Below are 280,860 nucleotides of genomic sequence, written 5' to 3'. Positions count from 1 at the left end.
GGTCCTGTCACCTCTGCTGAAGGGCTGCGGTTGTCTGCTGCTTGAGTCATTGTGCACAGCCTTGCACTAGGGTGGCACTCTCATGCCTGGCATGTCACAAAGCACACTTTCCTGGGCAGTGCTTCCGGTTCTGCAATAGCTCCTGGTTTCCCTGGAACAGGGCGAGATCTCTGGCCAGTGTTACGGTGCCTCACCAAGCCCTGCTGTCGGGCACATGGCTTAGCATGGCAGGTGTCGGACATAGACGGGTGCAGGACTAGAGGTCTTTGGAGCAAGCCAGAGACCGGCTCGGGCAACATGTGGCTGTGTTGTTTAGATGGGCCTGACACTTTTGGATGTAAGTGTGAATGCAGGCAGGCAGGAGCCACACATCTGAATTGCAGGGAATCCAGCAAGGACTTAGGATTTCAGATGTCCTAGGGCATTTCAGAACGTAGCTGACTACAGCATTCTGTTTTGTGAAATGAGTTTGAGGAGTCTCAGTCCAGCTCCTTCGAGACAGGTGCTCATGTCACAAAAACCACCATGCAGGTGACCTTCGCTGTCTGCCCCTTCCATGGGTCTTGGCAATCTCTGCACAGCACCCACAGCCATGGAGAATGAATTCCCATTTCACTTCTATACACGTCCCTCAAGTTTGGGCCTCTGCCAGAGAAGGTTTTGCAGTCACAACCCATCCTCTGCCGGAATTCTTTAGTCTACCAGTCTGCCAAGCCCCAGACATCTCCCTACCTCCTATAAGTTTTTTCCACCAAGTTTACCATGACAGTCTCTGAACCCCCAGGGTTCTTTATCTGGAAACTTATCTGCTCTGAATGAGCACGGAAAAACCAAGCCAAGCACTGTATTTTCTTAGATCAACTGAGAAATGACACAAGATAATAGAGAGATCAAGCATCCTTTGGAGGCGCTGGGTTGGCTCCCGGCTCCCAACAGGCCAAACAATAAACCCATGGAAAGTATCTGGTTAGGGAAATTATGAGGAATGGACTATGGGGCGTTTCAACCTCTAGGTCATTGATTCAAATCCAGCCCAGGGCCACAATAGTTGGAAGGGGTCACGCATTTGTCTCTTTCTGGATAACTAGCAACCCAATGTCAGTTCAGGGATGGAAACAGTAGGGGGTGCTGTAGGACAGGATTGAAGTTTACTGGCAGAATTGTGGGGGGCAGGGGGACTCAGATCTGGAATAGCAGGGGGCTGTCGGTCAGGATTGAGGAGTGTCAGCAGAGCTGTGCAAGGAAAGCTAGTGCAGCATCTGCCCCTGCTGATCCCAAAGCAGAAAGGGGAGGGGAAAAGGACAGTTCTGTTTAGAAATTGCAGATGATGCTGACTTGTTCCGTGTATTAAGATAATGCTTGGAGCCCCACACCAAGATCTAGGACCCACTATGCCAGGTGCTCTACGAAGATCTAATAAAAATGAGGAGTCTGGTGGCAACTTAAAGACTAACAGATTTATTTGGGCATAAGGTTTTGTGGGTAAAAAACCCCACTTCTTACCCAAGCTTATGCCCAAACAAATCTGTTAGTCTTCAAGGAGCCAGCAGTCTCCTCGTTGTTTTTTGTGGTTACAGACTAACACAGCTACCCCCTGATACTTGAAGATCTAGTAAGACTGTCACTGCCTCAAAGAGCTTAATGGTGTCCCTATCACAGGCTCGGGCAATCTCCTTTAAATGCGGCACTCTTGGCTGTTTCACCTTTACTGGCTCTCTCAGGATGAGCAGCCTGCCCCACATGGTTATTGCAGCATCCTGGCTGACGAAGTCCCGAATGAAGGTTTAAGAATCTGGCCTAGCAAACACACAGGCAACCCCAGAGTTTGGTTTTAGTATTGAGCGTGCTGATGGTGGGTGCGTCAAACAGTGAATCCCCCAGTCAATGCCTTTCTCCAAACACCTGCCATCCCAGAGATGACCCCATCCTCCCAGGAATGCTGATGTGCATCTGCCTCCTGCTCAGACCTGGAGAACCTCTGAGGATACCGCTAGCATCCTGATCACCATGGGCCGGATTTGTTCCAGTTATGTCAGTGCAACTCCAGAGCAACCCCAGTGAGAACAGTGCAACTAGGTGTAGGGCATGGCCCACAGTTAGCAGAGAAACAAACAGTTAGAATAGCGAACTCTGCAAGCTTGGTCCAAGAGAGGAAGGGTAGTCTTGCGGTTAAGGTGTTAGCCTCGCACCCAGGAGATTGACGTTCAACTACTGGCAGTGCCAAGAATTCACTGGGGTCCTTAGACAAGGGATAAAGGGCTGAAAGGTATTTAGCGGCCTCATTTCAATGGGATTTAGGCATCTCAAAATCTGCCCATACTCATTTTCTTCCTCGTTTCACTGCCCGAAAAGGCAAACGTGATAACGTTTCCTTTCTTTGTCCAGCCCATGTAAACTGCAAGCTCGATGGGGCAAGGCCCCTCTGTTGCTACGTGTATGTACAGCAGCCACCAGAGCCAGGCTCTGAACTCAGTTGGGGGCTCTGGAATAAATACTTGGGGGTATGCACATGGAGCCATATGGGCAGACATGTAGGTGGGCTTGTGCATGGAAGGAAGGTTGCAAATTTCCATTGTGCAGAATCTGAGCTGAAGCAGCCAAGGGACAATGTTCCTGCTTGGGAAAAGAACAAAAGAGCAACACCCCATTCCCACGCGCCAGCATCCGGTGAGCAGCACAGAAACCGAGCTGGGCGACAGGAGCTTGTGTGTTCAGAGTTTGCGACTCTCCTCCCGGCCTCAGGAGCCCCAGGAACAAGAACGTAGCCGCCTTTCCCCTCACACATTGCGGCTGGGGAGGAAATCAAAGAGGAAGATTAATGTGTGGGTTCAGCAAGAGCCCTGATGGGAGCACTTAACAGGGGAAGTGGGATTAGTGGGGTTTAGGAGATCAGCCGCAACATGCGCTGAGACCTTCCCCTCCTCTTGCCAACAGGCAGCCAAAGCGGATCCAGCAGCACCAACTTGGGGCTAGCCGAGAAACGGAACGAGGGATTCCACTCGAGGCTGGGGAGCCGCTCTGCCTGCCATCCCTCAGACAGGGACCGTGTCCTCCAACAAAACGGACCTGCCAGCTGCCTGAAGCAACAGCAGCTCTGCCAGCCCCATCTCGGCATTGCAGCATTTCCCGGCATTGGGACTTTGGGGCCTCGATTCCCAATCATGTGCTGCCCTGGCTGTGCAAAGGGGGCAGAAACAGCCCCCAGGGACTTTCCTGTGCTGGAAGCCCCCCGATCAGCGCAGGGCCAGGGGGAGGACTTGGCCGCCAGGCTTGTTTCCTAACACAGGGACAGATCAGGGGCATGGCCAGTCTCCGTTTTCCTGGGGTGCTCCTGCAGCAAGCAGCGACTCTCACCAAGGAGAAGTCTCCCCGATGACTGTGCCCTGTGCAGTTCCATCCGCCTGCCAATCCTGTCCACAAGTCAGATCCATCAAAGGGCTTCAGAGAATCCGGTTGCTCCTTCTGAAGCGGATCAGCCCTTATTTAAACTAAGCTTTCACTGGCAAGGCATTTCCTCTCTAAACAGAGCTATCAATGAGCACAGACATTCCTCAGGCCACAGATTTTACCATCGGCTGCAGCCTGGTGGTGGCGGCTTCCTTTGGCTCCTGGTCTGCTCTCCTGTGAAGGAAGCCAAAGGAAGCCACCACCAGGTGAGGCCTGTCATCCCCTGTCTCACTCCAGTGCAGGGGGCTGGGGGGCAGCAGCACCCCCTGGCGTGAAGTAGTACCACCACCCAAATCCATGGCTCCTGCTTTCAGCAGCCCCACTATCAAAATGGCTCCAGCACCCCTGCTCCAGTGTCTCCCTCTTTCACCCCATGGCCTGGGCTGGAGCCTTTGGCAAATCCCTGAGACCTTTCCCATCATCCCCCTCCCTCATTAGCATCCCAGCTGTGACCTGCTTCTGGGTCTTTTCCATCCCATGTGGCTGTCTCCTTCCATTTGCTTTCAGCTCATGCCCCGGCTCCGAGTGCCCCTTAGGCTGAGGCCAGCTCCCAGGTTGGAAGAAGTGGCTAGTGATTGTTGGCGCCAGTCTCCAGCCATCTGAACAGAGCCAGATTTCCAGAGGGCGGGTGGTCAGCACTTGCTGCAAACCAGTGTGGATGTTTATTTTAATCTCCAGCTTGGGCCCAGACAGCTCAGTGTCTAAAACACATGCCCCAGGCTGGGACCTCGGGCAAACGCTTTGCTTGGAAGCTCTTTGAGCAGGGACTGTTTGCTGTTCTGAGTTTGTACTGTGCCTGGGACCTGGGGGTCCTGACCCATGGCTGGGCTCCTAAGCGCTAGCACAATGCACATAAGCAGTAGTAAGAATGTTGCAGCTGTGTGATGGGGGTTAGATTGGCATTTGGGGGTGGTAGCAGGGCAGTGGGATGGGGGTTCAGTTCTGCTGGATGTCAGTTGGGGCATCTTGCATCCCTTTTTGTTACAACAATCCAAAGAGATACTTTCCATTCACTCAGCAACACAATTTTCCACTTTGCACAAGCGTAGCTGATTAAATGGAGCCTTTGATTAAACGGAGCCTTCCGCCCCCTGCCGAACAAAGGTGCCTTCAGCTGTGCTTCCTCCACAGGCTCAGGAGCTGGTTTGTGGAAAGCCGGCTTGGCATGCAGCGGAGCGAGGCCAGCAAACAGCTGCTCGGAGCAGCACAATTCTCCAAACACTTCTCCTGAAGGCCTGGCAGCTTGTGAGACTGATTTTCCTTTAAATTAAAAAGGTCCGAAACAACAAACAAATCCCTTCCCCTTCCTGGTGCACAGAGCTGGTTCGCACTGCCATTGGCTCTTCGGCACCCGGAGACAAGCACGCACGTCGGAGCTGCATGCAACGAGTTGCCTGTGGCGTATGGAGTTCTGGCCCCATCTCTCTTCTGTTGCACCATCACTGGAGAGAAGGGCGATTTCTCCCTTATTCCCCTGGCTGGTGAATGGAGGTGTCCGTACACATGCGCAGAGTGAGTGAATAGATAAGCCACTAGTTGGTGGCACTCAAGAATCTGCAACACTAATCCTGGGTTTTCTAGGAGCAGTAGAAACTCTTGCTGTGCACTACAAATGGTATCTGCAGCGTGGCTCCTTACGCCTGCCACGTAGCAGCTGCCTGCGCCATTCTCCACTGTGGCCGAGCATCGTGATATTTGTTGTGTTTCTTAGCAGCCAGTTCCTGGAGGCAGGAGGCCCTGGAAGAATCTGAGCTTGCATTTGCAGTAAGTGGTACACCTTGTGCTTATGGAGAATAGCTGGTAAAGGTGATGCCCAACGGCTCAGAAAGCAAGAGGCAAACAAAAGGAACCAGGCTGGCTGCAAAGCCATGAGATTTCCTTAACATGAGGCAGTTCCGTGACTGGGGGGTGAGTGATAATTTCGCACACTTGGGGTCAGCAATGCAGATTGCCTCTTTCAGGAAATGTCATGCAAGTGAAGAGCATCGGGGTGCGTGATGCTAGGCCAGCTAGCGCCGGGTGTGCTCTACCCTGGGCCTTGTGGGTTTTAAAAGCAGCGGCACTCCAGGCCTCAGGCTACCCATGGACGGCGCAGCTTAGCCCAGTGGGATTCGTGCTCGCAGGCGCTGCGCTTTCCAAAGTCCCTCACATTAACTGCACAAACAGCTGCCTGCCAGGAAAGGCAAACGACTGCTCCAGCCCCGTCCGTGGCACCTTGTCAAGCTCTCCTGGAGAGAACTCTCTCCAGGCACCTTTTGGGCAGGTGAGGGATTGGCCCGTGCAGCCAGGGGGATACATGGCCTGACTCCATTGCTCAGCACCTGGTGCAGCCATTGACACCGGGGTGAAGTGGCCGTGAACCACTGCCAGAGCAGGATGATGGCACTTTACCCTCAGGGTCGTATCTTTGTTCCAAGACCTGAGCCCCCAAGATGCAGGGGGAGCCAACATCAAAATACCCTGAAGCAAACTCTTCCGAAGGGGAACAGAGAGAGCTCCCTGTGCTGTCTGCACGCTCCAGCATTGCCATCAACCCCGGGAGGGGGGATCTCAAACTGCCCCACTGCAAACCGTGCCCTGCTGGGCCCAGCAGCACTGTTTGCTCCCTTTGTTTCTCAGGTAAACAAGGGCCATGCAGCCACGGCCTGCTGCCAGTAACATTTGTGTGACTGTCTCTGAAAGCTGGAGCTTGGCGCAGGGTGCAGAGCAGCAGGAAATCCACTGCACAGCCGCAGCGAGCCCCCTCGGTACACAGACGTGTGTGCACACACTCATGGTGAGAGTGCATGAGAACCAGTAGTGCGAGTGTGGTTGTGCAATGCGAGCCTGTGGGGATGAGTGTGCTAGATGTTTGTGAGCACTTGTGGCGTGCACAAAGGTGTGCAGCATAGATGTGTTGTGTGTGCACAGCTACAGAAGCATAGGTGGTAGGGGGTGAAACAGCAGAGTTCAATGTGCACCTAGCAATTTGATTGTATGGGGAGTGGTGCAAGTCTGCACGAGTGCACAGTGGCCCCTTGTGTAATGGCACACTCATCTGTACCTCCCACAACAGTTTCCACACAGGCCCTAGCCTTCAGCATCCAGCTCTCCCTAGACACACAGAGCATCTCAGCTCTGACCTGCTCTGAAGAGCAGGATCTGCCTGTCAGGGCTGCACATTTCTCCCAGGGTGGCCGAGCTTGGGACATGCCAGCAGCCTGGTGGGTGGCAGAAGAGTGTGAGAAATGCTCCCGTTCCCTACTGGAAAATGGAAACCAAGCTTAACCCAGGATTTACTGGCCCCTTGCCTCTCACCTTTAGCAGTTTACACATCGCGTGGTGCTGAGGCTGTGCCAGACAGAGGCACTGGGCTCCCCACAGCTGACAGTCCATCCTTGGGAAGAAGATAAATGGCCAGAATCCAATATCGCTTGTAACAGACCAGACACTACATATCCTGCTCGCTGCCCTGGGTTACCTAGTGCCAAAGGGCTTGTCCAGGCTTATGAGGATAAGGAGCCATCTGCATCACAGACCCTGTGAGATGCTGGAGAACCCCAGACCACTGCCCAGCTGGCAGGCCAGGGATGTCTGGCAGCAATGGGGGACACGGCCCAGCACACACTGCTAAGGATAGCCCACTCCACACACACCCCCCGCTCCCTCCAGGGATTTGCTGTGAACAGCCCCTTTGGGTCCCTGTGTCTCCCAGCCGGTTGCACAGAGAAGCAGAGAACCTTGTCCTGGACCAGGCTGCTGTGATGGTGCAGTTCCTGGGGCTGGTCTGAGCTTTCCACCTGCTGCTCAGCATGGATGGGCTGGGGTTAGTTTAACAAACCTAGTGAATTTGTTGAGAGACAGAGTGTGGGCTGGACCCATAAACACGGCAGCACAGCACGCTCTCCCCACAAACAGCTCTGCCAGTGCCCCTCAGTCCCGACGCGCAGCCCCTGGATATTCCAGGGTGCTGTTCCCCAAATCAGCCAGACTTCATTGTTCCCGAGATGCTCCCCACACCCCTAACTACCAAGCTCGATTGTGCTTAGCTCAGAGATCAGATTTTGCTCTAGTTTTTCTAGGATCTTCTATGCCAGCTATCATCTTCTCTGTAAAGCTGCCCCCATTCCCCATCCCCAGGTTCTGCCCCTGCATCGTCCTGCTTCCTTTCGCCTTCTCCCCGGCAGCTGAGCTCCGCCGTCAGACCCGAGACCCCACTGTACTCCTGATGCCTCCCAGGCCTTTACTGCGGTGGTACATCCCGCCATGCAGCGCTTGCCGTGGACAGGGAAGCAATGAACAGCAACCCTCAGACCTCACCATGTGCAAGGCTTAAGCCAGTCTCCAGTTATTAGAGACCAGGAGGAGACGAAATTTGCAGGGCAGATTATCCCACATCTTCTACGGCAGGGTTCTGGTGTCTCCCTCAAGCATTCGGGGGCTGACCACTGTCAATACTGGGCTAGATGGACCCAGGTCTGAACTAGGCTGGCAGCTCCTATGTGCCTATGCCTCACTCAACAATATGGGACAACCATAGAGAGCAGAGCTGGCCCAGCAAAGATTGCGTTGAAGTTTCCAGGGGACCTGTCCTGGACTGATGTGCCGCCCCGCAGACCCATGTTCCAGCCATTCCTGCCACTCACAAAAGAAATTGAATAATAAATCTAGCGGTGAAAAAACATTCACTTAATTTCCGTGGGTCACAGACGTAATCAAACTTATGCACTTGGAACATCGTCTCCATGTTTCTATAAGGGGGATAATTGGGCTCTGAAAACAAGCCCATTAGTGCTCAGCAGGAAAAACTTAAGGCCGTGTAGGAGGGGACTGTGAGTTTTGGCCAGGCGGCCAAGAGCTGAAAATGTTTCTGCTCATTCTGAATTCTTGGCCTTGTCAGCAAGCACAAAGTGCTCGATTCAGCATCCCCCCTTGCCCTCCTGCCCATACCCACCTGGGGTGGGGCGCCCCTCCAGAGCAGCAGGTGAGCAGGCTGGGTCCCTCCCCAGGAATGCAGGAGAGATCTGGCCTGACCAGATGCGTCCGGAGCAGAGCACTGGCATTTTCCCTCAGTTAATACAAGAGATCCTGCGGTTTGAAAAAGCAGCTCTGGAATAAAATCAGACTCTGCAGCCAGAGCTGGGCCTGCCACCAGGGCAGGGACCTTTGATGGCTGGTACGGACACCCATAACACACTACTGCATCTTGTTTTGCACCCTTGATACCTCCCGCCCTCCCCCAACAACCCACACCCATTCCTTTTGGGAGACCTCCCCAGGAGCCCTGCAAGAATAAAGTGCAAGCTCCTGGGAGCAGAGTCAGGAGGGAGAATGGAGCCAGAGGACCACCCACAACTTAAGGCCAGCTGGGTCTGCAGCCCTGGCAGAGGTGTGGGGTTACCTGCTGCACCCCTTGCAGGGTAGGAGCCTAGTGCCGTCCCCTGTGCAGTGGGAGCTCCGGAAGGCACACGGCATCTCAGGTGAAACCCCAGCACAGGGCTGAGCCCACCTAGCCTGCAGCATCCAGTTATAATAAGACTTAAATGTTTTCATCTTCAAAGCACATTACAGACACTAACGCAATTAGCCCCCAGCCTCGCTGGCGGGCAGGTAGGCAAGCATCACTGCAACCATGTTCCCAGTGGGGAAACTCAGGCATGGAACTCTTCTCCCATGACCTGCCCAAGGCCACACCACAAAGCAACATTAGGATGAAAACACAGGAGTTCCTGGCTCCCAGCTCAGTGCTCAGACCACTCACTGGCTGCCACTTTCTTCCTTTTTCTATGGCTCTGACCAGCTCCTTCCAATGCTGAAGATTATTCCCACTTCACAGACAAGGAACTGAGGCAGGGGCTGGTCACAAGGCAGGTCAGTGGCCAAACCAGGGCTTAAGCCCAGGCCATCCCCTTCCCAGGCCAGCCCAATGCTTAACCCATGAGACTGGCCTTCCTTCACATGCTGCCTTTTTTGGTTGCTTTCCATAGCCCTGCCTTGCTGACTCCACCCAGCACAGCATGTGGGCACAGGTGCAGCCCCACTCCCCACCCAGAGGAGAATGCTGCTCTACATCCCAGCCCAGCCCAGAGTAAGGCACTACCCAGTGTGAACAATCCACTTCAGGGTATCTTTCCATGGCTGACTAAACAGAATCAAGCAACCACTTTGTCCAAGGGTCATGGAGCTGAAGGCCAGAAGGGACCAGACCATCTAGGCTGACCGCTGGATAGCGCAGGCCAGCACCCATCCTCTGAATCCAACAACCGAAATGAGACCACAGGATCCCAGCCCAAGGAAGCCCAGACCATCGCCCGCCACAGGTAGAGAACTGGTGGGGATAGAGGGGCAGCAGCTGGGCATGTGTGGAGAGAATCACTTCACATCACATGCACCTCAGAAAGTTCTGAGGGAGAAACATTTTTAAAAGCCTCTCAATGATTTAGTATCAGAGGGGTAGCCGTGTTAGTCTGGATCTGTAAAAGCAGCAAAGAATCCTGTGGCACCTTATAGACTAACAGAAGTTTTGGAGCATGAGCTTTCGTGGGTGAATACCCACTTCGTCGGATGCATGTTCGTCATGCATCTGACGAAGTGGGTATTCACCCACGAAAGCTCATGCTCCAAAACTTCTGTTAGTCTATAAGGTGCCACAGGATTCTTTGCTGCTTTCAATGATTTAGGAGCCAAAGTCCCATTGCTCAGCTAGCGAACAACTTAATACTTCATGACTGGAAATGGCTCCCTGGTGCAAATGGTGACTGCAAGTCACTTACATTGTCACCAAACAAGAGGGAACTTTTGGAGCCGCAAGGGGCTGGGACAGCTTACCGGGGCTGTGGCGGATTCTCCTTTGCTTGGAGCTGTTGACTTGAGCCCAGAGAACCATCTTAGAAGATTCACTCTGGTTCAGCTGCAAGTTAACTGGCTTATTCATGTCCCTCACACAGGAGGGAAGAGTAATTCCCTCCCTGGCAGGAATTGTGTGGAGTTCCCTGGCTCGGGCTAGGCAGGAGGTTAGACTAGCTGGGTGTTATGGTTCCTTCTGGCTTTAAAAGCTCTGTCCTGGCTCCACAGCTGTTGGGAATTGGTGGGGTTCTCTCCGTTGATTGCAGTGGAGCTGTGCCAATTTACACCAGCTGAGCATCTGGACCAAGGCCTGAAATTCTTCTCTGGCTGCAGTACGAAGTGGCTAGCAGGAAGCTGTAGCAATGGTGGGGATAGGGGGTGTATTTACACCAGAGCGCCTTGAACTCTGGCATTCCTGAGAGCAAGAGTGTTATTTTTCTCTGCATTTATTACAGGAAATAAATCAAGAGTGTCACATCACGACAGGGAGAAGGTGAAATAGCACGTGCTAGGGAAGGTGTGAGATCCAGAGGGGATTCTGCCTGTCGACCAGAGAACTTGGCCTGTCCATACAGGGGACACTTGGAGAGCTGCCAGACTAGTGGAGCTCCTCTCTCTGTAAGCACTCACCTGCCCTTCATCACTGCAGCATCCGAGTGTCTCACCATCATTAGTGGGTTTTATCCTGCCAACCCCACTGCTGCTGGGAAGGATCACCCCCATTTTCCAGAGGGGAACTGAGGCACAGAATAAACAACTTGCTTAAGGACAGGCAGCAAGTCTCCTGCATCCCAGTTCAGTGCTTTAGCCACTAGACCATGTCGGAGCTGGGAACAGAACCCAGAAGTCCTGCCTCCCAGCTGCCCCACCCCCTGCTGCCCTACCCAACCCAACCCAACCCAACCCAACCCAACCCACTAGACCGCACTCCCTCCTGGAGCTGTGAATACAACGCAGGAGTCCAGACTCCCAGCCCTTCTGCTGTAGTCACTAGACTATACATCCTCTTACTAAGGAGATGAAAGGCCCACTTCTGTCCAGCTCTGGAGAGCCATGTGTCTGTCACAGACCTCAGGACTGCAGCCTGGGCCCTCTTGTGCCCCTCAGACTCTGCAGCCCTCCTGAAAGGAGCTTGATTTCCCAGTCTCCCATCCTAACACACCACTAGGGCAGCAGAGCCTCTAACCACAGTGACTTGCACCCGGCAAAGAGTGAATCCCAGCAGGGCAGAGCAGCTGTAGGTCTCCCGGGGGGACAGTTCACATTACTCAGTGGCTAGAAAGCACTTTGCTGTGGTTGTTTTTCTGTGGCGGGTCTGCACAAAGAGAGCTCAGGCTCCCAGCTCCTTCGGCACTCGTCAGAAAATCACGTTCAGAAGGCGTGCTTCACTCAACCGGGGGGGTGGGATTGTATGCATCTCCCCCACCACCTCCCAAAGAAAGTGTACGGGATCCTGGCTGGAGTTCTTTCCCCAGCATCCTTTACAATTCCTGGAGGACATTTTGGGAAAGGGAAGGGTCGTGTTTATTTTGGCAGCTGTCTCGCCTTCTATAGACATACGAGTGGAAAATCTGCAATCACCTAAAGTTTCCAAGGCCTCCTTTCCAGCATGGAGCCAGGTGGGAGCTGCCTACACAGAGGCAGCTGTTCGTAAATATCTTAATTCATAATGACAAATGAACCCAGCCTGAATCTCTCCCCATCGCTCTCTTTGGAGCGGGACGTGTGATAGAACAATGGGGACGAAGGATGGGCCTGTTGCAGCTCACACTACCTGCTACGTAGCACACCCCAAACTGTGCAAACACTGCGAACGGTTAAACAGACAGATCACCTCCTTGCACCAACATGCTATTCCGCCACTGGCCTGTCTCCTTCTGCGCTGACTGATCCCAACAAGCGTTGCTGCTTTCGGAGGCCTGGGTTGATGGGGTGCACACAAACAGTCTCGTTCAGGGCCCAGTCTTCAGTCACCAGGGGCTCAACTGGACATTCGCATTTGGAAGCTCAGATTACGATGTAGGCAGGGACATGCCCAAATGCAGCCGGCGTGGGAAATTCTGTTAAGGTCCCACTGGGGACAGTTGGTGCCTGGAGTCTGTTATCGCCTCGGATGTATTTCTATGTCATTTCAGATTGCTGGACCTGGTGAGTTTATTATTTCAGCAGGTTTGTTGCATCTTTCTCAGCTCCTCCTTTGATGGATCATCATTTTTGCCTAGTGTTGCTGATAAACAGCTTCCTAGTCTCACCCAAGAGGTGGCTGCATAATCATTGATGGGTAAAGTGATCTCAACGTGCGAGCAATTTCACATCTACACAGGGTGGGCTGGCAAAGCAATGGTCTGCTCAGCCCGTGCTCCTCAGTCTCGGATTCCCCCGGGGCTCTCCCATTTGCTTAGGCCACCTGTGCAGCACCAGGGCTCCCTCAGCTGGGGAATAGCAGGGCACCCGGCTGTCAGCTGTGCCCCTTGCTACTCAAATGGCCCCTCTGTGCATCACGCAGTCTTGGTCGTGTTTACCCTTGCAGCCCCCTGTGAGGAAGGACAGGGCTCTTTTAGCCCCGTTCTGTGGGCAGGGAACTGAGGCCCAGGGACCCCAAGGTCCCAGGGGAAGTCTTTGGCAGAGCTAGGAACTGAACTCACGTCTAAGCACTGCTCCATCTTGCCTCTCTCAGCGTCACTCCAGGGACCCCTTGAGGGAAGCAGAGGCTTCACAGTCTTCCAGGAGGCCCGGGGGTGGGGAGGGCTGCCCTGCTTCTCCAAGGCCAGTGCAGTGACAGCACCTATCCTGCCCCTGAGGGGTCCCTGTGAAGTCCTGCCCATTGAGGGCACCCGGCCCCTTGGCATGAGCATCAGGTGGGGAGGAGACACCTGCTTGTTCTCCTTGTCAGCGGTGGACACTGGGTAACCTGGGACGGGCCAAGCTCATCCAAGGTGACTTTCCCATTCAGAGATGCAGCGTGGGCATTTACCTGTCTTTGATCCCCAGCTCCACGCTGCAGTGGAATTTCGCAATGGCTAATAATCCCTAATCCTCTTTTTCCAGGACAGGATATTAATTTTCAGCTTCTTCCTGGAGGGAGATGTATTGGAGAGATCCCACTGCAGAGCCGAGCGGTGCTTCTTGCATGCAGGCCGGGCAGTCAGAGCAGGCTGGTGTCTCAGCAGCTGGGCTCCAGCACACCAACCAGCCCGAGAGGAGACCGATGCAAAAGGAGAAGCACTGAAACTGGAAAGGGAAGAAGGTGAGCGAGACAAAGGAGGTGCAGAGAGAGAGAGAGAGAGAAACATAATGGTAAGTACAACAAGAAAATGAAGGAAAGAGAAAATGAAGGCGTGAAAGCCCAGAGGGAAATAAATGACCCACTGCAGCACTAGGCGGCACTGCCCTGCAGGGAGCAGGGTGGGCTCGGGGTGGGGAGGGAACTGTCCCTTCAGTCCATAGTATCATCAATGCCGCAGTGCGGGGCTAAGGGGTGCTGTGCTGCAGGGAGTGGGATGGGAGTGCTGACCCCATGCCACAGCGCAATGCTAGGGAGTGCTCTGCTCCGGAGAAAGGGGCGGCGGAGCTCCCTGGGGGACACTCTCCTCTTGGATGGAGTCCTGACCTCCATGCCCCAGCGCAGTCCTGGGGGGCGATGCGCTGCTGGAGGAAGTGCCATTCAGCTGTGACATAAAGCCATGGTCCTGCCCATTCGGCGATGCCCTGGTCAGAGCAGAGACCCATCTCTGGGGCCAGGGATGCCAGGAAGAGAGGGAGATGTGCTGGAGAGACCCGTACCCCTGGTGGAGAACCACGGGTTTAGGCTGAGACCAGCAGAGAGGAGTCTTGAGAAGCTCATATTTGCCTCAGCATCAGGAAGCCAGCTGCACATTCACTCTGGCCTGGCTGTGCTGTTCATGCTCCATACACGGCATGTGATCTCTGCCCAGCTTGGAAGAGCAGTGAGAGTGGCTGCCTGCCTCCCGTTCCCCGCATCCTATTCCCAGGGACACTTGGGGCAGGGTCCATTCCATGGAGCCTCAGAGCAGAGGTGCTGGGCTCCACTGCACGAGGGTGTTGTCTGGAGGGAGCGCAAATCCAACCTTGCCAGCCGCATTAAAGAGATAATCGCAGGAGCCGCCGTCTCCAGAGTGCCAGTGTTACAGAGCAAACATTATCCCCTGTATTCCTACACAGGCCTGAGGCAGCTTACCCAGCCCCTCCACAAGGCGTATCACAGCACAGAGCCATCAGTTCTCACTGTTGCTCTGGCTTATGCCTCAGTTTCACCTGGTGACAGTCCCTCCTTTAAGGACCTGATTCGGGTCTTTCCTTTGACTTCAATGAGCTATGGATCAGGCCTTACATACAGATTTATAGTTGCATTTTCTTTGCTTGACTTATGTTATGGCCCATAGGCAGATGGATTTTCTAGGTAAAGGATCAGTTCTGTTTTGAGTGGTGCCCATTCTCCTCTCCACAAGCAAGCAGGCCTCTGCAGTGAGGAATTCACCCAAAAAAAGCAAAAACAAAAACATGATTTGTGTGATTTCTAATTTGGCCAAAGGTCTCCCTCTGGGTGGGGAGGGTTTTCAGGGGGAGGGGGAAATCCCAGGTTCTTGTAAAAGGGAACGTTAGTGAATATGGAGTAAGCTGGAAAAACATGTTCTTTGCCCTGCTTCGCTAATTTCATCTAATTCAAACCAGCTCCCAGAAATGCCAGCTCCAAAAGCCCATTCGAGGGGAAAGGGCTGGACTGAAATCCTTGCTTTACTTAAAACCGCACTGCTTGGGCCCTCCTTGGAACGGCAGAGACGGCAGTTAAGCAGGATTTTTGCAATGTCCTTTTCACGCTAACATGCCTCCAGCTGGCTCTGACAACCCCCTACCCACCCACACATGCGCCTCAAAAACCCACTTCCAAGGGCTGCAGACGTCTCTTTGCATGTCTTGACGAATTCATTGACAGAGGGGCTGGAAATAAAGCCACTTGCTGGCACGCTGTAAATTCATCACATGCTTGGAGCGCACATTCCTCCCAACCATAAACACCCCTGGCTAGTAGCTAGTAAATCTGACTCCCGTCAGTGGCCTGTGAAGGAGGTACTGTGTCCACACAAGCCTGCTCCTGCTCCTGCTCCGTGGGCTATAAATGAATCCACAGCACTGTAAACACTTCTTCAGGGGTACAAGCAGGCAGTTGGTGACAGATAGGTGCTGGGAGCCTGATTCACTGTGGCAAGGGCTCTGTGGAGCTGATAGAAGCATGAACTACCCATGGGTCTTGGCTGTACCTTTATTTCTTTCTCCATTTGTTTCATTTTTACAGGTGCCAGCCAGGGCTCCAGGTGAATGTCCCATCCGTCAAACATAACACACTGCCCATACATATATTTATCCCAGCCCGCAGCGTCCTCAGGGGCCACGTCTGCATGAGGCGGAGAGGGATATTCTGAACACGTTTGCTGGGGGAGATAATCCGTAAACGCTCCCAACCTGCTAACCCCTGGACAAGTTCCCCTGTCCACACAAGGGTTCGCATATGTTAAATGCACCCTCCTTTCTTCCTCATGAGGACCAGGCCAAAGAGGGAAGGAAGATTGGGTCTGCAGCAGGGCCCCCCAGAGAATTCCCAGAGCGGAAAGACCCCCCGCTGCCGAATTGCCACCAAAGATGCTCTGGGAGCAGGGCCCCGCAAGAGTTTTCCAGGACCCCCAGAGAGAGCAAAGGACCTGCTTCAGGGGCCCGAAAAACTCTAGTGGGGGCCCCTGCAGGGCCCGGGGCAAATTGCCCCACTTGTCCCCCCCTCTGGGCGGCCCTGGTCTGCAGCATGCCTGTTGGGCTAAGAGCTCCGGGCTCTGGCAGACCCAGAGGCAAGTGAGCTCCAGAATTGAGGAGCCCACCTGGAGAATGCCCTGCCAGCAGGTCCCTTGTGTTCCTTGAGTGCCTCTGCTGACCCCAGTGTATCATGGGGCGATAGGCAATCTATGGAGAACATACAGTGTGTAACACAGCCATCCTTTCTGCGCAGCCATCAATGAGAAGCAAAGTTCAGAGATCCTCTCCTCTTGTGGACCCTGTAGCACTTGTCAAAAGCATCATCCGGCTCCTTGTACCGCTGTCCTGGCCCATTTCCAGCTTCGGTTGGACACAGCGTTCTTTATCACTGGTTGTCTTCATGCAGTCACTGCCTGCTGCTAAATGGCTGCCACACTGAACCCCAGAAGTGGCTGCATTTCAGTGATTACTGAAATTATTATCGCTCAGAGAGGAGGGCACTGGAGGAATATAAGATGCTATTGCTTTTTGAGGTTCAAACTCAATACAGATGTTAATTAATACTCACAGCACCCTGGAAGCAGGAGGCTAAGTATTAATGTCCCCATTTTAAATATAGGGAAAGTGACCATGCCGTGCATCTCTGGTAGATCCCAGGCCCTCCTGACCCCGGCGCTGTGCTCAGCCCTCCTGACCACACTGCCTTATTAGGCCAGTGACTGCCATGGAAGGGGCAGTGGCTCAGGAACTGCCCCTTTCTCTGCTGCAATGCCGGGATCACAAACACATGCCCTTTTATGGCTGTATCCCAGCCAGGCCCCGTCAATTTGGGTTCTGTCCGTTATCAGCAGCTGTCTCCTGCAGCCTGAATAATGCTCTGATTATCGCCTGGGCCACTGATGACATTTGGAAAGTCAACTTTTCTCCACCCTCTCACCCAAAGCTGGCCATGGCCCAGCTTCCTGTGACGATGAGGGATTTTCTTGTGTTTTCTTGGTTTTTTCAAGGGTTGCATGCCGAGGGGGTGGGACTCAGTTTCCCTGGGTGTTACTGGTTTAATGGTGTGATGGGAGAGGGAGTTTGTTTTTACAGAGGACCAGCGACGGAACTTGGGACCACAGCCAATGGCCCGGATAATGGATACCACAGCAACTGGTGACCTAGCTCGGGAGTCACAGACGGTTCTGGCCAGTGAGAGGACAATGGGCTGAGGAGAGAGGACCCCGGTGACCTGACCAGCCAGTTCCAGCCAGAGAGGAACAAAGCATAGAAGAGGAGAGGCTGAGCGGAGAGGAGGCCCAGGTGACTCTGTTTGCCTGGAGAGAAGACAATGGACAGAGGCGCGGCATGGGGTCGGTGATATCAGATGCCCAGCTGGGAAGCAGGGGGGTTCTGGGCTGGAGATGGGGAGCAGGCAGGGCCCACCTGGATGCAAGGGAGACTTGGATGTGCTGTGCTGAGGGAGGCCAGGCATGAGGGCCCTGAGAGTTTTCTATGCTGTGTTCAGATGCTCAATAAACCCTCCTGTTTCACGCTGACAGAGTCGCTCTGGTCTAGAGAACAGGGTTACATTATTCCTTCTGGGAGTGGAGGCCCCAGGAGTCCAGAGCAAGTGGATTCCCTGAGGGGGCCCACGGCAGAGACAGACGTGCTAAGGCTCAGAGAGGTGCAGCTCCAGGAGGCGGAGGGGCTTAACCCCCAGGAGAGAGTGGACCCCGAGAAGGGCTATCACACTGAAGGAGGTTCCCCCCAGGGATCGTACAGGGCCAAGAGTGGGCACAACCTGTGAGCCCATGACACTTCCCAGCACAGTGTCTGCTCCACCGATGACAGATAGAACCAGCCTGGCCAGCGTGGAGCCCCTTCTCTCTACTGGGCTGGCAGCTGGAAGCAGAAATCTGTCTTGGAAGGGATATTCTGGCTGTGGCCACGGTGCCAGAGGGACTCCAAAACCTTTTTCCCTTTGATGCCAGCTGATTTTCCCTTTTCCCCTTTGATGCCAGGTATTTCCTGTTGGGTTAGTATTGAGTGGGATCATTCTGGCCTTGTCTGCAGGAGGGGCAGGTGAATGCGAAATACTGATAACAAAACCGTAAACTCCTTGGAAGTGGTGTTTGGGGGGAGACCTCCAGAATGGGCCAAAAATGTCACAAAAGCAAGCACATTTGGGGAGCTGGAACAGGTCTGTTTTCTGACTAATTCTGACGGGTAATTGTTGTTCTTTAATATTATGACTGCAGTATTGCCCAGTCAGAAGTGAGACACCGCTAGGTGTTATACAAAACCTGTGTCTCGCCGATCCTCGCCGTTGAGGGTAAGGGTCCAGGCAAGGGCATGCGTGGTGGTGCAGACGGTGGCAACAGGAGAGTTTTTGGCTTTCTTGCCCATGGGAGATGCTGTTCTGGGGAGGAGGACTGCCAGGAAGGGATGGGGTCCTCCTGAACATGAAGGGGGAAAGAGAGCATCTTCACACACCGACTTGGGGAGGGGGCTTTAAACTAGGTTCAAAGGGGGCAAGTTTCACAAGAAATCAAGAAAAGGCTTCTCCCGACAGAGGAGTAGATGTTGGTGGGGACATGGACGATTACAACAGGGTCATAGGAGCACCAAGAGGGAAATCAGGGACTCCACTCTTTACACAAATACAAGGAGTATGGTGAATAACCAGGAGGAACTGGGAGTATTAGTACTTAAAGTAAATTATGACTAAACTTGCAACAGAGAAGACCTTGGATGGGAATATTGGTACAGCTTGTTCAGGAAGGAGAGGCAGGAAAAAAAGGGAGGAAGTGTTGTACTCTAGAGTAGAATCTCAGAGTTACGAACACCAGAGTTACGAGCTGACCAGTCTGCCACACACCTCAGTTGGAATTGTAAATTTGCAATCAGGCAGCAGCAGAGACCAAAAAAATAAAAGCAAATCCAGTACGGTGCTGGGTAAACGTAACCCACTAACAAAATAAAGGGAAAGCCGCGTTTTAATTCTGCATAGTAAAGTTTCAAAGCTGTGCTAAGTCCCTGCTCAGTTGACTTAACACCCATAATGTTTAGTTCAGAGTTGCGAACATTTCAGAGCTACGAACAATCTCCATTCCTACTCTGAGGTTCTACGGTACATCAGAAATAGAGACTCTTGATCCAAGGGCCAGAAGGAGGCGGAAGGCAGGCCAGTTGAAGGTCTCTGGGTAAATAAGAAAGGGGAAAAAATAGGAGTGATGTCATGGTCGGGGGTCTGCTATAGGCCACAAACCAGGAGGAGGAAGTGGATGAGGCATTTGTAGAACAAATAACAGAAATATCCGAAACACAAGACCTGGCAGTAAGGGAGGAGTTTAACTCCCCAGACAGCTGTGGGAGATGTCACACGGCAAAACACAAAATTGCCATTAAATTCTCGGAGTGTATTGGGACAATTTTTTGCCTCAGAAAGTGGACAAAATCAGCAGATTTGGGGCCGAACCTAGCTGCTATGTGCCCTTTCAGATGCTGGGCTGGTTCTTACAGCTCGTGGCCTCTAGCCTGGGGCTGAGCACCGCTCTCCAATGCACAGCCAGACTCCGGGGCAGTTCCACTGAAGTGATTCTGGTTCACACCGGCTGAGTTCTGGCCTGTGGTTGGCTGGTCCTGTTGCAAAGAGGCCAGGGACCTGTGAAGATTGAATCGCCCTGCCCAGAAGCCCCTCTGGGTGCTGCCCCATGCTGCACTCCCAGATGGCGACTGATGCTTCCTGGGGAGCAAAGGAAACCAGCCCCATCTTTGGTTGCAGCGGGACATCAGGAGCCAGAGTGTAAAAGACTGTTCATAAGAGAGGCCCTTATATGGGGCACAACCGTCACCCTCACACACGGAGCCTGTCAGTGCCTGAATGCAGGGGAGTGAACGTCAGCGGAAAATGCAAGGCCTCATTTCCTGAACAAAGAAGTTCCTAACCCACCCTCATACCAAGAGCTCCTTATTGTCCATCACTAACCACGGCCGTGTTTCCGCTCGGCTAGCCGAGGGAAGGCAGCAGAAAGGCAGATGTGGGGACGGTCTGCCCCCGGCTGCTGGAGGGATGGCTGGCGAGAACCATGCATGCCATCCATGGGAAATGCGCCTCTTTTGGAGTGTGGGGGGGAGACGCTATAGCTGGGAATGGACTGAGATGGGCTATGGGACCCTGTTGGGAAAAGACTGTTGCCTTGGGGCTGGCTGTGGTGCTTGGTGGTTTCAGCGAGATGGGCACTGTGGTTGGGGGGGGCGCTGATTGCATGTGAAACTACAACAAAATTCCCCACGAGCCCCTGTGGGGTGAGTCTGAGGTGCTTCTGCTGGCAGCCTAGGCCACTCCACAGCCTGTGTTCTCTCCTGACAGGGTCACCTGTCAAGTAGCATCACCGCCTGTCCTTGGAAAGGGGCAGCGTCCCCAGGGTTTTCTCCTAGCTCTTGTAAACCCCTCAGCTAGACACCTAGAGGACCACTGCCAAGCCAGGCTGGCTGAAAGCACGTGGGGCCAAACAGGCCTGTTGCCTCTCGCTGCCTTGCCCTTCCTCACCTTTTCCTCAAAAAAGCCTCCCCCAGCTGCTTCTTGGGCGCCCCTCCCTGCACCTATACCCAGGAAGGTTCCTCTGCAACCCTCTTCCCCCAATAGCGCTCGCCCAGGTGTGCCGTTCACCCAGGAAACATTTGACATCAAACATGCCCAGCCCCAAGGAAAGGGCTTTCAAAATACACCCACCCCACTGCCCCCTGGCCCCTGAGCCAGCCACACTGCCTGAGCCAGGCACCGAGATTCCCACATGAAACGGGCGCTGAGCGTCTCAGCCAGGAGAGCTGTTCCCGCAGCTGGGAGAGGAGAGCAGGACACCGTCCATTTCTCTGCCAGGCTGCCTTGCTCTACTATACGGAATTCGCTGCAGCACATAGCAACTCTGTCTGGGACAGGGCGAAAAAAGAACCACCAAACAGCTCAGTCAAAGCCACACTCCTTGCTCAGACTTCAGCGCTCTGCTGCAGCCAGAAAAGTGCTCTCAGCAGCTTCCCTTCGCTATGAAATAATTTGTTATTTTAGTTGTAAAACAGTAAGTGGCCCCTTTCCAGACAGGCCCTCCGTTCAAGGGGAAAGCACAAGGAGCCCCATTCCTTTTAATGACTGAACCATTCAGTCAGTGTTGGCAAGGCCTGGCAAAGGAAAGTATCCCTCCCTTCCTCTCCAACTCCTGCTTCCCGGCATCCACTGAGGGAAGGGGGGTATCAAAGCTCACCTTTTAATAAGGAACACAGTAATTATTAATTACTAGGACTGTCAGAATGCTTTGCTTTCTGAACAGCTCAAGTGCAGAGAGTCAATAGAAACCTGAAAAATCTTGCAGGGGTGGGTGAGGTATTGCGTGCCTGTGGGTGCGCGCAGGTCTCTGTGTGCACAGCTGAGAGTGCACCTATGGGTGTATCTCTGGGCGTGTGTGTGTCTCTGTGCATGTGTGTGCATAGTCTGTGTCTCTCTGTGTCTGTGTATGCATAGCTGAGGGTAGTATTTTTATTTGCCTCTTCAAAGTAAATATAAAAGTACATTGGGAGACAGTAGGGATTAAATATTCATAGCCAGTTGTGTACACACACACACAAACACTTACACTTCCTGACCTGTGTTACTAGTTCCACAGCTAGTAAACATTGGTGATGCTCCATAGACTCAAGAGGCAGTATGCTGATTTACACCACCTGAGGATCTGGCCCTACCTTTTTTCGAAAGGGAAGGATTTTTCAAATCTAGCCTGCGGCCAGCTTGTGAGGTGTGTTGGCTCCTGCTGTGCTCGTTGGAGACAAGGAGAATTGCAGCACATAAGCACCATTCAGGATTTTAAGCCCCCGCTTTTCATGGTTTCATTTCACTCTGGGTCTGGGTGAATGGAGAAAAGAGAGTTTCACCGCTGGTTCTAGTCATTTGCTCTCTCTGGCTCCCGCAAGCTAGTACCAGAAGCAAAGTTGGTGCTGCAAATGGTGAGGGGAGAGGGCATTTTAACCCAACTGAACAAGCAAAAAAACCTTGTTTCCATTAAAGTTAGAATAAAAATCATGAAAATTCCAATATTGGCTTTTGTGAGATGTTTTTATTTGGCCACAAAACTTAAAGATTGACCCTAAACTAGCTGGCAGTATAATTAAATATCTGCACTAAAGGTTGACGTTCACCCGGACAGAAGGGCCAGTACAAGACCTATGCAGTGGACGAGTCCAACTCCAGCCCCACAAGCTGAAGCAGGACTTATTTGGTGTATAGTCCTTGTAGGGCTGCAAAGGGGTTTAAGTTTTGCCCGGAGATGAGTTTCTCGTGGAGTTCTAATTACAGTGCTACTTGGTACAGGAAATGCATGATGAGCATCAGAGACACATATAGTGGACTCAGGACTGTAATGCCCCCCCACAAACATGTGGGGAGTCGTGCTGATTGGTAGAAGCTGCCACCTCTTTGCAAATCGTCCAGCAAGAGAGGAAATTGCTAAGGTGATTGAAAAAAAAGATTCACAATGAATTGTCCACCCAGCTGTAGCTTACTGTGATTTTAGCAGCCTGGCGCCTGTGCTGTGCATGTTGGTTAACAGTCCTCTAAATCAGCTGCTAACCCACTGCAAACACCCTGTCCCAAGTCACTCCCAGCCCATGCATCATGCACATGCACTGGCTGCCAGAAGGCGTCTGAAGCCAAAATAAGGCAATTTATCTTCCGAACTCTCTGAGCCAGGCCCCCAGGCAAAGTGCGGACCATGTCCAAGCGCTCTCTCATCATAGGCCTAGGCGTGAGCCCTTCCATCAGTGTGCTTGTCAAGGCAACACGCCTGCTCTCCCAGAGAACACATAGCTGTGCCAGTAAATCAGGTGAGCTGCTGGGATGTTTGAAAAGAAAAGATGTTAACATCAACACTTATAAAGTTACATGTGTCTCAGCATGTTCCTCCCCTGCTCTCCGGTCAGAAGCCAGTTGTGTAACCGAAGTGGGAATGCTAACAAGGACTTCCTCCATGCACACACCTAGTTCTATTGACCCCTGTCCCCAGTTGCACTGATGCTTATTGGCACAAGGCCTTCCCAGCCTCATCCATGTAAACTCTTCTAGTGGGCCAAATACGTAGGGTGTATTTGCTCAGTCTAGGGGGTTGAAGTGCAGAAGCTGGTTTAGGGCACAATGGAGAACGTCTTGTAGGTGCTTCCATCCTATTTCACGTTTGTGCACAGTCCAAGCCCTATCACGCATTGGTTCACTCTAAGCAGCAGTTTCTGCACAAGAGAAGGTAAGGGCTCTAGCTATCTCTGAATGTAGGTATAAAGCCCCCACTTCAATATGTGTCTGAGCACCTCCCAGTCCCATATGCTGCCACACACCTGGGAGGCAGAGCAGTGCTATCAACCCCATTGTACAGAGTGGGAATTGAGAGACTGTGTGACTTGCCCAAGGTCCCACAGGTAGTTTGTGGCAGAGCAGGGACTTGAACTCAGGTCTCCACTAGGTTAGTTCTCCAACTACAATCCTTCCTTTCTGGCTGGGATACGGATGCTTTATGAAGTGGGGCTTAGCAAGGTTCTCCACAAAGACGTTGGACCCTCCAGAAAAGCTCAGATTGCTGCAGAACTGTAACCCTGCCCTGGTTACAGCAATGCTCTCGCAGGTTTTTACAGGCTTGCTTAGCCCCGACTAACCCTTAGCCTGAGAGGAAAATTGGTTTTGTAGTTAAGGCGCTAGGTTGGGACGCACGAGATCGAGGTTTAATTCACCGCTCTGCCACAGATCCCCTGCAGGAATGTGGGCAAGTCACTTCATCATGCGGTTCCTCCACTCACCATCTGTAAAATGGGGGATACTAATAATCCTTCCTTTGTCTGTTGAGACTGCAACCTCTCCAGGGCTCCCACACTGTGCATGCGTAGCAAACTGGGGCCCGATTTCAGTGGGCACCTTTAGGCACTACCACAATACTCAGTGACATCTGCTGGAAAGGTGAGTGAACAACAGGCCTCGGAAAGCAGCCCCCAGGCGTGAAGCCTTGGGAGGGGGCAGACCCAGTCAGTTCCCAGGCACACATGCCAAGAGAGATAAGGCTTGCTGTTGCTCTGACTGCTACAGATAAGGATGGATCACACCATCTAGTGGAGGTGAGAAATTCAGCCAAGATTTACTTGTCTAGAATTAAATCTCTCCAAGTAATCGGGGAAAGAGACTCTCTGCGTTCCTCCAGCAAGCCAGGCCTGAGGACCTGTGTTAAAGCACCCAAAGTGGATCATCATTCATGCCCTAGAGACATACCCTCTCCGCTGAGTCTTCAAAGGGATAGCTCGCTCCCAGGCAGAGGAGGGCACATACTGGGGTCTTGTGCATCTCAACCAGGATGTCTGGATCCTATTGCCAAAATTCGGCTTTGAAGCCTTAACTTCCATGGGTGATAAAAATATCATTTACTGGCCCCAGCCAAAACCATTTACATCCTAATTCACCCATTTCTTTAAGCCAGTACGGGTCTGCAGCAAACCGGCTAGTGTGCATGTGGCTGGGATTAAACTCCTCAACTGAGTGTCATAGCCTCTATACTGCTAACAGAGATTCCTCATTAGCCCAAGTGCCAGCACTGTGTGCTTTTGCAGCAGATAGCTCTAAGCTCTATCCCCACTGCGGTTGTGACGTCCAGGTGGACATGGCTCTCAGCCGAGGGGAAATCACTTCACTGGGATGTTAGACACAGCAGGAACTCAGAGGCAGAAAACCCCAGACTGAGTCACCCACCCTGCACCCTGCTGCGCAGTGCCCCCTTGCACTGGGGTATCAGTGACAGCTCTGTCTCAGAGAGGAGAACCCCTGTGACTGAGATACTTACACTGCTCCCTGCAGCATAGCACCTGCGGGAGGTGAGTCCAGGCACTGGGGTCAGAGCTAACACGGAGAGCAGAGCGCCTCCTACTGAATCACTAGCCATTCTGGAAGCACACTGAGTGTCCTGGGGGGTCCCAGGTTCCAAGGGACCTTTTTATTTCCACAGTACAGTGCCCAAGAGCTAGGACCAGTTAAGCTCCTGATCCATATCAAATTCTGCGTCTCAGACATGGGGCTGCTTTAGCCTGAGCCCCCGGACCAGGAGTGACTCCTGGGTGGGCCTCTGAATGTGGAGCCTCTTGGGCCACAAATTGCGGCGCTCCCCCAGGTCTCAGTGAGCCCAGACTAGGGCAGCATCGGACTTAATCTCCCACTCCGCCATCCCTCCCTCCGCCTGCCTGAAGCCACCAAGCTTTGGAAAAGGGAGACAAGCACAGCAAGCAGGTGACCCTTGGGCACAAGGTCAGGAGTAGAGGAGGCAGTGGGAGCTAGGAAACCTGCATTCTAGTCCCAGCTCGGCCACTAGCCTGCAGCATGATGTTTGGCAAGTCACATCATCGCTCTGTGCCTCAGTTTCCCCTCCCACCGCTTGTTTGCCATGACTAGTTAGATTCTGAGCACTTTGGAACAAGGACTGTCTGTTACCATGCGTTTGCACGATGCCCACTGATCTCGGATAAAGTTTCTCGATGCTCCTGGCATAGAGATCGTGTGATAAGAACACGGAATCTCCGCCTACGGCTCTGCATTGGGATCCCAATGGGATTTCCCCAGGCGAATGAGCAATGGGATTTTCAGGAAGTAGGGTGAGGTGTCACTGAGACCATTCCACTCCCCCTCCACCTCTCTCCTCCGCTCTATACAGTAAGGCACAAAAGCCCCATCCAAATCCATCCCCACCCTTGCACTGTGGAGAACGCCAGTTGCTAGGAGGCCTGGCACTAGGAATGTGCCGAGAAGGGAAACCCCATGCAGGACTGAGCCATTTTGTCAGGTCAACCAGGTCCCTAACAAAGGTTCTATTGATTCTCCCACATTCCAGGCCCCTATAGATTTCACCTTCCCCATATTACTGTACTGGGAGGCACTGGGGTTCAGTCGTAGATTATTAACCATGTCTGTGCTGGGAGACAAAAGGCCCCATTTTCCACCCCGGCTCGTGAAGAGGCAACAGTTTGTATGGAGGGGTTAAGCCGGGTTGCTTCTCAGAGGAGAAGGTCATTTGTGCAGCAACAGTTGCTAGGCAACACTCTCCAAATTTCTCCCTGTGGGGGCTTGAAACTTACCTCTGGGCAGAGGGGCTAGCATGAGGTCTGATCACCGCAAAAACCACACAAGGCCTGGGAACCCAGATGGCTGAAGCAGGACTTCACTGGTGCCCAGGCCATGTGCTGGCCCCTCTGCACAGGGCGAGAATTTCACCTTCTTAGCTTAACTTAACGCGGAAGGGGATGGCGGGCTGAGACGTTTGTTAGGGCTGGAGATTTAATCGAGAGGGAGAGGCAGTCTTTGGAAGTGCTTCCCCCATTCATGGAGAGCTAGACTTAAATTTGAGGAGGGAGATTAGGGAAGAATCGCCCCTTAAAGGCCCGGGATGCAGAAGAAGCCAACTGGACTTTATTTTTGTTACATGGGCGTACAGCACCTAGCGTAATGGGGACCTGATCCTTGGTTGGGACTTCTGGGTCCCACTGCAATACAAATCAGAACAACAGCCGGCGGCCCCCTAGTGACATCAGAGCAGGAGATAAGGCTACTGGGAGTGTCATCAAAAGAAGGTTCCAGATAAGATGGGGGTCCTGCAGTGCGAGGGGAAGGTACCCATCTGTTTGACTGTCACTTATCTTGGATCACAACTCTTGCTGGATGAGGGATGCAGAGCAAAGAGGAGCAACCTCATGTGGCCATTAACTAAACCAGTGGTTTTCAACCTTTTCATCATTCATGGACCCCTAAAAAATTTCAAATGGCGCTGCAGACCCCTTTGGAAATCGTAGTCTGTGGATCCCCAGGGGTCCATGTGCCATAGGTTGAACACCACTGAAGAGACAGTTTACCCAGCCTGTTACAGAACAAGCCACCTGTTTTGGAAGGTCAGGTACAGAAAAGAGAAGCTAGAGAGAGCAGAGGGGAATGCACAAGGCCTCCTTTCCCACAGCCTGTGCAGCCATTCACCTGGGGCAAAGTGGGTGTACAAGGCTAACAAACCCAAAGAGCCACATTTCACACACACACCCCCATTGCACCAGGGTAAATGACTGCACAAGGCAGTGAAGAGCCAAGCCCGGAGCAAGCACATACTTCACCTCCCAGCCCCAGCACAGAGTGACTTTGGGAAGGAAGCACATGTCCCATCCTGGTATTGTCCCAGCCACACCCTCCTTTCAATCCCAGCTGGGATGGGGAACTGGGATCCCCTACCTAATCCCCATTTCTACAGCTAAGCTGATTGTTGCCCTGGCAGCTATCACAGACCTTTCCTACTCCAACCCCCAGATCTCATTCCTGGAGCTCACATTTTATACCCTCTCCCGCTGTGGGTGGGCTCGAATGTGATGTGGGTGGAGTCCAGCCTCTAACTCTGTCTCAGGCACCTCCCTATATAAACAGTGCTCCGAGAGCTCCTCCCATCTCAAGGGCAAGGTTGGTAACACTTGCTAAGAACATCTTGTCCCAGGCATAGGCCTAGATTTTTCCATATCTCTTCATATCTACAGCACCCAACTGGTAGAAATCCATTAAGGTTCTATTTCTCTCTGTGTGTTTCCCCAGGTGCCCTCAGGCCACTCTCCACACAGCAGTTAGCACACGGGCAAAGTGCTTTCATAGAATCACAAAATATCAGGGTTGGAAGGGACCTCAGGAGGTCTCTAGTCCAACCTGCTGCTCAGAGCAGGACCAACACCAACTAAATCATCCCAGCCAGGGCTTTGTCAAGCCTGACCTTAAAAACCTCTAAGGAAGGAGATTCCACCACCTCCCTAGGGAACCCATTCCAGTGCTTCAGCACCCTTCGAGTGAAAAAGTTTTTCCTAATATCCAACCTAAACCTCCCCCACTGCAACTTGAGACCATTACTCTTTGTTCTGTCATCTGGTACCCCTGAGAACAGTCTAGATTCATCCTCTTTGGAACCCCCTTTCAGGTAGTTGAAAGCAGCTATCAAATCCCCCCTCATTCTTCTCTTCTGCAGACTAAACAATCCCAGTTCCCTCAGCCTCTCCTCATAAGTCATGTGCTCCAGCCCCCTAATCATTTTTGTTGCCCTTCACTTAAACATCAGGCTTCTAAATGGGCTTGGCTTTGAAAGCATAGGGGTATTTGTGACAATGCCAGGCAGTGGAGTTTCATGGCTGGATATGGGATCATGAGCTTTGATCCTTCAAACACAGATGCACATTTGCCCTTGAGGGAACTCCATTTGGACTTGTAACACTACCTCATTTTCCTAATGAAACATTCCTTTCTCCAAAAGTCACACAGCTGTACTGAAAAGCACAGAGGGTAACATTCGTCGTGCATTTTCTTTTCTTCTTTAAAAACCTCCCTCTTGGTTTCCTCTTTGCCAGCGCCTGAAGTCAGATATGATCTGGTTGAAAAAGTTTGCAGAGAAATACAAGGGATAACGTTTCACTCACAATGCATAATTAATATCTTGTTTATGCATTGGAGAAAGACCCATCATTCACCACTGCCGGCCAAAGTAGTAGTGGGATCCTAGGCCTTTCCCAGTGAGGGAAGCGGGGTTCAAAATGTTTCTGTTCCTGTAAAACTGGGAAATAGTCTCTCTTTGGTGAGACCATTCATTTTAACATCAAAAGAGGGATCTTTTGGCAGCAGCCCCGTTCAGCTGTTAGCCAAGGGTCCAAATTATTTGCTTCGGTCTATAGAAAGCCATTATAAGCCAGATTCCCAGCTGGTGTAGGCAAGCTCTCCATAGCTCCATTGACTCCAGGAGACGTTCTGCCAATTCGTGCTAGCTGAGGCTCTGGCCCTGGGTCTAGTTAGCTTATTTAATAAGGTGCCTTGAGCAGAGCCTGTAAATACCTTCCCGGGGAGGAACTCTTCAGCAGCCACAGGGGGGTCAAGGGCCAGTGGCTGGAGGCTGAGGTTAGATAAGATGCCAGGAACACAAACCAGGTGAACAGCTCATCATCATGTGAAGCACTTACAGGCAGATTAGGCTCAATAGTGTCACTCACACAGTAGAGAAGACGAGTTCCCACCACAGCAGGAATAAATCCCTTGTGGGATTCTCTGGCCTGTTATACAGGGGGTCGGACTAGTCACTAGGGGAATCATCAAAATGGTTCTTTCTGGCCTTAAAATCTTGGAATTGAGGGATCAATACCAGCTGAGTGCCACTCTGAAAAACAGTGCACCAGCCTTTTGCACGACCACATCTGGTTAAGTGCAGAGGGTGGAGGCCAAGAGTTTGATCTGCTGCTTGGATTCTGCTGGCAAAGCTTGCAAGTGACACACTGATGGTTAGGTACTTTCCCCACTTACTATTTTGGCACCAGAACTAGCCATTTTTCTGATATCTTATGCTTTCTTGATAAAAACATTCCTTTAGCCTCCAAAATCTCTCACTCCTGGTGGAAACTCAGGTTCTAAACTGCACCAGCAAAGAGGGATTTTTTGGGAACATGTCACTAAATCACTGGCAGAAAGAGAAAATGGTCTGGGATGGGCTTGGGGGGTCTTTGCTTCACGTGTGAAGCTTTTCAGAAAGCAGAGGAGCCCCCTGCATGTATCTCCAGCCCCTCCCATGTGCTCGGACACCACTGCTTACTGAAAAGGAGATTACTGGCACCCAGAGGGTCACTGACAGCACTAGCCCCTGCAGTGGCTGCATAGAGAATAATCTGCATTTTAATAGACCCTTCTTTCTGTACAATTGCAAAGCCCTTTGCACACACCAGTGGGTCAGACCTCCCCAGCTTTGGGTATTGTCAGAGGGCTGAAGTTGGGAATCATTAGGAAAGGGATAGATAATAAGACAGAAAATATCATGTTGCCTCTGTATAAATCCGTGGTACGCCGACATCTGGAATACTGCAGGCAGATCTGGTCACCCCATTTCATAAAAGAACTATTGGAATTGGAAAACATATAGAAAAGGGCAACGAAAATGATTATGGGTCTTGAACAACTTCCATATGAGATGAGATTAATAAGACTGGGACTTTTCCACTTGGAAAAAAGGGGGGATATGCTAGAGGTCTATAAAATCATGACTGGTGTAGAGAAAGTAAACAGGGAACTGTTATTTACTCATTCTCATAACACAAGAACTAGGGATCACCAAATGAAATTAATAGGCAGCAGGTTTAAAACAAACGCAAGTAACTATTTCTTCATACAATGCACAGTCAGTCTGTAGAACTCTTTGCCAGAGGATGTTGTGAAGGCCAAGATTATAACAAGGTTCAATAAAGAACTAGATAAAATCATGGAGGATAGGTCCATCAGTGGCTATTAGCCAGGATGGGGAGGGATGGTGTCCCTAGCCTCTGTTTGCCAGAAGCTGGGAATGGGCGGCAGGGGATGGATCACTTGATGATTACCTGTTCAATTCATTCCCTCTGGGGAACCTGGCATTGGCCACTGTCGGAAGACAGGATACTGGGCTAGATGGACCTTCGGTCTGACCCAGTATGGCCGTTCTTATGTTACTATATCCCCATGTCAGAGATGAGGACACTAATGTTCAGCAGTGCAGTGACTTGCCCCAAATCACAGAGGAAATCTGGCAGACTCAGAGCTCTTGACTTCTGGCCTCATGTGTTAACCTGGGAGCTTTGACAGCCTTGAGAACACACATGCCAGGTGGGGCTTGTGGAGTCAGGCCTGAGCTTTCCTGCAAGGGGACTTGTCAACACTTTGCTCTGTTGGGACTGAAAAACATTTGACAAATGGGTGGAGGTTAGAGCCTCCACGGAGTGTGAATTCTTCCTTGAGTGGGTGAGGGCTTCAGTAATTCCTGGACCTCTTAGGGTTGCAACGCTTAGGTGGTTCCTAGGCCTGGGACTGGCTCCCTGCACAGGGATGAATCTATTTCCTGCATCATGTACCCGAAAGATTTCACAGTTATTAGTGGTTTGCAAAGCTTCCTGCCCATGTCTGAATGCTGTACAGTTACGAAGGTCTTGACTCAGGCAAGCCTTAACTTTAAACATGTGCTTGTGTCCAACTCTATTCAGCAAAGCGCTCGAGACACGCTTGAGTCCCATTGAATCTTGGCCTAAAAAAATAACACCTGACTAGATCCCCCAGACCGCTCAGACACTGAAACAAACTGCTGCCCTTGTCCTCCCTCCAGAACCCTAATAAACCCCAGCCACAAACAGGAAAAACCTGCAAATCTTCTTGAATTATCAGAGGTGAGTGGAATAGCTACACCATCAGAATAGCTCGACTTTTATCCCATCCCAAAATCAACACGGCGACTTTTCTGCAGACACTTTGGGCCAGGAGAGGGAACTCTGTTGAAAGGTCCTTCCCTTGATCTGCTGTTACAATAATAAAGTTTAGATCCTGCTGGCTTGTTTGGATTTGAACTCTAAAGAGCAGCACACACATGTGAACCAGGGTTTGATTGATGGGCCTGCCCTGGTTGCCGTCGCCTGGTGCTACAACATTAGGATGCATGTTGCCATTCAGCTGAGTCCGAGTTAAACGCTAAACATGTGGCTTCGGCAATTAATGGGGCTTTCGTAACAAGCTTGTGTTTATACAGATGTAGGCGGCCTTTTGAAATGGGCAAACTAAACCCAGTGCCATTTCCTCCTCTCTGCGCAAACACCGGCAGGAGCCAAGCAGAAACAACGGCTTCCCAGCTCTCAGCATCAGGGCCATGCATTGTATCAACATGCCATTATAAACAGAGAGAGGGAACATGGGCGTTAAGGGGCAGAGTCCCTGTGAGTATTGCTTTGTCTTCGTTCTCCTTTGCCAAGACCCCTGCGTTAGAGCCACTTGCAGTGTGTGATGGTCTGAGTAAACGCTAAAACTTAGAAACACAGATGGGCCGTGTGATGCAGTAGGGACTGTCTGTGTGGGGAGTGGGAGAGCAGGGGAGGACTTTAGGGGATAGACGATGCCAGGGCCTGTAACCTGAGCTAGGTAAGGGAGGGGAAAGGTCAACACCTTTGCCCGGGAAGGGGACAAAGGAAGGGAGTGGCAGGAGGGAAGCAGTTTGAGTTTGGGCTTGGGGCTGTGTGGGTGGAATTCAGGGTATCCTAGCTAGGATCCAAGCACCCTGAAAGCCCAGAAGGACTCGGTGGAGGGGTCCTGACTGTGCCTGCAAGCTCTGCTGTAACCTGTGTTCCTGTTGTCCAATAAACCTTCTGTTTTACTGGCTGGCTAAGAGTTACTGTGGGTCCCAGGAAGAGGGGTGCAGGGCCGGACTCCCCCACACTCCGTGACAGGCCGAAGCCAAGAGCCTGGGTCTGAATGCCCTCAATCCACTGGGGTGATTGCGTCTGAACTCGGGTCTGCAGCCAAATGTCCCAAATAGCCATCAGTTGTTAGTCACATAGGAGCTGCTGCATCAGAAACAGCCTGAGCCCATCTACTCCACTATCCTGTTTCCAAAAGTGGCCAGTGCCAGCTGCCGCAAAGGAAGCTGGAGAAAAGCTCCCATTGTAGACAATTCTGCACAGGCACAGCCCTAGGGAAGTGGGTTCCTAGCCCCAGGTAGCTGATACAATTTTTATAATGATCTGATCCAAATGGACCTCAGGCTTTGAGTGTTTGAAATCCAAATGCACAAGTTTGGACTTAGGCCATCTTTAGTCACAAGTTAAAAAAAAAAAAACTAATAGAAATCAGCGCAGAAGTGGGCTCTGTTTCAAAGTGCTGAGAACCTAGTTCCAGCCCGCTCCAGCCATGGAGATGCACTAGTCTTTCTGACATATTTCATATCACTTTGCTTCAAAGGGAATTGAAAAGAAAAACCTTACAGGTGTGGCTGGCATAAAACACATCTGCCATCTGTAATCCAGACCATCCACCGTAGGCTAGCGCAGCCAAGAAGTGATATGGATTGATGGGGGGTGGGGGGTGAGACATGTGCTGTTGATTAGAAGGGGGCTATCCTAGATCCCACAGCATATTCAAACAGATGCTTTCTCTGGTTTGCAAAAATCTGCATCAGAGAGCTATTTGTTATGGCAGCAGGCTGGACCTGGCACGAAGAATGGAACAGCTATTAAGTGCTTGTCTGTATGAAGGTAGCTAATAAAGACCCAGAGATGTTGCCAGGTGAGGCCGGACAAGGTGGAGTTTCTCCCATCCAGGCAATAAGAAACCCAGGACAGTGTTCAAAATGGGAAAGCAGCACAAGGAGAACTAAAAATACACAGCAGCTTTCAGAAAAGTTCAACGGCCTCAAGCAGGAAGCAGGTGGGACTTTAGAGGGCAGTAAAGACAATAGGGTGTCCCCCCACCCTGAAATCAGCTGGGGTTGGAATGGGGGGATTTTACCCCTTTTCCTCTTGAATGCCTTTCCCAGACGGGGAAAGTTAAGATTAGGCCGGTGTTCTCCTGAAAGGGGGCAAAGGGGCAGCTTCTGCAACTCACCAAGGCCCTAGGGAAGGGGCAGCCTCAGAGAGAAGGAAGGAGCCCAGGACAGGCTCCAGTGAGAAATAGCGAAGCCAGCGGGTGCAGTATAGACAAGACCCCTCCCGTCTCTGATGTGGTTTCCTTCGCTCTGGGGCATGTCCATGGAAGACGTTGTTCTGACAGCAGGCATGTAACTACAGCCAGGGGTGGGGGAAGAGCCCAGACATCAGGCATACATCCTGTTCTCATTTCACGCCGCTGTGTGCACCGCAGGAATGTGTTTTGCAGGGTGCTGCGCTCAGAGGCTCTGGCTTGCCTGCATAGCTCCATTAGCACAGGTTCCCAGAATGCATATGCATGGTAATGGACATGGCAGGATCCTTTCACAGCCCGTGAACAGTGCTGAATGCAAGAACTCAGTGTTGAGAGACAGGCTGGGCCAGTTGGTCCCACCCTGAGGACACCAGCCTGCCCTTCGGGAGAGCTGAGTTCTATCTGCTGCTCTGACACAGACTCCCTATGCAGCCTTCAGCAACTGCCTGAATCACTGTGTGTTGCACTTCAGCTCCCCTCTGAAAATGGGGGTAACAGCTCAGCCCACCGTGCAGGCAGGGCTGAGCGAGGGGACAGACAGTGGCAGATTGTGAGGGTCTAAGGCAATGGGGAGCTGATAAGTGTTAAGACAGAGCGTAGCAGGTATCAGGAGAGGGTTAGACGTTTCTATAATAACAAGACTCTCCAGAGCAAAATGACAAAGAACAAAACAATGAGAAATTTGGCAGGGATCTCAGCCCTCCTGCATCAAGGCACAACCAACCTTGAACTGATGGGGACAGGGGAAACTTCCACAAGGGGCAGGTTACCCCAATAATACAGAGGTTCAGTTTCTTGCACCTGCCACTGAAGCAGCTGGCGCTGGCCACTATCAGAGACAGGATCAAATGGCCTGGTCTGATCCAGTCTGGTAACACCTAAGTTCCCATCTATCTATGTAAGTACTTGTTTGGTCACTGACATGGTAGCCTCTGAGTGCTCAAACGTGGGGTGACTGGTAATGACTGTCAGCAATATTATTCTATCCAGCGTTAAACAGAGTGATTTAGAACCTAGAATGCAAGTCTTATAAATATCCCATTGCAAACACAGACCCCCCCAGGTCAGGTCCATCCACATCCAGTCACAAGTCACTGGAGCCAACAACTAGTGCCAACTCTCGATTCATCAAGAACACACAGAGAACTCAAACCTGCACTCCATGCTGAAGACCGTTCCATACTCAGCGCCTATTGTTTGACCTCTGCCCACCTTCAGAACGAGCCCATGCTGCTGACAGCAATATTCAAAAACCAGCCTTGTGATTAAGGCGCTGGCTATGGCCTTGGGCTAGTTGGGTTCAGTTCCTAGCTGTGCTACGAGCTCTGGGGTGAGTCCGTTTATCCCTCTGCACCTCGGCTCGGCTTCCCGTCTGTACAATGGACATAATGCTAGCATGCCTAGTAAGACTGTCAGCTTATTGGGGTGGAGACTGACGCCCTCTCTGGGTCCATCCAACGCCTGGTGCAGTCTCAGTCCAGGCCTTTCAGGGCTATGGTAACACAGGCAATAAACAACAGTTGTGTGGATGGTGATTTGTTTTAAGCAATCGTGCCCCGGGTTCGCTGCCCAGCATGGTTCCTAACGCCCATCCACAGCACAGGCCACAGTCCCGCTGAGGCTGTCCTCCAACGAGGCTGAAGCTGGTTTCCAACACGGATGCTTGGCCAGGTACAGACATGAGTGTAGTGCCCGTTCCTCCAGGAATAAACTTGTTCCATAAGCCCATACTCACTGCCCAGGCCCTAGGAAGCTTTGACTTTAAAGCCTAGCATACCACATCGAAAATGCAAAAGCACCCGGTGTGCCACCTGCTTCCTATTAAGCAGTGTCCTTAGAAAGGGTTTCTATTCCGACATCGGACTTTAAACCTCACCACGCACCACTTGATTGCAGCCCCCATCCCACAGCTGGAGAACCGCTGCCCTCAGCTGAACTGTTTGCTTTTCGTGGGGAGACAAGCAGCTACTGAGTGTGAGGTGGCTGTTGTCCCCCACAGTTAGTGGGACCGTGGCATTGGCTCCCTTCCCGCCTATAGACTAAGCAGTGACCCAAATAGGGAGGCACTGAATTGCATTTACACACATATCCCTTTGGAGTGTTTTTATTTTGGTTTGGGATTGATGCAGTTTTCCTCTCTGGGTTTCAAAGGATTGCACTAGGCTCGGCTGCCATTTCAGGCAGAAGGGGATTTCTTTGTTTTCTTGCTACATGCTTCCCCCAGGAAAATTTTCAGCATGAAGTTTCTGCATTTTGCCCAATTTTACAGCTGGATTGATGGAGGAGCAGAGAGCGGGTGGCGTGACAGAAGTCACACCGTGAGTCAGCGCCTCAGCTCCCCTTCAGAGACCCCTAGCTCTCCCGCCTCCTCACCCACTGGCAGAACGTCTCACCTCATGTACATTTCACTGGGGGTGTCAAGTATAGACTGAAGGTGGCTGCAGCATTTTCCTGCCAGTTGCAGTTCTTGCAGCTCTGTGCCCATTGCAATGAAAATCTCCGGGCCAGGAGCCTGGCACAATTCTGATGACTGTGCACAAGATACTAACAAACGATAGAGCAGAACATTTCCTCGAGCTGTTCTCCAGGTGGCTCACTGCGGTTTTGCAATGCTGCCAGCGTACCAATGTCAGAATAGTCCATGCAGAGCTCCCCTGCCCTAGTTTGCCAAAGGCCCTCAGAGCTTCTGCAAGGCCGTGCCAAACCCTCCCTCACTGTCAGATTGCAGACTGAAGTCCTCAAAAATGCAAAAAAGGCAAGAAGAATCCAGGTCGCCCTAACAATTAACAATTGCTGTAACCAGGCTCTCAACATGGCCACATGTCTGCAGACCACCCAGAGACAGTCACACACACATGGATTGATACTCTGCTGGCAGCCAGGCCAGCATTTGCGGTGATCCCATTAAATCGTGCCAGCTCAAAGGTAGCCTTCAGGGCGGGGAGGGGCCCTTTGAGGAACACACTGGTATCTCACAGTGAGAAGCATTGTTGATTCAGGTAGGGATGCTCGCCCCTCTGAGGCAGGACTGACCCACCACCCCAGACTGGTGTTAGGCTCCCTGCTGCTGCAAGCGGTCCCAGGGGTCAGGTTTTAATCGCTTGGAACTTATCACAGGAGTGGGAGTGTTAACCCTCATGAGCAGTTATAAATAAACTTCCCAACGTGTAAGTTCCTTCCGAACCCCCATTGCTTGGTGGTTGGCTTCTGACCTGAAACTCCAGGGATCAATCAGCCTTTGCACAGTGAGCTAGATGGATCAGATAGCCAGGCCATCAGACTTAGCAGAGCAGCCAAAAGCTGAAAGGCAGAGGTGGTTCTCGCCATAGAGGTGGTCATTCCAGAAGGATGTTGGCAGGGCAGGGCAGGGCAGGGCAGGAGTCTGCGCTGCTCTCTCTGGCTGGTGGATAGAAACCCCAGTTTTATTCAGCACTATCAGTCCCTTCTTCACATGACTACATCTGCATACAGGTAAATAGATCCCACTGGAACAAGGAGCCTGCTAGAGGCTTTACCAGCCACTAGGAAACCTCATTGAGTCTTCTGGAATAAACTATCACTCAGCTGCTCAAAACTGATGCTAAATGCTGCATCCAAATGACTCTCTTCTTGTCTGGCCCCTTCCCTCAAGTGTGACTGTGTCAGACTAGAATCCTGCCGCCCTTTGCGAGGTGGTTTTGTGTATGACAGGTTGATGCATTATTATTTTTTAATATTATTATTATTTTTACAAGGGGTTGGGGAAAGCAGCAACATCAGACAGGAGGGAAAACAGTCATTTTAAATTTATTATAGGTTAGTGGCCGCAACTGCAGAAAGCCAAGTAGGAATACGGTGGGACTCATTTTGTTTTATGTAATGCAAAGGCAGAGCCAAGAAAGAAAGAAAGGAAGAAAAGAGAGAGAGAGAGAGAGATTGAGAAAGAGACTGTGAGACTGGTCAATAACATCGTAACAGTCTAGTGGCACAAAGTGACTTTCCAGAGCTGCAGGGTAGGGGACTCTAGCTGAAGGAAGGGCTACATGTCTCAAATGGGAAAAAATGGGAAAGGACATAAATAAAGAGCTTGACTGCAAATAAATACGCCTGTGACGATCTGCAGCGCAGCCAAAGGAATCTGCAAGGAGTTACAGGGGGACAGGAGTACAGAGTCCTGCAGAATGAATGAACAAATGAAACAAGCTAAGGCAGATCAGGCAAAACGGTTAGTGGCACAGAGCAGGAGGGGCCAGAGCAGGGGAGGAAGGAGCTTAGAAAGAGTGGCGAGGAATGGCTGGAGGAGGCAGAGATGAAGGATATGACGCGGCGAAGGCCAATGTGCAGCAGGCCAGCATGGGGCCTAGGGGCTCCGGGGTGAATCGGGCCCATTTAGGGACATTTCTCCCCAGCGCAGCTCTAGTGGGGACAGAGCTCTGGCATTTTCACCCCCTCACCTGGCCTGGGCCAGGACAGCTCTAACTGGCAATGGCAGCCAGTTGCCCCACCCGCACCAGGGCTCCAGGGGAGCTGAGCCAGCATTAGCAACAGGGGGATATTTTGGCATGGATTTGGCCCTAGAGTTCCTCTTCCCCTGCCCAGATTCCAGCCAAGTCAGCACAAGGTTGACAGCAATAATAATTGCTCCCACTTGCAGCATCACCTGCAGTTCTCCAGGCACGTCACGCACATTAGTCAGGGGTCTCATGATGCCCATGTGGGACACATCGGCGTTATGGTCCCCACGTCTCAGAAGGGAAACTGCAGCACAGAAAGGCCTGGCTTTCAATCCTGTGTTAAACCCTAGACCACGCTGCCTGCCCTTCGTACCCGCTTCCAATCTGCTCCTCGCCTTGGATACGATTCTCTGCATCAGTCACATCCCAGGAAGGCAGTTCCAGGATACTCCAGTGCCACAGCAGCTTCTCAGGGCAGCTCGGCTCAGCTTGCACTCGGCAGCCCTGGGAGGCAGTGCCACACTACAACCATCTCTCTTCTTGCTCATGCCATTTCCTGGCTGGCTGTAAAGCCCTGAGCCTCGCAGCTGAAGTTTGGGCCATTGTGTGGGGAGAGAGCGGAGGCATGAGTGAGGCATGAGGAAGAGGGGTTTGAAAGGTTAGTGGGGCCAGGGGGTTAAATAGTTTCCTTTAATTTTCTCCTTTTGGGGGGTGAATTTTTAATACGTGAGAGAGTCAGGGACTGACATCAGTGGCTAGTGTCAGACCTCAGTGGGCACATACTGTCCATGCTCAGACACCCAGCATTGCCAGTGCTCTCCATGCCAGCCTGCAGTCCCTGCTACTCCAGCCCTGGATAGGATTCCAAAAACACAGCTCTGCAAACGCCCCTCAGTCCCGCCTTGCAGCCCCTGCTGCTATTCCATCCTTGGGCCCCAAACACACACTGCCAATACACCTCAGTCCTGCTCCCTGGTAGTCCACTCCCGGGCCCCTCCTGGCCACAGAGCCTAGTTTGAAACCATCGACTCATTGTACTTGTGCTCTGCGCCAGCCGGCAGCCCAGGGCTCCAGAAACAAAAGACCCATGGAGCCATCACCAGAACTGCGCAGTACTTTCCCATTAGGGACTGGGGCTCAGTAGCTGAACCAAGCCTGAAGGATTTAAGGTGCCTTCACAAAGTTGCTGCAGAAAACGGTACGGGCTGCATTGGGACATAGATTCCAAAAGTTAGAGGGAAGGGAAGAGATTTTGCTTTCATTTAAGTGCCAAGTGAAGACATTTGGGCTCAGGCTGGAGTCTGAGCTCTGAGACCCCATGAGATGGGAGGGTCCCAGAGGCCTGGGTCCAATCTGAGCCTAAATATCTACACTGCAATTTTATAGCCCTGCATCCTGAGCCTGATGAGCCTGAATCAGCTGTCCTGGGCCAGTCATGGATGTTCTATTGCAGTGTAGACATACCCAAAGTGATATCTGTAACAGTGTCCTTGGGGTCATCAGCGGGGATTGAACCTGGGGATCTAAAAGCACAAGCATCTGCTGCTTGAGCCAAAAGGACTGGGTTTATTAGGGCAAATGCAGCAGTGGACTCCAAAACCTCTATATTGAAAAATGTCCACTTGGGAGGGGGGTGGGTAGATGAAAAACTGAATTTTTGGTTAAAAAAAATCATGTTGTTTTGTTTTATTTCTACAGAAATGGACATTTTTATTTCAGTTGAAAAGCCCAAAAAATGTTTCGACCAAGAAGTTCCACCCAGCTCTGTTCTCTGTCTGTCAGAGGGAGCCACTAGAGGACGACAACCCGCCAATGGTGGTCACGCGGGTGATGTAGTCTTTGCCATCAAAGAGCCATTGCTCTTGCAAACGTCTCCCCAGTGCCATGCTCTCCTGGACAGTGAGCTCCCATCACAATCACCACGCCTTGCATGTAGCTAGGCGCTTGTGGCTTGCTGAGCCCTTTGCAAGCACCAGTTAATCCTGGCAGCAGGCCTGTGAGACAGGGGTTATTAGTCCTGCTTTGCACATGGATGAGCTGAGACACAGAGATGATCAGCAGCTTGCAGACATCACCCAGCAAGTTGGCAAACAGAACCCAGAAGTCTCAGGCCTCTTCTATCACTACTAGGCATCATGGCTTCTGGTACAACAAGAATCACCCATCGACGGCCTAACCAAGGCTGTGATACAACATCTCGTTACCACATTCGGTATGGATCCAGCAGCTCCTGGACCAGCTTTCAAACACATCTTCTTCCTAATTCTTCTTTCCTTCCATCTGAAAGAAGATTCCTCCTCCTCCTAGCCCTTTTTTTTAAAAAAGACCTTCCCAAATAGGTGAATGGCTTTTTTTCTTCCCCTCCTTTTACTGCCCACCAAATTGAGGAAGCCGCAACCGCAGAGCTCTTGAAAGTATTTTTGTTGGTGGAGACCACCGGTACTGAGAGATTAAAACTGTTGTTGTTTCTTCCATTACTCAGCTTCCCTGAATTATGGGGTGTAAGACTCAGGGAGTGGGAATAATTAGGGGAGAACAATGGCAGGCTTGATGGTTTAAATACACTTGTGTGGTTCTCCGAACAAGCTGAGCCCGCTGTGACATTTCTCTAGGCCTCCATTTTCCATAGCGCTTGCCAAGAGGTTCACAAACTACGAGGTACCCAGCCCTTAACTTCCTCATTCCATAGGCTCCCATTATTATTATTATTATTATTTCTAGCTTCCTGACTTAACTCTGCGCTGTCTGGTTTCCTCAGCACTGGGGAGGCCTCTTAGTTCTCTCCCCCAATCCAGTCCCTCATTCTTGCAGCTTAGGGGGAGGATGGCCCTTAATGTGAAATGAGGGGGGCAGAAAAGGGATGGGGGGTGAGGAAAGATTTGCGCTCTCAGGGTGCAGAGGATCATTGCAGTGGCCCCTCGAGAACCAGTTCATACCTACAAGGCCTAGACCCCACGTCAGTCCCTTCTTAGTCACTGGCTTGAAATCAGTTATTTAGTTACAGGGGTGAGGGTGGGTTGTGGGGGGCCTTGGAAACCGCAGCAGGCCCCAACCAGGCCCACCTGCTGCAGCTCCTGCCGCTGCACAACTCCCTCGGCTCTCTTGACCCGCAGCACAGGCCGCTCCACTATGTGCTCCCCAAACTGCCTGAGAGGTTCAGGGGTGAAGCATTTCTGGGCCTCCTTCCAAGTCCCGTGGCCTCTTCAGGCAGTTTCCAGGTGGGTGGCTAAGTGTGTGTCTAGGGGCTGCTGCAGAGGATTTGCAGTCAGGACTCCTAGAGTCTAATCCCAACTTTCTCTCTTTGAGTCATTGTGTGATCTGAGGGAGTCACTTCAGTTCCCCACCTGTAAACAGAGGATGCTGAGCCTACCCCTCTGGGAGTCCATCTATTCCATTCAGGTTCTTGGCCCACCCTCATCACTGCAGCGTCCGAGCACCTTCCAGTCACGCACTGAGTAGTGGGCCAGCATCTCTCAACCCCTCTTCCCAGAAGTGCACATTTGTTCTGGCAGCGTTTTGTTTTCCAAGGTGCACACTGCTCTGGAAGGCCAGCCAGAGAAGTGCACCTGCCATTTGAAGAGGAAGGTGGGGAGGGTTGGGAGGGTCCTTTGTTGATGGTGGAGCTGGTTCCATGTTCTATCACCTACATACACAAGCTTCATCCTGATGGTAGAAAGATCCACAGAATCCGAGGAGCAGAGCTGCCAACCACAGTCCTCAACCTGGAGCTCAGGGGACCTGTAGAAATACAGGGCCCAGGCCTTGAAGATAAGGACGAAGACCTTGAACTGGGCTCGCTCATCTATGAGAGAAGCAGATGCAGAGCAGAGGGCAGTTCTGATGTGCTGGCGGTAGCCAGTGCTGCTGAGAACACACTACTGACATACAAACAGCACCTGGTGGTTTGAACTGTGGCTGTGATCCATCAGCTGCTGAAGGTCCCTGCAGTTTCAGGGGATATCTTTCCCTCCCAGAACACCGTGTGGGTTGAGTGACACTGTGCAGCACGGTCTCTCCCAGTGGCTGCGCTCGAGCTTGTCTGTGATTTCTCTCCCCCAACAGCTTTCCCAGCAATGGCTTTCAACCGCTCTGCTAAGAGCAAAGTGGGTCGGAGAAATAAAGGCACAACCTCAGCTTAAAACCCAAAGCCTGAGTGAGAAGATGCTTAAAATATGAAACTGACATTAAAAATACCAGGGCTCAGGGGACCTGTAGCTCAAACCAGCTCTAACCATTTATTACCAAATGAGAACAGCCCAGACTGCTATCTCGGGCCCTGATTCAGGGCAGCACTTAAACATATGCCAAACTTTATTCGTGTGCTTAAGTGGCACTGATTGCCTGTGCTCCCCTGGACAGAGACGTCTTCCTGTATCGGGACCTGAGGCAGAACTCAACACTAGAGCTAGTCAAAGAGTTTTCAAATGTCAACATTTGCCATTAGAAAGAGACTTTTTTGTGAACAGTTTCCCTAAAAACGTAAATGTTCCCATATTTTGACCACCTTGACGCACCCCCCGCGCACGCACTCACACACACAAATGCTGTGTTAGGGAGGCAGATTTTAGATAAAAGGTCTTTTTTAAATAATCATTTTCCTCTCTCCAATACTAGAAACAGAACCACTTGGAAACATAAGCTGGGATCCTTACAGAGATTAATTTTCCTTCATAGGTTTCACATGTGCACCCCCTGTTGCTGTCGGGCAGCTGCTGACCACTGAGCTGCAGACGTAGATTTATTATTGTTACCGGGTTGTGCACCGAGGTGTGTTACTGTGGGCTGGACGGCGGTGTGCGGCTTGGCTGGTTAGAGTTAGGTTGCTGTGAAGCTCTGAGGTGTGAGCATCAGCTTGTTACTGCTAGGGGCTCTTGAACGCTGAGCTTTGCAGGGTCGCTCCCTGACCCTAGGTGGCACAGACTAGATTGTTATTGCAGAGCTGCAAGTGAGTGCTGGGGTAGTGACCTTTTTATTCAAAATAATCATAAAATAATACTAATAAAAGGACAAAGCTTGAAAACCTCCATAAATTGTCCCCCCTCCCACACACAAGACAGGCACCCATCTCCTGCTGCTCATCTTTCTCGTGCCTCTTTCTCTGTTTCATGTCTCCCTCTCCCTTTCTATTTCCTAACTCTTTTGTTTTCTCTGCCTTCGTTTTTCCCCTGCATCCACCCTGAGGAGCTACACTTGCATGACAGCCCCCGGCTGTTGGAAGTAAGTTCTGTCCCAGCAGACGGTAGGGAGGGGATGCCAAGACCTTTAATGTCCTTCCCAATATCCAATGCACACTGCACACCGCAGACTCGAACTATTTCTGACTCCTTGGCCTGGCCCTCGGACTCCCACTGCGTTAAATCTGCAGCAGACTAGATGCAGAGATAGAGAATATGAATGGAGATCCAGGGAGTGAAGTCAAGGGAGTTAGGCTCATTTATACCAGCTGAGGATCTTGACCACCATACCTAACCCCTGGAGTCTGGAATCCCTCTTCTCATCGCACGATGGGGCGATTGCTTCAGAAGTGACAGCCACTAAAATCTAGAAGCCTGGTGTCCCTGCAACCAAACAAGTTGACAACTTCCTTCAGCGCAAGCTCTCCACATGCATGCTCTTATTACTTTAAAAGACTTTAGTACCTGTGGGATCCAGCCTCGTATCAAACCTGGATAGAAAGTAAATTACAGAACATATATCCCTAATCACGGCCCAGAGAAAGTGGTTTCTGCAATAGTCATTTGTACAACAGCTCCTTGGTTCTCACCAAGACTGCGATGCTGGAGCTGCAGGCATGAAACACATCTACTTGCCAACAGTCACTGCAAATCAAGACATGAGTGTCTGACTAGCGTGCGTGCACAAGCACACACATACACACACACACACACACTCTCTCTCTCTCTCACATGGACCATTAAGGCACTCTGCGGCCCCATAGCCCTGCTTCTCTTTGGGATGGCAGCACATTTCAGAGTTAAGATGAACAGGGTGGTTCACACTTTTCAGAACTATTGTTTCAGGCTCTCTGCAGATTCAGACAGAGCTTGGGTTGTGCTTTCAAACTTTTCTTTGCATCCCTGAGGGCTCAAAACACTTTTTTCCCCAATGAGAGCAAAGATTCAGAGGTGATCATGTGACTTCTGGAGCTGAAGCCTATTGTGTGTAATGCCTTAATTGGTACCTGTATGTTCAGGGATTTTCATTTAATGATAACATTGTCCCTGTGTGGAGTGGTAGTGGCTGTTGGAACCCTGCAGGTCAGAGGTGAAATCTGTGGGTATTTCCTTAGAGTAACTAGTTTATTCACACTATATACACCACTTCCCACTGCGGGAGGAGTCCTCATCCAGGGAAAAACGTTAGTAGTCTTTGTAGAGTTCTACTCCCTGGGGGCTAGGTAAATGCTCTAATGGTCTTTTGTGGAAGGACAGAGAAGGAGAGAAGGAAAAGATGGGGAGAGGGAAAGCAGAGAGAGAGAGAGAGACAATTAAGTGAATGAAAGGAGCAATGTAAAATAGCGTCCTTTACAGGAAAATGTCATGTGACTCATAATTTGGTTGTTAAATACTATGTGGATAGATGGATGGATGGATGGAAGGATCTATATCAGAGTCACGTTGCTTGCCAAGGTCACTCAGTGAGTCAGTGCCAGAGCTGAGAGCTTAGCCTGGGATTTTCAGAAGCCCCTAAAGCTATGTCTCCACTGTGATAACAGACCTGCGACACAGCCAGATGGCCCGGATCAGCTGACTCAGGTGCAGGGGCTTGGGCTGTGGGACAGTAAAACTGCAGTGGAGACACAAGGGCTTGGGCTGGAGCCTGAGCTGTGGGACCCTGTTCCCTTGCTCCAGCCTAAGCCCGAACGTCTAGAGCCCGGCAGCTCGAGCCCCATGAACCTGAGCCAGCTGACCCAGGCCAGCCACGGGTCTTTAACTGCGATGGTGACACACCTTACATGACTGGGTCACACAAGGCCCCAGGAAAGTCCCTGGAACTCATGTTCTTTGTCACATGGGCCCGTTTGAAAACCCAGCCTTGATGCTCAGCAATTCCTGACTCTCAGCCCTGTGTACCACCACTGTGCCATACTGACACTTTTAAAGCCAAACATGGCATCTCATCTTCACTGAACTATCACCCACCACATTCAAAGATCGAGTCAGGCTCCCAAGACCCAAGAGCTGGATTTTAAAATCAAGAGATGTAAAATTAGAAGTCTGGGAGTTGTTTATAGGCCTTCTGGGTGCTGAGCCTTTCAGGGTCGCATTCCCAAGCTTTTCTCTGCAACCAAAAGAGCTAGACACGGACTTGTTTAGAAAAAAATGCAAGCTGAGATTCTCCCATAATCATCTGACTCCAGGAGCTGGGGCTTTAAGAAAATCTGAGACTTGCAACAAAATCATGGGAGTTAGCAGCCCTGCCCACATCCCTTACTCCCATTGAGCCCCCGTCCTGGATGTGCACGCCCCACTGACTGCTTCCCAGGGACTGCTGTGAGGGGCGTACATGCAACCTCTGTGCAATGTGCTGCTCCTCCCCGTGTGGCCTCTCGGCCCTCAGGACGGCGCTCAGCCTAAGTTACCGTGCAAGCCCAGGCTGCCAGCTTGTGTGCTAAACAGTACAACATGTTCCCAGAGCCGAGAACGAGATTCATCCTGACGCAAAGTTAAAGCTCCTGACAGCCCCGCGCCGCCCGGCTGCCTGTTCTGTCTAAGCACCGGACCGTGGCAAGCACATTGGAGCCATTAAATAACTAGGAAGAGCTGGTTTGTTTTTTGTAAGCAGGCAGGAAGTTCTTGCCAAACCCAGCCACACAGAGGCCACGGGGGAGCACTTCCAAGCCTGGGTTCTGCAGCAAGAGCAGGTAAGTGACAGCATCCGCCCCGCTCGCCTTCCTGTCCTTTACTGTGACCAAGGGCTGCACTGGGAACCCTGCTAGTTGCAATGGGACGTAGCATGGGGACTGGGAAGGAAGGAGAGGGGACATTTAAAGGGGGACACCAAGGGTTCAAGCCAGGCTGCTAGTGACAAGTATTGGCCTCTGCTCATGCTCTGCTCTGCTCCTTGCTAATGAAATGGGGGAGATACAGGAACACTCCCTGCTTCTGTGCAGTGGGACATTCCAGGTGTTTCCAGAGAGCACAGCAGTGTGACAACAGCTAACTTGGCTGATACACCAGGGGATTGAAGCAGGGACGTCCAGGGATCAGAGCATAAGCTGCTCCAGATTGAGCTGAAGAGCCACCTTGCCTTGGCTGAGGCTGTAACAAACCCATATTCTCTTTGGACTGGTCACAGAGGGGGACACCAGTAGGCGACAGCGGCCCCTCAGGACCAGATGCACTGGTACTGCACAGCATTCCCCTGTTCCATGGCCCAGGCTGGGAACAAACATGGTAGGCTGGGTTTTTCCTCACTCTTTTTTCCCCAAAAATTTTTGGGAAAATTTTGAACAAAACTATTTGTTGTTGGGGTGTTTTTGCAGAAAAAAGAATTCCCACTTTTCCAACAGCCCCACTCATACCAGCTCACCCCGGTCCAGTTCTCAACATGCTTTACAAACATTAATGAAACCCCACGACCACCCCTTAGGTGGGGGCGAGGTGATCGTGGCATTATCCTCTGTTTAACAAATGGAAAAGTTGAGACAACTCAGCCAACATCACACTGTAGGGCACTGACACAGCTGGAGAAAGAACCCAGGAGTCCTGGCTACCGCTTCCCTGCCCTGACCACAGATGCTGCTATATAGAGCAGTGAATAAACCTGAGTCCAAACTCAGAGTCCTCTGTTCTGACCACTAGCGAGCACAGCTTCCCAATCCGGGAGTGCTTCATTTGCTGGTTTCCATCGGAGAGCGCTGCAGTTGAGATGTATGATGGCACAACGTGCCTGAGCCAGCTTTAATCTAGCTGGCTGTGATCGCAGCGAAGTCATGGCAGCATGGGCTTCACAAACCTGCTTGGGACCCTGGGTGATTCCTTGCAAGGCTAGCCTGCACTGACGTCCATCCTGCTGCAGCTTCACTGCTATCGGTAGACAGATTAACGTTATCTTGGGTGTGTCCACAAGTGCTGCAGTCACCCCTCCAACTGCGGTACAAACAGATCCTAGGCAAATGTATCAGGTTGCTCCCCAGTGGAGCACTGGATTTGCCAGCCGACCTGGGAAAATTAGCTGGAAGCTCTGAGCCCTGCAAGGCATCGCTGGAGGATGAGCGTTCAGGTGGGTGGTGCTCCATCTTCCTTTGTTGTCTGGGGCCCAGTGAGCTGAATGCCCTCCCTGCTTTCCTACATGGACATGGGCAAGTGCTGGAAGAGCCTGTGCACTTCAGATGGGGGCATTGCTGCTTCTCTGGCTTCCTCCTCTACAAACTACTACTCAAGAGGCACTGTCTGTCATGCGAGACCTGTGCCATCCAACCCCCTGGGCACTTTCAATAGCCCCCCACACACACACCTGTTCCTGGCTCAGGGTCCAACAGATGCAAAGATCCAACCGTACTCACTCTTTGTGCCCCAGCCAGGGGAAGGACCAAGTGGCCAAATCCGAGCTCCTTTCACAGAGCCAAGCAATGGCCTCACTCGGTCTCTCCCCGCCGCCCCCCATGCCCGCAGACTATTTCAGCTGTTGTCCAGATGTAAAGAGCAAACAGTGAGAAATACTTTTGAGGCTGGCCAATGTTCAGGCTCCATGCCGGCAGGGGCCTGGGCTCGGCTCTTGTTTGCCAGGGACAGATGGTGGTTGGATTAACAGACAGACTAATGATAACAGGAAAAGAAGAAATCAACAAAAGAAGCCGAGAAGGTCACATGACTTGGATTTGGAGAAATTACCATGGAAACAAATGGAATGGCTTGGGGAGCAGAGGGGACAGCCACGGAGCCAGGGTATCAGATTGTTTCTCAGGCCTCAGACCTCTTCCCAAGGTTTAATTAAGCCTGGATCAAAGAGTAAAGGCAGGCTGCAGTGCTGGTACTCAGGAGCTTCTCCCATGAGGTTGATAATCAGGGCAGGGTTTCTGGAAGAGCCCTGCTATTTTTAGCCACTTGTGTTCCTCTTCCAGACATGCTGGTGGTTATAGTCACAGGAGAAGAAACAGCAAAGAGTCCTGTGGCACCTTATAGACTAACAGATGTTTTGGAGCATGAACTTTCGTGGGTGAATACCCACTTCATCGGATGCATGTGAAGAAACGTTTCTTAAGCCAAGAGGAAGAAGGTAGCCCACCAACATGAGAGAGGATGGCAGAGAGACATGCAGGAGCCTGATGAATGCATAGATTAAATCCAGACACTGGGTTTTGAGCGTAGTACAGTCAATGCCAACTCCTGCCCACTCCCACCCCGGTGGGTGACAGGTGGATTTGCTGGTCCAACCATACCAGCAAGAAATAGACTTTAGACAGTATTAATATGCCACTACTGCCTACCGTTGTGCCAGGCACTGTACATACACATAGCAAGGGACAGTCCTTGCCCTAAAGTGCTTGCCATCTAAATAGGTAAGAGAGGCAAAGGAAGTGCCATTATCTCCATTTCACGAGTGGGGAACTGAAGCACAGAGAGGTCACGGGACTCACCCAAAATCACACTGTGACTTTGTGGCAGAGCCAGGAGTTGAGCTCAAACTCCTTGAATTCTAGCGCATTGACCGCAAGACCATCCTCCCTCCTGCAGTTAAAACTGATGTTCATTGTCAAACCCAGACGGTTCCAGAATTTCCCTCCAGCTAAAAAATAAACAAACCAAATCAGAGTTTTAATGGAAATGTCTCTTTTCTGCCTCATCAGCAGGAAGCCATTGGCTAATGGCCTTATCACATGCTCATCCCAAAATTGCTGTTTTCTAAACTCTTCCCAAATTGCTCCTCATCCACCAGAATTTTTCCCCAAAGCCCAGCTCCCTCGCTTTTTGGCTCTGCAGGGCCTTATTGCATTTGCAAAGATGGCCTTTGAAGTTGCACCCCCTCTGCATCAGACTATGCAGGAAATAATGGATTGTAATGACTGCCTTTATCGTTCCAGGATCTTCCAGTTCTTCTGACTAATGAGTAACATCTGACATTTGTATCATTCCTTTCATCCAGAAGGTCTTTACAAGCTATGGCTTTGATCTTGCGAACACTTCTACACGTACTCAACTTCCCCACCAGGATTAATCCTGTCACCCGGCTGGGCTATCCCTGGCAGTACCGACAAACGTATGTATAGCGTTCAGGAGTCACTTCACCCTCCACTGAAGGCAATCACGTCAGAGCCAAAGTAATGCTACCCAACGGTTTTTGGACAGGAAGGGGAAAAGAATATTGTATCCAGCTGAAACAGCAGGAGGGATTTAATTTCAGCAGAATGCAATCCCTAAAGCAGACTTGAGTCACACCACCACGGCTAGTGCTGTATCCTCCATCCATCAGCCAGGTTTGACCCTGGGTCCTTCAGCACCCAAACACATCCCTCTACCACGCAAGCCAAAGGAGTAACCCTGCCAAATAGCAGTGGTAGCTGGCTGTCACAGCAACCAGCACAGAGCCTCAGCTCGTCAACAAACAAGTGCACAGGATCTTGCTTTTGTGTCGCATCCAAATGTAGAGCCTCCAGCAGCACATCATGCTGTTATTAGCTTGGAGCCGATGCAGTACCATCAGCAGACATCACTATTTCCTCTAGCACCATTTCCCTACGTTCCCTCATCCCCAGCTGGAGACAGGATGCAGGACAGGTGAGGACCAGTGCTCTGAAGTGGTACAGAGAATCCCCTTTCTGTTCCTGGCTGGAGGGTCTTGCTCACATGTTCAGGGTCTTACTGATCTGCAGTTTTGGGTTTGGGAAGGAATCTTCCCCCAGGTCAGCTCGGCAGGAATGTTGGGTTTTTCACCTTCCTCCATAGCGTGGAGCCTGGGTCTCCCGCTTGGATTATCTGGGCATGTCTCACCTAATGACTTCCCTGCCAGTGCAGGGGCCTTGGGCACTGGTAGCACTTCAGTCCCTCCTGTTCTGTGCCTCTGGCACACACCAGTGCTGTCTTTGGAGGGCTGAAATGCTTTGATCTAATTAGCCACTGGGTTCAGTACAGGGCTATCTGGGTGGGGTTTACAGGAGGTCAGACTAGTTGATCTAACGTCCATTCTGGCTGGAACTCTAGGAATGCTAACTCGTGTTGCCAGGTTGTGTTTTTAATAATCAGCGTTTAGTTGTGTCTAGTATAATTAGAAACTGCAAGCAACGAAACCATAAGGATGATGACAAAACAACTTTGCCCACTTGGAGTCTTCTCACGCTCAGGGAAGAGGCAGGGCCAGTCCTCATTTAATGGGAACACGCTAACATCCTTTCTGCAACGTGTAGTAAAACAGACCTTTAGAAGAAACTGACTGTAAAGCCAAACTGATATCAATGTTTCTCCCCACTGTCACTGCATTGCCTGTAGCTATTTTTTCCTGACAAGACCCAGCCTCAGCTACTGTCACCTACATGGCAAACTAGAGATCTGCTGGCTAGATCAACAGAAAGGGATTCCCACCAGGATGCAGAGCAATGGGGTGCAGGTGAACTCCAAGGCAGACATAGATTTTTCTTGAGCAAATATCCTTTGAGGCTTTACCACATATGCTTTCTGTAGCAATTCACTGCACGTACTTCTTCGCCTATGCCAGAAGCTCAGATGCCAGGCTTTACTGCATGCTCCTGCTTTCTAAACAGGTGAAGAGAATTGGTTGAGTATCAGAAACATTTTTCATAACAAGTGTTGTGAAAAATTCATCTCTGTTTTTGTAATGAAAAATTTTCATTGAAACTTTAAATTTCAAAATCCTCTGAGTTGCCCACAGCTGGTCAAGAAATGAGATGAATTTTCATCTTCCCTTCCGTTCCCTGCCTCCCCCAAAAAAACTTGTGAAAAATTTATCTTATTTTATTTTCTATCAAAGTTCCATCAAAATTTGGAAAGTTCTGACCCATTGAAACATCTCTTGAGTTTCCAGTGGCTGATCTGAAGAAGCCTCTGGCTATTAATGCTAATGTTCTTTTCCCTTCAGCAGGTGATAAAACATGTGTGTAATGTTCCAAGTCCTTCTTTAAGATTCTCACAAAGTGAGGAAAGCATGTTATTCAGTTCTGACTCTGCAAAACTTGCACTGGAGTTTCTAACCAAGATCCTGCTATCCTTATTCATGTGGAGTAGAACCTTACTCCAGTAGCATCCCCCTTGCATACTTTTGGGTGTGTACTCAAAAGATCTCACTTATGGCTGTTGAGTCCAGAAGGGATCGTTATGACTATTTAGTCTGATCTACATAAGAGTGGCCATAGGATTTCACCCAGCAATTCTGCCAACAACTTGTGATTGAACTAGATGTATTTTTGAAAAGAATCATAGAATTGTAAGACTGGAAGGGAGCTCGAGAGGTCACCTAGTCCCCCCCTATGCTGTTCATCCTGAGTCACCGGTCTGGGCTGCCCGGCGCCCATGCTGGTGTCGAGTGAAGTTCAGCAACGAGATCTTGGAGTGCTGCAGCCGGGCATTTGCATCCCACAGCACCCAAGCATGCCAGCTCCTCCCCAGAGGTGCCTCGGAACTAACACAGATACTTGGCTTTGCAGCCTGCAGTCTGAGTAAAACCACAAAGGACACAGGGGAGCAGTGTGACTCGAGGACGGCGCTTTGTCCAGACGTTAACGTAGCTGGTTTGGCTTTGTCTCTGGGGGTTAGATTGACTATTTTTAATTCTGGCTGGAATTTCCAAAGGGGTCTCATGGAACTAGGTGCTGAAGATCCCAGCCCATGTTACGATGGCACCTAGAGGATTCATCCAAGACCACAGTCCCATCACACCAAGCACCATGCAGAGATACAGCAACAGACAATCTCTGCCTGGGGGTGCTTAAGGTCTAAATAAAGGAGACAGACAAAAGGTGGGAGGCAGGAAGTAGAACAATTCTTATTTTACAGACATGGAGCTGGGGCCCAAAAGAGATTCAGTGACTCACCAAAGGTCAAGCAGCTGAGCTAGGAATGGAATCCAAATCTGCTAAGTCCCAATCCAGTGCCTTAACCACAACTCCATCCTTCCCCTCTGATGAACCCGCCAGGCTGATGTAGTCTGAATGGCACTTTCTCACCCTGCCCCTTCACAGCTGTGCCTTGCTTCAGGCCAGTGATGCAGGAAGATCAGGTTTATATCAAGTTTTCTGGTACTGTTTTCTCTTAGCGCTGGCTTGCCTTGGAAGGGAGGTTGTGCTCTTGCTACTCTGTACTGTGCAAACATCTGCCCGTCAGTCACTGCACCTTCTCCTCTTACTGCTGTGAATTTCCACAAGCCTCATATTCTTCCAGCGGGAAGCTTGGAGGTAGAGCTGAGCAAAATTCATAACTTCTGCCCTGGAAATTCAGTTTAAATAAGGCTTCTTTTGGTTCAGCTTTTTGAGGCCCAGTCTATCATCATAAGGGACAGGTTGAAGCTAAAGCAAAACAGACCCAAACAAGAGTATCTACATGGGGTTTATGCTGGCTTAGCTAAACCAGAGCAAGTCTGTGTGTAGACAAGGTCTAAGACTCACACTGAGGCACTAAAGCCCTGAGTCTCTCTAACCCACTGGAGGGACTCGTAACATCCAATGGTCAGTAGGTTACACCTCCACTACAGAGACAGCCCACAGCCTTGTTAACTGCTTTACAGACTGACTTCAAACCATGGCCATAGGAGAGCACAATAGACACTTCACCCTCCCAGGTATCTAACACCCTTTGCATGAGGATGTGGGAGTGCAGCGAGGACCCGGTGGGAAGATCGCCCGTTGCATTACAGAGCGGAGCAGTATCTTTCTGTCTGAAGCTGCTGGTCTGACCTCTGTTTTCCTGTGGGTTTCACGTCTGCCCAGAAATGATTCAACAAGAAAACCCTCCTCCCAAAGGGAATCTGCATTCCAAGTGCTGTCTGGTACTTTGTATCTGCGCTATTAATAGTAACCTCAACCTGAAGAAGAAGAAAAGGCTCAATTTAGTGACAAACCTGGGAAGTGTCCTTGGTTTGCACCTAAGAACAATCCTGATTTTGAGCATGAGCCTCATGCCTGGAGCAAAACTATTAATATTTTCAATTAAACTTTGCAATTCCTTTGTCACCTTCACCCAACCCTGATGAGTCCAGCTGCCCAAGACACCTGCCAGTGGCTTCCCCCACCGGCAAGCTGGAGTGTTGTGATGGCATAAACTATACTCATAGGCCAAGATTCTTTAAGTGACCAGAGATTTTGAAATTTCATAAGCAGGCCTGGGTTTTCAGAAAGTGCTGGGCACTCATCTGCTGAAAATCAGCCCCCTTTGCGGAGTCTCAAATTGAGTGCCAAAAATCACTATTCCCTTCTGACAGCCCTGGCCATAGGATGCCATTCACTCCTGTGCAGATCAGCACAAGGCCTCAACACCACAATGAAGGTTTAAGTGGGACCTGGGCTGGGATTCAACCAGATAACTGCAAAACCTTAACGCCAAAGTTTCAAGCCTGGCTGCCTCGATAAACGTGGCTTGATTTTCCGCAGGGTTCATTGATGCTTGGCACTTCCCCAGACCAGGCCACTTTCACATAAGGGGCCGAAATACAGATTTAAGAGACTCAGTCGGGCAGCCAGAGTTGGAATTTTTGCTCACAGTCTCCATGGCCATAACAGACAGTCCAACCCGTGCCGAAAGCTATGCAGCATCCCGGTGGCACGGTAAGCTCACTGCCAACAGGGTGATGTGTGTTGCTAGTGCAGCATTATTGAGCAAGCGCTACTGCATGTTAGCACAGCCTCCAGAGTGCAGCAGAAACAAAGCCAGTGAGTAACCGTTACATATTCCAATGACATTAACTAAACTGGCTGACTTCTACATTCTTCTCTAGTGCAGCAGGGAGGTCTCCCTTTGAGTGGAATTTATTTTTCCATCTCCCTTTCATGATGCTCCTTACTACGTTCCTCTGAAATAACCGTGCAGTTTGAGGGAAGGGGTAGGGCTAGTTTTGTGTTCTTGGAAAGTTCCCCATCGACTTTGTCCTCTGCAGGCATTGTCGGCCAAACGATTGTTCCATAACAGTGGGATCGTATCTTGCAATAGTAATAATAACATTAATTAGAACAATAGGCTGCCATTGCAACTCTTTTGGCACCGAGCACAGCCTGTGGAAGGATACCTAGTTTTCTGAAAGTAAAGCAATATAACCTGGTGTAAATATCCCGTTTTGGTTTTGATCCTTTTGTGCTGGGAGTTTCCTTTTCCCCCTGCACAATGTCGAGGGCAGCAGGCAAAGGATGCACCATTCCTATCAGTGCCAATAAGTGAAGTCCCAAACCCTCCTGCCCCTCTGCTTTTTCAAGACTCCAAGCGCTCTCTGAGTTTGCAAGCAGGAGCCTTGGTCGATGGTAACTGGCATTTACCCCCTTGACCCTTGCTCCCAGCCACATGCACTGGCAAGGTTATGTTTTGTTGTCTCAGACACACACTGGATTCATGGAGGGAGAGATTTACCCTCATGCCCATTGCTTGCGCTAGGCCTGTGCACTATTTAAAAGCTATCTTGAGGATTCTCATGGCACATAGGCCCTCCACATGGGGGTGAATTCCACCCAGGCTCATCAACGGGAGCCAAAAAAACTGTTCCTCTAATCTCCTAGCTTCCACCGTAGGATTGCACCCTCCATGTGCTTTGTTCAGCCTCATTTCACATTTTCCAAGCCATGGTGCTCCCACTGTCTCCCTCCAGAGATGCTTCTACAGGCTGACATCTCACTAGCAGGACATTTCTTCTGATAGGCAACCTAAATGTTCATTCGTTCGGTTTCATCCCTGTGCATTACAGCTGCTAGCAATTCCTCTCCCTCCACAGTGTTCGCACCCTTCAGATATTTGTGGACAGTTATCATTTAGCTAAACTATCCATGCTTTAGTTTATTTTTTTGGAGTTCTTCCTATACCAATGGAATCCTTGGGATACCTGCCATGGGAGCGGGATCTAGCCTCTAATCTTTCTTGACAAGCTTCCAGCCAGTCACTGTTTATCTGAGTGTATCAAAGCACTTCCAGCCATTCTTTCCCAGTTTCAATGATACTTTCTAGCTCCAAAGCACTTTCTGTGCACAGAGCAATACACAGCCCTGCCAGATTGTCCCTGCTTTAGTCTGCTTTATAGCTGGAATATTGCAAACAGTGTAGCTGTTGACTTATATGGTAACCAATAGACTTAGCCAGGCACTCTACATTCAAGATCCAGGGGCTCACAAAGGGTTTTTTTTAAATTTATTTATGCCAAGTTGCCACATTCTTTTTTAGCAAGGATGTTTGATAACCACATTGATCAAAGTATTACAAAAAGGCTTGATTTGGTCCCCAGGACTAAGGAGCCATGTACCCCTTAGTTCAAATCCCAGGTCTCGCACTATCTCCTTTGGTGGCGTTGGGTGCTAGCATGATATACAGATTCAGTCCTTCTAAACTAGGAGACAGTTATTAAAGTAAACAGCTATGGTCACAGACAGAGAAACAGGCCTCCACACAGCTTGAGTTCCAGATTAGTCTCTCTTGTTTACCTGCCTCCACACTTGCCTGGAAATATACACAGCACACAGAGACACCTCATGACTGCAGGCACATATCATTACACCTACAAAGAGGTCAATCCCGGCCTTCATTTCCAATTACCTTTCATGGCACTGGTGTAGACAAGGGAAATTTCCCGAAACCTTCCAAGCTGTTTTAAAACTGGCTCAGCTAATTTGATTTCAAAGCTGGTTGGAGCCTGGTGGCCTGAAATCCCCCAAGAGTAAAACAAGCCAATGGCTCACAGATTCTGATCTCCCACTCGTGCAATTCCATTCAATGGGTTGTTCCAATATAACCTGCAGTACATGAGATCAGAACCTGGTCCAGGGAAGGTAGAAGTAGGAAAAGCCTATTGTGCCATCTACTCTATTCCCCTGGGCTAACGGAGACTCAACCTCTACCATATAGTCACTAGTGCCCTGCCTGCTCCACCTTTAAGAGACCCAAGCCTTAGACATCCACCACTGTAGGGAAGAACATTAATTGGTTTAATAGATCCCAACCTCAGGACATAATAATCAGCCTAAACTTCCCTTTTCTTCATAGAATGTCCCATTTAACCAACTAATCCCCCAGCCTGTGTATTTAAGATGCAGTAGGCCTTGATTCGAGGGAATGCCCTATCACAGCTGGACCGAACCAGGAAGAACTCATTGCCCGAGATCCTGGGGTGAAGAACATCGACACTCCGAATTTGGCTTCTCTCCCATATTTAAGCACAATTCCCTCTGCATTGGGCATCACACTGATGCAACCAATGAACAAAGCAAACTGCGGTCTAGCCATGCCACCCGAACAGGGCCTCCTCACAGACCCTGGTCCTATCCATTCTCCCTCCCTGTAACCCTGCCGCTGCGCCTTCTATTGACATAGCACACTCAGTGTGGGAATGGTCAGGGCAGCCCACCCGCCTATGGACGGCCCGGCTTGGTTCCCATGGAGAAGAATGTGCGTATTTATTTATACTGTGATTCTATCAGATCCTGTTCCGTGCCTCTGTTTTTATATTTATTTCATCTTGGGAAGGAATGATGACACAGTCCCCGGTGCTGGCTGTAAGACGTGTCATGCCCGCTGATGGGGCCACTCCTTTAACCCTGTGCTGGGGATTGGTATGGCCAAGGGCTACGCTGGAAGGATAGCGATGATTCACGCCATTCCCATTTCAGCCTGTTTAAGGTCAGATCCTGGAGATGGAATTCCAGCAGTATTATTAAAACCAGAACTCATGACTTTATCACAAAAGGGAGTTTGAAAGTATTTGGCTGGGAGCTTTTGGGGCGGGGTGGGGCCTGATTCAGTATTGAGTGTGGAATGCGCTTGGGGAAGCACCGTTCCACTCAATAACATTGTTCACTGTGGATCTTGGGGATGTGGGAGGTTCTTGGGTGACCCAAATGCAAGAAGAGGAGAGAAAACATAAGGGCTGCCCTACTGAGTCAGACCATGGTCCATCTTGCCCAGTATCTTGTCTCCAACGGCGGCCACATTATTAAAGGCTACGTTAATTAATGCCAGTAAAGTGCTCTGATCTGCTCTGATGGGAAATGCTAGTGAAGGTTACAGTATAGTTATAACATAAAGCAAGGCTGGTCAGTCCAGGTAACCCTCACTAATGTAAATGTCACAATTATTCTTTCACATTGATACAGAAAAGTCAGATAACTATTTCTGGCTGAAGTATACTAGCTGCGGATCTGGTCAGAATAATAGTAGTTCTATCCAGTCTAATCTATCTAATTTAACACCACACTCAGCACTTTAGTTTCTGAGCACATGTTACGCAATGCAACAAGATAACATAATACCAAGGGAATAATTTGCATTGAATTTATTTGACAAATGTAGCTTATGGAAGGTTCTCAGATACAGTGGGCTTGAGTATTGAGATATGGGGCCAAATAAATAATTGGGTAGAGATAGATTTTCTGCTTGTGGAATATTTAAGAACCATTTCCTCAAACTTCTTCACTGTTTGATTTTAGCTGGCTACTATGCTTCCCCCAAAATGTTTTATTCAATGGGCTGATCGGGACTACCTGAAATGTGAACTGATTTGCTTCATTGTGATTGGTTAGATAAGTCACATGGTATTGTTTCACTTTCCCCTGACTGGCTGACAATATTTGTCATGAATTTACATGCAGATTCCCACAAAAACTTGTGCATCTAACTTTGAAATTCCCCCCAGTGAATCATTTTTGGCATCAAAAGTTGATCACTTGAACATTTGCAAAAAGCAAAACATGGCATGACCAAAGCAAGATTGTTTTTAAAATGTGACGGGATATCAGCATGACATCTTGTGTTGCCTTATTCACCCAGTTCTAACAAACCCTACTTTGGTTCTTAAACCCTGATGCTTCAGAAACATCAGCCCAAACACTGGAGAAAATGCTTCTCAGATTAAGCAGATATTAAAGATTTTTACGAGGATAAAAATAACAGAAAAATATTCCAGCAAAAATAACGAAAAAATCCCCTGTGGGAGAACATGGGCTGATATCTAATTAATGTTTGTAATTTGTCCAGTGGCGACTCCAGAGCCAAAAGGGAAGGGTAATGCAAAGGGTGGACTGGAAGTTTATTGTTCTTGGATTAGTCATTAGAGATTGTGACAAAGTTCCTCTTCTACTTTGGTGGGTCTTGCACTTATTGGTGGATTTGCTTGCCTCACAGATTCACCCTGTGGGTCAGGAAACAGCCCAGAGACCTTCCCCTCTGGTAGAAGCCACAGTCCAGGTCAGTTCCTCCTGTGTCTGATCAGGAGTTGGGAGGTTTAGGGAGAACCCAGGCCCGCCCTCTACTCTGGGTTCCAGCCCAGGGCCTTGTGGACTGCAGCTGTCTAAAGTTCCTCCTGATACAGCTGCGCGACAGCTACAACTCCCTAGGCTACTTCCCCATGGCCTCCTCCCAACACCTTCTTTGTCCTCACTGCCAGACCTTCCTCCTGATGTCTGATAATGCTTGTACTTTGCAATCCTCCAGCAGTGTGCCTGCTCATTCTCAGCTTCTTGCACACCTCCTGCTCCCAGTTCCACACATGCACTTCCTCTCCTCTGGCTCCCTCTGGCCTGACTGGAGTGAGCCCTTTTATAGCATCAGAGGGGCCTTAATTAGAGTTAGGTGCTTACAAGCCTCACCTGACTCTTAGCACGTTAATTGGAGTCAGCTGTTCTCATTAGCCTGGAGCAGCCCCAGCTCTGCCCCCTCAGGGAACAGACAACTGCTTATCCAGTGACCAGTATATCGCTCTTCTGCTACTCTGCTGTTCCCAACTGGCCTGGGTCTATCACAGGATGTGTAAATTAATCCTGCTGCTCCCAGAGGATACATAGACAGGGTAGGGCCCTTTCTCAAAACATTCCTTGCCAACTCCAAAGAGAGCCTGAAACGCACACCCAGGGGTCGCTCTAGCCATTTCGCCTCCCCAAGCACGGCCATGCTGCGGGGGGCGCTCTGCCGGTCGCCGGTCCCGTGGCTCTGGTGGACCTTCCGCAGGTGTGCCTGCGGATGCTCCACCGAACCCGCGGGACCAGCGGACTCTCCGCAGGGACGCCTGTGGGAGGTCCGCCGGAGCTGCCTGCTGCCCTCCTGGCGACCGGCAGAGCGCTCCCCTGTGGCATGCCACCCCAAGCACGTGCTTGGCGTGCTGGGGCCTGGAGCCGCCCCTGCGCACACCCTGCAAGTGTGAAAAAAATGGCTGTCAAATTTCATGTTTGTGTAAACAAGAGGAGAGACTACAGGAGCTAGGGGCTCTCCCAGCTCCCATCCAGCCCTGGGCCAGCCACAGCAAGGAAGGGCAGCACTCTGGACTTTCACACGCAGGAATTTTAATCATTTTTGGTCCATATTTAAGCAACAAGCTGTTACTCTTTGTTGCATGCTCAACTTTCCCTAAGCCTGAGAGAGGGTGGGCAGCATCCGGCTCCTACCTTTGGACACTTGGGCCTCAGACAGGGACCTTAAAACATCTTAGCACTAAATCCTTCCTTCTTCCCCCTGGCCTGTTACTGTCACCAGGGTCGGGTTTCCCATTAGCTCACCTTGCTCCTGTGCTACTCAGGCTTCTCAATCCACATCTGCTTCAGATCCCTTTCTACACTTGCCCTGGGCAGGATTAGACAATGTGGTACTTCAAAAGGCAGCAGCTCCCTGCTGCCCCAGCCCCGCATTAGTGCTCCTACTGCTCTACCAATCCAAGGCCTGCACCAGTGGGATATTTCTGGGGAAGACCCTAGTGTCCTTTTCAGTTGCTCTCTTGGTAATCTTCCAGGGCCCCCAATGGATTTTCCATCTTCTTGTAAGGCGAAAGTCTCCATATCCTGTTGCTAACGTCCCTCTCCAGTCCAGTCCCACCCATCCTGCACTTGAATCATTTCAGCATTGCTCCTCCAGGCCTTGGCTGTGACTAGTCTCCATCGTCTACATGTAACCGAGAGCAGGCTGAGCTTGGTGTCTTCCCCTTCTCTTGAATTTTCCTCCTCTACTTCAGGCCGTTCAAGTCCTAACCCAGTCACTGTTCCCAGGGCTGCACTTCTGCAGCACTATCAGTACCACTCAGCATCGCTGCCCTCTCTGTAGTCCATGTTCTTGAAGTTATTAATCCCTTTTCCGGTAGGATTACCCTGACGTTATCCCTGCCCATTCGGCCTGTGGTCTCCCCTCCGCAGCCCGCAACTCTTCCATCATGGCCCATCCCAAGAGCCATCCTGTCCAGCTTGTAGATACTATATCTTCTCATGATGGACCCATCACCTCCCTGGGCCTTTCCAAGGCTGCACAGCCTCCATTATGCCCAGATAGTACAGCAATAGGTACGGTAGGAAAGCTCACCCAGCAGTGCCCCTGGTTGAGTCATCTGTGGGGACTGAGTCCAGGAGTTCTGGAGCTAAGACCATGATCCTTAACTGCCCAATCTAAAAGACTGGATCTGTTATCTTGGAGGAAGTAGCAAAGCCACTTACCACCGGTCTAGCCAATGGAGAGGTGTCATAACCTAGTCCCAGATTTGGACCTTAGCGTCCAAAATATGGGGGTTAGCATGAAAACCTCCAAGCTTAGTTACCAGCTTGGACCTGGTAAAGCTGCCACCACCCAAAAAATTAGAGTGTTTTGGGGCACTCTGGTCCCCCCCAAACCTTCCCTGGGGACCCCAAGACCCAAATCCCTTGAGTCTCACAACAAAGGGAAATAAACCTTTTCCCTTCCCCCCTCCAGGTGTTCCTGGAGAGATGCACAGAAGCAAACTCCGTGAATCTAAACAGAGGGATTCCACCCTCCCCGTTTCCAGCCTTGGAAAACAGAAGTACCGAGAGCTAATCTCTCTTCCCCCCTCACCCAGAGGGAATGCAAAGTCAGGCTAGTAAATCTAACACACACAGATTTCCCCCTGACTTCTTCCTCCCACCAATTCCCTGGTGAGCACAGACTCAATTCCCTGGAGTTCCCCACTAAAGAAAATCTCCAACAGGTCTTAAAAAGAAAGCTTTATGTAAAAAGAAAGAAAAATACATAAAAAATGGTCTCTCTGTATTAAGGTGACAAATACAGGGTCAATTGCTTAAAAGAAATATGAATAAACAGCCTTATTTAAAAAGAATACAATTCAAAACACTCCAGCAACTACACCATGTAAATACAAAAGAAAAAAACAATAACCCCTATTGTTTTTATGATCTTTGTACTCACAACTTGGAAACAGAAGATTAGAAAAGCAGGAAATAGAGAAATCCTTCCCATAGCCGAGAGGGAGTAGGTGTTCGGGCCAGGAGTCTGAAAAAATGGCCACATCATCGAGGTAGGCAACCGCATTTTCTCCCAGTCCTGCTAGTAGACCATCTACCAGCCTTTGGAAGGTGGCGGGTGCATTTCGCAGCCCGAAAGGAAGGACATTAAATTCATACACCCCCGCGTGGGTGACGAATGCTGACCTCTCCTTGGCAGGTTCATCTAGCGGTACTTGCCAGTATCCCTTGGTTAAGTTTATTGCAGAGATGAATTGAGCACGTCCCAACTTCTCCAATAGCTCATCGGTGCGTGGCATTGGATAGTTGTTCAGATGAGTTACCGCATTTAGCTTACGGTAGTCCACACAAAAGCATATTTTCCCATCTGGTTTGGGTACCAGAACCACTGGAGATGCCCATGCACTGGTAGATGAGCGGATTATACCCATCTGTAGCATGTTTTGGATCTCCCGTTCTATAGCAGCTTGGGTATGAGGAGACACCCGGTAGGGTGGGGTTCTAATTGGGTGAGCATTACCTCTGTCAATGGAGTGGTATGCCTGTTCCATCCGTCCTGGGGTGGCTGAGAACAATGGGGCGAAGCTAGTGCACAGCTCCTTGATTTGTCGCTGCTGCAGACGTTCCAGGGTGGTTGAGAGGTTCACCTCTTCCACGCCACCGTCTTTTTTCCCGTCGTAGTACACATCATCAGGCCACTCAGCATTATCTCCCTGGACTGTAAACTGACAAACCTGTAAGTCTTTGGAATAGAAAGGCTTGAGAGAATTAACATGGTACACTCTGGGCTTTAGTGAGGAATTGGGAAATGCTATGAGGTAGTTCACAGTTCCCAGGCGCTCTTGGACCGTGAATGGCCCTTCCCATGATGCTTCCATCTTATGGGCCTGTTGCGCCTTCAAGACCATAACCTGGTCTCCTACTTTGAAGGAACGTTCTCTGGCATGTCTGTCATACCAGGCCTTTTGCTCTTCTTGAGCATCCTTTAGGTTCTCTTTATCAAGGGCTAAAGAGTGTCGGAGGGTGCTATGTAGGTTGCTTACAAAGTCCAGAATGTTAGTTTCTGGAGAAGGCGTAAACCCCTCCCATTGCTGCTTTACCAACTGTAATGGCCCCTTAACCTCGTGACCATACACAAGTTCAAATGGTGAAAACCCTAAACTGGGATGTGGTACAGCCCTGTAGGCAAACAGCAACTGCTGCAACACTAGGTCCCAATTATTGGAGTTTTTGTTGATAAATTTACGTATCATGGCCCCCAAAGTTTTATTAAACCTTTTTACCAGACCATTGGTTTGATGGTGGTACGGGGTGGCAACCAAGTGGTTCACCCCATGAGTTTCCCACAGTTTTTGCATGGTCTCTGCCAGGAAATTAGATCCTGAATTTGTAAGGATGTCGGAGGGCCAACCTACCCTGGCAAAAATGTCTGTTAGGGCCAGGCACACAGTGTTAGCCTTGGTGTTGCCTAGAGCTACTGCTTCCGGCCATCGGGTAGCAAAGTCCACGAAAGTCAGTACGTACTGCTTTCCTCTGGGCGTCTTTTTTGGGAAAGGACCCAGAATATTTACAGCTACTCGCTGAAATGGGACCTCAGTTACGGGGAGTGGCTGGAGAGGGGCCTTGACCTGGTCTTGAGGCTTTCCCACTCTTTGGCATACCTCACAAGACCGGACATACTTGGCAACGTCCTTGCCCATCCCCTCCCAGTGGAAGGACTTCCCTAACCGGTCCTTGGTTCTGTTCACCCCAGCATGGCCACTGGGATGATCATGGGCTAAGCTTAAGAGCTTCCCCCAGTACTTAGTTGGAACCACCAACTGTTTTTGCAGCTGTCATTCTTCCCAATGTCCACCAGAAAGAATCTCCTTGTATAAAAGTCCTTGGTCTATAACAAACCGGGATCGATTAGAAGAGCTGAGAGGCGGTGGGGTGCTCCGTGCCGCCGCCCACACTTTCTGAAGGCTGTCATCTGCTTCCTGCTCAGTCTGGAACTGTTCCCTTGAGGCTGGGGTCACCAGTTCTTCCTCAGACTGGGGACTTGGGCTTGGTCCCTCTGGAAGCGCTGTAGCTGATGGGGTTGTTTCCGTTGCTGGTGAACTGCTCTCCGCTGGTGCACCTGAGGGTATTTCAGGCTCTGGCTGAGACTTTTGGGTATGGCTGTCTGTTGCTTCTGCCAGTTCTGGCTCGCTGGTGCCCACTGGCGTTGAGTTTGAAGATGGGGTTGCAATCGCTGGTGCTGGTTGCTGTTCCAGTTCCGGGCCTGGGACTGGAGGCGCTGTGGCTGTTTCAGTGGTTGTCATGGAATCCGGGTCCACTACCTCTGTCTGGGTCTCTGGTAACACAGACGGGGCGTCTGTGGACGGTTCAGGAACAGGAATGGGTCTGGAAGCTTGCCTGGTTTGGCTACGGGTAACCATTCCCACTCTCTTGGCCCGCCTCACCTGGTTGGCCAAGTCTTCCCCCAGTAGCATGGGGATAGGATAATTGTCATAGACTGCAAAAGTCCACATTCCTGACCAGCCTTTGTACTGGACAGGCAGTTGAGCTGTAGGCAAGTCTACAGCTTGTGACATGAAGGGGTAAATTGTCACTTGGGCCTTTGGGTTGATGAATTTGGGGTCTACAAAGGATTGGTGGATAGCTGACACTTGTACCCCCGTGTCTCTCCACGCAGTAACCTTCTTTCCACCCACTCTCAAATTTTCCCTCCGCTCCAAGGGTATTTGAGAGGCATCCGGGCCTGGGGATCTTTGGTGTGATGGTGGTGTAATGAATTGCACTCGCATGGTGTTCTTTGGACAGTTGGCCTTGATATGTCCCAGTTCATTACACTTAAAGCATCTTCCATCTGATGGGTCAGTGGGCCGAGGTGAGTTACTGGAGACTGGTGAGGTGGAAGAATAGGGCGTCTGGGGCTTTACTTGGGTTGTATGTGGGGTCTTTGGCTGTCCTCGGTTGTAGGGTTTATGGTCGGTGTGCCCCCTGGGGTATTCGTTCCCCTTGACAGTAGCTTTCTTGCTTTCTGCCACTTACATCCATCTGGCTCAAATCTCCCCCGCCTGGGTGAGATTTTTGGGTTTTCCATCTTGTATGTACCGTGTTATGTCCTCAGGAACACCATCCAAGAACTGCTCCATTTGTATGAGGAGGTGCAGTTCTTCCAGGGATTTAACATTGTGTCCTGATATCCAGGCCTCATAATTTTTCCCAACGTAGTAGGCGTGTTTGGGAAATGACACATCTGGTTTCCACTTTTGGGTTCTGAAACGCCGACTGGCATGATCTGGGGTTATCCCCATTCTGTATCTGGCCTTGGTTTGAAAAAGTTTATAGTCGTTCATGTTCCCCTTAGGCATTTCAGCTGCCACCTCTGCTAAAGGTCCACTGAGCTGTGGCCTCAATTCTACCATGTACTGGTCTTCAGAGATGCAGTACCCAAGGCAGGCTCTTTCAAAATTTTCCAAGAAGGCCTCGGTGTCATCACCTGCCTTGTAGGTGGGAAATTTCCTGTGATGTGGAACCATAATTGGCGAAGGGTTGTTAGGATTGGCTGGCGCATGCAGCCCAGCTTGCGCTAAGTCGAGTTCATGTTTTCTCTGTTTTTCCTTCTCTTCACTTTTTTTTTGTTGTTTTTCCATTTCTCGGCGGTGGGCCATGTCTTCTTCTTCTTGTTTCCTTCTGTGGGCCACCTCTTCTTCTTCTTGTTTACGTCGGTGGGCCACCTCTTCTTCTTCTAGTTTTCTTTTGTGGGCTGCCTCTTTGGCTGCTTGTTCTCTTTTGTAGGCTGCCAGTTTGATGCTTTCTTCCTTTTCTTTCAGCTCCACCTCTTTTTGTCTTTTTTCCAGTTGTCGCCTGTGTTCAGCTTCTTTGATTTGTTCTTCTGCCTCCCTTTTTTCCTTGGAAGTCATGGTTCGTTTTCTTGTGTTGGGGTGCCCTCCGGTGTTTATCTTCTGAACTGCAGGTTCTCTGTTGCCTCCTGGGGTCTGCCTAGCAACAGTGCCCTTTTCCCTTTCTTCCTCTAGCTAATCTTTTAAATGTATGGGAAACCAGAAAAACCACTTTATTTGCATGTGTATAGTACTGGTATTTGTCTCCTAATGGGAGTGCTATTGTGTCACAAAAGACCCTTTTGTCACAGCTTAATGGTTCCTTGCTTAATATGCAAGCCAGAAACTGCCAGAGAGAGCAGAGAAAAAAAAATTCTCTCTGGTTCCCTTTAAAACCAAATCCTCTCTGCTAAAAAGCCCCTAGCAGAGAAAAGAAAAATATAATATTCCTACTGGCTTCTGGATTCTATCTATCTCACCACTGCACACCATGTCATAACCTAGTCCCAGATTTGGACCTTAGCGTCCAAAATATGGGGGTTAGCATGAAAACCTCCAAGCTTATTTACCAGCTTGGACCTGGTAAAGCTGCCACCACCCAAAAAATTAGAGTGTTTTGGGGCACTCTGGTCCCCCCCAAACCTTCCCTGGGGACCCCAAGACCCAAATCCCTTGAGTCTCACAACAAAGGGAAATAAACCTTTTCCTTTCCCCCCTCCAGGTGTTCCTGGAGAGATGCACAGAAGCAAACTCCGTGAATCTAAACAGAGGGATTCCACCCTCCCCGTTTCCAGCCTTGGAAAACAGAAGTACCGAGAGCTAATCTCTCTTCTTCCCTCACCCAAAGGGAATGCAAAGTCAGGCTAGTAAATCTAACACACACAGATTTCCCCCTGACTTCTTCCTCCCACCAATTCCCTGGTGAGCACAGACTCAATTCCCTGGAGTTCCCCACTAAAGAAAAACTCCAACAGGTCTTAAAAAGAAAGCTTTATGTAAAAAGAAAGAAAAATACATAAAAAATGGTCTCTCTGTATTAAGGTGACAAATACAGGGTCAATTGCTTAAAAGAAATATGAATAAACAGCCTTATTTAAAAAGAATACAATTCAAAACACTCCAGCAACTACACCATGTAAATACAAAAGAAAAAAACAATAACTCCTATTGTTTTTATGATCTTTGTACTCACAACTTGGAAACAGAAGATTAGAAAAGCAGGAAATAGAGAAATCCTTCCCATAGCCGAGAGGGAGATAGGCACAAAACCAAGAACAAAGGACTCACACACAAAGTTCCCTCCACCCAGATTTGAAAAAGTCTTGTTTCCTGATTGGTCCTCTGGTCAGGTGTTTCAGATTACTTCTTTCCAGGTGACAGAGACATTAACCCTTAGCTATCTATTTATGACAAGAGGGACAAAGGCACACTTGGGCAGTCTGTTACTGGATGGATGGATGGATGGATGGATAAACAGACAAATAAGCATAGGGTGGGCAGGCTGGCTAGACGGACAGAGTCATGTGACTCCTTCATGAAAGTAGGTGAATAACTAACTGGCCTCCTGCCCCTTTGCGGCAAGAAGCTGATGATTTCCTTCTTTGCATCCATGATAGGAAAATATTTGCAGAATAAAAGACCTAAATTCTGCAACTAAATTGTTTCCTACAAATTGTTTGCCCTGCTCTGTATGTAACAAAAGCAAATAGAAGCACTTGCACTAACTCCCCCAGGGCTAATTTGCCTGAGCAGATAGGATCAAAGCCTCTAAGTGACACTCCAATAACCGAGTACCTTGAAGTCTTTCCACAGCCCCATGTTTGGTCTATCTCTGTACATCCATGTACACTCAAAACAGGATATTTTCCCAAGATTAACATAGGATATTTTGGCAGCAGCTTGGTCCACCTCCTACCACATCTAGCAATAAGCAGCGTAAATCATGGATCTCCCCACCAGTCCCTTGACTCCATCCATGCCCAGGGCTATGCCTCTGAGTGAAATAGCTGCTGGAGTTTTGCAGGGATTCCCTTTGCAGGATGGGAGTGTCTGTGCCCAGTGTGAGCTCTTTGTTGTCTAATACCCTGAAAGGTGCTGATTCAAGGCCCTGCTGAATGTTTTGTCTAGAGCTCCCTCTCCTCCCCCATGCAGGGCACTGGCAGGAGCACACTTGTAGTTTTACTGTCTAGCTGGTGCCAGAAAGCTCAGGGGAACAAACTAAAAAACCACACATACGTTTCCTGTTAAAGCAGCCTGCAGCATTGACCACACAGCCGTGCCCACAAGGGATTCTTTCTCAACCATTTTCAAATCCACCGACGTTAAAGACTCAGCAAAGTCTTTGGTTTTCCCTGGTGGATGAACAGGAGCTGAGTCACCAAATGCAGGAACTGCAGTTCAGTGCGGGGCACCCCTAGAATCCAGAGCTGATGAGCAATTAAATGACAGTCACTAGAGCCCATTGGGATACAGGGAAGCTTACTTTCTCACGCTTTCTCCAGTTGGAAAAAACAGTTTAAAAAAAGAAAAAACAAGTGTGAGAGATGGGCTCTCCCCTCCAACACACAAGCACTTTCTTGTACCTTAATCTTTTTCCATTGGGGGGAAAATGGTGACTTTTTAAAAAAACAAGTCCAAACCTGAAACTGGCAAACCAAAATATTTCAAGTTCACAAAACCTGAAACACACAAATATTTTCATTGTGATTAACTATGAAATTTCTTGCAGACAACCAACATTCTGCAGCTGAAAAAACTTCAGACAGGCAAAACGTTGTTTGCATGGTGTCAAGTATCAGAGGGGTAGCTGTGTTAGTCTGGATCTGTAAAAGCAGCAAAGAATCCTGTGGCACCTTATAGACTAACAGACGTTTTGGAGCATGAGCTTTCGTGGGTGAATACCCACTTCTTCAGATGCAGATATTCACCCACGAAAGCTCATGCTCCAAAACGTCTGTTAGTCTATAAGGTGCCACAGGATTCTTTGCTGCGTTGTTTGCATGGAAGGTGTTGGGTTTCCAACCTGTCCTGCTAGATAGATAGCTTCAGAAAGCAGGACTGATATGTGAACAGAGAAAGGGACTATTTTTCTCAATGAATATTATTCACAGCAATTAATTCAGCTAGTTCGTATTATTCATGGGAAAGCCAGGAATGATCACACTAAGGCTTTGTCTATGCTAGTACTTCTGTCAGCAAAACTTTTGTCAGTCGGGACCACATAAGTATCACTGACAAAAGTGCTAGTGTGGACAGTTAACACCAGTCATTGGAGGTGGTTTAATTAGGGCAGAGTGACTACACGGGAGAACCTTACAGCGGCACACAGAAGGTAGAGTTTTTCAGGGTGTTGCAGGCTCTTTCTAGTTCTTTTGTTTCTTGAAATAACATCGTCCCAGGAGGCCAGAATAGTGCTTTCAAAGTGTGATAAATGAAAATAAATAAATCTAAGAAGTAATAAGAATCGAGACGAGACCAAAATATAAATACTCACTAGCCCCACCAAGTGGTTAAAGCACTGGACTGGGACTCAGGATGATCTGGGTTCAATTTCTGCCTGTCATCGACACGCTGTGTGTCCTTGGACAAGTCACTTGATCTCTCTGTGCCTTGGTTCCCCAGCTCTACAGTGGGGAGAATAGTACCCACTGTGTCCATCTTCTTGCCTATTTAAATTAATGCTGGGAAGGGGACTCTCTCACTATGTATCTGTGCAGTGCCTAGCGCAGAGGGACCCTACCTCAGTCAGCACAACTGGTATACAAAAAACATTAAAACTCTGTGGAGAAAATGAGGTGAGTATTGAAAAATGGAGGGAGATGGGGCGGGTGTGAGAGTGAGCGAGTGAGCAGCAAGCTGGGTAGGGCCCAGCAGAGGTCCAATCATGGCGTTATCCATGGGGTAGGCAGGTGGAGTGGGTGCTTGGCAACCTCCCAGCATCCTGCAGCCTGCAGGAGCCGGGGAACACGCAGCCAATCGCGGTTTTCCGCTTGTCCAAATGTGGTTTGTCTGTTGTGTTTGAGGAAGGAGCAGAAACCTGATTACAGCACAAACATCCCACTGGGTCGAGAGCCCGGGTCGCTCCGCTACTGCGGGAGAGGCATCCAGCGTCGCCATAGCGATGCGTGTGTGCCTTGGCCTGAGCCGAATGTGGGTGTTCTGACATGCGGGGCCCAGAAGCACTGGAAAGAAATAAATGTGGGTTGTTGTCATTCCACATTTGTGTTGTTTGGCAGCGAGCTTGTGGGACAGGAACGCACTGTTTATCAAGTTGCCTGGTTCATCATTGGTGTCAACTTCAGCAGCCTCAATGGGTTTACACCTACTGAGGGCTTGGCCCCAAACCAGCCAGCTTAGCCAAGGTCAGCTGAGAAACAGCCGACTCCTTCTTACACATCCCAGCCCAGGCAGACATTTACACAGCTCCTGCTAGCACACAGGGACCCGACCCACCGCACATCTGGCCAAGAGTTGGGGAGCTACACCTGGAGCAAGGACAGTCGTTGAGATTGAGAGGTTCCATACCCCCAGCTCCCCTGGCCTGGCCCTCAACACCTCAGCACTTCCCGACCAGTAATGGATTTAGCCTCAACACCCCAGAAGGGAGGAAGGGCTATCCCCATTGTACAGACAAGGAGACTGACGAATTAGCACCAAGTAGGAAGCCTGTATGGAGCCAGGAATGGAGTCCAGGTCCCCAGAAGACCCAGTCCTACCCAGTAGAACCAGTGTTTCTCAACCTTTTTGATTCCAAGGACTGGCTTGCTACCTTTCTAAACTGTGTCAGGGAGATCTCAGGAACCGGCGCCGGTCCACGGACCAGTCATTTAGAAATACCGCACTACATCATGCTTCCCCCCCACACACAAATCATCTGCCATTCATTGTGCCAGTTGGCCCTCTATATAGGAGTGGCACTCACCTCATAAGCACAAAGCACCACTGGCTTGCTCCCTAGACACTGCTGGTGACACAAGAGTAGCGAGCGGCCGTCTCCATGCTCACTGCAGTCCAGCAGTCCTGGGCTTTGCACTCCACCAGCTCTGTTCACACCAGCATCAGCTTCAGCACGTTAGCTTTAGGCATCGGCTTTAGCGAACAAGGTGAGCTCAGGGGAAGGGGAGGTGAGGAACAATTTACCCAGGGTTGTGGTGGATTCTCCATCACTGGCTGTTTTTCTAAGAGCTCTGCTCTAGGAGTAACCCTGTGGCAGTTCTGTTGTGTTGGAAGTCAGACTAGACAATCAGAGAGTTCCCTTCTGGCCTTGGAATATCCAGGGAAGCCTATTGAAGTCAATGGAAAGACTCCTGCTGATGCCAGTGAGCTTTGGATCAGGCCCTAAAAGGACAAGAAAATAAGACCCCAACAGCAGCTCGTTCTTCCTCTCCGAGAGGCCCAGGCAGAAATCAGGAGGAGCGGGTGCCCCGGCCTCAAACAAACATGGCTCCCCCTACCTCACCCCCTGTGATGAACTGGGAATGTTCTTAATGTTGCTCTGAATACTGTGTTGGTGCCTCAGTGTCCCCTATGCTGTTCTTAATATCTAGGTGGTGGAATAAGGGTGTGTGATTGCTGCAGAGGAAGGGGCCAGTGTGCTCCTGTGCTCCCGCCGCATGGTGCTGTTTGGAAAAGGAGCGGTTTTACATAAGCATTTCCACACAAAGAGGAGTGAATCTGAATTTGCCCCGAAGTGCAGCAGGGCTGAGATTGGGAGCCTTTGACCTTTTGCTGGGAATCGCCTAATCTCCTCTTTTCACTTCTGTCGACTTAGCTACCGCCGCTCGGAGAGGGGGACTAACTACATGGATGGAAAAAACTCTTCCGTTGATGTAGGAAGCGTCTACACTACAGCAGTGTAGTTGTGCCTCTGGAGCAACTGGATTGAGCTGCTGGATCGGCACATGAGCTCCCTGCTGAATGGCAACTCTGCTGCCTGTTAGCTCGTGCAGGGAAAGAAGTGGCAGCTGCCCACACACTGTACCTGGAGGATTGGCGCTTTTTTACTCCAAGAGAGCCAATCTAGTCTGATTCTCAGAACCTTGCTTACACTGACACAGCCCCCACCCCCAACACCCTTTTAAATGAATACTTGCTAAAGGGATAAAACAGGTGATTGGAGTTCCAGGACAGCAAAAGGCAAGTTAAACCCGAAATGGGCCTGCTACAGGAGTGGCTCTTTCGCATGGATCTCTGTGCATGACACCCACCGGAGACAATTCCTGAAAGAGCGCAGAGCTCTGCACCCCACATACAGCAGCGCCTGGGATTGAAATAACCCTGCAGAGCAGAGCTGAGAACAACACGTCCGGGCCCGTGCTACCCACACTCCTCACAGCCTTTTCCTTCTCTAATTCCCAGGGGGCTGATTTAACGCCACGCTCTGTGCCCCAGCCGTGCCACAGCATTCAGCCTCCTCTCTCAAACAACAGGATAGATGTTACAGGCTTCTCCAGAGTGCCCAGAGAGGGACTCCTAATCCCTCTGCATTGGAGGAAACCTGTGCAGGCTGAGAGCCATGTTCTGCTCCCCGTTTGCCCCCTGAATGTCACAGGGGTGGCCTGGCTGAAAGAGAGGGGAGACGAGACTTTGGCTCTGAAAGGTTGAAGCATCCAAGTTGCGTGCTGAGGAAGCAATTGCCATGTCACAGCGCGCTCCTTCCCTGGGCGTGGGACCCCGGGGGAGGAGGAGGCGGCAGCCAAGCAGCGAAGAGTGCAGGAGAAGCACATTTCCCAGCAGGTCAGGACCCACTGGGCTCTGCCAAATGCACGTATGCTTTGGGGTGTGGGGGGGAAGTGATTCCACACCTGCCGCCCTTACCAGGTCAGTGCAGGTGACGTGGACGCTTCCTGCCACTGTCAGGCTTTGAGGGATTGCATCAGCCCTGTTTATTATTGCAAAGCCCCTGCCAAAGCATTCCCAGCTCATCGGAACGACTCTCCTGGTGCATGGGCGAAGAGCAGCCCCAGGCTCCCCGCCTCCCCAGCAGAGTCGGCCAGGAATGAGCTGCTCTGAGCCATAAGGAGCTGCAGGGGCACAGAATATCCAAACCCAGGTTCGAGACAGCTGTTCTCCAGGCCTCTCCCAGGTCCTGGTCCAAAGCCCAGCGAAGTCAATGGAAGGCCTCCCAAGGGCTTTGGCTCACGGCTTAAGGGGCTGATTGGTCAGGATACCAGGGAGGGGGATGAGGCCCTGCAGCCAGGCAGCTCCCGAGCTTGGAGTAGGTCAGCACTGGGCTGGGAGACCTTGAAAGGAGGCTCAGTGCTGGCAGCTCAACAGTGCTGAGCCCGTCTCTGGGGGTGATACTAGGAAGATGCTGAGGGGCTGCTGACCGGATGAACAAATTACAAAATCAAGGTTTGGCAGCATACAGCAGGGACATCAAACATGCAGCCCCCAGAGTAGCTCCAAGTTGTGTAGTATATTCATATGGCCTACACGACACATCCCACCAGTGCACCCATCTCAGCTGCCACTCAGAAAGGAAGCATCTAGCCCTTATGGTTGCAAAGAAAAGCTTCCAAATGTGAAGAAAAGGGACCGCTGCAGCATTGCCTTCCGGAGTCTGCAGACAGCCTGAAACCATTGCTTGAAGAGGCATGAACTCCCAGCCCCTATTAAAAATGGAGCAGCAGCTGAAATGACGACACTGACATTAATATTAACGACTGAATTGCTGAATGCTTTAGCAGATGGATCAGGCAGGGAGTGGGAGAGAACGCCAGGGGATGGGAATTGCTGCATGGAAGGAAATGCAGAGGGAAGAAAGGAGAGATTGGGAAGAAGGAGAGAGACCGAGAAAGGGGGATAGGAAAGGAAGAAAAACAAAGGGTTCTAAATTACTCTGGATTGACACAGGTGTAATTGAGAGCAGGATCTGGCCCCCAGCACAGTTCCTGTACAAACCTCGGCTTGTGCCTTGCTGCTACGGGGCATCCTGAGCTGTGCCAGCGACAGGCCCAAGAGTCAGCACTGCCATACGTATTCCAGCATTACAGGCCTGGCAGCCCACCACTGCAGGGTGGGAATGGCATTGGATTCGGTTCACACCGCCTTCAGCTTCCAGTCTAACAGCAGACCGGACTGGCACAGCGCGACACAATTCACGCCCTGTGGTGCCTTATTGCTTAATTCCAATCTCAGATTTATGATGTGGCAAGGTGTTAGCACAGGTGTCGTCCTGTGGCAGGGTGTTAGCACGAGTGTCGTCCCCCTGGAGGAAGAACAGGTGCAGAGGTGTGTGAACCCAGAGGGTCTGAACCCACTCACTCAGGAGCAGCAGCGGCTCGTTAACCCTGCGCAGTGCAGTGTGCGTGGTCCAGATGGCAGCCTGGTGCTTCCAGGGGACCCTGAGTCCTGTGTTTAGTGAATTCTTGGGCCCACCTATGGCCACATAAATCCAGGTACAACTCAGCAGCTCCCACCGAGTTCCCACGGAGTTTGAGATGTAGCCTGAAGCCAAAGCAACCCCCACTGCAGGGTGCACGTGTAATACCCGCTGAGCCTTGTCCCCGTTTAGTGCCTAGCCCAGTGTCAAGGTTTATGAGTCTGCTCCTGCCTGTGAACTACTCGAGCTGATCCTTTTGCTCAGCTGGCAGGGGTTTCTGCTTTGACGTCCTGGGTTCAGGCCCCACAGACATCCCACCCAAGGGCATCGGACCTATAAGGATCGAAAGGCTCCCGTTATTTGCACAGCTTGAAAGCAGGGAGATGTGATGATATTGCAACAGCAGACAGGGGAAGGAATGAGCTGCGTCCCGCCTTGTTGGCTTGCAGCCGGTGCTAGGGCAGGACTCAGAGCTGCAGTGGAACTGCCCTTAGCAGTATGGGGCCTGTGACACACAGCTGAGCCATTTGGATTCTCCCACACACACAGGGCAGCCAGGATGAGTATTTCCCAGCAGCAACAGCAGCTGGGCCACAAGAGCCAGCTGTTCCCTGCCGGGGGGGAGGTTGAGGAGCAGGAGATGGTTTGGCAGGAACGGGTGCTGGACTTGCACCACAGGAGCCATTCTGCTGCTGCTGCTCTGAACGTTGGCGCGACTCCCTACGCACTGGCAGTGGGGCAGCACGGCGCACAAGGGCCCGAAGGCAGGGACTGTAACAACCGGGGGTGCTGGAGGGGAGAAAGCCACAGAAATCTTCGTGGCTGGCTACAAGGAAGATGGCATCTAGTCTCTCCTCTCCAAGCAGAGCTCCTTGGAGCTGCGGCACCAGCTCCGCACTAAGAACAGCCCATGGTTGCCCTCAGCAAGGTGAGGAGAACAGGGGGTGTGGGCGGTTTTTAAACACACGTAAATGCGCACACAGCCCCCAAACCACCCTGAGCCCTGCACACAAAGCCCCGTGTGTCCCACACACCTGCTCTGCGCAAGCCACAGATCACACTGCCCTGCGTTTCCAGGCTGGCAGTACCCAGGGTGTGGAACCCATCTGTGGTGGCACGCACCAAGTCCCGCTTTAGCATGGCAAGGGAAGAAACCCCAGCATGCAGCCAACTGGCACAGAATGCACTCACCTCCCAGCCCAGCCAGCAGGAGACAGGGGTGGGAACATGACTGGGGTTGGCACGGAAATGCAAGGGAGCACCCGGCTCCTCCACAGTCAATGCTACTGCAGGCCCAGGAATGCCAGGCTGGGTTGTGCCATTCAGGGAGTCGCACAGTCATGGCGTTTAAGGCCAGAGAATTTCCACATCAAACCCAGTAACTGGTGGCTGAATTACAGGAGAGAGAGAGCTGATCTTGGTGTGAAGAGACGCTGTCTTCTTCGGTACTGAGCTGATCGCCTGAGTGGCTGGATCAGGGAGGGGCACAGGAGTAACCCTGGGTGATGGGAATTGCTACAGGGAATGAAGGAGAGAGACAGAGAAAGGAGGATAGGAAAGGAAGAGAAGCCAACAGCAGACATATTAGTGGCCCATTTTTGCCTTCGGATAGGAATAGAGCCCAGTGTTTATGACTCCCACTCTAGCCACTAGACCCCACTCCTTTCCTGGAGCTGGGAACAGAACCTAGGATGTGCCCAGCTCCAAGTGCCTCCTGCTCTAACCGCTAAGCAACAGGCCCAATAACAGTCTGGGGTTCTTATAATAATCAAGGGGGGATCACAATGGGACACATCCCACATATGCACAAAATAACCCCTAGCCCACACCCTGTGCAGAGGAAGCCTTCCAACTGCCAAAATAGGCAGAAGTGAGGCCTAGTGAGCTGAGCACAGGACTGGGAGCCAGGAATTCCTGCGCTCTAACAGTGATCACCTTTACCTCTCAAATTGCACCCATCATCCACTGATCTCAAAGTTCTTTAAAGAGGAGAATAAGTATTGTCAGCCTCATTTTAAGGTGGAGAAACCGAGGCACAGAGAAGTGAAGGGACTCAGGATCACACAGCAAGTTAGGGACAGAGCCAGGAAAAGAACCCAGGAGTCCTACTCTTATTTGTGTTCCCTATTCATTAAGCAACATCCTAGTCCCAGCTCTGACCGTGAGTTTCTCTGTGGTCATGGGAATGTCCCTGACTCACTTTCCTCACCTGTAAAATGGGGACAGCATTACTAACCCACCTTCATCAAATACTTTGAGAACAAGGGTAGAAAAAAACTAAGTGTCCTCATTATTATGGTGTCTGGGAGACAGTCTGTTATACCAGACCATATCACCCTGTATAGACCAGTCCCATATGAGCTGAAAATATGTTGCACTTTCACCAACTTCAGTCATTCAGAAATCATGAATAAAGCCCCTCAAAATCATGCGACTGGCTTAAAAATCCTGAGATGGTGAACAATAATAAAGGGGGGACCCTGTATTTGCCTGCTGGCCAGAAAGCCTTTCGGAATCACATTCTCCACAACCACCGGGTCTAGAAACTCACTACGTGTTTGTAAATGAAAGCGGAGATTCTCCTGACTCCATGAGCTGGTGCTTTAAAGAAAACCCCAAAGAGCACACGAGCTGGTGACACTATCTGGTGATTTTAAACATTTGAAATGAAGCATCAACAAACTCCAACGAGAGGGTGAGACGGAAACCGGCCCTGCCCCAGACAGACACCGGCTGGCTCTGAATAAGGAGCACATGTTGCATGCAGCCAGGCAGACATGCCACTGCCATTCACCCACAAATCCTCCATGGTGACAGCAGGGAAGAGGTTAAACCACCCTAGACACAGCCCCAGCTAGCCCACCATGGTCCCAGCGTGGAGCTGAGCCACCCCAAGGAGCTGATCCCAGGACAGCTCTCCTCAGCCAAGCCAGCCTTGTGCCGCAGCCAGATTGTTGATCACCCAGGACGGGAGGATGGAGTGAAGGGAGGAGGCCCTGGGCTATTGGCAGAAGCAGGTCCAGGGCAGCGCTCCAATTTGGGGGTGAATGATGCGATGCCAGGGTGACTCTGCATGATTTACTGCTGGCTGGAGCCTTCTTGTGTGAGCAGGGACCACAGGGGAAGAGGCCAGGGAGCTGTGGCCAGCCTGGAACGGGGCTTCCTGGGCTCCCAGAGCCAGCGCTGCCCCACCTCAGTTCTCAATCTCTCTCTGCGTTTGGCTCTGTTGTTCCCTGGGGCCTGGAACCAGTGAGATGAGTCCAGCAGAAGCAAGTTTCACCCCACCACAGCGCTGTGCAGAATACCCCTGCCCTGGGCTCCCCCCACCACGGCTCTACCAGTGCCCCTCAGTCCTGACCCACAGCCCCCTGTTCTCCAGCCCTGGGCTTCCCCCCCCACGGCTCTACCAGTGCCCCTCAGTCCCGACCCACAGCCCCCTGCTATCCCAGCCCTGGGTTCCCTCCACCACATGGTCAGTATGGTGGGTATGTTATGACCATGTGTGTGTGTGTAGGTGGGGGGTGTTAGTTGTGCTACATGGCTGTGTGCGTGGTGCCCATGTGGACATATGAGATGTGTGCTGGGTGCATTAGGGGCATGTTTATACATAGCACCACATGTGTGTCTGGGGAAGTGGGGTGGCTGTATGCAGGGAGAGGGGTGTTTATAGGTCAATGTATGCGGAGTTCCATTTCTGTGTGTGTTATGGTGCATGTGTGTGCTATGGTGTGTGCATGCTTGGCTCAGTGCGTGCATATGGGTTGTGTTGGGAGTTACAGGTGTATGCGTACATAGTGCCATGTGTGTTATGGTGGGTGTATGTCCCGTGGCTGTGTATATGGGATATGTTATTGGAGAGTGGGGGTTGTTATGAGGGTGTGCATGCATGGCACTGTGTGTGTGTGTGTGTTATGGTGTGTACCTTCCATGGCTGTGTATATGGGATATGTTATGGGGGGGAGGGGTTATGGGGTGTGCATGCATTGTTCTGTGTGTGTGTGTGTGTACAGGGCACGTGTTGGGTTGGGGGAGAGGTAAGGAGTGTAGGAGAGAGGCCAAACATCACAGTCAGACCCCTCTGCCATACAAACCCTGAGGGCAGGAGCCAGGCTGGCCGGTTGAGCTGCTCAATGAAGAGCCAGCAAATCAGGAGGAGCGGAGACAATTTATAAAAGTAACTCAAACAAGCAGCAGGTTTTACCCAGATGTAGGCCTGGCCCTGGCCCAGGGAACCTCTGGATTAAAGTGATAGGTTCACAACTATTTCAATCTTGTTTTAATCCAAATTTGGCTTCTCTTGCAAGTTGAGTGTGTGAGGGGTTTTGTGGGCTTGTGTTTTTCCTGTCTGCATGTCCTTGTGTGCACCTATCTGCCTGTCTATGGAACTTTGTGTGTTTGTGAATCTCTGGATTCTGGTTGTTCCCATGTGTGTGCACCCCTGTCTGCACGGTTGTGCTTCTCTGTGCTTTTGTATATCTGGAGGATAGTGTGTGGCTGTGTGTGAGCCAGGCATGTCTCTGTGGGGTGGGCTGTGTGTGTGCACACTCGGTGTTGCAGTCCGGAGGCAGATTTTCATGCAAGACACGACTTTACATTACACCCAGCCTCAGTCATCCCTCCCACCTCTCTCCCTCTCTCCATTCCTTGTCTACACATTGCTATTGTCATCTTTAATATCAGGCCGAGATATGAAAAGCTGCAAGTTGCCTCTTTTCCTGCCAGGTTAAATTGTTCACCAGGAATGTTTATTATTCCCACAAGTCAACTTTCCCCTCCATGGTATGTGTGCAGGGGTCAGGCCTGGCACGACATCAAAGTGAAGGGTATTCAATAATCTAAAGCCTTGGAAAAGCTTTCGTCCAAACTCCAGCCATGGCTGGGTTTTATTGATGCCGCGTGCCATTCCCATTTGTTTCCTATAAACAGCACATGGTAATATTCAGTAGGTTTCAGACAGAGCTTTTTGCATATTCTCCCTTGTCCACAATGAGCTACTTGTTAGTTAATTCACTTACTGCAATTTCTGCTTTTTGTTCTCACTGCAGGGCTGGGCTGCTTTTGACCCAGTCACCCCAGAACATTACTCCACAGCTTTATAATTCCTGTGGGGGCTGAGAGGGAGATTTCAGAACCTGCTTTTCCACAGTCTTCCTCCCTCCCCGGAGGATCTGGAGGAAGCTTATGCAGTTTCTCTCTCTGATGAAGAAGGGAAAATTAATTGGAGCAAATTGCCCATTGCAACATAACCCCCTTTTGGATGCAGCTTAGGCCAAGGAGGGGATGCTTCATCAGTGGGACCAGGAATCTCGGCTCTCCAGCCAGACCTGCAGTTAGAGGGAAGTTTAGTACAGTCCTGCTTCCTCCAAGCCCCCAGCAGCGCCCAGGGTGGTCGAATTCCTTGACGATACAAAAGGTTATCTTAGGAAAAGCTGGGAGCGTTTCAAGGCGGTCGATGTTGAAGGAGGTTCTGGTTGGCAGGCCTTGGTTCTATTGCTACAGGCTGGGTAGGAAGTCATGTGACTCCCAGCTGCTCCAGTAAAAAAAGCCACTGTATTGCAAAAGCCTGTTCTTGCTCCCTCTCTCCGGGGCTGGAGGGACAGGAACTGTACTGTGACAATCTGTACTGTACTGGCTGTAGGGAAAATGTGACAGTCCTGCCAGAAGAGGGTAGGAACAACCGCAGCTGTTTGGCAGCATCTCTTCCCAGACCATAAATTGATGCTAATCGATCATTAGTACTCTGCAGCTCTCATTGGAGTTCTCCAAGTGCTTTGCAAATGCTAATTAATTATCATGGCCATACCAGCAAGGATCACTACCCCTGTTCCCAAGTGGGGAAACTGAGGCACTGACTGGGGCTGTGACTAGTTCACTATCACACAGTGAAGTGTGTAGCAGGTCTGGAAATAAAACCCAAGACTCCTGACTCTTAGTTCCTTGCTTTAGCCACTACAGCCCATTCTTCTCCCGGGGCCAGGAACAGAGCCCAGAAATCCTGACTCCTCACTCCAATGACTCAGTCACACCTTCTCCTACCCTGCTCAGCAGCTCCGGCATAGACTGCAAAGTTAATAAAAGTCGCTGAGATCAGGCTTTTAGGATTCATTAGTAGCAAGGTAGGATTAGGAGCAGCCATTTCTCAAACGTGTAGAAGATTGGACACTGTGGCTCTAAATCCTAACCTGCTCTAGGGCTGTTGTTGGGTTTAGATGCCCAGGGCTCACTGAGCAAGGAAGGGACGTACAGGTGACCGGATGGATTTTTGTCATCTGCTCTTCCCACGATAAAACCTGCCCTGGCTCAGTAAGACCAGAAGCCATCCCACCACCAGCTGAAATCATGTTAGATCTGATAAGCAAAGTGAAACTGGATGGAAGACTTCCACTGCAAACCCAGGAAGTGACGTTCGTGATTTAGGAGGTGATGCTTTTCCCTGGGAGCCAGAGCAGAGCCAAGCATTCAATACAGTTTACCACTCTATCACACAGCCGTGAACTCTGCCATGGAGATTTCCAGGGGGGGCTGGGTTGGCTCCCACCACCAGGCGTGGTGCCCTGGGAATTCGCATTCTGGTCTAGCAGAGCCTTGAGTATCGCTGCCTGTGAAAGGTCAGAGGAACAGGGTGATGCAGGGCCCCCAGGGACATGGCACCATTGGACTGATTCTCAGCTCACCCCTGTGAAAGCAGCAGGAGCTGAAGGTGCCAAGCCATGTAGCTGGAAATCAAGCCACATATCTGCACGGCAAGGATGAGCAGGCAGCAGAGTTCCCAAGCTCAATACTCAGCATTCAAAGCTCGCCGCCAACTGGGCTGTGCCCTGACTCTGACCTCACTGGTACTGGTGTAAACCAAGAGTGATTCTGCTGAAGCCAGCGGAATTAGAGCAGTGTAAATGAGATCAGAATCAGATCCCCTGTGTGCTATGAGGCTCTTTTCCGCTCCTTTCATTCTCACTCAGGTAACAGCACTAGCAGCGTGGTAGCTAACTGGCTGCAGCTCTGAAGTCCCCCCTTCCACAGCCTTGGGGATGCAGGAGAGGATACACTGCTTTGTGCTTTTCTCTTGCTCACCTGTCTCGGCCAGGCAGCCCTAAACAATGAGCAGCCAGGCCTGACTGCCACACCTCGGACAACTGCAGAACCCCAGGGATGTGCACAGCCATGAATGAACTGGGCATGCAGCCTATCTCCTGCTAATGCACCAAAGAGCCACAGCTGCTGCTACTCCGTGTTCAGAGAAAGCTGCGAACAGGCAGCTGTAGGCCCAAAGTGCCGAGTTGCGGGTATGTGAATGGGATGCTCGTTCATCCTAAACAGGGGAAACAAGTCCCTCTTCCCCCTCCTGTAGTTGGTGTGTCCTTCTCTCTCACCAGACAAGGGGTGCTGTCACTGCCTGGAAAAGGCCAAGAATTCCTCGGGGAACAGAAATAAGGAATGGGTGGCTCCCCTGCTCCCGCGATTGGCACAGCACCTGCCCCCTACCTGCACGTGTCCAGAATTCCCTTGGCAATGGCACCACCCGCACTATTACCACAGCCCAGAACACCAGCACTTTTCACCCTAACACGCAGGCTTCCACTGTTTTGCAGTTTAGAGCTCTCCGGGGCACATCCTCAGCATCGCATCCAGCCACCTCAGCAGACAAATTAAATATCAGACGTTTGGGCTTGTTTTTAATAAGAGACTCCAAGTGGGCCGCGTGTTTGCATGCAGCAGTGGGATTCCGCTCAGTGCCCTGCAGCTTTCAGGTAACAAGCCAATTGCCATTATACCAAGTACCGACAAGCTGCTGGCACAGTGGACAGGGCCCTGGGCTAGGCGATGTTAGTGCCAGTCCCAGCTCTGTGGTGTGATCGTCAGCCAGTCTCTGGGATTGTTGCTCCGCACTCTGTCTTGTCTAATTAGACTAAGCTCCTCAGGGCAGAGACTGCCTCTTGCTAGGTCTGTACCTGGACACCGCTATACGCGGCCCTAACAGCATTTACCCGGCCAGGTTTGACTGCTGGCCTTTATGGCTTAGCCCTAACTTTGGTACGGGGGTGGGGGGTCTGGTCTCCATTTCTTGCACTGGGCTTTGACTATTCGTTAGCACTCTTGAACCTCTTCTCTGACCGCAGGCTCCCTAGAAAGCCACTGGCGCTCCAGTTCCTATTTCCCAGGGCTTCGCCTTAGACAGCTGGACACAGCTGCTCAAGAGGTGCAGATGCCAACATGCCAGCTAGTGCACTTCAGGCTTGTCCGTTCAGTATAAGATACCCAGTCTGAGCTGGGACCGTTTACTATCTGCCAGCCTACATCAGCAGACTCTGCTGAGCAGCCCAAGACGTAATCCGGAGCAGATAGAGACTTTGCTCCGTGAGGATTGCATATTTTTGTGGTGTTACAACCAAAGCATCAGGTTGGCTCTTTAAAGAGCCCGTTTGAAACAAACTACATAACTACCAAGATCTGCAACCATGCAACAGGATTAAACTAAAACTCAGAGCTGCTAGCTACAGAAGCTGCACTGATGTACTGTCAATGCCCTCTGCTGGTCGAGGTCTTCAACAAGAGTTTTGAGCAGCAAAAGCACACTCAGACCTACGAATAGGTACAACAGAGGGGAAGAGCTCTCGACAGGAGAGGGTCCAGAGAAGAGCAACAAGAATGATTAAAGGTCTTGAGAACATGACCTATGAAGGAAGGCTGAAGGAATTGGGTTTGTTTAGTTTGGAAAAGAGAAGACTGAGAGGGGACATGATAGCAGTTTTCAGGTATCTAAAAGGGTGTCATCAGGAGGAGGGAGAAAACTTGTTCACCTTAGCCTCCAATGATAGAACAAGAAACAATGGGCTTAAACTGCAGCAAGGGAGATTTAGGTTGGACATTAGGAAAAAGTTCCTGTCAGGGTAGTTAAACACTGGAATAGATTGCCTAGGGAAGTTGTGGAATCTCCATCTCTGGAGATATTTAAGAGTAGGTTAGATAAATGTCTATCAGGGATGGTCTAGACAGTATTTGGTCCTGCCATGAGGGCAGGGGACTGGACTCGATGACCTCTCGAGGTCCCTTCCAGTCCTAGAGTCTATGAGTCTATGAGCCTATGACAGGTGCATTCACACTGTTTGGGTGAAATGGCCACAAAGCAAAGATGAAGCTGTCTTAGCACTTAAAGGGAGCTCAGACTCTCTCCTGCAGGAGTTGCACAGCATCAGCACCAAATCCTACCCCTACGGTGATGCCCACAAATTGTGTCCTGCTGGAATTGCTCAGACAAGTGGTGAGCTGTGATTCTTGCACAACTTTATTCATGTTGCTCTCTCATGAGCTAAGTGCACCCTCTCCACATTTGTCAGTTCTGTCCTGCCTGAGCTCACTCTTTGGGACAGGGACTGTATGGTCCTTGTCTGAAGTGCCTGGCACAGCAGGGCTCGGCTCCCAGGCGATACTGTCAACATGGAGGCATCGGGCCCAGCTTCATAGTTAGGGACACATTGAGTTTTATACTTAAATATAAACAACCAGCAGGGATATAAGGCCAGTGGAATTCAACATCTAGGGAAGAATTTCCCCCCCCCCCAGAAAAAAGTAAGCGATGGCCTCCTTGGGACAGGGAATGCAATTTCCTTATTACGGGGAACTAGGGTGACCAGATGTTCCGATTTTATAGGGACAGTCCTTATTTTGGGGTCTTTTTCTTATTTAGGCTCCTATTACCCCCCACTCCCATCCTGATTTTTCACATTTGCTGTCTGGTCAGCCTACTAGGAAGAGTCACTATTCAGAACTGGTATTCTGCTGAGCGACACAGGGAGTGTCCAGGCTTAGCTACATGGGGAAATGGACTAAAATAGCTATTCCAGAATAGCTGCCCATGTGGACACTCTGAAATAATGAGTGGCTTTGTGAGAACACTAATTACTCCAGAATACAGTGACTTTTATTCCAGAATCAACTGCTCACCAAGTGAGCTAGTCTGGTCCCTCTCCCCATGTAGACAAGCCCTCAATAATTCAAGCTCATGACAGGCTGGTTCCACTCGAGGATAAATCATTGGCAATTTCTGCTCTCTCTAATTGTATGTGAACCCACGCTTTACACCCGTAAAGCCTCTCACAGAGCCAATTTAACCTCACACTTTGTCCAGTTCAGCTGTGGCCCATCAGAGCTCTCAGCATCCCTATATGATGGAGTTGCAGCGGCTGGGCCATAGGTAAGGCTGAGTTTGAGCCTGCTTCAAAATCCGCTCTCAGAAAATAAGTCGTATCCACTTCAAAATTGGGGCCCAGGTAGGTTTTTTTCCTGAAAACTTTGAGTAACCAAATTAATCTTGCTATGGGGCCGAGGTGAGCTTCATGGCAAAATAAGCAAAGCCGAGGGCATTTATCCAACACCTTCACCACTTCCCCCCGCAGGGTCTGGCTAAAACAGGATCCAGCTCTGAAAACCCTTCTCTGTGCCCAGCTCTGGCAGGAGGTGAGAAATTGCTTTGTTCCCCTTTCAACACCTCAGCAAACTAACCAGGGGCACATTTACCTTTTCCTGGTTCTAGCAGCTCTCCACTACTTCCCCACCTCCTGAGTGAATTCAGCAGGAGGCTGACACGGCCTCCCTTTGAAAGGCTAAGGGGCTCACTCACAGTTTTTCTAATCTACAGGGGAAACAGACTTGAAAATTGGCATTTGGGAATGTTTGACTTGGACTCAATCCCATCGCCATGTGAAAGCAAAGGAGAGCTCCAGTGTTGTAACAAGTGTTATACTACAATAGAAACAGGCCATGCAGGCTTGCACACTGGGCTTTGTAATCTTAAAACAAAGTGCTGTAATGGAGATCTAACCCGGATATTATTCTTTTCAAATGTGGGTGGGTAGGTCTGTTGGGTTTTTGCAGGGAGCGAGCTGGAAAAGGAAGTCTGACTCTTGGGAGGCAGGTTCGAGTCCCAGCTCTGAAGGGTCGGGGAATGAGTTTGGAGATTTTAGTATAGCCCCAAGTGGCATCATGGCATCAAAATTAGGCTCACAAGGGGAATAGCTGGAGAGCAAAAAGCAAGGGCAGAGGTGCTTTGGGGAGTGGAAGAGTTGGGGGTGCTGCACTGAGAGGCCTGATAATTGAATTGGGTGGGGCACAAGATGCTATGCTAAAATATTTTACAAATCTTTTAACTATTTTTATTATGAAATTAGCTACTGTTATACTATTTAAACCATGCCAGCTATACTGAAGACCAGTGTCACATTGCACTCTATATGGTTTTATAAAAATATACTAATGAGTAAATATAATGTAACTTTTAATATGCTTCATGCAAATGGTCTCCTGTAAGGTATCATTACAAAGCTTATAATCTATTGAGTGTGATCATCCTGTTTGTATAAATGTACTACTCTTGTATCTAAATCTAGATATATGAAATTTAGCAGAGGTTCTAGTGTAATTATGCAAAGTGTGGGCCATTAATGGTGGTTTGGAATCTTGATGACTCCCATTAACCAGGACAACTGTCTGCAGATGGGTGTGTTTTACCTGTCAGTCTTCCTGTGTGCTGGCAAGTGGGCAATGAAGTCTTGCAGTGACGTGATCATGTCACCTGAACTGGAATCCATCTTTAACCTGGTGTCTTTCCATTGAGAAGGAGGGCGTGGAAACCCAGAGAGGGACAAAGGATTCCTGCCTTATGCAAAAGATATATAAAGGGGTGGAACAGAACAAAGGGAAGATAGGAGCCATCATGAAGAATCCCCTAGCTACCACCTGAGCTGGAACAAGGGCTGTACCAGGGGAAAAAATTGTGCCCAGGCCTGGAAAGAGTCCAGTCTGAGGAAAAAAAACTTACTGAAGCATCTCTGAGGGTGAGATTATCTGTATTCAGTTTGATTAGACATAGATTTGTGCATTTTATTTTATTTTGCATGGTGACTTACTTTGTTCTGTCTGTTACTACTTGGAATCACTTAAATCCTGCTTCCTGTATTTAATAAAATCACTTTTTACTTATTAACTTAGGTAAGTATTAATACCTGGGGGAGCAAACAACTGTGCATCTCTATCAGTGTTATAGAGAGCGAATAATTTATGAGTTTACCCTGTATAAGCTTTATACAGGGTAAAACGGATTTATTTGGGTTTAGACCCCATCGGGAGTTGGGCATCTGCGTGTTAAAGGCAGGAACACTTCTGTGAGCTGCTTTCAGGTAAACCTGCAGCTTTGGGGCAAGTAATTCAGACCCTGGGTCTGTGTTGGAGCAGATGGGCATGTCTGGCTCAGCAAGACAGGGTGCTGGGGTCCTGAGCTGGCAGGAAAAGCAGGGCTAGAAGTAGTCTTGGCATATCAGGTGGCAACTCCCAAGAGGGTTTCTGTGCTCCAACCCGTCACACCCAGTATCCAGACATTTATAACCACATTAGGCATGATACAATTTTAATACTGATTTAAGAGTTTTAAAGGTTAGAGAGATACTTTCCATTAGCTCTTTAGTGTGTGGATAGTGATATTGCATCAGAGTTGCTACCTACTACTAACAACAAACGGCTTTAAAGTCTCTCCTCCTATGCCTTGGCAGAGCTGAGGGGGAGCTTAGGTCAGGACTAACAGCATGTGGGAGGTGGCGAGGATTGAGGCTCATAGGCAGAGCTGTACCCAGGAAGCCTGTATAGGACTGGGGTCCGCACTGCACAGAGCCCCTTGCTGTCACACAAGCTCCTAGGCAGCAGTGAAGAAAGAAGTGCAAGGGAAGTTTAAGCTAAGATTTTAGTCTCTAAAGCTCTTTACCTTGCAGCTGCTGCAGTGATGGTGAATTAGAGATTTTTGCACCCTCAACGAGCATCCATTCTTCCCACCAAGGACTTACAGCTTGTCACCGCAGTGACTGTATACGTTTCGGACATGGCTACACAGCCAACAGAATGCATTCTGAAACTGCCTCTGTGCTGCTACATTTGATGGTTGGAGACACCTGCTGGCAGCTGTGTGCCATAGTTCAAGGCCACCTTTTTAGTTTGGCATTGAACTTTTCCAGCAAAGAACCCTTGGCACAATAAAGTATTGCAGACGAGAGTTCCTACAGGCTGAAGACTCAGCTGAGAGTGAAAGGTTTCCATGCTGAGATGGGTTTTAAGTTGTTTTAAACAGTGTTAGAGAAGTCTCAAAAGCAGAATTTGGGTCCCTCAGTCACTGGGTATCTATTCCTGTTTAAACTGACAGCAGTTTTCCTCTACTAACCACTAGCTGTGTTTTGGTTCAATCCCTTGCAAATCTCTCATATTTATAGGACCTCTTTGGGAAAAGAAATACAGGCCACACCATCACAAACAGAAGCATCTTCAATCAGTTTTAAGCCTAGTTCCTCTGGTGGGAACATTATCCACTGTAAATTATTCAGTCAGCTACCTCACCATTCCTGCAGCTTTAAGATTAGTATCTTTGAGCTAGAAAGTGCATCACAACCTACATTCTGCTGCCTTTTAGGACCTGTGGCTACAGTGTCCATTCACCCACCTCAGCCTTATTTCGCCATTGCTCACTTTGTGTTTAGTGTGGGAGAAAGTTTTCTGCATCATTTCCAGGTAAAGTTACCTTCATTTGTAGTTAAGCAAATTCTGTATGGACCATAAGTGTAGGAGCAGGTTGTAGGCAGAAGAGGGAGCAAAGCACTGGTGCTTAGATAAGCATCAAAAACATTGAACCAGGACTAAGATTAAGCTGTTTAGTACAGAAAATAGTCATGGTGCATCTACAGCCAACAAACCTGTGATTTCTTTAAAGAGACGGAACAGAAAGAGGCAGCACGGGGGGGATAAGGGCTAGATTCTCCTCTTGCAGTATGGCCAAGGCGTTTTCCTAGTGTACATTTCCAGTACAAAGGAGCCACTTGTAAAGTTAAGTGACTGGTTTGCAGAGTATGTTCACCCGGCACTGGCACACGGAATGCAGACCTGAGAGATGACTTTGCCAGAATGCCAGTTCCTGAATGAGCAAAAGCAGAGCTTGTGTCATGCCCAAATGCGACCCGGCAAGGAGTCTGGGATCCACGCACAAAAGCTTCTCCAAGCTACCATCCTTCTGGGCAAGAATTACATACAATTCCTTTAAGATAACCAATCATGACTGTTTCTAAATTGCCACTGTTGAAATTCCTTCCCACCACACATGCACGTGGCTGAACACATTCCTATCACCTTGTAACCCCAAGTAAGCACACCACATCCACGCTCATCTCAGTCCCTTCCCAGACTTTACTGAAAGGATCAGGAGACCACTGAAAAGTCATCATTGGGATTTTTTTTAATGTAATGGCTTTTAAAATGCAGCCTTAAAATGCTTTACAAGGACCAATAAAGGGAAACAAATGAGTGATCCTTACACACCTTTGAAACACCACATTGCAATTGTACACCCAACATCAGCTCTGTCAATGCAACTCTTTAAATAGAGACTCTTACTGCCCCCTTAAGAGAGAACTGCAAAATACTATTTTGGGCATTCGACTCCTGTAACCCTATCGGAATTCACTTGAGTGAGGCAGGAATTCCACAAGGGGTGACATTCCAGACAGCTCAATGTTCAAAACAGGAACTGGCATCCCACAGAGGGATATAAATAAGACAGGAGATGGACCAATACACAATAAGAGCATTCACAATCTAGACAGTTCCCTTTCAACCCCTTCTGCACCCCACTCACTGACTGGGTGAAATGAACTTGGTGACTTCATAACCATACCTACCTTTGCCCTCTGGAATCAAGTAAAAGAGGCAGGATTTGCTCAGAGTTGTAACTGCACTGAACTCCAAGGTAATTTGTGACTCAGAGAAGGGGAGCTTTTCAGGGTCACAGACATACCCAGTAAAGGATTTTACAGTAAGGATTTTACAGAAGTGGACTAAAGGGCACTTCAGGCTAGTGAAAGGCGACAGATTGGCAGCGTCTATCCCTAGAACAGATACAGCAGAGGTGGCAGCAGCTCAAGCTTCATTCACACCATCTTTCAGTGTGTGCTCATCATCTTCAACTTGGAAACATCCATCAACTACAGATAAAAGGGGACTTTTGTCTGCACAATCCAGTCCACAACTTCCTGGCTAAGGCTGAAATAAGGTAGTCACAACTCATGTCCCAGAGGGGTTAATTTTGAAAATGCCTATTAAAATTTGTCTCTTACAACGTCGCACTTAAATGCTTTTCATCCTCCAAGCACTTTGAATGTTCAATTGAATTTTTCATTTGAACGAAGTGTCAAAAGGGGTGAATTTTCCAGCCTCTTGGTTTATCTTAGACCCAGTACCACTGCTTCAATTCATTTAGTTATTCCAAACAAGAGCAGAGGATATAAATTGCTGTACCTTAACAATTAAAATAATGTGGAAACTTCTATTTTAATCTAACTGTGCACAACAGAAAGTACCAAAGCCCCATTTCACACTGCAGAGTATTACTACATCATACTAGGAAAGTGGAATTACATTGGCTGAAATGCGTTTAGTACTTTGTACTGTTTAGATTTGATATCTACGTATTGTCAGACAGTGGAAATAAAATCCAGGCTGTACACACTATGAAATGCTGAATGCATTTCAGCCACTGTAATTTATTTTTTCTATTAAAAATATTCAGGGCATTATAATGCAATTTACTTGTCCCCCTATGAACCTTATCATATACCAGAGTCAGAACACCACCACTGCACAATATACCCAGACAAGATTGGTCCACAGGATCGGCTCCTAGCAGCACCGTTATGGGAGGAAAAACTGAAAATTCTTGCCTCTCCCGAGATGCTGGTTATGCTCTTCATCTTTATACCATTTTCCTCTAAAGGAAGGCACCCAGTCTCCTGTTAGGATGCTACACTCTAACGCAGCCTTCCCTGGCTAATCCGTAAGATAATAAGGTTTTAATTGTATGTGTATTTAATTATTAAACTCAGAATTAGCTATGAGTAGTTTGCTTTGAATAAGAAACTGAGATCAGTGCAGTATCTCAGTGTATATTTTGGAGAACAATATTTAATATTCATAGCAAGCTAACCAGGGCTACTTTTTTCAGCAGAGACTGGAAATGTTCATAAGACTAGTGCAAAAGTGAGAGCCTCGGGGTTCTAATATGGCGACTGAAATTCTGTTCTGTGAAATGAACTAAGAGCCTGATGCTGCTGACCCTCAAATACAGTCCCTGACAAACCAGAAGTTCGCTTTGCCACCAAACCCCTCTCACCCAAGAGCACCCTTACCCCAAATGGATGCAGATCATTTGCACTGAAAAGCCCTCAAGCTTTATTTTGGACAAAAAGGGCTGGTCTGAAGTGCTCTGCCATCCCTTTCTCACTCCATGAGCCTACTGCAGAGTTTTAACAGCAGATACTGTGTCCTCAGTGAGAAGAGGCACAGCTGGAACGAGTAGGACCTACTCTGTGCTCCATTAGGCGCTCCCATTCCTTTCACTTTATATGCTTCATTCTTTGCCCGGTCAGTCACATGCTTCACCCCCTCCATCGGCAAGCCTAGCATAGCCCTCACAAGCCCCAGTGGGAGCATGCATGTGTCTCAAGAAGAAACCAGCTCCCGTGGTGGGTTCTCTTTTGGTTATGAAACTCAGTCCCATACTTGAATCGCCTGGAGATCTTTTAGCGCTTAAGGAGCAAACTTTGCCCACAGCTGAATATCCAGCTAAAAACTGAGTGTAGAAAGAGTCTCTGTGGGTCGTATGAAAAAGTCATCCACCCTATGAAAATCTTTAGAATGAGCCTGTGGGATAAGCAGAGTAACCCAGAGAGTTGTCTCATATGGAAAATGGAAATGTAACAACTTAAACAGTCAGTGAGTCTTTAGGAGCTGGAATTTAAAGGGGGCACTAAATCCCTATGAATCCCTGACAAGAGCTATAGGCCACAGCAGCTGGTCCCTCCAGTCCCATGGGGAGACAGCGCTGTGGCTCATTCCTCTCCAGCCGGGAGATTGTCTTCAATCCGCCTAACAAATTTCATCCGGATTTCTGTGACACCATCTCCTTTCAACGTATCCTGGACAAATTTCACGTCCACGGCCATCTGAACCTGGGAGACAGAGGAGAAGAAAAACCAAAAGGAAAGTTGCTCTGAAGTTAAACTAACAGTTTCCCTGTTATCTGTCCACCCCTTAAGATAGAGCAGGACACTCATATGGGGTCCTAGAAAGGGCACTGATTACTGTATCAAAGATCACTGGCTTGTCCCCCTATGCCATAGGCATTCGGATACTATGGGGATGGGGCCATATCATTCCCTAGACAGACAAACCTCCCAACAAGAGCAGCAGTTGGGATTCCCTTCAGAACTCTGCATTGCTTCTAGAACACAGTCCAGCTAACTCTTATCCCCAGGGCATCTACACACTCCCTCTATTCATCGAGGCGGAGTTATAAACCTTACTCAGCACAGACCCTTCCCTTTGGGCAATACCAACCAACTGGCTCCTCCAGTTCTATTTTGCTCTTGACATAGATTCACAGCAAGAGAAAACATGCAGACCACAAGCTTGCATAAGGGGGTGGGCTGAAATGTCTGCAGAAGGTTCCATGTTTTCATTTCCAGCCAAGACCTCCACAACTCCCCCACCCTTCCTGGGAGAGAAGTGAAGCCTCACCATTTCCAAGGCTCCTCGTAGCACCCCACACAAGAGGTTGGAGTAAATAAGAGATGAGTGGTTATCAGGCAGCTCCACAAAGTCCACCAGAGGGTTATTTTCCAAGATGAGGGAGAACTCATCGCCTGCTGGGCTCCAGTTAGTGATGCTCGGGGTGATGCCCAGATACATTTTAAATGCCACCTATTGGGTGATATGGAGCAGAGACCAGCAAGTGACCCAAACGGTAACATTTCCTGTCAATGCTGTTCATCAAAGAATCTTAATGAGCTTCACAAATATTTACTAAAGAAATCAGATCCTTGGCTCCCATCGAAAGTTAAGAGGGGTCAGGGACCTAACTTCCTTAGGTGCTTTGGAAAATCCAACCCAAAGCCACACACCAGCCCTGTGAGTAATTTTATCCCCTTCTCACAGGTGGGGAACTTGAGGGGAGCAATATTCCCCCCCCCAAGGGGAAAAAAATCCAAGAACAGTATTTGAATCAGATTTTGCCTAGTTTGGAGCAGTTTCCATTTCCTTGGGTTATTTTCTCCCCATATTTAGGAAACTCTAGTTTGGATACAAAATACTTCAAAGTCTCTAGTTAAGCTCAGGAAGCAAGAAGCCACAAGATACATTTTAGAAGTCCTCAACCTGTGGTTTAAAGACGTCACTTGCTGGAGGATTCTCTGCACTTTGAAGTCTTTAAACCACAATTAGAGGACTTCAATATCTCAGTCATAGGTCAGGGGTTTGTTCCAGGAATGTGTGGGTGAGATTCTGCGGCGTGCGTTGTGCAGGTCAGACTATAAGGTCAGAAAGAACCGTTATGATCTTCAAGGGTATGAGTCTGTGAGAATACAATTTGTGCACCATTCATTACGTCACTCTAAATCAGAATCTGTGCCCTTGGTGACCCACTGCATGGTTCTTCTTACCAGTCCATGGACAGCCTAGATATGGTGCTGAGACATGCATGGGACCAGCACTGATAAAGGCATGCAAGGCTGTACTTGGAAGATTACCTTTGCAATTACATCTGCAGTTTCCCGGAAGTCATGGCATCTACCTACATTGGACCGGGCCAGAAAATCTTCTATTAGCCGAACTCCAATGTTGTAGCCCCTGTCAATGCACCAAACAGCAACAAACTATAGAATCATAACAGCACAGCTCAGCTCCAGAAAGATGTTCTAAATCTATGCAATAAAGCTGTTATCTGAAACTAAGTATGTGAGGAGATACCAAAGGAGGGAGAAATATTTTGCTTTAGATTCTGAAAAAAACACAAGTGAACAGTGTTCAGTCTGCCAGTTGGGCTGGGTGCAGAAAATAAGGAACAGCAGTTTAAACAGTTCTGCCTAGTACAAACTTTCCCAAAGGACTCAAACTCCAACATGTTAACTTACATTTTGTCAAGCTGTTTATTGACATCTTCGTCGTTCTCATAATCCTTACACAGCTGAGTGACCAAAGCTCCATAGGTCAGAGTGAAGAGCTCCGAGCTCTAAACAGAGTCAAAAGGAATTTATCATCAGCTGGGCAGAAAAATCCCTGGGCAGTTTTGGGTTTTGTTCCCACCTTTACTTTGGTTGGCCTGGAGAGGGGGCCAGAAAGCTTCCAATTCAAAGGAATCAATTACTAAACCAACTCTACAGAGGTCCCAGATTTCCTATTTTAAGGAAACTTTAACCTCACAGTAAACTTTAGTGTATTTTAAAATCTTTGGGGTGCTGCTCAAAGGTGACAAACTGACTGCCCCAGAGACAGAAATCTTCCATGTGAAACAGCAAGAAGGTATTTAAGAAGCCAACTCAAAGAGTTTCTCCTACACAGGTATTCAGATCTTTAGCAGTCCAGGCAAACAACGCACATTACAACAAAGCTTAAACTTGTTCTTCATAATAATTTTAAGAACAATTCTAGCTGCCTATTTAATTTTAAAAACAGCAAAAAATATTCACCTCCCTTTCTGTTTCTTATAAGGAGTCTTGAAGTTTAAGTCTCCTCAATGTGATAGATATGCTTGCTCTGATCTGCTTCGCTCTTGGAAGTCCAAGGGCTGGGAGCTGCTGGCCCTGTGCTGCCCGGGGTCCCTAGGGACAGCTCTGTCCGCCATTAGGGAATTTTTTCCCCAGAGAACCCCGGTAACATTTCGCAAACCCCAGTTTGGGAACCACTGCTCTAGATCATAATCAGCACACACCATTAAGAACTGGAGTGAACCCTCCAAGTCGTTTCATATAGACCACCAAATAATCTCTATCATCGCAACAATTTACAACTACTAGCAATGTGAGCTAGATTTGGACTAATGACTTAAAGAAGTGATAGTGTAAATATCCCATAAAAGCCCTCAACCTCTGTAATCCATATTTTACCTGTGTCACGTCTGCACTGTATTTCTCAGATTCCAAATGCAGTTCTCTTCATTAGAAGATAAAACACTCCGCATTCATAAACTGATTTTTTTTTTTGGACAGTCTGATAGCTACATCCCAGCCCTCAAAGATGATTTGTCCACAGCACATAATTTAGCACAAAAGACTATCTGCTCACAAAGACCAGGACAGGAACAGCTGGGACTGTTTCAGGTCTGGACTGAAGTACACTCGTAGACCCTATGCAATGCATCTGCACCACTATGCCCACTTCTAATCAAGATTATTTTTCTTCCACAAGTGCCAGATTCATACAGAAGATGAATAAAAGAACAAATGCTCTCTCACAGCTGCTCCCACTATTTCCTGAGCCTGAAGTGATTAAAAGATGGTTAGTGTTTTCTCAGTAACCATTAATCAGAACAGTGATTACCAATTCATTCGCTCCTAAATTGCTGAAAAACAAAAGCAAAGAATCCACACCAAAGTTAGTTTTTCACATTATCTGAAATAAATGTAATTACTCAAGGAGACATGTTAAATTTAATATTTAAGACTTTTGGTTTCATTTTTTGCAACTGTTAGAAATATCATGGAAAGTCTCGTCTCAAATTAAGTAGCCTATCACCTACCATGAGATGCATAGATGCAGAAGGTGAAATGAATGGCAAATACCAATACTACAGAATGAAAGCAGCAGGCAGGCAGAAAGGAAGGGAAAAGAGAACCATCAGAGTTAAGTGAGACACACTGATCACATCACATTCTGAACAAGTTCACACACAGCCAAGTCTGAAACACAGGAAGGAATCACTCCCAAGCTGCAACATTCAGTGAGTAGAACTTGGATTTGTTAGAAGTTATAGAGTATTCTGTCCTGTCATTAAGATCTAATGTTAATTAACAAGGTCAACAATTGGAGATAATACAGATCTAGACTCTCCTGTTGGGTTAAAAGAGAATCAGCGAAACCGGCAGGAAAACCACTAGAATTACAGCTCCAAAGCTTTGGCATTTATTCGTTATTTAGCATTTACAATGATGCTAAATCCATCACTGAAAGTCAAAGATTAAGTTTACATTACTCAAAAATGACATGACAGAAGGCTCCTTTAGCTCAACTGGTATAGTCAGAAACCTGGGGGGAAAAATTAACCAACATGCCAAAAAGGATAAAATTATTGGTAAGGGACCAGGTCGTTTCAGCGAAGTCACATGCCTGGCAGCTGGACAGAGCAGTGGGTGAATAGATGGAGAAAATCCAGCTGTTACTGGTCCAAAGTGTTTAAATTAACTGCATCCTGTCATCAAGCTTTCATCTACTGGTATCAATCTGAAAGAAGTGTATAAAAGGAGCCCACAATTGAAAGGAAGAGGCTAGAGGATGTCATTTAGTAATGTTCCAATGTTCCACTCAATGCGCCTATACAATTTAAAAATACCTAAAGTCACAGAGACCTGACCTGTAGATCAATGCTTGGTTTTTACATAATGTGATAGACTCAAATTGTTTATCAGTTTTACAGCAGGTAGCCTTTTCGTATTTCATTCTCATTTATATATGAAAGCACAGCAAACTAATCATTAACCCGAGTTTACTTGGCCTTTTGTACCATCATCAGTAGCATAATACTATTGTGGTAACAAGAGTGTTTGATGCTAACTAAATAAATCCAATGCCTTAAACACAAAAGCCGTGTCCATACAAGAAAAATGGAGTCAGTGGCCGACAAAGGATGTCTGCAATGGATGGAGCTCAATTACTGCTGAGTACAGACAAACCAAATTCAGCATCTGCACCCACTGCTGAAACCTGCAAACTGCAACAGATATTCATCTGAGTTTAGAAAAGGCTGAGGGAGAAAATAAAATTAACGAATTAAGTTCTATTTAAGTCAACAGGCCACATTCACTTGTGACTTAATGGAGCTATTATATCAAGGATGGATGAGTTTGGCTCCATTTATCTTAGTTCTGAAATTTAAGCTCTATACCTTTACTCCTCTTATCTTTCACACTCCTAGGTTCATCTGGAGTGGTAACATGGAATAAGATTATAACAGGTAAGACACAAAAGTGGAATAACCTTTTCGGAAAGGCAACGTGTGGTATGTGCTGTGCAGTTCAAAGGCACATTTCTATAAACATAGAGAGCCTTCCTGCTCTTAACCTAAGGAAGCCAGGATTTTGCAGCAGGGATTTGGAGCAATCAAATTTTTGAATTGTTCTGCTCCGGCTCTGGGCAAAAACCTACTGGTCCACGCTCCAGCTCCAGGCTCCACTCCAAAGCCCTGTTTTGCAGCACTATTGCACTCAGCATTACTTCAGCTCCTTACACTGTGGGTGTTGCTCTCAGAATTAGGAAAGTGATGGCTTAAGACTGATAACTCCCCAGATTAACATTAACACAGGCCCCTACTATTACACTGACAGAACATCCACCACTGTCACACAATGCTAAGTTCCTAACGCAGCAGCAGCCTCCAAGCACCGTGGGGTCATGGGGTGCATGTTGGGGAGATATGGCAGGGATCCAGGGGGCAGGTATTTAAGGCATCACAGAGTTATGCGAGATGCCCCCCCGGCCTGGGGTGGAGTCGCTGTTCTGCGATGCAGAGCTTGGAGCGGGCACTGGGGTACCCAGTGCGGCCAGGGCGCTAGTCAGCAAACGGTGCCCAGACTGACCCCCACGAGCCCGGGGGACGCAGCCAGTCCCTGGACGGTGCAAGCTGCCCATGCCTGGCAGGATGAGCCGGGTTCCTGACAGCAGCTTGGCGACGGGCACTGCGGCCCCTCCACCGCGCTTGCCCCACGTCAAAACAGCTGGGAACCCGCCGAAGGCGCAGCGGGCCTGGGCTCCCCACCCCTTCCCTTCCCTGGTCTCCAGGCACCGCCCGGACACACACACCCACATAGCTCCAGGCACCCCACCCCTCCACCCTGGACACCTCCCCAGTGCGGATACACACACCCCAGCTCCAGGCACCCCCCGCCCCGGACACCGCGTCCAGACACTCCCCGGTACAGACACCCCCTGCCCCGGACACCTCCCCAGCCCGGACACACCCCCCCCCCCCAGCTCCAGGCACCCCCCGCCCCGGACACCCCATCCAGACACTCCCCGCCAGCTCCAGGCACCGCCCCGCCCCCACGGCCCAGACACAAAACCGACTGCAGCCCCCCCGCCCCATTTCTCTCCGCAGCCGCCCCTCCCCCCCACGCAGGCCTGGCCCGGGCCCGCCCCCCCTTACCATTTTCTTGCTCTCGGTGCCCCGACCGGCCTGGCGCGACATCCTGCCCGGCCCGGTGTGCGTCGGCCCGGACCCGCTCAGCCCACAGCCTCCCGCAGAGCCCAGGGGCAGGGCCTGGCGCGGGGTGTGACGGGAACTAGAGTCCCCTCGGCCCAGCGCCTCCTCCGCCCCGGCGCGGCCGCTCCGCCCGGAGAACTACCGCCCCCACAATGCACCGCGCGCCGCCCACGGGGCATGCTCGGAACGAGAGACGAGAGGGAGGGAGACGGTGCCACTCCCAGCATGCCCTGGGAGACCAGCACGTGATTCAACTACAGTTCCCAGCATGCCTTGGGAGAGCAGCGCGTGATTCCACTACAGCTCCCAGCATGCCCTGGGCGGACTCAGGGTGGAAGGACTACAATCCCCAGCGTGCCCAGCGACGGCGAACTTGGCCTCTAGGTAGCACTGGAGGAGCAGCTGCATCCTCTGCCATGTGGCCTTGCCACGTGGGGTGGTGCCTGACCCAGACTCTGCACTCAGCCTGGCCCAGGTGCTGGAGTGTAGGCAGCAGCGCCAGCCTGGGCAGTGCCAGGGGCTGGGTGTGTCTGTCTCACCAGGTTGGGGTCAGTGCCCCCTGGCAGGTGGGGCAGAACCCATCTCCCTGGCATGGGAGTGGAGTGGGGCCTGCTGGCATGCCTGGCCACGCCCTCCCCCCCCCCCCCCCCCCCGCAATCCTCGCACAGGGTCATCCGGCTCTTGGCTGGGGTTACACTCCTTTGGCAGGCCAGCCCGGGAGCTCCCCGGGAGGAGGGTGCGGCTGCCACCAGTCTGGGTGAGGGGGGCCCCATTGGTCCCTGTGAAGCTCTGCAGGGTGTGTGTGTTGTGACCCACCCTGAACCCTGGTCCATGTGCTGCTAACTTAACATACAGACACAAAAACACGCACAGAGTGAACCAGCTCTGCGGCCTCTCAGGCACCCTGGTCTCACACAGTAGCTTTCCCCCGCATGAATGCTACACTAGCAAATGTGGGACAGTATGTTTATGTTCCTGCTGTGACCACTGTTATTCCACAGTATCAGAGGGGTAGCCATGTTAGTCTGGATCTGTAAAAGCATATATCTGTAAAAATATACCTGCCCCTGAAATTGTCCACTACATGCATCCGACGAAGTGGGTATTCACCCACGAAAGCTCATGCTCCAAAACGTCTGTTAGTCTATAAGGTGCTACAGGATTCTTTGCTGCTGTTATTCCACAGTTACACTTGCAACTGGCTAGGGGCAATTGACCAAAAGAGGGCGGTTTGTTTGCAGTTAAGTCTGAATTAACATGGCTTGGAGTCCTCAAAGTGCAACGACTGTTTTATGTTACTTTATATGTTGTTCTCTAAGTATGTAATTGTTTCCTTGAGACATAGGGCAGTGCGAGTGCGCAAACCTAACTGAAGAGTCCCCGTGGGGAAGTGGTGGGAGGCGGGAGGATGGGAATTGGAGGAGAGAAGTGCAGGGGTTGGAGGAGCACAGCTATAGGGTCTAAAATCAGGGAGCTGGAGTCTGGAGAAGTGAAGGAACAAGTCCAGAGAGAGCTTTGGAAACCAGGAGGCCCATTTGGAAGTGGGTTTGGAAACTGACTGGAAATATAAACTTTTCATTTTTGTAGCTGAGTATGTCCTTGTCTGGTAGAAGAGTCAGCTCAGGAAACCTACAGGGGAGAGAAGTGAAAGTGACTTCACTGATTCACTTCAGCCCAGATCTGCTTCTGGCTGCTAAACATGCAGGCTCACCAAACCTCTCTTCCAGTGTCCTTCATTCCTGACCTGCAGCCCTCCTACAATTCCAATCCTAGAACTTACGCAATTCTGCCAATGCACCTTATTCCCGGCCTGAAACTCCATTTACTCTTCCAGTCCTGGGTCTTCTTGAGCAGAGACTAGGCACATCAGGCCAAGTTCTCTGTTGGATTTGCAGTGTGAACCTTTGACAATAGGCTGGGAACCCACAAACGTTTGAACTTGTGACCCGAGCTTTGAATTGCAGTGGGATTTCTCAGAAACAAAAGGCTGGTTTAGTCACCTATTTCCTGAAATTGCTTCATAGACACTGAGCTCAAAAAATAGTATTAACTCCATCACATACCATAGCTAAATAACCAGAGCTCATTGTCTGCAGGACACCCAGAAGCAAAGCAGTCAGCTGCATCCAAGGAAGCCTGTCATTAAGTATTTGATGGGTGATATATGCCATGTGCGTTATTTGGTAGGGAGACCAGATAGCAACAGTGAAAAAACAGGACAGGGCGCAGGGGGTAATAGGCGCCTATATAAGAAAAAGTCCCAAAAAACGGGACTGTCCCTTTAAAAATGGGCCATCTGGTCACCCTAGTTATTTGGCCAACATTCGGTGCCCATATTCTCCATACTGCACATGTTAACAGAACATAACTGGCTCTTGGAGATAAGGACCCACAGCGCCTGTGTTAATACTGCACAATAGTGACAGTATCTAAGGGCCTTCCGTTTATGAGATAACACGGTATGCGTTATCTCATGGAGAAATGGTGCTTCAGCTAATGCCAGGGTTCTGAGGCACTCCTTGTTCTTTGCAGAGATTGTGTAGTTTAGCTGAGTGTTTCACGCCTAGAAGTCTGATTCTGCAAAACAATAGTTTACCCCAAAATTAATCTGACCAGAAATGTTGCTGTCAGTTTGTATAACGATACCACTGCCATCCCATTTTCTTTGGTGTAGTCGGTTGGAACAATAATCTGTCCAGCATCAGTTTTCTCTTAGCTTGAAGTCTAAAATGCAGGCTTCTACCTCTCTATCTACTAGAGCCGTGGTGTCTGAATCACTTCTACCTTCTTACCAGAGTCTGACATGTTCTTAGTGTAACATACTGGCAGTGCATGTCCGTCCGTGTGTCTGTCTCCTTCCAATTGCAGGTCCACTAGAGGCGAGCAAGCGACTACTGCTGCCTGCAGATACTTACTGGTTTAGCTCAAGCTGTAGATATTTGTGCTGCATTGCAGAAGGTGCCAGGTTCACACTGTGCTGATGACCCATGTGGAAGGGGGGGGTGTCATTATTACATTACAAAGTAACATCAAGATATTAAATTAGGAGTTTTTTTTCTCCAGAACGATATAAAAAAAGACAATAACCAATAGCCTGAAGTTAGGTCAACAACGAAAGCAGATGAAGTGGGAGAAGCTCAAGTCACTGCCCAGGGTCCTTTTCCATCGTGGCTTCTCTCTCCCCTTCTGGCCCAATCTACTTCACTGAGGCTTTTGGAAAGCTTGTTACCCAGATAACTGTTCCTGCCGATCCCTTTGTTATAAGGCCACACCCACTTCCAGCAGCAACATGGGGCATGGAGTATTCACAGGTCCCATTCGCAGAGAGCTACTCCCACTACAGTGCCATGAAGGGACTGGCCCTATCTCTTCCACAAGTACATTTTTCAAGCCACAGCTCTGTAGCACAGTAGAATCTGGGCCAAGTTCTGATCCCCTTGCTTATCTGGGCTAGCACTGATTTCAAGGAGCTTATTTGTGGAGTGAGGGCTTGTCTACACTTGAAATGCACCACTGCAGCATTTCGGCAAAGACACTACTTACGCTGCCAGGAGGGGTTCTCCCATCGGCGTAGGTAATCCACCATCCCGAGCGACGGTAGCTAGGTTGATGGAAGAATTAACTATGTCATTCAGGAATGGGGATTTTTCACAAGCTGGGTCAACCTAACTTTCTAGTGCAGACCAGGCCTAAGGGACCATTCAGTGGGAGTAAAGGGATCAGAATCTGGCCCTCTCACGGCAGCAAGTCAAGACTTTTATGTAATAGCTCAGATTCTTGTTTGTCAAAGCACCTAGACTACAAAAGAGCCCAGGCCCCATAGCCATTGGCATCAGCAGTGTTTTAACACTTCAAGAAAAACAACCATCTGGCCCCTGCTGAGGAAGGGTGGACAGGTGCCCAGCTGTTTGTTCTGACACCACTGGAATAACAGGAAGTTCTGTTGTAACAATGATACCCAAGGCCCTGGGAGAGTGAAATGCTTTCTGTGCAGCTGGGGAGGACACGGGGGTCCTGAGAGAAGTCAGTTACTGGTTTTATCCCTACAGAGAGAGGGAGAACGGGACAGCGGATACTTGACTGCAGCATACGCACAATGGTCTATCGGACACACACACCTCTCACAGGTTTCTCATGAGGTCATAGTAACCACAAGGACAAAGCTTTCATGGTGGCCATTGTGATGAGGGCCCTGAGAGGTGTGTGCCGTTGAAATCTATTCATGGTATTCCTGTGCTGCTTTGTACAGAGCTGACCAACGCTCCTAGCTTCCACACTCGGCTGTGTCTCTGTGACTTTGAGTAAACCACCTCACATCTAGTCCCGCTCCCACCCACCCCCGAAATGTACTTAGTAACACACACTTGCCTGCCACACAGACTCCGTGAGACGTTGCTGATTAATTTAACGAAGCCTTTTGGGATCCCCGTCTGAAAGGCACTGAAAGCAAGCTAAGAACAGGTGTGCTCATTAATCCCCCTGTGACAGCTCCTCACACTCAGGGCTAGTCCGATGTTCCAAAGCCTTGGACCTCCTGCCCCTGACACAGTAGCTCCTTTTCGTGGCTCTGGAAGATCTCGCCTTTCCTTACAGACATCAGGTGTGTCAGCTTAGTGCGAAGAGCAGATGGAAGCCCCAGAAGCAAAGGCTAGTGGCAGAAAATGTTTTTATTTCAGCTTCCAACTTCAGCTGCCATAGATACTTTATTTGCAGCATGGAAAGCCTGGTCTCGTGGGGCTGAGAGCCAGGCAATCTGGGATCTGTTACCCACTCTGCTGCAATCTCTCTGGGTGACCTTGGGCAAGTCACTGCCTTGCTCTGTGCTTCAGTCTTCCTATCTGCAAAATGGGGGATACTGATATTTCAGAAGGATGAGGGAAACTTCAGTTCATGGATCACTGCAAAGTGCTTTAAGATCTGCTGGAGCACCGGGTGGCATTCAATACAAGGTGTCCCAGAGAGCAGGGACATTAATGTATCTGTGCTCTGCTTTGAGTCTAGAATACAAAGGCTTTTGACTATAAGAGCAGCCAGTTTCTGGAGAGTGTTGGATCAAACAGCCCAGTTGGGACAGTCAGAAGGCTGATCAGTATATTGGTTTGGCACACCTCAGACATGTCTGCCTTCATGCCTACAGTCAGAGTTACCTCCCGATTATAAATATATTGTAGCTATTTTTCCCCATTGGCTTTTGAGTTCCTTGAGTCTCTGCATGGGAGTTAAGCTAATCATGTTACATGATTCGTATGACAGCTAGGAATAGTACCCATTAAACACACAGAAAAAAGAGCTGAGCTATTTTCTACTGATGAAATTGCTAATATTCCTCGTGATATTTTCCAGGTGTCTCTTTCAAATTAAGTCAAGATGGCAATCCATCAGAGCCCCAGCTACAAACAGGACCAGCAAATATCTGACTGACTCTGCAAAGACTCCTCAGTGCCCGTGGAGCTTAAATTAAATTTTTGTCTGATGAATAATATTGAAAGGGAAATTACTAAATATAGGCCCTATTCATTAAAAATTGAAAAAGTCCCTCAAATATACTTGTGCAGACAGGTTGTGTTCTCCATCCTCCAGTGGTTTTTCTACTCCTCCTGTTACACATTCAGCGCATGATTAATAATGAGAAATGTCAGGGGGGGTTATGTGGATCCATAAAGCATGTATGAGCAAAAAGTGAATTTATATGCAAGGGGCTCACTGCTTGGTCTGAGCCTACACCAACACTTACTGCTGTCAGACATTTCTCTGGTAGGTTCTTCCTAGAAGTGGCCCCCAAAACGATTCTCCAGATGCAATATTTATTCTTACATTTCCAGCTTTTCAATGAGTATGTGATCATTAAAAAGATGTGATAAAGATAATCAATCAATCAAAATAAATCCCTCAGATCCAAGGTGAATAAATCCCTAGATCTAACAGTTAGCTCTCCGCTGAACAGACCCCTCTCCTGCAGACCAATGAGATTCTGCCACCCTGCGCTCCACAAGTGGCTACCTTTCAGAAGCACTGTTGTCACATAGTTTATAAAATGCTTTGGGCTCCCTCTATAAATGTGAATTGTTGTTATTCTCTCAGTAAATTTGGGCCCCATCCTGCAAGTACTTAAGTACTTGCTTAACTTTAACCCCAGGAGTTGCCCCCTGAACGCAATGAGAATATTCATGTGTTTAAAGTTAATTGTTGCCTAATAAAGCCCTATATTTCCTACACATCCCAAACACGAAATCTCCTGCATGTCTTTCCAACAAGACAAAGCCACACAAGCAGTTCCTCACAGTAGTCACCCTCCTTTCGAAGCAAAGCCGGCACCAGCTGAAACACGGAGCTAATAGCCCATGTGATCCCTTTGTAAAGAGCCATCGGCCTGTAGTGACTGGTTTCAACCTACAGAGTGAGGGCTGACATTGTTCCAGGAGTTCTACAGTAGGCATTCTCAGCAGATGTGGTACAGGAGTATAGTGCATACATGTAGTGCCTTGTTGGCCTGGTTGAGGGGAGGTCCAGAGAAGGGTGGTTGCTTCTTCTAATGAATATATCTTACTGACTCTATCTTTCACGCTTCTTGTGCTGTTTCAGTCATGAGGCAAATTTGTGAAATCTCTGGTACAGCCCTTTAACCAAGTGCCTAATCTCTTCTGCTGTGGTCAGGTCCTAGGACCCAGCATTAAGGTGCAGAGCTGTTCTGCTGACTCACCCTGGCAATCAGACCAGGTGGAACCTATTTGCTCCAATCCAAGATATGTAAGGGTTTGAGCCTGGGGCAGGAAAACAGGGCTATAGTGGGTTAGTAGGGTGCAGTTCTAGCAGGAAGTTTGTAGAACATCAAAGGAACCCCCCAGGAAGGGGGTCAGCTTGGCCCTTCAGCAATGTGCATCCATGAGATGTGATAGAGGCTGATTAGGAAAGTCACGTGCTTTCAGGACCCCTAAGTGTCTGGGGTTTCTGGTGAGAGGACTGGCAGATTCTGCCTTGTAACAGCAGCACTAGCACTCAGAGTGCCTGATGGGATTGCTAAATGAAATGTTTAGTGTACCTATTGAGTAGTAACAGGCTCCCAGGGAGCAATGAGCTGGTTATTATTAGGCTGAAGGACTCTAGCTTTGGGATTCTCAGCTGTTTGAGCAGGACCATTTTACAACATTAATGCACTCCTTGGCTGCTCTTGGTGCAAGGTAATGCCATATATTGTACTTGCCAGATGTGTATGCCTGTTCTCCCTGGAAATCAGGATGAAGCTCAGATATCTCTTTGCAGACAGAAAGCCAGGAGAAACATGCTCTGCCCAGAGCACCTTGGTGCAGCGCTGCAGCTCCTTCTGAAATGAATCCAGCTGGGGGAAACACTGCAGCAACTTGCCATGGGGGAAGGTTTAAATTGATTGAGATTAGTAGGTGGTATCGTTTGCTTTATGAAGGATTAAGGCTTTCATGTCTCAAGACATCCGCTGTGTATGTGTTTAAAGGGGAAGTGAGTGCTGCACACACACTACAGGTCCATCTACTGTCATATCCAAGCTGGGTAATAAATGAGGCTCTTATACTTACGTAACAGGCATCTGCCTGGAAAGCTGAAGGTAAACAGTGCTGAGCACTGAGTGTGGGACGTCAGAAACCCTCACCATTGCAAAGGCTTTGGCTTGCCGCTCAAGTGGACAAAGGGGGTACCCAGGGCCTTTTAGCTTCAGCCACTGGTTTGCGTTTGACTCACTGTAGGTAGCCGTGGATGGCTGGGGGATGATTTCTGGGAGTTCTCAGTTCTGTTCCCAGCAAGCAGGTGCCCATATCACACCCCCACCAGCCTGTTTGGGTTCCTGGTTGGTGGGCTCAGATGAGAGGCTAAAGACCACATGGGAAACAGAGACTGCACTATCCCCCTAGAGGTGATGTTCTAGAGCACAGAGCGCAGTGTGGGGAAAGCCTGCCTGTGCCACACCTGTGGAATCCCTGTCATAGTCTCAAAATCCCCTTCTGGATCCCTGAGTTTGCACCTGTAGGTCTCCTTCCTGTGCCTGTTTTCTCATTAATTGCTTGAGCACTGGGAGAGGGGCTTCAGACGTTCCCAGAACTCAGTAGGTGCTAACGCTCAGCACCCTGACACAGATGGTCTAGGACAGGTTTACGCGTCCTGCCGCCATGCAGGGGCTGGGCTGGGCTCTCCAGGTCCCTTCCAGCTCTAGGACTCCATGTTCAATGAACAAGCAGAGCCTTCCCACGGTGCAGGGCTGCCAGCCAGCACATCCCACTGAACCAGACTTTACACACACAAAGCTTTCGCCCCAGCCTCTCAGTGAATCTACCTCATTAAAGAAACAATCAAGGAAGGTTCCCTGAGCTACCAACACCACCCCAGGCTGGACCGGGACAGCCATTTCAGAGGAGAGCTGCTCCACAGAGCGAGCATTATCCCAGCGCCTCTTCTGCATTTCTTCTATGTGCATCAGTGCCACTTACAGATGCCAGGGCCAAGGTTTTCAGAAGTGACTAGTGGTTTTGGGTGCCCACTGAGATGCTTTCAAGAGACATGATTTTCAGAGGGTGGGTGCTCCACCCTTTCTGAAGATAAGGCTCCCCATTAAGGTGTCTCAGGGTGGGTGCCCCAAAACCAGTGCCTCCCAGATCGTGGCCTGGATGTATAACTCTTGGCAAATAATTTGTCTGTGACAAAGCAATGAGGTGAGTGACTTTGCTCCAGCCTGTAACCCCTGGCTAGAGGCATATTCCATCTGGCTGTAGCATAACAGATCACTGTCTCAAGGCAGTTGCCTGGCTGCTAAGTTTGAACAGCTATGAATGGAGACCAGGCAGCAGCCAGGGAGCCCCAGATGCTAACCGGAGTGCGTTATGTTTATCCCCAGACTTAACCAGAGCATTCCAAGGCTCCACGATTACCAGAGACCAATAATTCCTCTTTCTTTTTTTTGGCCAAGGAATTTCGCTAAGCTTTGAAGATACAAGAGCTGACGAAGAGCACTGCAGTGCCAGGAATATGTCGAGCAGGCCTTGGAGAGAGCCTGGCGTAGCAGTTCGGCTCTATAATATATGTGGGTTTTACAGGGACCTTATGGAAAACATCATAATGGAACTTTTCAAGCGAAGCGTTTCAGGGAGGCAGCATCCCTCCCTCCATCTCTCCAAGAGGTTTGAAATCCAAACCAGGACTCTAGAGGAAGGTGCCGATCACAAGAATAGCAGCACTCTGCTGTTTGGGGGCATCTGCTGCAAAATGAGGAGAAAGCCCTGTTGAGACGTCTTATCTCCACAGATCTTGCAAATGACCCTTCCTGAAAAATCTCTTCCAATGGACTTTTAGCTGCTCTTCTCTTTATAACTGCCAGCTTAAGCCTGTTTCAGCAGCAGTGCTAGTCATGAACCAACTTCCTTCCATAGTGTCAGTAATAAAATAATACTTTGCATCTCTCCTAAAAGAGACCCATCCGTTATCATCCCCATTCCACAGACAGAAACCCAGAGGCTCAAAGACAGAAGGGACTTGCCCAAGGTCACACAGAAAGGCAGTGGCAGAGTTGGGAACTGGGTCTCAATTGTTTGTTCGAACCATTATGCCTCCCTCCACATGCAGCAAAGCCGTATAAGCAGGAAGGGAAATGAATGCATCGTACACTTAGCTGCAGAGAATATGGAATCCGTCTGGAGCTCCGTGTTGTCACTGAAACAGCAATACATGTTTTTGCTGGGAAAAGATCCATGATGCGTACTGCACTGTGTGACAAAGTTGAGATTTGCCCTTGTTATGTTGTATGTGAGTCTTACTGTTTTGCATGAATGCTGTGTGTGCCTCAGTTTCCCTGTGTATTGCACTAATGTCTAGGTGGTGGGAATAAGGGTGTGTGACTTTTGTGGGGGTTGCTCCAGCTGCCTGCATGGATGCTATGGCTGCCCCTTCGGAACCAGAGGCCCAGGAGGGGGATGTGACCAGGTGACTCTTGGCCCAGGAGCGAGACAAAGGCTGGAGGGGGAGTAACAGTGCAGGGGCCAGGCAGCTCGAAGTGAGTCAGTCTCTGCTGGCTTGGGGCACAGGAGGAGGGCTGGAGCCCTGGCTCTGGGCTCCCTTCCCCTCAAGATGAACTTTGCTGAAAGTCGCTGATTTCTGTGCTAACAAGTTCTGTTCTATGCTGTGTTCCTGTCGACTACTAACCCTTCTGTTTTCCCGGCTGGCTGAGAGTCACGTCTGAGTGCGGAGTTGGGGTGCAGGGCCCGCTGGCTTCCCCAGGAGCCCCTCCCGAACGGACTCGCTGCAGGAAGCATACGATGTGGAAGGGGATGCTGGATGCTCTGAGGTCAGACCCAGGAAGGTGGAAGCCGTGGGAGCTTCTTGCCCTGAAGATGGTCTGCTCCGAGAGAGGAGGCTCCCCCCGAGTCCTGCCTGGCTCCATAGGGAGCAATGCCAGAGCATGGCCCTGGGACTCCGTGACACACCGTGACTCAGTCATGGCCAATGTCATGATCATCCTCTGTTCCCTGGATGAGCCCGATCTGTCCTGTGTGTCAAGCTCTAGAGATTCAGGATTCCCAGTCACTGAGCAGAAGGGTCTTTGCTGTCTATTCACAGCTTTGTCCAGGTTGTTCTCCCTCAGCTCCTCCTGCCTTCTGGCTGCCAATGATGCCGCCACGGCTGTGAACAGGTGCCGTCCATCCTTTCCGCCTGCCGCTGGCACTGGAGTCTCTGCTGCATGGTGCTTTGCTGGGCTGTCTGGAGCATCACACACTGGCACCGTCCTCGACACACACACACACCCCACGCACACACATACACACTACAGTAGCAGTTGCAAGTCTCTAACTGCCTGTCTTCTTCAGGAGTCTCCTTCTTTCTACCAGGCCATTCAGAACCTGAACCCAGATTTTACAACTGGCTGAGCCAGTCCCCAGCCCAGCCTGCAGACAGGATCCTCATACAGTATTGCACGCTGCGGCCACCTCTGCAGGAGGCCGAGAGGCGTGGTGGACATCTTGGTGGGAATGGGGCCAGGTCAGGTTTGCAACAGCTGCTCCTTGCCAGAGTCTAATGCCCCGGGCCTTATCAGATGCCAGACTCAACTGCGCTTCTGACTTGTTCCAAACAGTCGCAGGGATGGGGTACTCATCTGCACAGTCTTGCCTAGCTAGAATTGAGGGAACCCTATAGAGTCTCACACCGCTGTTTTCCATGCTCATGACTTCTCCATCCCTCCTCCCTGACACGGAGAGAACACAGATGGTGTCAGAGCAGCACTGTCAGATGCCTGTCCGGTGTTGGGCCAGAAGACACAAGACCTGCCATATTCGGTCAGGTCATGGCCCATCTCCCCCAGTAGCCTGTTTCCGACAGTGGCCCATACCAGAGCTTCCCGGGGAGGATACAGAACAGGGCAACTATGGGAGAGACCCACCCTGGTGTCTGGCAGTCAGTTTTAGGGTCACTCCAAGCACGAGATTGCATCCCTGACCATCTTGGCTAATTACCATTGTAGGACCTATCCTCCATGATCCTGTCCTGTTCCTTTTTGAACTCACTCATACTTTTGGCCATCACACCGTCCTCGTGGCAGTGAGGAAAGAGAAGTTGTGCATTGTGTGAAAAATACTTTCCTCTGGATCCGAATCTGACCCGTGGATCCTAGGGCATCCCAGGGCACGTGCTCCAGTGAGAATGAATGGAATACAGGAACACTCACTTTCTAGAACAGAGGAAAGTGTTCTAGACGCTGCTCAGCTGGACTATGGTGTGTGTGTGTGTGTGTGTGTGTAACTCAGCTAACCCCATGACAGGTCAGTCAGTTTGGGATGGGTGTAAAGAGTCCATTCCATGTTCCACGCCCCAGGCCTCATACCTGGAATCGGCACCCACTTCCCAGAGAGGTTAGCATGGAGCCCTTTATGCTGATCTCAGTCAGCTGTATTAAGGACACGTTAGTGCTGAAAGGATTCACAGCACATCCAGCGATACCCTTTAGAGAGCCAAGGAGCTATTTCCTCTCTGCCCCAGCCAGGTTCCTGCAGCTGAATCCTGTGCTGAAAGGCTGGCCCTGGAGACTCAGCGCAGCGAGGGTCGCCATCAGACTCCCAGGGCAGGGTTCTTTCCCGTGTGGCGAACGGTTTCCCAGGTGTGTGAGGAGGAAGAGCAGGTCTCAGAGCAGGTGCTGACACTCGCTGGAGGGGCTCCTCACTCCAGAATGCTCTGTCCTAGTGACGGGCAGGATGGAGTTGCCCTGAAGACACTCAGGTCTGGTGTAAGGATGTTTTGTGCCCTTTCCCTTGCGCCCCCCATCCCCACGCCTAGGCTGATTGGCGCCGCAAACCTGGGAGGTGGGAGAAGTGAAGCGGCCACGGCGTGCTCAGGGAGGGGGTGAGGCAGGGAGTTCACCTGCGTGCCCCTCTCCTTACTTGCTGCAGGTGGCTCTCCCTGTGCCCCCCTGCCTCAGCTCCCTCCACCTAAGTGCTGGTGGCAACTGGGGCGGCCGAAGATCCAGCTGCCGCGGTCACTGCCGAAGAAAATGGCTCCCCCCAAATCCTAGTTAGGTGACCACCTTGGTTGCCTAAATGCTTGCACTCTCCCTGAAGACACCAACCCCCATGGTGTGCGTATTTCCTGGCAATGACAAAGCGAGACTCATCATTCCTCCAGCCTAACAGACCCAGGGATCTCACCTCCCTGTGTCACCCCCTACTCCACTTGGCTTGTCAGCTCTGCATAAGCACAAGACAAACGTTTCCAGACCCGGCTCCATCTTCCTCGATACTTAGGGGATAACACCTTCAAAATGCCATGGAAGGAGAGCTCCAAAGACCATAGATGGAGAGAGAGCTCCACATTCATGGGTCCCACTATTCACCTCATCCCATAACCACAGCACTATGTGTGCCCCTTGGCATTTTCACCTCCCTTCCCTGGGCCCCAGTTCAGCTAAGCCTTTGTGCACAGGCTCTCCACTGAGCACACTGTGTGAAAAATACTTTCCTCTGGATCCGAATCTGACCCGTGGATCCTAGGGCATCCCAGGGCACGTGCTCCAGTGAGAATGAATGGAATACAGGAACACTCACTCACAGGAACAGCTCCTGTGTGCTGTTGTGAGCAGGGATAGGCTTAAAGTTAAGCATGTGCTTAAGGGCTTTGCTGCAGCAGGGCTGTCATGGGGTAGCTGGAGAATAGCTGCCCTCAACATCTTAAACGCACAGGACCAGACTGCCTCCCACAGGTTACACAGACACATCTCACTCCCAGCTGCAGAAGATCCATGAAGCTAGGAGACGGGAACACGTTGGTGTGGAAGGTGGTGAATGAGGGTGCAGCCTCTGTGTTTGCAGAGTGCCGTCCTGTCATTGTGCTTGGTTTCTTGCAACAGAGCCCTAAAGGAACATCTCCTTCCCCGGGGGGTCATAGCACTTCACTGGCTATAAAACACTCCCCACCTCTGCTCCGCACACAGAGACAGCACTGAGCAAGGTGGAGAATCACAGTGGTTCTGGTATTATTTCACTGTCGCCTGGTAGACTATGAGAAGCTTGGACCGAAGATATATTAACCTCCAGGAAATAATATCTTTTGCCGTTACTCATGACTAAACTTATCATAATTATGGTAGCTTTCCAAAGGCTCGGTTTGACTAACAATGAGCCAGAAAGAATCGAATATACATTGAGTGCCCATGACCTAATTCCCCAAACAGACTCCCTCTTTCTTTTTCCAGATCTGGGACTCGTATTTTATTCTAGTGTAACAGGGAATATTAAGCTCAGATCGATGGCTTTCTGGACCAAGCTCTGGGTTCCACCATTTGCAGCAATATATTACACCTGCCATTTCTAAAATGCAAAGACACACATCCTCCTTTCCTTACCACCTCCAGCACATGCAGGTTATAAAGCATCTATAGACAGTGCTCCATTTCTCGTCTGTTTGTTATGTACATCATGCCAATTAGTGGTGCCCTCTGGCTTCAGTGGATACCCCAAGAGATGCCACTTTAGGAGCAAATCTGGAGCCCTGAGGATCCGGGATGGGCACTGAACAGATGCACTGGGGGAGGGATTCTCCTTCCAGGCTGTGCTCCATGGGTGGAGGAGCCTGTATCAGCCCTTACACCTCCTCCTGCCCTGCCCGCCATCCATGCAGCCCCTGGAGGGGCAGAACCCTCCTGGTTCTGCTGATGCGTGAGAGGAAGGGGCTGAATGCCCAAGCCAGGGCTCAGGGCTCCGGTTCAGCTGTGCTGCCCACCTTTGCACATGGGCCTTGTGCTGGGCGAGGGGCAGCTACAACTTCTGTCGGGCCTTTGCCTATTCCAGAGAGGGGACCTAGCCAGCCCTTTGCTTAGTCCAGCCCAGCTCCAAACCCTCCTAGGGCGGGTACTTCCCCAGTCTGGGGGAGGGGGGTTCAGCGAGAGGTGCACAGCCCCAGCTGCCCCCTCCCTGAGGAGAATGGGGAGCGAATGACCTGCCCTCGCCTGCTGAAATGGGACCCCCGGGGCTGCCAAGAGACTACTTGTGGGAGGTGACACAGCCCCTGTGGGAGTGGAAGAAGGATGGAGGTGAGTGCACAGGGCAAGGACTGGCCGGACTCTTAGTTCTACCCCAGTGTCATGCCTGTCAATCCTCTCCATTTACTGATGTCCCCCGGCCCCATCGTGTGAGCTGGTCGGTGGGGGGAAGGACTGAGCTCCCAGCCCAGCCGACAAGCTCTGCAGGCCTGTCCCCCCATGTGTGCTGCTCTAGGGTGACCCCCTGCCCCTTACTTCATTGAGTTGTCTCTGAGGGTGACCACCCCTCTCTCATTGTAAGATGTATTTAAGCTGATGACAGGCACCACGGCAAACATTACACTGAAGCTTGTACGTTGTGATCATTGCATTGTGGGCCTGAGGGCGCTAGAAGGACAGGCTGGAGGGAGAACTCCATGCTGTGCCCTGGGAAAGGGTGGTTCCCTGAAATGTCCCTTTATTTCAAGTGTTGGCCCTTATTTCTCATGCCACCCAGCAAAGATGCTCATCTGAAAAGGTGCTTTGAGCCCTTGCTGGATGGGGAGGAAGAGGATCTAACCGTTGGAACAGTTGCAGCCTGCCTGGTCTATCCAGCCGTGCACCCATTGCTGATATTCCCCTCCTCATTTTAACCACCACTGCCCACCCCTGCTCCCCACTCCCAGCCCAGCCCTCAGTCTCTGTCAGAATTACTAATAAACGGCATGTAATTGCTTTAAACCACTACAGTGCTGGCTCTTTCCTCTTGTTTTGCTAGTCCCCTGTGCCTGCTTCCTCTCCGCTGTTCTCCAATTTTAAACAGCTGTGGGTTTTGGCATGGGAGCCACGTTTTGGGGGTGTGATCAATCTGTCTTTGTGGGTGTTCACTTGCTTGTCAGCAAGCTGTGGCTTTTCCTAATGGGGAAGGGGTGGGGGCAGCAGAAAGGGGGGCTTGGGCTCAGTCAGAGTCTGCAGCACGAATCTGCCTCTTTGCATGCCCCATCTTGACCTACAACATTTCAGAAAGGGGATTTCAACCCCCCCAGGTTAGAGAGTTTTGTCTCAAGACAGGGACAGCCTGTTACTGAGGTACCTGGTGACTGATGTGTGGGCTTGTCTCCATGAGCGCTTAGCTCCCAGCAAGCGAGGGTATAAAGCTACCCGACGGCAGTCTACTGCACGCTAACTGGCCATGGAGACTCTGCTGCTCACTGAAAGTTCCCAAGTGCTCCAGTCGCATTTCAAAGCGGGGAGAACAAAGTACGCAACAGAACTGGTGTGCGACAGCAGGTCCACATGGCCAATTAGTGCACAGCAGAGGGGGGCAGGAAGATAGATTCACACCACAGTTTGCCACAAACTAAAGTGTTTGGGTAGACAGGCCCTGCCTTCTGTTGGACACAATCAGCCCAGTTCAGTTGTGTCATAGACCCTGTACTGCAAATACTTTATAGAGATTCCCCTTTAGCTCTAGTGGCTCATGACTGGATCACTGCACATGCAACTAGATAGGTAGCTGAGCAAACACCTGCTTTGTTTGTGCAATGCCAGTTTGTGATGCATCCAGGTTCACTCACTCAGACCTTAAGGCTTTTAATTTCCATACATTCAAACTTGCAGTGCCAAGCAGCCCAAATGTCACAAATTCTTCCACAGATCAAAGGGAGAGACAGTCTCTGACTCCCAGACACCAACCCGAGAACCCAGCTAGCCAAGACCCTCCACTGCACACCTTCTCCCCTGGGGAGAGGAGGAGAAAATGAACATTGTCAGCTGTTAGTCCTGTGGCTTAATGCGCAGCTGGAAGGTGCTTGGCTACTCTGGTGATGAGTGATGCAAGGAGCTGCACAGAACAGCACTGTCTTTTTTCCAGCCTAAGAGACAAGCGGCTGCCTGTGTTGTGTGACTCCCGCATGGCTCCACATACTGTTATCTCTGTGTGCTGCTGCTGTGCAGCAAGAGATCCCAGCCAAAGCAGCTGCATGCATACAGAGAGTTTGTGTGCACAATCACCAACGCTGTGCATGCAAATAGCTCTTGCAGGCCCCGAGACTACTGGTGCGCCAATCTCCCCAGGGACTGTCCAATGATGCAGGTGATTCAGAAGTGGTGAATTCACTAATAGTAAAGTGGAATGGAAGTCTTGAACTACTTCAGTCAGTGATGGGCCTGCACCAGACCCCCTGAGCGGAGCATCCCATGTGCTGGGAACATTCTGGTCCATTGTTCTGAAGGGTCCATTGCAATAATACTGATACTGGGAGCTTGGCTCAGAGCGACCTTCCCAGTTGTTTGGAGCCTGTAGTCCCAAGCGCTTGTCTTCACCCTTTCTAAGCTCTGAGCGTTGCATGATGAAACGCAGAGAGAGAACAGAGGCTGCTCCTCCTCCCTGGTGTTTATCCTCTGAAAGCAGATGGCTTTGAAGGCCTATCTGCTCGAGTGTGGTCATGAACATGTGTTTGTGCAGGGCCCTCGTGGGGAGCCTTGGGGCCCATAACTCATCCACATTCGCACATGGTCTGCAAGCAAACAACCTCCCAGCAAGATCCTGAGGCTTCCTAATCAGCCGGGCTTGGAGAACTCATTGAGGTGGTTTGTGTTGGCTCACAACTAGTGTGAAGACTGAGAGGGGACATGATAGCAGTTTTCAGGTATCTAAAAGGGTGTCATCAGGAGGAGGGAGAAAACTTGTTCACCTTAGCCTCTAATGATAGAACAAGACACAATGGGCTTAAACTGCAGCAAGGGAGATTTAGGTTGGACATTAGGAAAAAGTTCCTAACTGTCAGGGTAGTTAAACACTGGAATAGATTGCCTAGGGAAGTTGTAGAATCTCCATCTCTGGAGATATTTAAGAGTAGGTTAGATAAATGTCTTTTAGGGATGGTCTAGACAGTATTTGGTCCTGCCATGAGGGCAGGGGACTGGACTCGATGACCTCTCGAGGTCCCTTCCAGTCCTAGAGTCTATGAGTCTATGAGGTGCCCAGGCAAAACCCCACCAGCACAGAGCAGTAAGGCTGGGTGTCCATTTCATGCTAGACGCTGGTTTCCCAGAGATGCATATGAAGTTGATGGGAGTTACCCATACTCTGAGGCAGGAAAATAGGCTTCTGGCCCCTAAAAACTTCCATGCTTGTTCTGAAGGCCAACAAACCCTGGGGAAGTTCTGACCCGTGATCCTAGCTCCTGTCTCTAGGATCAGCCAGGTAAACTCCCAGGTCCCAGCCCCCAACAGTCTTGGGAAGCTCATGCCAAGTATGAATGCTACCATGTGGTCTGGACTCTCACTTGGCAGTTCAGGATTGCTCACAGGGCATCTGCCAGTCAGGAAGGATTGGATACAGCACCGCTGAGGTGGGCTGTTGAGTGCATATCTCTGTTTTGGCTTGCAAAGGGAGAGAGAGCTCTTGTCTGCCTGAGATGGGGGTGAGGTCGGGGTGAGCCATCCAGGAAAGCAGCTGTTCTGGGCCCATTCTTTGGAAACTGCACATGGTTTCTCCAAACCCCACTGACACCATGCCAGGGAGTTGCAGCTTTGTTTTTCTCGCCATTGCCAAAGCAACACCTTGGTGCAACAAAACCCTTATTGTGCTTCATCTGGTAAAAACCACAGAGCTCTGGGATGGGATGGATTTTCATTTGCGTGCAATAGACTCATCTTATTTCTCCCCTGCTTGCTCGGTAAGGGACTGGGAGGCAAGCCTTGCAATGTCCACACCGGAGGTGGGTGCTTGTGTGTGTGATGCAGTAGGGACTGTCTGTGTGGGGAGTGGGAGAGCAGGGGAGGACTTTAGGAGATGGACGATGCCAGAGCCTGTAACCTGAGCTAGGTAAGGGAGGGGAAAGGTCAACACCTTTCCCTGGGAAGGGAAAAAAGGAAGGGAGTGGCAGGAGTGAAGCAGTTTGAGTTTGGGCTTGGGGCTGGGTGGGCGGAATTCAGGGTATCCTAGCTAGGATCCAAGCACCCTGAAAGCCCAGAAGGACTCGGTGGAGGGGTCCTGACTGTGCCTGCAAGCTCTGCTGTAACCTGTGTTCCTGTTGTCCAATAAACCTTCTGTTTTACTGGCTGGCTGAGAGTCACTGTGGGTCCCAGGAAGAGGGGTGCAGGGCCGGACTCCCCCACACTCCGTGACAGTGTGTGGGGATGGCATGGTGCAGGGGCTCTGAGCCTCGTGAGTCTGACATCGGGGTGGGGGAACTGGAATGAGAATGTGGCATGAACACGCTGCATAACGGGTTTGCAGATGAGTGGGAGCGCCGCAATGTGTGTGCACACATGTTGTGCAGTGGGTTAGAGTGCCTGTGCACGAGGAGTGCAAGGGAGGCAGGGCCGGCTCCAGGCCCCAGCGCGCCAAGTGGCTCCGGTGGACCTCCCGCAGGCGTGCCTGCTGAGGGTCCGCTGGTCCCGTGGCTCCGGTGGAGCATCCGCATGCATGGCTGCGGGAGATCCACCGGAGCCGCGGGACTGGCGAGCGGCAGAGCGCCTCCTGCAATGTGCCGCCTTGCTTGGGGCAGCGAAATGGCTAGAGCCGGCCCTGCAGGGAGGGCTGCAGTGTGTGTGACACACTTCCACATGGTTGAGGTCCCTACTTTACTTCCAGCTGTCACTCCTTCGCATGCTTGCTCCTGGCTCTAGGCTTTAGGGCGCGACTCTTTCATTGCATTCTCTTGGGCTTGCTCAGCAGTAGCTGGGACTTTCCAGCCGGGAGTACGTTCTGTGCAGCTAGGCCCCGGAAGGAGCAGCCTTGCTGGTGGCGGGAAGCACTGAACAGGGTCTGCTGGCTGACCCCTCTTTGCACATCGACGGTGCTTTGTGTTGGCTCACAACCAGTGTGTTTGACATGTTTATGCTGCTTGGCTCTTGTTCATTGCCTGGCTGGGGCCTGTCCGGACAGCCTGTGGGGAAGAAGCTCCAGGACTGGGCAGCTGGTCTGGCGAAAGCTCTGTGATTGGGCAGCCAGAGGCGAAGATGCTCTGTGAATGAATGAATGAATGAATGAACGGTATGGAACCTAACACCTGGAAATTCACACGTGTCATGGTCGCCCTGTGGCACAGACGGGGCGTGGGCAATCAAGTCTAGTGGTCAGAGGCCAGAAACAGCCTCAGGGTTCAGAGCCAGAGTAGGGAACCAGGAGCCAGAACGAAGAGTCAGAGCTGGAGTCAGGAGCCGAGCTGATGAACAGGGCTAGAGCAGGCTGGGCAGTGGGACAGCAAGGCAGACGCAGGAGTGAGTGCAAGCATTGAGCAGCCACTGGCCTAAGAGCCAGCCTGGGGACACCTCTCAGCTTAGTGGCCACATCCCCAAGCCACAGCCTCAGCAAAGAAACAGGCTGACCAGGCACCCTCAGCCCAGTAGAGAGTTGCTCCAGGCCACAGGTGCAAGGGATGCCCGGCGACTGCCCCAGCCTGTCTCTAGCCCTCCTTCAGCCAACGATCTCAAAGTACTTTACCAGCCTCCCAGACACCCCTATGAGCTGAGCATTGGTGCCCCATTTTACCAGTGGGTCAAGTGTGCTGCAGAGAGACAGCATGAGCTGTCAGTGTGAGTTCGCAGCAGCCCTGGGAATGGAGACCAGGAGCCTAGCCTCCCTCTCCATAAGGCTCCTTCCCACCAGGCTATAGACTATGCTGCCTAGTGGATAGAGCGTCGGACTGGGACTTGTAAGTCCTGTGTTTTTTTCCTGTGTCTGCCACTAGTTTGCTGACTGACCTTGGGCAAGTGACTTCCCCTCCCTGTACCTCAGTTTATCATTCTGTAAAATGGGGATAGTGATCCTGCCCCCTCCTCTGTGTAGCACTTTGAGAGCCATGGACAGTGCTAAATAAGAGTGAGATATTCTTGCTGCTCCCACCCACTATGCAGTCACTGCTCTGAGTCTCCCCCAGCCGCTGAATCAAGCCACAGAGCTCCTCTAACTAAAACACTGCCATATAAAGAGTGAGCTAAAACTTTCCCAGAAAACATTTAACCTCGTCTGGCATCCCTGTTCGTCAGGCCTGGGGAATTCTCTGAGGGCTGCCCCTCCGTCTCCAGAAGACAAGCACCATGGAAGGTAGCTCCTTAGCTAAGTAACACAGTTGTGTCTCTTTGGTTCCAGCAGCACACGTGCCAGACACAGAACCTCAAGGAGCCCTGGCTCAGGATGTGCTGTACCTGCTGTGATGAACTAGGAATGTTCTTAATGTTTTCTCTGAATACTGTGTTGGTGCCTCAGTGTCCCCATGGCAGTTCTTAAGTATCTGGCAGAGGAAGGGGCCAGTGCACCTAAATGCCTGGCACTCTGTCTCCTGGCAACTGATGGCCTGGGCCCCTCCTCTGCAAAGGTGCCAGCTGAAGGTGTTGGAGACAAAGGGATCAGGTGACCTCCTGGCCCGGGAAAGAAGCTGAGCAGAGGAGGGGCTGGAGGGGGTGGTTAGTCTGGAGCTGGCTGGGGACAAGGAGTGAGGGCAGACATGGGGGTCTGGCTCACTGCCCCCCAGAATGGACCGGCCGAGAGGTTCGATTCGCTGTATCTACAAACTCTGTTTTAGACCCTGTTCCTGTCATCGAATAAACCTCTGTGTTACTGGCTGGCTAAGAGTCACGTCTGACTGCAAAGTGGGGGTGCAGGACCCGGTGGCTTCCCCAGGACCCCGCTGGGGTGGACTCGCTGTGGGAAGCGCACGGAGGGGCAGAGGATGCTGAATGCTCCAAGGAGAGACCCAGGAGGTGAAGACGTGTGAGCTTCTTGCCCTGAACAAGTCTGCTCCAAGGGAGAGGAGGCTCCCCAAAGTCCTGACTGGCTTGGTGGGGAGCAGTTCCAGAGCATCGCCCGGGGACTCCGTGACACCTGCCTCGCTCCATATTCTCTCTGCTCTTACCCAGGGGTTTGTGAGCTGAGGCCTGAGGTCTTTGTCAGCCGTTCGGATTACACACATGGCAGACTGTGCCCACTCTGATCTCGCCAGTGCCTACTGCCTGGGTGAACGTAATCTGCTCAGAAGAAGCCTGGGACTGGAACAGCACAGGGTATTGTAGGGCAAGGCTGAGGGGCACTGGCAGAGCTGTGGAGGAAGGGAAGGAAGGGATCCAGGACTGGGATAGCCGGGAGATGGTGTGTAGAGGCTGAGGGGCACTGGCAGAGCTGTGGAGGAAGGGAAGGAAGGGATCCAGGACTGGGATAGCTGGGAGATGGCGTGTGGAGGCTGAGGGGCACTGGCAGAGCTGTGGAGGAAGGGAAGGAAGGGATCCAGGACTGGGATAGCTGGGGAGATGGCGTGTAGAGGCTGAGAGGCACTGACAGAGCTGTGTGGGAACTCAGGACTGCAGGGCAGAGGGTATTGCAGGGCAGGGTGAAGGTCCGTTGGCAGGGGAGCTGTGGGCCAGGCCTGGGCTGTGTAAGGGAACATGCCTATCTGTGCTGGCTTGCCCTGACTAGGAACCTCTGCCCTTCACTTTCAGGAGCAGTAACAGCCTGATCCAAAGCAGTCAATGGGGAAAGTCTCCTGCTGCCTTCAGCTGGGGTTTGGATCAGGCTCTTGCAAACTAAAACACTCAGGGGAACGAGGGGTGCAGGTTCCTGCCTGGCTGTTGGGGGGATAAATAATCAAGCCTGGTAAGTAAATGCAGTGGTGACAGGAGCTGAGGGGCTTGTAAGGAGCTGCCTGGCCGGGGGCTCATCCTGATCCTGGCTGGCTGTAACTTCCTGTGCACTGAACCTAGCTCTAGCTGTGCTCGGCTACGTGTTTACAGGCTTGCTGTGCTGCTGGGGCTCATTAAGAAATGTCCATTTTTTACGGGAAGTGTTGGCCTCCAAATCACGGGCTTGTGCGTTTGCAAAATGTTACTCATGGCAGGGAGAATGTGGAGGGAAAACAGGAGATTCTTCAGCCCCCATCCAAGATTCATCCTTGCCAAGTAGTTGGCTTCCTCCCTGTGCCACCCTTCTTCCCCCCGTCCCCACCCCAGCTCACACTGGCTGACTGGAGCAATGAGCAACCAAGTTCGAGAGGCCTTATTATAAAACACTTAATCGCAGGAGACTCAGTGCTCATCGATGGTGACCCTAAGGTGAGAGAAAGGATGATGCTGTGATTAAGGGACCTGGCTCCTGGGTCCCATTCCTGGCTCTGCCACAGACTCTCTGTGTCACCCTGATGAAGTCACTGAGTCTCTCTAGTCTCTGTTCCCTGTCTGTCGAATGGGGGGATAAAGTGGTGGGACCATCCCTGGCAGTCTGGACTTGGGGTTGTGCAGTCCCCAGGGATCCACTGGAGTGTCCCGAGGGAGAGCTTCTGAACAAGCAGAAGATCCCTTGTGTATTGGTGAGCTCCCCAATGCACATTTCCAGTTTCTGCTCACTGGGTGCAGGGACAGTGCTGGCTCCCATCAATCTCTGGAGTTAGACAAACTACCACTGGGGGAACACCCCCCCGCCCCCCAAACTCTGAACCAGGGCACAGGGCTGGGGATTTTGTTCTGAACAGGGTTCCTCCCCAGAAGCTTGCCCAAGCAGGTTCCTTAGCCCTGGGCTGGCTGCTCCGCATTCCTTCTCCTCAGACAGGACACACACGCAGGACTTGAACGGCAATTTGTCTTTCTGTGCCAGACCCAGATAGTCAAGAACAAGTGAAACCAGGCTGAAGCACTGTCTCACTGGGAGGTTATCAGAGAGGAAGCAGCCTCGCTGGTGGACACTTTTCTTTGCTCCTTGGAAAGCAGTCAAGACTTTTTTACGTTGCTGGGAGTTTGCCAGATAGTTTATTAATGTAAAAGAAAATAAACTGGGAGGTGACAGAGAATTTTAAATGATCTTCACACTGGCCTCTCAATTTGTAGGTGTGATATTTCACACAAAAGGTTTTGCACATGCAAATCCTCAGCTTTGTGCATGCAAATGGAGTAGCGAGGCAGCTAACTACACAATTTGTGCATGCAAATAAAATTTGCAACAACACAGAATAAAATCACCCTCCTCAACATTAATCCCCCTATCTCATCCCCTTGTAATTAGACCATTGTTCCTAAACTCCTCATTGAATGTAGCATCTGTCTAATTTAGAATGTAGGTTCAACGGGACAGGGACCGTGCACCCGCTGCTTTGGGCAGCATTGTCCCAAATACTAAGTAAAAATGACAAATCCATATTTCTGTGTGCACCAAAACCAGAGTGTCAAAAAGCCATGCATGTGCAAACTCAGGCTTAAAGATCCCAATTGTGGCAGCTGTGTTTGGAAATCTGGCTTGGAGAGAACAAGAATGAGACAAAAAGATTGTGGTTGGGGTGGGGTGTTTGTTTTTTAAATCTTTTACTGGAGGGTGGATTTGCTTTGCATTTGTGCACGTTCTGAGCTGTGAGCGGTTCAGGTGTAGCAGAACAATGGCCCGTTCTGCAGGGAATTATCTCATGCGGGCACCACACCAAGAGCCTTCCCTGTTACTTTAATGAAGACAGAAAGAACAGGGGCGTGGGTGAGCAGGGGATTAAAATCACCTTTCCTTTCTCTGTCTGAAGCAGAACCCATGCTGACAGTGGTTCTTCTAGGTATGTGGGTGCCCGGACTGTCCCCTCTGTCCTCCCCATCCACTCAACGTGCTGGTCCAGCACCTGGGGCCGTGGCTTTCGCAGAAGGACTGGCACTGCGAGGACCAGCAGACCAGAGGTGCAGCCCCATGTGCACTGGAGAGAGGGGCGGAGGAGTTCCCTTGTTGTGAGCAGAGCTGTGTGCCTGAGAGTCTGGCCAGCCCAGATACTTGGGAAGGACACAGCTGTCCAGGAGTTTGGCACATGGTGAGACGAGGCAGGAGCTCTTACAAGCTGTTGCTTCCGGCAGGCTGGATTATTTAGTATCCCTTTTAAAACTATTTCTTTGCCATTCCCTTGCACCTTCTGTTCCAGGATCTCAAAGCAGATCCTGTCACCCCTCTCTCTGGTAGACAGGGAAACTGAAGGGGGGATGTAACTTGGCCCACATCTCACAGGAAACCTGCAGCAGAGACAGGAATAGAGCCCAAGTCTCTTGATGCCCACTACTGTGCTTTAATCTGGGACCATTCCCCACCTCCCTCCTGTCTTGGAGTAGGTCCTTGTTATTACACTGGGGGGAGCACTAACAGATCTGTTGTAACTGACAGTACCTGGGGATCGCAGTGACAGCTATGCACCGTGCTCACCTGCTGGGCCAGCCACGAGCTCCCTGCCAGGCCGAGGCTGAGTCCCTGGGAACGATCAAACATGCATCCCGGTCTTCCATCACTGGGCTGCTGGGACCATGCTCCCCAGGTACACCCCAGCTTCAGCATGAGACCTTGCTTGTAATTAGCAGCCCCTGTTCAATGGGTGACTGCCCACAACTGGGTCCCTTACAGAAGTTCTGAGCCTTGCTGCTGGAATACAAATTAGCCCAGTGCCTGCAGCTCCAGCTGCCCTTTCCATCTCTGCTAGAGTCAACAAATGCCCTTGTGGAGTTATTTTGCTGTTCAGGGGGCAGGAAAAAACTACCCTGTCTCAGCTCTCATTAGCAAATGTACGGAAGCAGCTTTCCTGCCCAAGTCATTTGCCCGGCAAGGTGAGTGGTTTCTGTTCGAGGGGCCTGCTTTAACAGCACCTTTCCAAGCCAGGGGCCACCTGGCCTCGCTCTCCAGTATGGAACACAAGAGGCCAGGGAGGCCACAAGAATAGGACTATGGATCAGATACTGACATGCATTGGCTACGTGTTCTCTGCTGCGCATGCCAGGAATGCTGCCATCCTGGGGCCTCTCCTCACAGGCTGCAGCTGCGTAACGCAGCCCCAGTGCGCAAACTTCCAGGCGTTATCGTCTGCCTGAGAATCAGACAATCTGCGTCCTGTGCTTGAAGCAGTAGGGCAAGTTCCTACTGTATGAACCTGCAGGGGGGCCTATATATCAATTTCTGCAAGCCCCGAATTCAGGTGAGGGATGTTTATTCACCTGCTCACTGTCCCACTGAGTGTACTCTCTCCTAAATGGATTCAGGAAACAATCCTGTAGGGTGCTCCCGCCTGCGCTGGCATCAGGGAATGTCGCCGTAGCTACAATGACGGGCGTGGGCAGGAGGTATATTCCTAGGAGCTTGAAACCTTCCTCTGGGCTTTCCTTAGCTGAGATGCATGAGAAACAAACACTGGTCCTGTGGAAATGTGGCTGAGGGCAGAGGTGCTGCGGAAGTCGGTTCTGCCAGGAGCTCCGTGGAACTTCAGTAAATATTTACTGGAACAAGTATGTTACAAGTGACCCTTCCGAGCCGGAAGAAACCCTGCTAACCTCTCAGGCCTCTCGGAGGGAGCGGTACGGGTGGGGAGAGTTGCTTAGAAATGCTGCTGAGGACGGGTTGGCTGGGGGCCTGGGTTCAAGTGTGACTTGGGTCATGAGTAGGAGTGTATGAGCCAGTTGGAAACTCTGCGAGCCCAGTCCTGAAATGTCTGGGTCAGCATCTAACCAGCGACTGGAAATGACCGACTACCCCAAGGGAGCCCATTCTTGGGAGATTCCCCCCCACTCCACAGCCCAGCTCTGCAGATGCAGGACATTTGGAGAACTGAATGACCAAGCATTTGGGAGCTCATCTGGACCACGTCCAGCCTCTGAATCTTTGGGGGTTCAGCCGCTGCTGGCCTCAAATGCAATGGGATTGTTTGTAATCCCTGGAGGCCAACCCTCCCCAAGGCAGTCAGGAAGTGTCTAAAACAATCCCCTCTGGGGGGTAGGGGTGGGGACTTGGGAGAAGGGGTGGAGTGGGGGCAGGGCCTGGGGCAGAGCCGGGGGTCAAGCACACACACACACTCCCGGCACATTGGAAAGTCGACACCGGTGCCCAGAGCCATGGTTTCCACAGGCCACACCCTGCCTCAGCCGGCAGTGATTTGACCCTCCTGTAATGCTCCCCGGAAACAGAAGACCTAACAGCAAACATCAAGAACCCTGAGGGTCAACAAAGCATCTCCCTCCTGCTTGGGGGGTAAAGGCACCCAGGGTAATTGCCACAAGAAACACATGATTCTTTTCCAAACAATAGAATGTTATTAAGTAACAAAAACACTGCAAAACAACCCTGTGCAAGTTAAAAACAAATACATTAAACCCTTAAACTCGTGGACCCGAGCTTAGCAGGGCAAAGAACATTCACGTCCATTTTAGCTATATGTACAGCACCCGAGACTCTCCCAGTCGGTGTATGTGGCCCTGTGGCTGTCCTGGATGTCCCCCAATCTGGTGTGGTCGGGGGAGGGATGCAGCCCCTTAACTTGACCCTCGTACAAGTGGGGGACAGTTCTCAAGCCGTAACATCCCCCTCAAGCCAGCTCAGCTCCTAGCCCTGGGAGCTGCATTCAGACTGAGCAGCTCCCCTCTGACCCCACCAAGCAAAGTAGTCAGAGCCAGGGGTGGCTCCAGGCCCCAGCACGCCAAGCGCGACTGGCAGAGCGCCCCCGGCGGCATGTCGCCGTGCTTGGGGCAACAAAATGTCTAGAGCCGCCCCTGGTCAGAGTCTCGCTAGTCTCTCCCTGCGGGGCAGGTTTTCCAGACCTTCCCCCCCCCCGTGACAGACCTGCCACTGACTGTCTGTGGGGGAGGGGGGTTGCCAGGATTAGAAAGCGGGGTGCTGGGAAGCTCTCTTGGGGCCCAGCTAGCATGACCAGATGTCCCGATTTTATAGGGACAGTCCCGATTTTAAGGTCTTTTTCTTATACAGGCTCCTATTACCCCCCCACCCCATCCTAATTTTTCACATTTGCCATCTGGTCACCCTAGGCCCAGCTCCCTCTGGGGGGTGAGGCTGACTATTCTCCAGACTCTGCCAGGCAAAGTGAATCTGCAGAGAACGGCAGGAAGGAGGCGAGGCCAAGCAGCGGCCTAAGATAAACGGAAAGCCCCAGTGCCCCTGGCCTGGGCTGGGGGCTGACACACATTCTTGTTGCCTAATTATCTCCTCTGAGGGAGCTGGATTCCAAGGGACAAAGCATCCTCAAAGAGGGCTGGGACTGGGACCCGTTCCAGAGCCCCGCAGGGGGCGGGAGAGGAGCTGGGGGGTGAGGGAGGGGAAAGGGGAGGGCTGAAAATAATAATAATAATAATAAAACTTCCTGCAGTTCTCAGGAGAACATGGGCCAGAGATATAGGAAGCAATCGAGGGCCTTTATCGTGGAAACACAGGCTCAGGGAGCAGGATTCCTGGCCAGCTGCACGCCCAGCCTCGGAGCTGTCAGACGCCACATGTCAGCAGCAGCAGCCGAGCAGGGGGAGTACTGATTGTCCCACACCAGGCAGCACAGAAGCAGGGAAACGTGCGTGCATGTGAAGTTCAAACCAGTCCCTTTCAGCTGGGTAGGAATAAGCCCCCTGGAAGGTGAGCATGGGAGCCGGGGGAGCCCTGCTGTGGTTAGTGGGGGCTGCATGGGCTGCGATGGCTCTGGGACTTGGGTCCCACCTGAAAGGGAAGGACAGCCTTGATAGACCTCAGCACCAGGTGCAGCATGGGCCCTGCAGCTACACCTTCCTGCTCCCAGAGCTTGGGGGCTGTTACCCCTCCACCGCCGAATACCAGGTCTCGAACTCGCTGCAGAGAGATGCTCCGTCCGTGCCTGAGCCCAAGTGGCCAGCCAAGCGGCTCCAACAGCTGGAGAACATCATGGAAAACAACACTCAGTGGCTGCAGAAGGTAAGATCCAGTCAGGGCCCGCTTGGATCGCAGTGGTTCTTGTATAGATTGCAGCAGTGCCCGCAGCATGCCAGTCCCTTTCCAAACACAGGGCTTGGCCTGCGGACATGCAGCGTTGCCAACCTCCCTCTGGGTTTGAAGAGTCAAACGGGGCACCCTCTGTCTCTTGCATCAAGGGGCGACCTCTTGCAGCTTGCTACCTTTCTGCTGCCGATGCACAGGCCAGGCTAGGACCCAACTCGCTCTCCCCTAGCTGTGCTGCCTCTGCAGCAGCAAAATCTTCTTTGCGCAGTGATGTGGGTGGATGTGACTCAAGGTTGCACTGTCACTGTTCTGGCCATAACCATGTGGTGCTGGCTTCCTCGAGAGGACCTGATCAAAGTCTGTGCCTGGGAACTGCTGTATAATTACTTTGTGAAAGGGACCAAACAGGCTTCTCGCCTTGATCCAGACAGTCTCAGCATTGTTGCAGGTAAGTTACCCCTATAGATGAGGAAAACAGTACAAGGGCTTGGATCATTTAAATGGGCAACTTCTTTATTGATCCTGGGAATCTATCATCTCGCCTAATACTAAATACCCCTTTAAAACTGTTTAAAAGGTTAGATCTCTGCTAGCCCCCTCCTGAGTGTGACATGCTTTCTGTCTCTGTTATCAGATCCATGTTCTGCTCCTTGGCTGTGCCTGATGTTCTTTTACCGGCAGAGCCGGAGCGGAAAAATTCTCTTTCTGTTTTTCTTTCCAGTTATTTTAAAACCCAGGAAATCACAGTCACTTGGGTTCATGGGTCTCTCCTTCGCGAGCCGAGAGTTTGAGAGTGACTCTGGTACTGGTTACACTAGTGTAAATCGGGAATAACTCCATTTACACCAGTGAACTGACATCGAAGTAAAATGAGTTTAGAAGCAATTTCAGAATCGAGCAGCCTGGGTGAAATCCTGATCCTGTTGTCATTAAGTCCTGCCGCTGACTTCTCTGCTGCCAGGATTTCACCCTGTGCCTGCAGGATATATCGGGCTCCTTCCTAAACCATAAATATCAATTGCTTAGCATGCAGATACCAGTCGGGCAGTAAAGGGGTTATTTCCTTCCTCTTTGTTCCCAGGCTGCTATAAGGGCATGTGTCTAATTCCGAGTACGTTACATCTCTTTCCAAAGACGACCTATGCAGGGCAAACTTCTTCACACTCTACCAAAGCAATAAGCAAATATTTGCACTAGGGGAGAATGTAATTAAAAATAAATCCCCCCAAATAAAAAACCCATCGGATCAAAGGCTGAGGCATGTGTGCAGCGCAGGGGAAAGTGTCTGAAAGTGATTAATACCGAGCATTACATAATACCGAGCATTACAACGCCCTTGTGTTAATACATATTCCTGTCCACTCACTGGGATTGCATGTGGTGCAGCACTGAAAGCAATGCTGTTTGTTGTGTAGGGATCTCTGGATGAGACTTTAGCTCCCACGGTCCTGCCAGCTCAGCATGGACTCTAAGGATTCCACGGGACGGGATTTGCCCCAGAATCCTTAGATGTGTCACTTTTGTCCTTTCCGGGGTCAGTTGTGGCTTCCTCTGGAGTGGTGGCTGAATTTTCATGGTGCTGTGTGCAGAATATACTGCGTGTCAATTGAGGACCCGTTGAAAGACAAGGGGCTGCAATGACATAAACCGTAGGATTCTTGTGATTGTGCCATATGGAGGCACTGTCTGGGAAGCCGCAGCAGCTGACCCAGACTCCAGGCAGGCAGAAAACATGTGTCTGGGGTGAGGCAGCAGGGTTTTGTCTCTAGGAACTGTGGCAATTTAGTCGTCAGTGCCACTGAACCTGCTCTGCATAGAAAAGTCCCCTTCTGTCTGCCAGCATGTTACAGGTTCCTGAGGCTGCTGCCCTCTCAGAGGCTTAGGTCCTGATACTGCTTTTACAAACATGCCACACCCTGAATGTGCAGGGCGGGCAGGGTGGACAGAGCCCGGTCTGGCTGGGAGAGGGTGCTGGCCCTCTGGCACTGCAGGGGTTAAATGGAGATGCACAGATTGTTAGGAAGTGGACTGGAAAACATTCTCCTCAGCTGTTTCCTTTCCCTGGACACCCAGATGTGTGTTTATTGCCCAAGAAGCCATGAATCATGTTGTCTAGGGCGGAAGGTAAACAGTGCTGATCTGGTTCCCTGCTGAGCGGGACCCAGAGCCGCGAGCAGAGCCAGGGTGCTGCTCCGAGGCCCTCGTGTTTTCAGCACTGCTGGGATCCAGCCACAGCTTCTCATGCAAACTCATCGGGGAAGCAGGATTCCTCCATGGCCACCTGGGAGCAGGTGGAGTCCAGCCAGAGGCTCTGTCACAGGTTGCTGGGAAAGGAGACATGGTCTGGTGAATTGTAAAGCCTTAACGCTGGTGGCTGAGTGAGGGGCAATGGGAGGGACCAGCAAAGAGGAATGCCAGGGGCTAGCTGTCTGCTCCGTACCAGCCTTTCTCTGGTCGCTCGGACTCCGATCGTGTAGCTGTGGTGGTCACCTGGAGCAAGATGCCTGGGCTGGTGGCTTCATCGCCTGCTAAAGATCCACCCTGGGGCCTCTCCTTGAGAAGACAGGTGCTGACGTTAGGGCCTGTCTCTCCCCCGGGCACTGAGCTGGACCAGCCGTGTCAGCTGGACACCAGAGGGAAAGCAGCAGCGAAAGCCCAGGTGTCTTGTGTGGCCCACTCAGAAGTTCCCCAGCACTTCTGCCCTCACTCTCCTGCCCAAACGTTTGGTGCCAGGCTCATGCCCCTGGTGGTGCCACATGGGAACCGAAGCCTAGTTCTGTCAAGTGAGGTAGGACAAAGGGACCGGGGATTTTACAGCTCATGCTGACGCTGCTGGCACTGCTGTATTGTGAATGACTCTGCTTGGCCATCGCTCACTCACAGGAACGAAGGTTTCCTGGCTGACCTGGGGCCTGTTCTTAGCTCTGCCACTGACTCAGCACGTGACCTTGGCCAAGTCATTCAGCCTGTCTGTGCTGTGAAAGACGACCCTGCTGAGTTACAGTATCGAGCAGGCCTGGACAAGCCTGGTTTAACATCACGTCGCCTGGTCCTGGCCAGCTGACCCCATCTTAACCATGACAATCTGTACCTCAGGCGTCTCCTCCATTGACGGGGATCATGACCCTGACTCAATTCATTAACATCTGCAAAGTGCTTTCAGATCTTCCAATGGACAGAGCCTGGTAGTCCTGCCAGACACCCAGCTTCCTGTTTATAATCTTCCTTTTGCTGAGACCCCCCCGGGCGACTCTCCCCAAACAACCCCCACCCTGTAACTCCTTCCCGCTGTGACTCAGCCACCAGCACGTCAGGAATGGAATGCGAGAGGCCGCCTTGGGCCTGCTGTTATGGGATATGGCAGGGGAAGCCCGTCAGATGCTTTCCAGCCATTGAGGCTTGGAAGTGGCCAAATCAGGGTGGTACCACTGGAGTTAACGCCATGCGTTTTACTGACCGGCGCCCATTTCGGGGGTCGTTATAAACCCCACCCCCTTGCCGACAGTCAGCTGGAATCTAGCAGGAGTTTTTCTGATTTATGCTGCAATTTTGCAGGAAAAACCTGATCCGAATCAGCAGTTCCTGGCTGCTCAGGACCAAAACCCAGGGAGCGTTTTGCCCTTTCAGTGTAGTCTTGGTGGGTTTGCGTAACATCAAAGAGACCCAGATTTTTAAATAAAAGGGCATTTGCTGAGTACAAGGTGACCAGACAGCATGTGTGAAAAATCAGGACAGAGGGTGGGGGGTAATAGGAGCCTATATAAGAAAAAGACCCAAAAATCAGGACTGTCCCTATAAAATCGGGACATCTGGTCAGCCTAGCTGAGTAATAGGCCTTGTGCCAATCCGCTGGGGGAGGGAAATGATAGTGGAGCCTCCTGGCCCATTTGCAGCTGAACGAGCCTGGCTTTGCCTGAGCAGGGCGGTCCTGTGGCGGAGCAGCCTGGGAAGGACGGGGCGCGGTTAAGACACTGGCCTGGGCTTCGGGGGCTCTAGTCTCAGTTCCTGGCTCTGCCAGATGGTGGGTGCGAGCCTGGTCAGGTCAGTTCTGTGCCCTTCTCCTCCTCTTTGTCTTGTCTAGTGAGACTGTGAGCCACGCGGCGCCAGGGCCTGTCTCTTGCTACGTGCACGTGCAGTGCGCACCCACCGTCGAGGGGCCCTGGACTCAGGTGGGACTTCTGGGCACAAGGAAGAGGACTGAGGATTCAGTGGGCCAAGCAGTCCCTGCAATCAGCCCCAGCATACTGCCTGCCTGAGGCAGATTTTAAATCTGCCTCACTCTTTAATTCCCCTAGGGATTCGACTGGCTCCTAAGGTCAGTATCATCCCAGTTTCCGATGGGTGTTTCTGGCCTGGTTCCTAGCCCTAGTTCTCAAGGGCTTGTAGTTCCCTAATGAAAGAGAACACAACACTAAATACCAGCAGCTGCTCTTTAAACAGCAGCAAGGGGCTGGGTCCTGCAGACATGTCCTGCTGGGAGGTGGTGGTTTACTACCATGAGCCTCGGGGCTTTGGCTATAAAGAGACCTTGCTGTTCTCTTCCGAGACATCATTAAACTAAGCTGCCAGTCTCTGATAACTGCCCCGGAAGGAGGCAAGGACCTGGAGGTCTGGGCCAGCAGCCTCTCTTCAGAACATGTGAGCCTGTGTGTGAGCCGTCGGGAGGTACAGTGTGGCTGGTGCAATGGGTGTACCTGTCACAGCCGCTGCATACCCAGGATCAGTCTCTTTCTGGGGTAGGAAAAGTGCCTTGAAAATCTGCTCCCATCCTGCTTTACGAAGGAGAAAGGTTGGTGTGAGGGAGGGAATCACATTCATTCCAGACCTGAGAGTGTTGGAGGCGCTCCCAGAGTCACCGGGAATCCATCAGTGTTTATTAATTTACCCCCCACCTTTTTTTTAAATTTGCTTTTAAAAAATCTCTCTCCAAGTTAAAGCAGTGACTGCAAAGCTGGGCCCGTCCTGCATCACTTCAGAATGGGCTCCATGACACAGTGAAGGGATTAAATGAGTCCTGGTTTACATCTGTGTGTGTAACAGACGAAAGCAAAGCGATGCAATGAAATGGGCCACTGATACAGACACACCACAGCTAGATGTTCCTTGCCCTGGGGAACTTCCAGTCCAGGGAGGAAGTCTGCGTACTGCCGTGGAAGCAGACTGTGACCGGGTTTGAGCCCCTGCTCTGGAGCAGCGTGCCCCCGTGCGCTCTCGGCTCGGGCATGCAGAGGATCCAAGCGCAGGCGGGTGTAATGAGCTGAATTCCCTTCCTCGCTCCCCTGTTACAATGAGAGGAAGTTTGGCAAATGCCCATGGGGACGACCGTGTTTGCACATGGACAGGGCACATCATCTGCATACACAGTGCGGAGATCAATATTTATGCAGCGAGGAGGCCCTGAGAGCGAACAGCACGTGGCCCCCTTGCCAAAGCCTTTGGGGGCAGGGGTCAGTTACAAAACAATAGGCAGAAAGAAGCAAGTGGGGCTCGGTTCACCCGTTCCCAGGCTCTCATTTGTTTACCATTCATCCCCTCCAGCGCAAGGAGCACAGGGAGAGAGAACTGTCTAGTGGTTAGAGCACAACCCATTCCCAGCTCTGCCAGGCCCGGAGGGAGTGTGACTGCAGGGGACCCCACTGCACGTCTCTGTACCTGTCTCCTTGGGGGGAATCAGTAGCACCGCCTGGCCTTTCCGGGAGGGCGGGGGACAGGTGAGGTTTAACCAAAGCATGCGGAGCAGCTCAGACATGGGAGGCTAATATATGTGCTGCTGGCTGATATTATTAACGTGAGAACCTGACTATGAGGCATGTTTCCTAGAGTTCATGTTGCATGTTTCACCGAAGGCAGGTGCCTAAATATCATGGATGGATGGATGGATGGATGGATGGAGGTGTGTGCCGGGAGTCGGATGGATGGATGGATAGATACAGAAGTGTGATTGGGGACATGTAGAGGGGAGTGCAGGGATGGGCTGGCTGGCTAGAGGGACATGTAGGGGGATGGAGAGATAGATGGGTAGGTAGGTAAGCAGGCAGGCAACCAAGTCCGCACATCAAGCTACAGCTACAGCATGGCCTGTATGTACCAGTGTAATGCCATCACCTATTGTTGACACACTGTGTAACCCCCCAGTTCCACGCCCACTGCTGAGGGAAGTCATCGTTTCCGACACAACCCCTTCTCTTCCTGTGTTTTGTTCCCAGCTGGAGAGCTACATCCAGGAGAATGCAAAAATGGAGCTTGCCGAGATCCAGTTCAACACGGTGCAGAACCACACGGCTGCCATACTGGAGATCGGGAGCAGCCTCCTGAGCCAGACGGCTGAGCAGACCCGCAAGCTCACCGATGTGGAGACGCAGGTAACTGCTGGCTGGGCTGTCACCCGAGCTGTCCTCTAGGCGCTGAGCCCTGGAGTCGTGTGTGACTCCACGGACTGGAAGAAGATTGCATTCATATACACCAGGGCTGGACTGGGTTCCCCGGTCACAGCAGAGAATGTTCCGTTGCATCTTGCTAGTCTCCGTGCATTGAGATCTGTATTCTTTGCTGGGGATCTTTATAAGAAGCAGAGGGGAATTTGATGCCACCTCCGGTGAAGACACCTAAATGACAAGTGCACCACTGAAGCTGCTGTGATTTCAAACAGCTTCTCCCTGATCCCCAAAGTTTTAAAAGGTGCACTTCTGCTTTCAGAGCACTGGGGCTGGACACTTCAGAATTGCTCATCACCTTGCTTGCATGTTGCATCCTGGGCTCTTGTGAAAATCTGGCCTTTTGTTTTGGTGCCTACATGGGAGCTGAGCCCATGCAAGTCTGTGGATATCCGCATGTGGATATCCGTGGACTATATTTGTGGATTAGATGCAAATACAAATTTTGTATCTGTGCAGGGGTCTAGAAATCCAGCCCCGACGGTGTGACGCAGCAGGGAGCGGGGCGGATTGACCTGGGAACGTTGTCTAGTTTTACTGGGGCTGTCTGCATGGGGGATGGGAGAGCAGGGGATGACTTTAGGTGAGGGACGGGACCTGAGGGACGTAACCTGAGCCAGGAAGGGGGTAGGGGGAGTCAACACCTTTGCCCGGGAAGCTGGACAAAGAGAAAGAGCCTACTGGAGAGGTTTTTACTTTCAGTTTTGGGCTGGCTGGGAAGAGGCAGGGAACCCCAAGTCTGGGGTCTAAGATCCTTGCCCCCAGAGGAACCTGGCTGAGGGGTCCTGGTTGTACCTACAAGCCCTGCCTGGGACTGTGTTCCTGTCGTCTAATAAACCTTCTGTGTTACTGGCTGGCTGAGAGTCCCGGTTAATCGCAGGAAGTGGGGGTTGCAAGGCCCAGACTCTCCCACCCTCCATGGATGCTGAGCCCTTGCAAATCTGCACTGAGGGCTCTACTGGGACAGGAAACCTAATCTCCAGAGTCTTCCTCCCCACCCAAACTTAGGCCAAAGTCCATTTCCCCATGCAGGCTGCTCCTCCTGCCGCCAGGCTTTGGAGAGTGTTTCCCAAACCCACATCCCCTCAGATCCCATCCCTTCCTGACCATCCCAGTCTGGTTTCTTCCCCCCTAGGTTCTCAATCAGACCTCAAGGCTGGAGATCCAGCTGCTGGAGAATTCTTTGTCCACTAACAAGCTGGAGAAACAGCTGCTGCTGCAAAGCCAGGAAATAAACAAGCTCCAGGAGAAGAACAGGTAAAAATCCCTTCTCTGGTTAGGGCTGTGACCATGCTGGGATCTGGAATAGAAACAGGAGAACCCAGCGTGGTCTGGGACTTAGCAGCATTTCTAGGGCCAGATCCCCAGCTGGCGTAAAGCCACACCACTCCAATGACTTCACCTTCCAGGTGAGGATCTGGCCCATAGGACTTGACAAAAGTTGTGGGTTTCAGGGAACTCTTTGGCATTTCATGGAACATTTCCCCCTTTCATTTCAAATATTTTTCATGGCAAATTCAGTAAAATCTCATTTTAAGCTCCTATATGGCTAATTAACTGGCAGCCTGTGTTGTGATCATAATAAAGACCCCTGTTTGGATGAAATTCTTGCTCTGGCTTGCAGAACACCAATAAAGATACAATCAAATACAAAAGTCAGTGCAGCTCACGGGAACTTCTGTTTTGCAAAATGGATCCCAAACTCCAGAGCTTTGGAGTTCTCTTCTTGCCCAGAACCTACATTTCCAGAAGTGGTTCTAAGCGTCTCCAGGCAAGCGCCCTGCTCCCTTTCCTGGAGTGCGGCGTAGGGAGGTGGGCGACTGTGTGTTTGAAACTCAGGCAGCTGCTGCCTGCGCTGACTGGAAATACACAGGCAGTGCAGTTGTAGCCCTGTTGCTCCCAGGAGATTGGAGAGACAAGGTGGGCGAGGGAATGTCGTTTATTGGGCCAACATCTTATGGTAAGAGAGAGAGAGAGATGAGCTTATTACAACAATCTGTAACCCCCTCAACCCCCCTTTGTGTCCTATGACTGCAGAGGTGTTAATGGGCACTCCACCTTGAACGCTCCCTTAGAATATATGCTAACAATCTGTTCCACCTGCATTTAGCTCGAGGCATCTTTCCCAATCCTCCAGAAGAGCTCTGCGTGGCTCCAAAGCTTGGTCCTCTCCCCAGTAGGAGTTGGTCCAATGAAAGATATTCCCTCCCCCATCCTATCTTGTAAATAAATAGGTTGTTGCCCCCACGATTAGGGTGACTAACAGACGCAGAGGGGCCCGGCCGGCTTAGGGTGCCTGCTTGGAGAGGGGCAGCTCCACACTGCACACCCCAGAACTGCAAAGGGCTTGTGTCAAAGGCCCCCAGTGCAGGTGCCGTGAATAGACTGAGCTCTGGTGAGATCCCCACTGACTGGAGGTGACCACCCGACTTATGCTTCTGGGAACATTCTCCCTTGTAAATCTCCCTGTAGCTAATGCCCCGGCACCGGAGCTGGGAGAGCCTGCCTGGGAGCCAGCCAACCAGCTCTGGCTGCGAGAGGGGCCTCTGGTAGAGCAGGGACTTGTCATTAAAGGGTTTATGGCTCTTCTCCACCCCTTTAGCCCGGGCGGCAGGCGGCCTGTGCCCAGCTCATTGCATTTGGGAAGGACGCTGACGGGAGATGGCACAAGGCCTGCCGGTACTGCTGAGCACTGTGCTAGGGCTGATGGCTTCATAGAGGCACAGCTTGAAAACGCGTCCCCTAAAAGCTCAAACCACAGGAGGCTGATTGAAGAAAAGCTGGGGTGTGGAGTTTGAAAAAGACACCCTGCCTTTGGAAAGTGTGGGGCTGGCAGCACTGTGCTAGTGGGGGCCGAAAGCCAGAGCCCCAGGACCGTGCCTCCCTGGGGACTGTAGCAGGCAGTGGGCAGAGTGTGCACGATCTGTCTGTCTGGTCCTCATCTGCCCTGTACCGTGGTATCTGGGCTCCGTCTGGTCTCTAGTGTGTTTCTCCTCACAGCACCCCTCTGAGGTAAGGCTGGGCAACTATCCTCTTCTGTAGATGAGAACAGAGGCACAGAAACTAAGTGACCCAACCAAGGTCACACCGGGAGTCTGGCAAAGCCAGGAGGGGAAGCCAGGGCTCCCAGGCCCCAGCCTAGCGCTGGCCCCCCCCTTGGCTCCCTCTCTGTGAGGCTCCTCTTAATCCCCCCCTTCTTGGCTCCCTGCCCCCAGCTTTCTGGAGAAGAAAGTCCTGGATGTGGAAGCCAAACACGAGGAGGAGCTGCAAGGGATCAAAGCTGAGAAGCTGGAGATGCAGAGTCTGCTGTCCAAGCAAACCCAGCTCATCCGGGAACTGGAGCAGCACCTCGCCACAGCCTCAGCCAACAACACGGTGCTGCAGAGACAGCAGGCGTCTCTCATGGACACAGTGCACCAGCTCCTAAGCCTGGTCTCTCAGTGCAACAGTCAGTACTGCGGGGCGTGGGGGGGAGGGCTGGGAGTGGCTGCTCTGGAGTCGGGCCCAAGCAATGGCCCAGCTCACTTGGTGCAAGACTTGGGGAGTGTCGGGGGAGCTGCTCCCCGACTCTCAAGCTGCCCCCCCCCACTTTAATTTGAGCAGCCTACGGGCTGCTCTAATTTGGAGGGTTGGCTCTGCTCCCTGTGGAACCCTGGGCATTGTCTTATCGCCACCAGGCCCCATCCCTTCCCAGCATGCCCCTATGCTAGGGTCGAGGGCTGGTGTAGGAGCTGCTGGGCTGGGTTTACACCTGTTGAGAATTCCCTCCTCCTGTGGGTTCCCGGCAGATTCTGAGCCATTGGCTCCACTCATGCGGCTGGAGCAGGGTCCGGTATCAGTGTGGTTGGGACAGTGCGCCATGAGCTGCTAATCAGAGGTGCACAAGGAGCAAGGTCTCATGGCACGGCAGCAGAGCCACAGGCGGTGCAGGGTTGGGGGGAGTCTCAGGGAGGGGGGATGGTGGGGTAAGTCCCCCTGGGCAGCATCTGAAATTGAAGCAGCTGGGGGAAGAGCTGAGTGTCCCCTTTTCTGCTCCACCTAGAAATCTCCCCAGCCCCGCAGGAGGAGCAGAAGGTGTTCCGGGACTGCGGGGCTGCGTACAAATCGGGCCTCACTGCCAGCGGGGTCTACACGCTGCACTTCCCCAACTCCACAGTCACCACCAGGGTAAGTCTCTGAGCCTGGCAGCCTGCCAGCTGGGCCAGGCCCCTCGGGCCCCCTCCCCAGCCCCTGGTGGACTTGGCCCAGGGTCCGAGATATGCGAGCACATGGCAGAGGGCGGGGAGTAGGGTAAAGCAGAGAGGCGCTGGGAGTCAGGACTCTTGGTTTCTGGTCCCACCTCTGGGGGATGGCGGGTGGCTAGTGTCTGAAGCAGAGCAATGAGATTCTGGGTCTTTCCTCAGCTCTGCCACTGCTTTGCTGTCTGGCCTTGGGCAAATCACTTCAGTTCTGCCCCGCCGCGTATCCATCTGCACATGGGGTCTGCAAGTTGGCTGGCAGGGAGCGGTTAATGAGTGCAGGCAAAGCATGCCGAGCACCTGGGGGGGCGATGTGTCGGAGAGGGGCTGAGTATTAGCATTCCTGAGATACAGGCTAGTATCCCCGGCCCTGAAAAATGGCGCTTGTCAAACCAAAACAACCCCCGCCCATCACATCCACCCACCCCACTGACCTCCTCTGCCTCTCACGGATGCCACAGTGGGGATGGTTACTAGTGTGCTTAGCCACAAGGCTGCAGCCAGGCCTGAGGATCACAGCCAAGCCCCTGCTTTGGACATGGGGCCCTAGCGCTCTGGCGTGAGCCACGCCGGCTCGTGGGCTGTGCTGTATGTGTCCGTCCAGTTGTGGCCACGCTGTCCCGTTCACAGGCGTTCTGCGACATGGAGACCAGCGGGGGAGGCTGGACTGTCATCCAGCACCGGAAGGACGGCTCCGTGGACTTCCACCGCACCTGGAAGGAATACAAACACGTAAGGCTTCCCTGTCCTGTCGGCAGCCAGCACCGCCCCGGTGAGGCCGTGGTGTGGGACCCCCAGCATTTCCTCACCCTAGGGCAGGAAGAGCTTCCCGTGGAGGCTAGGAATAGCCAGCCCACTCCCAGGGGCGAAGGGCCCTCGCTTTCCCACCTGCAGCCCCCGGCTGCCCTACATACGTGGGAAGGAAGAAGAGGAGCAGAGGTTACTGCCTTATTGTTCAGGGCATATGGTGAAGGGTACACGGGAGGCTGCAAACAGGAACCCAGCAATGGGGGAAGGGATGGAGAGCGGGGCCACCCCTGCACTGCAAGGAGGGAGCTGAGGTTGCCCCCCTGCTGCAGGGTCAGGGCTCTTTTCACTGGGGTGTTGTGATGTAAGACGAGGAGGCGCTCAGACACTGTGGTAACGGGGCACAGAAGTCCCATCGACAGAGAGAGGCCATGACCTGGAGATTCTGCGCCACCAGCATTCCTGAATCAAAGCAGGCCAGGCCCTGCTTTTCCACGGACAGCCCAGGGTCCAGGGGCGTCAAACGTAGATGCCCAAATTGCTGTGGGCAAGGGAGGGAGGGTTTCCCCCGGATACCAGGGGGTGGCCCCTCTGCTGGGAGTTGGTTGCGTGTGTTGTATGAAAGGGAACATCAGGATCCATATCTTTGGCGTTTGGAAAGACCCCAGCTGTTCCAAGTCAGCCCCGGATTGCAGGGCTTCTTCCATGTGGTGGGACAGTTTTAGAAGGTGATGTTTCAGCCAGTCCCGCCAAATCCATCCCCAGGGCCTGTCCACTGAAGTCCGCAGAGATGCACCAGGCATGGATTTGGCTCTGTGAGCCCCATGGGCAAGCGGCGACATGGTGAAGTGTCTGGTGCACACGCACGCACATTCTCCACCATTTGAAACGCTCCCGTGGAAAAGCTGTCTGTGCAAATGCTGGAGAAAGATCTCAGATCCTGGCTGTGGTTTCAGCTCATTCACATGTGAGTCGTGTGGCTGGCCCTGGAAAGCGGTTTTGTAGCCACAGCGCTGAGAGGGGGTGCGTGGGTGTGGATCTGGTGCAGGAGGGATTCTGTGTCTCTTCCAACAAATGGCCTGGGCAGGAGCAGGAATGCAGGGGCTCTGAAACTCCTTCCCCTCATACACTGGTGTTGTGTGGTGCTTCCCTGGTTGGCCTTTTGTAGCCCGAGTCTCAGCTGTAATGTGATGCAGGGGAGATCTCTGGGCACAGCAGGGGTAACCAAGGCCATTGACTTGTGGGCTCTCCAGAGAAGTTACTGGTCAATGAACCATTGTCTAGATTCATTCAGAATTCCAAAGCCCAGCACAGAGCTCCCTGGACCGTGCCTGTATCAGCCACACACATTGTTGTGGGGCTGGGAGAGCGAATGACGTGCTGCAAAACCTGCTTCCTTCCGGGTTCCTTCTTTCAGCCCATCTTGGGCACGGCACCTCTTGGCCTTTGCCCGGCTGCACTGAACACGGCGGTGCCACGGGCTTTGTGTTTGGAAAGCCGTCCTAACCAGATCCAGATGCCAGAGCCTGAGGCATCTCAGAGGCCCAGAAGTGAGATCTTATTCCTCACAGTGACACTCGAGTACAAAGCTACCATTGTACGTACAATTCCTCCAGAGCAGAGCAGAGCTGGCCCCTTCCAGCACAGAAATCACGGAGCAGGAACCTGGGGACTCTGCTCTCTCCGGTAGCAGCCACTAAGCGCAAAGCCAGGTGAGCCCCAGTGCCGCCGGCTGGTTCTGGGCAGCTTCCTCCTGCTTCACTGGGTTTCTGGTCTTTCATGCAGGGCTTTGGGTCCCCATCTGGAGAATACTGGCTGGGAAATGACTTCATCCACCGGCTCACCACTCAGGGCTCCTATTCCCTCCGAATCCAGCTCCGGGACTGGGACAGCAACGAGGCCTACTCCCTGTATGGACATTTCCAGCTGGGCAGCGAGGAGCAGCTCTATCGGTGAGTCTCGCTCCATCCTGCTTGCTGCATCACGATTTGGGCATGAAGGATGACCCCGCCCCGCCCACGATGGCAGTCAAGCCCTTGCCAAATCCACTAGACCCAGCTGGTCCTGGAGAGCCAGGATCAGCCTCTGGGTCTCCTGAAGGGGGGGTTAATCCCTGCTCACTCTTATCCCACACAGCAGAGTCCAGAGATTTCGTGGGCACAGCATGTGGCATGGAGAATCCCCTGCCTTTCCCGTGCTGCAGCAGAAGCTCCTCTTGCAATGTGCACAAGCCAGCTCCTGCCTCAGCACCCCCTTGTGGCCTGAAGTTGCTCTGCAGATGCCCTGCCTCAGTTCCCCACTTCTCAGGACTTCTCAAACAAGCTCTTCTGTCATTTGGCACCCCTCCCCCTGGGGGCTAGATTGATTAACATCAAATCATTTCCTAAATATAGTTCTCGAATCGGCAGCAACTCCAGACAGGTAGGCTTTCCTGCTGGGGTCTCTCAGGCCTTCCCTGCCCAGAGCCTTTCCCTGAAGACGCAGCATTCCCTGCTGGAGCCTACTCCCTCCCGCCAGCCATTCCCTGCTGTGGCAGGCCTCTGCTGAAGTCTCACTCCAGCTTCACTCTTGTTGTCTGTCCCTGAACATCCCCCTTCCTCTGCAGCTTCCTGCTGCTCTTTGGAGGAGAATCCGCTCTTCCGTGCCAGCTGGTTCTACCAATTAAACCGCACCCCGATCCCAGGTGACATGGGGGGAGGAACTAGAGACTCATCCCAGGTGCGGCACGCAAGGCTAACTCTATGGGGCTGGCCAGCTCCAGGTCTCTGGACCTCAAAAGGGCAGCTCCTCCCCACCCCACCCCGCCCCCAGTACAGGCACTTTCTGTCCCAAGGCACTTCCACTACATGCATTGCACCATGCGCTGGAGCCCACCAGTGATGGTTCGGCTCCGTCCCGATGCTCCTGTTCCTGGAGAAGCCAGCTTGGAGCACCCCCAGCTTGGAGTTCATTCTGCTAAGTCTCGTTGGGATTTTGTCCATGCTCCCTCCCATTTTCACCCCCTTTATCTTTAACACCCCCGAGCTGTCAGAGCCGCTGATTAGATGCTGACTCACTAACTGGGCGGAGCGGTCGCTAAGAAGAAACGTGATCATGTGAAGTGCCTTGTCCTGCTCTCTACTGGGCACGTTGCCGTACTCATGAGGAGAGCAGGAATTGAGCCTAGATTCCCCATGCGGCAGAGCGCCACACCATACTGGTTGTCCACACTGTCCGTCTAGCCTGGCTTTTGGGGAACAGTCTAGGACCACTCTTGAAGAGACAGTGGACGCCTTCCACACCAAGCAGTGCCAACAACCCCACCCATACCCACCATCCAAGCCAGCTCAGAATCGGCTCCTTTACCAGGCAGCTGGGGCATGGCTCATCCTAGCTGGGCTGCAGTAACCCCCGGGGTCTGTTTTGTACATGGCAGCAGCTTGGTGACATGGGAATCGGGATGCCGTGCCATACAACACCCACGTGACCTCACAGAGAGCTACTGGCACTGCAGCTGGAGCCTGGGCTGGCTCAGTCCTGGCTGTGATCAGCGGAAACGCATGATTCTCTGTGCTCCATAGACTCCAGGGAGCTCCAGCACCAAAAGCACTTGCTCCGATGGCCCCACGTTAGTAATGCTTATGGAATCAAACACGTACAGATAGGGCCTATTGCTGGGAAGAGCTTTCCCAATGAGGTGAGTCAATATAGGACGGGCAGCCCTGGCCTGGAGTTTGGCAAAGAATCCCCCAGCTATTTCTCATGTGAGGACACCATTCCATGAAACCTTTTCAAGAGTCTTGCGCGCCTCCTCCCAGTTCACTGAAATCATCTTAATGCAAATGTCTTTTACAGTGAGAGTCCTGCTGCCTCCAGGGTGGCCTGCACTCTGCAAATGAAAGAGGCCAAAGGAATTAAAAGCTTTTTATAGCATCCAAGCACATGCCCTGTGCTAAAACCCAGTGGAACCTTGGCCTCAGAGCTTTGAGAGCTTCTTTAAATCCCGAAGCCGGGTTTTTCCAGTGGATTCTGTGCTTGGCAGGCTAATCCTGCTCTCCTGAGTTTCAGGTCTCTATGATTAAGGGCAGAAATCTTAGGCTGTGCCTGTTCTACAGCCAGTGGAAATCAGGGGGAGTCTCTTCCGTGGCTGCACTGGGATTTGGTTCTAATTGATCCCTCCAATGAATACAAATTGTGGTTACTGGAATGGCCGTCGCAGCGCCACACCCCATTAATGAATGGGGATCAGGGTTCCTGGCAGGAGACCGGGCTCGTTCTCCATTTGTTTGATCTAACAGCTTTTCCCCAAGCGCTGAGAATTTGGCTTGGAGTCCCCAAACCTGGTGAGACACACATGCAGCCTTTTCAGGAATTTTAGAGGCGTTTTTATCCTGAACGCTGGGGCAGCTTTGGCCTCTGCTGTGAAATTCCATCTGCAGACACCTAAGAGTCCTCACCAGCCAGTTTGTGTTTCATCGCCCTGGCCTCGCAGCTTGTGTACGTGGTTTGCCCTGATGCTGTCTTTGTTTTGTGCCATGAGAAGCAGGGCTCTCGCTGAGTCCTTGGCAATCAGCCCCAGCAAAACACAAGGTCATGGGTAACAACCCACATCCAACAGCTGCCCTTGCTCCATGGCAGGTCCTTCACTCGACTCCTCGCATTCCACCCAGCTCCAGACAGGCTGGCCAATGACAGCATCAAAAGCAAGGCCAGCGAGTCCCTTTCCAAGCCCAGCAGCCCAGAGTAGCCCTTACCACCCATGCAGCTTGGAGCACGCAGAGGCAGCACTGCACCATGTGGACTGTGGGTTCTTACACTGTTATTCCATAGCTGGCCCATGAGCAAAAAGGGGTCATTGTCCATCTGAGTGCCCCATCCATGGTCTCCAGGGCTAGACACAGCCGCAACAGCTCCTTGGCTGCAGCAGCTGGAAGTGCAGGGAGGCCTCTTTTGAAAACCCTGAGCCACTGTTGCATCTTGCTTTCGGAGCCCCTGGGTGGCTGGAGCTATGCAGTGGGGCCCTGGGTTTCTGCCTGACCTGGCCGTTGGGCCAAACACAGTTGCACCAGCAGGGGACACTCAGCTTCACAGCTGCAGCAACTGACAACACCTTGATGCCTACCAGCAATAATATTTGTGTCTGTGCATATACAGGGTGGGAAGCTGGTTCTCTTACCTATAAAACCGCCAGCTCCCTCAGCTAGTCAGGACACCATGAGAACAATAGACCCTGCGGGTCCTAGTGCCAAGCTAAATAACTCCTGTCTCAGGCAGTGTGTTTTTGTGTGAGACAGAAGCAAAACAAACATTGTCTTTGTAGAGTAGGCAGGAACGGGCAAGGACTGCCCACGGCAAATTGCTGAGGGGACAATACTGGCAACTGCTTTGGAAACTGCAGCTCCTATTCTCACCCAGCCGCACGGCTCCAGGGCCCTGGGGACATCTGGCATGACTCCAGCCTCCCCTTTCCACCCCCCAGTCAGTGCCCTCTGGCAGATCCCCCACACCATCCCACTCCAGAGAGCCAGCAAAGGAGGCCAGGCACAGCTGGTGTGACAGGCACGGCATGGGACCTGTCACACAACATCTGTCCCTTTGCAGATTCTCCTGGGTTGGGAGGGAATGGGGCCATTGCCAGCTCTGGTGCTGCTCACAAAGTCCCAGCTACTTTGGCCTGTCGCTCTCTGTGTTCGGGCAGCACCCGGCACAAGGCAGGCATAGAAAATGGGCAGTGCCATGGGGCACCAGGTGACTTGGCCTTTAAGGTTTCAGGTGGCTGGACACACAAGGCCTGAGGAGATATAGGGAGAGAGGAAAGGGGTCCAGGGAAGAAGTAGCAGTTAAAAGGGCCTGGGACCCGGAGCCTTGCGAGGAGCAGGGCAGGGCTCCCTGCTCACCCAGCCAACAAGGAATGAGTTGGGAGAAGGGGCCAGTGTAAATGCTGCCTCTGCCTAGCACAAGGCAGGTGTCTGTAGACACTGGGCGGCTGGAAGGCTCCTGCAGGGCCCTGAGTTAGCAGGGAGAGGGCAGCGGCAGGAGAAGGACTGTTTGGTAAAACCGCCTCACTGGCAGAGAAGCTGGTCAGAAGCCCTGCGGCTGGCCTGAGCCACAGCCCAGCCCCGAGCTGGGGAAAACTCCTGCCCTAAGGAGGGATGCGGGAAGGACAGTTTGGAAGACAGCCTGGTGTGTGCCAGGAAAGCTGAGGATTGGAAGGCGCTGAAGCCTCTGGGGTTTGCTCCCTTTCTGCTGCCCATTTCTAGGCCTGCCTTGTACCGTGCTCATGTGGCCTCTCGCGTCCCTGATCTCCTGCGAGCCCAGCCCTGGCATGGCCGCTCTGGTGGGGACTCGCCAGCAGCGCCTCCTGGACACGCTGTGTCTGTGTCTCCCCAGGCTCCACGTGCGGGACTACAGCGGGACGGCCGGCAGGACGAGCAGCCTCAGCCCCCCGGGGACGGCCTTCAGCACCAAGGATGCCGACAACGACCGCTGCGGCTGCAAGTGCGCTCAGATGGCGACTGGAGGTAACTGCCCCCGGGAGCGCTGCAGGGCCATGGGTGGGCTGGGTGGAGCCCCTGGGGACGCGCTCTGTTGCTCTCCTTAGCACTGCAGTGAGATAACAAAGGCCCTTCCTGCAGCATCCATTGCTCCTCACGCCCCCAATGACTCCAGATCTGGCAACGTCCCAGCTGCTCCTCCCACAGCCCTCCCCACCCCCACCCCGGGCGATATCATGGTACCGATAAACTGCCCAGCAGGCCGGGCCGCCTGACTAGGGAGACACAGGAGAGCAGGAGCTCGCTGCTGGCCTTCCCTGGACAGCACTGGGAAAGTGACAGCCCCACAGCGAGCCAGTCAGCCCCAGCCCCCACCTTCGCCAAGTGGCCACTGGCTGGGGCTCTGGTGCACCGTCCCTCTGACCCCCTCTCTGTGCCCTAGGCTGGTGGTTCGACGCCTGCGGCCCCTCCAACCTGAATGGGATTTACTACCCCGCTAGCCCCGCGACGGTCCGCTACAACGGCATGAAGTGGCACTACTGGAAAGGGCCCAGCCACAGGCTCAAGGCCACCACCCTGATGATCCGGGCTGCGGACTTCTGAGAGGCCCCAGACGGGCCGACGCGCTGGAGCTGGGGCTGGGGCTGGGGTTGGGCCGTCCCTGCAGGGAAGATGGGCTGGGCTGCGGCTACGCCAAGGCTCCTGTGGCACCACGTGAACGGCCTCCAGCATGTGGGTCTGGCCCCGAAGGGCGAGCTTACACAGCGCTCTGGACACCTGCTTAGCCCTGCCTCTGTGCGGTGCCTCCTCCCCCCAGCGCCAGAGCTCGCTCCCGGGCACCAGCCATCGAGGATGGGCCTGAGCAGAGGCAGCCCCCTCCCACTTGTCCAAACGCAGCCTGCGTCTAGGTCTTAATCTCCTCCCCGTTCAGGAGCTGGCTCACAAACATCCTGCTGTTTCCTGTGGAGCCGGGGACTTCTGATACTGCTGTCAAGTTGTTCAGATAAAGCATCTGTGGAGAGCGCAGCTGTGCTGGAATGAGTCCCTGGGCGTGAGCTGGGGGGCTGATCCCCAGTGGGGAGCAGGGTCTGCAGATAAAATGGGGTTTCTCTCACATACCCGCTGTACAGCTTAAATCCCACATCTACGGCAGATGCTGAACTTCCCCAGAGGCAGGGGGGTGCCAATCCGGGGGTGCCAATCCAGGGCTGCAGGTCAACCCAGCAGAGGCAGGGCTGCTAGAAGGCTTGTACCTGGAGCCACTGGGTCTGGCTGCAGGCCCGTCTGCTCCAACTTTAAAGTGTTGTGGGGACCAAGGCGGGCTGCAGCCCTCTGAGCCTGCCTTTTGGTCCATCCTTCAGCACGTACTCCCCCAGTCTGCGCGCTTCCCTGGGTCCGGAACACTTGGCATGCAGACCAAATGGGCACCCCCACCCCCCTCATGCTGCAGGGAGGGGCAGGGTCTCAGCCAAGGGTGAGGGTTTGCTCTGAGAACATGCAGCCCCTGGGCTCAGAAACCCCAGAGGGTGGCCTGCTGAGCACTCTGGGGCTGGGAGGTGAGACGCAGGCTGGCAGAGGTTGGCCAAGGGGCTCTGTGCTCTTGCCTGGTGAGTCCGCATTGCCTTGCAACCAGCCTGTATGAACAGGTATCCCCACCTCACAGCCAGGGAAAGGCGGGCACCTAGCGGGCAAGGGATGTGCCCAGGTCACACAGGGAGGCAGTAGAGGAGCTGGGAAGAGAACCCAGGGGTCCTGACCCCCCCGCCCTCAGTGGCCTGTTCTGAGCTCTTTCTGCCCCTCTGTCACAGTAGCACAGCATCTCCGCTGAGCACGGGGCCAGGCTTTGCCAGCAGAGCCTAGAGTCTGGGGCGGTTACAGCCCCATGGAGATGTCCCAAAGCCACAAGGCGCTGAAGCGTGAAGAGGGCAAAGCTGGCGGATTCCCTCGCCCGGCTGCTGCTCACCCCGAAGTCTGGCACCAGAAACTGGGCCAGGCTCAGGTAAAGCCCAGGACTGGGTCATGTCAAGGCCTCTACCCCTCAGTGAACGAAGCCCTGGGCTCAGGATTGGCACCTGCTGGGGTTGTGTGTGTGGCTGGGAGGGCAGGTGCGCCACACGCAGCACACAAGGGTCCGGGGCCCAATGAGCAGAAGGGCTGAGCCAGGTGCCCCTGGAAGGCAGGTGGTTTGGATCCTGGCACTGTGGTTTGTTCATGACCCCCAGCCGCCATCCACCCTCTCCAAAGCAGCTCTACAGAGGTGATGCCAGGAGGCCACTTCCCCCACACGCAAGCAAAGAGGGAACCCCAGACCATGCAGGAGTCAGAGCTGCACTGTGGCCTGGGTCTGCTTTGGAAAGGCAAAGTTATGGTGCTGCTACCCCCTCCCTGGGGCAACACCCCCCAAACAGCCAGCGCAATGACCTCACCTTGCCGGGGAGGAGGGGCATGCTCAGGGGTTGGCGTGGGGCACCACTCTGGTTGGCACTGAAATGCTGACCCCAGAATTGCCATGTGCCAGAGTCAAAATGCCCATGCCTCCTGGCTCTCGCTTCCCATCCCAACGAGCTCTGTGTTTGTGAGCACTGGGCTCCACACATGGGTATATTATTGTAGGGTTGCATATGAGAATCTGAGTGCAGATGCAAGTGTGAATTTCCATGCAAGCAAAGGTTGTGTGGGAAGATTTTGTGGGTGCATTTCAAAGGCCTCTTACCCACTCCAGGGGGTTAGTTTCCCTGCCTTGGCAGCTGCTCTCAGGGCAGCTTTTTAATTATCCATGTGGATGGGGCTGGCTTCTTCAAGGGCACCTCTGAACCTCCAAGGCCTTGGTCATAGTCAGCAGGGAGAGGTGAGAGCTGAACAAGGGCAGGCACTGCTGGCCAATCCAGACTTAGCAAGGCCTCTCAGCTCAGTGCCTGGGGAAGGAGCTAGGCCTGTGGGAAAAGCAGCCCCTTTACTCTCCAAGGTAAAAGCTGACCTCAAAAGAACCTAGTATTAAAATTAGCCTGCTAACGCTCTCTGGACTCAACAAAAGAGGTTCTCCTATTTAAATTCCATTGCAACATTAGCCACTTTGAAAAATGTTGCAGCCCATCTACTTTGTTAGATTTCAGCTTGGAAATCTAATTGGCCCACTGGCAAATTCATAAAATAGCCCCACATCAACACTTATAGCCGTGGGTTATGCTTGGCATTTCTGACCTCATAGTGAGCTGTAACAGGACAGTGGCCTTTGCCTAGAATCCCACCACATGCAGCAATTTCATCCCTACTATTATTAAATAAATTGTAATGGGCTGCTTCTCCCCCGGTGGCTGGGCTGCAGAGGGTTGTGGCAAGAGAGAGGCTGAGTGAATGGGAAGCTGAAACAAAGTATTCTTATGGCTGGTGCTGCTACCAGCTCCAGGGGGTTCACAGGGCACAGCCTGAGCCGGAGAGGATGCCGCTCCAGAGGCAGCGCCTGCTGTTACTATCCCGTCTACACGTGAGAAAGTTCACCCGCCCTCTCCAGCCCAGCTCCGCAGCAGCTGTGAGCACTGCTGTAGTAATATCTGGCCACCAGTCAGCGCCACACAACCAGCTGATGTTGGATAGGGGAAGAGGGCAAATTGTAGGATAAGGGCTGTAGGGTGCTGGGGAGTTCACTGGATCCACCCCAGCTTCCGTGGGCTCTGATAAACAGCCCCTGAGCCTGGCGCAGGGGGACATGATACGCCAAGGGGGCGAGTGAGCAAGGGAACCCCGTTCCCCATGGTGCCACCTGGATGGAGGCTGAGTACCCAGGCATGCTCCCCGACACACCAGCTGTGCCCAAGGGCTGATATGTAAGTGAGCCCTGCCCTCTGCTGGCCTCGGGTGTGTGGATGCCATGCCAGTCCGGCTGGATACCAGTACCGAGATGCCCTAGGCACGATGGCTGGTTCTCATCTCCCCCAGCACAGGCAGGATGACCTCGCTGGGCTCAGTGCACTCGCTCCAGGGTGAAAGGGACGTGAGCCCAGAACCAGGCCAGGGCTCCCCCGTCCAGCTGGGGTTTCCAATCCAAGTGAGAAGTGCTGCCAGGATTCCTTGCTGTTGGCACATGGCCTGCCCTGCCCTGCTCTGCCTGTCCCCTGAGAGCCGGCTCCAGCGGGCCTGGCCTCCTGGCACTCCGCAGCAGGGATTGCGGGCACTGCACCCACAGCCCAGGCTGCTTGGGAAGGGGCGCCAGGCCTCAGTAGGCACAGACACAGGTGTGGACCCAGCCTGGCTCAGCCCAGCCCCGCCTGCAGCCAGCGCTGCTCACCCAAGGCGCAGTCCTGGGGCGCGATCCCGAGGAGCTGCGGGCAGGGGTGGGCTCTGCTGGGTCACAGAAGCCCCTGCCTGGCTCCTGGCCTGGCTGAAAAGCAGCCTGGGGTGCCCTGGCCCCGGCATTGCGAGGGCACCGCCAGCTCGTCCCCGCGCTGCGGGGGTGTCCCGGATCCCCTCCGCGTAACGCTCCTCCCCAGCGCCGCCTCCCTCCGCCGGGCTTCCGGGAGCCCTCGTGATCCTCGCTCCGCAGCCGCCGTCGGACCGCAGCCCGCAGCGAGCCCGGCTCGGCCGGTGACTGACCCTGCGGGGCGGGGCGGGGAGCTGGGCACACGCCGGGGGGCGCTGGCGGGGCCCGGAGCTGGGAGCGCCCCGTGCGCCCGGGGCGAGCGCCGGTTCGCCTGCGCCCCTGCAGGGTCGGGCTCTGCCCCGCTGCACTGGGAGGGGGCAGGATCGGGGCTGCCAGGCGCCCCAGGCCTTCCCCAGTCACCCTCGTTCCTGGTCTCGGGGGGCTGCTTCTAGCAGGGGTCCCCGGTCCCTGGCCGGAGGGTTCCCCGGTCCTGCCAAGTGTGGTTAATTGACAGGCCTGGAGGCTCCAGTTTGGGCGTGGCAGGCAGCTGTGCCACATCTGGTGCCATGGAGCTGGGGCAGCTGTGCCACATCTGGTGCCATGGAGCTGGGGTTGTTATCACAGCACCGACTTGGGATGCGCCCCACTCTGGCACATGCCACACGAATCGTGGCCAGTAATTCACTCTGTTGCTGTGTGCGGGGCCGGCCCCACTGGTAAACAACATGTCTGAGGCTGGAGAGCTTTGGTGCAGCCTGTGCGAAGCCCCAGACGGATTTATGGGGATCCCTCCGAGTGAGGAACTTGGTAGGGGGGTACTCAGTCTTGCTGGAACCAGCTGCGAGTCCAGCCCCTGCCCCAGCTGTGCCCGGGCCCTGGGCTGGTGCTGTCAGGTGCTATCGATGAATGTGTTCTCTCCTCAGCCGGTGCTCTGTGCTGGATCCTGAGCACCATGTGGTGGCTCGGTGCTGTGGCCCTGCTGCTCTGGGCAGGGCTGGGCCTGGCCCAGGACTACCCATTCCGGGACCCCACCCTGCCCTGGGAGCAGCGGCTGGACGACCTCATTGGGCGGCTCACCCTGGGGGAGCTGGTGCTGCAGGTATGGAGAGGGTCTCTGCAGCCAGAACAGCAACCCCACTGACAGCTGCATCCCCTCTGTGGGGCGGCGACAGCCTCTGCCCTCCCCGTGGGGGGTGGGTGAGATGAGGGCAGCATCCTTGGGGCTTCAGAGTCCCACTGGGGGAGTCTGGGCCTGGCAGGGCACCCTATAAAGACCCTCTGTCCGAGGGGAGGGAGCTGGGAGGAAGTCCAGTGGGGTGAGGTTTCTGAATTGGAGCGAGCGGATCTCCTGGAATCTCCCATCCCACAGATCCCCCCAGACGGTGCCTCCCCAGCCCGGTCCATGTCTCCTGCTGGGACGGAGAATGAGATCTGGCATGGAGGAGCCGGCTGCCCCACCTCTCTGCAGGGCCAGGCTGGGCGAACGAGGGAGCCGCTTGGCAGAGTGCCCAGCCTCATGTGTCCCTGCCCTCCTTCCCCTGCTGTCTGCCCCACAGATGGCGAGAGGTGGCGCTAAGTACAACGGGCCAGCGCCCCCCATTGAGCGGCTGGGGATCAAGCCCTACAACTGGAACACCGAGTGCCTGAGGGGGGATGGGGAAGCCCCTGGCTGGGCCACGGCCTTCCCCCAAGCACTGGGCTTGGCGGCCTCCTTCAGGTACTGTCTGAGTGGGGGGGTGCTGCCATGTCTGGGTGTCCCCCCAGGCCGTGCTGGGGCCTAGACTAGCACAGGCTCTGTGCCTGGGCGTGTGCTTGCCCCAGCTCTGCCCAGGGCAGGGGCAGCTGCTGTGGCACTGAGGGGACCTGTGCCATCTCTGGGCACAGCCCTGGCTCATCCCCCGATGCTTCAGCTGCTCTCTCCTCCCCCACAGCCCTGAGCTCATCCACCGCGTGGCCAATGCCACTGCCACGGAAGTGAGAGCCAAGCACAACTACTTCATGTCCACGGGCAACTACGGCGACCACACGGGCCTCAGCTGCTTCAGCCCAGTGCTGAACATCATGAGACACCCGCTGTGGGGCAGGAACCAGGTAACACCTGGACCGGGACTGGGGTGGGGGAGGGGGAGCCCAGGGCTGGAGAACACGGGGCTGTGGGTCGGGACTGAGGGGCACCGGCAGAGCTGTGGTGGGGGGAGCCCAGGGCTGGAGAGCAGGGGGCTGTGGGTCGGGACTGAGGGGCACCAGCAGAGCTGTGGGGGGAGGAGCCCAGGGCTGGAGAACAGGGGGCTGTGGGTCGGGACTGACGGGCACCAGCAGAGCTGTGGGGGGAGGAGCCCAGGGCTGGAGAACAGGGGGCTGTGGGTCGGGACTGACGGGCACCAGCAGAGCTGTGGGGGGAGGAGCCCAGGGCTGGAGAGCAGGGGGCTGTGGGTCGGGACTGAGGGGCACCGGCAGAGCTGTGGTGGGGGGAGCCCAGGGCTGGAGAGCAGGGGGCTGTGGGTCGGGACTGAGGGGCACCAGCAGAGCTGTGGGGGGAGGAGCCCAGGGCTGGAGAGCAGGGGGCTGTGGGTCGGGACTGAGGGGCACCGGCAGAGCTGTGGTGGGGGGAGCCCAGGGCTGGAGAGCAGGGGGCTGTGGGTCGGGACTGAGGGGCACTGGCAGAGCTGGGGTGGGAGGACTGGGAGAGCAGGGGGCTCTAGGTGGGACTGAGGGGCACCAGCAGAGCGGTGTGTGCCCTGGAATCCCCTCCCAACACCCCCCGCACTTTCTCCCTGCCTGAATCCAGATGTGCTAGGGCCTCTCTGACAGACCCTGCAAGCTCCCTCCCTCTCCCTCATGGCTTGTGGCCCCTTAGCCTCTTTGCTAAGGCTGCCCTTATCGCCCCTGGCACTAATGTGTCTGAGATGTGGGCCCATGAGGGACTGCAGAGCCCGCCCCCCCCCACTCTCATTTCTCCAAGTCCCCGGGCGGCGGCTGCTCCAGGACTGTGTGGAAGGACAGATGGGGAATTGGCAGCTGTCGCAGAGCAATGTGTGATGGGGCTGGGGGAGCAGGGGTTGCATCCCTGCAGCCAGCACCCCGGCAGTGGGTGGGGGGGCAGCAGCAACGCATGTGTCTGTCTGTCCTCAGGAGACGTACGGCGAAGACCCGTTCCTGAGCGCAGAGCTGGCCGTGGCATTCGTGCAGGGGCTGCAGGGCGACCACCCCCGTTACGTCAAGGCCAGCGCCGGCTGCAAGCACTTCAGTGTGCACGGGGGCCCTGAGAACGTGCCCGTCTCGAGGCTCAGCTTTGATGCCAAGGTGAGTGCGATGCTCCCTGGCGATATGCAGGGCCGTGAGGGACCCTTAGCCTGAGAGTCTGGTCTGTGCCTGCTGGGTTCAGCTCCCCCACTCCACCGGCCACAAGCGCTGCCCCACAGGCCCCACTGGCTCATTACACACTAGCAGTAGGCCCACTCCAGCCACTGGACGCGTGCAATATTCACAGGTTTGCAGCTCCCAAAGGAGCAGGCCAGTTCCACCTCTGAGCCCTGGGCAGTGAGAACAAGGGAACGTTTATTTAACACAGTCCAGAGGCTGGAGTGAGCAAGCTGAGTGATGGAAACCAACTCAAATAAACTCGTCACGCACACGCTAGAGCAGCCCTGGGGTGGGGGGCAGTCTCCATCCCTGCTCAGTTTCACATCCACATGGGAAGTTTGTCTGAAGATCTGCTCCAGGAACGATTGTATGGCAGGTCTCTGGCTGGCGCAGTACAGGGGCCTGTCTGGAGCCCAGTGCTTCCTTCTGGCCCTGGAATCTCTGAAGGTGTGAAGAACCCAGGTTTGTTGAACCAGCTCCTTTTCTGCCTGATAGAGCAATGCTCACCCACCATCCTTCCAGGCTTGGCTGTGATCTTCGTTCAGGAGACAAGTCAGGCTGTCAGCTTGCCTGCTAGGCGAAGGTTACTGTGTGTTTCCTTGCGGTACCTGATATACCAGCCTCATCCTTTGATCTTAGTCATAAGCAGCGCCCCCGCCACTCCTGCCTGATTGTTTTTCCTGTAGGTTTTTTCTCCTGGAGATTTCACAATCCTACACCTTGTGCCTAGCTTGGCGTCCATTGTAAGACCTACAATGCACAATATGCATGTGACCAGACAGATAGACGAGCCTCTGTCACCCCCTGCCTGTCAGGAACCTGGCTGAGGTGTGTCACCTCCCGGTGATCTGCCTTATCTTCAGAACATATTTTTTCAGTGTAGATACAGAATGCCTGAAATACGACCCATACACACATTACGACCAGTGGGAGAGACCTCACGTGCCACCCTTGGGTGCATATATCTGGCCCAGGGCATCCCTGTACGATTCTGTGGTGTGTCTGTGCTCTCTGCCAGTTGGCACTGAGAGATTCCTGGGTCCCGGTGAGCTCTGCCAGGGCTGATGTTGGGGGCCACAGGGTGGGGATGGGATCTGTGCCAGGCTTGCAGCCCTGACCGAGTAACTCTGCGTCCTGCAGGTGCAAGAGCAGGACTGGAGAATGACCTTCCTGCCCCAGTTCCAGGCCTGTGTGCGCGCTGGCTCCTACAGCGTCATGTGCAGCTACAACAGGTACCGGGCGAGGCAGGCCTGCAGCCAGACAGGCTCTGAGACTGGGCGTGCGGCTGGGGGGCTGTGCACGGGGCAGGAGGCTCTGCCTGCTGCAGGCCGCTCCTTGCCCATGCTCAGCATTAGCTTCTCCTGGGGGAGACGAGGGCTGTTCTCACACACCCCTCTGCCCTGGAAGGGGGCAGGTCAGCAGCCTGCACCGCACTGCAGCTGTACGGCTTTCGAGCTGAGCAGGGTTGGCTCTGTTTGGGATTTGGGTGGAATCCCCAAGTGGCTCAGCAGGAGGCGCTATTCCACCCACGTCTCTGTTGAGCCAGTGCCCCTGCACGCTGCTCGGGGCGCCGTCCTCTCGAAGAGAAGTCAAACCTCGGTCCTCTCCATCTGTCATTGCTAGTGATCTCATGGCAGTTCCGGGGGGAGTCAGGGCGGGAGCCCCGTGGCCTGGGGTTCCCCGGTGGGCAGTTACATTCTGCTGAAGTAAATCCCCCTGCAATTCCAACTGAGTGCAGCGTTGTCCTTCACTTCCTGTCCCAAACTGCCAGGCACTGTTAAACAGCTGCCGTGCCACGCCCCAGAGGTGTCTGCATTCGGCATTGCAATAACTGCCAGACTCAACCCGGCAGGATCAACGGCGTGCCCGCCTGTGCCAACAAGAAGCTACTGACGGACATCCTGCGGGCAGAGTGGGGCTTCCAGGGCTACGTGGTGAGCGACGAGGGGGCCGTGGAGTTGATCATGCTGGCCCATCAGTACACACACAGCTTCCTGGAGACGGCCATCGGTGAGCGTGGAGGCACACGGCCGAGGAGCCTGGCCCCGCTTGGCCGAGAGCTGCCTGAGCTGGGAGCAGGGCAGGGCCCAGCTGCTGCTGGTACTGCTAGAGCAGAACTGGCACCTGAGGGCGGGGGCATAGTCAATGGTGGGGTGTCGGGTGGGGGAGGGAGAAGGTTGGGCACTGGTTTGATGGCCAGGACTCCTGGGTTCCATTCCTAGCTCCGCCACTGACCTGCTACGTGACCCTGGGCAAGTCACACACACACACACATGCCTCAGTTTCCCCTCTGTACAATCCCTCCTGCTCCCCTTCCCAAGGGCCCGTGACGCCTAGTTAACAGGGGTGCTGGAGCCTCAGTTCAGGAGCTAAGCTCACTGCCCCCAGCCTGGCAGGCACAGAGGCTGCTTGGTTGGGTAGGGGGGAGGAAAGGGCGGGCAGAGGCTGAGCCCAGCGGTAACGCGCTGTTTCCTGTTTCTCCCCCATGCTGCAGCCTCGGTAAATGCTGGCTGCAACCTGGAGCTGGCCTTCGGCCTGACGGAGAACGTCTTCATGAGCATCAGCGAAGCTGTGGCTAAGGGCAACATCACGCTGGAGGTGAGAACCTCTGGGGGCAGCATGGATGGAACACCCCCCGCCCTTGTGGGGTGACAATACCGGAGCAGGGCATGGGGCCGGCAAGCTCATCACTAGGGCCCCGGACCGCAGGGCATGGACTTGCTTGGGCTGGGTCACCCTGCTTGGGCTGGGAGAGCACTGGGTGTACCTGGCACTGGCGGGAGAGTGGATACGGGGTGAGAGCCCGTCTCCCCCAGCGCCGGTGTGACTGGGATGTAGGGCTGCAGCGGCCCCCCCAGATTGAGCTCCGGCTGCCCCCTAGCCGGTGTAATGGGCTCTCGCTGCCCTTTGCAGACGGTGAGGGCCCGGGTCCGGCCACTCTTCTACACACGCCTGCGGCTGGGGGAGTTCGACCCCCCTGCCATGAACCCCTACAGCTCCCTCGACCTGAGCGCCGTGCAGAGCCCCGCCCACAGGCGCCTCGCCGTGGAGGCTGCCATCAAGAGCTTTGTGCTGCTGAAGAACGAGAGGGGGATGCTGCCCCTCCGAGCCCAGGCCCTGGCCGGCAAGCGCATCACGGTGAGTGTCCCGCTCGGGACGGGGGTGGGGGGATCGTCTGAGGCCGTGGTGGCTGGGAGGCCGCGGGGGACCCCAGGCTGGGACTTCCTGGCTCGCGTGCCCCAGGGGTGTTGACCACCCAGCAGAGCATACAGCCCTTGGCATCCTTAGTCACTGTGTGCCCTGCCCCAGAGAACCGCAGCTGCACTGGGGCTCCCTGCCCCACACCGGACACCTCGGCTGGGGACTGCGTGACACCGGGGCACCCTCCCATGTTGACAGCCTGCCGGGGCCCCACAGACAACCCCCCCTGGAGCAAGCTGCAGCTCCCCACCCTGCAGTACCAAAGGGTGCCCTGTGCAGACTGCAGGTCTTGGCGGGCACTGGAGCCTGGACCATGAGGGAGCAAGGCGTGGTGGGGTCTGGGGACCAGGAGGACACTGCACGGGGCGGGGATTGGAGTGGGTGCTGCTTGATGGGGGGCAGTGGGCGCTGCATGCGGGGGTAGATGCTGCTTGATGGGGGGCAGTGGGCTCTGCATGCGGGGGTAGGTGCTGCTCGATGGGGGCAGTGGGTGCTGCATGGGGGTGGTGGGCACTGCATGGGGGGGGGTGCTGCATGATGGGGGGCAGTGGGTGCTCCGGGGGGGGTGGACGCTGCTCGATGGGGGGTGGGCGCTGCTCAGTGGGACCTGGGGCCTGGACGGAGGCTGCACAGTGAGCGGGGGCACTGCACAGGTGCTCTTGGGGTGGGCAGTGCTTGAGGGGGCCCAGAGATGGCAGGCGCTGCATGGGAGAGTGGGGGGGGAGGGGGCAGGATGGCAGGCCCTCCCCCAGAGTGAGGCTCAAAGCTGCCAGGGGCTGCATTAGGCCACTGCTTGACCCACACATCTCATTCCATGGCCCCCCCCCGCCGCCCTCCTCCCACTGGCTTCTGTGCACTGCCTGGGGCTGCCAGGGTGGAGCGGCTGCTCCTGTCCCACCCTCGGCTGTTTCCCGTCCTCTGCAGGTGATTGGTCCCTTTGCTGACAATCCCAGGGTGCTGTTTGGGGACTACGCACCCATACCGGACCCCCAGTACATCTACACCCCCAGGTAGGGCAAGAGCAACCCCCTCCCATCAGTTACTGGGATCCCCCAACCCCAGAGCTCAGGCTGCTGCCTTGCTCCATCCGTCAGCTTGGTGGGGAGGGTGCTGTGGCATTTCTCTGCTCCGCGGGCTGGGCACATGGCACCATTTGGTTCCTGGTCTGAGCCGGGCAACCCCCAGTGCAAAGGGGCATTGGTGGGACTCCCCCATTCCCGCCTGACACGTGGTGCAGAATTGCCCATTGGTCCCACTCGGCCCTGCCAGTGGGGCGGATTCTCCATCTAGAGGGGGGTGCTCGGGTGCCGTGGCAACAGCCCCTGTATCAGCGACATAGCTGATGGCAGGCTGGTCCTCCCGGTGCAGGAGAGGCCTGGAGACCTTGCCGGCCAACGTCAGCTTCGCCGCAGGCTGCAGCGAGCCCAGATGCCAGCACTACTCGCCGGGTGAGGTGGAGGGGGCGGTCTTGGCAGCCGACGTCATCGTGGTGTGCCTGGGCACAGGTACCAGGGGGGCCAGGGCAGGTGGGGGGACAGCAGGGTCTCCGGGCGGTGATGGGTGGCCTGGTCTGGATCTGAGTGAGTGGGCTTAGGCCACTCTGGCATTTGCCTTCCTGCCCCCTCTTCCCCCCCCGCATGATCCACAGGAGGCTGTGGCAGAGCCTGGCACAGGGACAGTGCTGGGCCTGCGGACCCAGGGCTCAGGCTGCTGGTTGTGTGACGCGCCTCCCACCAAGACAGCCCACGAGTGCCCAAGGCGGGTAGGGCCCAGGGCCCCCTGACGGGCTGCCTGCTCCCCAAAGGGTGCAGCATGGGCTCCTCCTCAGCATGGCAACTCCCACAATTCCACGCTCTGCCGGGAGCCCTGCCAGCCTCATGGCGCCCTCGGCCGGGGGGACCAGGATGCTCCCCCCACATCATGTCCCTGCTGGATCGGGGGGTGGAGATGAGGCACATGTACTGCACGGGCAGGGGCATCACAACTGACTGGCTCTTGCTCTTCCTGCTCAGGGACTGACCTGGAGACAGAGGCGAAGGACCGACGGGACCTGTCCCTGCCCGGGCACCAGCAGGAGCTGCTGCAGGACGCCGTGGCCTGGGGTGCGGTGGTTTGGGGCACACTCACACTCTGGGACCTGCAGGGGTGGGAATCTGGGCACCCATGAGGAGCTGCCAGGGGGCCGGATGTGTGGGCACAGTACCCCCTGAGGCTCAGCCCAGCCCACCCTTGGAGGGCCACTCTCCCCATTTCCCCTCCGTGTGGGTGGCCCTGGAGGGACTGATCTCAGTGCTCCGCGTGCCCAGCCCAGAGACCACAGTGATGGGCTCCCACGGAAGAGCCCAGCGAGACAGAGAGTTGAGGTATTTGGAGCATCACCGACCTCAGTTGGCCTGTTGTAGGGATGAGACACCAGTACGCATTGCCCCGTGGGCTTCCCTGAGCTAGCGTGGGGCCCCGGGGTGCTGTCTCCCAAGCTGCCATCCCAAGGGGATGGGTTCTGGACTGACCTGGCCTGTCCCTTCCAGCCGGGGGGCGCCCTGTCATCCTGCTGCTATTCAACGCGGGGCCACTGGACGTGGGCTGGGCCCAGGCCCACCACGGAGTAGGCGCCATCCTGGCGTGCTTCTTCCCAGCACAGGCCGCGGGCATCGCCATCATCAAAGTGCTGCTGGGGGATGAGGGGGCCAGCCCAGCTGGCAGGCTCCCGGCCACCTGGCCAGCTGGCATGGACCAGGTAAGGCCTAGGGGCACTGGTGCTGGGGGCTTGGAAATCTGCTGGGTGCCCAGTGGGGGACGCCAGCTGCCCTGGCATGGTGACACTCGATCCAGGAAGCACGTGACCTTTCTCCCAGCCCCACGGCACCTCCCTTGCGACTCCCAGCTGTCCACAGAGCCTCAGCCCCACAGGACAGGGCTGTAAGCTCTGCCTCCCCCTCCCAGGGTTGGCACGGCCCTGCAGCCTGTGGCCATTCCTCCGTGTGCCCATAGCCTATGTGGCCCTGGACCCCCACCTCCCCCACCCATTCCTGAGGCCAGCTTGGCACTGTGGCCCCCTCCATGCCCACGTGTCACCATGGCCTGTGGCTGACGTCTTCCCTCCCTTGTGGCTGCAGGTGCCAGCCATGGAGAATTACACCATGGAGGGGCGCACGTACCGGTACTATGGGCCAAGGGCCCCACTCTACCCCTTCGGCTACGGACTGTCCTATACCAGCTTCCTCTACCGGGACCTGGCCTTGAGCCCCACGGTGCTGCCCGTCTGCGCCAACCTCAGCGTCTCCGTGGTGGTGGAGAACACTGGGCAGAGGGATGGTGAAGAGGTGAGAGCTCTCCCTGCCCCGGGTTGGGGGTGGGGTGGGTTGTGAGGCAGGGCATGGCTTGGGGGGAATGGGGTTGTCATGTGGGCCCTGTGCTGGGTCGGCACTTAGCTCTGATGGCTCCACCTCTGTGGGGCTGGGGCGGTCAGGAGAGGTGGTGTCCTGCTTACTCCTGTGGCACTGGAGTGAGGCAATGCTGTGGTTCTGCCCCAGCCGGGGTCTCAGGTTGTCCCTGAGGGGTGACGCTGCCCAGGGAGAAGCAGCACCTGGCAGGACCCCTCGGTCCCTGCTGGCCTTGCCCTGGATGCTTGGCTCCCCGTTGCTGTTCCTAGCCCACCTCTCCCCTCCCTGCAGGTGGTGCAGCTGTACCTGCGTTGGGTGCAGCCCTCCGTGCCGGTGCCCCGCTGGCAGCTGGTTGGATTCCGCCGGGTGCCCATTGCCGCAGGCCAGGCAGCGAAGCTGTTGTTCCTGGTGACCTACGGGCAGCGCGCCGTCTGGGCTGAGCAGTGGCAGCTGGAGCCAGGTGCCTTCACGCTCTTTGTGGGCGGGCAGCAGCCAGGCCAGGAGACACATGCTAGCTCCGAGGTCCTGCGGGCAGAATTCACTGTGACTGGCACCACCCGACCCCTGAGCCACTGCTAGGGACAGGGACGGTTCCTGGGGCACTGGAATGGGAACTGCGGGGGGCTAGGGTGGGGCCATATGCATTGGGATTGGGATCTGGCCCAGCACCCAGCTCGCTGTACCCGGAAGCAGGGTCACGTGACTGTCTCTATCGGAGTTGGGAGGGCTGACCCGGCACTTGGCTGGCCGTATTCAGGGGACCGGCCTGGCACTTGGCTGGCTGTATTTGGGGGGCCGTCCTGGCTATACTGGGGACAATGGGAGCTCATTCACTTGATGCACAATAAACTTTGCCCAGTGTTGACTCCTATGGAAGCTGCAGCTGGAAATGGAGGTGTTGAGGGACTGGGCTCCCCTATCTTTCTCCGCCAGCCCCTGCCGGGACCTGGCAGCGCTGTCCCCCACCTGCAGCCACGCACTGCAGGCCAGCAGGGGCTGGAGCCATGGCAGGGGTTGGAGGGGGTCCTAGCGGGATTGCATGGGCCATGTGGCCATACACTCTGGTTAGCACTGAGCCCACCTGGGCGCTGGTCGAACCCCTGCTGTGTAGGAGTCTCCTCCTAGACCAGAGGGGTGCTTCTCAGACAGGCCCCTTCCCCCCGACCTGACCCCCCAGCAACAGCACCCCCAAGGGGGCCACGTCTCCCCCACTGTGCCCAGGCGACAGGAGCGGCACAAAGCTCCTGGCACCAGGGTGGGACGTGCCGACCTGCCCTGCCCCCAGGCACCCTCCTCCCAGCTGTCATGCCCCCATTTCTCCGCTGGGTGGCGCCCCCCGTCCTTACAGCCTAGGCAGGCTCTGGCCAAGTGCAGGGAGGGGCAGAGCATAGCAAGTACCCAGCCCTGGCCTCGCCCCTGCCAGGAGCATTGCGCCGTCTGGGCCGGTCTCTCCAGCGCCCTTCCCCATGGGCTCTGCCTGGATCGCTGAGCTCTCGCAGCACCAGTGACCCCCAGACTCCACCGCAGACAGGGCAGCCCAGGCACAGAGAGTGACTCATCGATGGGCACTCAGCCAGGCCGGAGCTGTGCCCAGCGAGCAACCCTGCTGTGGGCGTTGCCCTGGGGCAGGAACTTGGCCAAGCAGGCAACCCTGCCACCTCCCAGCCCAACGGCTGTGGGTCGGCCGGGGCCCTGCTGCCACAGGTGCCACCTGGTCAGAAGAGACCTGGAGCCCAGCTCCCTCCTCCCCAGCCTGGCACAGGAGGGCATGATCCCAGCCCACATCCCCTCCTCTCTGGCAGGCTGCAGGGACCAAGCCGTTGCCTGTTGCCTCCCCCAGGCCCCTCCCAGCAGCCAGGGCTTTTCCTGCTGAGCCCAGTCCTGCTGTGGGGCCCGTGCGTCTGCCGGGGCAGCTTGGTTTCCAGACAGCACTTGCTCCTGTTCCAACAGGATTCAATAGGGCCGTCTATGCCATTGTGCCCAGGCCATGCTGGGTGAGGGGTGAGTGGGGCAGGAGCAGTTCCCCTGGGCAGCCCCCACCTGTCTGGCTGAATAGAGGCCTGAGCTGGCTGGCTCAGGGACGGGGCAAGGAGTTGTTCCTGCCTGGGCAAGCCCTGCAGGCCCGCCCAGGGCAGGGGGAGCCAAGGGCTGGCAGCAGTGCCCTGTATGAAATGAGTTACCAAGCTCAGTCTGGCACCAGGGGACAGGTGAGACAGGGATGGACACGGGAGCTGTGCTGGAGGAAGGGGGACAGTGCAGGGGAAGGATGGAGGATGTGGGGGCAGAGGGGTGGATGTGTGGGGGGAGGGGATGACAAACCCTGCTGACTCTCCCCCTTCTGCCTGGCAGCATGCCCCCCCCCACACACACAATGGGCAGGAAGGGACTAGGAGTCCCGCAGCTGCCTGAGGTCAGCAAGCCCCAGCAGGAAGGGGCGGCCCTGGGAATAGAGCAGGCAGTGGAAAGGGCCCAGGCTGGAACTCAGTCACTGGCCACGTGTACCTCCCCAGAGCTGGGGAGCACTGGGGGCCGGGAGTGCCACACCAGGGTAGCGCTGCCCTCAGGCACAGCAGGGATGGATGGGGCTGGCTGTATGGTCACTAGACTGGCATGCCCGTCCCTGTGTTACACGTGTGTGCACCCAGACACATGCCAGGCACACACGGCCCGCCCTAGCCCTGCCCTCCATTGATTTCTCTATGATAGCAGGGGTGGGGCAGGGCACTGGGTGGGGGAAGACCATTTGTGGCATGGCACGGGGGGGCAGTTTGGCCCCTGGCATGGAGGGGGAACAATTCTTAGCCCTGGCACCCGGTGTGGGCATTCCCCAGCCCCGCTGCCTTCGCGGCTGCTCCCTCTGCTTCTCTGTAAGTTACTGAGGCGGCATCTAAGCTGCAGCTGTGAGGATCTGGGTCTGTGCTGAGCCATAGGGAGTCTCCCGCCAGCCTCAGTCCTGTCTGCAGGGGAAGGATGGCGCAGGGCCCTGGCTGTGCCTGGGCTGCCATGGGGCTGGAGTGAGCATGGACCCAACTCCACCTTCCATGCAGTGGGGTAACGAAAGGGACCCGGTGGGGCCCTTTTCAAGGGCTTGGGCCTGCCCGGTGTGGGCTCTGTGCCCAGAGCCAATGCTGCTGGCAGGGCTGGTTGGACAATGCCATGGCACAGCTCTGTGCTCCTGCTTCCCAGGCAGTGCAACCCCCTTCCTGGCAGGAGCAGCTGGGGCCAGGCGGTGGCCAGCTCCAGGGATGCCCCCTCCCCTCTGTGCCAGGCTGTGTGTGGGGACAGGTCAGGCTACACCAGCCTCTGCCCCCTGCCACAGAGACTTTCCCAAGGATGAGGGCTGCAGACCCCAGTGCGTCGGGGTCTGTGGCTGATCTCCTGCAAAACGGCTCAGGGCTGGGGCTTGTGGGCAGAGAAGGGTGAGGCGAGGACTCCTTGCTCAGCTCTCCCCAGACTCCGGGGCCGGGTCCCCACCGGGTGTACGGTGCCACGCAGGGAGCAGTGGCACTGGGGGCCACGTGGTGGAGGCAAATGCTGCACCTGGGATGGAGCCGGCTCTTCTACAGCACTTCCCATCTGAGCAGCCTGGGGTGCTGCCCAGCTCTCTGTAGATGCCGTGAACGACTGCAGCGGGATCCTTTAGCTCCCCCACAGAAATGCAGCTGCCTCTGGGGTGTGCCATGGAAGTTGCTTAATGGCACACAGCAAATGCTGCCCAGCCGGTTAGGGCGGGGAGTGATGCTTGGTGCTGGATCCCATGGGAGGGCTCCTGGGGATTGGGTTGGCAGAGCAGAGTGAGTGGAGTGGAGTTTGGGTGAGACACCTGGTGGGACACCTGAACCCTACTGAAAGGGCCCTGGATGCTCTGCTGGCTGGACAGATGGCCCCGGGGTGATGCAGGAGGGGCATGGGGGGAGTGCTGGGGTGAAGGCTAGGGCAGTCTGGCCCTGCGGCCCAGACCTGTCCTCACTCCAGAGAAACCAGTCAGCCAAGTGGGGTTGAGCCCTGTGCTGCCAGGGCATCTGAGTTCAGCCGGCCCCAGAGCTGCCCCTCCTCCAGGGTGATGGGAAATGGGGCGTGTGCATGGCTGTGACCAGTTGTGTGACTAGCACTGGGTGTGTGGATGAATGTGTATGCACGTAGGTGCACAACGGTGTCGGAGGTTGTGTGTCTGTGTGTCAGTATCGCCAGCATCTGTTCCACCAGCAAACTGAAGATAAGCCCTGCCGTTTCCAGCCGCTGCCTTTGGCTCTAGGGAGTGATACAAGCTGCCTGCCTGCGGGGGTCCTTCCCCAGCCGCCCAGGTACGAGGGTGCCCCTGGGAACCGGACGGGCACCGTGGGCCCGAGAAGCAGGTAGAGCCATAGGACAAAGCAGAGTTCTGAGCTAGGGTCCTGCCACGCCAGTTGCAGAGCAGTACTGGGGTACCGCCCCCAGCACACCCCCCCAGCACTGGGCCAGTGGCACCAGCTCTGGGTTCCCTGGCACTGGTGGCTGGGTGAGAGCCCAGCCTAAGCTAAATGTGCTGGGAATTCACGCTGGGCCGTGGACTCCAGGTGGGTGAGGGCAGGGCAGAGTCACCGAGAGTGAGGGACCGGCCCTGCTGCAGATTCCCAAGGGATCACTGTCCTTGCTGTGTAGGGAGCTGCTCCCCCAGGTGGTGGACAAGGGGTGTCAGGCAGGAGGCTGGTAACAATTGTGGGGTCTGGTGACAAGGAGTAGGGAGCGTGCCCGGCTGGATCGGGGCCAAGGAGTCGCCAGGGCCTGCTCTGGGATCCCTCCAGCCCAACTCCAGGCCCTGACGGGCAGGATCCCCTCTCCCGGCCCTAGAGAAGCCCAGGAGTGCTGTGGAGCATTCGGCTGGCAATGGCCCAGAAGGAGCAGGTGCCCTTCTCAGGGCAGGGCCACGGGAGGGGAGAGAGAGCCCAGCTAAATGGGCACGGAGGGCGAGAGCTGAAGGAGTAGCTGGCGGAACTAATGCCATTGCTGTAAGTTTTGTCCAGCAAGGCTGGCACACTGGCTTCCTGCACAGGCCATGATGAGATCACACTGAGATGCTAATGACAAGTGCTGCCCAGCGTCATCACATAGCTGGGTGTGTGGCCACGCCGGGGCGGGGTAGGAGCAGCCAGCTGGTCCCTTTGTCCCCCCCACACGTGGTGAAACTCACACGTCAGGGGTGACTCGGCCTCCCAGCCACCCACAGCCACAACTGGATGCTCGCCACATCCCTGGCTGAGGCTACGGCAGAGCACAACCCACGGCAGCAGCCATCCCGATCCTCATCCACTCCCTCTATCAATCCCCATCCCTCCCCATCTATCTATTTATCTATCTATCCCATCCATCCCCTTATCTATCCCCATCCACCCCACGATCTATCTATCTATCTATCCCCCAGCTCAGGAATGAAAGGGACAGTGATAGCTGTGGTGAATGAGCTGGGCCTCTCAGCTCTGGGATGGAGCTGTATGTGTGTCAGCGACTCTGGGATGGAGCTCTATGCGTGTCAGGGGCTCTGGGTGGCTCTGGGATGAAGCTGTGTGCATGTCGGGCTCTGGGATGGAGCTGTATGCGTGTCACCGGCTCTGGGCGGCTCTGGGATGGAGCTGTGTGCATGTCGGGCTCTGGGATGGAGCTGTATGTGTGTCACCGGCTCTGGGCGGCTCTGGGATGGAGCTGTGTGTGTGTCGGGCTCTGGGATGGAGCTATATGCGTGTCACCGGCTCTGGGCGGCTCTGAGATGGAGCTGTGTGTGTGTCGGGCTCTGGGATGGAGCTGTGTGTGTGTCGGGCTCTGGGATGGAGCTGTATGCGTGTCACCGGCTCTGGGCGGCTCTGGGATGGAGCTGTGTGTGTGTTGGGCTCTGGGATGGAGCTGTGTGCGTGTCAGACTCTGGGATGGAGCTGTATGCGTGTCACCGGCTCTGGGCGGCTCTGGGATGGAGCTGTGTGTGTGTCGGGCTCTGGGATGGAGCTGTGTGCGTGTCAGACTCTGGGATGGAGCTGTATGCGTGTCACCAGCTCTGGTCGGCTCTGGGATGGAGCCGTGTGCGTGTCACCGGCTCTGGGTGGCTCTGGGACGGAACTGTATGCATCAGGGGCTCTGGGATGGAGCTGTATGCGTGTCACCAGCTCTGGTCGGCTCTGGGATGGAGCCGTGTGCGTGTCACCGGCTCTGGGTGGCTCTGGGACGGAACTGTATGCATCAGGGGCTCTGGGATGGAGCTGTATGTTTGTCAGGGGCTCTGCTGGGTGTTGGCTATAAGAGGAGAGTGACCAGCAGCCCCGGGCACTGGCAGGCCGAAGGGAAAGAGCCCTAGTGAGTACTTTGCTCGATGATCTCAGCACCGCCTGATGTTTGCCCCGACCTCCTCCCTGTTTGTTTTTGGCTCAGAGCACAAGGCCGGGGACCCGTCCGGACACAGCCAACGTGCCCAGCTCATCAGCTGGCTCTAGACTTTGCTCCAACACTGCTGATGAGACAGCGCAGCCACAGAGGCTGACTCCTGTGTGTGGGCAGGGGGGTCGTTCCTGGGGCAGCTGCGGCGAGGCTGTGAGCCACTCACCCTGATTGCTGAGGGCTAGAGAGGGGAACGGGCCCTTTGTGCCTGCACTCCCTCCAGCCCCCATTAGGAACCTGTGCTGTGTCCCAGGCTCTGGCGTGCCCAGCTCCGGAGGCTCAGGAGTGTATCGACAGGAGGCGACCAGGAAAGAGCAATGCTCCGTATGAATAAAGCCCCAAACTCAGCGGCCCTCCCTGAATGCGTCCCCTACTCCCGCTGGCACACACAGGCTGAGTGAGCAAGGACCGCCAGGCTCGGCCCAAAGCCACAATTCAGCACCACAGGCAGGCGCAGCCTGGGCTGGCAGCTCGAGCCACCTTGCGCCTGATCTGTACCCCGAATCCATCCCAGTTTTGTGCCTGTCCCTTGCTGGCATGGCACTGGGCCAATTCACAGGAGAGACCCACGGGTCACCCCATCCGCACATGCTCTCACCGGCTGCTGGCACCCTGAGGCACTGGCCGCCTAGCAACCACTAATGAACAGTAGGTGCTGAGCACCTGTGCACACCGCAGCTCCAGCAGACTGCAGCATTCCAGGGGCCGGAGCGGGAGCAGCGATCCATGTGCAAAGCTGCCTCTGGGATCATATCCCCATCTTCCTGGTCAGATCCCACTTGGAAAGGGGGGGCAGACTTTGCCTGTAACCCCCACACATACCCATGCCCCGTGCCCAGAAACAGCCTCCTCCCAGGTCTCAAGGTCAAGTTACCGTGTGGTTGGGCTCTGCACTTGGTGCAAAGGAGAATGAGGAACACGCTGTCTCTGCCTTGAGGACTAGGGACTCTCTATTGGGCCAGCTTAGCACGTGCAGACACAATCATAATTAACTCATAGATTTTTCCATAAGGATTGGGAGGCTGGTTGCTCCCAGTATCCACAGGAACCAGCAAAAAGCAAGCAATGCAGCAGTGACTCAATCTGCCGAGGAGCGATCAATACGTACTGAGGTTATTATACAAGCGTATTGACCGTCCCGGGGTCGCGGAGGGCTCTGCGCACTTGCTCCTCTTTGCTCTTGCTCTGTCTACATTGTAGTTTTCCACTTGGGTGTTCTCAGAATGACGGTTCCCAGAGTAACCAGAATCCCACTTCTCTGGGGACTGATGCTCCAGAGACCCACAGGCTAGTGGGGCAGAGGGCAGCTTGGGGAACGTAGTTCTTTGTGTTACGCTGCTGTCTGGTCAGGAACGCTGCCTCTTCCCAGGAACAGAGCAAGAAATAACAGTTTGATGGGTCCCAAAACACCGTCTGGCGAGGAAGGCAGGAGTACGGGTCCTGTGGCAGATCACACACGGATTGCCAAGGCAGAGGGCCCCAAGCTGCCTCATGCACAGGGAAGGGGACCCAGCTCACCTCACGTTGTCTCTGGGGAAATTAAGAGGTGACAACTGGGGGATCTGCGTGTATGAATTGTCTGTGAGATTCAGAACTCTCCCTATGCTGCCAACGTCACTGGGAATGGGGAGGGAACTAGCTGCCTTCATTGTTGCTTCTTTACCTCCATGTTGGACTGAAATTCCAAGGGGACAGGTAGAGGGCTGCCAACAGAGGGTTGTTAACCTGGGATGCTCTTCCATTCTAATACACGCATGGCAGGCAGGAGACTGGCTCCCATCCAGGGGAACTGGTCTGCCAGGGGAGAAGGAACCTGGCAAGGAAGCCTCCTGGTCAGGGCTGGTGATCACCTGTCAACTTGCATCCAGGAGTCACTGGACCAAGGGACTGAAAGGTTATAAAAGGAAGTGATGGGGCTTAACCCCCATTAGCTGCTGGGCAAGGGAAAGAACTCCAATTAGTCATGCTTTGCACCTGGGGGGCTGAGGAATTAATGTCTTCTGGCCTGAGGAGGTGGAGCTAGGCTGATAAGGAGCTGGGGTGCTCAGCTGAAGAGAGAGGATGTAGGAGGAAGGAAGCTCCCCCTCTCCCTGAGAAGGCCGGAGTTGGCAGGCTGAGGAAGGCGGTAGGGTCAGAACTGATTGCTGTGGTGGGCCTTGGAAAGGGGTCAGGGCAGGACTCTGGTAGGAAGAGAAGCCTCTGGGGAGCCGGGGAGGCTCCTGGATGGAGATCTGAGACAGGGTTTGTAAGTGGAAGCAGAAGAGAAGGTTGCAGTAGCCCAAGGGGGCAGAAGAATTATTCAGACTTGTTTGGATTGCCGTTTGGTTACCCCAGAAGGAGCTTGAATGTAATGTGTGTTGGCTGGAGGACACTGGTGACATTATGCCTGGCCACAAAGGGGTGCTCCAAGGGTGTATCCTCACAAAGGACTTATGTGGGAAGGGACAGACTAACAGCCCCCCAGGAAGCATGGGGCAGGAGACGGGGAGGCCGTGGGCTGGCTGAGGCCAGAGGAGACGAGCTGGTGCGAGAAGGCTCCATGACTCACAACCCAGCCACGCATTGCAGCAGGAGGACCCTGAATGGCAGAGGAGCCTGATCCCAGCCCAAAGAATGCTCCCGGGGTGGGGGGGAGGACTGAGGCAGGGCAATGCAGGTTGGGTTTCTGATATTTGCATAGCTCTGTGTATTTCTTATAATACTAAGTAAAGAGCAGTGGTGGTTCAGAGTCTGGCGCAAAGTGTGTGCAAGGCATTGACACCTACCACCTGCCCAGCTGGAGAGGCGATGCAGCAGGCTCACAGGTGGGGCTCTGGTATGGAGTGTGTGTATCAGCTCTGGGAGGCTCCAGGGGCCCAGCAGTGGACTGCATGGCCATAGCTCTCAGGACAGTGTGCTGGACAGAAGATCTGCACCCCAGGAGTGTGCCCAGAGGCCCTCACGTAGGAACAGTGCTTGGACTCCTTTCAGACTGCAGAGGCTTGAAACACCCAGGATCCAGAATCTGTCTCCTCTTCTAGCAGGCCGGCGAGTGGCTAAGGTGCTCAGCTGGAGCCATGACAGCGAAGCACTCCTACGCCCCTTCCATAGCACACTCCCTCCCCCTTTGCCGAGGCTCCGTATCCCCTGGCATATGGAAGGAGTCTCCAGGGCTGGTGCATTATGGGGATGCTAAGGAAAGGGGGGCTGGCTGGGGCCCTGAATCCAGAGCTGGACCAGGCCTGGGAGAGGAGGGTGTGGAAGAGTGAGGCCCTGGGTCAGCAATAGGTCAGGCAGATGATCCTGTCCTCGGGGCTGGGGGAGACAGAGGGGTGTGTGAGATGCCAGCTCTCCTGCCCTACTCTGACTGCATCCAGCCAGGAGCCGGCCCCCTGGGGTGGGAGCTAAGCCCCAGCTCCTTTACATCCTCTCCCACTCTCTACCTCGATTCCTAGCAGACCCCATGTGAGAGCTGACCCATGTGGTTCGAATCCCCTCCCCTCATTCCTCTCAGCAACTCCCCGCCATCCCAGAAACTCAGTGTGTCCGAGTCAGCCTGGCAGCAGAGGAGGGGGAAGGAAGGACTCCTGCCCCAAGGCTGGCGACCCCCAGGCTGAGAGCCGCTGGAGAATCCCAGAGCACCACGGAGCGCTGCTGGGAGCAGCTCCAATCCCTGTCCCTCTGATTGTGGCTGGGGGATGCAAAGCCCCATTGCAGGGGCAGGGGCAGGGTAGTGGGTTACTCTGGAGATGCAGGGAGGGGTCTCCTTGCTCCCATTGTGTCCCTGTATGACCCCTCTACAGGTGCCATTGCCTCACCAAGCAAAAATGCCTTTGAGAGCTGCCTGGCCACCTTGTCTGTGTCCGCCTGCAGGGTCTCTGCTGAGCAGCCCCATCTGGACTCTGCTGGGGGTCCCTTGTCCAATGTCATTTGTCATGGAAATGAAAGAGTGTGGGGCTGCTGGAGACCCCCGGAAGGGGAGTGACAATACAGTGGCTCGCTAGGCCACTCAGTCATGCAGAGCCAGTGGCTGCAGCCAGGGCTGACTGGGCAAAGACGGTAGCTACCCAGCCTTTCTGGGAGCTGCCCTGTTGGTGTATGGGGAGGGTCCTCCTCTAAAGCCAGGCTGGGCGTAGGGAACAATCCTGCCCTGCTTGACCTGGCACTTCTCTGACCTTGTGAGCCACTGCTGGGCATTGGAAAGCAGCGTCCCCATCCCTACTGGCTGCTGTTTGCCCTCCTGAGTCCACCGTACCCCTGCTCACCTCAGCCAGTGGGGCACTGGAGCTCTGACTGGTGGATAGGGGACCGATCAGTAGCAGAGCCACTGGGAAATTGTCCCCTGGACATTTTGGGCCGATTTCCCCCTCCCACTCCAAGTGTCTGCAGGTTTATTCTGAGCATGATGCCAGCATGTGGTGAGGAGGATCCTGCCCCCTTTGTGCCTCCTGCTCCTTGATGCTGAGAGCACTCCCCCCCCACCCCAAACCCACCAGCAGGGGCCTGTGTGAGCCCGTTCGCATCTATCTCCTTCTGCCCCAGGGGCTCTGGCGGGGGCACAGGCTGGCTGGGAGCTGCCCAGCTGCCCCCAAGCTCTGTGCCTGAGCTCCACGCACTCCTGGCACGCAGCTGCCCCTCTCCAGGATTGGGCTGAGCGGCTCCCTTCACTCCCCTTCTGTCGTATAACATTCCTCAGTGTGGAGTCAGCCGGGAGGGCGAGGCCAGATGGGGTTTCGGGGAAACCTCAGCACTGTGCTGAGCTGGGCGAAAAGCCCCAGGGCTGGGAACGGGATGCCAAGAGCTGGGCTCAGCCCTGGACTAGGAGCTCAGTTTAGCAATCCTACCCACGCCACGGCCCCATGGTTGCCTCCCTTCCACTCTCTCGCTTTCAAGTCACTCTTCAGTGTCAGTGTCTTTATTGCCCTGACAAGCAAGACCAGCCTTGCCAGCACCAATATACCAAGGAGCTGAGCCCAGGAAGGGCTCCTGGCAAGCACAGGCTGGATGGGCTCTGTCCCATGCCAGCCTTTCCTGCAGTGCAGGCTGTCTGCGCCTGGCACTCAGCTTCATGGCCTCCTCTCCCTCCTTGTCAAGGCAGACACTAGCAGAGGGCTGGATCCCAGCATGCTCTGCTCTACTCGGAGCCAAGATGGATGCTGCCCAGTGGGATCTGCGGGGCCGTCCCTCTGAATGGGCAGCTGCCCCGCATTCCATTCCTGGCACTCCAGGCGCAGCCCTCGGCTTCCTGCTCTTGCCAAACTGGCCCCAGGTTAGCCAGTTTATTGGGGCCACCAGGCTCCCTGGCCCTTGAGTCACTCCTGGCATTCCCGGAGAGGGGAAGGTTTGGGTAAACTGTTTGGTAGCGGGTCGAGACAGACAGCCTGGCTCTGAGAGCTCGATAGAGATAGACAGGGCCCTGCTCTTCTGAGTGATGGCAGGGTGAGGACAGAAGATTGAATTACAGGCAAAGTTCGTTATTGCTAAATTGCTCCTCATTGATGGGCAGCCAGTTGGCTAAAGGAAGGATGCACTTTGCTGGGCAATGGGCTGATCCCAGAGGCTAGTGACCAGGAAGCCCATCAGCTCCCTCTCCCGGAAGGGACTGTTCCCTCCAGTCTATTCCCCATTGCTGCTTCTGACCGTGTGGGTCAGCATGTGATAATGGTGGTTGCAGCCCCTGTGTTTGTGGATCCCATAGGGGAGCGAAGCCCTGAACCCCAGAGCAGCCACCAGCTACTGAGCCCCGACTTCCCCACTGACCCCAAGCAGCAGCAGGCCATGTCCCTGCATCCATCCGCCTTGCCCAAGCCCCCTTGGCTTCCACGCCGGATGGGCTGCTTTCCCCATCTTCCCCCAGCTCCTCCCTGCTGCCGGATTCCTGCCCGCACATCCGAGTGCTGGCACCGGAGCCCTCCTTAAACATGCAAATAGCGCCGGAATTCGCAGTCCCCAGCGAGATGCTGCTAATCCCCCCACAATGCTGCTAGTTGATAATCTGACCTCAAAGAGCCACAGGCAGTTTAGCTGAATAATGTATTGAATCTAACGATTCCCTGGGCCAGGCAAGCGGCCTATTGAGCACAGCTCTACCCCTGCAGCACAATCAATAGGCCGATCCCACTGAGCCACTGGCAGCTTCAAAACACAGATTGAAGGCGCTAGTGGGTGTTGGTTTTTTTTTAATCTTTCACTTTATTCTGCACATTCCTGGCTGGATTCCAATGAGGGTAATTAGGTTCTGCAGGCAGAATGTAGCGGAGGTGGCTCCTTCTCCAGCCAACTGTTATACAGCGCTGCTGTGAGCGTCCACCCAGAGCAGCGTGCATGGGGCCAGCAAACGTGAGCAGTCCTCCTGGTGCCGGAGTCAGAGACAAGCTGGGTGTGACAGGGTGTGCAGGGTAGTGCCCATTGAGTCATTCTCACTGAGCCAGAGCCTCAGCTGGTGCAAATCTGTCACCCCCTTAAAATCAGTGATTTACACCCTGCAAGTATCTGACCCCTGGGATGCAGCAAAAAACATCCAGGAGCTGCTTCATTAAAGTCCCACATCCCAGTGACCCTGCTCCACCCCCAGTTCCATACGCCCAAAGGGACCTGTCCTGGTGGCATGGCCGGGCGGGACAGAGCCCAGCGAGCGAGTGCTAGACTGGGGGCGAGGGGGCCAGCTGGAAAGCCCGGTGATGCTCCCTCTACCTGTTTGAGGGGTGCTCATGCTGGATTGAACTCTCTCCTCTCCGGTGCAGGCCCACGCAGTGCCAAGTACAGAGCTCCAGGGAAAGTGAAGGGTACCTCTGGAGGAGACTCTGCTCCTGTTTTAACTTGAGTTAAAGAACATGACCAGAAATGTGTCCGGGAGCATCTAGACTGGCATGCAGCATCGCGTTAGCTGCAAACTAATTAAAATAGCCAAGCACAAGCTCTCATTTAGGCCTTGCATGTTTTCAGGACCCAGCCACCAGCCCCAACAAGGGGGGGACGACATTGTGGGGGTCCCACTAGTAACAGGACTGAGACCCATGAAGCTCATCGCACGCAGGGCCCCTGGCCAAACAGCCATCACATGGTAACGACTTTAGGCTGCTGCTGACCTGGTGTGTACTTGGGTCAGTGATGTAGGGACAGTAAGGCTTGTTACCTCTTGTGATGCCTCTCTGAGCCAGCTGTGTCCATCGGCCCCTCTTAGAGCTTTCTGGCCTCCACTGAGTGTGAGAAGCCACAATTGTGACTAGGTTGTGGTTGGAAGCAGGAGACCTGGCCCGGACAAACATCCAGGATCCAGCTGCTACCTGGAGCAGTCCCTTCCCCCTTTGGGACGGGCAGGATGATTATTGGTGCAGTCGGGTTGTGGGTTTACTCCCTGCTCCCCTCATGACCAGCCTGGTCACTTTGGCAGCATGTTGCACCTACCTTGACCCCTCTTCCCTGGGCCTTTGTGACAGCACCACAACTTGCCGTGCACAAGCCAGGGAACTACAGACTAGTCAGCCTCACCTCAGTCCCTGGAAAAATCATGGAGCAGGTCCTCAAGGAATCAGTTCTGGAGCACTTAGAGGAGAGGAAGGTCATCAGGAACAGTCAGCATAGCTTCATCAAGGGCAAGTCATGCCTGACTAACCTAATTGTCTTCTATGAGGAGATAACTAGGTCTGTGGATGAGGGGAAAGCAGTGGATGCGTTATTCCTTGACTTTAGCAAAGCTTTTGATACGGTCTCCCACAGTATTCTTGACGGCAAGTTAAAGAAGTATGGGCTGGATGAATGGACTATACGGTAGATAGAAAACTGGCTAGATCATTGGGTTCAACGGGTAGTGATCAATGGCTCCATGTCTAGTTGGCAGCTGGTATCAAGCAAAGTGCCCCAAGGGGTCGGTCCTGGGACCTGTTTTGTTCAATATCTTCATTAATGATCTGGAGGATGGCGTGGACTCCACCCTCAGCAAGTTTGCAGATGACACTAAACTGCGAGGAGTGATAGAAATGCTGGAGGGTAGGGAAAGGATACAGAGGGACCTAGACAAATTGGACCAAAAGAAACCTGATGAGGTTCAACGAGGACAAGTGCAGAGTCCTGCACTTAGGACAGAAGAAGCCCATGCACTGTTACAAACTAGGGACCGAATGGCTAGGAAGCAGTTCTGCAGAAAAGGACCTAGAAGTTACAGTGGGTGAGAAGCTGGATATAAGTCGACAGTGTGCCCATGTTGCCAAGAAGGCTAACGGCATTTTGGGCTGTATAAGTAGGGACATTGCCAACAGATCGAGGGACGTGATCATATCCCTCTCTTCAGCACTAGTGAGGCCTCATCTGGAGTACTGTGTCCAGTTTGGGGCCCCACACTACAAGAAGGATGTGGAAAAATTGGAAAGAGTCCAGCGGAGGGCAACAAAAATGGTTAGGGGTCTGGAGCACATGATGTATGAGGAGAGGCTGAGAGAACTGGGATTATTTAGTTGGCAGACGAGAAGAATGATGAGGGATTTGATATCTGCTTTCAACTACCTGAAAGGGGGTTCCGAAGATGAATTTAGACTGTTCTCAGTGGTATCAGATGACAGAACAAGGAGTAATGGTCTCAAGTTGCAGTGTGGGTGGTCTAGGTTGGATATTAGGAAAAACTTTTTCACTAGAAGGGTGGTGAAGCACTGGAATGGGTTCCCTAGGGAGGTGGTGGAATCTCCTTCCTTAGAGGTTTTTAAGGTCAGGCTTGACAAAGCCCTGCTGGGATGATTTAGTTGGGAATTGGTCCTGCTTTGAGCAGGGGGTTGGACTAGATGACCTCCTGAGGTCCCTTCCAACCCTGATATTCTGTGATTCTATAAGCCTCTGAGGGCCCCATCAAGGAGCAGGCTCACCTGATAGCAAGACCCAACACCAGGGTGTGCTGCACAGGGAGGCACCCCAGCCTTGGGAGAGACACGAACCTGAGGTCCCAGCTGCTAGCTGCTGGGGGCTGCCCCAAAGGGGGCTGCATTGCAGTGGTGGGTGAGAGATACAGGGCCTGATCCCCATCACCTTCTCACCTTCCCCTTGTATAAGGGAAATGCAGGGTGAGCTGAGTGCTGTTCAGAATAGAGCTGTCAGTAAGTGGCCAGTGTTCAGAGCCGGGTGCAGGCGGGGAGCAGCCAGGGGAGAGAATTTAGCAAGGGAGAGGCAAAAATTAAAATTGGGATTGTGATTCCTGGTCAGGAAACCAGCGTCTCTGCAGGATGATTCAAACTCCAGTCAATGCAACTAACTGGTCTGGCAGGTGCTGTGTGTGTAATAAGCCCCATAGCCCCATTGCAGCTGGTGACAGGGACAGCCGGCAGCAGGCGGAGAGTGAAGACAGACAGGGCAGACGTGGAGGTGAACATACAGGCTAGGTAGGGAAACTACTTCACCCCAGCATCATCCCCAGGACTGAGGGACCCACTCCCTGCTCCCAGCATCCCCCAGCCTGGGACCTCCAGGACAGAGGGACCTCCTGCTCCCAGCATCCCCCAGCTAGATACCCCATGACTGAAGGACCCCCCCTGCTCCCAGCATCCCCCAGCTGGGTACCCCATGACTGAAGGACCCCCCCTGCTCCCAGCATCCCCCAGCCTAGTACCTCCAGGACAGAGGGACCCCCAGCTCCCAGCATCCCCCGGCTGGGTACCCCATGACTGAAGGACCCCCCCTGCTCCCAGCATCCCCCAGCCTGGTACCTCCAGGACAGAGGGACCCCCCTGCTCCCAGCATCCCCCAGCTGGGTACCCCATGACTGAAGGACCCCCCCTGCTCCCAGCATCCCCCGGCTGGGTACCCCATGACTGAAGGACCCCCCCTGCTCCCAGCATCCCCCAGCCTGGTACCCCAGGACTGAAGGACCCCGCCCCCCGCTCCTCCTGCCCCTTCTTCCCTTTCCTAAGTGAGTCACCAGCCACGGCTCGCCCAAGAACCCAACTCTCCCTAGATAGTCTCAGCGCGCTGCCGGACACAACCAAGAGGCGGGGGGAGGCTGAGCTGCCGGGGCCGCTGCGCTCCCGCGCCGGGCACCCAGCGCGGAGCCCGGGGCGCGCCGGCCCTCGGCGCAGCGCAGAGGATTTGTGGCCACCCCACGTCCCAGAGCAGGCGCCCCCTGCCCCCAGCCGCTCCCGGGGCGAGGCGGGGACCCCCCTCCCGGCTGGGCGTGCAGACATGGTAGGGGCCTGTCCGGGAGGCCGGGCAGGGACCCGGCTGGCTGCAGAATAGCGCCGGGCTCGCTGCTGCCCCACCAGCTGCTGCCGCCGGCGGGGGCCTTTGCTGGGGGAGTCTCGGTCCCCGGGCTGCAGAGCCCCGGGGCCCCGCGTCCCGTTCCCCGCAGGCACCTGGGAACGAGCCGGGGCTGATTCCGCCCCCCTGGAAGGGGCTGGGTTGGATCCGGGGCGGGATGAGCCTGCGGCGGAGCCAGGCGGAGCCGTGACTGGTTCGTGTCCGATCCCGCTGCTGTGTGCGGGGGGGGCACAACAGAGCGAGCCGCGCCCTCCCCCGCACGGCATGGAGCGGCGGCCGGAGGCGCGGGAGGCCGAGGCGATGCGGCCCCGAGCCCAAGGTAAATAGCTGCGCGGGCCCTTGGGCAGCATGGGGGGGGGTCAGGAGATACTTCGCGCCCCTCCCCCACTGGTTGGTCTCCAGCCTCCCCGGGGGGGGGGGGTGTTTGCAGCCCGGGAGGCGAAAGCAGCGTCCGGTCGGAGCCGGTCCCCCCCCCGCCCCGCAGCTCCATTGTGCGGCGCGCCCGGCCCCTCTGCAGCGCGAGGTTCTGCGGTTAACCCCCCCCCCCCCCCCGCGGCCGGGACGTGCCCGGGGCTCTGGCCCTTCCCCGCGGCCCGGTCCCGGCCCCGCTCCAGCTCGCAGGGTGGGGAAGGAGGAAGCTCGTGGCGGTGCCTGGGGAGCGGGAGTTCCCCGGGGGGGTTCCCGGCCTGGCCGCCTCCCTGAGCTCCGGGAGCCGAGAGATCATCGGGTCTGAACTCGCGGGTTCCTCCCCAGCGCCGGGCCCCGGCTGGAGCATCTCTCCCGGCGCCTCTGCTGGCTGGCACCAGCCGCCTTTGCTGGGGGGGCGGCGGGGAGGGTTGGGGGCAGGCGGCCGCTGGCCTTGGGCACAGTCACTCGCCCAGGCTAGTGGGGCGGGACGGGGACTCCAGCCGGGCTGCAGAGTGTGAATAACCGGGGGTGCGCCACGCTGGGCCCGGGCCCGGCTCCCCGCCGCCCAGACCTGCCCGTCCGGGGGCTTCTGTGCTAGGGGTGATGGGGGGGTGCTCAGACCCCTTCTCTGGAGGAGGGATTGGGGGGGGCACAGCCCCTCCTCCAGCTGGGTAGAAACCCCTGAATTCAGTCCTGGGCCTGGGGTTTCACGGAGGCGATTTGGAATCTTCCCCCAGCAGAAGCAGACGGCTGCTGTTTTGGAGCCAGGTCCCAGAGATGTCCTAATTTAGGCCAGGCCCAGGACGTCCGCCTCGCCCTGCAGTGTTTGCAGCCCAGACGTGACTGAACCTGGCTGGGGTACAGAGACACTGGGCTCTGAAAATCAGGAGTAACAAGGAATCCGGTGGCACCTTAAAGACTCACAGATTTATTTAGGCATAAACTTTCATGGGTAAAACACCATGTCTGGATTTCTACCCACGAAAGCTTATGCCCAAATAAATCTGTGAGTCTTTAAGGTGCCACCAGACTCTTCGTTGTTCTTGTGGGTACAGACTAACATGGGTACCCCTCTGATACAAATTGGAAGTGACTCCTGCAGTCTAGGCCCCTCAGCTGGTGTGAATGGATGCACCTCCCATTGGAATGAACGGGCCAGATACATTGACCAGGGCGTGGGGGCTGTGGGACTGTGATGATTTACATCAGGAGAATTGACGCCTGAGTAGCAGATGGTGCCAGAGGGAACCTGATTCTGCGCTCGCCCATCACAGCATAAATCAGAAGTTGCTCTGGGGAAACAGGCAAGTCTAAGCAAGGTTCAGGGAGAATTGGGCCCCTGGGGGTATGGGTCCCTCTGAACGACCAGCTCCTGCGGGCATCCGAGCTCTGCAGAGCTCAGGGCATTTTGACAAGCCTCAGGCTCTCCAGAGAGGTCTTCTCACCATCCAGTTGTGAATGATGTGTTCATTTTCACTGGGGGGTGATGAAGGCCCAACTGGGCAGGCAGATAGACCCAGTTGAAATGGAGAGTCCAGGGGAAGGCAGTGCCCCCTCCCTGGAGTTTTAGGGAGCAGGAGGAAAGGAGCTAACGTGGTCTCAGTAGGCCCACAGATTACCAAGCCTGCAGCCTCTAGGATCTAATTAGATTCACTCAAGTGGCTGCAAGATAGACGTTGCCCTTGACGAGACCTTTCCAGACAGTAGCAGCCTCGGTCCTGCAGTGCAAAGAGGACAGATCTTGGTGTTTCTGGGTGTGCCTGGTCCCCCACTGTGCTGCTCCTCTGCCCACTGAGCTGCAGGGGGCATTGAGACTGCTGTGGGTCAGGCCAGTGTTCCCCCAGGACCCGCCTGCTCCTCCTTTCCCTTTGCCCGAGGGCATCACTGGCATGTGTCCCCAGCCCTGACGCATGGTAGGGGCATGGGCCAGGCCTGAGGAGGGTGGCACTGACACAGGTCAGCTGAATTTCTTCCCCCAGGTCTCATCCTCTTGCCTGCTGGCCCCCATTTCTTCAGGAGCAGAGTTGGAGTGAAGGTGGTGTTAATTTTATTCTTCCTCATCGCTTGGTTTCTCCTACCCTGCACAAGTGGCCCCTCCCCAATGCCAGCAGCCTCAGCCCCCTGGCACACAGGGTGCAGGGCACATCTACTGGCTCATGAAATCCAGAACTGAAGCAGGCACCTGCAGGGGATTCTGTGCCTGCCCTGCCCCGTTTGTGTGCTGGCGCTGGCGCTGCTCCTCATACCCCTGCTCTGGCTGAGGGCAGAGCTGAGCCAGTCCCACTCAGAGCTTGGTTGGCATCCGTGTGATTAGCTGTTGGGTCTCTGCTGAGTGCCACAGTACCCATCTCTGCAGCTTTCCCAGACCTTCCGCAGTGTCAGGCAACCTGGGTACAACACAACTGCCTTCTGACACTGCTCCATCTTGCTGTGGAGCTCACTGTGTCCCTGAACTGTGCTACAGCTTGTCCAGACCCTGGGATTGGTTGGAGACATGGTTAAAACACTGTCAGGTCCTGTCTACACCACAGGATGCAATGGTGTGTTAGCCCATAACCGGGTTTCCCCAGCATGGTTACATGTGCAGCATAGCCGCCTCCTAGATCTAGTGAGGAAAGTGGGAGGCTGGTCTTATGAGTGGAAAGGCAAAAGGCCTTTCATGGTGGCTGCGGGGTGGGAGGACAATTGGGGGACAGATGCTGAGGATGCAACATCCCCGAGTGGCTGCCTCCTGCTGCATTTCTGGGCAGGTTCATGGCATTCCCAGGTGCAGTGCAGCTCTTCCCCGGCCAGGGGTTTGCCATCTCCCTGCTGGGTCAAAGGAGCAGCCAGGCCTGAAGCTGCAGCTTTGCCCAGCGCTGCTGGATTCTCTTGCTCCTGGGCAGCCGGAGGGATGGCAGCGGCTGGCTGGAGCTGAGTCTGCAGGAGCCAGGATTTGTTTTGGCTCCGAGTCTCTCTAAGGGGCCCAGCCAAATGCTCTTTGGCCCTGTCTGTGTTGGTATCTCCGGGTGCAGGCAGGGCAGTACTGTGACTAAGCATGGCTTTGTGGCAGGCCTGTCTTTCCACTGATGGAGGAAGAGGGAAGGCCGGGCAGCCCCCTCCCCCTCAGTCCCTGATGCCCTGGTGCAGGAGTGGGAGGGACAGCTGCTGTGATTCATGGAGGCCTGAGTCTGCAAGGGCCTGTGGTGGCCGTTTGGGGGAGGGGAGGACAGTGTTGGCAGGGGAAACAGAGCCAGGACCTTTCAGAGCTCGCTGCTGCTGGTTGCAGACAGGCGACCCAGCCTTAAATGCTGAGCTGCAGCCCTGGGGCCCTGCAGCGTTTGATAAATACTGTGTTTAAACAGAAAACTGCAGACGTATTGTCTGGGCCTGGCTCTCGGCTCCTCCGATGGGCCTGGCTTTCCGTTGTTTATAGCTGAGCAGAACTGTTCTTTCCCTCCTGGTGATGATGTCCTGTGCCTGACGGTGTGTGCGTGTGCTCTGACTGGCTGGGGGCAAGTTCCCTGCCCGTCCCTGGGAATAGTGCCCTGCTGCCAGACACCCAAGGGATTTTTGTGTGTCCCACCAATATATTGGGAAGCTAGTTTGTTGTTAATCTTCTAGCAAGAAAACAATGGGAATGGGGTGGGGGAAGGGAGGGAGAGAGATCCAGGTGCTAAGCCTCTGGAAGATGTAACGGGTTTGCAGCATGCCTCAGTCCTGGGGACAAGTTAGCTCTTTATCGGATTTTATCGAGTTGTGTTTGCAGAATGAGTATCTCTGAAGCCTGGCATGAATATCAGTGAGTTTGTATTTCCGGTGGAAAGGGGTTTGTTTAAACATTTCCCCCTTTCTGTTAATTTTGGTCAGTCCAAACTGCCTGGAGAGTGGAATCTGCCCATTGCTCTGGCTCCGTGAAACAGCCCTGAGCCCATGGGGACAAGGAAACACGGGGTGAAATCTGGCCCCAGCTCAACTCGTTTTGCCATTGACTTCAGTGGGGCTGGAATTTCACCTGGCCGAGGTGTTTACACTCCTCTGGATGGCCTCGAGCTGGCTGGCATGCAGGGGAGGGCTGGGCATCTTCCAGTTGACCTGGATAGGGCTTGGCAGACGAACAACTGGTTCACCGTGTCCCCTAGCAAGCCAGCCAGGGTGCTAGTGGCACAGATCTAGGACAGGGCAAGGAAGGGCGGCTCTGTGGAGCCATCAGCAGAGAGATGGTAGCTAAATGCAAGCAGCTGGGTGAGGCCGGCCAAGGGCAAGGACAGAGCGGGCGCAGGCCTTTTCTGTAGGGTCTTTTTCCTCTTCCCATTGGGACTGGTGGCCCAAAATGCAGAGACCTTGGGTCATCAGCCGAGGCAGGGGCTCTGGAGGAAGCCAGGTTAGGGAGAGAATGGAAGAAGGGATGGCGTGGGGTGGAGGCCTGGGCTTGGCCGAGGCCAGCCCGATTGCTTTTCTGGGCAATGCAACATGCAGAACTGCAGCGTGTCAGCCCTGGAGTGCATTGTCCAAAAGACTTAGTGCAGCTTTCACTCCAGAGAGCTCTGTGGGGCAGTGACTCCGGCATGGGGCAAGAGCCCTGCGCTGGGGAAATGGCTGGCCTAACCGCTTGGTGAAATCAGGCTCTGTAGGCTGGGTCCTGCTAGCGACCTAGGGGTTAACGCCAGTGGCCTCATTCACAGAGGTGCTGGGCTCTCCTGCTCCAGTTAGAGTCAAGGGGAGCGGCAGATGCTCAGCACCTCTGCAAATGAGGTTGCTAGGCCTGATTTCTGGAAGGAGCTGAGCTCCTAGTTAGGCACTGGGACAAGGGCCAGACTTTCAAAAGCGCCCAGCAGCAGCCGTGTGGCACTGATGGGCAGGTTTTCTCAGAGCTCAGCACCCAACTCACTGAGGTCTACTAGCAGTTCTGCCCATGCTGTAAGCTGCTGCTGCTGCTCAGGGTGTCCCCGGTCCTCAGGCACTTCCTCTTACCCAGCTGCTGTCACTGGCCCGATGGGTGTCAAGTCGCAGAGCGTGCCCTGGGGGTCTAGCGCTGACTCGGGGCCAGTCTAGTGCAGATATAGGCATGGGGCTTGAAAGCAGCTCAGGTTCTCTGACCATTTTCCTTTATGTTTATTTTTAAATGAATTGGAAACAACCTGAGGCCCCATCCCAGCACCGCCCTGAGATCCTCCCTCTCTGAATTCCCCTGTCACGCCTTGCTCCACATCCGGGGCACTGCCTTGCAGCATGGCTGCTCTGCCTTGGCGCTGGTGGGCAGGGGTCACTACTGCAGCGAAGTATTATCAGCTCCTGCCCCGCAAGCAGGCCTCCCTTGCTCCTCAAGGATTGCTCCGGTGCGCCACAAGCTGTAGGGATGCAGCAGGTTATCCACGGGGGGGACGGAGCTGGCTGAAGCCAATGGTCCTCAGAGCATCCTCGTCTTAGAACAAGTTCTTTTGGGTTGGTCTGTAGAGCAATGGACCCTAAATCTCCTGGGTGGTCCCCAACCCCACATAGGCAGGCCCCTTGCTGTGGTGCGGCCTCCCTTACCCTATTGCAGGTCGATTTAGGGTTAGGAAGGTCTTTGGGGCAGTGTCTGTTTCTCCCCTAAGCTCAGTGACAGCTCAGCAGGCTTCTGTGTGCCGGGTAGAACAACCTTCCCAGATCCCCCAAATAAGGAGCAAGCAGAAATGTGATGGGCACCGTAGGAAGCAGAGAGCCCCTTAAAATGCAGACTGCTGACCTGGAGAGGGCATCTGGACAACCCCCTGCCAGAGTCTGGGGAGAGCTGGGAAGCTTCAGGCTTTGGTTCCAGTCTGTTTAGCTTTTGGGTTCTCATGGGCCCTGAGGACTCTGGCGCAAACAGTGCAGGGGAAGGGTTAAACCCAACCCACACCCACACCCCACCCCTGCCCTGTTTGTGCTGGGAGGATGAATGAATGCTGGGGAAGGTACTGGGGGCATGGTCTGTGGATATTCAAAAACCCAGCTGCAGCTCCCCTGCCAGGCCTGGGGGGAGTTCAGGGCTTGGGGCTGTACCTGCTGCACCCCCTTCACGCCCCAGGGCAGCTGGGAGCCAGTCCCCAACGGGAGCAGCTCAGTTTTCATTTCTGAGCGTTGGAAGACAGTGCTGGAGGGATGTTGGCTTCCCCTGGGCACCGAGCCCAGGTGCTGCCAGCCCATGCCAATGATGGGGGAGGTTTGCAGTCTCTGTGTCATGAGTGCCCCTTTGTGTGGTATCTGTCTGTGCTGGGCTGGCATGGAAGGGCAGGGGCTCCATTCAGCTCTTTGCCCTCAGACTTGTGGTGGGTGCTCTCTGGGTCGGCCATGGCTTCCTGCTGTAGGGCAGGCAGGCTTGCAGCTCTGAGCTGTCATGGGGTGGGCGTGAGTGGCGCTGTGGGCCGAGGAGCAGTGGTACCTGCCAGGAGCTGCGCCGGGCGCGGGCTGCTTAGTTACGCTCTCAGGTGCTGTCATCCAGGTGTGACGGATACAGTTGTTCATGCTAATCCTCCGGAAGCTGCGTGTGTGTGAGCAATTGGGCGTGTGGCTTTGCAGCATGTCTGAGACACGCTCCGCTGCTCCTGATCATCCCGTGGGAAGACAGGAAGGCTGCAGAATGGAGTCCGGGGGCTTTCCCCTCTAGGGGTCCTGGCTCTGATCCAGCCCCTGGGCAGGGGCTGGCTGACTCAGAGGCAGGGAATGGGATAGGGGCTTTTCCTCTCTAGGGTGCTGGTTCCAATCTGACATCAGGTTAGTAGTGACCAGCAGTTGTTCCCACTTGATGACGGTCCCACCTGTGTAACATGATCCAGGTTTCTGTGGGTGCCTCAGGCAATGGACCCTAGTTGGCCATTGCAGTGAGGAGGCCAAGGACTGAATGAGTGTGGAGATTGCACCATCCCTTACCTGCTAGAGGGCTTTCTCTGAGTCATTGAGACACATTGGCCCGAGTGGGGGTAGAGGAGGTGGCCCCATGCTGAACCTCTGCTGGGGATGGGGAGGGGACCCCTCTCCTGGGGCAGGCAGCAGGGTGCCTTTTTCCAGCCCCGCATGCTCCTCAACGAGGGAAGAGCCCAGGTGCGTCTGCCAGGGGCTGGACTATGGGGTACAGGCCAGTGGCCGGATTCAGAGGCACTTGCTGTGCCCTGGTGTGCTGAGCTGGCGTAGGAGTTGGCCCTTTGCGAGCTGTGTGAGTGGCCTGGGCAGAAGCTGTGCTAACCCGAGAGGGAGCGACACACCAATGGCCTCATGCCCGAGGCAGCTTTGTTACTTGGCCTCTGCCCAGAGGAGCAGAATCCCTCTGTTCAAGGGACAGGAGCTCTGCCGGGCCCAGCAAGGTGACTGCTTAGCTACCCAGGTTCTCAGCGTTGGGTTCTTTGTTTTATTCCCCCGAACAAATTCTGCCTCAAACAGCCTAACCCTGCAGCCTGTTGTCCGCGAGCAACAAGAATCCGGCAGTAACGAGTCAACCCCAGCAGCTCACGCATCTTCCAGTAACCAGCTGCACTGACCTGAGCATTCAGCTGAATTCCCTATTGGCTCCTCTTCGTGCCCCACATCCAGGCCCTTGGCAGCAGTATCCAGCATGGCAGCATTCAGCTGGAAATGAGCATTGGCAGCCGGTGGCAGACCTCTCTGTCCACCCTCCATGGAAACCTGCTCTGGGGTGGGGGTCCTTCTGCGCCGCTGTATGGCCTTGGATAGGGAGCTGCCAAAGCCCACGTCGAGCTGGCTGCGGACTGCACGCTGCACAGATGGGCTCTGGAAAGCGGCATTTTAACTTTCTTTGCCTGGCTCAATGCTGGGCTGCCCACCTGCTGCCCGGTAACTGGGAACCTGCTGGCGACATCCCACCCCAGCCGTGCACATGCAGAGACTTGACCCCCCCTCCCCACCGCCTGCGAGAGGCTCCCCATGAGCTGTGGATGAGCTAAGCAAGTTTAGGGGTTGCAGCTCAGGGAGCTGAGTCAGCAGCAGATTGCACAAGAAAGACCCTCCCAGGAAAGCTGCGCTGGTGCCATCAGCCCGTGCACGTGTGCACCCCCGGGGATATCGCCTGTCCTGCAGTGTTGCTTGGGAGACCGCAGGTACCCGTAGGATGGCTGCTTTTGCACTTGGGTCCCCAGGGCCCTGCTGTGTCAGTGCTGCACAAGCAGCCAAGGGACTCACAGAGCTGAGGGCAGCCCTTTGAGATGGAGACTGGGGACCCACGGATGCTTGGGAGTTAGCTCCGCTTCGGTTTTCTTCAGCCTCTGCCCCGCCTGACTCTGGGCTGCCGGAGCATCCAGCGGCGACTTCTGGCTCTTTCTCTCCCTCTTCCCTGCTCTGGCAGGCAGTGCCATAGGCTGGGCTTTCCACAGGCTCGTGACTGGCTGCTGGGGTTGGGGTTGGCCAGGCAGTGCCCAGGCATACGTGAAACAAGACCAGAGATCGCTGTTCATTTGCACTCCAGCAGCACCCAGGAGCTGCACCTGCGGAACAGGGGCTCGCTGCGCTAGGTGCGATACAGAGACGACAAAGCCCCAAGGTGCTTCCAGTCTAAGAGGTGAGCACCGGCAGAGCTGGGGGAGCACCAGGACCAACGAGGCAGTGGGCTCAGTGACGTGGGCAGTGGGATGTGGGCTGGGCTCTGCACCGTGGCTCTGAAGGGAGCCAAGGCCAAAGCTGGAGTCCTGGTGTATCTCCCACTCCCAAGTGCAGAGGAAGGCAGGGGCTGTGACTGGGCTGCCCTCTCTTCAGGATCAGCCTTGCTTGGGGACAAAGGGAAGCAGGCCGGTGAGATGCGGCCTCTGGCTCGGGGCCAGGCCTGGCGTCACCACCATGCCCTGCCCTTGTTGTGCTAGGTAAGGGCGTTAGCTCAGAGCTCTGCTGGGCCCAGGCGTGTGTGAAGCCTGGATCTTCCCCTGCATAAGCTGCTGACGCTAGAAGAGACACTGGTGGAAAGTGGGGCCGGGTGAGGGCACAGGGACCCCAGCCTGGCATGCTGCAGCCTGCTAGGGACAAGTGACGTCAGCCCAAAGGCCTGGGAAGGGGCAGGGCCCCGGGACTGTGGGGATGGGGGATGCTCTGATCCTCTCTCTGGCAGCTCCCAGCGGAGCCCTGGGAAAGTGCCTCCATCCCCTCCAGCAGACACCCTGCTGGGGCAGAGCTCAGCAGCCAGGCCAGGGGTGCCATGCCCCTCCGTCCTCAGGAGGGATCCAAGGCCCCTCCTTGACCCTCAGGACAGCCCAGCCCTGAGGGGTCCCAGCGAGCATCCAGTCCATTAGCAGTGTGCTTCTCAGCCTCTCTGAGCAGCTGCTCCATGTTACCAGGCTAAGCCCCCATGCCCTGCTCAGCTGCATGTGTTTGTGTCCGCCATGGGGCCCGGAGCGAGGCGGCATGGGGAGTGCAGGCAGCAGAGGAGGGGGCCTGATCATTGCTTAGCTGTGAGGCCTGTGCCCAGCTCCATCTCTCTTGTGGGGGCCCTGCAGGAGGGCACCCCTGCCAGCGCTCATCAGACGCCTGGGGCAACACGTGTGCATGGACCTGTGGCATGTGCCCGGAGAGAGCAAAGTGTCCCTCCAGTTGGCTTGTTGCAGTGCTTTCTCGCCTAGTGTAGACGAGGCCTCGCCAACAGAGATGCCCCCAGGTGCTTCTGTGCCGTGGTGATGGCAGGATTGTGAGCTGGCTGCAGGGGTGTGTGTGTCCTGCCTTGCCTCAGTGGCTTTTACAGCAGCACTTTGCCTGTCGTGAGCATCCCTACTGCTGTCCGCCGATACCTCCGAGATGGGAGCAAGTAGGCCCTGCCATTCAGCACCATGCCCCCCCTGCATGCCAGCCGTGGGAGATGGGGCGCTCTGGGCCCAAGGGCTCGCCACAGCAAGTGTGGAGTTGCCTGGCATGCCCTGGAATCGCCAGTCTGCACGAGGCTAATGGGAAACACCTGTGTCTAGAGGGACGAGGGAGAGCCTGGTTCTGCGCATGCATGGGGGAGTTCATCCCCTCTGGAATTCCCTCCCCGCTCGCAGGACACCCACGCTGACTGCTGGCTTGGCAGACAAACAGCGTCGGGTTTCGGGGCAGCTGCTGGGACGAGACAGCGACAGCTGGCGACAGGCTGGGGCAGGGCGAGGCGAGGCGAGGCCTCAGCTGGGTCAGCTCAGGGGTCGACCCAGGCGCTGCCCCAGCCGAAGAAATTCTGGCTTCTTTGGTCACCTAGTCACGGGCTGCAGGAAGCGTCTTGGCCTGGCTGGTGAACTGGCTTAGATGGGCCCTGGTGGCCCCAGCTCTGCCATGCTGCCCCAGTGAGGGGGTGGTGTTCCCTGCCTGCCTGGTACTAACTGGATGTGCATTAGCCTCGCTGACTCCATGCCCTCCCGCACAGCAGGGAGGGAACTCTCTGCAGTGTCAAGGGCCCAGACCTGCAACCTGCAGCCGTTGGGGGCCAGGAACCCGCCTCCAGGCCTGTTTCTGTGGCACCGTGTTCTCCGTGGGCTCTCCCAGGAGGCTGAGCTGAAAGCGAGGGAGCTGGGGGTCCCTAATGGCCGCCAGCAGCCTGGTCCCCATGCTACATCTTATCTCATGCACAGCCGATATTGCCACATGGCCTGGCCTCATGCAGCCCTGGCGCATTGGAGTCAGCGCCCCGACTGCGTCCCCCCAGCCTGCTTCCTGAAGCACTGCCTGGGCTTTCCTAGGAGGGTTCCCATCTGCCCACTGGCCAAGCCTGACCCTGTCGAGCCCACGAATTCTGCAGCCCACGGTGGTTTGGCTGCAGGTCCAAGAGGCCTGAAGGGAAATCATGTGCAGGGGGACCATGACTGGGCTGGGCGTTGGGCAGAGTCGCCCATCCCCCGGCCTTGCCTTGGGCACGTTTGGGGATCTGGGAAAGTATTGCCATCTGTTCTGAGGCGTCATCCTGGGCTTGAAGCTTTCCCTCATCTGGTGGCTGCAGGCCCCGGGTGAGGCAGGACACGCCTTTCTCTCAGAGAGTGTTTTTCTGGCTTGGCCATTGAGGGCTGTCTGGGTGTGGGTGCCCGGGAAGCTGGGACCCTGGGAGGAGGAGGGGGTGATACCCTCAACTCCCCCCAGCCGGTAAATAGCCAGAGTCTCCTCGCCACATCTGGCTCCACGTGCAGCCAAACGTGCCAGCAGCTCTGCCCTGGGGCGGCAGAGAAGGGGTGCAGTGTGTGTGGAAGGGGGGCATGGGACAGGCCAGGTTTGTGAACGGGCTGTCTCTGGCTCATGTCATGTCTGCCCAGGCCAGGCCCCCTTGGGCTCCCTCCCCAGCCTGTGTGCACTAGGCCAGTGCTGGGGTGGCTGGTTCCGTGCTAGCTCCGAGGCGGGCAGAGCGGAGGCTGGATCGCTGCAGGTGGCACTTGGAGGGCTTGGGGCATTAGCACAGGTCAGACTGGAACTGCAGCTGCAGGTGGAAATGCGCGTGTGTGTCTAACCCGTTGGAGCAGCCAAGCTGCTGTGTAGGGCACCACGAGCCCCAGGATGGGGGATCCCGCTGGTCCCCCTCCTGCCTGCCCCACTGGGGGGATGCTGACACGGGGCCAGGGGGCATTGCTGTGCAGTGGCAGGGGGAAGAGGGGCTGTGGGCAGAGCTGGTTCAGTTGATTGCAGGGTTGCACTGGGCAGAGCACTGTTCAGACACACCCAGTGCTGTGGGCAGAGGGCTGGGGCAGTTCTTACAGCGCAGCAGGATGGATCTGGTCCAGCCCAGACAGCCAAGAACCCATGAGGCTGCCACCTCCAGCTCTCGCTCCTCCCTCTGTATCCTCAGCCCTGGCAGTGACCAGGGGCTGGGCTTGCCTGCCAGGATGCCTCCCTGCAGGAACTGCAAGGCAGGGTGCAGCCTGTGTTGGGGGGGACGTGCATGCGGTGGAAGGAGACACGGGTGGGGTGCCCATCACAGGCGGTTTTTCCACGTTTTCCCCTGGAACGAGCCCCTTGCAGCTGTGAACTTAGTTGCTACTGGAAAGCGATGCCATCCCTTCCCTGTGCCAGCACTGTTCTCAAAGCCCCTGGGGTGAGCATGCCTCTGCCAGTGGCGCGGGGTGTCTCAGGGATCCCTGGGGACGCTCTCACTAGGCAGCCCCAGTGCTAGTGCAAATGGCCCCTTGCCAGCCACAGGCTGGGTCTGTGCTTAGAAATACTGACAGGCAGCTTGCTGCCTTTGTGGCCAAAGTGCCAAGAAGGCAGGGGTTCGTTCTGGCCTGCCAGGCCCTGGCCCTGCGGCTGCACCGTGCTGCCATCAGGAGCCTGCCAGGGCTGGTCCTTGCGCGTTTGTTTTTCTCTCCTGTCCTGGCTGTGGCTGGGGCCCTTTATACAGCGCCTGTGTCTGTCTGTCTCAGTGGCCCTGTCCAGCCCTAGGTTGCAGAGCGCTTTGCAAACATTACCCAGCCCTCGGCTCTCGGGGTGCATTACGTCACCCTGCAGGGAGGGGCCGGCTCTGCAGCCACATCTCACCTCCCGTGCAGCTTGGCACGCGCCTACTGCCGTAGGCCTGCCTGCACTTCAGCCTCCCCACTGCTAGTGCAGGGAGCACATCCCAGCTGGGAGCTTTCCATGCATAGACTGATCTGAGAGCATTGGCTGGGCCTCCCAATTGTCCTGTGAGTTTTATAGATAGGGAAACTGAGGCATGTAGCCATGCAGACTCTGGAATAGAACTCAGGAGTCCTGGCTCTCACCCCCACCACGCTAACCACTAAACACCACTCTCCTCTCAGAACTAGGAACCCAGAACCCAGGAGTCCTGGCTCCCAGGGCCCTGCTCTAAGCGTTAGATAGTGCCGGATCAGACCGTTACTTACAAACCGTTACATCAGGGTCTGTTCAGTCTGGAGTGCAAGGTCTGAACCCACCGAGAAGCTCCATGCTGCTGTGATACTCAGGGCTGTGGCCGCCTCGCTTCCCCGGGCACAGCGAAGACTCCCCATGCACGTGCCCCTGTGCTCATGTGTGTCTGAATGGGCTGATCCCCACACAAATGCTCAGCAGTCACCGCAGTGTCGCCCTTCCGTGCCATGCGCCGCAGCATCAGCGGCTTGTGGGACCCAAGCACCAGGATCCCATTGGGGTCTCCTGCCTGGTGCTGCTGCTACCATGGGCTCTTGGAGGAGATTGGGGCTGATGGCTCCCTGGAGAAACACAGCTAGCACCCAGGGAGCAGAACACAGACCCTCTCCCCGAAACGGAGCAGGGCGCCAGCTCCCAGCTCCGCATGCAGCAGCTGAATGATGCCCCGAGTTGGCTCCGACAGCCAGACTGTGCTAGCCCCTGGCATGCTCCTTGGGGCTCGGAGCCTGCTCCTGTGGCGGGCCAGGCTGGGGACAGTATTGGGCTGCAGGCAGAGCTGCTCTCAGGCCTTTGAGCCCCCCAGTGCCTGGTTTCTGCTGGCCTGGTCCCTTCCCGTCTGGGGCACGCTTGGTGGGGTTCGTGGGATCCCAGCCCAGACACAGTGTTTTCCCGTGCTGGGAACACGGAGCCATAGCTGACTGGGTGACCCACAAGCTCAGGAAAGATTCTCCCTGGGCAGGTGCCCTTGTGTAGACAGGGCTCCGGCAGCCCTTCGCACCAGGGATGCTATTAGCAGGGTCTGGCCAGAGGCGGGATTCTGGGTCATGCGCTGTATTAAGGTCACATTTATAAAGGGTTAATAGATGCTAATCAGTTGTCAACTACTTGCTTATAACTGGCACTTCCTACTGAGGGGCTTTGAACTGTTCCCGTGCGAGCTGCCAGCGTCTGCGGCTCACTCATCCATACTGGATCCATAACGCAGGCTGAGGCCAGGAGACCCCATGGGGCAGCGGTGTCTCCACGCACCCTGCTGGTGCTCTGTGCGTGTGCAAGGATGGCACAGCTGCACTGCACACCCAGTGTGCCCACACTGCATTGCACACGTGCCCTCCCACTGTGCCCGGTGGCGAGAGGATCGCCGTGGGGGCCAGGGAAGAGCTTGGCACTGACTGGACCTTTAGGTGCAGGCAAGCGAGGTCAGGAAAAGAGGAAATGTGCCAAGGAAGAGATTGGGCTGCCCTGAAGTGACCTCCCCCTGCCAGCACTTGGCCCTGGAGCTGGGCGTCTCTCCTGCCCCTCCCTGGCTGCTGCTGCAGTGGTTACTTGTGCTTGCCAGGCTGCTCTCTGCTTGTTTTAGTCCAGGTGATTATTCGGTGGCTTTGCAGTCAGCCCAGCCAGGGAATTAGCTGCTTTCCGAGGGTCAGGCTGGCCCAGTCACTGGTGCTGGACTGCCAGGCATGGGGGTCAGTCTCTGGGTGTGACCGTGAGTCCCTCGAACCTGGCAGGCCTGTGTCTGAATGGGGAGTTACGAAGGCAAACTCCTATGGATGGACAGACACACGCCTGTGTGCCTGCCTCTCCTGTCCCCACAACGGGCACACACCCATCCTGAGACTTCTCAAATACGCCGGGTTACAGTTTCCACCCTCTCCTGGTTCTGATCCAGTCTCGGCCCGGCTTCTGGGGCTGGTAAATGGGCTGGAAGTGGTGTTCGTCCCTCTGGTGCATGCCCGGTGTGTGTTCCCTTGCAGCATGGCCTGGCTTTTCTCTCGCACTGCCCCGTATGCTGCTCTGTAAACGGGTAGGGGCTGCTGAGTGCTCGCGTTCTCTGAGCAGGGGCATGGAAGGACACAGTGCAGTAAATCTCATGAGCTGTGAAAGTGTGAGCTGGGTTACCACTGCCTGTGCAGCCACCCCAGCTCCCAAACCCCTCCGAGGCCGAGCCAGGCCGCCTAGGCAGGGTCCTCGCAGTTAAAGGTCGAGGTGCTGGCAGCCCTTAGAACGTGGCACATTGAAACCTAACCGCTGGAGAATGGTGATTGGCCCCACGGCTCTGAGCAGTGGCTGGAGAACATAGTGCAGCAGAAGGCTGGGGGTGGGTGGGGAGGTGTTACTGGCCCTCGGCCTTGGCACCACATTTTGGGAGCTGGGTCTGTGGCTCTGGATGCCCCTGTTCAGCTCACGCTGGGTGCTGGGTTCTCTGGAGATGCTGGCTCTTGGTGTCCCCGTGGGGAGCTGCTGGCTGCTAGAATTCAGCTCTCGTTTCCAAGCCTGACTGTGGGTGGAGCTCTCCAGGAACCCAGCTCCCAGGAGGGTGCTGAGCTTGGTGAGAAGCTGGGCCAAAGCTGTGCTGATGCAGCTGCACAGAGGCCGTGAGTCATGGAGCCATCCGGCTCACGCTGCCTGTGCTGCAGCTTTGCTGGGAACCCGGCGCTGTGATGCCAGCACTGACACCCGCTGCCTTGTAAGCAAAACGCCCCTTTGATCTGGCGTGTAACGCGCCCACGCCGATGCAGACTGACGAGTGGGAGCAGTCTGGCAGGAGAGGTGCACGCGGGAGCAATTCCTCACAGAGGCAGGGACGGTGTGTTCCCCTGTTGTGTCTCTGTGCGCACGGGGACTGGGTCCAGGTCCTGCAATGGGGGAAGTGGGTTTCTGTGTGTCAGGGACGTACCTGTTTGGGAAGGGCTCTTTGGGTGTGTTGGAGGCAATGCCAGTGAGCCAGAGCAAATCCCTACCTCCCTTCCTCCCACCTCTGCCAGTGCCCCTCATTCCCGACCCACAGCCCCTGCTGCTGTCCTAGCCCTAGGCTCCCCCTGGTACATGGCGCTGCCGATGCCCCTCTGCCTGGCACACACAGGCAGCCGTTCGCGCCCAGCTGCTCGCTGAGTTTTTTACTATGGTGAAGGCCCTTTGTGGGTTCAATCATTTCCTGTGCTGGTGCAGCTGGTGCCCCTCCAGGGTGGCCTGTCTGTCTCTCTCCTCCCAGCTGTGGGGGTGGCCAGTGCTGGCAGTTTTGCCCCAGCTGAGTTCTGTATTGAGTGGCTCAGGTGCTCAGAGGTGAGACCCACTTGGTGAAGCGAGGGCCCTGTGCTTGGGGGAGGGGGTCACAGGGAATCGACGAGCCCAGGTGCATGGAGCAGGCATGAGCCACCCTAGCCACAGAGCAGAACTCTAGGGCCAGCTCCTCAGGGGGGAGGGTGGCTTTGCCTCTTCTCTTGGCATGGATGGGTTAGCTCTTGGTCCTCGTTAGGGGTGGGGGGAAGGGACTGACCATGGCTTTGGCATCCCAGGAGTGGCCATGGCTCTGGGAGGGCACTGCCATCACGCTCTTCCCCAGCCTGGACTGCGGGCATGTCCCACCAGGGACCCCATGGCACTGCAGGCCCTGCTCCCCCCAATCCGCTGCGGGATCCTGACCCCTCCCAAACTGCCCAGCTGCTTCCCTCCTGGGCCTGCGCTGATGAGGCCACGGTGCAGCCACCGGCCATGTTGCTGCCATGGTGCGGGCGTGGGGCCATGGTGCAGCCACCAGCCATATTGCTGCCTGGTGATTGGCGTCTGGAGGGCCTGCTCCCCCAGGGCCCTAGGTCTGGAGGCACTTTTCCCATTGGCCATGCTGCCTAATGATACAGCTGTGACCCCTTGGTGTGAAGGGGGCAGCCTGGGCCTGGTGGGCAGGCTAAGGCAATGCTTGTCTATGGGAACAGGTGTTGGCTTCACTGTCCATGCCCTTCCTACGGGTCCGTCCGTCTGTCTGTTGGACTCCTCTGTGGATGCTCTATAGTGACACCCTAATGCAGCAGCCCCGGATCCAGGCCCTGCTCCCATCTCCACCCCCTGCCTGGCTCCTGTGGTTGACATGGGCATCCCCGACGCCAGGGTCGAAATAAACTGCTCCCAAGGAGACGTGCTCTCCAAACCCGCACGCAGGCCCCGCTGCAGCCGGAGGGGGCTGATGCCTCTCGCTTGTCTCTGGGGATGTCAGCGGGCAGGGACCTGGGCACCTCCAGCAGAGGGGGAAGTGTCCTGAACCCCAGGCGGCAAACGAGTCATTGCACCTTCACTCCCTCAGTCCTGAACTGCAGCCCCTGCTAGCCTGTATCTGAACCGGCGCTGAACCTGCCAGCTCTGCCGAATGGCCCATGGGATGCCCTCCTAATGGCCTCCTGTAGCCGTGGGCAGGAGCCGGCCCCGTTCTCTGCTGACTCCCAGCAACCCCCAGTGTGTGTGTTGGGGGGTGTTCTCCCTGCTTTGTCTCGCTCCCGCTGGCCTGGGAGAGGCCTGCACGTCCGTCCGGTCAGGCCCAGTCTGTCACTTCCTGTGGAAGCGGGTGGGGTGCGAGAGGCGTTGGGTGGCCCCGCGCGGGGGAGGCGGCCTTCGGTTGCTGGAGATGCGTCGGCCTCACATGGACATTCTTGCAGCATTAGTCAATTGTTGTGTGCAGGCACTTGCCGCAGGCTCTGTCTCTGCTGCTGGGACCAGAGCTGGGCTGGAGCGATGACGTTGGGGGAGTTGGGATGGCACTGTTCTGGGTGCTCCCGCTCCAGCGCTGGGAAGGGATGGGGCACTGCACTCCCAGTCACCTGGGGAGGGCGTTCCTGCCTCCTGTTGTGCGGTGTCCAGCCCCAGACGCTCCCCTTCCCCACTCCAGGAACCCTTCCCTTGTGAGTGGTGCTGTTTTGGGGCAGGCTCCACTTTGAGCCGAGGATCCAGGACCCTCAGCCCCCACCTGGGAGCAGGGCAGGCAGCTGCTCCCACAGGAAACAGGGTGGCTTTGTGCCCTGCTGGCTGATGGCCAGTGCCGAGCAGTGCCAGGCCCTCACCGATGGGCGCTCTGTGCATTGTGTGAGCTGGCCGGAGAGACGTGCTGTGCCTGGCACCTGGCGCATGGGGCGTGTGGTCGACTAACTGCCGTGGGACTCTGCCCTCCATGGGGGGACACGGCTGTGTTTGGAATGGGGCAAGGCAGGGCCTGCGGGATCAGACCCCAGCAATGCCCTGAGTGCCCAATGCTGTCTCTGGGGGTCAGGCCGTTCCCCTCTTTCGGGATGCCAATGGCTGTGGATTGGCTGAAGGAGCCTCCGGCTTGGCCCTACCATCTCTCTGGGACACCCGGAACTCTGCGTCCCAGCTGGAACCTGTCCCACCCACCCAGCTGCTGCTCCAGCCCCTGCCCTGTCCCCTCCATCCTCATGCTCTGGGTCTTCACTGGTCCTGCCAATGCTGGGACACCGTCCATGCAGCCCCATGGGAGCACACACCTGGTTCCTGGGCACTGGGTCCCCTTTGCTTCCTTCAGATCTCCCCCTCCCCCAGTCCGGCCTGTGGGTTCTGGCACCCCCCTCCCCCGAGACCCACACCCTGGCTACTCGTGCTGCCCCTGCTCCTGCAGGGATTTGGCACCTGGGGCTTTGTCTCTGCTCCAGGCACCTTATGGCACTGTGCACGTCACGGGGACAGGGAACAGGCCACGTAGGGCGCGAGCTGCCATGGGCTGGCCTGTGGCAAGGTCACTCCCAGGGGGCTGGGCTGGCTGGGTCCCCACAGACCCCCACTCTGCCCCTCTGGCCAGCTCCCTACCTGGTACGTGGCCGTTTTATTCAGAAATCCACCCTGGCCAAGCCAGCTGCCGACAGGGCGGTTCTGAGCCCAGCCTCCTCCGATGGGGCTGAACCGTCTGCCCAGGCCTGAGAGAACGAGCATTGGGTGGCCCTTGTATGAGACACATGGGGACCCCCAGGGGCTGCCCCATGCCTGGCAGAGGTGGAGGGGGGCTGCCGAGGGACTTGGGGGAGAGGGGTACTCGGGGAGCTGGGGGCGGGGTGGCAGGCTGTGAGTCAGAGGCCCTGGGGCTGAAGCAAGCAGCATTCAGTGTCACTTCTCAAATCCCGTCCTTGGTTCCTGTTTCGAGGCTAAAATAGTTGGTGGCCATTGGGGAGGGCGGCGCCGACTGGCTCCCCCTCTGCTGCTACGGCCCAGGGCAGATGGGCAGCACTGGTGGCCCCGTGGAGCCAGCGTGATGCCAGGACGGCCCTGCCCGGCCATTGATCACCCCTGGCCCCAGAACGCAGCCGGCAGGGTTGGCTGCTGAGTGAGGCCACGGTCAAGAGCCCTGGGGTGGGGTGGCAGTGTGGGGCTCTGTCACGCTGACCTCCCCCGATTCCTGCCCCCATGTGGCTGGAGATGTGCCCTGGGGCCCATGTGTGGGGCTGGCCTGGGCTCTGGGGAAGGACTGACCTCTTTCTCTTCTGCTTCTGTGTTTCAGCTATAGCAGCATCTCCTCCAGGGCAGAGCGTCCCCCCGAAGAGTGACCAGCCAGCTCCTGCTGCAGCCCCTTCCCCATCTACAGGAGAAACATTGCCCCCCAGGAGTGACTGGCCTGCCCCTCCTGCAGCGACCCCTATGGGAGAGTGCATCCCCCCCCAGAGCCACCAGCCTTCCCCCCCTGCCACACCTGCCCCTGTTGCAGTGACTCCTCCAGGAGAAGTCCTGCCCCCCTGGGGAGACCAGCCAGCCCCTACCACTGCCCCCCCATCTCAAGAAGAAGCACTGCCCCCCCGGCAAGACCAGCCAGCCCCTGCTGCTGCCTGCCCCATCTTCAGGAGAAGCCCTGCCCCCCTTGCAAGTCAAACCGGCCCCTACCACTGCCCCCCCACCTCCAGGAGAAGCCCTGCCCCCCCAGGGAGACCAGCCAGCCCCTGCCGCTGCCCCCCTGCCTCCAGGAGAAGCTCTGCCCCCCCGGGGAGACCTACCAGCTCCTGCCTCCCCACTTCCAGGAGAAGCTCTGCCCCCCCGGGGAGACCAACTAGCCTCTGCCTTCCCACCTCCAGAAGCTCTGTCCCCCCGGGGAGACCAACCAGCCCCTGCCCCCCCACCTCCAGGAGAAGCTCTGCCCCCCCAGGGAGACCAGCCGGCCCCAGTAGTTTCTCCAGCCGCTGTGGAAGGGACCCCTGCAGGAGCAAAGAGCCCTCCAGGAAATGCCTGGCTTTCCCCAGCTGCAGCCACCCCCACGGGAGAAGCGCTACCCCGCAGGAGCAATGGGCCATCCCCTGCCACCGCTGCTTCTCCACTCCGTGCCGCAGCGGCCAGCAGCCCCAGGTCCAAGCAAGGTGTGTGCGCCCCTGGGGCAGTGCTGCACAGGGCCTTGGGTACCTCCTCTTCTGTCTCCAGAGCCCTGGCCAGAGGGAACGATTCCTGCGTGGCGGACAGGCCCAGAGCAGTGGGGCTGGGACGACCCGAGGGGGCTCACAGGAGCTGGTGCGTTGATCCCTGCAGCCGGCTGTGGGTGCTGGGCCAGGCTTTGCACAGGCCAGCTGGGGCCCAGGCGGGTGTACGGCCCCAGAGCACCTCTCTGCAGGGATTAGCGGGAGCATCCTGGCCAGCGCTGCACCAGGGACTGCGCAGAGCAGCTGCCTGTGCTCTCATGCCACGGTCCAGTTCCCTGGGTGGCTCTTGGCCGAGGCCACAGGCACAACCCTCATGGATCACACGTTGGCGCCTCCCCTCTGTCCAGCAGATGTCCCGAGCCGCCCCTGGCCGGCAGGGTGGGGCTGCAGAGCCCTGTGCTGAGCAGATTTTCTCTCCTTTCCCCCGCAGGTGCCCAGAAAGCTGAAGCAAGGCAGAGGCAGGCGAAGGAGCGGAGGGAGGAGCGGGCCAAGTACCTGGGTGAGCCCCAGGCCAGGCCCCTGCAGAAGGGAGCTGGGGGAGAGGGCCGTGTGTGCAGGTGTCCTGGGCTCTGGGGGGGCTCCTGTGGGCGATGGGCACACGGGAGCATGGAGAGGGCGCCGTGGGCTCCAGGGCCTGGGCCTGGATTCGGTTCTGAAAGGGGAAAGCAGGATAAAGACAAACCCAGTTAGAGGAGCTTTGTGGGTTCATGGAAGGCTGATTAGCCGGGAGTCGCAGGATTAGCCCCGGGCGCTGGGATCTCGGTGGAACGCGGCGCCCCTGCTGCCCCAGGAGCCCCGAGCAAGCCAGGGCCTCGTGCTCTCGCAGCTCCCGGCAGTCGCGCTGCAGGGCCCCCTCCGCGTCCCTACACAGCAGCCTCCTTGTCTCCCAACTATTTCCACCCTCATTCCCCCATTGTTTCCCTGAATGTGCTTTTTAGGCCGGCTTCTCCACTCCCTTTTGTCCTGGCCACTGACTCCTCCCTTCCGGGCCCAGTCGTTGCTGCCCCAAATCCTCCTCCAACACCTGTGGCTTCTGCCTGCAGGGAGCTCAGCAGAGCCCAGCTCCTCTGGCCACCTCACCCCAGCGGCTCCACGGCCCCACTGTGCCCAGCTCTGGGCCTTTCCAGAGCTGCTGCTCCCGCACTCCCTGGGGGATCTAAGTGAGCAGGCATTCAGAGGTGCTGTCCCAGGGCTTCCCACCCATCCTCGGGCAGTGCCCCGTGCCCTGCAGGGCCAGAGTGGCCACTGCTCCACCTGCTGCTGTCTGGCCAGTGTCCGGAGGAAGGGGGAACAACCCATCATCCCTGTGGCCAGCAGTGCTGTGCTGAGGGCTGCATCCTGGGCATGGGAGCTTGGCCAGGCTGCCCTCCCCTGCCCTCTCTCGCTGTATCTGCCTTGGACAGTGAAAGGGGGCCAGCTTAGATGGGGTCCCCATCGCGTTTGGCACTGCCTGGCCCCAGGAGCCGAGAGGCCCAGGATGGAAAGGGCTGTGGGGCAGCGTATCCGGGGACCCTCGCTGCATGGTCTGGCAGAGGCTGAGGTGCTGGGCCAGGCGCTGGGTGCCATCAGCGGCTTAGTTTGTTCGGACGTGACGGGGAGAGGGGAGGGGGCTGTTCTAAGGCCCTGCACTGTTGTGACCTGTAAGTGGAAGGGCCGGGGTGGGGCACCGCAGACTGAGCCTAGCCAGGCCCTGGGCAGGAACCCGGCCCAGCCTGCCCCTGTGGCAAGGGCTGGCCAGCTTGCTGGGGGCTGGGCGCTGCGGGCTCCGTCCCCTCACAGCCGGGCTCTCTCGCAGCCACCAAGCGAGCGCTGTGGCTGGAGAAGGAGGAGAAGGCCCAGATGCTGCGGGAGAGGCAGCTGGAGGAGCGCAGGAAGCGGCTGGAGGAGCAGAGGCTGAAGGCAGAGAAGCGCCGGGCCGTCCTGGAGGAGCGCCAGAGGCAGAAGCTGGAGAAGAACAAGGTGGGCAGGGCATGGGCAGCCTCTGGGTGGCACCCAGTGCCTCTGGGTACAAGACCTCCCGAGCACAAAACGGGAAGGAAAAACCACCCCAAACTCTCCAGTCATCTCAGCCCGCGCCTGCCCTGGGCACCTGTAACCCCCACTGCCTGTCCCATCCCCTGCCTCCCCTGTGCCCCTGCACCCTTCCAGCATGCAATTGCCCCCCAGCTCCCCCCCTCCTGCAGTTCTCTCCACATGTCCTGGTAGTGCTGGGTGCAGCCGGCGACAGGTGCTTGTCCTGGCTCGCTCTGGGGCCCATGTCACGGCTCCTCCTCCTCCCCAGGGACTAGTTTCAGAGCCAGCCCCTTGCCCCAGTCTCTCACCCTGACCCCTCAGGCTGGGCCCCGAGGCCAGGATGCAGCTTGTGCTGCTGCAGGCTGCTCTGCGCCTGCTCTCTCCGCCTGACCCCCCCCCCCCCAACCCTCTCCTCTCCTTGTCGCAGGAGCGCTACGAAGCCGCCATCCAGAGGTCAGCCAAGAAGACCTGGGCTGAGATCCGGCAGCAGAGGTGGTCGTGGGCTGGCGCGCTGCACCAGAGCTCCCCCAGGCACAAGGATGGTGAGTTGGGGGCTCAGGCACATGCATGGCTGGGCACAAGCTGCCTGGGCTCTCTGTTGGCGTGAGAAGATGGAAGGGGGGGATGTGGAATCCTAGGAACTCTCCCGTGCCCAGGTGGGGCACCAAGCTCTCTGCAGCGGGCCATGCTCTGCAGTTGGCTGTGCCAGGGTTCACCCACCACAGCCTGCCTCCAGGCTGCTGCTGGGAGTGGCCGAGGGAGGGGCTTGGCAGGTTTGCAGTGCCCAGGCAGGGGCAGGGCTGGGGCAATCCATCAGAACCTCCTTGCCCCTGAGCAGCTGCCGTCTGCGCAGCGGCACCAGCATGATACCCTGTGCCCATCGGGGCCCTTCCATCTGTGCCAGGGTGTCACTCTGGGTACCCTTGCCTTGTGTATGGGTGCTCCGGGTCCACATTGCCCAGCGGAGTTCAGTGGCTGGTGTCCTATCCGTGGGCAGGGGTGTTGGTGCCCGCTCGCTCTCCGTCCGTGCCCTCATCTGACCGTGCCTGGGCAGCCTGCAGAAAGGCGAGTCACGTCAGCTGGTTGTTGTGAATACGGAGCTGCGTCGGTGCCGTGTCGTCCTCTGTCTCTCTGGGAATGTGGCACGAGTGAGCACGTGTGGAAATGGCACAGTGTTCTGGGGGCCTGTGCTGCTGTTACCCCATCCCCGGGCGGAGATGTGGCGCGGTCCAGTAGACGTCTGGTCTGCGTGTGCTGAGCTGGGGCTGCAGCCGGCTTGGCGCTGCACAGAGCACCGTCCATCGCGTTTGCTCCACCTTCTGGGGAGCCCCTTGTGGCCAGGTGGGACGGGCCTCCGAGTCATTTGTCCCCTTACTGCGTCTTCACCCGTTCTGGGGACTCAGCTGGGACTGGCACTGCCCAGGGTTCGCGCCGGCTCCCCCAACGGACAGGTTTGAGCAGGGCCCGAATGCGGGATGCTCTGCCCACAAACAAGCTCCACCCTGTGAGGTCACCTCTCCGGGGGCGGGGGGGGCTTGACCATGCCTATGACTCTGCTGGGCTCAGCTCCGCTTTGACTGAGGGGAAAGAAACCTGCTGAGGCAGCTCCCCAAGCCGCCTACCTGTGGCACCAAAATGCAGCGTTGTTCCCCGTGAGTTGTGCAGATCGGGGATGCACTCCCACAGCCCTCTCTGCTCTTCCGCATGTGCGGCGTGAAATAGTGAACAGTGCTGGCATTGATGTGATCGTGGCTGGGCCGCTGAGCAAATGGGGGGGGTTCTCCTTGCTGAGCTGTGGGTGCAGGCTCTCTGCAGACTCAAGTAAATGTCTCTGCCTCATTTACATGCAGGCCACGTTTCTGGGGTTCTCTTTGCAGCCAGAGGAGCTAGAGGCTGGCTGTAAGGGGTGCAGGCCGAGGTGCTGGAGAGGCAGCGGCATGAGAGATGTCGGGGTGCGCGCTGGCTGAGTCCAAGTGTCGTTTGTGGGGGAACTTGGTGGGAATGGCTGAGTTTGGTTTGGTTTCTGCTGGGAGCCATCCATGGAGCTGGGTTCACAAGCAGGGTCCCGACTTGGGAGAGCTCGGCCCAGCTCCGGCCCTGCCCCAAATTCTGACAGGTGTTGAACAGCCTGGAGCACCCCAGCCAGTTGGGGGCACCAGTCATTCTGACTCACTGCCCTCTGGTTCCGGGGGGCCCAGCATGGGACGCCCTGGACCTGATTCTCCCAGAGGCTGGGAAGCTCGCAATGGGGCCGCTCCGTGGGCATCTCGGGCCAGCTCCGCCTGTCAGCAGCTGCTTTTGCAGGGTCCATCCCTAGGCAGTTTGGGAGGAAACCCGCTTTTTGCTCTTTTTTTTTCTTATTTTCAAATGGCTCTTTCCTGCGCAATGAACTGACCAGGAGATCCCCGGCCCCGTCTGACACCCCGCCCTGCTGCAGGGCTCTCAGTGGGGCAGGAGGTCTGCTCCCTCAGGGTGCCCAAACCTGCCCCACTGGGAGGAGATGGTGACAGCTCTGGAGCCCCAGCCTGAGTGCCACGTCCCTGCCTCAGGGCTCTGCTCTGGCTGCCAGCCTGTGGCGCTCAACAGCTGCTGGCTCAGAGCAGAGAACGCTCCAGCTCCCACCTCCAAGGCTTGTGGCTGCCTGGAGCACTGTGGGACGAAACCTTCGAGGGGACTCTGCTCCCAGGCCTCCCATGGCTGGTCCCTGGCTGGGACTTCTGGCAGTGGCCAAGCTGCTCCCCCTCCCCTGCACTGCCCAGGGAGGGCTGCACCCCGACCAGGGCAAGCTGCAGTGAGTTAGATGGGAGGAGGCAGGTCCATCCTGGGGCAGCCCCTTGGGTGGGCAGAGCCTGCCTTGGCCCATATCTGAGATGGGGGTTAGCCCCCGGCCCCTGGCACTCTGATGCAAACTCCCACCGCGCCAGAGCAGTGATGAGGGCCGGGATATGCTCAGAGAGCGTTGGGACTGGAGCAGGACAGGATCGAGGGGCACTGGTGAAGTCGGGGGGCTGGGTTCAGTGTGTATGTTTGGGGATAGCCTCTCTAGTGCCTGCAGCCCCCCAACCTCCTCTCCAAGCAAACTCCACTGCTCTGCCTCTGCTGGCACCAGCTGTGCTGTGCACTGGAGATGCTGCCCCAATGGGGCTGGGATTCGGGAGAGGTGAACTGCCCTTTGACCCCAAGCTGGGGTCCTCAGCCAGCAACTTCTCAGCCCCTCCTGGCACCGCCCCTGCTCCCGGCAGCCTCCAGGGCCAGACACAGACCTGGCTTCTCATGGGCCCAGGTGCATCGTCCCAAAGTACCCTGCTATGTCCTGGCAGAGGAGATCCCTGCCTGATGAGCAGAACCACTCACGGGCCGGGCCAAGCCGAGCCTCATGCCCCAGGAAGCCAGAGTGCCACAGGGCACTGGTGCTGTTCATCGCTCCCTCCAGTGGATGCTTCCCCTGGGCACAGGGTTCAGCACCCCCGATGGATGTTCCAGCAGGTGCCAGCTCTCAGTGGATCCCAGCAGCTGTCCTTGTGCCTCCCATGTGCCGCGCCCAGGGCTCTGTCTCCTGTCTGCGCAGGGCTGCTATGACGCTGCCCCTCCACCCCTGCAGTCCTGTGGTGGGGGCAGACGTCCTCCCGGAGCCCCGGCCGCCGGCCCAGTGCTCACATCCCCGCCATCCTGCCACTCGAGGGGCACACGATGCTGCATGCCTGCATGCAAGGTTCCCCCGGCTTCCAGCCGCCGTGACCATAATGCCCTTGTGTCTTTTCCCTCCTTTAGGTGCGAGCCGGTGCTCAGTGTCCGCTGTTAACCTCCCCAAACACGTGGACTCTATAATCAACAAGCGGCTCTCCAAATCCTCCGCCACTCTCTGGAACTCTCCCAGTAGAAGTAAGAGACCTTTGCCTTTCCCACCAGTGCATGGGGCCAGTGGGGAGAAGCAGCTGAGGGAGCTGACCCCAGTTCCAGCCCAGCACTAGGAAGATGCCCCCTTGAGTGCCAAGGAGTGCCCATCCCCCCCAATCCCTGCCCTCGCAGTGCGCCGCTCGTGGAAAGGGGAGAAGCCGTTTGCTGTTTTCTCTTGCAGGGAGAGCCAGGAGCCTGCAGGCATCTCCTTGCTTGCTGGGCGAAGCCCCTCACCTGGCCTTCCAGCATGGTGCTCTGTGGATGCTGCTCTGCCTGTGACTGAGGGCTCCGTGACCCAGCTCTCCAGTGGGGAACCAGCCAGTTCTTTGGGGAACTCCCCCATGTTCAGTGGGAGCGGAGGCCATTCGGGCACCGCCCCCCACCCTTGGCAGCTCTCACCCAAGGGAGCCGGGGGAAAGCTGCGCAGGGCCGGTGAACTCAGCACCAGAGGGGCTGGTGCCAGACGCAGTAGGGTCCTTGCTGCCCCTCGGGCTGGGGGTTGAGCTGGCAGGGTGCTTGTGATCTGTTAGCGTGACTGGCATGTGGGGCACAACGGGTTGCATGCATGTGTGACCTGGGGGGAGGGGACGGGGATGGCGCTGCTGTGCTCAGAGCGTGGGATCACGGTTGGACTGCCAGCTGCGCGGGCTCCATTGGCTATGGGGCCAGGCGGGGGGGTTGCTGAGGGATGGTGCCCTCTGGGACTGTCCCCCCACCACCTCCGCAGTGCTCACGGGAGGGGCTAGCTCTTGGGCCGGCTCCGCCTCTGCCCTGGCAGCATGGGTCTTGGGGGCCTGGCAGGCGGAGCAGGAGTCTGTCTGCGCCGTGCCCCTCCATACGGGCTCCCAGGCCGGGCGGCTCGCCGGGAACAAGGCTGGCTGCCTGCTTGGGCTGCCTGGTTCTGCAAGGAGCTTGCCCGAGGAGCCGGAGCCCTGTGCCTAGCCCTGCACCATGGCTCACCGAGCTGGGGGACTATTTATAACCCTCGAGCTGCTGGTCTGTTTGCTGGTTGCCTAGTGATGGGAGTTCGCAGGCCTCCCGTCCCACTGAGGTATAAATAAGCTGAGCAGCTGATGGGGGCGGTGACTGGCAGGGGCAGGGCTGTGTGAACCTGGCTCAGCTGCCCCACGGGGGCTGAGGGGAGCTGGCTCTGCCAGGGGCCGGGCCGCCCTCCAGGCCTGCGAGTCAGGGCCCAAGCAGCAGGTGCGGCAGCCTGTTAAACCCCAGGGCACATGGGTCTCGAGGCTCAGTGGGACAGAGGTGCAGCTGACCCGAGTTCAGAACTTGCTGTCTCCGGGAGTGTGACGGTCTGAGCCCCAGGAGCTGTTGGGCTGTGTTAGCCAGGTGTGGTGCCAGGAGAAGGAGCAGAGAACTCGGGGTTGGGGGTCCTTGTCTGGTGCCCCCCATTGTCACTCGTGTCCCCGATTTACCCACCCTGGCCTGGAGGGTGTTTGCTCCCACCCTGTGAGAGGAATTCCCAGGAGGGGCGCTGGCCTGTGGCTGAGGCTGTTTTGGGGGTGGGGGTTGTAGTGAAGGGACAGATGGATCCCAGCAGGGCCCAGGACATGGATGGGCGAGGGGAGGTTGCCAAGGGCATCACATGGTCCTGACGCTGCGGTGCCAGCCCTGCGGAGCCGTCACACTTGGAGTGTCGGCCTGTGTGGCTGAGCAGGTGTTCGCCGTCCAGAGGCTGAGCCGGGAGCTGGGCCCAGGGTCCATGAGGACGCCAAAGCCAGTGCCCCTGCCTCACAGCTGGGGTGATGCAAGCTGTGGGTCTGGGCCCAGAGCCAGCGTCACCACAGCATGAAGAGGTCTTGGGGATGAATGTCTGCCCAGCTCTGAGGAGCTGGCATGGACAGTGCCTATCTCGTTGTCATCCCGTGGCGCAGTTGCCAGCGGGTCTTCTCTTACTGTGTACACGTCTGTCCTTGCCCATCTGCCCCCATTTCACCGTCTTCCCCGAGGCGAGCGCCGGGCTGGGGAAGGTGCTGGCAAGCGGCAACCGGGGCAGCAGCAGAGTGGGACCCCAGTGCAGCAGGAGCAAGGGCTCCATGCTTGGCTCAGTCCTTGGCCCTCTGCTGAGTCCGGGCTGGCGGGACTGCGCCAGAGGGCGGCTCTGCAGTGGACAGGCAGGGCCTGGAGGCTCCTCGCCCAAGCTGCACCCCGTCGGATCAGGAACTGCAGGCCTGCCGGGCTCCCCCTCCCTTCCCGTGCTGGGTGGGCCCTGTGGGATGCCCACCAGGAGAGTGGCTGAAGCAGGGCCCACAGGCTGGGTGAGGGAGAACAGCCCTAGGGAGGGGCCCGGCCCAGCTGAGCCACTCCAAAGGCCTTGCAGGTGGGACTGCTACCGGCGGGCACTGGCAGGCGTCCGGGGGCACTGGGGCCCTAACCTAGCCCCCTGGGGAGCTCTCCGTGGGCTTGGGGTGTCACTGAGGCCCTGAATGGGTGGCAGCGAGGAGACTGAGGAATGGAGATGGTGGGGAGGGGGCAGATGTTTAGCCAGCTGGTGCCAGCATGGAGCCAGGGCCTGAGGGCAGGGGTGCAGCAGGGCCTGGAGAGGTGCTAAGGTCCCCCTCCCCTAAACTTTATTTCTTTTCCAGACCGGAGCTTGCAGCTGAGCCCCTGGGAGAGCAGCATCGTGGACCGGCTCATGACGCCCACCCTCTCCTTCCTGGCCCGCAGCAGAAGCGCCGTGACGCTGGCCGGCACTGGCAAGGAGCAGGGTAAGCTGGGCTATCTGGGGGTGCATGGAGCAAGGAAGAGCCAAAGCCATGGGATGGGGCTGGGCAGGGGCTGATCAGCACAAGGCCCCGTCCGAGGAGGTGCCAGGTGACTTGGTCCGTGACAAGCTGAGGTCAGAGACGCGGCCGTTCGGCCTCGGTTCACCCAGCTTGGGGGAGCAGACAGGCGAGACGTGGCTTCTGCTGGGATCCTGAGCCCTGCAGAGCAGTACCCGGACCTGGCACACTGACGGGGGAGGACAGCTGGGTGTCTCTGGAGAATGCTGGGTCTCTGGGTGCCTGTGCCCTGATTCCCTGCTGAGGGGACAGTCACGGACAGTGCAGCTAGAAAAGCCTTATGTTAACCTGCCTCTTCTCTCCTCCTGCAGCCCCGCCCCGCCTTACATTGTCCTGGGCACGTCTGCACCCAACAGCCCCTTTCTGGTGACCCGGCCCTTGAGACCCACTCTGGAGACTGTGGGCTGGGGCCTGGGCCGATTGCTCGCTGACCCCCGGGGCTGAGCCTGGCAGGGTCTCTGCTCTGTTGGGTCTGTGCCTCTCGGCTTTCCATGGCTGTTCTTGGAGCTGGGGATTATCCCAGGGGTGCGGCTCCCGCCCCCAGTCACCACACCATGGTGCCCTGGCTGCTAACGCGGTGTGGCAGGGGGCTAGTAATCTCAGCCTGGTCTGTCACCAGGCCTCTGTTCTTCTGGAGACCCCCACGTGCCGGGGATCCCCCAGTCCTCTGGGGGGAAGGTCCTGCAGCCTGCTGGCTGATGATCTCTGCCCCTGCCAGGGCGGCCAGCCTGACCGTGTGCTCTCTGCCCCCAGCAGTGCCGGTGTGCCCCCGCTCCGCCTCCACCAGCCCCCTCAACCCCTGCAACAACCACCGGGTGCAGCACCGCTGCTGGGAGCGCCGCAGGGTGGTGGCCAGCAGCCCGGACGTGACGCTGCGCCGGAGAGTTGAGTCCTCTCCCGTGAGTGCTGCCCTGCTCCAGCCTGTTGCCGAACACAGCTCTCCCTAGGCGCATCTCAGGGCCTGGCTCCTCTGTGCCCCCCGGGCTCTGCCCCTTGGTGTCTGGGGGACGGGGTGGTTCGTCAGGCAGGGCCCCACTGCAGCCAGCCCGTGATGGATGCTGGCCGGGCAGCAAACCCAGCAGGAACGGATCACGTCACTGCTGCTGCCTGCCACCCACCAGCGGGACCAGACCAGCCCTCGAGGGACTGGCCAGGCCTTAGTGTCCCCTGCAGAGCAGGCCTTGCCCCTGGAGGGGTCTCATGGCTGCCATTCAGGCTGTGCCCCATAGAGACAGCCCAGTCCTGAGCTGCTCCCAGGCCTTGGACAGGTCTCTGTGCCTTGGTTTCCCCTCTGTACTGGGGAGTGACAGCCAGGGGACTGTGAGAGATCTCGCAGTGAGCTGGCAGGTCGCCAGCCCCTCGTTATCATCCCCTGCTCCTGGGCTCTGATTTCTCTCCTCCCCTGCACAGAAGAAGAAGGACAAGAAGGACAAGGAGCGGGAGAACGCCAAGGAGCGGAGCGCCCTGTCTCGCGAGCGGGGCCTCAGGAAGCACCAGCCCCAGCCTGGCAGCCAACCCAGACTGCCCCGGCCCGCCGCGGACAGCAGGTCAGGAGCTGCCTCAGCCTGGGCACTGTTAGCCACTCCACAGCCGAGAGCGGGGGGCCCTGCCCGCAGTGCCCGGGCCCAGACGGCGGGCTCTGCAGAGCCCTGGGTCACTGCTTTTAAGCTGCGGTGCTGCGAACTGCGGTGGGCAGGCTCAGGGTGGGGGCAGCTGCGGTCCCCCTTAATGCTTTGTTCCTCTTCGTTTCCAGCCCAGGGCCAAGGAATCGGCCCTCATCGCCTGCCACCCCCAACCACCGGCCGGCTTCCCCCAGCCCAGGCCTCAGTTCACCCCACAAGCCGCCACTGCCCCGCAGCGCCCACTCCTCCCGCAAGGGGCGGCCCAGGGCCAAGGAGGAGCGCAAGGAGCATGTGAGCCAGCAAAAGGCACACGAGAGGAAGGAGGAGGAAGAGGAGAGGGGAGCAGCCTCCCCGGCCCCACTCGACACTCCCAAGACCCCCGGGCCCGCTGAGCAGCCCCCAGGTCTGAGAACACGCACCGTGATCCAGCCACGTCTCCCAGAACCACCGCCGGCCCCTCGCAGGGTCAGGCGGGAAATGGCTCGGGTGCAGCACCGGGCCCCTGGGCCAATGGGCACCTTTCACAGCACTCGGGTGTGGGCGCGGTTCTTTCTGCATCAAACAGCTTCACACCTCCCTGGTTGGGAATGGCCATGCCAGGCCTTCGGGGCAGGGGGGCTGAGAGCCAGGACTCCTGGGTTCTATCCCCACTCTGTGAGGGGAGTGGGGTCTAGTGGTGTAGATCATGGGGAGTGGGAGCAGGACTCCTGGGTTCTGTCCCTGGGAAGGAAGTGAGTGTGATGAATTTATATGTGACACTGTGTGCATTCTGCAGGCGCTGTTGCCCCCTCTGGCACCGCCAGCCCCATGCCAGCTCCTGCCACGCCTTCGGGCAAACCCATGGCGGGCACCACAGACCGAGAAGAGGCAGCCCGGCTCCTGACAGAGAAACGCCGGCAAGCCCGCGAGCAGCGTGAGCGTGAGGAGCAGGAGCGCCGGGAGCAGGAGGAGCAAGAGAGGTCAGTGACCTAGCCTCTCAGAGTGGGGGGCTCCTCCCTGCCGGGATTCCCCGCCGTGCCCAGGGATGGGAAGGCAGCACTCACCCCACTGCCAGTGGGCCCAAGAGGGGCCATTGGAGCTTGGCACTTGGGGGCGTTGACTGTCCACAGGGACAGACCCTGGAGCAGCAGTGTCCTGTGCCCCACCCAGCTCCCCTGGGAACCCTCTGCCATGTCACAGGCCTGGCAGCTCGCGGAGGTCTGGGGGCAGGGTGGGCCAGGCATCGGGCACGGGGACTGAGGTGCCGTGTGCCGTAGGCGCCAGAGGGAGGAGCAGGCCCAGCGGGAGGCCCAGGAGCAGGCCCAGCGGGAGGCAGAGGCCCGCCGGCTGGAGGAGGAGCAGAGGCGGCAGCAGGAGGAACGGCGCCGCCAGGAGGAGCGCCAGGCCGAAGAGCGGGCCCGAGCCGAGCAGGAGGAGATGGAGCGACTGCAGAAGCAGGTGCAGGTGGGGGGTGGGCACATGGGGAGTGGAGCAGGATGGGGGGCTCTGGGAGGGGATTGGCACAGGGTGGCACCATGGAGTCTGTGGTGGCATGGGGTGGGCAGGGGTGACACCAGGTCCTGGGCACAGACCCCCAATGTGGGAGGGAGCCACGTACCTGCCCTGCCACCTGCTGGTGGAGAGAAGCACCAGTGGCCTGGAATTCCCAGGCGGCACCTGGCAGGCAGCTGGCAACAGCTGGCCCTTCCCCTGCGAGGGGCTGTGCCAGGGCAGGCTCTGTGGGGAGCTGGGGTGTTGCTGAACTGCCTGGACCAGGCCATCAGCCCAGCCTTTGCTGAGGTTCAGCATGGGAACAGCCTCCAGCCCTGGCCCCCTGCTGTTCCAGCCTGTACTTCCCCCCCAGTGCCCCTCACTCACAACCCACACCCCAGCCTGGGCCTGGCTCCCGGTTGTGTTACTGCCCCAGCAGCCCACTGTGCCTGTGCCATGCACACAGGGCGGGGCTGGGACCTCCACTAGCCACTCGCTTCGTCTCCCCGGCATGATGGTTGGCGAGGCCCAGCGGTGGGAAACACCTCCACCCGGCTGGGCGGGGCAGGGCCCTTGCCTGCTCTAACTCTGGGGGCTGGCTCCCCCCTGTCCTGCAGAGGGAGGAGGCAGAGGCGCGGGCCCGCGAGGAGGCCGAGAGGCAGCGGCTGGAACGGGAGAAGCATTTCCAGAAGGAGGAGCAGGAGCGACTGGAGAGGAAGAAGGTGAGCAGGGAGGTGGGGCGGGGCGCACGGGAATGGGGGTTGTGGTTCATTGCAGGGAGAGTGGGGCAGAGAGAAGGGGAAGGTGGGGGTGAGGCAGGGGGAATGGAGCAGGGGATGGGGCAGAGAGCAGGGAAAGGTGGGGCAGGGAGAGGGGCATGGGGCAGGGCAGTGTCGGGGTGTGGGGGGCAGAGCCCAGGAGGCTGGCATGGTCCAGGCAGAGTTGAGAGGGGAAAGGCGGCAGTGGTGCAAGGGCAGTAGGGCAAAGCAGAGCCCTGGGGATGGGGAGCAGAGAGCGGTGCCCGGGTGCTGCACAGATGGCAGCTGGGACTCTGGGGAAGCGCCTAGTGAGCTGCCGGGTCAGAGCCCTGTGCCCCGGAGAACAGGCGGGAGGGGGGCAGCTGCCAGCGCTTTCCCCATGGGTGTCTGGTGCAGTGGGGACAGCTGCCCTCGAAGCCCACGTTGGGTGAGCCAAGCAGAGTTGGACGCATCGTCCTGCGGAGCTCTGCTGCCCCGAGCCCAGCTGGGCAGAGTGTGGGGTGCCAGGCGAGGGCTTGGAGACTGATTCACCTTCTCCCTCCTCAGCGGCTGGAAGAGATCATGAAGAGGACGCGCAAGTCAGACGCAGCTGATGCCAAGGTGGGTGCCTATGGGTGCAGCGTGCCAGCAAGTGCCCTGCTGTGTGCGGGGTTGCCCATCTAGTGTGAGCGTGTGCCACGCGGTGATGGGCCGAGGGGGAGATTCTGGGCCCAGCCCCTCCTGGTTCTTTGGTGAGACCCTGGGATGCTGCATGCCTGACCTGTGCCCAACCCTCCTGGGCTAGGGCTGCTTCGGGTGGGTGCGGGGGGTGGTGAGTAGGCAGGTGCCAGGGCTGGGGAGGTCAGTGCCCCCATGGGGGCTAGCAGGCTACCCCACATCCCAGCAGCCCTTGGGATGGGCCTGGAGGAGTTGAGGTCTCTTCCCCAGCTATGTCCCCTTCCCCTCAGCATGGGGTCCCAGCAGCAGGGCATTCCCCGTGAGTCTGTAGGGCTGCCAGCCCAGGTCTGTCCCTGCCCCCCCGGCCTTGGGACACAGCTCAGCGTGTTCCTCTCTCTGCAGAAGAAGGAAGAGAAGAAAATGGTGAATGGGAAAGAAGCCAAACAGGAGACTGATGCCAGCCCAGGTAAACGCAGGGCCTGGGGCCCTGCAAAGCTGCTCCCCCACTAGGCTTGCATGGGAGAGCCCCTGCCCCAGCCCGCCCCCACCCCCACCCCCACCCGTCTGCTCCGTCCCTCCCATGCCGCAGGCCACACACCCCTCCGGGCCCCGAGCGGCACACCCCCACCTCCCTCTTCCAGGCCTGGGCAGCACACCCCACTACACCACCCTTCTGAGCCCAGGCATTCCACCCCTCCATGCCCCAGACCCGTACACACGAGGCCAATCATGCAGGGCCCTCCCCATGGTCCAGCCCACCCCACTGGCCCTGGGAGACACGCAGCCCAGACCACAAGTGACACACACCAGGTTTCCTTGGCCAGGCCTGTGTGGGACACCCACCCCCCACCAATCCCACAGCCCTACCCTGCTGGGCCTGAGCATTCCATCCCTCCTGGGGTCCGGTCCAGGGGGGCTGACCCATCTCTGCTCTGCTCCCCAGGCTGTGGGAAGCGAGCAGGGCCGCTGGCAAAGGAAGAGGAGCTCCCTGAGTCAGAGACGCCCAGCACAGAAAGCCAGAGTGTGCGGATGGGCCCTGTCCCTGAGAGGCCGCAGCAAAGGTCTCTGCCCTGGGGGGGAGGCACTGGGCAGGCCAGGGGGAGCAGGGACCACGCAGGGGTGGCTGGGAGCCCCTGGACCCGGGGAGCTGGGACCGCGCGGGGGCAGCTGGGAGCGCCCAGCCCCGGGGCCGCGGGGAGCCGGGACCACGCCGGGGGCGGCTGGGAGCACCCGGGCCAGGGGGAGCCGGGACCGCGCCGGGGGCGGCTGGGAGCACCCGGGCCCGGGGGGAGCCGGGACCGCGCCGGGGGCGGCTGGGAGCCCCTGGGGCCGGGGGGAGCCGGGACCGCGCCGGGGGCGGCTGGGAGCCCCTGGGGCCGGGGGGAGTCGGGACCGCGCCGGGGGCAGCTGGGAGTGCCCAGCTCCGGGGCCTGGGGGAGCTGCAGCTCTGCAGCCTGTGAGGGTTGGAGCGAGGGGGTTTGCGGCTGGGCTCTGTGAACCCCCCTGTGTCACTGCAGCCCCCCGATCTCCCCTCACAGCCCCCCCAGCAAGGACATGGCGCCCCTGGTGAATGGCGTGCAGCCCGGCAAGCAAGAGAACGGCTTCCCTGGCAAGGAGGTGGGCCAGGGCGTGCTGGAGCTCTCACCGCACAGCGGCAGCGCCGACCCCATCATCCCCTTCGGGGACAAGGAGCCTTTCCTCAAGACGGCCGTCGTCAAGCCCCCCCAGGTCACAGGTAGGAGCTTCCCCTGCCTGCCCTTGCCGGAGCTTGTGCGTGCCTGACATGGATCCTCTGCTTGGGCCCGGGGGGTAGGGGGCGTGGGGCTCGGGGGGGGGTGGAATAGAGCCCCAGCAGGGAGGGCTGGGGGTGGCCCAAGCAGGGAGAAGGGGCTCGGCTTGGCCCTGGAGCAGATCCTGGCAGAGCGTCAGCGTCAGCTGGGCAGCACGGGTGCCACCCCCTCCTCTCGCCACCATGGCCCCTTGTGCCCCGGGCTGTCCTGCCGGGTCTCCCCCCAGCTCTGCAGCCATGGCCGCCGGATGCTGCGCGTAGAGCCCCGGGCCGGGCACAGCTCTGCTCGCCGGCCGGGCTGGCAGGGTGTCCGTGAGCCGCGCTGGCCTAATCCGCCTCCCGCTTTCTCTCGCCCTCTGCCCGCAGAAGTGCTGTGAGGGGCAGGTGCGTCTCCCTGGGCAGAGCGCCCCCTGGTGGCCTGCGCCGTGGCTGCCCCGGTGCGGGGGAGAGGCGAAGTGCCAATTCCGGACTTTCTCACCGAACTATAGCTGTTACCAGACGAAAAACCACGTCACTCCCACCTACCGCCCCAGGAAGAGGATGAACCGGGCAGGGCAGGGGGCCAGGACGTGCCCCCCCGCCAGCCCCAGGGACTCTTGGTTTCTCTTTTTGTTCGTTTTTAACATGCACCTTATCAGACTGACACCCCCGCCCCTCCGAGCGGTTCCCACCGCGCCGCCCCTGACGTGTGGTGTAATGATGTCGTTATTTAACTTGCTGGGGACAGTGTATGTGAATAATGTAAATAAAGCTCCGTGTGACATCAGGGACGAGCGCCGGGCCCAGCTCTCTCTGTGCAGGAGGCGGGGCCCATCCCACAAGCTTGGAGGGCGCAGGAGGCTGGCACTCCCCGGCCGTGTTCATGGGTCTAGGGTTCGATCTCATTTAACCTCCTGCAGCCGGGCCCAGCCAGCCGCTCGGTGCCCCCCGTACGACGTGCTACGCTTCTGGGCCGCTGCGGGCGCGGGTGTCTGTGCTGTGTGTGTGGGAGGGGGCCACTGGGGCCACGCCCGCCTCGCTCGGTGTCAATGTGACAGTGTTATGCATCTGAACAATAAAATGGAAGAGCCGCCCCGCCTCCGCGTCTGTGTGTGTGCTCGGAGCCGACCAGTCGGCCCCAGCCCCTCGCTGCTCTGGGCCAGGAGGGGGCAGCTTGGGCAGAAGGGAGGGCTCAGGCTTCTCTTACCATCTCCAGCCGGTGACGCCAGCGCCTCGGACCTGAAGCTGGAGCCAAGTGCACACAGCCTCTCCCTGCTGCGCTGGGCCCGGTGCAGAGAACCAGGGCTCAGCCTGGCCTTTCCCAGCCTCTCACCCCTCGCTCTTCTGTGAGAGATGCTGCTGCGGGCATTGAGCGTCCTGCCGCATTATTGCTACAGTCCAGGAGATGGCAGCAACCTTCGTGCTCTTCATTCTCTGCTCATGGTCCCGGAGATCCCAGCAGGCCCTGTCCTCTTGCCTAGTCAGGTGCCAAAATGTAGTTAGCTACAGGATACCCAGGACTCCCCTCCCCCTCGAGCTGGCTGCTCAGCTGTTCTTCCCTTCTAATATGTCGATGTCACTCTGGGACTCTATTTTCAGCCCCCTTTAGCATACCAAGGTCAGCGTGGCTGGCCCTGGTGCATGGTTCTCGCTGGCTTCCTCCCCTACCCACCCACAGAGCCTGGCAAGGGTGGGGAAAGGGGCCTCCGGGCACGTTCTTTCCAAGAGTCATCAAGCTGGAAGTCAGCAGGAACATGGCACTGATGGTGCTGGCTCTGCCAGTGCCAGGAGCAGAGCCAGGGCAGGTCTGGCTGCAGCCCAACACTAAAGCAGTAGAGCTGCTAATAATAACCAAAGAGCGAGACTCTTCCTTTCACAGTGCTCAGAGGGCCGTGCCCCCGTTATACGGATGGGGAAACTGAGGCACAGAGCGGTTCCAAGGTCACACAGCCTGGCAAAGTCAACACAGAGCCCAGCTCTCCTGCTCAAAAGCAATGTCAGGTTGTGCCAGGGCTGCGCCCAACCATTCGAAGTAAGCCCTGGGGTCTTAGGAGGGGTTCAGAACCAGCGGAAGCCAGGATCCGTTCCCATCTCTGGCAGCTGGAATCTGACATTCTAAATCGCCTCCTATCAGCACTAGGTTGTTGTTTCTTAAAAGGGCCAGGGCTCCAGACCAGATAGGAAGGTGGTGGGTCATATACCTCAATGGTGTCCTGAGGGGAGGGAGTTCCTGTCCAGGCCCATCAGGGTGCTCTCTGCTGATGGGTTCGATGGAGCTGTGGGTCACGCAACCCACTCTCATGAGCATGCCCACCCCTATCCCTGGGGTGCAGGACGCTCCTCCCACATCTAGGTAGGCCAGGAGGTGACTAGCTGAGTGACAGGGTCTGACTCCAGCAGCAATGCTGGGGACACTGCGCTCCCCATAGCTCTTGTCTGATGTACCCCGAGAACACTGCTTTGCTGGGCTCCCTGGTGCTGCTCCTCTCTGGAGCACTGCCAGGGGCCCCAGGGCTCTGCAGTAAGTCTGCTGCTCCTCTGGCATTTCAGACTTCCCTTGGGTGTCTGCTTGTAACCATCACAGAGTGTTCTGGCTGTTCCAGCACCTGGATCAGCGTTGCTCTCAGCTAGGCCTCCCATCTCAACAGTTTTTGCTCTCCTGTGGCATCTATCCAGAGCAAATGGCTCATCATTCCTTATAACGTCGCATGGAGGGAGGGAGTGTGGGGGACCCCCCCAGCACTCGGCACGGACCCTGGAGGCAGAGTAAGGAGCAGTGCTGTCCCTCTCCCAGTGCTCCTGCTCCCAGGAGGAGGCTGGGACAGTACAGAGTGAGCTGAATGTCCCCGCCCAGCCCAGCAAGCAGCAACCATGGGGAAGGAGCCACGGGCCAATGACACCGAGTTTATCAGACAGAAGGTTGGGGAGGGAATATCTTTTATTGGACCAACTTCTGTTGGTGAGAGAGATGAGCTCTGAACCTATGGGCCTGGGAGAGGAACTCGGAGCGTCACAGCTTAGTACAGGGGGGACCGGATTGCTCGCAGGAGCAGTTCACACACGTTCAAAGGGACCATCCAAGGTGAAGTGGCCTGTTAGCACTGCTGGAGCCATGGAGCAAAAACATGAATTTATTAGACCTTTGTGCTGCATCCAGCCCAGCCACCCAGGAGTGATGCTTTTTAATGGGACTGCAAATGACTCACTATTAATTGTATTATAACAGTACCTCGAGGCCCCAACTGTGTTCGGGGTCCTATCGTGCCAGGTGCTGCACTGGTCCAGAGACACACAAGGGCTGGGGAAGTGAGGCACAGAGAGGCTAGTGATTCCCTGGGTCACACAGGGAGCCAGTGGCAGAGTAGGGAATTGAACCATGGTGTGTATCTCAGGACCCTCCTCCATGCCCGAGACATCCTTTAGATCTGTTCCAACAGAGGACACATCAGGTGGTAGGCTGGCTCTTGGGGTGGAGGCTGGGAGGCAAGTTCTTGCCATCACAGATTCACACATAAAAGACATCTGAGGCCTTGAATTAGCACCATGTCACCAATCCAGCCCTGAGGCTGATGGAATTAAAACATCCGGCAGGAGGAATTAAAACAATCCCATCTGCAGGTGGAAAAACCCACAGGCCGCGCTGGCAGGCCCTGCAATATTCCAAGAAGCCTGGGAGCGTGGAAAGCCCCAGAATTTCCTTCCACTTGTAAATATCAGGGATCAGGCCATGTGTCAGTCCCAGAGGGACCCTGCCGAGTGATGGGTGGGGAACAGTCCATGCATTGGTTCCAGGAGGCGGAGCAGCATCTGGTGCAGTGCAGGGTTCACAGTCAAACCAAGGATCTTCTGTCTTCTCCCACAACTTGTCCTCTGCTTCTGCACAAGGCCAGCCAACATGTCCCCTGCATGTTCCCTTGTCACTAGGAAGGGCCCAGCTGCACTGGCCACCCAGGGAAGGGGACAGTTATCTGGGTACTGCAATATCTTTCCAAAGCAGGCTGGGTGGCATAGCACCAGTGGGCCCAGTCCAAGTCCACTGCAGCAAGGGCCAGACTTTCCATTGGCTGAGGACTGAGCCCTAAGTGTACATAGCTGGGTTTTTATTGGCTGAATTCTGAGGCCTGAGGCTCAACTGGGCAAATAAATGAAACAGGTGTCAGCTCCGAGCAAAACTCCCTGAAGTTCCACTTAGAAGAAGAGCCCGTCTAAAGAGTGCACTGGTGTGGCTGATCAGGCACTGTGGTGTGTGGGCTCCTGAAAGATTGCAGGCACCAGCTGGAAATCAGCATCAGCTGAGCTGGGCCTTTGTTTGTTTTGTTAATTGCCATGGGACCATCCCAGCTGCCCTTCACCAGGACTAATAAAGGAAATAACACACAGCTCCTTCCCTGCTGGAAGCCCTGTACACCCATGAAGGAAGTGGGCCTCATTGAAGAAGGCAAGTTATTCTCAGCCCCATTGGACAGGTAAGAAACATGAGGCACAAAGAGATTAAGAGTCTTGCCGAGGCCCAGACAGTGAGTCAGTGGCAGAATCTCAAATCGAGCCCCAGGCTCTGATCTCTAGACCAGTAAGACGCCGGGCAGGCCAGCAAGGAAGGAGTCGGTGTGAATCAGGTGTGGGCTAGAAGCAGCTCCGTAGGGGCAGTAGCAGGGCCCTGCTGTGAACACACACATCTTTCCAGCTACAAGGCTTACAAAGAAAGAAACAATCACTTGGGCTTCTGCTGCCATGGCGTCCCCATCCCAGGGCAGCTTTCTGACACAGACCATCTCATTAGCAGCAGGCACAGGAGGGGAGGCAACTCCCTGCTGTTTTTCCCTGATAGTTTGGGGTCCTGCAAATCAGAAGAGCAGCCCTGGGTAATTTCAAAGGTCAGGGAAAAACAATCCAGACTCCTCTGGCTTGGGGCCTATAAGCAACAATGACTGTGGGTTAATTGCTTCTGAAACCAGGTGCTTTTATGAAGGAAAGGCAGAGTCCTGCTCTAACCCAGCCTCTAAATCTAACAACCCCCTTTGTGCTGCTCCACCACCTTCCCGCCCTTGCAGAAAGCAATGCCTTGCTGTCCCCAGAGCCAGACTTCCTGACAGCCGTAGGGACGAGTCTTAAAACTGCAGCGTGCAACAAAGGAATCCCTAGGAGTGAGCATCCACATGGGGAATTTCCCAGCTTTGGGCGGAGAGAGGTGACTTGGAACAAGTCCAGACCCTCCCATCGCTGCCCAAGGCTAAAACCAAACTGTAAATACATACTTGTTCAGTTTTCAAAAGGCCAGGAGAAATGGCCTCATTTCCAGTTTCAGGCAGAGGCAGGAACCCAAATGCTGAAAAACTAGGAGTCAGTTTTCAGGAGATTCTCCACCTGGCTTTGCAGATCTAGATTTAGGAAGCCTGGGCAGCACTTTACAAACTGACCCTCGCAGCCCTGGATGAACTCCATTACTGCTCGCTGTCTGGTGAGGAAATTGAGGCAAAGAAGTGAAGTGATTTGCCTAAACTCAAGCAGTGAGGAACCAGGAATAGAACTTGAGAGTCCAGACTCAGGATCCCCTGCTCTAACCCTCTTGGTTCCTAGCCAGATTCCAGTCCCTTGAATTTGCCACTCACAAGGCCAGTTTGCACATTTCCAGTGCCTGCTGTGAAAGCTGCACTGCATGTGCCTGCCTCAGCACATGAATTTTTAGGCCATAACTTGTGGGTTTCTTGTTCTATCCTATTCGACTGCAGAGATGGCCACAGGAAGCAGGCAGGAGAACTCTAAACAAGGAAGCAGCATCTGAGCAAAGGCAGACACAGCAACTCAGTGCAGGCCTGTTCTGACACTGCCTTCTCACCAGGCTTTGGCAAAAGGCTGCCTGTGTTTTCTGCAGCTACTTCATGTGAACTAGCTCTTTCCCCTTTAACCTCCTCTGTGGTATCCTTTCCAGCTTGGCACAGCCTCTCCCAGCTTCAGAGAGGGTTCTATGCACTCTGTGGCACATCCTGTGGCAGAGGCTGGATTGTGTCTCATGTCCTGACATTTCCTATCACGTAGAGAATGAATTTAACCCAGTACTGATGAGAAGCAGAGTATAGGCTTCATGATGTCCCTGTAACACCCATGATTCCATAGCTCCCCATGCTCTGCAGAAGGGTCTGTGCCTCTTTCTGAGTCTCCAAATCCATTCATCGTGGGTGGATGCATCTGAAGAAGTGGGTTTTTACCCATGAAAGCTTGAGCCCAAATAAATCTGAGAGTCTTTAAGGTGCCACCAGACTCCACATTGTTTTTAACAGGGCTCCCCAGACACTAGTCGCCAGGAATGAATCTTCCCAACTCCTGGCGGTGGGCCCATCACGTGCAGAGGTTTCAGAAGCCCTGACACAGAAGGGGCCCGAGGCTTTGTCAAAGCCAGAGCCGCCCAAGTCCGGCTCCCAGGGACAGAGCCGCTCCGCCGGCTGGCAGGAGCTCATGGCCACGGTTCCACCAGCACCTACGAGTTCTTGTTAAAATCTTTCTCACTGCCCAGGTCAGCCACCCCCCCCCCCTTCCCTGCCCCCAGTGAGGGGCTTTCACCCCCCAGCCTGGGCCCACCTCCCATGGGGCCCCACTCCCAGTCAGGGGACCTTTGACCCCCCCCCCGAAGCACCACCCCCTCCGTTCTACGTGCGGCGCGTGCTGCGGAGGAGGCCGGCTCGCGCGCGGGGCCTGCCGGGAGTTGTAGTCCCCGCCACCGCTGCGGCCAATGGGCGGAGGCCGCTCGCGGACTGCGTCTCCCAGCAGCCCACGCGGCGGGCGGGAGCCGGGGCCTGTGAGGCGGCGTCGTAGGAGGCGAAGCGGCGCGGTCGCAGCAGCAGCGGAGGCCGCGGGTTCCGCAGGAGCCGGTGAGTGAACGGGCCTAGCGCCTCCCCCCGGCCCTCAGCCGTTGTGCGGCATCGGGCCCGCAGCGCCCCTCGGTGTCAGGGCGGAGCCCCGCGCGGGCCCGGCCTGAGGGGCGAGTCCCGCCGATCCCGGCCTGGGCCGCCCAGGGGCGGGGCCCCTCCGAGGGGCTCCCCCCCCGGACCCGGAACGAGCCCCCTTCCCGGGCAGCGCCCCGTCCGTCCCGAGCTGCCTGCCTGGGGCCCGGCCTGCGTGACCCCGCCGCTCTCCTGGGCCCCAGGCAGGCAGCTCGCGCTGGGGGCGGGCTCCCGGGGTCCCCTCGGCCGCCCCCCCCCCCCGGGTAACGGCCCGGGGCTGCGCCGCGAGCGGGGCCCTGCTGAGCCCGCGCTGCAGCCTCCGCCCTGTGAGACCCCCCCCCCCCGGGCCCTGGCGGCGGCGGGCCCCGGGTTCGTGCGCAGACGGGCGCGTGCCGAGGGGGTGGCTGCCGTCCCGGGTTACGTTACTGTCCCCGCGGCGAGGCGGCTTGTCCTGGCACAAGCGCCCTTTGGTTGCTGTAACTGCAGCTACGCCGGGCCTTAAATCGGCAACATTCAGGCGTAGGTTAGGCCGAGAAACCCTCCGGCTCTGGCTGCCACCTGCGGGCCTGGTTTGTAGCAGTGACTCATGGGGGGAGCGCTGCCTCCCGCCCGCTGCCCCGTGCTAGGCAGGGAAACGGGAGCCTGCAGCATGAGGGGCAGGGGAAGAACAAAGTTGAAGTCTATTGTTGCAAAAGAGGGTAAGCACAATGACCCACGTGTCCCCTGTCTGGTGTTTATAACCAGGCTGTAACATGGCTCGTGTGTTATAACGCACTTCACAGCCAGTGTTGATGGGGCTTGACCTGCTCTAGAACAGGGTTTCTCAGCCCCTGGGGTTGTGACCTGAAATTGGGTCACCAGAATGTTGCATAGTGTCACGTGATGGCTGCTGTGTCTCTGGTCCCATAGGGCTGGCAGAACTGGGCTGCCATCATGAGAATGGTGGGGCCAGCAGAGCCCAATTTGAGTGGTGCTGCAACCCCAGATGTTGCAGTGCCTGGAGTTGCAAGCCAAGTCCAGCAAACCCTTCAGAACCAGAACTGCCACTACAGGGGCAGGATGGGATCTGCAACCTGACACCTCTCATCCCTCTACCCCCTGCCTGTTTACTGGATTGTCATAGGTCGGGGTAAGCAACCTATGGCACATGCACGCGTGAGCTGATTTTCAGTGGCGCTGCCCGGGTCTTGGCATCAGGGGCTCTGCATTTTAATTCAATTTTAAATGAAGCTTCTTAAACATTTAAAAAACTGTATTTACCTTACATACAACAATAGTTTAGTTATATGTTATAGACTTATAGAAAGAGACCTTCTAAAAATGTTAAAATGTACTACTGGCACGTGAAACCTTAAATCAGAGTGAATAAATGAAGATTCAGTACACCACCTCTGAAAGGTTGCTGACCCCTGCAATGGGCTATCAGCGTTTATAAATTGGTCCTGAGCCCAAAAAGGTTGAGAAGCTACTTTTCTAGAAGATCTGTCTCCCTTTGCGTATATCCTTCCAAATCCCTGAAGATATTTAGTCAGTGCCAATGTAATGTTATTAAAATGTTAAATAATTTAATAGGTATACTGCAGTATAGTCTGAAGGCTACAACCAGATTGGGCCCCTTTGTGCTAGTCACTGAACATCTAATAAAGGACTTCTAGTGACATGGATGTGAAATGCTGTGTATTCCACTTCCAGTCCCTTGAGAAAATACAGTTCCTCAGAATAATTTAGTAACCTATTGTTTAGAGAGACAAGGTGGGCGAGGTAATATCTTTTATTGGACCAACTGCTGTTGGTGAGAGAGACAAGCTTTTAAGCTACATAGAGCTCTTCCTTTGGTCTTCTGTGTAACTTGAAAGCTTTTTCTCACCAACAGTAGTTGGTCCAAAAAAAGATACTACCTTGCCCACTTTGTGTCTCTAATATATTTATCCTTTGACTTTTCCCCACCATGTTTAGAATGTAAGGATCTATAAAACTGCAGAGAATGTGGTGGTTGCACTGGAACTTTGCTCTAAATGACACTGTTTTGTTGTAAGTTTCATAATCATACTCATACCTTCTGTATAGGAGGACTAAAATGGACTAGACTTTTATCTAAGACCATCTAGGTCACTTTTTGATCAATTGGAAGGGACTTTGCTCGCTTTGCCCAAAGACTAAATCTGCTCCCCTTCTAGACATTGTTATTCAAGGTATGAAATGAGCTAGAACACTAAGCTGGAGTCTCCAGCAGTGCAGTAGGTTGTCACTAGGCTGTCTGGCTATCCAACTTCTAAATCATTTGTGTAGAAGTGGCAAAGTTTTACTTCATAATGACTATAAGGATTATTTTGGGAAACGTATTTAATGTAACTTGTAAAAATATAAGACAAGCTGGAGTCCTATGTAACTGGGCTCACTTGTGTAATTTAGACTGGAACTTGATGCTCCCCGAAGCTGAGGCCAGTACCTTTACCTTTTATCTAAATATAATAAATTATATATATTTAAACCCATTCCTAACTGACAAGTGCCTAATATGGGCTTTGTCATCACTCTTGCCATCTGCTAAGCCACTTGGTGTTCCCTTAAGTTGAAGGTGATATGACAACCACTGTGCTGGGCAAGCTCAGAAGGAGTGCTGCTCTGAATGCAGCAGATGCTGAAGGTTCATGCTACCTCAGTGAATCTTTCTTATGGGGTATTTGTTTGCTTTAGGCTTGTAAGTCTGGGCCCAGATAACTGTTTATAGGCTCAGGAGCATGAGGTTTGCAACTGCTTTGCATAACATCATTTCTCACTAGACTTCTGCTGGGATAGGAGACAGATATTCCAACGTGAATCTTCTGATAACCCTCAGGAAAACTATGTTTCTACTCAGAAATGTTACGGGCAAACACACAGAATAGAACAAGGAGCAAAGTACTTTGCAACATAAAAGATTGAGACTACAACAGTTTGTCCACTTCATAAAACTGACCAACTTGTGCCAGTGCCAAGACACGACAATGATGGGTGCTGTATGCTAACTTAGATATTTAAAAGCAGGGAGAGAGCCCTCTGCCTCATTTTGTGTCTGCTTCAGTCTTTGTGGAAGTGCCAAAACAGAGTGCTTGTTGGAGTGAACATTGAGTCACAACAGCAGATGCAATGCCTATGCTCTTCTTATGTGCTTTTCCTCACATTAAGGTTTGGCAAAGCAGTTACTTTTTTTTTCTCTTCCCTCTGGCACCAAAATCAGGGAGCTAGTGTGCATGCTTATGGTGATAACCGTAATATATGTACCTAGTAAGACAGTAGGTACATTATGGTGTTAAGACACGCTGTGTATGTGTATAGCCATCTCATCAGTTAGATGCTGGTATCAGTAGAGGGCTTCTGTTTGTCCTATCTGCTGCTATGAATTCTGACCCTCTTTGCAGTCCAGGAAAAGGATGTATTTCTCAACAGTTGGCTTGTAAATCTTAGTGCTTCGGAATTTGCTGAAGGAATCTGATTCCTTCTTTTTGTGACCATCTAAATGCTTAGCTATCACAATGAAAGCACCTCAGTGATATCTGAGATAGGACAGGCCAGAACTTATCCACTGGGAGAAAGCAAAGCAGTGTGAGGAAAGGGCTGAGTAATGAGAGACATTGTCACCTGCTCTGATATAAGGTCGTTTGGAAAGGCATGTAAAGCAAGATAGTTATTCTGGAGAGTCATGCTAAATGCATTTTTTTGAGGCACAGAATACCTCAAGGAGTTTCTGGTGCCTTGCCATAGTTTAGCTTTTCTTGGAATCTGTATTTCCTCCTGTTCCAGCATATCTACAGTAGTACAAAAAATAGTGCTGGTCTCTCTTTTGCCAGGTACAGAAGACACTATGCTGAAAGCCAAGGGAAAAAAGCTGCCTCAAAAAGTTTTGGAGTGTGCCATTATAGACACTGTTGGTTTTGAGACTGTTATCTCAAACCAGAGGAACCAGTGACCTTGGTCAGTTTTTGAAACATATTGATAGTTTTAACATCTTGAGTCACTGTATTTATTTATCTCTTAACAAATCTTTTCTGACCCTGTAAGATTAAGAATGTGTCATTAATTTATGAGGAGTAATTCTCCCTGCACTGAAGGAAGAATGATCTACAGCTCTGGACTAATAGTTGTGGTATTATATAGCTCTGTCTTCATCCTGGGTTTCTCTCTGCAGAAGGAGGCAAAGTGATTGTTCCACTGCAGTGCTGTACAGCATGTAGTAAACTGTGAAGATGCAGAAGATCTTATCACGTGCTAATGGAAAAATCCAAGCTGGCATGCCTGGGCAGCCAAAGTGATTTCCTGGTAGCCTTGGGTGTACACCTTCCTTATGGGAAGGAATAGCAGGCGTGAGGAATGGGTAATTGCTGTTCTGAAGGCAGAATGACAGTGCAGAAACATTTTGCCAAGCTCTCTCTCTTCCTGTTCATAGCCCTGTGTTCTTATTAACTATCCAACACTTTGCAAGGAGACCAAACCTTATCTTGTAAATATGAGCTCATATCACTCCCCATCTAGTGCCTTATTAAAATATTTGATGCCTAATGTGCTCCTGAGTTGTCTGGTAGTCAGTGGTGGCTGTATATTGGCAACCATCAGGTACAAGTTCTAATTTATGTGCAGGGTGGATAAAAATCAGTGATTTAAAAAAAAAATCTGGGGTTTTTTATTTAAATCAGATTTTTTTATAAAAGGTTATTTCCTCAAAAAGCATATCTAAAGGTAGATACATTATAGCTCAAAGATAATCTCATCATGGAATAGGGATGATAAATTCTAGTTCTATAGTATGAGACAATCTATTCATGTAATTTTTAAGAAAAGTTTTGTAAATGAGCTCCAATAGTTCACGAATTAGGGACCCAATCTTAAGGGGTTCCAGGGGCTTCTGCATAGATTATTTAGATTGATCTTTCTATCTACCCAATGAGACTCAGGACTAAGTCTAGAAGATGCCATCAGAGATGCTTAGTTTTGCAGTTCCCAAACTGTGGATTTGTGTGTCCAGAGATAATATGCTTGTTAACAGCAAATATGCTTTTAAATAAATAAATAATATATAGAGGTGAGAAATAACAGACCTCAACCCTATTGTCCCCCTACAAATTTGTGTACACGGAGTCAATCCCTTACCTCTCTCTAAAAGTGCAAAGTTTCAAAAAGTTCAATGAATAGAAGATTGTTGGGGGTGGAATTGATCTGGACAAAGAAGAAGTCTGAAGATAAATGTGAGAAGGGAGGGAGATAAAAGTGAAACTGTTTGAGTGGCATATTCCAGGAGAATTGAGGTCTTTCTGAGTGTAGCCTCCATTGATTTGAGATCTACCATACCATTGTTTGATTATGATGTTTTAAAGAAAGTCACACCAGTGAACTGGTGGAAATCCCTTAAGCACTTGGATTCAGAGACTGTTGAAGTGATAATCTCACTTTTAATAGCAGTAGCTTCTTCTGCCGGTATAGAAAGAATATTTTCTTCCTTTGGACTAATTCATTCCAAAATGAGAAATCATTTGGGACCTGAAAAAGCAGGAAAGCTTGTTTTTCTCTTCCAGGTTATGAACAAACAGGAAAATGAAGGGGAAGATGACTGAGTTAGCTGAAGAAGCCAATATTTAAGTTTTTTCATGTTGACCTGGCTGATAGTTGATTTGATTTTTTTTAAAAATATTTCATTTAACTATTTTAGTTAAAAACAATTTTAACAAAAACAAACCTGATTTTAAAAAAACTTGAATGTTTAACTAAATTCAAAAATTCATATGCTTGTTTTGTTAAAATATTATATGTTTGCTGTTGAAGAAAAATATCCAGAATACATAACGTTATTGTTTTAGTTAAATAAAACAATTTAAATGTCTGTCTGGTGGTGATCTCCTCCTAATACAGCATGGCAAGAAAATCCTCCAAATATTAATGATTAATCTGTTGAATTGGAGATAGTTCAACTCCCAATGACTTCAAATATCTTTGGTAAATGAAATAGCTAAACTATTCATTTTCTGATATAGCTGTAAAACTAATCTGAAAAGTTTTCAAAATAAATCACTTAAAAAATGTATAGCGTGTACCTTCTAAAAATGAAATTGCCTGTCTAGATTGATGGTACCTTGAACATCTATCCCTCTGCTTAACTTCTCTTACACTTAAGAATTTTTATTTCTAACCTAAACTTTCCTTTACTGTGAGACCATTGCTTCTTAGCCAGCCATGTTCTGAGAATGAACAATTCCCTTCCTTAATCTGTGTCAAAGGTACTGGGACAGATGCAGCCCTGGTCTAAGCCTGTTGATTGAAACAGAAACACATCAAGGCTGAATTTGTCCCACTGAGCTTATAGACTGGGGTCATGTCTCTGCTAACTTCTGCCCATCCCACGTGGGGCCATATTGCCTAGGAGTTGTGGTTCTAGCCTTTCAGGCAGCTGGACAGTGTGCAACACATTTCCCAGGGCACCTGCTGCTTTTTAAAGGAGAAGTAGTGTATCAGCTGTGACTTGTTCCTTCTTGCCCACTACAGGATGTAGGTTTCTGGGAGCCACTATGCAGTGTCATCCTTCAGCTTCCCACTTCCCCTGAAGTGCAACTTCAGCAGATGTGGGTAGATTTTAGTCTTTGAAAGGGGTAGCATGAGCACCCAGCTAGCACCTTCTGTTCTCCATACATTAGCTGCCTAGGGAGATGGGCATTCCCTCTTGGGGCTATAGCATGCTGGAAGACATGGAAAGAAGCATTCTTACTTAATACCCAGGCCCAAACTGGATCAGGTTTCTAAACTCTGAGAAGGTTCCAGGCCCTATGCTTGGGGAATAAAGGTGGGTAGTAGGCCCATGGGATACAGATAAATACAATCAATTGGTAAGTGCCATTTAAACACTTAGTGTCACTGGAAATTGGAGTAATTCTTCGAGTGATGTCCCTATGGATGTTCCACTTTAGGTGCTTGTAATTGTAGATTTATGGTAGCAGTGTCCTGTTGGGTCGCACATGTACGGTCCCCGTCTTGCACCACTTCAGGCGATTAATTGGTGCTGTGCGACCAGCCCTCCCTCAGTTCCTTCTCTACCATGGTTGGCTCGAGTTGGAGCAACTAGCAGCACCTCTCAGCTTTCTGAGTAGCATAACTCAGACATAGGTTAGAGGTTTGTTATTGAAGTGGATGGGTGAGATTCTGTGGCCTGCATTGTGCAGGAGGGTCAGACTAGATGATCATAATGGTCCCTTTTGACCTTAAAGTCTGAGTCTATGAAACCTACATCCATCTCTGACTTGTGAAGAATATGTATTAAGGTTATAACAACCAACAGGAATGCACTTTTATGTAGAAATCCATGATTAAACAGAGTCTTCCTGACTAGTGATTTAAATCAAGTCCACCCTGCTTACGTGCGGTCAAACTTGGTGCTCTGTACTTTACTCAAATGGTTGTAGAAGTCCTGTCTATGATCATGCTGAGATATGCTTTGCTATTTCTGCTCATCTTACCTTTGAAATCACCCTCATCTCTAAATTACTTTACCTGCCCTATGTTTCTGCCCTGTCCTGGACAAGCCCCAGGGCATTATGGCAACCCTTTCTTGGATAACAAGCATTAGGAGGAGGATTGCTTGAGTAGTGTGTGAGGCATTGTCCTCCTTGAGCTATATGCACTGTCAGTTTTGGGAGCTTGAGACGCAAATGTAAACATGCCTGATGGCAGCCTTGCCTATATGGTAAAGCAGGCCCCTTGCAAATTTTTTTAATTTGAATTGCTTTAGTGGAGCTGTTCTGTGATATGGGTGCTTCTAAATGAAATGTGTGTAGCCGGTATTATAGTGCTTTAGTACCACTTAGCTTAGCACAAAGGTTATTGAGGCTTATCAGCATAATCCAGCTTGGTTAATTCAAAGAGTTTTACAAATTCCATTTTAAAATCAAGCAATCAGCCTTTCAGGTTAAATTGGAGCTGTGTTCTGAATGTTTATTACCAGTTAGGCATTTTGAAATTTGGTAGCCAGTTAAAGATGTGGATTTCCTTTAATTGTGGTCAGACTCTCAAGGATGTTAGTAGAAAACAAAATGGATTGAGTGATATTTGCCACTCTCATAAAGCAGGTGCAACTCCGCTAAAGTCAGTGGAGTTGCACCTGTTCCCATCAAGAGATTTCATTTTATGTAGCGTAAAAGAAAAAGTATGCTGTTGAAGGCTATGTAAGCATCTAGGTGGACAGATGAAGTCTGAAGGTGTCTTTGGCCATGGCATTCCCTGTCCACTCTCACCACCAGCTGTGTAAAATAATAGTGGCCAGTTGCTGGATTTTCAACTCTTCTGGTTTTGTCTTTACAGAATGATAGTTTGGCTTGTTAGAACTTGATAATTGTTTAAGCAGCAGCATATCCTTAATGCTTTTCCATAGCTGGAAAAGTTAGGTTACTTTGAGCTGTGTTTACTCCCTGCATGTGTTCAGATAGTAGTTGCCTGGCACATAGAATGTGTGAGGTCATCTAACTCTTTTGTCTCAATACTAGTTATGATGGTGACAAGAAGAATTGTTGAATGTGTGCGAGAGAATATTTTTGCTCTACATTTATATAAACTAGTGTAGATCTGCTGGCATTGACAAATGTATCTGAAATAGATTTAATAGCATTAGGTTTCAAAAGGTACTGTGACTCACTGGAAAATATTTGGAAGGTAACTGTTTGCAGTGTCTCATGAATTAATTGTAGCCATTACAGCCATGATGGCACTCCTTGCGGTAAGTATGTATGTGTCCTTCAAACATACTGCACGCTTGGAGACATGTTACTAGAGTCCGTCCTTCAGGAAAGATAGACTGGCTGGTTTCACCACTCCTCAGCAGTGTGTGGGGTGATTTTAGAAGCTGGCCTGTACATTTTGATGGCAGATCTCTGAATGAGGATGAAAGCACATTTAAGTGCCTACAGCAGCTCATCTTGGCCTACTCTGTTCTGTTAGTGCTCTGAAGTGGCTGGAGAGAAATAGCTGCCATTTTGAAGGTTCTCTGGGTGACTACTTCAGTCTAACTCCCTGGGTCTCTTATGCTGGAAAAGGTCTTTCCGCATTCTGTCCCTTGGTGAAGAACATTATTGCGTCTGAAAAAGAGGGGCAGAGTAATGAAGGTGATCACTGCTACTAGATGTAAGAGAGCTTTGAATTTCTACTTTTTTCACTCTGTAATACTGGAGCTATGAACAGTGATAACAGCATAGGATTACTTTTTCACTGGCATGAGATGCATGTTTGCATGGTTTCACTCCATGGTAACCAGAAGCTGCTGTTTTAAAGAACACAGTGGCAATTCAGAGAACACTAAAGTATTGGGTAGTGATGGGTGGAACACACTAATCTCTGAGACAACATTTGATTTTTTTTTTCAAAAGTCTTTCGCTGGCATTTCCTTTTCTGTAAAGATGAACAGGTTCAGAAAAATTCAAGCCTCTTCAAATATGAGAATATGCAAGCTGCGTAGCAAATAATTTATGGTGCACTGACCGTTCTGGTCAATGTCAGTAGAGCCATGTAACTTTATCCTAGAATGATGCAGCATGTTGAAGGGATGACTGGCAGTTGCTGGGATTGTTCTCTGGAATACCTTCTGAGAATGAACTTTGTGACGAACTGGGAAAGTTCTTAATGTTTTCTCTGAATACTGTGTTGGTGCCTCAGTGTCCCCATGGCAGTTCTTAAGTATCTGGCAGAGCAAAGGGCCAGTGCACCTAAATGCCTGACACTCTGTCTCCTAGCAACTGATGGCCTGGGCCCCTCCTCTGCAAAGGTGCCAGCTGAAGGTGTTGGAGACAAAGGGATCAGGTGACCTCCTGGCCCGGGAAAGGGGCTGAGGAGAGAGGAGGGGCTGGGAGGGGTTGTTAGTCTGGAGCTGGCTGGGGTCAAGGGTGGAGGGCAGACCTGGGGGTCTGGCTCACTGCCCCCAGAATGGACCCAGCCGAGGGGTCCGGTTCGCTGTATCTGCAAGCTCTGTTTTAGACCTTGTTCCTGTCATCGAATAAACCTCTGTGTTACTGGCTGGCTGAGAGTCACGTCTGACTGCAAAGTGGGGGTGCAGAACCCGGTGGCTTCCCCAGGACCCCGCTGGGGTGGACTCGCTGTGGGAAGCGCACGGAGGGGCAGAGGATGCTGAATGCTCCAAGGAGAGACCCAGGAGGTGAAGCTGTGTGAGCTTCTTGCCCTGAACAAGTCTGCTCCAAGGGAGAGGAGGCTCCCCAAAGTCCTGACTGGCTTGGTGGGGAGGAGTTCCAGAGCACCGCCCGGTGACTCCGTGACAAACTTCCATTTTGGTTTCCCCATGTAATGAGTCAAGTATGTGTGTGGTTTTCCCCCTTAGGCTTGTGTACCAGCTAGTAGCATGCATTTTGATTTCAGCTCTTTTATAGCTGTCTGCATGTATGCTAGGATCTTATTTTCAATTATCTCCTGTGGATAATTTGCATATTCCATTATCAAGTTTCATCGTTGTATAGTTTCATGGCAGTATAAAGTGATATTAACTGGTATCTGATCTGTGGGAAATTTGTAAATTATTTTCACTATAATAATGATCACGCTTCATTTTTCATTACAACAGCCCTAGTGTACTCTCACACCACATCCCTTCATACACAGTGCACTATTGCTGTACATGGAAGAGGGAAATATTTGTGTTCTGGTAGTCCCTGTAGGCCCTGACCAAGGTTGAGGGCCCCCTTATGCAAGGCTGTACAAACATAGAAAACAGGGCCATGAAGATAAGGGCCTAAATGATAAGACAAACAAACAGAAACTGACAACAAACAACTTGGCAGAAGTTACAGTGCTGTTTCTCTCCACTTGTCACTCCATAAGCCTTTTTCACCCTTCCTCCCTCAGTTCAGCTACTAGTCAATCTCCTTCTCAGCCCTTAATTCAACCCAAGTGCGCTCCTTCATCCCTGCCCACTCCATATATGACACATGGCCTCTCTCTGGTTGTAATTAATGCAATACAATAAAAAAATTTCTCCTGACCATTTCAAAGGGGCCTCTCTACTTCTGGGGACGGGGAACATACAGAGGGCCCATCTGGTGTCTCCCTGGCCCCACATGTCAGCTGGCAATTCTGGCTCCCAGCCACTTTGATCATTCCTTTGTGATTTATAGTGGTAATGTGGCTGTAAGAAGATACCGGCTATAAGAAGAGGAGAGCTGTAGTTTCCAGAGACAGCCAGACTGTGTGTCAAGCTTGTTCTCATTTGTATTTCATTTCAGTTTCTGCTGTGAGAAGAGCAACAAACTACTAAGCTTAGTGAATAGACCCTTGGGTCTCATACTGTGATCATGGAAACATTGCTTTTTTGCTCCTTGCTTCTCATGTTTAAATTCTGTTATTAAGAGAGCCAGTTCCTATTTATGTGCAACAAATATAAAATACATTGGAAACTAGCTTAATTTATTATTTGTATAGTGTCATAGTTGTGATCACTTGCTGACTTAGCTCTTTAACTACTTTGCTAATGCAACTGAATATTTGAAACTTTTTGGTACTTTGTGGGGAAGAATGCAGGGAAGAATGACTAAACTCGTAGTCTGTCTTATCACAGTAAACCTACGTGCTTGCTGATACATGATTTCTTTTATTTAGAAATTGGGGGAGAGTTTAACCATTTGCGACAAAGACAAGGTGTTTAAGAGCTGAGAACCACAGTTAATAGGAGACTTTCACAAGGTATGTAAATACAGTCTTGTGTCTGGTCAATTTTCAAATGTTACATGTTTGCAAATAATATGTGCACTGAAAAGGTATGATAAGGGGTGTGGAACTGATACCAGAACCTCACTGAAGGCAAAACCAAGCAAACCATTAATGTAAATAATCATTTTGGATAGGTAGAACTTTGGAGAGTCCTGCATGGCCAGTTTAGATAATATGAATATCTCACTGCCTGAAATGGGACATCTTGGGTATTTTAAATCACCACTACCTGAAAGTTACAATTGTTCTTCTGTCAGAGGAAATAAAAATTAACTGCAAACACTATTCCTATCTTCTCTACTCATTGAGGCTATCACATCAATAAGGAAATCTCTCTTGACAGCTGGGTTGGCAATTTCCAAGGAGAAGCTAGTTTAGGACAAGATGCTGGTAAATACCAGATTAAACCTGCCTTAAACTGAGAAAAATAATTGCGTCAATGTCCAGCAAGTTCAGCAGGCATACAGCAAATCTTTTCAAATTATGGTTACGTCCATTCAAAACTGAGGAATAGGCTTGGCCTATACACTGCATCAGAGTTGGTCTTCTGCTACAGAATGCTGCATGGGCAAATGGATCTGGACTGGTATCTGCAACTCTGCGTGCTTCTGATTGCTTAATGCTTCAAGCCTGCAACTCTGCATTATTGTTGTTTGCATATAATTGAATAGTTTTTGTCTTTTGTTTATATAATACTGAAATATGAATCATGACGTATAATTTCCTTGAGAAATACAGAACCAGAATATATGCAGACATTCCAGTGTTCAGTATTATACTTGCATATATTACATAATATTTACGGTAGTATTACACCTATGCAGTTTTATTTTTTATTTGTACAACCCTAAATTAATCTGTGTATCAACTGCCTTATGTCATCACAGTTTGAATATATAACTAAAGCTAAGCGTAATGTGATGTGCATTAAGGAAACAGTTTTTAAATAGAAAATGCCTTCAACCGGTATTAACTAGATTTTCCTGGGGTGGAAGAGACCATATTTTTCTTGGTAAAAACCACCTCTGGTAAATACCATGCCGTCCTTGCTTGACAGCCTCTGCTGCATTGCCATTCAATGAGCCTGTTATCCCTCTTGCCTTCTTGATTCTGAACTAAGTAAACAAACGAACAAAGCTCTCAAAATTTGACATCTTAATTAAGAGTTATTTCCTGTTTTCTGAGTCAAAGTGATAGATGCCCCGTAAATATCTAAAATAAAAGATAGATACAGATACATGTATACGTGCACAGTTCTTGTAAAAAAAAAAAAAAAAACAAAACATGTCTGATTTTTCCCTCCTTCTGCTAGTTGGGAGAGTGACCTGGAGTCTGTCTTGGCTCACACATCATCCACTGAATTATACTAAGTTCCAGATGCAGATAATTTTTATCACTGGTGTCTGTGCATGAGCCAGAAAAAATTCATCTTGACTCTGAAACACTAGAACCCTGGAACAGCAGATGGAGCTGCGCAATCTCACTTTTAGGCAGTCACTTTTGAGAATACAAGAGCACTTCGATGGTTTGAAGCAGTGGGCTGAAAGAGAGTTGCAGCAAGAAAGTTATTAGCAAAAAGAGTGGGTTTTATAAAGAGTGCTGTAAAATAGTAGCAGAACAGTGTCTGGAGTGTGGTTAGTTTTCCTCTAGTTCAAGGGGGGGGTGAGAAATGAAGTACGTAAAAATGTAATAACCTATATTCTAGAACAGCAGTGCTGCAGTCTAGCAAAACATGAGTATGGTATATTCTGTGGCAATAGGCCATAATCTTAAATATGTAGTATAGGACTACATCATGAAAAGATAATCAGTGCACAGTTCAGGGCAACTGCACCTCTGTTTTTACCCCCTGTGGTCCACCAAGGGCATCCACTCTAGCCTCTTGGCTCCTCAGACATCACCTCCTTTAAGTGGAGACTTGCATGACCCTCCCTCCTGACCGGGGTTTTTCCATGCTGAACAGTTCCCAGCCTATGCTATGAGATCCCCATGTAGCCAGACTACCTAAATTGACCAGCCTCTGTGCTTTACTTTCTCTCCGAAGGCTATAAACAACATAATTGCCAGTAGTTACAAGTTACCACACAGCCCTTTAAGGAAGCATGTTTATTCTTAAGGTGGCAACATTTCAGAGAAAATGTATTCAAACCAATAAAAGAACCTACACACATGCTAAAAAGCTTACCAGAGATAACCCCAGATCCAACCTTGGGCTCTGGTAGGTGTCAGTCCTTCAAAACTTGTAACTGGATTTTCCCCATGGCTACAAATTCATAGTTGTCTGATTCAGAACCAGAACAACTGTGAATAATTCAGTCTTTCCTTTATACATTTTGGGCCTTTGATCTTGGTCTCATGTAACAGATGATCAGCAAACAATAACCCGTCAGGAGTAGCTTCAAAAGGCTTGTGTTTTGCATAACTGAAGATGGGCAATTTGCATTAACCTCTCCTCAGACTTCCCAAGGAAATCCATTTTCACACATATTATCCCAAGTCAGTTCTTTTGTTTGGTATCAGAGGGCTAGGCGTGTTAAGTCTGGATCTGTAAAAAGCAACAAAGAGTCCTGTGCACCTTATGGACTAACATGTATTGGAGCATAAGCTTTTGTGGGTGAATACCCACTACATCAGACACATGTAATGGAAATTTCCAGAGGCAGGTATAAATATGCAGACCAGAATCGGTCTGAACTAACCTCGGTATTTCCAGTCAGGGAGGATGAGGCCCTCTTCTAGCAGTTGAGGTGTGAACACCAAGGAAGGAGAAAATGCTTTTGTAGTTGGCTAGCCATTCACAGTCTTGTTTGATACATTTTTTCCATATATTCCTTTGAACCCTTAGGTCTGACTTCTGTCACATGTCCCCATCTTGAGAGGTTATATACAATTCCAGACCACAATAATAAGTAAACCATTTAATACAAGTGATCCCAAAGAGACTTAAACTTATCCTTGGAAGACCTTACTGAAATATCACAGGGAATTGCCGTATCTGTCGCAATCTGAAACCATTTTGTCTTTCTACTTTTTCTGCTGGTCAGGGTGGGAGTTAAAGTCGAGGTTCAAATAAACAATCAAAACACTTCTTGGGAATAGACATCTGATCTGGTTTTGCAGCTTGTCAATAAAAGCTCTCCGGGTTCATAGTAGGCTAAATGTCTAAAGGGTCTTAATTATTCAATATTGGCTGTAATTGTTCATGTTATGCATCATAAAAGACCCCAAAGGGACTGGGATTCAGTTGTTTTTAACATTACTCACTATTTCTTTGGAAACATGACTTCCAAAGTTTTGCATGGAACGTTATGCAGTTTTAATGAGGTAAATTAGATTAGTATGTGGAGTCTGCTGGTTTCCAGATTACACTGGAATTAGTGACGGGTGGGGGTTGGAAACTTCACTGACAGGCACACAATTTATTCTTCTTTGGCTTCATAGAAAGTAGCACAGTAACTTGAATTATGCATATGAGTCTGGTCTTCCTTTCTATGAACTGATTGGTGAGTAGTTTTATTATGCAAAGCAAAGAGGATCTTTTTGGAGCATTTCCTGCTCCTTTTGTGGGGTGTGAAAATCTGAACAGGATTAATGGATCTCCAACTGCTTCCACAGTGGCACAAGTCAGTGTAACAGCTACTCAGTATCAGCAGGACATCACTATGAGGAAACTATCATTAGTTTTGAAATGAGAAATTTTGGTGGGTGTTCTCATTCATTCATCTCTGTTTCTTTGCGTGCATTTGAAAAAAAAAAGTCATGTCTGCAAAATCCATTTTTTCTCTGTATTTTGTGGAAACTTTTCCTTTGTTCATTTTTACTGTTGTAACAGAAAATCCAGGTCTCCAGCTTCCTATTACAAATATCTAAATGTTCTGGACACCCAATCAGGGTTTTCTGTTGGATGTATTGGTATGTTTGAGATCCAAATTATTTAATAACTTTAATGGAAGTCTAAGGCTTCTTACTCCGTGTGATTTGTACATTCAGTTTAGTAGTAAAGTAACTAGCACCAGAGTTGGAGACATTGATTAATATATAGGAATATTGGAAATCTAATATTCCTCATTTTACTTCATTTGTTCTGTTTGGAAAAGTGCTTTGACCTGGAGCCATAATGTCTTGCTATCGAGTATTTCGGTCTTCAGTCACATACATAACTTGATTTATGTCAATAGTATTGGAGAATTTCAGCAATCCAGGCTATAGAAAAGCATAGCTGGGAATGCTGGAAAAGCAAACACTGTCATCAGATAAATAGCACCCAGGGCAGTGTTTTGGGGTTTTTTTTTCCCCCCAGAAAGTAAAATGTCCTGCAGATTCTCAATTCATACTGTGGAGAGGTTATATTTAAACCCTACTTCTCTATGGTTGCACTGCTAAATGAATATGCCAGGAGACTAAAATTCAGAATGCAACTTGAAACCAGGTTTTCCAAGAAGATGAAAGGATAGATCAAGGAATACAATCAAGCTTTTTGCTTCAGGAGAGACACTTGCATCAAACAACCAATTTTTCCTTCATATCAGAGATGGGGAAAACTACAAAAAGTTCCCAGTTCCTAGATTGCATGAATCCACCATGACATGACTCTTCATAAATTTTTCTAATGAGTAATTGCCCTCTCTCAAAAATTTACACTTTATTTCCAGTCTGAATTTCTCTAGCTTCAACTTCCAGCCATTGGATCCTGTTTAACCTTTCTCTGCTAGATTGAAGACCCCATTATCAAATATTTGTTCCCCACATAGGTATTTATAGACTGGAATCAAGTCGCTCCTTAATCTTCTTTGTTAAGCTAAATAGATTGGGCTCCTTGTGTCTGTCACTATAAGGCTTGTTTTTTTAATCCTTTAATCTATTCTCGTGGTTCTTCTCTGAACCCTCTCCAGTTTATCAACCCCATTCTTGAATTGTGGATACTAGAACTGGACATAGTATTCCAGCAACAGTCACACCAGTTCAAAATACAGAGGTAAAATAACCGCTCTGCTGCTTCTCAAGATTCCTCGGTTTATGCATTTCTCAGGTGTGATTTGGTGGTCTGTAGCAGACACCTGTTAATACCCCACCTTGTGCTTTCTCTATTAGAATATTGATCATAAGCATTCATGATTATTTTCTTCCATTCTAAAATAAATGTGTGAACTGCATCCCTTGATGTGTAGTTTCATCATCCACTTTATTATGCATTAGGGACTCACTCTCAAGTGAGATTTGTATGATATTCCGTGTTTGATTCCAGAACCTATCTATGAAATGGCTATTTGGAGTTATGAGTGGAGTTTCTTTGTAAACGTGAGCTGTGGCTATCTAATGGAAACACAGCTACAACTCCTGAAATTAGCTTATAAACTATTAGTGGAGTGTGATGTATGTTTAGGAAGAGTAGTCTTAAAACACAGGACTGGGTGTTGAGATACCTGAGTTCTATTGGCAGGTCAGCCACTGACTTGCTAGTGGTGTAACTTACGGATCATACTTTTGGGTAATATAAAGATTTTGATTTATATTCTTTAAAAGATGTTGGGTTTTCTTTTGTTATAAAGCATTCCTTCGTGAAACTCATCATTTGTATTTGTCATACCTTGGATGCAAATTTGTTTTCCAGCAATCAATGAAATTTATAGGTTCTCATTATTTTTTCTCTCTCCATTGTTTGTCACGCCCTTTTGAGAGTTTGTTGCTTGGCAAACATCTTCTCCTTCCCATCCCCATGTTTTTAGTGATCTATGTTTTTCCTTTGTTTGGGTCAGTTTGGCACTAGGAACAGTTTGTTTTAGTTGCTGCAGCAGCAGGAGAAACACCATTATGTTTCTATTCTGTTGGGTGTTCATATTTCTTGTACAGTAACAAGTGGAAAAAAGCATTTTAAAATCTAGAGGACATTCCCAACTGCGTTATGATAACTAGGACACTGTTTTTAAAAGGAACATAAAAATGACAGCTGTGGGTTTTGTTTGTTTTTTTACTAGTGTTTAGGATTTTTGTGTGTGTTCTGTTTTCTTATGTAAATTTGACTTTGGAGTATCAGTCCACCCTCATTTGGTGTTTACAAACAACATTCTGGGTATATTACAAACATGGATACAATTTTTTCATGGTAAAATTCAGTAAAAATCACAGAACAGTCGTGGGTGGAGGGAAGAGACAAATCAGGGTATGGTCACAGCGGGACTGAAGCCAAAGCCAGAGCCTCACCCCCCAGGGCTGACAAAGATCTGTTAAAGTCACAGAATCCATGACCTCCGTGACCAAATCGTATCCTTAATTGCAACCAAGTGATTGGGTAAATGGGATTATAATTTGCCCTTCCCAAGGAGGTCTCTGTACTTCTTATTTTGTGTCTAGAGTTTAACCAGAACGTGTTCCCCCTCCTTTCTCCCATTCAAGGCAATTTAAAGAGATGCCAGTTCAGATAAGTTCTTGGTGTTTCACCAGTTCTTCTGCCTGGGTCGTCATAGTCTAATAATTTCTTACTTCTCAGTTAGAGATTTTGCATGCTTTCTGGCCTCTTTTCCAGAAATTTTGTGTATTGCAGAACTTTTAAACAGTTGGTGAAATTGGATAGTCAAATGCTGGTTTAGCTTTCAGGAGCTGATTTTTTTTTATTTTATTTATTTATTTTTTTTAATTCTACACAGCTGGTAAAATAGAATTTAACCACCATTTTCTTCCTTCCTGAAAGATGATCTGAAATCTGTCTGTACAGTATGGGCTAGAAGCGTTCAGGTGGACAGGACTTTAATTTAGCTTTAAATTGATTTTTAGCCTATGGCACCATGCCAGACATCATGGGGAGATGCTAATATCTATTTTTCGAACCTAGCTTAAGAAGAAATACAATTGTTGAAGGGGTAAGTGCTTTTAACAGCATTTTGCAAGCTGCCTTTGGGATAGAATGCATTAGCTAGTAGCCATCAGCGTTACACATTCAGTAAGACAGCATACGATGGCTGTTATAGCCAAGTGAAGCAATAGTTAGATGGAATACCTAAACTGGAATTTAGAGTGAAGGTCTCTGTGCTTGGGGGGAGGCAACAGGGGATCTTTGACAATTGAGTGGTCAGGACATCTGGCACCATCAGAAGCACAATGCTCCCAAACACTACTCTGTGTAAAGAGGGTGTTGGATAAACAGAGTTGCAGTGCATAGTAAGTATTTGTTGTTGGAATATGAGTGATCTTTGGTTAATTGACTTCTTGAGAATGAGACACTATCATATTTTATATTTTATAATTAATAATTATACTTTTGGATGTTCTTCAAATATCAAAATAGGGGCTACCCCTCTGCTTCATGCAAGCTGTTGCTGGAAGCTGTTTGTTCTGCATTTCATGTAAGCTTGAAAGCATGTGTTTTCTCACTGTGCCCGTACGTGTAAAATGAAATAAGACTCATTTTTAAGGATTGCTGCTGCTTTCTGTGGTAACTTTTCCAAATCAGTACTTTCCACTGATTATGCATAACTGCATTGCTCAGCAGTGACACATCTGTTGCAAAACAAACAATTGATGTCCTAAAATAAGAAATTGCACTGCATGACATTTACTCCTTAGGAGGTTTGTGCTAATTTCATAGTTCCATTTTTCAAATGCAGTGTAATTGCTGGAAATATCACTAGTGCTTTGTCTTTAGAAAACTTTATCACCAAATATCACAAAATAAGTGAATTTTTAGTAGAATCAGGAATTAAATTAAAAAGTTATTTTTTAAAGTGGTTGTGATATCTGAATTGTACTGTTTTTGGTCAAGTGTTTTTTTCATTCTTCATGAAACAATTGTTATAGAATGTAACAAGTATTAGTGTCCAGCAGACCCAGCAAACTCAATTGGCTAAATGTTTCTATCCTTGTAATTTCATGTACTGGGGGGAATGGTTCCTCAGGCTGGTTAACAAATACATAGATTGTTCTGTTCCAATGTTACATGAAGAGAATAAACATATTTAATGTCGATAAAATAGATTTATTCTGTCATTTCATATTTCATTGTTTTAGAATACACTTGCATGGGGCCCCAATGTTGCTGTGTCTGTATCGTAGGGAGTATCCCACACTGTTAATTCAGACAAAAAACAGTTTTGCTTTATAATCTGGAAGAGCAGCTGTTCTAGAGACCCTAGAATACTGACCAAGCAATTCCTCAGAGCACCATGTAAATTCATAATGCAATTTTTTTGAGGATCCTTGGTGCTGATGCTTAAAAAACTCTGTATAATACTGTGGAACAGCCTTAAAAAATATACTTGAAGTTGACCCCTTGCTTGCAGTAGGGTAAAACATTTTCTTACAAAATATCTATAAATAACTTTTCTACCATGCTATGAACCAAATTTCTGACAGCTTGATGCCGTTACACCTCTCTTAAAAGTTAGGTTAGAGTTTCATATGGGAAAAGTCAATCTTTGAAAGTGAATAGAAACTAGGGTAAGCAGAGCTATATTTGACAAAACTAGTGTCTCCTTGCAGGAGTCAAGTAATTAGAACCTTGTTTTCAAAGCAAATTTGGCATGAGTTAAAGTGGCAGTGTTGACCAGGAAGGTTTCCTTTCAAGATGGTATGGCAGGTGCAGTTATTTTAAACCACTGATATTCTGTGTACTGTACTCTGATTTCTCTCATTAATCTCCATTAAGTACCCAGCATTTTGCTTTTATTCTAATCTATAAAAGGGAATTGAAGTGTTCTGCTTTCTGTGGAAGCGCCCAGTGAAAATAAAAAGCAAAGTCTGCTTCAACATTGCTAAATGGACAGGTTGTGTTTGTGATTAAAAACATAAAATTCTCAACAGAATAAAAAATTGTAAAAATTGACTAATGTGGGATATGTTTGAAACTTCAACAGACTTGCATGGTTATGTTTTTAGAAAATTCTTGTAATAAATAATGTTGAGTATGTCGATATCGTTTTCTATGTTAAGCTTTCATACACCAGTAAGGCATTACTCGCAATACCCTTTTTCTTTTACTTTGGATTCACTGAAAAACTCAAATCATTTTTAAATTTTGCCTTTCTAGTTTGGCTTTTGAATTCTGTTGTTGCTAAGGTGCCTAATGTTCCCCACCCCACACTCCCACTTGCCCAGGATTGCTTAAAATGGGTGAAGTCCTAAGTGATGATCCTCTGTATTTTGAACCTGCTCACCAACAGGCTGAAGAGGACGAGGCGTAGGAGGAAGGAGAGACTGACTTCCAGTCATGGTCAACAGCCTCCTGCTGAGCCTGAAAACATCTGCCCTCGTTGTCATAGAACTTGTAATTCAAGGATTGGCCTTATTAGCCACCTGAGGACCCATAACTCCCATGGAAGATGATCCTACTTGGTAACAAGTGATCACCCATCATCAGTATTCCCCACCCCACACCCCGACGTGCACACGCTTCTGAATGTCACATTTTTAGTAACGAGTGTTAAGTGTTCAGGCTTATCTTGATCCATGCAGTCGTCTTTGCTATGTCTGCACTGCAAGTGCTACAATGGTGCAGCTACAGGACTGCAGCTATGCAACTATAGTGTAAAGCAGGGGTAGGCAACCTATGGCACGTGCCGAAGGCAGCATGCGAGAAGATTTTCAGTGGCACTTACACTGCCCGGTTCCTGGCCACTGGTCTGGGGGGCTCTGCATTTTAATTTAATTTTAAAGGAAGCTTCTTAAACATTTTAAAAACCTTATTTACTTTACATTCACCAATAGTTTATTTATATATTATAGACTTATAGAAAGAGGCCTTCTAAAATCCTTAAAATGTATTACTGGCACGCGAAACCTTAAATTAGAGCGAATGAATGAAGACTTGGCACACCACTTCTGAAAGGTTGCCGATCCCTGGTGTAAATGCATCCTGTGTCGACGGAAGGCATTTCTCTGTTGATGTTAATTCATCTCGTTGAGAGATGGTAGCTACGTCAGTGAAAGAATTCTTCCATTGACCTAGCTGCATCTACAATGGGGGTTATGTTGACCTAACTGTAGCACTCAGAGCGTGAAATTTTTCACAGCCCTGTGCAACATAGCTAGGTCGATCTAATTTTTAAGTATAGACCAGGCCTTAGTGGAGATTGTGGACTCTGTGAATGAAAGATATTTAATTATGCAAGCTCCCAATACTACAGCAGGATGTGCGTGAGTGGTCCGTCCTGCTGACTTCAAGGGATTCTGCCTGCATGGCTTCCACTGCAGGGTTGAGCCTTGACTTAAGAAGTAAAAACCTACTAGAAAAGTAAAATACTGAGACTTCATTTTCTGAAGTAACAAAACCAAAAGGTGCTTTCAGTGTTCTGTAAAATTTAAATGTTTTTGTACACTTGACAGAGAGAAGTAACAATGACGTTGTTAGCTGTGCCTCTTACTTTTCAGATGGGTTTTACTGTTACCTTATCAGAGTTGCCGAGTGTTGCTGCTGGTAAATAGCTTTTATGCAGTTGTCACACATAGCAGATATTATCCTTTTTTAATGAGGCTAGCCTGTTCATTAGAACAGCAGCTTTAATTGGCTTTGTCATTAAATTTGACAACTGTCTAGGATACTGAAGTAACACCGTATCATTTTCATCCTTCATTTATTATTATTATAGATATTCAGGCTCGTCAAAAACTGTTCCAATAATGTTTTTCTTTAATCAAACTGGCAGATCTTGCTCCTTGCACTGAGATGGAGACAGTGATTTTAGTTCAGCTTTCATCCACAATCATTAGCACAAATGTAGTTTTGGTTTAACAATAAAACACATAAAGTAACCACAGCAGGCTCAGGTACTGCAGTAAGTTCTCTCAGAGTAAGGATGTTTCTTTCTGAGCAGGATAAATGGCAGTGCAGCACCTTTTGAAAATTGCAAATGGTCACTCCTTGCTGGCATGCTTATTTTCTTTGTGAATGGGCCAACGGGATAATAAATCCTTCTCTGAGAAACCTGGTTTGAATCCAAATGTTACCTTAAGGATTTCTTTCTCAAGATTGATATGAAAAGTTTCCCAGGTCTTGATGGGGGGAGGGGAGGAGAGTGGACAAGTGTCATATTTCTTAGCATAAACAATGCCTATTGGTTTGAGCATGCAGGAGTGTCCAGATTTTGGGTTGTTCTCTAGGGCTTGTCTCCACTTACAGGGGTTCAACATGTGGCAGTCGATCCACTCTGGGGGTTAATTTAGCAGATCTAATGAAGACCTGCAAAATTGGCCGCCAATCGCTCTCCTATCTACTCCAGTACTCCACCGGAATGAGAAGCATAAGATAAGTCGACAGAGTTCTCCCGTCAACCCAGCATGGTGTAGACTCCGCAATAAATCAGCCTAAGGTGTTTCAACTCCAGCTATGTTATTCCGTAGCTGGAGTTGTGTAACTGAGGTCGACTTAGCCCTGTAACGTAAACCTGCCCCTAGACATTTGATTGTCACTGTGTTTGATTCTCAGATGGCCATACAGCGGCTATGACAGGTGCAAGTGATAAATGAACATTGGACTATGGTTTCTTTTATTCAGGGAGTTAATGCATAGTATGAAAAATATCCCACTTGGGCTCTAGAGTGGAAGGGGAAAGAGTGCCCCTTCTCATTCAGTTGCCAAATGTACACATTAAACATGTGAAGACAGCAGGAAAGTCATGATGCTACAATGTTGCTTTGGAGCAGTTTTCAGTAAGTTTGTAGTACCTGCATACAAGAGAACATGCTAGGGACATGGTTTATTTTGGTTTTGTCTGTGTTAGATTATTCTAGTAGCTCATGTCTGGTGTAGATAGAGAGATGTCTGCCTTGTTTTTCAGTATTTGTTTCTCATGCAATTTGATCTACTCCAGTCACACTGCTGTTCATAAAACACGGATTATTATTAACTTGAAAATAACATGCTATAAAACATACTTAATATGATGGTAGCTGTCTATTCTGTTTTATAATAACCTGATTCTTATTCTATGCCCCTAATTTGAGCTAATACTTTGAACTCCTACATCACCTTCCATTCCAGGATCCCGAAGTACTATACAGATGCAAAGTACATCTCTGATCCCTGCCCCCTCTCTGGAAGGCACGCAACTGTCATCACTTTTTACAGATGCTAACTTGAAGTACAGAGTGTAAGTGACTTGTCTAAGATCAGATGAAGAGTCCATAACAGCATCAAAAATAGGGATCAGGAGTCTTTAATCAAGATCACACTTCTCCCTCTGCTAGTAGTCAGTTGTTGAATCCCGAAGCCTGTTGTTGCAGGTAGTTACCAAGGGCTTGGCTACACTCGAAACTCCAAAGCGCTGCCGCGGGAGCGCTCCCACGGCAGCGCTTTGAAGTGCGAGTGTGGTCGCGGCGCCAGTGCTGGGAGAGAGGTCTCCAGCGCTGCAGGTACTCCATCTCCCCGTGGGGATTAGTTTGCAGCGCTGGGAGCCACGCTCCCATGCTGGGGCACTGTTTACACTGGCGCTTTGCAGCACTGTAACTTGCTGCGCTCGGGGGTGTTTTTTCACACCCCGAGTGAGAAAGTTGCAGTGCTGTAAAGCGCCAGTGTAGCCAAGGCCCAAGTTGGCAAACTGAATGTTTTCAGAAGGAACTGAACAGCTGCATTTCCACTCACGTCAGCAGTATAGAACCCTGACTCCTTTTTGGAAAATATAGGTTGGGGAGTTGTGGCAACCAACAGTAAGTTTTCTTCAAATGATAACGATGCAGCTCTGTGGCTGTGGGCAAGGGCTAGATGAGTTGAAGCAATATAAGTCATTCAAGTCTGTAATTTAGACATTGGAAAGTTGCTGTTTTCAAAGAAAATGAGGTTTCAAATTATCTTCCTTTACTCAAGTTTTGTTAATTCCCTGTTTAGGCAAGTGGCTGCCACTGTTTAATTATTCAAAGTACATATTGAACTTAAAAACAACTGTTTCTTTGGTTTTCTGGTTAGCATGCTATTGGAGTTCAGATTCGTACAAATATGTTAAAGGAGAATGCATTTTATCTTTACTGAAAATGAAATGAAGGCTAGTTTAAGCAAATAAAGAAAATTTTAATGGTTGTAGCTAAAACTGACTTATTTTCTGGCATTGAATTTATTAAATTATATTAGATTGTGAGCTGTTTGGGTGAGGAATTGCCTTTCTGTAGGCAGCATGTCCTTCATTTTGGGTGCTTTCTATAGTATAAGCAAACTACTTTTTTTTTGTTATTGGCTAATTTGGTAATAAAACAGAACTGGCCAGATTGGGAGCAGGTAAAAATTAATTTTTCTTTCTCCAACTAAATGCATCTTCCTACAGACACTTTCCAAAGCGTTATTCGTTTTCCTGGTCTCAGAATACTGAGCCCAGTCGGTTCTGTGTCATTTTGTGGCCATTTAAACATTCAAGTGTACATATAAGGAATTTTTGGTTTTTAATTCCATTGATTACTGAATGTTCCTAGCTTTATGGTAGATGCTTTCCAGACAAATACGAAGACAAATGAAGTGTTTCTTTTGGTAGAGACCAGTATGCTGTGCTTTTGCTTGCCAGGCTTGGAAACGTGTGGTGATCTGTGGTATGGAAGTTCTCTATAGGATTCTGGAGTGTCATCTAGCAAGATAAGAGTTTTCATCTACGATAGTATCTACAGAATTTGCCTGGATATGTAGGGATTCTTTTCTGTTTTAATCCTTTCACGTGTTAAAGTGATAATTATAGATTCCTTGAAAGATATTCCAAAAAAGGAATTGAGAGGAGAGGGAATCCCGAGAAATAATGTAACAGAGGCCACAAGGAAAAAAAGAGGAAACGGTTCTAGAAAAACGCACTGCATGTAAACTTTAGAAATGTTCTTGTTTTGACCCATGTCTTGGCACAAGAAAGCGTTCTTAAAAATGGGCTGAAAGGGAAAACCTCTGATCTGTAATCCAGCTTCAGTACCTTAGTCTTGAGTGCATTACCTCTCTGCCTCACTTTCCCTATCTGTAAAACAGGGAATAATAAAGCTTGCTTACTTCCTGGATGTGTTGGATTAATGCTTATGATAAACTACTCTGAAGATAAAAAGCAATATTAAATAATAAGAATTAAATTAATTGGAGCTTTTTAGTTGAAAGAAAAATGTTTGGAATACATAAAAGATCAGTACAAAAAAATACTTGAGATCAGTGTGCTGGGGAATAAGCTATAAAAATAGAAAAGGGTTTTTATAGTAAAAGGAGAAAACGGATCTAACATGGGTGAATTTTTCCTCTATTAAGGTTATGAAAGGCAGCAAATTCTCAGAGCGCTTATTTTTCATAGAGCATAAGACAAATTTCCCTGTCTTCCATCGAGTCAAAACAAATCACAATAAAAATAATGGAATTAATTGTGTGTTTATAAATCTCATGATTATGAGTTTCTCAGAGGATTGAGAAAACATTGATAATAGCCTAGACCCAAAGGAAATCTTTGAGATTGTGCATTCAGTAAAGAAAGTGGAACTAGTGGTGAATAGTTGACTTAAAACAAACAAAAAAAAAAAGGGGGTAAAGGAGGTTGTGAATTTGATTTCAGTTGCATACTCAGAAAAAATGAGACACTTCCACTATTGGTCCTTGTTGAAATGAGTCTGTTTGTCGGAATCTTTGATCTGATTTACTTGTGCAAGTGGTCATCTTTGAAGAGCCATTTACATTTACTGTTTGTCTCATTTTTCTGAAAATTGCAATCCTTTATACGGAATTATGTAATGAAACCTGAAAACGTGATTCAGCCATTAAGCCTTAATATATTCATATTTAAATAGATGGGTCTTCTACAGGAACGTTACGCTGACATGAATGTGTAAAGTAAGGAACTATGTCTCTTGGCTTGTGGTTTCCCTTTAACGTCAAGAGAATTACATGCTCCTGGTCCTCTGATCGCTAACAAGAATAAAAGGAAAACCAGCATAGGTTAACAGTGAAATGTGTTTTGAACTGTCATATACTGTGAAACAAATGCTCATGGGGAAAGTAGTGGGGGTTTTTTTTGTCTGGAGAGTTAACTTGTCAATCCGTAGTCATGGAAATGTAGAAATGTAATACAGCTTCAGGCAGTGCCTTTGGCAATCAGTCCCATGGTTTCCTTGGTGATAACACTGGTAATGATCCAGAAGGGGAAATATCAGACTCCCATGGTATGCCTGATTGGAGGTACAGGTTGCTGTAAAACACACAATAATTTAGAGAACAATATAGAATAGCAATCCTGGCTATATGCGCAGGGTTAAGTAGCAAGTACAAAATACAGGTTCAGATTAAGAAGTTATGTCATGCAGGCATGGAAAATGAAACCAGTTGCGCTCCCACACTGTAATATGGTGTTAAAAGCCTACCCATCCTAATTTATATATTGTCTGTACTCTTCCAGGGGCACCTCAGAACTTGGGAAAGTCTGATAGAAAAGTCTATCCTAACTTTGCGCTGTAGCAACGATGTGCCAGCATTTCAGTAAATAGATTAATCTAGAGGTCTGACATTGACAACTGTCATTGCCAATGAAAGGTCAAACATAGCAACTGTATGGAATCCCTCCCCAGCCCTCACAGAAATTGTAAGAATAAAGATGTGAACTTTGTCTATGTTCAGCTGTCTCCAGGTACTTCCTAGCCACATCCAAGAACAGAACTTAAGGATGAATAAACAAAAGAATTGGGAAACAGGAAATAGCTTCCTTTAACTTTAGTAGCCTTAACTGCTTTTGAGCCTAAACTGGGCCACTTGCTATGCTGATTAACAGTACTGGAAAGTTCATCCACATTTGATGACTAAATGACAGCAGTGGTGCTAAACCTGAAACCACCCGCTACTTGTGAACTTAAATAAGATGAGCTGCTAAACAGTGTTATTTTTAGTTATACAGTCACACAGCACATGTTTGGTTTGTGCAGCTGGCAAATGATACCGAGGAGCCCTCCTTCAGCCAGCCAGGGACTTTGGTGACATTCACAGTCTGCAGTTGCTTTTGTATTTTTCTCTCAAAAATCTGTGATTCTCTGCTGGTCTGTTTTTAAGTAGTTAGCAAAAATATGACTTCACCACTAGCTATCAGCTGAGTTGGTTTTTCTGAACAGGTGGTACCCGTGGACATCCATTTCAGATCAGGCTGTAAATGAATAGTTCAGATCTGCATTTCCTCTTGTAGTGGAAGTTATACACACCAGAAGTTGCTTTAATGTGCATATAGCTAAACATAGACTGGAGCAGGAAGAAAGCCTTATCTGGAGGGTAATGCACAGAACTGGATATCAAGAGATTTAGGTTTCATACTCAGCTCAACCACTGATTTGCTATGGTCCTTTGGGCAAGCCATTTCACCTCTGTGCTTCAGTTTATCCGTAGTTAGAATTGGAATAGCATCCTTACAGTGGAGTTGAGGTTTAATTTATTAGTAGATTGTAAAACAGTATAAGTGTCTTGTGTGGAAGTTACTATAAAATGCAGTATTAGTTAGTAATATTTCCTGGACAGATGACGGTCTTGTTGAGTTTTTCTTGCTGCTTTGAACCTATTAGTCTTTACTCTAAATAAATTCATTAAAATGCATAGCTTGTTATTGAAAAATCTCCATTGCTATGTAACTCCTTAACAGACTTGGTCCCCAGACAAAATGTTCAACACGGGCCATCACAACTTAATCTGTCTTGTTGCACTGATGCCAGCAAAAGCCTTTGGTAAAGAAAGTTTTAGCAGATTTTCAATTTAGACTTAGAACTCGGTTCTAACTCTAGTTACACCCATTCAACTGAGGGCAGAATGGGGCCTTAATTCAGTGGGAAAGGAATGGATGTATCTGTGTCAGAGATGTCACTGCCAAAAATGTTTCGTCTTCTAGTCAAAAGTCCATATTTCATTGTGAAATAACTAATCTAAAATTTTGTCCCAAAATAATGCTTGTGCCTCTGAATTTTTTTCTCCCTTTATACCCTTAATGTTGTTCCTTTATATCTTGTAATTTTGTCTTTATATTGGACATAAGACTTAAATGTAAAGAGAATAAATCCCCAAGGCATTCTGAAGTTACAGGTACAATAATCGTTTGTGCCATTCCCTGGATTAGTATGGCTGTGGTAGTGATCAAGTGTGGTGCATCCTGTTTTTTCCCTTCCCTTCTCAGGAGATACATGTCCCCTTTACAGCACACCTGGAAAGATTTGAGAAATGCAGAGTCAGGCTGGCTCTTTTCCCCATTTGTTATTGCTTAGTGCATATAGTGTGCTTTATCTTTAAGGCTCTTTATAAACAGTGCATTTGAAATCTCTATTAATTTGTACATAATACTGTGTCCACCTGCTTTAAATTAAACCCAGTATTAATTTTATTTTGTGGTGAAAATAGCAAGAGTCTGAAAGTGGTGCCCTGGATATAATTGCCACCACTTTTTATGGCTGAAGCAGTGATCTGTTTGTAGTGATGTTTGATGGCCACTCCTTGGGCTATAGGGTAGCAGCTGGGAGTGCCACAGTTCCTCCTGAGGCACAAACCATGCTAGTTACAAGCCTTTTCTCACACTGTTGTAACCAGCTCAGTTTGGTGTTTCAGTGCGAACAGGGATTTTAGAAATCCCATACTTCACTGTGCTGGGCAGAACCACGCAGCAGACTTCTTCCTCAGCCCAAGCAAGATTGTAGCACAGTTTATGAACACTCTGTTAATGCAGACCAAGTTACAATTCTGTTTGAAGACAAAATATGAACATTGGTCTAGAAAGGGAGGGTGTATCTATAGTAGGTGCCAGAATTCAGCTGTCCTTGCTTGCACTGTCTTGTGGGGGAAGTGTGGTAGAAGTGATTACTTGATCAACGACAGTTGTTAGCTTGGAGTTTTGGATCAGAAGGGAGAAAAAATAGTGACTGGGGAAAGGTAAATGGATTGACTTTCCAAATTCCTTTCTCAGAAGGTGACCAATTCCCAGGTTTAAGCTGATAATGATTAAAGCCAACAGTTTTGTGTATAAAACCTCTTGCCTTAAAACAAAACCAATGGTGTATAGCTTAAATATACAGCTGCTTCAACACAGTGTTTTTTTTGTGCAGAATTGTTTCCTGATTTCATAATTGGAGAAGCTGAAACAGGGACAGGTTACTGTTGAGGGGTGGAAGGTGTGAGTGCGTGTTCCAGCAGCCAGGTAAGTTTATTACAAAATTAAGACCTAACATCTCTAAGGGGAGAGCGGGGGAGTGCCTCTCTTTGAGCCTTGGACTATACCCTATAGCTCAAGGCTTTATAGTTTTCGCATTGCTGCCTCACAGTTTAAGCGCTGACTCCGTAAATGGAATTTGTTTTGCTCACCAGCATTGTTGCTGTGCAAGCAAGGCAATATGTAATACCTTTAAACCTGTATTCTCTTAATCAGTATAAAAAGGAAATTCTACAACTCCTCTAGTTCCTGGATTGGGAGTGTACTCTGCTGATTTTGTACTTCCAGTCTTATTTGCTTCTGCTTTACAAGGTCTGAACCCATTCTGCAGAATGACCTTAAATGTCCCAGAAAGAACAGATACCTAAAATCTTTTTTTCATTAAATGTTTTTAATGCTTGTTTGAGTACTTAAAACCCATCAATATTTGCTGAGTCAGAGTCCATGTTTTCCCTTCCGTGGACCTTATTTGAGCATTGTGTCATAAACTTGGGTCAGAGTAGCATGTAATCTTTTTTTCCCCCCTTATAGAACCTTAGCAGTTAATGCTTCATATCTTAAAATTTACTTGAAGTGGTTGCTCTTTGAAAAACAGAATACAAAAACCTTTAAATTAGGTGAAAAGGGTATTTGGAATAATTAGTCTATAACACTGGCAACTAATAGGAGTTGCAACAACTTTGCTTTTCTTTTAGATTGAGAATCATGGAGCAAAACTAGTTGCTGTTTGTTTAATTGTACTAACCTGCTCTGTCATGAGCTATGAATTTTGTGAAAGAGCAACATGCTTGTGCCATTAAAATGGATACCTCTTAGCAAGGAAGGGGATCAAGATAGTTCAACCACAAACTCAAAAGTTAGGGAGGGAGAGAATAGGAATAATGAGTGGGGGTGTCTGAACCACAAATCTTTTAAAGGATTCAGTGTAAAGAAGGATTTGCTTTTTGCACTGAAAAAAATCTTCAGCTGTTTGAGTTCAGTCCCAAAGTTCAACACTTGTAAAATATTAACCTCCCTTACAGTGTGTACATATTGCAACACCAGTTCTCTGCCTTCTATGCCAACAAGTCCTGATTAGTAGCTCAGCTGAAGCTCCTCCTTCCATTTTTTTAGTTTGAATGCCATGGTGTCCTGCAGACAAAGAGTCTTATTTGTGAGCTGAGATACCAAAGGAAATAAAATCCCTGATTACATTACAAAATGTGAAACAGAGCCTCCAAACCTAAGGAAAATGTTCCCAATTAATGGGCATAAGGCATTTCAGACACAATAGCTAATATTGTGCGTTTAAGTAATGTTTTGCCACACATCCAGTTTGACTTGTTCCAATATCGTCTTTGCTCAGAAAGGTTAATTCTGTTACCTGCACACAGTAAAAGGAGGTGGTTTTCAATAAGTGCAGCTTGTATATCAAAGGATAATTTTTTGACTAGTCATGATAAAAATTTTGTTAAGGGAGGGCATTGTTCTCTCTGTTTCTTACATAGGTGGAGGGACTGAGGCAAGTACACACTGGGAGTCAGGACCCCCTGTGTTCTGTTTTTGGATCTGACATTCACTGTCTGTTATAGCCTTAGGCAATTTCCATGACTTCCTTCTGCCTCCATCTTTAATCTGTAAAATGGGAATATTAACCCTTGTCCTCCATTGTAAAGCACTTGAAATATATAGAAATACTTAGTATTACTTTCATCATTATTATTAAAATAGTATGTTTAACCTTTCCCAGATTAGCTATTTTTTAGCAGATGGCTACCCTAATTTTTGTTCTAGTTTTTAATAAAGTACAGAAAATAGCTACCTGTGCTTTGCAGAAAGCTGCCCACAGCTTTTCCTCTGCAGTAACCTTGAGACCTCATGTTCAAATCACAGTAGGATTGACTCTGGCCTTCATCCTTCCATGATAGATTAACTGAGTTTCATTCACTTAACTCAGTGGTGGAGGGCAACGCTGGGGCAAGGCCCTTAAAAAACAAGTTTTGCTGCCTCTTCTTCATGGATGTTCAAGTCCCTGTGGCATTTTTGTGAGAACTAGGCTTCGTTTCATAGTTCTTGGCCAAAATTTGTCCCTGTTCCACTCTTGTGTACCCTTCAGAGCTCCGCTTGTCTTCCTTCCATCTCTGAGCTAGCAGCAGTTTAGTGGCGCTGTGCCAAATGTATATACTTTTTAGTGCTTCGGGATCCTTTGCAATGTCAGTAAAAATACTACTAGACCTGCGCACAGCACTGTGACCAGCTTATGTTTGCCTGCTCTCCAAATATATTTCTTGTGGAAGCAAGAGCCCCCAGTGTGCTCTTTTGGTTAATGTGTGAAATGAAGTTAAGCTTGATACGTAGAACTTTGCTGCTAGAATGGAGACAAAAGCAAGTGCGATGGTGTTTTACTACTTATCTGAGAAGCCAAATTCTGAGAGTCAGCTCCAGTTCTGAGCACCAAGTGAAATTTCCATAGTTCTGGAAAACTCTAACTTACATTTCCATATAAACCCTTAGCAGGAGAGAGTTTGAAAAGAAAGTTTGTTCCAACAGCAGATTATTGCCATAGGAATTTCATAGTACAGAGAATTCCTGAATGCCGCTCAGGATTTTCAAAAAAGATGATATTGCGTTGCTTTAGTTTAGCGGTACTCACAGCACTCAGTGAAAAGCAGGCTTTAGCTGATGGTTTTTTCATATCTTCTGCAGAATAGCAAGGACTACACAGAACAAAAAGGTAAAATAACCTTGCCTAAATACAAGTTAATTTAAATGCATTTTACCCACATTTTGTGTGTATACACACACTAATGCTTTGATATGGTAGCTGTACACATTTTGCTTTCAATTATTTGCAGAAGTGTCTTAATATGGAAATAGATGAATCAGATGCAGTAATTGAACTCAACAAGTAAGCTTCATGTTAGTCCCTAGAAAGCCAGTGACTAAATAAGGCTGGATTGATTATCCTGAACTCAGTGCTGCAAAGACATATCTGAAATATTTCCTTCTAAGTGCTGCTGCTTGCAAGCATTTACACGGAACCCAAAAGGAATGACTGTTGGAGATACTGCAACTCCACTCTCACTTGGCCCCCGGGTAAGTCCATAAATATGTCCTTATTTTATTTTCCATTTATGCAGGAAAAGTATCTAGTTCAAATTGTTTGCCTGATAGGGGGGAGAGAGAGAATTCTTTTCAACAAGTCAAGCAAATAATATTTTGACCGAATTCAAGGAACTTCTGTTTAGGCTACAAAAAAAGACAAAGCAGTGCAATTCCTACATAGAATAGAATGAAGTTCTAAAAAAGATAGTTAAATGGCTTGTTTCTGCGGGATTTCTTTATTTGTAATCTGTGGTAATTTAGAAGGGGGCACCTTTTCTGTGAAATGTACCTTAAAATCAGGAAATCACAGCAGTTTTGTTAATTTAGCAATGCTATCTAGTTTTTAGCAAGATTACTTGATTTTAAAATTATGCGACTGGAAATGCATCATCTCTCATTTAGGAACTTCTCATTTTCCCTGTGCCATTAGCTGAAAGAGAGAACACTTTGTGCAGGGAGGCACTGCCAGAACTTGACCATGCTGCATTTTTGTTTGAGCCCTGGCCTTCTAGTATGGAATTTCTCAGCCATCTTTATCAGAATGTTTGTATTAAAAAAAATACAGCATCAGTGTTTCACCTTTAAAACCATGACTCAGTAACCATCAGAAGAAAAAACTGACTTCATTCCTTATTCAGGTGACACAGCAATCAAAGGCTTCTAGTGGCCTGTCTAATCTTAGTTTCTGCATCTGCATTGCATCTGCTTGATTTATAAGGGTTCTTGGCTTGTGGCTAAAAGAACTCTGGTTTCAGATGCTTAACACCCTTAACCTTGCTACAGAATGTTTAGCCAAAATTACTAAAAATTCCTAACTCTTTTCAGACACATGTTTTTACATTTGAGAAGTATAGTTAACTTGGAGTGAACACATTTTATTGAGATCTAACAACTGTAGATGCTATAGAAATATGCAAACTACAAGATGGTCAGATTTGTCAACAAGTACATGATGTAGTTTAAGAAATGTTCATCTTTTGAAGCATTGAGGATCCAGTGGCTGTGGACCATCTTGATCGGAGGCTAGATGCAATCAAGGAGAGCGATATGTTGGTGATAGCAACTAGTTCTTTGGAGTGCTGCTTTTCTCCACCAGTATCTGATCCATTTTGCCCAGATTTAGCTTCAGCCAGCTGCTCTTCACCTAGTTGCTGATCTTGTGCAGCTATCACAGTGCATTGTAGATGGTGCTAACTGCTTTTGAGGTAGAGCAAGCTGATGTCCACATATTTATGTTCATCTGAGCATATTTCCGTTAACTCCTGCTACATCTCTACGGTGGAACAGTGGCGTTCTGTGATCAACAGGATCAAATACCACATAGTATAACAGAACATGATGCTACTAATACTTAAGTACTTTGAGAATGTGAAGTACTTATGACCCAACTAGACCAATAAGCTGGCTAGTTCCTGTTAACTAATTATTCTGATTCTTTTAGCAGTGTCAGATTCATTGTTTTGTATCTTCACTGTGGAAGAAACTGTTACGTTTTAAACCACTGAAATATGAATGAATTTACTAAACTAACTCTAAAAAGACGCAGCAGTTTATATTCCAAGTTGATTTAATGGTGGTTGCTGTTCATACAGCACCTTAAGTGTGTATGGTACTTTAGAAACCAGTAAGCCACGGTCCCTGTACCAAACATCTTCCTACAATAATCAGTAATGATCATCAGAAATGATTATGTAATCAGAAATGAAATGTCAAAAAGTTCATGATATATAATTGTATTTTAATAAAGATTTGTTTTAAGATTTCCACAGTGTGGCCATATTTTAACTCATTAATATTTTAACTGGGCTGTGGATTGTTGAGGCTGCCCAGCATGTTGATGTAAAGCCTCTGCTCCTATTTGTTCTCTCCTGTTGAAATAGTTACAATCCATCAGTAGAACTGCCTTAAAGTTTGACTCTGAAAGATAGTTTGAGTGTATCCTGTTCCTAGATATCAGACTCACTAAACCAGGGGTTCTCAAACTGGGGGTCGAGATCCTTCAGGGGGTCGCGAGATCATTACATGAGGGGTCGAGAGCTATCAACCTCCACCCCAAACCCCGCTTGCCTCCAGCATTTATAATGGTGTTAAAAATATTAGTGTTTAATTTATTAGAAGGGTAGCACTTAGAGGCTTGCGATGTGAAAGGGGTCACCATTAAAAAAAAGTTTGAGACCCACTGCACTTAAACCAGCATTTGGGAAGATTCTTTCAACACTTAACAGCTTTAACATAAGGTTGCCGCCTGGTTTCCAGACAAAATCAGCAGCTTTGGTTGAAAATTGGCTGCCAAACTGGCTCCTTCTGTATGAAAACAGTTCCAAGTGCACACACAAGTCGTGCTCCGGCCTTGCTCTCTGCAACAGATCAGGCAGGATCACTAAAGCTTTTTTTCTGCTGTCAGATGAGACCTACTTTGCAATGGAGGAAAACAGTCCTTGCCCTTTAAATGTGAAAGGGGGTGGAGGTTGAAGTGTCGTCAGGACTGAAAGCAGGAAGGAAATGTGACCTCTTGCAGTTTCTTTCCTAAAGAGGAGCCTCCATAGCTCTCTGTGCAACGTGCAACAGGCTTCTGCTGCACTCCCCACTCGCAGGGCCACGCACGTTTTCATTTTCTGCCCACTTCCAGAGCTGCTTTCTTCTATCAGCCGTGTCAGGCATTGTGCATATGTTTCCTTTACGTGGATTCCCCCCCATCCAATCAAGAAGTCCAAACAACAAGGTAAGTGTGCAGCCCGGGCCTCTTTCCTAGTTAATCCCTCTCTTCCATTTACAGGTCAGGTAACCTTTCCATTAGAACCAGAGTAATCTTCAGGAGTCTTGTGTCACGGTAAATAAATTCCTTCGAAACGTTGCCTCCGTCAAGCATCTGAGAATTTATTTCAAGTTTCTACAAGAAATGGAGAGAGGGAACTATTTATATTCTTAGGATTTTTGTACTATAAAGTTCAGAGGCAATCTTGGTAAACAAATCATTTAACTCCTTTAGGACAGAACTCTAGGTTGAGCTGTTCCAAGGTTACAAATGCAATGTTACCATAGTGAGTGAGAGGAGTCTGTCTGCCTTGCTCTTCTGTTTTAACCCTTTGAGTCCAGAGGCTGTTTAAAAAGAGCTATATCTGGGAGCCAGCTCACTTGCTAGGAATGAGTTTTCTATTTTTATTGCATGCAGTTACATTGACGGTCAAAGAAGCAACCAGAACAGCTTGACGAGGGGAGAATTTCTGGCACTTAAACTAGACAAAAGAATGACTAATTAGTAAACATTGTACACCAAAGTAGACTCATGGTGACAACAACAAAAAAATCCCCTAATATTTAGTTTGATGAAACAAACAATATTCAGCTTTAAGATCCTGTTTTGTGATCATCTTAGGCCACTTTATGATCTTCTGCATGAAAGAGAAGCATAAATTTAAAACCTCTGAACAGTTGAAAGTGTAGCATCTTCCTATTCTAAGCATGGTCGTGTTCCTAATCCTGGGATGAGGGAGGGTAGTGTTTTCTCCAAGTGGTCAGTAGTAGTCTGAGGAGGTGATAGTGTTTTCAGACCCTCTAAAAGTTTTGTGCTGGGTAAAAAGTAGTCTTTGTTATCAGGACTTCATTAAGGTGGCTCCCTAGTGTGTGAGTCTAGCATGTTGTAGATTGGGGTAGTCAGTTATTTTTTTGTCAAGATCCAAATTTCTTGATCAAGGTATAGTCAAGGTTCAGACTCTCATAAGTAGGGTAACCTTTTTGGAGAACTCAGGGCTGGTCTGTGCTTGAAATGCTACTGTGGTGTAGCTGCAGCTGCTTCAGTATTGGTACTACCTACGCCAATGGGAGGGCTTTTTCTGTCAACATAGGTACTCCACTTCCCCAAGAGGCAGTGGCTAGGTTGGAGGAAAAATTCTTCTGCCAGCCTATCGCTCTCTACACCAGGAGTGCTATCATGCTGTTCCTGAAAAGGTGTTGATGACAGTGGTTGATGGAGTATCCCACACACTTTGGACTCAAAGAGGGCAACTGGAAATGAAAACATTTCAAGTCAATCCACTGGACTTCACTAAAAATGGACACAAGCAGCAGATAGAATTATTTAGCTTATTTAAATAGCAGGTAAAGAATAGGCTTTTACCTCTGTAGCTCCTTTTTTTCTTTCTGGTCTCATACCGCAAGTTTTATTATTTTAACCAGATCCACAAAAAAGTTACTGAACCTTGTGTTAACTTGACCAGTTTTCCATATTCAATTAACATTACTCTTAGCTTTAAACTATTCCCCTGTTTTCCTCTGCCCAGAAGTAATATTGTAGTGCACACATTTCAGGTGTTACTGAGGAGCCCAGTTTATAAATCCATTCTTGCATGCTTAATAGCATGTAATGGTTGTCCTTTCGTTAATAGCTTTTTGGTATTTTTGTTTTTAGCCTTGGCAAAATACTTTTCAGTCTAGTTTTATGTTCCTTTATAGCACTGAGTAAAATCAGTTTTCATAACATAAATTTTTAACAGAACATCTTTAAAGCTGCATAAACATCTGCTAGAAGGCACGTAACCCTAGAGGTTTTTCTTTCAGAATTTTAGTTTCAGGGTTAAGAACCTTTGGTCTCTTTTTTTTTTTTTTTTCCTCACCACTCCTATTCATTTTAATATTTTCTGCATAAACACCATGTCTGAAAGAGCCTTTGGATTGTGCTGTTGGTTATATTTTAAACCAAAACCAAGTACTGATTAGTAAGTACAGTACTTTGGTATTAACAACCCTATTTAAGTACCATGCAGTAATAGTCTGCTTCTACTGTGTGGCTTGTCTTGTTCTGAGGATATGTGGATAAACTCAGTGACATCAAACATTGCTAGTTCAGATGATTATGGAGAAAATTACTGAAAATAAATAAATGTGCATGTGAAACTTACTAAAAATAGTTAAACACAGGCCAAGGAATAAGGATTTATAAAACTTTTCAGATGGCTTTCAGCAATGAAAACCTGTTACTGAATACTATGAGCATTGGCAACATATCACAGTAGAGCAGAGTAACAGAGAGATTGACTCCTTAATTGGAAGTACATCCATTAATGCATAAGATATCTATTTGGTGACCTTGAGAGGCAGGTATTTGACTGCATTTTTTTAGGAAATGTTCTGGATGGCAGCTATAATCTTACTGAGTCAACATAATCTAGTTGTGTAGTGCTGTGATTTTCACTGTCTTCCAAAACACAGATTTTCATGTCCCAAGTTAATGAGGGTTTAGAGCTAGGTTTTGTATGTGACTGATGTATGGGGCGTTGGGTAATTTAAAACTGAATATTAAATAACGTGGCGGGTTTTTTTTTCTAGTTGGTTAATGTTTTAACATGATTTGAGGGACAAAAATTTCTTCGTGTGAACACAGATATAACTTAATGGTGGTAGCTGAATAAATACATTTGTAAAAAAGACGGCATGCATAAATTTTAAGTAATACAATTATCCGTTATCGTAATTAAGGATTGGCATATTGTGCTCTCATATTTTATAGCTAAAGCAATTAATGAAGCATGGGTAGGGAGCTTTTCCTCTACGCTACCATTATTTCCATATATTTTTACCATAAATGAAGTAAGCAGGTGATACTAGCCTGTCTTGAGAGCCAACTTGAATATCTATGGGCCAACACAGATTTTAGAAAGAGATCATCTTAAAATTTAACTGGTAACACTTATTAAGAAATTCCAAGTGATTATATTACTTTTTATTTTGAAATTATGGAGACAGCTGCCACTGTCCTTGAGAGGTTTTGCTTGAGGAAATTGATCCTATAATCTGTTCCTTGTATCTCTTAAGAGGCATATTTACTTTACCAATATTTTCCATCCCTGTATCCCAAGCAGTCTAACTGTAAATACTTTTCTGGTATGTACATTTCTAGATGTGCTGTCTGCATCTGTCACTTTGCAAAATGGACAGAAAAGCTTATTGTTTAAAGCTGACCTCTGTTTGAAATGAACGTGTCAGGAAAGGCAAAACGACTTTTTCAAAATGCAAAATCTTTCTAGTTATAACTGTAGTGTTTTGTATCCCTGCTGTTACTCTAGACAAATGACGATGCAATGTAAAGAATTTTTTAAAAAGTCAACAGTCAACACATTTTGCAAACATTGAGCCATTTTTTACCCTGGAATATGCACATGCATTTCCCATTGGAACCAGGTCGTCTGAATCGCAGATATCAGAAGATAGAATTTGGCACTAATATTTACAACAGTCCATTGAATTATGTAATCTCCCTGAGGCAGAGGAAATTAGGAGAACAGATCATTTAGTCACAAAAAGAATCTAAGATTACATGAGAAGTCAAGAAATCTGGATTTAGGGGTTGCTCTAGGCCCACTGGAGTCAGTGGGAATCTTTCTGTTGATTTCATGGGCTTTCCATCACACTTTTAGTCTCTTGTTCTAACCATTAGACTGGACATGGGTGCTCCTTCTGCTGGAGACAAGGGGTTTCCTTTTTCCTGCCTTTTTCATGCTCTTAAAATGTCGTGTCTATCATCTATCCCCAAAAGATACAGTACTCCATGTTAGTAAAACTGAAACACAAACCCACATTCATTTTTCTAGTTATAATTTCAGTCTGTCTGTCCTTGCTGTGGCAACTTATTAGATAAATTGCATGTTGCAAACAAAGTTTGCATCTGGAAAAAGTTGTTAGGGGTGGAGGTGGAGGGAACAGCTGATTCCTGATGTAGGGAATTTCCTGATATGTATGTATTTGAATGGCAAACAAGATATCATGGAGAAAATGTTGTCAGACCTGTTTTATGAATGCAAATATTTTCCAGTGTTTCCCCAGAAACCTAACTGGGTCTTTCTTACTTGTCTGTTCTCTTAGGCCCCCTGCGCTAAAACCTCTTAATACTTCAGAATTCTAAAGTAGGGTGTGGGAGGCAAGTAGGAAAAGAATTGAGGAAAACTGAAGAGGCAGGAGTTTGTGTTGAAACCGATCCAAAATTTCTGCTCACTTTTCAGGCAGAAGTTGCATTACATATCCCATTTTGGTACCATTTTCCAACCATGCTCCCATTAAAGTTCTGATTCTTAATGGGGTCTGCGTTTCACCAGTTGACAATCAATGTCGTGTTACATGCTAAATAATTTGGTGCTGGTTCTATTATTCAGTGAAGTTTAGGGCTTGATGAATTGCATACCATCTTGCTTTCTTGCTAAAACTGGGAGCATTTGTTCTTTTCAGTTTTGCTCTGCCATTTGGAGGTAAAACTGAACTGCTTTATGCCAAGCACTAATGTAGAATATTTAGGGCTTGTCTACACTGACACTTTACAGCTCTGCAACTTTCTCGCTCAGGGGTGTGAAAAAAATCACCCCTCTGAGCGCTGCAAGTTTCAGTGCTGTAAAGTACCAGTGTAGATAGTGCACCAGCGCTGGGAATATTCTCCTTGCGGAGGTGGGTTTTTTTTGAGCTCTGGGAGAGCTCTCTCCCAGCACTATGCCACGGCTACGCAAGCCACGTTAAAGCGCTGCTCCAGTAGCGTGTTAACGTGGCCAGTGAAGACCCCTTAGAAATCCAAAAACATTAGCATTTAACCCTTGTTTCACCCCAGTAAGTGCTATCGTGGAATGAATGGAGTAGAAGGAAGAATAGAGAGAGTTTACCCTGAGGTTTGGAGGAACAGCACTTTCCTCCAGTAATTCAGAGGCAGAAGCATTTTCACTTTGAGTGGGAAAGTTTGTTGAAGCCAGTAGGAATTGAAAGTTGGTATATTCTTTGCAGCACTATAGAACTTGAGTTCTGAAGATTTGCTTTATAGCTGAACAAAGTGAGGAATAAGACTTACTGTTGCTTTGGAGCTATTAGGTAGAAATGACAATAGAGCTTTTGTGACCCTGACTGTGGTATGTTAGAATTGTTTCTAGTACTTTTTGGAAAGGAGTTACCAAGGGAGGGCATTTATAACCTTCATGATTAGACTTTTTAAGATCGACATCTGGGCCCTGAAAAATGTGTACCAAGACTTTGTGACTTAATTGGATACTAATAAAGAAGAATAGTTAATCAGTTTTTAAATACAAAATGTCACATCTGAATTTTACTTGGTTTATTTGTTCCAAATGTTTAATAAACTTCCTAAAATTACTCTCCTAATCTAAGATGTTTTATATCTGTTAGCTATATTTTATCCAACTCTTGAGGGAGGAGCCAATAATGAAGAGCCATTGGAAAATCACAACAAGAATAACCGACAAGTTTTACATCAACATGTTGTTTTCCAATGGCTCTTCATTATTGGTTCCTTCCTCAAGAATTGTGTATCTGGTAGGGATTGGGTAGTGGCATGTGACTACACAATTGTTTCAAAGTGTAGGCATTAAGGTCTCTTTGAAAGAGGTTGGTTTGGCTTTTCTTGGGTATATTCCTGAAACTAGCACAGGTAAATTCACTTTTTTTATTAAGTTTCTATATAATATAGTGGTTCTCTCAAGTCATTTAATGCTTTGGGATATTCGTCTTTATTGTCAGTATTTGAAACACTGGGTGAATACTGAGAAGGACTTACGAATTATTTTCACTGCAGCAGGACTCATCAGTGAGTGGTGTACTCCTGTAACTGATTGTAGCAGTGCATGAACCACACTTGGAGCAGTGGGGCTTGTAAGATGTCTAGAACTTCACTTCATGGTTTAATAGATCTACCTCTAAAAGAGTGAAATTAGGGTATCTTGGAGGATGATTATTTTATTGATGGCCTCTTACTCTGCTTCTCCTTTTGAAAATATAAAGCAGAAGAAAGCTTTATGGAAAACCTGAACTAATTCACTTTTTTTGTGCAGGCACCATCATTATTGGTAATGACGGGTGAGATTAACTCACTTATCTGGAGCAAAAGGATGCTTAAAAAAGCACAGAGGCTACCTCCTGCTTCCTGTTTCTGTGCTGAATTGCTTCTTTTAAAAAAAAATTTGCACTCCAGTGTTTTTCTTTTTGCAAAGAGGAATTAAAAGGTTTCATGATTCAGCAGCAACTGCATGAGTCTCTGGAACTATCAAAACTGCCAGAGAGAGAAGCCAACCAGTCAGAACTATTCACTTACATGTTTTCTATTTTCCTTCCCCCATATTGACAGGTGTAACTGAAGGGAGCTTTCAAAGATGTCGAAAACTAACAAATCAAAATCTGGATCCCGCTCGTCTCGTTCAAGATCTGGATCGAGATCACGCTCCCGGTCCTTCTCCAAATCCCGTTCCCGCTCCCGTTCTGTCTCACGATCAAGAAAACGCCGGCTCAGGTAATGCATGCGGCTTGATTGCATCCTTTTACTTGAAAGAGTTTTTCTTCTTCCTCTATCCTGCTCAGATGTTGGCTGCACTAACAAGCCCTCCTGTGAAAACCCTTTTGTTAGATTCTAGAGTAGCTTAAGTGTTCTGTCTCTTGGGTTACTTATTTTGTTTGCTCTCTGTTCTGTCTTGCAATATGCTGTTGATAGGGTGTCCTACAACACGCATGTGTCTTGCATTCTTCTGCACTCTTTAATAATCGCTGATCATTTTAATGGAATATTCCCATATGTATGTTATATAAGTAGATGTAGCTCCTCAGAATGCTGTGCTGTTAGTGAAGGAATGTTGACCCAGACTAAATGGAGGAAAGGATAAACTTTACTTTCTTGTGCAGTAAATAACATCTCACCTAAGGCTTCATTTTAAACCTCTTAACAGACCTAAGTTGTTCTTGATCAAATTTTTTGTAGATTATTCACTTTGATGATTTAAGGGGCTGAAATCAGAGAGTGTTGACATTTTTGGCATCATTTTTGGTCAGAACTGACAAATGGGAAAGACAACTGAGAGATTTCCACAGCGAAACGTGCTCCTTTTCATTTATTAGCTTCTCTGTTCTCTTCCCCCACCCACCCCCCGAAACTTTATTGATAACAGCTTTAAAAAAAGATCTTTAGGAAAAGTCATGCATTTCTTAGAGCTGAGTTCAGGACGGTCTTTTCCAGAGTCTCAGTCTAAGCCTCAGATGGGAAAGGTGGATGTCTGTGTGGAGGTTGAGGGATGTTCCATCATGAGGGGAGTCAGTAACTGAATTCTGCAATGGTAACTATGGGCCGATCATGTAAATTAGTTGAGATCTATGGTGAGAAATCTTCATTGTGCATGGTAGTTGCTGCATCTCTGAATTACTTCTGACTGGACCAATTTAAGACTAAATAAAAGGAAAGCGTGGATTTCCATCACCCAGTATCCTATATGACTAGTTAAGGCTTTTATATCTTACAAGGCCACCACCATTTGGTAATGATCTTCACTTAAAAAAAACAAAACAAAAAAACCCCTCTATTCCAGTTGGGCTAGATGTTATAGTGTCCATCTGTTTTTTCATGAATCTGAAATGTATCATGAAGATTCTGAACATTGCTAGGCTTGTAAACATACACAACTGTTAATAATTAAAAGGGATTTTTTTCAGGATGCAGAAATATAATAGAAATACTATTGGAAAGACAGGAAGGCCAGGACAAAACCAAAGCAGAGATGGAGACTCAAGTGGAACTGAGTTCTTTTGCAGGGAAGGTGAAGTATTAGAAGAGGTGCAGTATAGGTTTGGAGCATCTGGCCAGCATTGAAGTAACTATGGAATCCAGATGCGTTAAATCGAACAGGACACATCTTGTCTTGTGTTGCTGCTGAAACAACTTGGATGTTGTTAATAAATTGGTAAAAGAGAATTGGAATGGAGAGGGTTAATATAGACAAGTCCTCTTCTTGCAAGACTTTCGCGTACTCACTGAGGTAGGTGTAGTGTGATATCTTAGGGAGAAGAGACTAGAAAATTTATCTGTGTTTAGGAAAAAAAATTGGGGACATCATTTTGCTTTCCATGTTCTTTGGTGGTTTGACTTGCATTCCATGCTCTTTCCCCATGTTTGCTTCTGGTTAGTCTTGTGTATTTAACTTTTGTTTGTAGGGTCAGGTATGTTGCTATTTCTTTTCGTTTTTGACTGTTGTAAAAAGAGTGGAATTGCCAGAACTTTAGAACAATGTATATTAAATTAACTGGCTAGCCATGCAGTGCAAAAGACTTCAAAAATAATTCACTTCTGGCACATGTATATTGTATTTTGCATACTGCATCCTTTTTAAATGATTTCTTGTAAACAGTCTCTGCAGATTTTTGGAGTGAGATTTTCATGTTCCATGCCTCAGTAAAATGACAGAATGGATTTTGGAAGCAGCATACAACAGGTCCCTCACTAGTAATTGGTAACAAATGCAGTAGGCGCCTGGGGACAGGAGCATGTGAATTCTGCTTAGTGCTTTCGGAGCACTTCTCTTAATCAGTTCATTTTCACTGCCTGCATCTGCATGTGCCTTTCCTTCTTTCTTGTGTTGATACTGTTTTCGAATGAGAAACTATCTAAGGTAAGTTGCATTGTTTTCTTATTTTGAATAAAGGAGCACAAATTCTTTTAGCAGACGATTAAGCAATTTATATTAACGCAGATTCATACCAGATGTTACTAGTGCTGTAACATAAGCCGCTGCCTGTTAAATATTTGTGTATTTGATAATTGGACAAAAGAGAACCTCATTTTAACCCAATTAAAAAGTGAGATTTGATTTTAAGCTTTAGACACTTCAGTGGCAATGTTGTGTACAGTTACTAATATTTTGGAGAGAGAGATGTAGAAGATGATGCCCGTCAGGATAAGATATCTAAATACTGTTATTGCCAGAGTTAGTCAACTCTTTAGATAACTGGAACTTTATTAATACAGTAAGAAAAGTGTTTTAATGTTTCCAATAAATGTACATCATCATAAACAATGAGTGAGATTTGCTGCAGGGATTTTTAACCCTGTGTAATGTTGGAGTTTCCTTCATATTTTACAAGAACATAGTTGCTCATACCTTTCCCTGTCAGTACAACTTTGCAGTTGTCTAATATTCATTAAGTACATTAACCTGATCAATCCTGAGCCATGATGCTACTTTTAAAACTGCAACTGCTTCAGTTGTTTAAATACTTGATAAAACTAAGCAAAATCCAATTATATTGGAAAAACACCTTGTACTTCTTCAGCTCTGATCAGCATTTACATATCCCCTGAAATGTTGTGTTCTTTAAATCTGTGACCCCAGATATGAACACTCCCATTCAGTCCTAAATTCCGTTCTCTTCTTTCTTCCACTAATAACCTGCATGCTCATATCTACCCTTTAAAAAGCAAGCCGACGTGCTGATAAACAGTGCCATCATGTGGCATCAGGCTAGGGATACATTAAATGCCTTAGAGCATCAAGAAAAGATTGCCTGTCTTTATTTTACTTGATGGAGATCAGGATTAAGAACAACAGCAGTTCATGTATGGTTTGAGATTAGAAATATAGAGAAGTCAGTTATTGGTTTTTCTCTTCAGTGCTACCATTTTCACTTACAAGTGTTGAAGTTCGTTTAATTTCTCTGGCAAGGAAAGGTTTTTCCTCTTGAAATCCTGTTTAAAATTAAAAGCATATGAGATTTGGGGCTGCAAAGAAGGGAGAATTCAGTCTGTTACACGAGACAGCGCTGGCCTTATGGGGTAGAAATGCATTCCCGCCATGCAGGAGACCAAGGATTAGAGATACCCTTGGCACTCTTTGGATTGTGAAAACTGGACACTTGAGAGACATGCCACTTGGATTTCTGAAGGTGGGTACCAGCCATATTAGTCCGAGGACAATCAGAACAAATGTATCCCTATCATGGTCTCAGCCATGATTCTAAGGAGGTTGGTCTCCTGTCCAGCTATAGTTCAGATGTCACGAAGTTTCTGCCAGGGATTGTGTGTAGATGGGGAAACAGTGTTCACTGGGAGAAAAGGAAAAATTACTTAAGGGGCAGTGAACCCTATACAAAACCAGTAAAATAACATTTAAAACTTTTTCAACTAGAAGGCTGCATTGAGGGAAAGTTTTCCAAATACTGTTTTTTCTTTTTCAGTTCTAGGTCCCGTTCAAGATCATATTCTCCGTCTCACAACAGAGAAAGGAACCACCCAAGAGTGTATCAGAGCCGGGATTTCAGAGGTCATAACAGAGGGTACAGGAGACCATATTATTTCCGTGGGCGGAACCGAGGATTTTATCCATGGGGCCAATATAACCGAGGAGGCTATGGAAATTACAGGTCAAATTGGCAAAATTATCGCCAAGCCTACAGCCCTCGCAGAGGGCGTTCCCGCTCTCGATCGCCAAAGAGAAGGTCTCCATCACCAAGATCAAGAAGCCATTCTAGAAACTCTGATAAGTCATCTTCTGATAGGTCAAGGAGGTCTTCGTCTTCCCGGTCTTCCTCGAACCACAGCCGAGTTGAGTCTTCAAAGCGTAGGTCCATAAAGGAAAAAAAATCCTCTTCCAAGGACACGCGGGCATCACAGGCTGCGGGAGATAATCAAGGTGATGATTCGAAGGATCAGCCATTTTCAGGAGGAGCTACTCAAGATGTCAAGGTGTCTGAGGGGTCAAAGCCATGGCAAGACATGACCACTTACAGCACAAGTTCAGTGTCAAGAGTGTCTGCCGTGCCTGAGCTTAGCCCAAGAGAGCGCAGTCCTGCGCTAAAAAGTCCTCTCCAGTCTGTTGTGGTGAGGCGCCGTTCTCCTCGGCCAAGTCCATTGCAGAAGCCCAGTCCTCCACTGTCAAACCCCTCACAACTGGGGTCTGTTTTACAAAGCAGTGCCTCATTTCAGACAGGCTCACATCAGGGTCCATTTGACCATGGTTCATCAGGATTGAGCCCAACGAGGAAGAGTCCTGTGTGTAAAAGTCCCACGGCAATCGGTTCAATTTATGGTGCCTCACAGAAGGAGGAAGCAGCAGCTCCTGGCGGGGCAGCCTTTTCAAAGAGGCAAGTTGTGCATTTTTCCTTTGTGTTCAGTTCCCATGCCAGGTACTCTGGGGCGGGAATTGGGGAGGTGTGTGTAACTCTCATTGAGTGGTAGAGTGGTAGGCCTTATTCTGCATTATTGGAAGTAGTTCTCTAGTTTTGTTTTCTTTACAACACTAACAAAGTTAAGATGTTAAGATTACATAGATACCCCAGAATTCACTTCTGAACTGGAAAGTTATTTTAATAAATTTAAGTGCTCAAGGAGTTTTTCCAGTAATTTGATTTTTTTAATTAGTCTAAAAATTGTCACATTCTTGAATCACTGCATATAATTTATATATATTTGTGGTTGTATATTCCCTAGCTCACTTATGGTTGGTTACTTATTTTGGGGCATTTCCCAATTTTAAATGGACATTAGAGCATTAAAAATTCAGTTGGTGGTACTGATGCCAGACGTGCTGATTTTTGGGGAAGAGGTGCAGATGCAACTAAAACCTTCACTTGCAGAAGGCTTGTTTGCTTGCTTTTGGGCACTGTCAAGTTTAACAGACAAAATATTGATTCCCTCTTGAAATCTATCTCAGAGTTAATAAGCTTGTGGCTCTTGGGCTCCAGCAAATATTATAAGTTTGCAAAGGGAAAAATTTTGTTTAAAAAACTTAAACACATAACTTACTGCATATCCTAATAGAAACAAACCAATACAGGCACTGTGAGAGCCATGGTGCAAATGCATTGGGGTAAATTTTATGTATGATTGGAATCAGGAGAAAAAAGATCTTTAGTACAGGAGTATCTTTCTAGTCTGATCCAGTCAGCACCCCAAACTCCTGACAAGTGTCCTCTAATTAATTTTGTTTTAAAGGACCTCCTCGCTCGAAAGGCACTGTTGTGTTCTGAAATGCTGCTTAATCATTTTCATTTCTCTCTGTTAATTTAAGATTATTGGGGGCAAATTCTATTAATTATCAAAGACCTTTGATGATACATCTCTGCCTCGATATAACACTGTCCTTAGGATCCAAAAAATCTTACCGTGTTATAGGTGAAACTGTGTTATGTTGAACTTACTTTGATCCACTGGAGTGCGCAGCCTCTCCCACCCAGAGCACTGCTTTACCGCGTTATATCCAAATTTGTGTTCTATCGGGTGGCGTTATATCAAGGTAGTGGTGTATTAGCAGAACTAGATCTTACTCCACTCTTGACTTTTAAAATAGTGTGTTGAGGTGCTTTTTAGACTTAACCCACCGCTATCCCATTGAAATATGTGCTGATAATCTTTCACCAGCATACCTTTAAACTTCAAATTGGTTTGGGGGATTGTCATTCCCAGGACTAGAATAAAGTGTTTATCTTTTCTCCCAGGAGAAGAAATATTTTTCCCATTAACCTTTTTTTTTTTTTTTTTTTTGCTTTTATTTGTGTTTACAGTATATGAAATGTTTAGCTTTCCTAGGAAACTTGCATCAAAATGTGACGTAGCTTTTGAGGCATTTATTTCCAGTGTGTTGTTTAAAGCAGAACAGTCCAAGTTGAAAGTTTTGATGTGTTAATTCTTCTGAACCAGGTTTGTAAGTGACTAAACAGATTGGGTAAGACCTTAATATTTTCCTTAGAAAATATAGGTAAGTTGGTTCTCTTTTTATTTGCTCAAGAAGAGCTTTTGCTGTTCCACTTTGCTCTTGAACCTCACATCATCCATTTTGCATACCCATCTTCCAGCACATTTGCTGAATATATTAAGACCTTATTCATGTCTTCTAAAGTAAAAATTTGGGTAGCCTGCTTTACATTTTACCTTATTTATTAGGGACCAGAGAGAGCCTTCTGTATGTTTTTAAGTCTTGGCATTTTTAAGACTTGTTTGCTTGCTTTGAATTTTAGGAAGACTCTTGTCTATACTTCTATAAGAGAATTGCTTAAATGTGTGTGTGTGTGTGTATGTGTGTGTTTGTTTTTTAAATAGGTATTTGGAAGAACAGAAGACTGAGAATGGGAAAGACAAGGAACAGAAACTAACAAATGTTGAAAAGGAAAAAATGAAAGAGAAGGGAGGCTTCTCTGAGTTGGGTTTAGCAGATGGCAAGACGAAATCAGATCTGTACACCTCCAAAACTGACCCTGAAAAGCCTTATCGCAGCAGCCAGTCTCCTAAACGCTATAAGTTTCGGGATGACTTTGAGAAGCTGAAGATGGCTGAGTTCCACAAGGAAGGTCATTATGGCAAAGAGGAGATGGATGAGCTGGATAAGAAAGACAAGGCCAAGGGCCGAAAGGATTCGGAGTTTGATGATGAGCCCAAATTCATGTCTAAAGTGGTAGCAACCTCCAGCAAAAATCAGGATGAGGATAGACCAGGTAAATGGGAAGGCGTAGTGTTCTTACCATCTGCAAAGGAGAAGCAAAGGAAAGCTGAGGAAATGGAGGAGGATCCCTATTCTGAAAGATCTAAAAAGGAAGACAAGCTAGCATCCAAGAGAGCAGAAGCTGGTCACAGGGGGTTTGTTCCCGAAAAGAATTTTAGAGTGACCGCTTACAAAGCAAGTCAGGAAAAAAGTACTTCACCACCTGTGAGAAAGGCCTCTGAGAGTCGGGAAAAGCTTGGAACCAGAGGAGATGGTTTAGCCACTGGCAAATCCTCCTTTTCCATTACCCGGGAGGCCCAGGTCAATGTCCGAATGGATTCCTTTGATGAAGATCTTGCACGGTAAGGATTTGCCTTTAAGTTAAATCTAGGTAGTGGCTTCACTAGTCTATTTTCCCCCTCCTTCCCCCCCAACCCCTTGTGGATCTTTCTAAAACGCAGGCAGGTTAAATAAAGAATATTGTACAATCAGCTACCAACACGTCATTTGTCACAGAGAGCACATGCATCTCTAAATGTTAACGCACCAGTATGAGTCTCCTGTGTGGAAGGTGAATCATGTTATCCCCATTTTGCAGATGGAGAAAGTGAAGCATAAAGTTTAAGTGACTGTCCTTCAGCTACACAGGAAGTCAGTGCAAAGAGACCAGTTTATAACTTGGGAGTTTCTGAATCCCAGTCCTTCATTCAAACCACACCATTCCGTGTTCAACAGTAATCCAAATTCTGCTCCCCACTGTCCAGAGCTACTCAGAATGTTGCAATGTCAGCATTACAGCTTAAAAAATGTTTGTTTGTAGGGCACTTTGTTCCTCTTCTCAATATATGGGAACATTGTTAGTGAAATCCTAGAAGCCCCAAAAGCCACTTAAATTTTTCTGTAAGGCTCTGGTGCTTCAGGAGACCACTAGGGGGATTCTGAGTAAAGTTAGTTCTGCTAAAGGGAAGAGCCTCTAGTCAATAAAGGTCAGTTTGCTCAGTGGAACACTAGAGGGAGCGCTAAATCTCAGCAGCCATGAAGAGAAAGGAACTAAGATGGCTGCTAATAGCATGTGAGTGAGATGTTAGGAGATACATCACAGGTTTTAGGGATTAATATCTGAACAGTACTTTGAACATGCAAACAATAAGCAATCAGAATTATCATTAGTGGTGTTATGCAGTTTGGATGTGCTTTGAAAAACAGCCTTTTCTGAGCCACAAGATTTGCTTTTACTGAAGCAATTCTATGCATGAGGTGTGTGCTGTGGAGATGGATGGATTATATTCTGCTGCAGCAGGGTGGATGGAAAAACCCTTACTTTAAACAAATAAAATCAGACTTTATATTAAATACATTTTTCTTTTTAAAAATCTGTTTAAAATTAAATTTGAAATTATGACAAGGCCTAGATTCACTATAATCTGTTAAAATAATGTAATTAAATACTGCATCAGTGAGCCCTCCAGTTTTAATGAGTTAAAGGGTGCTGCTTTTTTATACAGAATCGGGGGGAAACAATGTTATGTACTGCATTATGGATCTATATTTTCATTATTTTTAGTCTGGAGAAAATGTTTTCAGCAAGTGCTTTCGGTTTCTGTTGGGCTGGAAAGCATTTAGTTTAATTATTTTTGGTTTCAGTGTAGCTAGCTGGTGTAGTGAGACAACTGTCTTCTGTTGGACTAGTTCATTCAAAGATGAAAAATCCATTAACAGACAAAAATCCATTAACAGCCAAAAGCTTGTTTTCCACCTCTTGTCTATGGATGATAACCTGCTGGGAGAGAATAAGATCTACTAGTTCTAAGAATTGGAAGAACATGGGACCAGAGTTTCAAAGATATGTAGGTGCCTACTGGGTTTACAAAAGCATTTAAGCACCCAGGGTACCTAACTCCAGTTAACTTCAGTGGGAGTCAGGTGCTTAACTCCGGTGCTTTTGTAATCCCATTAGACACATATCTGCATCTTAGATACCTTTTGAAAATCTGGCTGTTGGTGACCAGAAGTAGTCTGTTCACTCACTACAGTTTGTTCTTCCTTTGTTTAGTCAGGTTTAAATGCAAAACAAGTTTTGATAAACTTTTTTCTGATGTATCTGGCACATTTAAGGGAGCTTTATTTAATCAAAAATTCTCAAATGCTGTTTTTGTGCATTTTTAATTGAATTTCAGTTTTCATCCAAATACAGCTTGACACAAATCACACGTAAAAAAATTAGCATCTAGTATGTAAGAAATGCATCAGTCACCAGTTTATAACGTAATAATGTAAGAATCTGAACAAAAGTAAGTAATGCTATATAATTGCTTAAATATATGTGTATAGATACAGTGTATCTTCCTGGCTAGCAAAAAGTATCAAATTTTGTGTCAAGGCTATATTTAGTTGTAGATCAATATGTTGTAAAGGTCCAGTCTCATTGGTGAGTTATTTTCCTAAAGAAAGGTTATACTGAAGTACAAATGTAGAATGTAGAGATTAAAATCAAAGTTTACAGTTCCTGCTTGGTGCTTTAAATCACTTTGGTTTAAATCAGACCTCTCTGTCCTGCAGCAGGGTGATGGTGACTGCTGTTCTTCTCCAGGGATGATGGGGTCGGGGGTATCCATGATGTGATGGGAAGGGTTTGACTGACGTGCAAGAACTGGGATGTTGGTTGAGCAATACTGGACAGTCAGCTCTCCTGTTTCTGAGCAACCTTTTGTTACTTCTACTCTCTCATCCTCAGTGTGGGTCTGATTGCCCACTGTGGTGAGGCACATTTATTATTAACAGATCCAGCTTTCGTTAGACTTATTCTAGGGCAATATTAAGGTCTTACCCAACCTTTCCAGGGCTTTGAAGATCCTTCTTCCATCTTCTGTGGTTGCCTCTGCTTCTTTTGGGATATTTAACACACTTGGGCTTCAAATAAATGAAGGCTGAGAAGAGCTTCTGGGCCTGGTCCTATCCAGTTTTCTCTGCTGCTTCTGAGATTAAAATCTAGCTGCAGATGTTGGAGGGAGAAGGAAAAAGTAAAATACACTTCTTCCTATATGAGGCTGATGCAGATAGCCCATCATTTGCAGATTGTAACAAGATCTGGCTATAAATAGGGAAGTTTGTGATGAACCTTGCAGAAAAGAGGAACCCATAGTTCAGAAGCCATATAAGGGGGCAAACACAGAACCATTGAAAATTGTATTGCAGATGACTTTCCTAGTAGTACATAAAATGCAATGGCTGGAATAAGTCCAGTTTATTGCTTTGAAGGTTGTCAGCTTGCAGTTTGAAGGCTGCGTTTGTTTAGCTTGCTTTTATGATGGTTATATTTTTAAAATGTATGTTCTTTTCTAGTCCAAGTGGTTTATTGGCACAGGAGCGGAAGCTATGTCGTGACTTAGTGCACAGCAACAAAAAAGAGCAGGAGTTCCGCTCCATTTTCCACCATATACAATCAGCTCAGTCTCAGCGAAGTCCTTCGGAATTGTTTGCTCAGCACATAGTGACTATAGTCCATCATGTAAAAGGTGAGTCAAATGTCCATGCGTTCTTGGTTGAAAGTTCACCCCTTGCTTCTCCACCCCACTATGTCTGTTCCTTGGAACAGTGTTCCATTCATGCTAGTTAGTTACCCAAGAGAATTGCTGACTAACAGGGCAAGTGATAGAGTAGAATAGCAACCAAGTGAGATGTTTTCCCCCAAGTTCTTGCGTTTAGCTGTAGGAGGAGATGAGGGAAGGCAGTCTTGCCTGCCCTTGAAACAGCAAAAAGCAATACTTTTGCCGCAGACTGGCATGGGATCTGCAGATATTTGGGGTATTCTAATCAATTTGCATAAATTTAGTTTTTGTTTTAAAAATATGTTCATTGTTAAAGAGATTTGGGGCAGAATTCACCACTGACACAAGCATGCGCCATTTCTTTGATTTCAAGGAGGTGGCCTCATTTGCTCGTCCCATTGACTCTCATCCATTTGTCCTCTGGCTACACATTTTTACTTTCTGAATCCATTGCAGACATGATGGTAGAGCTCACGTGTCTTTTCCTAAAATCTGACTTGTCTTAATTGTGTGATGTTTCTTCATTGAAAACCCCGACAGAGCATCACTTTGGGTCTTCAGGAATGACACTGAACGAACGCTTTACAAAATACCTAAAGAGAGGAATGGAGCAAGATCAAGCTAAAAACAAGAAGAGCCCTGAAATCCACAGGTGGGGAGTGTTGTTTTAATGTTTTTTCTAAACCTCCAGGGGTATTTTTAAAATATCAATAGTTAACTATGGGGCATAATTCAAAAATAGAAAAGAGGAGCCAACAGTAAACACAACTTATCAGCCATCTAGTTAGGAACATAGTAATTGCCATACTGGGCCTTGGACAAGGTCAGTCATTTGTCTAGGTCAGTGGTTCTCAAACTGTGGGTCAGGACCCCAAAGTGGGTCACAATCCTGTTTTAATGGGGTCGCCAGGGCTGTCATTAAACTTGCTGGGGCCTGGAGCTGAAGCCAAAGTCCAGGCCCCACCGCCCAGGACTGAAGCCCTCAAGCTTTGTCACCCCCCAGGGTTGGGTGCTCAGGCTTCGGTCCCTCTTCCTGATGTCTTGTAGTAATTTTGTTGTCAAAAGGGGGTCACGGTACAATGAAGTTTGAGAAACCTTGGTCTAGTTTGATTTCCATTCTCTGATAATCCCTGCTGATTCAGAGGAAGGTGTAAAAAACCCTATAAGGACAACTATGGAATAATCTGACTCAGAAAAGGTTGTTCTTAGTCTTTTTTAGATGGCTTAAGGCTCTGAAGCATGAAGGCTTATATCCCTTATCAAATTGTTTTGTTGATGTCTAATGTAATTGCATGTTCATGTCACAGAAATGCTTAATTGTCTTTGAATTGTGCTAGCTCTAGGCTTCTAGTTTGAGGAAATAAATTCCACAGATTGAGTAGTCCTTTAAAAAAAAAAAATACATATACATTTTTGCTCTCTCACCTTTACATTTCTCTTTTTTCAATGTTATTGACTGTCCCCTTGTTCTTGTTTAGTCTTATATCACACACAATTTTAAACCCACAAAAGTGAGTGACATCAGTGCCTCTATGATATGGCTATTCCCAAATTATATTAATTTATCTTTTTAAAATAGGCAGAAACACAAGTAGGGGCTAAGTATTATTGTTTGCACTGAATGTGTGGTCATCTATCCTATTATCTAGGCACAGAGAAGTGTCTCTAGATTTTCAGCCCAAACCCAGTTTAAATTTGCCAGTCTCTTTTTTGTAAATAAATATAACCCTTTTACCATATTTGCAATCTGCTAGATAACTCTTTCTTTGGAGCTATTGGGCTTTGCCATTGAAGTAGGCAATGAAATATTGTACAAGAGACCTGTGATTTGTGGGGGCCAGCACAGTAACACATGCTCAGCAGCTTCCCAGTCAATCATGGGTAAGAAAATCATATTACAAGGACTTTTAATACACTAATGATCAGTTCGTTAACCTGATGCACCTGTTACGGTCTGAATATCAGGATTGTGTGTTGCTCTGTATGCATAGCATCTCACTTTCAGGGAGTAATGGCCTGCTCAGCTTTTCCTTAAAAAGCCGTATAGTGTGTGTGTTTGTAATGGAGAAACTACCTGTTTTAAAATAGAATTAGGATTAGGAGAACTTGGAGTACAGTTTATGGGAAGGCTGTAATAGCTTCACTCTCTGCTTTATTTTTAGGAGGATAGATATTTCTCCCAGTACTTTCAGAAAACACGGATTCGCTCCAGAGGAAATGAAGAGCACCAGAGAGCCAGGCAACAAGGTGAAGTGTTGATCTGATCAGTAATTGAACCAAATGAGTGCATTGGGCATGAACTTAACAGTGATGTTTTTGTTTAAATTACTCTCTACTTAAGTTTGTGTTTTTCTTTTAAGGATGGGCATAATTCTAAAAATGAACTACAAAGGGTTAATTTTTATTAAAAATGTATCAACAACCTTTGTGAAGTGGTTAGAATATGGTAAATGACCCCAAAGTCAATTGAGGTGAGCTTGAGAAAAAAAAAGAGGATATTTGGAACAAGTGCCCATGATGAGAGAAGAGACTTTTTGTGATATTTTTCTGCTTGTAAGTATTATTAAATCAATTGTATACATGCGATATTTCCAACCATGTTTTCAAAAGACATGCATGTCAAAAAGGAAAGTAAAAATAAATCCGTATCTAAACCAAATACACTATTACTAAGCAGATAATAAAGCTTGTTCTAACACTTTACTGTATCATTTCTGTTGATTGCTGTTGCTTTAACACTCAGCATCTGTTTTGATAGAACAGGCACCTGGGAATCCAGTATATTTTGAGTAGAACAGTGTTAAGCCATTATACAATCTATAAGCAATTATAAAAATGGATTAATCTAAAATGTTACATCTTGGGGTTTTTAACCTTTGTTTGTTCAACTTCATACATATTTACAGTGAAGAGATTTAAACGGTCCTGCTGAAACCTTACTTGTTTCATATATTTGTTTTTGATTTTTTCCAAACACACTTGTGGCTTGACATGGACGATGGTGAGATGAATTTGATGGGCCTGATCTCTGAGCGCCAGCTTGGCAGTGTGTATAAAAAACGTGGTTTTCAAACAGCTCTCCAGCCCTTCATGAAACAGATGTGCCCTCACAAATGCAAATAGGTGTCTGCTGCGCTACATAAGGTTGCTGCTGATGATTTTGTCACTTACCTGTCAACCATCGTGTTGGGAGCATTTTTGCTCTGAGTTAAAACCCTTTGCCTGGGGAAAGCAGAAGAGCAAACAATACAAACAAAGCACCAACTCCCACTCCTGCTGCTAATTGAAATTAATCTTTATTTAAACAAAAAAGTGTTTAGAAATTCATGTAAGTAAAAATTTAATAGCTAGAGAATTACTAATCCCTGTTTTTATTCAAGGCAAATCTAATCATCTGGTGCATGTTGCAAATCCAGTCATGCAGTTCGCAAGCATAGCACTGTGTGCAAATACTGTAGAGCCTACTCAGTTAGCCCAATAACTATTTTCCTTTTCCAAAGGAGAATTTCTTAATTGGAAAACGATATTAAGACAAGTGTTACACACCCAGAAAATGTCCTCTTGTTCACTAAATTTAAAAGATTGTACTTAGTGTTGAAGGTTTTTCTGCATACAATTAACTGTACTATTCCTGACTCTGCCTTTTCTGGTTATTGGCTATTTTCTCTTCTCTTCATAATGTAACTTACGTTAATAGACCTACTAGACAGATACGTGGAGGGGAAAATCTTGTGTAGAATGCCCCTGGTTCTGTGAAACAAAGTGCAACTGGCGTGTCATTCATAGAGAAGATCACTACTAGTAAGGAGGTTTGGTTTCAATTGACGGTGATTAAAACAAGATTCCAAGAATGTTCATGATATTTCCCAGAATAAATTCAACAGCTGCGTTTCTCTGGCCTCTGTGTAACTCCACCGCTTGAATTAGTAACCGTGATGTTAGCATCACATCTTCCAAGTGGCAAACCGCTATTGCCCCTCTCTCCAGTGCTGCCTTCAGGTCTAGCACTTTAAATTTTCTTCTATCATTTAGGGAGATGGGTCTGATCTGTCTGAGGAGGGGGAGGAATTCTGTTATTTGGTGGCAATCCCCTGAGGGACACGAGAAACCCAGAGAGCTAGGGCTGCTTGTGCGCCCCAGTTGTGATACAAAATCAGTGGGACTTGACTTCTCATTAGAGGACCATTAGCTGCTAATGTTCTCCATTTTCTCTGGTTATGATACATAATCTTAGTTAGTCTTTGGTTTCCTGATATGGTTCCCCTCTCCTCCCCCCTTCCCCCACCTCCGGACTATCAATGTATGTTTATACTGTTTTAAAGAGGGAAAGTGTATCTATAATACAATATGTAGGAAAACAGAAGACTTCAAATGAAGATGTTATATTCTTGTAGTGAATCATTCTGCATTTTTGAATGGTTGGTTTATAAACTTATGCCCTCCAGAAGTTTCTGCAGACAGTAGCAAAGTAATGGTGCTGAAGTCTTTGATAAGCTGCTAAATCTTTCTGTTAAACTCTCTCACCCATTCCCTGCTTTTGCAGAGTGAAGGGAAATATAAAGACGACCCAGTTGACCTGCGCCTTGATATCGAACGTCGTAAAAAACATAAGGAAAGAGATCTTAAACGAGAGAAGTCGAGAGAATCTGTGGACTCAAGAGATTCAAGCCATTCAAGGGAAAGATCGACTGAGAAACCAGAGAGAAGTCACAAAGGGTCAAAAAAGAAGTATGTAGAAGGCTAATCTTCACTTCCTTACTGCATGATCCTTGCCACTTTTATTGTGATTGGAAACAAGACCTTGCGTTATGCAATTGATAGTATCTAGGGCTGTCGATGAATCATAAAAAGAACAGGAGTACTTGTGGCACCTTAGAGACTAACAATTTTATTTCAGCATGAGCTTTCGTGCATCTGAAGAAGTGAGCTGTAGCTCACGAAAGTTCATGCTGAAATAAATTTGTTAGTCTCTAAGGTGCCACAAGTACTCCTGTTCTTTTTGCGGATACAGACTAACACGGCTGCAACTCTGACACCTGTAATTAATCATAGTTAACTCGCACGATTAACTCAAAAAAAAATCGTGATTTTAAAAAATGAATCACAATTAATCGCACTGTTAAACAATAGAATACCAATTGAAATTTATTAAATATTTGTGGATGTTTTCTGCATTTTCAGATATATCAATTTCAGTTACAACACAGAATACAAAGTGTACAGTGCTCACTTTAGATTATTTTTTATTACAAAAATTTGCATTGTAAAAATGATAAAATAAATAGTATTTTTCAGTTCACCTCATACAGGTACTGTAGTGCAATCTTTTTATCATGAAAGTACAACGTACAATTGTAGGTTATACAAGTGCACTCAAAAACAATGTAAAACTTTATTTAGAGCCTGGCTGAAGAAGAAGTAGGACTGATTGGACTTGTAGGCTCTGAAGTTTTACATGGTTTTATTTTTGAATGCAGGTTTTTTTGTACATAATTCTACATTTGTAAATTCAACTTTCATGGTAAAGAGATTGCACTACTGTACTTGTATTAGGTGAATTGAAAAATACTATATTTTTTACAGTGCAAATATCTTTAATAAAAAATAAATAGAAAGTGAGCACTGTACACTTTGTATTCCGTTGTAATTGAAATTAATATATTTGAAAATGTAGTAAACATCCAAAAATATTTAAAATAAATGATATTCTGCTGTTTAACAGTGCGATGAATTGCTGACAGCCCTAGTAGTGTGCCTGCTGCTGTAACTAGTAGAGCTGAGCTGTGCTGCTGTGATTAGATGCAGAACTACAAAGGGGAAGTGCAGCTATCGTACATGTTGAATAATCAAGGGAAACAAACTAAGTGGCTGCTTGTGCCAGGATGAGCAGATGACCTTTTTGTTTTGTTACTGCCTTCGCTTCACACAGAATGGAGAAATGTGGTCAGTGACTCCACTTATTTGCTCTTCGGTTCATTTTAATACTTTCCCATTGGTTCCATTTTCCTTTTAACTAATGCACAGAGATTATTTTGGCACTGTGACTTGTATGTAACCCAGGAAAAACCTTGTGACGTGTTTTTGAGTTCACTGGACCAATAGGTGACTTAATTTTTAAATAAAATATCTTTACTGCTCATCTATAAGCTGCTGGCTTTTGAATGATACCATGGCTGTCAAAATTGGCAAAGAAATAGCCTTTTCGTGCATATTCATACATTCAGACAGAACTGGCAGGCTGGGCCTTGATCCATCAAAACTTGTGCTCACCATGAATTGTGAATTTTCCCATTAAAGTCAATGTAACTATTCCTGTGCTTCAGGTTAAACACGTTTAACTGCTTTGCTGGATCAGGGCCCTAGAGGAACAGCTCAGCCTTATGGAATCGTTCTGTAATGTTCTTCTAGCCATGCAATTGCTGACCATTTTATTTCCTCTCAGAAAGGTGCAGTTTGCAAATCTGGTCATGTCATGGAGTGACATTACCTTAAATAGAAGTTTCTCATATAACACAGAATGCACCTGGATTTCTTTTACAAATGTGTCATAACTGGAAACCCTTAACAAAAAAAGCCCCTTCAACTGGATGGATTTTTTTCCTCCCGTGATGATGCAGGTCGAGGTACCTACTGGAGAAAGGAGGCCAGTAGGAGGAATAAATCAGTCCTGGCTGTATAGCTGTACAATAGGTTTAAAGACCTCTGATCAGAGAGCACAGCCTGGTGGACAGGGCCTTGGACTCTGGGGGTCAGAAGACTTGGGTTATCCTATTCCCAGCTCTGTTACTGCCCTGCTGTTTGACCTTAAGGAAGTCACTTCCCATCTCTCTCTTCCCTGATCTCATCTGTTTAGTCTGTAAGCTCTAGGGCAGGTACTGTCTATGTATTCGTACAGCATCTATCACAGTGGGGTCTGTTCTCAGTTGGGCTTCAGTTTGCTACCTTATTACAAATAATATAAGCTGAAAAGTGTAACAAATCCTGGGAAAGGAGCTGTCCTGTGACCTCAGAGCTGCACATTGTAGCTGATCCTGAGCTGTGACTTTGGCTGTGCATGGACATAATAAGGGAGGGTGGAGGAGTGATAACGTGACTTCACAGCCGAGACAGGACGGTACCAAGTTAATGACCACACTGGTGATTTTCTTTCCCCTGTCCCCCTCTGAATCCGTGGTACAGGAAACACAGGAGAGTGCGTGAGAGATCCAGGTCCACTTCTTCATCTTCACCATCTTCTCGTTCGTACAAAGGGGAGGACTATCCAGAGGAGAGCGAGGAGAGGGAGGAGTGTACCACAGGCTTTGACAAATCCAGGCTTGGGACAAAAGAGTTTGCTGGCCCAAATGAGAGAGGAAGAGCTAGAGGGACCTTCGTAAGTTACCCCCTAAAAAAACAGCAGCAAAAAACCTTTGCAGAAGACTTTGTGCAAATTGCTGCTTTTACCAGGTAGAATGTGATCTTAAAGGTGACTGGAAATACAGTAGTCTGGTTGTGATTCTATACCCTATGGTGGCTCCCAGTCACCAGCCCCGCATAAATTCTGGAGATTGAAATTGGCAGTCTTGCTGATGATGTCCGAGACCGTATCCAATCCAGTAGGCTCTAGTGTGTGTCACCTGCACTGACAGTAGACAAGCTTGTGTCAGAGAACTTACGATGAAGCCATTTTAATAACTCTTCTGGCTGCAGTTGCACTGGTTCCTTAGAAATAGCTGATGTTTTAAACAAATAGCCCTGCTGCGTTTGCACGTTATATGGGTGAAATGCCTTCCCTTGCACTCCCTGCACGTGCATATAAACAGATAGATAGCTCCCCACAGAATTACACAGCTATGTGATCAGATAAGGTCAAAAATATTAATAGGTAATGAGTGTGTAGGTGTTTGACAGTCTTCTTGTGGCCAGGCTAAAGGTTTGCTTGGGAACAGTTAGTTACATGAAAGAAAGACCTAATGCCATTTCTCTAAGTACTTTTCTCTGTACCCCTCTTCTGTTGGTCTACTCCAGTTCAGAGCAAGGGGGAGAGGATGGAACAGAGGCACCTTTTCGGGAAACAATAACAACAACAACAGCAGCAGCAGCAATGACTTTCAGAAGCGAAACAGGGATGAGGAGTGGGACCCAGAGTACACACCCAAGAGTAAAAAGTATTATCTGGTATGTTTCGGAAGAACCAGGATACGCATGAACATGCCTTGCTCTGCATCCTGTCTGCTCTTACAGGTTATGTATCATCTTCTGGGAAGAGAGAACCAGCAACGATCGAACTATCTAAAATACCAGTTCTGGGATTCTCGCCTCACTGCCCCCCGTAAGAGGCCTCTAGAAATCTTTACTCACAACTAGGGAGCAGTTGGCTCTGACCGTTGTAGAGCTGTTTGCCAGTAACCAAAATCTGGAGGACCCAGGAAAAGAACATCTCCTCCATGGGCAGTATGGGAAATGCATCTTAACCCAGTTAGAATCCATCTCACAGCGCCCTGCTGCTTCTGGGATTGGCGAATGCAATTCACTTTTATTGCTGACTGTAGCATTCTTTCATTTTCCATCTGCTAGTCTGGCAAAATCCTGCATAGATTTCTCCCAGGGCTTCCCTTTTGAGGTACCATCCGCTTTAAATGGCCTTTTTGCACCAACACTCCTGCCCCTTTCTGTTAGATATTTGAGATCCCTCTAATCTTTCTTCAGGGTTATTATAAAGGTCATATGTGGCTTAATCCTAAATCACTCTTGCTGTCCCATCTTCTGCCCTCTCTTCTGATTGCTGTTGAAGACATAGTCTTTATTCTATAGTGTGTTGGTCTCTACTTTACTCTCCTAGATACAATATTCCAGGTCATGTAACCAGTCCATAAACCTAATCAAAAAGAGCTGTCCCAATAGTATCTTTCTCTTATGCAAAATGTTCCCAAACATTTTTAAAATGTGTGGTAAACATGACATATATGGTCGAAAGAGCACCTGAAAATAGGTGCGAAGCTGTTCAGAAGAGTTAGGTGGGACGAACATAACTGCATGTAAAATCCTCCATAAAATAACTTCCTAGCTATAAGCACAGAATCAGTTGCAGGCCCATTGAGTCTGGAGTGTGTTGGTGCCCCCAGTGTCCTAACTGGTCCTGAAAACTGCCAAAAGCTTTGTGCCAGAAAAAGAAACACATGCACAAAAGTAGAGGGGAAAGTAAAGCATGCTTAGTGAGCTGTGCCCTTCCAGCCTCAATCAGTGGGGCTGCTACTCTCAAACACAAACATGTGCTTGTACTTCTTTTATGTACTGAATTCACTATTCATCCGACTTGACACACACTGCCTAAACAACAAGGGGATCCAATTTGTGCTGCAGTGTTGCACAGCTTAAGATGGGGTTATTTTAGCGGATGATATTGTGCCTATGTACGTTTTTATTGATGAAAGTGATTTGAGTGTTGTCTGACCTGGCTGATTTCTTTCCTGTGCAGCACGATGACCGGGAGGGTGAAGGTGGTGAGAAATGGGTGAATAGAGGCCGAGGCCGGGGTTCCTTCCCCCGCGGGAGAGGTCGTTTCATGTTCAGAAAATCGAGCACTAGCCCCAAGTGGGCCCACGACAAATTTAGTGGAGAAGAGGGAGAAATTGAGGATGATGAAAGTGGAACGGAGAATCGAGAGGAAAAGGACAACCTACAATCAGCTGCTGACTAGCCAGGGAGTCTGCATGTCCCTGGGCACCCTGGCAAGGAGGAAGAGGATCTTGCAAGGCAGTGTTGGAGTCTCTGCCAGGGTAATGCTGAAGTGCTGAACAGAGCTCTGCCAAGGAGCTTTGAAATTATCTTAAGTTAACTGCATTTTTAAAATTCAGCCTCCGTACATGTGGACTGGGACTGATCACTTACATTCGGATCCACTCTTGGAGTATATCTTTCTTCCCAAAGACGTTACCTGCTGGCCTGAATAAGATCCAATATCGAGTGTGATCATAAATTTTGTCTCTTGTTTGTGACCTTATTAGATGGTCAGATATTTTTTTGGCAACAGTCTTTGAAGACGGTGTGGATTTCAGTTTGTGCCCAGCTTAACCCAGTATCTTGACATTTTTTGTTTCTCTTATAATTTGAGATGATAAAGGTGGGGATTAACTCACCTGCTTATTTTTCTCCCCTCTTGTGTATTTTGTTTTTTAAATTCATATTCTACTTATTTTAGGCCTTTGCATATGTAGTAACACCAATTAAAGATGGCTAATTTTGGAAACTATTTTTGGTTCTTATAAGAAAACAAGCACGTGAATAAACATCTAAATGTTAACTTGGAGTTGGGACCAAACTGCTATGATTATTTTTAAAAACTAATTTTTGTATGTATCAGTTGAGTTTAGAGCCTTTTTAAAACCACCGTATTTTTTTCTTTTTTGCTGAAAGTTATAGTTAGCATGGCAAAAATGCACCCTGCTCTTCACCCATTTTAGTGTGTATGCCGCTAGACCTGGTCCTTGTGTGCTGGAATCCCAAGCTGCTTGTAGGCATTGTGTGGATCTTCTTTGCAGCTTGTTGTGAACTTGAATGTTCTTTCCAGGGTAACATAGTTTTCTAAGAAACTGCTGAATTCTATTAGGTTAAAATATATAAAAGGAGAAGAATTTTTTCAATATTTTTATTAATCTTTTTCTAAAACAAAAAAGCAAATCCCTCTTGTGCTGGCTAAGGAAAGTTGTGGTTTCATTTACCTTCAGCTTTACATTTACAATGTTCTGAAGAGGTTTAGCAAATAGCTCTGTGGTTGGTGAGCCTGTAGGGAGGAGAGGCCCATTCATGCACAGGTTTAGTGTGTGCACATGTTGTAAAAGATATCAGCCTCTTCCCCCTTCCATCTCTGCCTTCCCCAGGATTGCTGTGCGCCCCCCCTTCCTCTCCCCATCACCTGCTAACTATAGTTTGTTTGACTTGAACAGTTCCTGTTTAGTAAACCCCTAAAGTTTGTTTCAACTCCTCATGCAAATAAAAATACAATAAAATAAGCGTAGGTGTAACTCCAGTTTGTTTCTCATGCTGAGTACGGGGCCTGCCCTTGCACCAGACCTTTGCCTTCCAAGTGGAGAGGGGAAGCCAAAAGTAGCAAATGCGGTGTCCAGCAACAGGGTAGAATCATAGTGCAATTGATGCTGCTGTTGGAAATGGAGGATTTAAAAACTGCTGACTGATCTGCAAGAGAGAAACTAGAATCAACCAAAGTGGCGCAGAGGTGGGGGGAGGGAATTCTGAGCTGAGGCACTTGTGGTTGTCTCCATTGTTCATATGTTTGCACTGACTGCACTTAACTCCAGATTTAATTAAAGCACAGAACAAGAAGTTCCTAGGCCACATGGTTAGCTGGGTGTGAAGGGCTGTACTTAGAGAGAGCGGAAAATTGACAGCGTTATTTCATTCTATAGTGTAGAAACGAGACCTGCTCTGAGGAATACAACAAGCTGCCTCCATGCGCTCACTGTTGCCTGTATTATTTCAGATGTTACTTTGGTGCAGTACTATAGTAACACGTCTAGTGAGGGATTATTTATCCCATAGATTGTACAGTACAGATTAGATACAGTAATCAGGCACTAGGTGCTACTCTTTTCCTTAATGGTGATCAGTTAAAACACGCCTTTGCCTAAATGATGATGGATTTGCCCACTGGGAATTGTTCACTGACTTTCACACAAAGCAGCCTTCTCTCTTGCAAAGACGTAGTTTCTTAAGCAAATGAAATTCTCAAGAACTGGGGCAGGTTGTCTTGCTTTAGGGTGGGAGTAGCACTGGCAGGTACTGTTGTAGCGAACTGCATGCACCACATGCACTCTGCTTTTTCTTGAAATATGGTTCTTGCCCATTCTGGATCACATGGCACTGGGAGGGCAGCTCCACTGTAACACTTAAACTCAGAGCAATGATGTTAGAATATCAGTGTATGCATCCAGAGGGAGTGTCTCCTGCACCCATCGTCACCTGTCAGCTAGTTTCTAGCTGCACCATCTTTTTAGCGTCTGCAGTATCATCTCACCAGTCCAGTTCTTGTCTCCTGGGTTTTATTGGTGTGACGAGTTATTAGAGCTGCAGGCTGGAGGAGTGTAAAAGTCCCAAGGCTTCCTTTTCAGGCTGAAACGTTTTTCTCTTTGACTTGCTAGGAGTAGTAAAAAGCTCAGTAGCTTTAAAGGGTACTCAGAGTATTATGATACTGTCTGGTGAGAGATGCTTATGACTGGGGAACGTGGAAGAGAAACCACCCACCAGCGTGCTCCAAAAATGAGCTTGCTTGGTAGTGAGAGACTG

The 280,860-nt window shown here is 51.4% G+C and overlaps 5 protein-coding genes across 12 annotated transcripts; 4 read left to right on the top strand and 1 right to left on the bottom strand.

Annotated features, from left to right (window-relative positions):
* Positions 1–87,689: 87,689 nt before the first annotated feature.
* On the bottom strand, positions 87,690–96,773 carry TRAPPC3 (trafficking protein particle complex subunit 3). The gene is made up of 5 exons (XM_050932702.1): positions 96,657–96,773; positions 92,434–92,531; positions 92,050–92,149; positions 91,043–91,225; positions 87,690–90,474 (listed from the first exon to the last, which is right to left on the bottom strand). The coding sequence occupies exons 1-5, from the start codon at positions 96,696–96,698 to the stop codon at positions 90,355–90,357; spliced, it is 543 nt and encodes a 180-aa protein (XP_050788659.1). The 5' UTR covers positions 96,699–96,773; the 3' UTR covers positions 87,690–90,354.
* A 27,503-nt stretch (positions 96,774–124,276) lies between these two features.
* Positions 124,277–208,469, top strand: LOC127039019 (angiopoietin-2-like). Of its 3 annotated transcripts, XR_007770855.1 has the most exons (10): positions 124,277–124,837; positions 131,068–131,223; positions 132,431–132,552; positions 134,511–134,743; positions 135,338–135,462; positions 136,164–136,265; positions 138,066–138,232; positions 142,650–142,780; positions 143,196–143,715; positions 208,459–208,469. XR_007770855.1 is itself a non-coding variant. In XM_050932115.1 (9 exons), the coding sequence occupies exons 1-9, from the start codon at positions 124,532–124,534 to the stop codon at positions 143,354–143,356; spliced, it is 1,503 nt and encodes a 500-aa protein (XP_050788072.1). In that variant the 5' UTR covers positions 124,277–124,531; the 3' UTR covers positions 143,357–143,779. The 3 variants fall into 3 exon arrangements, 2 of the variants coding, with proteins under 2 accessions (XP_050788072.1, XP_050788073.1); XM_050932115.1 differs by lacking the exon at positions 208,459–208,469 and having other exon boundaries at positions 143,196–143,779; XM_050932116.1 differs by lacking the exons at positions 124,277–124,837; positions 208,459–208,469 and adding an exon at positions 125,225–125,309 and having other exon boundaries at positions 143,196–143,779.
* Positions 147,053–157,928, top strand: LOC127039012 (uncharacterized). Of its 2 annotated transcripts, XM_050932102.1 has the most exons (15): positions 147,053–147,334; positions 148,034–148,209; positions 148,667–148,827; positions 149,042–149,201; positions 150,243–150,413; positions 151,614–151,705; positions 152,326–152,483; positions 152,968–153,071; positions 153,387–153,611; positions 154,599–154,684; positions 155,043–155,179; positions 155,687–155,776; positions 156,203–156,411; positions 156,791–156,997; positions 157,349–157,928. In XM_050932102.1, exons 2-15 carry the CDS (start codon positions 148,063–148,065, stop codon positions 157,634–157,636), a joined length of 2,235 nt encoding a protein of 744 aa, XP_050788059.1. In that variant the 5' UTR covers positions 147,053–147,334; positions 148,034–148,062; the 3' UTR covers positions 157,637–157,928. The 2 variants fall into 2 exon arrangements, with proteins under 2 accessions (XP_050788059.1, XP_050788060.1); XM_050932103.1 differs by lacking the exon at positions 147,053–147,334 and having other exon boundaries at positions 147,633–148,209.
* Positions 173,722–210,086, top strand: MAP7D1 (MAP7 domain containing 1). Its single transcript, XM_050932083.1, is given in 19 exon segments — positions 173,722–173,993; positions 193,104–193,426; positions 193,428–193,947; positions 194,435–194,503; positions 195,800–195,963; positions 196,445–196,559; positions 199,789–199,899; positions 202,515–202,637; positions 203,466–203,611; positions 204,123–204,259; positions 204,466–204,737; positions 205,110–205,293; positions 205,591–205,771; positions 206,422–206,526; positions 207,109–207,162; positions 207,622–207,685; positions 208,163–208,280; positions 208,758–208,954; positions 209,375–210,086. Coding segments are annotated over 19 exon segments (2,949 nt in total). The 5' UTR covers positions 173,722–173,938; the 3' UTR covers positions 209,386–210,086.
* A 5,655-nt stretch (positions 210,087–215,741) lies between these two features.
* On the top strand, positions 215,742–278,866 carry THRAP3 (thyroid hormone receptor associated protein 3). Of its 5 annotated transcripts, XM_050932085.1 has the most exons (15): positions 215,743–215,853; positions 227,536–227,619; positions 245,632–245,723; positions 248,421–248,448; positions 248,570–248,810; positions 257,929–258,090; positions 261,792–262,697; positions 264,652–265,392; positions 268,373–268,545; positions 269,119–269,230; positions 270,741–270,825; positions 273,122–273,306; positions 275,758–275,950; positions 276,586–276,735; positions 278,036–278,866. In XM_050932085.1, exons 6-15 carry the CDS (start codon positions 257,954–257,956, stop codon positions 278,255–278,257), a joined length of 2,904 nt encoding a protein of 967 aa, XP_050788042.1. In that variant the 5' UTR covers positions 215,743–215,853; positions 227,536–227,619; positions 245,632–245,723; positions 248,421–248,448; positions 248,570–248,810; positions 257,929–257,953; the 3' UTR covers positions 278,258–278,866. The 5 variants fall into 5 exon arrangements, with proteins under 5 accessions (XP_050788045.1, XP_050788042.1, XP_050788041.1 ...); XM_050932087.1 differs by lacking the exons at positions 248,421–248,448; positions 248,570–248,810 and adding an exon at positions 222,439–222,515 and having other exon boundaries at positions 215,770–215,853; XM_050932084.1 differs by lacking the exons at positions 248,421–248,448; positions 248,570–248,810.
* The last annotated feature ends 1,994 nt before the right edge of the window (positions 278,867–280,860 follow it).

Source organism: Gopherus flavomarginatus, chromosome 22, assembly GCF_025201925.1.
Source record: "Gopherus flavomarginatus isolate rGopFla2 chromosome 22, rGopFla2.mat.asm, whole genome shotgun sequence".
Taxonomy (NCBI): Eukaryota; Metazoa; Chordata; order Testudines; family Testudinidae; genus Gopherus; species Gopherus flavomarginatus.
The sequence above is the reverse complement of the archived record's forward strand: the minus strand, read 5'-3'. Positions and strand labels throughout refer to the sequence as shown.

What these genes read in the sequence shown, in the direction of transcription:
- TRAPPC3 (XM_050932702.1), bottom strand. Translation starts at nt 96,698, where the DNA reads ATGTCGCGCCAGGCCGGTCGGGGCACCGAGAGCAAGAAAATG. An exon ending in GCACCGAGAGCAAGAAAATG is followed by an intron (nt 92,532 to 96,656) that starts GTAAGGGGGGGC and finishes GACTCTGTTTAG; the next exon opens with AGCTCGGAGCTCTTCACTCT. An exon ending in TACGAGGAGCCTTGGAAATG is followed by an intron (nt 90,475 to 91,042) that starts GTGAGGCTTCAC and finishes TCTGTCTCCCAG; the next exon opens with GTTCAGATGGCCGTGGACGT.
- LOC127039019 (XM_050932115.1), top strand. Translation starts at nt 124,532, where the DNA reads ATGGGAGCCGGGGGAGCCCTGCTGTGGTTAGTGGGGGCTGCATGGGCT. An exon ending in AAGCTCCAGGAGAAGAACAG is followed by an intron (nt 132,553 to 134,510) that starts GTAAAAATCCCT and finishes CCCTGCCCCCAG; the next exon opens with CTTTCTGGAGAAGAAAGTCC. An exon ending in AGCGAGGAGCAGCTCTATCG is followed by an intron (nt 138,233 to 142,649) that starts GTGAGTCTCGCT and finishes GTGTCTCCCCAG; the next exon opens with GCTCCACGTGCGGGACTACA.
- LOC127039012 (XM_050932102.1), top strand. Translation starts at nt 148,063, where the DNA reads ATGTGGTGGCTCGGTGCTGTGGCCCTGCTGCTCTGGGCAGGGCTGGGC. An exon ending in CTTCCTGGAGACGGCCATCG is followed by an intron (nt 152,484 to 152,967) that starts GTGAGCGTGGAG and finishes CCCATGCTGCAG; the next exon opens with CCTCGGTAAATGCTGGCTGC. An exon ending in CGTGGTGTGCCTGGGCACAG is followed by an intron (nt 155,180 to 155,686) that starts GTACCAGGGGGG and finishes CTTCCTGCTCAG; the next exon opens with GGACTGACCTGGAGACAGAG.
- THRAP3 (XM_050932084.1), top strand. Translation starts at nt 257,954, where the DNA reads ATGTCGAAAACTAACAAATCAAAATCTGGATCCCGCTCGTCTCGTTCA. An exon ending in TCAAGAAAACGCCGGCTCAG is followed by an intron (nt 258,091 to 261,791) that starts GTAATGCATGCG and finishes TTTCTTTTTCAG; the next exon opens with TTCTAGGTCCCGTTCAAGAT. An exon ending in TTTGATGAAGATCTTGCACG is followed by an intron (nt 265,393 to 268,372) that starts GTAAGGATTTGC and finishes GTTCTTTTCTAG; the next exon opens with TCCAAGTGGTTTATTGGCAC.